The 243,793-nt window shown below is 45.2% G+C and overlaps 14 protein-coding genes and 3 long non-coding RNA genes across 30 annotated transcripts; 6 read left to right on the top strand and 11 right to left on the bottom strand.

Moving 5' to 3' along the window:
• The first annotated feature begins 3,742 nt into the window (after positions 1-3,742).
• SPPL3 (signal peptide peptidase like 3) lies at positions 3,743-63,736 on the top strand. 4 transcript variants are annotated; one of them, XM_074607069.1, is made up of 11 exons: positions 3,743-4,168; positions 38,959-39,036; positions 45,107-45,195; positions 48,199-48,318; positions 51,639-51,717; positions 52,477-52,589; positions 57,684-57,790; positions 58,774-58,937; positions 60,207-60,406; positions 61,479-61,588; positions 62,304-63,736. In XM_074607069.1, exons 1-11 carry the CDS (start codon positions 4,146-4,148, stop codon positions 62,373-62,375), a joined length of 1,155 nt encoding a protein of 384 aa, XP_074463170.1. In that variant the 5' UTR covers positions 3,743-4,145; the 3' UTR covers positions 62,376-63,736. The 4 variants fall into 4 exon arrangements, with proteins under 4 accessions (XP_074463170.1, XP_074463169.1, XP_074463168.1 ...); XM_074607068.1 differs by having other exon boundaries at positions 3,750-4,168; positions 45,107-45,201; XM_074607067.1 differs by lacking the exon at positions 62,304-63,736 and having other exon boundaries at positions 3,750-4,168; positions 61,479-62,076.
• Positions 63,737-68,840: 5,104 nt separating this feature from the next.
• Positions 68,841-80,161, bottom strand: ACADS (acyl-CoA dehydrogenase short chain). Of its 2 annotated transcripts, none has more exons than XM_074607064.1 (10): positions 76,914-80,161; positions 76,182-76,345; positions 74,349-74,498; positions 74,037-74,148; positions 73,477-73,628; positions 73,023-73,193; positions 71,627-71,764; positions 71,277-71,372; positions 70,884-70,940; positions 68,841-70,231 (listed from the first exon to the last, which is right to left on the bottom strand). In XM_074607064.1, the coding sequence occupies exons 1-10, from the start codon at positions 77,356-77,358 to the stop codon at positions 70,079-70,081; spliced, it is 1,638 nt and encodes a 545-aa protein (XP_074463165.1). In that variant the 5' UTR covers positions 77,359-80,161; the 3' UTR covers positions 68,841-70,078. The 2 variants fall into 2 exon arrangements, with proteins under 2 accessions (XP_074463165.1, XP_074463166.1); XM_074607065.1 differs by lacking the exon at positions 76,914-80,161 and adding an exon at positions 76,696-76,824.
• On the bottom strand, positions 76,852-84,107 carry UNC119B (unc-119 lipid binding chaperone B). The gene is made up of 5 exons (XM_074607070.1): positions 83,846-84,107; positions 83,140-83,253; positions 82,512-82,623; positions 82,104-82,276; positions 76,852-81,196 (listed from the first exon to the last, which is right to left on the bottom strand). Exons 1-5 carry the CDS (start codon positions 84,054-84,056, stop codon positions 81,084-81,086), a joined length of 723 nt encoding a protein of 240 aa, XP_074463171.1. The 5' UTR covers positions 84,057-84,107; the 3' UTR covers positions 76,852-81,083.
• A 4,866-nt stretch (positions 84,108-88,973) lies between these two features.
• MLEC (malectin) lies at positions 88,974-98,213 on the bottom strand. Its single transcript, XM_074606437.1, has 5 exons — positions 97,585-98,213; positions 94,033-94,211; positions 92,759-92,935; positions 92,537-92,594; positions 88,974-91,348 (listed from the first exon to the last, which is right to left on the bottom strand). Exons 1-5 carry the CDS (start codon positions 97,778-97,780, stop codon positions 91,119-91,121), a joined length of 840 nt encoding a protein of 279 aa, XP_074462538.1. The 5' UTR covers positions 97,781-98,213; the 3' UTR covers positions 88,974-91,118.
• A 5,368-nt stretch (positions 98,214-103,581) lies between these two features.
• On the bottom strand, positions 103,582-160,335 carry CABP1 (calcium binding protein 1). 6 transcript variants are annotated; one of them, XM_074606905.1, is made up of 9 exons: positions 160,281-160,335; positions 148,976-149,065; positions 117,289-117,537; positions 112,415-112,591; positions 108,784-108,814; positions 107,956-108,099; positions 106,568-106,677; positions 106,018-106,165; positions 103,582-104,206 (listed from the first exon to the last, which is right to left on the bottom strand). In XM_074606905.1, exons 3-9 carry the CDS (start codon positions 117,331-117,333, stop codon positions 104,181-104,183), a joined length of 681 nt encoding a protein of 226 aa, XP_074463006.1. In that variant the 5' UTR covers positions 117,334-117,537; positions 148,976-149,065; positions 160,281-160,335; the 3' UTR covers positions 103,582-104,180. The 6 variants fall into 6 exon arrangements, with proteins under 6 accessions (XP_074463006.1, XP_074463008.1, XP_074463005.1 ...); XM_074606907.1 differs by lacking the exon at positions 112,415-112,591; XM_074606904.1 differs by lacking the exons at positions 148,976-149,065; positions 160,281-160,335 and adding an exon at positions 129,946-130,434.
• Positions 160,336-160,464: 129 nt separating this feature from the next.
• Positions 160,465-162,438, top strand: POP5 (POP5 homolog, ribonuclease P/MRP subunit). Its single transcript, XM_074606901.1, has 5 exons — positions 160,465-160,578; positions 160,658-160,800; positions 160,895-161,044; positions 161,559-161,642; positions 161,816-162,438. Exons 1-5 carry the CDS (start codon positions 160,559-160,561, stop codon positions 161,917-161,919), a joined length of 501 nt encoding a protein of 166 aa, XP_074463002.1. The 5' UTR covers positions 160,465-160,558; the 3' UTR covers positions 161,920-162,438.
• Positions 162,432-183,105, bottom strand: RNF10 (ring finger protein 10). Its single transcript, XM_074606900.1, has 18 exons — positions 183,023-183,105; positions 182,560-182,777; positions 176,356-176,558; positions 175,168-175,367; positions 174,052-174,142; positions 172,833-173,017; positions 172,617-172,753; positions 170,906-171,066; positions 170,221-170,349; positions 169,806-170,064; positions 169,447-169,580; positions 168,236-168,353; positions 167,798-167,899; positions 167,159-167,293; positions 166,254-166,351; positions 165,932-165,992; positions 165,650-165,808; positions 162,432-164,804 (listed from the first exon to the last, which is right to left on the bottom strand). Exons 2-18 carry the CDS (start codon positions 182,720-182,722, stop codon positions 164,728-164,730), a joined length of 2,412 nt encoding a protein of 803 aa, XP_074463001.1. The 5' UTR covers positions 182,723-182,777; positions 183,023-183,105; the 3' UTR covers positions 162,432-164,727.
• Positions 183,106-183,744: 639 nt separating this feature from the next.
• On the bottom strand, positions 183,745-187,769 carry LOC141750793 (uncharacterized). The gene is made up of 2 exons (XR_012589779.1): positions 187,633-187,769; positions 183,745-184,504 (listed from the first exon to the last, which is right to left on the bottom strand). It is a non-coding gene; the product is annotated as an uncharacterized LOC141750793 (long non-coding RNA).
• LOC141750792 (dynein light chain 2, cytoplasmic-like) lies at positions 185,726-187,628 on the bottom strand (the record flags this gene model as incomplete). Its single annotated transcript, XM_074606516.1, has 2 exons — positions 185,726-186,040; positions 187,383-187,628. Coding segments are annotated over 2 exons (429 nt in total), but the record flags the coding sequence as incomplete, so codon positions are not given.
• Positions 187,770-187,939: 170 nt separating the features above from the next.
• Positions 187,940-190,794, bottom strand: LOC141750791 (dynein light chain 1, cytoplasmic-like). 2 transcript variants are annotated; one of them, XM_074606515.1, is made up of 3 exons: positions 190,642-190,794; positions 189,965-190,102; positions 187,940-188,556 (listed from the first exon to the last, which is right to left on the bottom strand). In XM_074606515.1, the coding sequence occupies exons 2-3, from the start codon at positions 190,094-190,096 to the stop codon at positions 188,419-188,421; spliced, it is 270 nt and encodes an 89-aa protein (XP_074462616.1). In that variant the 5' UTR covers positions 190,097-190,102; positions 190,642-190,794; the 3' UTR covers positions 187,940-188,418. The 2 variants fall into 2 exon arrangements, with proteins under 2 accessions (XP_074462616.1, XP_074462615.1); XM_074606514.1 differs by lacking the exon at positions 190,642-190,794 and having other exon boundaries at positions 189,965-190,108.
• A 1,159-nt stretch (positions 190,795-191,953) lies between these two features.
• On the top strand, positions 191,954-199,081 carry COQ5 (coenzyme Q5, methyltransferase). Its single transcript, XM_074607081.1, has 7 exons — positions 191,954-192,183; positions 192,604-192,753; positions 193,226-193,450; positions 196,179-196,285; positions 197,936-198,024; positions 198,240-198,351; positions 198,469-199,081. Exons 1-7 carry the CDS (start codon positions 192,030-192,032, stop codon positions 198,568-198,570), a joined length of 939 nt encoding a protein of 312 aa, XP_074463182.1. The 5' UTR covers positions 191,954-192,029; the 3' UTR covers positions 198,571-199,081.
• A 664-nt stretch (positions 199,082-199,745) lies between these two features.
• LOC141750978 (dynein light chain 1, cytoplasmic) lies at positions 199,746-201,806 on the bottom strand. 3 transcript variants are annotated; one of them, XM_074607083.1, is made up of 3 exons: positions 201,721-201,806; positions 201,276-201,413; positions 199,746-200,137 (listed from the first exon to the last, which is right to left on the bottom strand). In XM_074607083.1, the coding sequence occupies exons 2-3, from the start codon at positions 201,405-201,407 to the stop codon at positions 200,000-200,002; spliced, it is 270 nt and encodes an 89-aa protein (XP_074463184.1). In that variant the 5' UTR covers positions 201,408-201,413; positions 201,721-201,806; the 3' UTR covers positions 199,746-199,999. The 3 variants fall into 3 exon arrangements, with proteins under 3 accessions (XP_074463184.1, XP_074463185.1, XP_074463183.1); XM_074607084.1 differs by having other exon boundaries at positions 201,573-201,804; XM_074607082.1 differs by lacking the exon at positions 201,721-201,806 and having other exon boundaries at positions 201,276-201,547.
• Positions 201,807-206,414: 4,608 nt separating this feature from the next.
• GATC (glutamyl-tRNA amidotransferase subunit C) lies at positions 206,415-208,823 on the bottom strand. Of its 2 annotated transcripts, none has more exons than XM_074607076.1 (4): positions 208,602-208,823; positions 208,187-208,353; positions 207,699-207,802; positions 206,415-207,324 (listed from the first exon to the last, which is right to left on the bottom strand). In XM_074607076.1, the coding sequence occupies exons 1-4, from the start codon at positions 208,821-208,823 to the stop codon at positions 207,269-207,271; spliced, it is 549 nt and encodes a 182-aa protein (XP_074463177.1). In that variant the 3' UTR covers positions 206,415-207,268. The 2 variants fall into 2 exon arrangements, with proteins under 2 accessions (XP_074463177.1, XP_074463178.1); XM_074607077.1 differs by having other exon boundaries at positions 208,187-208,350.
• On the top strand, positions 208,822-210,039 carry TRIAP1 (TP53 regulated inhibitor of apoptosis 1). The gene is made up of 2 exons (XM_074607079.1): positions 208,822-208,968; positions 209,401-210,039. The coding sequence occupies exons 1-2, from the start codon at positions 208,822-208,824 to the stop codon at positions 209,482-209,484; spliced, it is 231 nt and encodes a 76-aa protein (XP_074463180.1). The 3' UTR covers positions 209,485-210,039.
• A 2,197-nt stretch (positions 210,040-212,236) lies between these two features.
• On the bottom strand, positions 212,237-214,059 carry COX6A1 (cytochrome c oxidase subunit 6A1). The gene is made up of 3 exons (XM_074607078.1): positions 213,900-214,059; positions 213,456-213,595; positions 212,237-212,500 (listed from the first exon to the last, which is right to left on the bottom strand). The coding sequence occupies exons 1-3, from the start codon at positions 214,000-214,002 to the stop codon at positions 212,414-212,416; spliced, it is 330 nt and encodes a 109-aa protein (XP_074463179.1). The 5' UTR covers positions 214,003-214,059; the 3' UTR covers positions 212,237-212,413.
• Positions 214,060-214,357: 298 nt separating this feature from the next.
• On the top strand, positions 214,358-217,864 carry LOC141750976 (uncharacterized). The gene is made up of 3 exons (XR_012589833.1): positions 214,358-214,575; positions 215,763-215,900; positions 217,732-217,864. It is a non-coding gene; the product is annotated as an uncharacterized LOC141750976 (long non-coding RNA).
• A 4,008-nt stretch (positions 217,865-221,872) lies between these two features.
• LOC141750807 (uncharacterized) lies at positions 221,873-226,920 on the top strand. The gene is made up of 3 exons (XR_012589793.1): positions 221,873-221,973; positions 222,345-222,470; positions 225,187-226,920. It is a non-coding gene; the product is annotated as an uncharacterized LOC141750807 (long non-coding RNA).
• The last annotated feature ends 16,873 nt before the right edge of the window (positions 226,921-243,793 follow it).

The following is a 243,793-nucleotide window of genomic DNA, read 5'->3' as shown; positions in this document are numbered from 1 at the left end:
GCATTCTCCTGGAGAAACTGGCTGCTCATGGCCTGGACAGGTGCACTCTTCGCTGGGTAAAAAACTGGCTGGATGGCCGTGCCCAGAGAGTGGTGGTAAATGGAGTTAAATCCAGTTGGTGTCCAGTCACAAGTGGTGTCCCCCAGGGTTCGGTGCTGGGGCCGGTTCTCTTTAATATCTTTATCAATGATCTGGATGAAGGGATTGAATGCACCCTCAGTAAGTTCGCAGATGACACTAAACTGGGCGGGCGTGTTGATCTGCTTGAGGGTAGGTTGGCTCTGCAGAGGGATCTGGACAGGCTGGACCGATGGGCTGAGACCAATGGTATGAGGTTCAACAAGGCCAAGTGCCGGGTCCTGCACTTGGGACACAACAACCCCATGCAGCGCTACAGGATTGGGGCAGAGTGGCTTGAAAGCAGCCCGGCAGAAAAGGACCTGGGGGTGTTGGTTGACAGCCGGCTGAATATGAGCCAGCAGTGTGCCCAGGTGGCCAAGAAGGCCAACAGCATCCTGGCCTGTATCAGGAATAGTGTGGTGAGCCGGACTAGGGAAGTGATCATCCCCCTGTACTCGGCACTGGTGAGGCCCCACCTCGAGTACTGCGTTCAGTTTTGGGCCCCTCGCTACAAGAGGGACATTGAGGTGTTGGAGTGTGTCCAGAGAAGGGCTACAAAGCTGGTGAGGGGCCTGGAGGACAAACCTTATGAGGAACGACTGAGGGAGCTGGGGTTGTTTAGCCTGGAGAAGAGGAGGCTGAGGGGAGACCTTATCGCCCTCTACAACTACCTGAAAGGAGGTTGTAGAGAGATGGGGGCTGACCTCTTCTCCCTGGTGACAAGTGATAGGACGAGGGGAAACGGGTTCAAGTTACGTCAGGGGAGGTTTAGATTAGATATTAGGAGACATTTTTTCACTGAAAGGGTTATTAAACATTGGAATAGGTTGCCCAGGGAGGTGGTGGATTCACCATCTCTGGAGGTGTTTAAAAAAAGAGTAGATGGGGCACTGAGGGACATGGTTTAGAAGTGGCTCTTGTCAGGGTAGGCTAAAGGTTGGACTCGATGATCTTAAAGGTCCCTTCCAACCTCAACAATTCTATGATTCTATGATTCTATCCTGTAGAGCTAGAGCAAGCTTGTGAAATTTTGTAGGCTAGTCACAAAGCCTGAGATGCTGAAAAAAATTATACTTTAATTGCTCATCAACTATAAATCATTGGTGCCAAATTAATGTGCTGGAAATTTTGCAAGGCTGAGAAATTGGAAGCTATTCCAATAAGAACTCAAAGCAGGGATATTGTTTCGTAGACACCGATATCAGTTTTACATCCTTTACTCAGGGGGCAAAAAGAAAAATGAAGAAAGGCTCTTTAGTACCAAGACAAGGCTGAAGCACTGATTTATCTTTCTCCACATTGATTCAAAAGGATGGAGAGGATTTTTTTCTACTTGCATTTACTCTATCATAATTGGAGAAAAGGGTAGCATAGACAGGCATCCCAGAGACACTGGGGTTGCACTACAGTGGACTGAAGATTCCAAATTATTTGTCTGTTTTCTAATTATTAGTGTAGATTTTTCTGCTGTGCTGAGGGGGAATAAAGGAAGGGAACATTTCCATTGCACAAGTCCTGCCCCGAGCCTGAGCCTTTTTTTCCCCACAGGGGACATGTATGTGTGGGAACACCAGAATTTGCACCAGACCGGATCGACCAGGCTGTGTACCCCATAGCCCAGGATTTTGAGCATGACTCGCTCCTTGCATCATATCCACCAAAGCTTTCTATACCTACCGAGGTGGACACAAGCACTGCGTGTGGGGTCTAAGTTTGAAGGCAAAGAGGTATATGGTCAAAATGGGAGAAAGTTTTTCAAGGTAAACCAGCCTGAGCTGGATGAGAGGAAACGTTAGCATTACTCACCATGTAATCCTTGCAGTACACCTGTCTGCCATGACTGACCCCAGCAGGGATCCCAGTAAGCTCATCAGTCACAGTACTTTGAATGTTTCCACCTCATAGTTGATAAATCTGATTCTCAAGCAGACTTTAGTAAGTGGGTAGAGTGCTAATTGTGTCAGGAGCTCTAAGGTCATTCCTGCCCACAAGGCCAAAGCGCTGTGAAAAGCATGGAGAATTTGGATGCTGAGGTGTGACAACAACCCAAATCACTCGTTTTCAAAGAATAAAGATACAGGCATACGGCGGGGGGAAGCCTTCGAAGTCCAGCACCACCTGACCGAAAGTGCGGTTTAATGGAAGGACGGGAATCCCGGCATTCCCTTCACCAAGACAATCCAGTCTGCGCTGCCTATGCAGCATCATCCTTCTGCAGCGCCCCAAAACATCGGGGGGCTGCAACACGCTGCAGTTTCCTCTTCGCTGGTGAAGGAACCAAGCTGGCAGAGACGAATTGAGCCACCCAAGATTACAGAAAACTGGTAACAGAACTGAGAAGAAACCGGCCATTCCTTACTTTTAAATCCTGTGTTGTGACTACACACCAGCCTAAGTTCTTCTTCATTATGAGATGGACAAAATGGAAATAATTTATTCAATCCATTAATAGAAATAAACCAGAGTGGGGCCCAAATGCCATTTTAGAGGCATGTGGCATCTCTGTAGATGCAATGAGAATGTCCCAACATCCCATTAGCTTTTTGAAGATTTTAGCAAAATTATATTAAGACATTGAATTTCTCCATACCTTTTTGTTTTTTAACAAATACCTAGTTTCACCAGACCTGGGCATTGTTCTTCTATCTAATGCAGTTACACCACCTCCGACAGTGAGAGAGACCTGGCTCTTCTCCCTCTCACACCAAGAGGAGCAACGCCCGAGCCTGGACCACGGCTCACAACTTCCCGGAGCTCCGCAAGGTGGAGTAACTCCGGTGACACTAGTTCTGCATCAGGCAGAAACGTAATCCGGGAGCGAAGATTTGGAAACCAGGCGGAGAGAGATGAGCCCCCGCCACCGACGGCTGCCAGTTCCTCTGCCGGGGACTCGCAGGGGTTGGACGCAGGGCTGGCGAGAACACGAAGCGCAGGATTTTTATTTGGTCAAAGCATCTCAAATGTTACTTTCCTTCCTTAAAAAAAAATAAAATTGAGAATTTTAGCCTATTTATTTTACTTGCTTTGTTCAGAAGGTAACAAATTCAATGATACATCGATATATCTCCAGAAGCACACTGTGAATTTAAATTAAACACTGGGATTTATGAATTATCTTACCTGAACTCTGCATCTACCACCTAACCCTCCTCCAGAAAAAGCCCCACACGGCAGCAATCCGCGGTCACGTACCCCTGCGGGACGGCAGGAGCCCGGCGGCGGTGCCACACCCGGGGAACACCCGCCGGCCTCCCGAGGGAACCCGGCCCGCAGCCGGCACCCGCACCGGGCTGGCTCTGCCGGTGGCTCAGGACCCAGCCCCACTCGCCCTCCCTCGGCCCCTCACAGCCCACCCGCAGCTCGCTCTCGGCTCTTCTGGTGGAGAAAAGCTCCGGTTCTCCCACGCCGGAGACCACTTCCAGACACCGGCCACGCCGGCGGGGCGCCGCACCGAACCCACCCGCCCACGCCTGAGCAGCGGGGCGAGGCGCGTCCGGGCCCGACAACCAGCACCCCGCCACCGCCTCCCCCGCTCAGAGCGCCTGCGCGCGGCCGGCAGCGTCAGGCACGTGAGGCTGTTGTGGGCACGTGACCCCGCGCGCCGCCCGGCCCCGCCCCCGGCGTGCGCGAGCGCGGGGACGCGGCGCGGCCTGGCCCTGGGCCGCCCGGTGCCCGCCGCCTCCCCGCCCCCGCCCCGCCCCGCGCCGCTGCCGCCGCCGCCTCGCCGGCCATGAGGCCCTGCCGGCGCCCCAGCGCGGCGCTGCTTCGCGGCTGCTGAGCCTCCGCCCTCCCCGCCACCACCATCGCCCTCTCCGCCATCCCCTCTCCGCCCGGGCGGGGACCCCCCCTTCGCTCCCCTCCCTCCTCACAGCCGCCGCCATGTTGGGCCGGGAGCCGCAGCGGGGCCGCCACTGAGCCCCGGAGCCTGCGAGGCGGAGGAGGAGGAGGCGGAGGAGGAGGCGGAGGAGGAGCCCGAGGCCTGGCCGCCCCGCACAGCCCAGCCGGCCGGCCGCCCAGCCGCAGCCATGGCGGAGCAGACCTACTCCTGGTGAGCCGCGGGGCTGAGGCCGGGCGCCGGCGCTGCGGGCCGCGGGTGGGGGGGGAGAGGCGCCGGTGAGGGCCGGGCCGGGCCGGCCTCGGGGGATGTTCCGACCCGGCCTCCTTCCGGCCGGGCCGGGGGCGAGCGGGGAGGGGGGTGCGGGTGTGGGGGGGAGCTGAGGCCGCGGGACCGCCGGCGGGGGCTGGGGCATAAAGGGACAGAGGGGCCGTGGCCGGAGGTTTCAGCGCGGCTGAGGAGGAGGGATTAGGGGGAAGGGAGGAGGGACGCCGTGCGGGCCAGGGGAGGGGGTGGCTGGGCTGTGAGGAATCCCCCCCGCCGACAGCCGGATGGCTGTGGGCAGGCGGGTGGCTGTCATCCTCCCCCGGCCCGGGGGTCCCCTCAGGTGAGCTGGATCTCTGCGTGGCTGGGGCTGGTACCCGGCCATCCGCCGGGCCTGGGGGAGGGACGGTGCCGGCTGTGAGGCTGCAGGTAATCCCTCTGCCCAGAGGGAGATCTGTGTCAGCACGGGCTGGCCGGTCAGTCAGTGCCATGTGTGTGTGTTTTCACCTAGTGACAATAGCCTTGGTCTGTGTACAGGAAATAGAATGAGGAGGAAGAGTACCAGTTCCTGTGGGAAGACATGAAGTATAGCAAATGAAAGTAGAGGGCATTTTTTTCTGCGTCCTGACACTGTCTCAGGCCTAGCTGGCAGTGGATCAAAGAGACAGGGTTCAGTTTCTTCATATAATTCTGGCTTTTTTTTTGTATTGTCACGGATCACAACCAAAATATCTCAAATAATTTACCCGTGCATCAGCTCTATTGACCTGACCACCGCAGCAATTTGTGATGCTCTTACTGCATTTTAAACCCACTCCAGTGATATCAACCAGAGTTGCTAGATTTGTTTTGAAAAAAGTTATGATATCCTTACTTAAAAAGGAGTTAAATCTCAGTTTTTGACCTTGGTGTGTGCTGATTGTGGAAGAGGGCCTGTCTATGCAAGAATGTTCCTAGTCTGAATGGTTCTGGAAATCTTTCCCATTACTTTTTCAAAACTTGTGGGGATTTCTGTTTTGCCACATGTTGAGACTTTGGTAGCCCCTTCTCCCATCTTCTGTCACTTCTCTGTCAAGAACCAATATACATTTGCTTATTTCGTTTCACGAGCTCAGTTCAGGCAGTGATCTTTAAAACAAGAGCAAAAAGACAGCTTCTTTGACTTAAAGGATTTACTACGTATTGTTGCAGTAAGTGAATGTTGGTACAGATTTAGGCAGTTTAATGTAGTTCAATTAGATGTGTCTAGTGAACTACGGTCCTGGTGTGTTTTAACTGCAGAGTGAAATTATAAATTTGTAAACTACTCTGGGATTTGTCAGCTTTCTTTGAAAACTTAAATGAAGCGAAATGTCAATTGTACATTGTTTTGATCTTTAACTCCCTTGCTTTTTTGCAGAAGTGTCTTTGCCATAGAAGTATTCTAAAGGGAAGGTTTTTAACAGAGACTGGGAGGAGGATTAACTCTTCTTTAGGTTGTGTATTTTAAGGGACTGAAGTTGGGATTTGAGTTGTTCTTCGCTGCTTGCTAGGTGGATCACAAGAATGGTAGTTCTTTCTTAGAGTATTGCGTTTGTAACAGAACAAGGATAGGAGGCTTACCTCTCAAAACACTGGAATTTTGTGTCTCTATTCACTAATGTGTCCTCATGTTTTTGAGGTTTCTGTCACTTCACATTTTGGGCCGTGATCAGCATGGTGTGGGAGCTATGGAAAGAGCAAAAATCTGATTTCAGACTAGAGTCCTGTTCTATAACTTGAAACTCTTCTCTGCAGATGCATGTTTAATTACTTACACTTCTAGCAACAATCTTACATTTGTTTATTTTTAATTATGGTAATGCAGCTCAGTATAAAATTGGCTAGTGCTTTAGCGCTTTTAGGAAAAATGCGCATGTTGTCCACTGAGGAAACTGGTACTTCTGTGCAGAAGAGTTGTACAGAATTGTGTCCAGTAATTAGTGCAGTCGTACAGTTTTGAAGTTGGGAGATCGCATCCTGTCTGTTTGCTGGACCCGATCCTTTTTCTGTGTTGCAAAGGCTTTCTCAGCACAAGTGCTTTCTGTGTTGGTTGTTGTAGTGTCAAGCTGCTGTGCGGATACCTTATTTGACATCTGAAAGTACGTAATTTGACATTAAGAAAAATCCTTTCACGTGCCTGTCTTTGTATAGGTGGAAATTGGTTCCTGGGCCCAGTAGAGCTTCCCTTTGTCCAGGAGCGTAAGGCCTGATTATGCCTCTTTTTGTGCATAACTATCATCACGCATGGTAGAATCGCTGTGGCTTCATAAGATATGAATATGAAGATTTATTTTGGGGTTTTGTTTTTTTTTGTTTTGTTTTGTTTTTTAAATTGTCTCAGATGTGTTAGAAATACCTTGTAAAGAATGTACTTGCAGGCTGTGGTTACTGGACATTAGCATTCCTAAATAAGCAAAATAGGGCTTTTTCAGTGCTCGACATCTCTGTTAATAATGTTATTTTGAAGAGATGAGAACTAATTCTCATTTTGCTATATTTATTGTTTTGAAAAAATACGAATCTGAGATTTTAAGGTGGGTTCATATTTTTCTTTTAATTACCAAATTAAATTGATTGCAATTATTTTATTAAGGTATTATAAGACCATACTTACGCTTTTTCTCCATCCCTTTCATAATTTTAAATACGTAGGTTGTCTTTTGTCACTATTCTTGAGTTGTTTCTTGCAACAACCTCTTCTTCTTTTTGTCTTCAGTAATCCCCACATCTACAGCCATCTGTACTTTTATTTAGCTCTTTTTTAATGTCTTAAATAGTCTTGCTGACCCAGTAGTTCAGATATGTGCGTTATCCCTGAAAGGAGGATCTACTGAGAATTTTGCTGGTGAAACTGAATACTGTCATCCTGGAAAAAACAATTTTAATATGAAACGTGGGATAAGTGCCAGATGGAAATACTCTTTCAAAGGATACGCACGTTTTTGAAAAAAGACTGTTTGAATAAAATGTTTATCTGTAGTTAGTAGAGAAACTTTCTTTGTCAAGTACCTGCAATAATAGAAGGAAGTTATGAGAGCTATATATTATACTGCTGTTACTCGAATCTGCCAGCCACAGAGGAACGTGACTGCTGCATCGCAAGGTTGCTCGTGATTTTCTAGATTAAATGAGAGCTGAAATTAATTTCCTGCAAGTGGAATGGATTGGAAGAGGAAAGAGGTTGTGGAATACCTGTTTTCCCTTTGCTTCCTGTCTGTACTCCAGGAAGGAAATGGGACCACGTAGTAACAAAAGCTGCTACAACAGAGGAGGGAATAAGTATGGGAAGAGCTGTTTGCCCGTCACCAATGTATGCATGTGTGAGTAAGAGGTTAGTAACTGCCCAGGATTTTATCTTCAGGCACCGAGCTGTTGGAAGTATTACAGCAGATGAATATGGAAGCAGCAGGACCTAGATCATGACTTCATGAAATACTTGGTCTTTCTTTAATTTCTAGCAGCTTGTGGTGAGATTTTTGCGCTGGATTCTATTTAGAGGGCACAGCAGCGTGCGTATCTTGTTTATCTTCAGTTAGTAGGTGTTTAGTGTTTTTCAAGGCCTGATGTAACACCCCCTCCCTTCTTACTGTTGCCCAGTCTGGCAATAGAGATTGCTTTGTTCTTTTTTTGCCCTTTGAATGCACAAAAGATTTTCACAGCTTCCTTCATATGTGAAGAGAGAAGGAAGGAGATTTCTACACCAAAACCAAAGATATTTTTAATTTTTCCTTTCCCAGAGCATTGTATAAGAGTAATATGGATTGTAGCTCGTGCGTGTCCTGTCAGGTTGATGATTAGGAGACAGACTGGGAGGGTGAGCTAAGAACAAAAAAAGAAGCTGCTGTATTGAGTCACTAATCTTAAAAACGACTGAACTTCCTCTTAAACAGTTTAATCAGTGGAATGATTCTTGTATTAGCCTTCAAATGTTGATGAGTGAAATGGTGATATATTTAGAAACTTCTCTACGTAATGCAAAGGGTGTGGAAATTAAGTCTAATGATGTGTCAGAGTAATCAATAAAGCTACTGGGTTCTGGAATAAGTGTAAATGTACAATGACATCTTTGCTTCTGGGAGAATTCAAATTGGTTGGTGTTAAAAGTCTTTCTAGACTCAGAGGTCTGAGAATTTGCTTTCATTGCCTTTAAGCGTTTAACATGCTACTGCCATGAATTAAAATACAGTCTCTTCCAGAAGACCGAGGTAGTGCTTTTAAGTCCTAGGTGGCTGGGTTAGATGTGTATGTGGGAGGGCAGGCAGTTAGAGAAACTGTAACTTGTTGACAGAACTTGTCGAGTACTAGTAAAATAATTTTTTTTTGTTCGAGATTTTTTACTTGCTTTGCTTAGTTTAGGTTGAGAGACCTTAACTGACTATTTAAGGTGTTTCGAGGATGGTAGGCAGTTTACAACAGAAACAAAAATCAATCACCTGAATTTCAAAGTATTGCACTCTTTAGACAACAGATTGCAAAGCATATAGATGGAATTCTGTTGTGTGTACTGTCTAAAATCTTTCGTGAAAACTTTGCATACAAACATGGAGTTTGGCCTTTAATCCCACATTTTTCAGGAACTGAAATTACCAGCCACATTCCATTTTAACGATTGTTTGAAGCCTGCTGAGGACAAGGATGTCATTGTACAAACATGTGTGAGTATCTGGCATCAGAAAAGTGACTTAAACCTCAGTAAATTTGAGACTATCAGGTTTATAGTTAATAGGTTTGTCTTTCAGTACCGGTCTCGCTTCGCTTGTTTGTTACCCTCCCTCTAGCTTTTGCCATCTCAGACTGTGTGTCATGTAGGCAGGGACTCAGTCTACAGCACCGGACTGAAAGACAAAAAAGGCAAAGCGCATGGGATTAGTTGAAGTTTACAGTTGCTTGAGCGTACATATATATAATGGCTGATTAGCAAAGGGATAACATTTTTCCTGCTTCAGTGCCAGGGCTGTATTTACTAACATATTAATAAATCTTTAAGAAAAATTTAAAAGTGAAGAGCATAAGTCAATGTTTTCTTGGTGCTAGTGTGCCATACCCATTTTAATTAAGGTTTCTATCAGTTCTGCCTTTAGCCTTTTCGGGATATTGTGGCAGTGGAAGTCAACGATTCCTTGCTTTTTACCCAGTGATTAGAGAACTTGTCCAGGATACAGGAGATCAGTTCCATCCCCCAGGGTTTCTGACCTTGCATCTCACCTTCCAGGGGAGTGCTCTCATCACCAAACTATGTGGTGTTCAGAGGCTGAGCTTTGTGTGTCCTTTTAAATCTGTTTCATTTCATATGGAGTACTGTAAATACTTGCTGCACCAGGAAGCAGGCATGCCTTTCTGCATTAATGATCAAAATACTCATTTAGGATTGGCAGGGACCTGGCTTCAACGTCCTGCCTTGATGAAAATGTAGTTTAGAAGGCTGAAGGGGCTGTAGTCTGTGGGGATAGTTCAGGCTGCTTTTCTAGAGATGAAAGTTTGAATTCCCAGAAACAAAAGAAAACCTGAATATTATTTCCCGTGTCGTAGGTAAATGAGCCGTTGGGTATGTGGATCTGCCATTGTCACTACCTTTTCTTGTGTTGTGGGTCAGGTTTGGTGAACCTGAGTGCATCTCTTTCTTTTACTGAAGGATGTGATCCAGTACAGTAATTGCTTATTTTGTACGTTTTGGGATTTTGGTATGAGTTAAGCAACCTGATGCTGTTGGAATTTGAGGAATTATGCGTGGACCACCAGACAGGCCAAATTAATTCAGGATATTAACTTCTTTTGAGATTAGATGTGTTTTGTTGAATACCACAGTTTTAATTAGTAGACTCAGATGCTGGAATCTCTGTCACTAATCGTTTGTCACTGTAACACAATGCCAAAAAATGTGTACTTATGAAACCTTCCTACAAGAAGTACTTTGAAATATGTGTCATGCTTTTTAAAATGCAGTTATTTTGATTTCCTAAAATTTGGAAGAAAACCAAAATGGATTCTGGTCTTTTTTAGTATCTCAGCTATTTTATCTCATTATTGCGGTAATGTGAGGTATCAACATCTCTGGCGGAAGTGCCACCATCTTTATTGCCCTTTGACATTTTATGATGACTCTAAGCATTATAATATACTCTAAAAGCAAATAATTGACACAAGCCATTTAGTCAAACAGTCTGATTTGATTCTGGTGACATCTGAGTTAAGTTTCCAGGAAGAACCAAGGCTGAAATTGGTAGAAAAAAATCAGTGTGCACATTTTCTTTTTGGTGCTGCATTGCTTCAGTGTAACTGATTAAGATTAAAATTTGAAACGATTTAGCCAGTTATGTGGGTTGAGTGGAGTGAAACACAAGCTAGTGTGCTAGCTGAACTGGATCCAGGCATAAAACTGCCTTTGAAAGGTGATGATTTAATAAGATTAATGGAGCATATGTATCATTGCAACCCTTCCTGATCCCCTTTCTCCCTCTTTAATTCTTCCAAGGATGCTAATGTTGATGATCTTTTCTCTTACATCTTTTACAAGTGGTGTATGTGCTTGAAATACTCTGACCGGTCAGACCAGGGTTCTCCTCTCATGGGCCATCCCTACAGAAACTCAGCTCTCATGGTGCATTAAGTGTGTCTTTGTCCACTAGGACCACCATGATGACGTTATCCCGGAACCGATTAATTGTGTAGCTGCTGTGCTGTCATCTTCATTATTAGATTCTGTTGAGTGTTTCTTTCTAGGGCCAGGTCTAAGCCTCAGGTCCCTGATGCACTTGGATAGCCTCCATATCTGTATGTCACATTAAGTGCCATGGTATAGACAGGGCTGTCAGAAAATCAGAATGTTCTACTGACTTTTTGGAAAGATATTCTGTAACTGATAAATAAGCAATTAAACTGGAATGTTGTTAATATCCTACGACACCAAGTATTCAAAATAAATATATTAAATAAGACTATCCTTATACTTTGCTTGTGTGGGGACAGGGTTTAAGGATGGAGTGACTTTTTTTTTCAGGCTGTTGGGACAGAAGTTCTTTAAAATCATCACTGTCGGTGTCCTAAAGTAGAGGAGAATGCACGAAGAAAATTATTCTTTATTGCACTATCTTGTGTTTAAGATGCCTCCCTTGTTACTGAAGTTGCCCGCAAAGAAGTTGGACAGATATAATCATATCTTACAGTTTATATATGGTAGCATTTTCCCTAACTAGTGGAATCTGAAAGGAAAATGATGGTGTTTGACTCTCATTTCTTCTCTTCTTCTTCCTTCTGAAAACAGTATTTTCTTCTGTATTGTCGTGTTTGGATATTCTTCCTTTACTTCCTGTAGCTAGTTCATAGGCTTTTGACCCAAGAAAGTATTTTCCCATGCAGCTCGGGTATGCAGCTGAAGACTGTGAAATGATTCTCTTCCATTTTTACGCCTTAGCCATATTTCTGCAGGCGTCTCCACGACAGAGGTAGTGTGGGGGAAGCCGGAGGAGACCCGGGGGGTCCCACCCTCTGTCCATACATAGAATCTCTTAACTTTAGGCATGAGTTGGCAAGCTTACCTGAGGAATAGGCTTGAATCCAGATTCCGTCCAGCTGCTAAAAGACAAAAAAAATGCTGCACAGTGTGAACTGTTGGATTTTTAAAGCTCAGCCCCCTCCAGTCCTCTGGTGTTATCAATTAGTTCTACCTGGTCAATGCTTTTCTGCTTGCCACTTTCTGTCTCGAAAGCCCAAATTTACTTCTTCATTCCTACGGACTGTGCTGTTTTTAAACAGAGGTATCTTTGAAAAGTCCTTTTGTTCATCTGATAACTAGGCAGAAGATAACTTCTAGTAAATTTGCAATGATACATAATTTTAAATAACTTTGAAAGTTTGTCAGAATTTTACGTAAATCAATAGAAATGTTAAGACTTGATAGTGCTCCACTGAATCAGAAAAGTTGGGGACCTCTCTGCTTATGCCACTTTCTCCTGTCAGTGGGACTGCAAATAGCAACTTCATGCTGGATTAGCAAAAGCCCCGTACAGCTGGGTTTGTGGTGCAGCCGAGATTCAGGTGGTCTCAGTGTGTACATTTGGTGCATCTGTCTGTAGCAGTGGGGCACAGATAGTTTTGCAGGGGGTTTCTCCACACAGGTTAAGCTAGTAGCAAGTGTATGCCCTCAGGGTTTATTTTAATTTCAGTAGTTACTTGGATTAATAAATTCAGTTTACTCCCCTTGAGATAGCATAGCTCGGGCAAGGGCGAGCGTTACAAAACGTTTGAGCTCCGCGGCAGTGCCATGGCCAGGACAGAGGTGAACACAGCAGCTGAGTTATGGCTCGCTCTGCTGCACTGGTAGCGCTGGTGGCTGTGGCACTTAGCAATCTGCCATCCCTTCTTCTGTTGGATAGCCAGCTCCAATTTAAAATGTGATTTAAATTTATATGAAAACTTTTGTAGTGGGTAGAAACTCAACAATGAATTCTGAATAATCATTGTAATTAGGATCAACCAGCTGTTGGTACAGATACGTTGGGCGTATGAGACCAAAGCTCAATGGTGTGTTGTTATACAAAGGACTGTTTTTACTAGTATAAATTTACCACTGTCAAGGCTACACTTGTGATTCATCTTTCCATCATCTGTGTCAGACCCATTTGGCAAGATAAAGTAGGCGTACTGTGACTTCGACTTATTTAGTCAATGGGAAGTCCATTTGCCAGGTGACTGTTAGCTAAAGGTGAGGTTGGTGAAATAGCAGGAGGCAAACAGAGCTGGGTTGTATTGATTTCTGTAACCTGCATGTGAGGTGAGGTACGGCTGTGTCTTGCTTTCTAGGTTTGATGGTGCAAGGTCATTCTGGTCCTTTTTAGATTGATGGTCTGTTTGCTGGAGGAAGGATTATCCGCCCTGTGAACTCTTCTTGAGGTGGCTGATCCTATACCGTCACCTGAATCGCTGCTCTGAGAAGTTATCACAAAGGGCTAAAAGCTCTCGTGGGGGTTATTATGATCTCTGCAGGGTTTTGAAGATGAAGAGTAGAATCCAATTAAGCTTTGTGTTGAAAATAGTTTAAAGAGCTGGGATTTTTTTCTCTTGAAAAAGGAAACTTTAAAGCTAAATAGTGAAGAACTGGACTTTTTTCTTTTTTTTTAATTTTCTGCTAACTTGACTACTTCTAAAGCAGATGCAGCTGTAAGCAGTTACAGATGGTACAGAACAGAAAGAACCTCTTTATCATACTCAAGTGCCTTACAAGAACCCCAATGTTAGTTTTCCAGCTAGTTATCTTTCTCTTTATTTTTTAATGTTTTTAAAGATAGAACATAAAAAAGAGCTACCTTACAGCTAAATCAAAAGATGAAAAAAGTCTGCCATAAACCAGAAGTACTTCTCTGCAGGGTGCTTTACTGGAACAAGTTTCATAAGAATCCCAAAGCACCCTCTCTAAAGAATGTTCCTACTTTTTGTTGTTGTCACAAACAAAGGTTTTTAGATATTTGGGCTAGAATTTGTTGAAAATAGCCTCCATCTGTTCTTCTGCCTGCTTTTTGCACCTGGAACTGAAACTGCTACCCTAAGCCTGACACTCAAGTGTATGAATATACCCTGCTTCTCTTGCACGCAGGTGTAAGGCAGAGACCAGGCTGTCCAATCTGTCACAAGACAGCATCTCTCATGTACGTGGTGTGTTTATCTGTACAGTGGCCATGTTTGTTACTGTCAAGATCTTTTGTTTGAGTTTGTCTCTCTCTTAATCAGAGGTAGCAAAAACAGGATGCCAGTTCTGGTGGGCTGTATTTTGTATTTTCATGCCAGCTGCATCCCCTCTCTTCACTTTTTGCAGTTGTGAATAGTCACGTTCGCTTCAGAATCTCACCAGCTGTCATCTGACAACATTATTTTGTCTTGATACAGAGCCGGCACAATGAAAGCTGCTTAACTTTGGCCAGACTGGCTGCTCTATAGTTTCAACTCATACAGGAATGTATTTTCAGCATTGTCACTGAAGATTCATAGTTTGATGCTGATGGTGTTAACTCATTCTTTATCTATGATAAAGTATGTATCATAATCCTGTACTGTGTGGGTAAGTCAGCCATCAACAGCACTCAGAGCTGCTCTTTCTTTATGACAAGGTCATATTGATCAAATTGACTTTGGTTTTGGCTTGCTGATTGTAAGGCGTGATCATTAAACACTTTGATTAAACTATTAGTCGTTAGTTTTATTTTTTGATCTGACTTCTGAATAAATTGCTAAAAGGAGTTTGGATTTCCAAGTACATAATCAATAAAAAACTGGCCTAAATGTCAAAGGTATGAGGTGTGGTTTTGTTTTGGTTTTTTAAGTCAACAGTAGAGTCAATATAGATGAGATAACATCCTCTTTTCTGACTTCTGTGATAAAAACAAACTTTTTTCTGGTTAGAGAGACTACTACATTTTGATATCTTAAAAAAAATACTGGAGAGAATCAAGATATTCTGCATATTTGTAATTTAAGTATTTGGTCTCTGAATCACTGTTGCATTTCCTTTACGAGGAGGCAGTGACTTACCAAAGAGGTGGGATTTGCAGCATGTTCTGCCATTAGAGCTCTGCTCTGCTTGATCAGCTCTATCACGAACAGAAAGAAACCTTATGAATGTGAATCAACACCTATTTTATTAGGCCTTGGCTCCAGTGAGTGTTATACTGTAGATAACTAGAAGAAGGTTAGCAGCACAATATCTGCACTGCTGGGTCTGGATGTGTTGACAGTCACAAAGTCCAGAACTGGGTACAGAATTTATAGTGATCTGGGGCAGTTTGCTGTCCTGGCGTGAAGCTTTAATTACAGCCTCGGGATGCCCATGCAAGACGAGGAGCAGGGCTAGAGTGAGCGCCTGGTGATAAAGGATGGAGCTGGTCATGAGGAAAATAGGTAAAACAGGTAAATGCATTGAATGTTTTTCAGTAATACTTTGAGAGCGAGTTAGGCCACTCAGGATGGACCCTCCAGTGTAACGTATGTGTCTTGAATGAAGCTGTACATATAGAAGAGGACCAACTTCATCATCTCGTTTTGGCTCCTGGATGAGATCAAATCTATCATCGAGTAGTGGTATTCCTTTGTATGCTTGTTAGGAAACCTGCTGTATTTCTTCTGTGTGTTCTTCTCTGTGTTGCTTCATATGGAGGTAGTTCTCACACTCTGGTCTGAACTTTCTGTTTTAGTTGGTTACCTGACTCCGCATCCCATAAGAAGTCAGATCGCAGATTTGTTAAGATTTATTGTCTTGTATATTTAGGTATTCTTTTTGCTCAGTGTGGTGCTTCCTGTCCAGGCAAAGCTGCCAAAATGATTACATATTTGTCTTACAGTGCTTTACAGTAAGATTTACAAGGTGAGGTTGGTTATTAGGTCCTCAGAGGCAAGACAGCTTGTCCTGGCTGTAGCACTGGATTATTTGTGCTTTTCAGCTGAGGACTGCCTGCTTAGCTCTTGGTGTAGCAAACTGAGCAGTCACTTCAGGTCACACGATTAAGACACCTCTGCAGGCGTCTGGCCACTGTGGCCATGCAAAGTCTGCCCTTGCTGAAGGGGCTGAAGGACGGTCTCAGCCCAGCAGCGTCGGTGTGGGGCTCTGCCCTTTGCAGAATATTGCAGGCTAACAAGATGTACAGAAATTTCCCTGCACGTCCTGAGAGTCCTCTCTTTCTGCCACATAATTAATCTGTTTTCTTTTGTCATTGCCCATTTTTAGCTGCTTGCTGGCACCATGACAACCGTAATATTCTGCATATGATTAAATGTTGATAAATATGGCCAGGATGATGCACGTTGGCTCAGTTGCACATTAGATGAACTTAGACCTGGATCTTCAGAGGATGTTGGATGTTTGGGTAATATCACTGTAAGAGGAGAAAGGTGAAGTTGAGCTGTTAGTCGTATAGAGTATTTATCTTGAACTACCTTATTTGGAAGGATGCCATTTCTGGACTTGGATGACTGACAGTGTCTGGGGTGAGGCTGAATTGCATTACTAGAAGACAGGCTGTGTTTTCTTATGTTAAAGACAATTGTCTGGAACCTTGTTCAAATAACTTACGCATCAGTTTTGGAAAACACTAATATAATTTCTGTTCATCATGGTAAAGTGTGAAAATTTATTATCCCTTGTTACTAATAATAGCCTTGAATTTACTGTTTGTAGTTTAACTATTGGAAGCTTTTTGTAATGGAAGTTTTCCGTGCTATTAGGAAACTTGCTGTTGAATATCCTATTATATTGGTACTGCATAGGAAACGGATAGCTTTGGATGAACAGGGTTCCAGAACTCCATGGCAGTTTATTACCAGGATCTACATGACTAATTTGGAAAGGCTACAGTGCAATAGTATTTCAAAATTTAAACCTGTTTGTTGAAATGAGATAACAGAATCTCCTGACCCCTCCAGACACTGCTTAATGCCCCTAATCATCTGAAGGGATACAACTTATCCTCCATTTCTCTGGCGTATTAATTCTTTTGCTGGCAATTTGTGCAAGAGAGAGGAACAAAGGAAATAATTTAAAAATAGTTGTAGGAATGATGTGAATTCGTGATTATTAGAAAGTATGGTGCCTTATCAGGGGAGTGATGTCCCATGTTTTTTCCATGCAAACTATTCAATGCTGTAAAATCAAGTGAGTATTTAGATTTTCTTAAGGTTGTGGGCACCTGAAGACAGTGACTCTGCAAAATGCCCAACTAATAGAAATTCATAGTGCTCTTATTTTGGTAACAAAGTTTGCTTTGAGTAGTAGATGTTTTGTAACTAAAAGTGTCTTGGGTATATAATATGTCGAGAGGTTTTTTAGAAATCAATGCTAAGTGGATGTTTTCTTGATGATGGGGGGGCTCCTCAGTTAAATTTTTAGCACGTTTGTAATTAAGCTTCCCCTCCTTTTTTTCTTTTCTCTTTTTTCCTGCCTTTTTTTTTCTTTTAAATTTTGTGTTACTAAACATACCCACCCTGTTTCTGATACAAGGCAAGTGGGGAACATAAGGCCAAATGGTAATAAAAATCCTACACAACTCTTTAATACCATTTGCAATTTTCATCACAAAAGTAATCTTTTTTCGAATTGTTTTATTATGGTATAAATGGACCAGAGATGTACCAGAACTTGCTTTGGATTTTGCAGTTAGGGAAGCAACTAGCCTGTGTTGGGTTCCTCGCTCCGCAAGAGGGAAGATCCTGTAAATGGAAGATGTGCTGGGTAAGGTTCAAGAAACGTGTTGTATTTCTGCTGCCACGTCATTACTGGTGTAGTTCCCGATTCCTCTTAAGGTGTTGCCCTGTTTTAGATCAGCTACAAAACCTCCTTGTTGCCTAGCCAAGCTGTGCTTTCCCCACTGGAACGCTACAAAAACTCTCATAAGTAGAAAATAGGAAGAGAGTGGCTGAGAAAGTCTATATGTAGCTGCATTGGTCGGATTTAAGATTCATGGTGCTGTTTTCATGACAGTGAGAGAGAATTGGAAGTCCGTGATCTTGGCAGAGTTTAATGGCAAGGTAATCAGTTACCTGTTTTGCTTCCTAACAAGTCATTTTGTTCTGTACCAAGTGTAATTTTCACACTAAGACATATTCCATCTCTGTAGTTGAAGTGGGAGTTAAGAGCTGGTATGTGCTCCTGAATCTGGGTCTTCTGGTCAGCCTGGGGTGTAGCTGTTAATATGGCGTTTTGTCTAAGTAGCAGCTTTGCGTTGCGTATGCTGGAGTTGATGAAAATATTTCTCTTATATCACTTCTCGGACTCGTTACCGTAAAGTGCTTGTCTCTTGGAAAATACAAGCAGTGTTACAGATTAGCAGCATTAGCTATTACATTAGCATATTACAGTATTAGCAAAAAATCCCCCCGATATTAACTGTTAAAGGACTCTCCTTAAAAAGAAATTCCATGTAAGTAGTCATTAAACTTGTTTGTACGGACAGTTAGCTCTGGGCAATTCTGTGATGCTTTTTCTGGCTTATTTGTTTATTCAGACACTTCAGATTGTTTGGTTTATTTGCTAATTATAAAGAGAAATATTTCTGCGTTATAGAACATCCTCTGTTTTAAGACGCCAGAAACTTCAGCTGTCTTTTGTAGTGTCACTTGATTATTCCACACTGTTCTGGAGAAAAAATGATTAACGCTAGAAGCACTAAAATTAAGTTTATTTTAAACTAAATAACATGTATACACAAACTTTAGGATGAGCTTCTATACTTTGGGGCATTCGCTTGGACTGGGGTTTTTTTTGTTGTTGTTTTGGGAATTCATAATTGTTTAACTTCTTGAAAGAAAATAATCTCTACTGAATGGCTTATGCCATGGCATCAGAAGCCTGCAATCAAATGCTGCAGACAGTACTGTTTTGCTACAGCTTGCCTGTGTCAATTGTCTGAACACTAAATTAGGTAACTGTCGTGGATGTGCTAGGGCATTTCCAGGCTCAGTTGCTTACATTTCTCATAGCTCGCTGTGAGGAGGATCGTGGCATTCACGTAGCTGTATTGTGTTTTGTAAAGGAATTTTTCACTTGTGCAGTAGTCTGGGCCTGCACATGGTAGAGATACTTATTTTTTTGTTTCTTGCTAATAATGCCTCAGGTGGTGTGTCTCTAGCCAATGTCTTCCATTTGAACTTTCAGGGAGATCATTATTCTGTGCTTTGATTATTTCCCTATTACCATGGCAAATAATTCATGCTGCTAATTAAGACGCTGTTAGAATCACACAGAAAGATGGGCAGAGAAAAAATATGGCCTACTTATGCTCATAATTTATCTGTCTTATAAATTTATAGCACAGTTATTGCTAAGGTAGCTCACAGTTTAGAAATGAGAATCTATAGCCTTCTGCTGTGTGGTACCTATCTACTGAAGGTAGAAGGGAAGAGACACGGATTTCAAAGAGCCTTATTTTGTCTGGAGCATATGGAGGGATGTGTTTAGGAGAAGCACTGTGCCCCGAATGAGATTTGTGTTCCAACAGAGAGAAGCACATTCAGAGACACCCTTCTGTTTAGTATGGAGGGCCTGAAACTGAGGAGGCCGCGAGGTCCCCAAGTAACTGGTGACTGGCAGTTTCGTGCTTAGCAGAGTTTCTCACACCGGTCTCAGAAAGCAAAAGGAACCATCTTTGTAATTGTGAGATGAATGGGAAGCTGTTGCAAAGTCTGGGAAGTAGGTAATGAATCCAGAAGACTATTTTAGTGCTGGTTGGAGTTCAAAGGGAAATTAGGAGCCTAATTGAGGTATGTGTTAAACATCTGGGAAGTATCATCACTGAAGAAAACTGATGGTAGTGTCTTTGTTGTTCACATCTAATCCTGGAGACTCTGAAACTAGTGATGGTTCTGTGGTACATTGTGACTGCACATCACGAGGCAGATATGCTACTTTCGCCTCTTTTCTTTTCCTCCTGTTATAGGTAATAGGCATTCAATTCAGTCTTGTCTGAATTGTGGTGGATAATTTGTATGCTCTTTCCTGTCTTCAGAAAAAGTTATTAGTAATTCTTGTTTGATATAAAAAGATGAAAATCATCAACATTGCTGATGACATTGGAGTGAAAGATGTCTCCATTATGGTAGTTCATACTGCACCGTGTCTGTAAATGGGTAGTGCTGCCCATTGCACACGTGCTGCAGGAGAAAATAAGATGCCTAATGTTAAAATTGAAAGTGCTTTTCTAGTCTTTCTTCTTAATAAAAGATACTTGTTTGCCTTTGTCAAGGACCTATATGATTAGATATTTATCCTCTGTCATTCTCAGGGGAGCAGACATTGTGGCTTGTACTTTCTGTTTTGTGAAACAAGATTTCATATAGATGATTACATCTCTGGAATCTATGTCATTCTCCCCCTAAAAGGAATTGAAAAGCAAATTGGCTTTCTAAAACATGAAAGAAAGCTAGAGCAAACTCTTTGTCATCACATTCCTGACCAAATCCAGCATTGCCTTCCACAGAGTTCCTAATATTTGGTAATGTCTGTGGTTTCCCACGGGGTTGCTTAGGTGAACATAATAAGTGAGAGCTGTCGAAAGAGGAAAGAATGAAGACTGGCTTCATCATGAGCTAAATTGGGTGAAAACTATTTTGGATTGTATACGTGTTTTGTATGTAGTTTTCCAAAATCATACCTGTGTCAATCCATATGTTTCTTACCTTCACAATAAGTTATTCATCAGAGAAAGAAAATACCAACTATTAAACCAAATTTATGTAGATTATTGGATTCTTACTCATATCTGCTTCAGAAATTATGGGGTGATTATTCCCATCATCTTAATTTTAAACTCCAAATTTAGGACCTGAACTGAATAGAGAGAACAGAGGATAATTGCAAGCCCTTGGCAGAAGCGTGTCCCTCTGCCCTGACTGCGCAGGGAGCATGGTCTTGTCAAAGAAATGCTTCACATGCCCTGAGTGGGAGGACCCGAGTAACCTCTGTATCCATTTGCTACAACAGCATTTGACTGAACATCTCCAAACAGATTTGTAGAGAGCCCGACAGTTGAAAAAAAGGCAGGTGTCCTGTTCATCTACTGAGGTGTCAGCAAGTCCTAATTGCTGTCTGAAAACTTCACTGCAGCTTGCACGAATGCAGTCTCCTGAGCATCCCCTGCAGTGTCACAAGTAAATGTGAGCCTTTGCCATAAGGTGTGTGCCATGAGTGGGGCTCTGTGTATGTTCAGGATTTTTGCAACTAGTTTGGTGTTGAAAATGTGCTTTCCAAGAGTTGTGCTGTTACAGTAATTTCTGGAGAGATTAGAGGAAAACATTTGAACAAACTGGTGTTAAGTCCTGAATGAAGAAAAGTTATCTTCAGCTTTTCATCCGGAAATCACATCTATCACTTTTGTGTCACTTTCTCGCATTAAGATGTTGCCCAGCTTTGTTCCTTTTATGTAATCTTTTTGTTTTTTCTTGCATTTCAGATTCCTTGATTTAGAATTCTCTTAAAATTAAAATACAGGCAACAAAACAGGCAGGAAAAATGTCTTAAACTTTCTTCTGTTTTGATTTTTAACTGCTTCATCCTGCGCTTTGCTTCCTGTAAAGTGTTAGAGCAGTTTATGCCTTGTTGTCAGTGTCTGCTGGTTCCCAGAGTGATAGAGAGAAGCCTAAAGGGAAAGTCTTTTGCGTGTGTGTGCGTTTTTCCAGACACAGTGACATGGGACTTTAGCTGTGGTTTGTGCCTGTGCCTGGAGAAGCTCCTCTAGCCATGCTTTAGTCCATCCGTTGGGCAGCATCCTTCCAGCCTTCGTTTGCTGGGCTGGGCAAAAATCCGGTCTGGACAATCCGAGATCTCTGCTGTAAGTCGCAAGCAGTCACTTGGATCTTCACTCTTGGAACCTAGGGAAGAATAATATTTAATTGAGATAAATTCCAGAGCTCCTTCCTGTTTCTCAACCAGAGGCTTTTGATACTTTTACACACTAGCAGCTATGCAAAAGTGACAGTTAAATGGCTGTAGAGCAGGTATTAGTACTTGTATCCTAGTTTGGGATGAATTTGAGCAGAGCTAATTTCTCTGTTTCTTAATAATTTAGCACAGAGAGAATGAGTTTGTTCCAGCTAGGTGTTACTTATAAACTTTAAATATTAAAATTACTTTTTGGACATCCAGAAGCAGCAGCACATTTCTGCATTCTGTGTCTTTGTTTCTGTAAACTTTTGGAATTTACATCTGTGAATTAAATGTATTTAATTTATTTTTCTGTCTCTGATTGTAGTATTTGAATTGTAACTTTATGCATGGCTGATGAAAGTTAATCACTTACACATTGATTAAGGTAATTTTCTCTTTTTGTATTTCAAAAATACAAGATGCAGTTGCTCATGCATAAAATCTTAACTTAAAAAGTCCCCCAAAGACAATCAGTAAGGAAATAGTGTTTTAAAAACAGCTTAAAATTTATGGTAGCTACAGCCCCACTGTACTTTACTTCTTATGTAAAAATAGTTTTCAAATAAAATATTAAGGACGATTAAGTGATATTTTTAAATTATCAGTTTTACTTTGTTCATCACTCTGTACATTCAATTCTGAATAATGCTGGGAAAGTGAAATAGCATTTTAATATTATTATAGCCTCAAAATAGAATGTATTTTTTAGTTAAAGGAATCAAAGCAAAGTGACAAACTGAATGTGAATTCTGTCTAAATTTAGTAGGTGGCTTATGTGTAATACTTAGACTAACAATCAACAGAAGTGCTAATAGGTTTGAGTCAACTTCATCATCTTGCTACTACGTTTTTTGGAGTTTAACTTTTATTGGAGTTGAGTTTATCTTCCACTAGTTCTGATGTGAGTGCTTTTGCCTGTAGGCTGCTCTGGGATTAAGAGTGTTCCAAGGGTGAACTTGGTTATTTTTAGGAAGGTTAAACATCTGGATGTTCACTACAACAGCTTTTCCAGGAAAGCATTTTATTCCTGAGCAAGAAATATCAGCAGAAATATAAATGCAGTACAACAACATGTAATCTCTGGCTTCCCTGGGGACTCTGGTATTTTCAGACTGGTCTGTTGCTTAAAGTAACTCTGAGGATTACTGGAGGATATTGGGAGGATTTGCCTCTCTAGTATTTTTGTAGATGGCTTTGAGGCATGGGAATCCAGAAGAAGGATGAAACGGGGCAAGGGTGCCAAATTAGAAAGGAAGGAATGGTTATGGGGGACATACGAAATACCTTTGTGATGTTTCTAAGACTCTATGTGTTTGCATTCTGGCTGGAAAAAAAGTATATTTTTTGATTGAGATAGGTTGATTAGTAGAAAATTGTCCTCTATCAGTGTTAAACAGTTTTCTGGATTCAGAAAATACAAAAATGTTACAGGTACAATATAGGATTTGGAGAAGAAAATTTATGTTTAGGCATAATAGTTTAAAGGCATTCCCATAGACACTGTATGTGTGTGTGGGGAAAACCTCTAGGAAGTTCTGAAAATTAAGTGAATTAAATGTGTTTAACTGAAATAACTTTGTAGAGAACTAGACTTCTGTTTTATATGAGCTGTCTTACCCCCTTGATTATATAGAATACCGTATAAAAATGTATCCGAGCTGCCTAGTTTGAAACCGGAGTGGCGGGAACAAAAGTCTTATGCAAATACACTAAGGTGTTTTGAAATTCCAAATTTCAGCAATATTGATTGCTAAAAAATTGCATTTGCAGCTGAGGGGTATTTTTTTCCCCCTTAACATTTTCCAGGTGTTGCTTAGAGAACTGTGACATTCCTTTTTCATTTTCTTAATTCCTTTTGAGTATCTCTAGCTCTACACTTCTTTGTCTCTTCTCAAGCAGGAAAACAAGATTTTCAAATTTTAGTTAGTTACCAAATTTCTAATATTGTTGATGTGATGGTAAATATATTTGTGGTGAGAGGCAATTTTTTTAACTAACTGATAAGTAGGTGGTTTATGTACCCCTTGAGGATTTCAAAAGCTCTCGTGTTTATGTATTGAAAAGCTTGTGTCTCTGCAGTTGTATATTAGCTGGTCTAATAAGAGATTGCTCCTCTCCACATGGATTTTGCTTGTATGCATTATGATAGCAGGAGACTGTTACTGAATTGAAAAGACTATTTTGGTTTTTTGAAATGTCTAAATCTGGTCACTCACTTTAATTTGTATTTTGTTATTTACTACATATATTACATGAAAATGTGAATTGAAATAAATGCTGAAGCATCAGCGTTTAGGCTTCCAGCATGTAAAATTTCCTGGAAAGTCGAGTCCTCTACTATAGCATCAGCAGCATGTCTTCAAAAGCACATAATGTTTGTTTTATAGTAGCTCCTAGATGCCAGGCATATATTAAGTCATTCTGAGCCTGCTGGTACACGGACATCCCTATCAAGCCCAGCAGTTCTGTATTTTTCCTGAAAGTATTGAGCTGTTAATTCCCGAATCCTTAGGGAAATTATTTTAAGTTAATGTAAAAATTAGAGACTGTTGTTTCAGTGAGCTTCAGGATTCATACAAAAGTGTCCATTTGCACTTTTCAAAGCAGTTCTGTTTAAGGATGGAAAAAATAGAAGTTAACCTGACTTGTATTTATGAGTTTTCCTTTCTATCCACGTGGCTGGAAGTGTCATGATATTTAATAACACCTGAAAAATCTGATGTGGCTGCTCCTGGCAGTGCTGGGTTGGACTTCTCTCTGGGTTAAAGTTCTGTTGTTGAAGATTTAATCTGACTCTGCTGTAACATTTAATGAATACCTAAGTAAAAACTTATTTGTGTGTGTGTGTAACTGCTCTGATGTGTTCCAGTTTGTCTAGCGTACAATGCCCATTAAATGAGTAGAACTTGAGTTAATGAAATAAAATGAATGTTATACTACGAGGGAAATGTGAGCAGAAGTTGTCATCTTGGGTCCTTTTGCTACGGGAAGGTGTCGGTTGTATATTTAGGAAACCGTTGCAAATGAATGGATGACCTCTGAATAGGAGAGAACTTACTTTCCTGCGTAACGTTATCTCGATGCCTTTATGTATAAGTTTATTTTTTAAAAGGCAAACATTTTGTCCAGTAAAAATAATCTTTTTGGTTTCTTTTGGGATTTCTAGTAGCTTTTGAACCTAGTTATCCCTGGGCTTGCAGAAATATTACAGGCTCACCCTCTGTGTTTTCTGGCACTGGATTTGGCACGTACGTGTCAATTCTGTGTTTGTAGAAGAAGAATGGTATGTAATGAAATGACAATATCTCTCTGATAAAACTTGTTAAATTTTCAAGTGGGTGTAATTTGGTCCTGTCAAATATAAATTTCACTTGGTCCTGTACATGAAGCCTCATGTACTTCAATTTGTCCAAAAGGTTTACATGGTGCAATCGTGAAGACGTGACAGCTGCTGTTAGGAAAGTTTGCTGTTAATAAGCCTGGCGATGGTCAGAGGCTCAGCATGCGAGATGCCTCTAATAATCTGCCTGAACATTACTGTTTCATTAAACCTCAACTGTTTAGAATAAGTGAGTACAAAAGAGCAGTAGGACACGTTCTCCTTCTTTTTCGTGTTTCGCAGGATCGAAAGGAACATACTGGGTAATATATTTGTCATGGGTCCATTTGTTTTTTGTGTCGTTTGGGTTTTGGTTTCCCCCTCCCTGAGAGCACAATGCATGAAGGTGGAAGAACTGCCATCTCTTGTGTTGTCACAGTGTTCGTGTGACTAGGGAGATGTTAATCTGAAAATGAACTTGAGGGGGGGAAAATTGATCAACTGGATCAGTTTACTTTTGGTGTTGGGAAAGAGTATGAATTCCTCTCTTGCTACTATCACAATTTTAGGTCTTTTTAATCTTGTAGTTCCCCCATTTCGTGCTTCCTTTTGCTGGTGTGCTGCTGTCTCCCCTTACTGTGTATTTTTCTAAGGTAAACTCAGTTCTTATCTATCCTGGTCATCTTAGAAACTCTTTTCTGCACTTGTTCCAGGCTGATGATTCTGCTCACACTAAGGCTAAATTCACACTTAAATACCAGTGCCTGCCTTCTGCCTTAATAGTGCTCTCTCCTTCCTCTGCTGTATTTATTGTTTGCTTTTACAAAATAGGATTAAAAAGAAGAGAAATAAAGAGAACAGCTCAGGAAAAATGTGACTACAGAAGCGTCTATCCAAACTACTAGCATCAGTATGCTCAGTAGTGTGAGAAAATCATAATGCTCATTACGTAGAACCTTAATTGACTTCTCTACTAAATCATACGCAGTTTTAACAAGTTAATTGCATTAGAGTCTGTTTATATGCGTTTAGTGCCATACTAACAATTTAAGTTGAAGTTCTGTTTCCTAGCTTCATGCTACCCTGAGTCACGGAGCATTTGGCACAGGTACCTTGGAAACATGCTGCGCTGATTGTCTGTGTTTCTTTGTAGTGCTTTGTACATTTTTGGTGCTTTATACTCAGAAATTTTCTTCTTGTAATAAATACATGTAGCTCTCTGATTCACTTGTTTCTGTTTTCTTTCTGTACTAAATGAAATAGCCGTTCTTTCCCTTTGATTAAGAGGCTCTATGGAGTGTGTCTTTTGCTTGTGGGTGTGAGAATTCTGACTCAAGTTAATAGGGAGTCAATGACTTGCATCAGAACAGGAGCAAAATCCCAGTTTTAAGCTTAATTTCCCCCCTCCACCTCCTCAGCTGTAACTGAACTCATCATGGGAACCATTGTGTGTTCAAATACAGCTTTGTGCATTCTCTCTGTGAGGGATCCATTCAGCAGCAAAAAGCTGCTCTTTGACATACCAGTAATGTAGATCCTAACGATATTTGATGCTTGATTATTTTTTTTGTCCACACACCCCCCCCGCCATTTAAAGGAGTTTATTTTTTGTAAAGAAGTTGCCTTGCATTTGCTTTTTAAAAAAACAAAATATGTTACTGTTCAATTTTCTTAGAATTGTACTTCTGGTTTTGTGAACAGCAGTGCATTATTCCTCTATAAATGAAGTACTGGAAACATGAAATATTACCATTCCAGTATTACAGAAAACTGGGTGTGAGATTTTACTTAAAGCTTTTCATTCTAACTACATGTAAAGTTTGGGTATTTTGGTTGTTTATGTTTTACACTCTTTGCTTTTCTCTTATATTGGAAAGTGGAAGGGGTGTTATTTTCAGTTGGTGCTTCTGCTTCAATGAAGAAATTAAATACACTTTAGATTGTCTGGGTTCAACTGCTGGTAGTGCCTTGACCATTTGAAGTGCATTTTTCCTCTGCTAGCACTTTTTTCTTGTATTATCAGGAATGACGATGATATTTCCTGCTTATATCAATATGCTTTTTGATCATGTTTGTATGTTTGGAGAATAGATTGATTCATCTTAGGTGTTTGACTCGTGTGTGTGTCGGCCAAAGTAATCTTATCCTATTGTAGAGCTTTTGGTCTACTACAGACCTGAGGAGGTTTTTTTGTTCTTGAGGTGAACAAGTGTGGACCCGAAGTCTTACTGTCACCCACTTTTCTAAATTTAGAAAAGCATGAAGTCTGAGTGGCACAGTTTTAGCGTACTCAAAAGTAAGGCTAGTCCAGTATGCCAATTGTATGGACTTATTTTGGTGCTCTGGGAATATGTGGGAGGGAAGGTTGGCTTTGGGGGTTTGGTTTTTTTTCTTTTTCTTTTTTTCGTTTAGTCAAAACAATTTTTGTGTGTGTAGGATTTCTACAGGACGTGTTATTGTCAGAGGTTGTACATTTGGCAGTAGCTTGCAAAGTCAATATAAATCTCTTAATTGTGAGACAGGGTTGAGATATTTGCTCCCTACTGTCTTTCTGGTCCAGATGGAGCAGCAGTGAAGACTGGGACAAATATTTAATTTCAAGTAATGAAAACTCCCACGTTTTATCAGCTCAGACGACTTTGAGTTACAGCTTAGGGTCCTCTGAGATGCTGTTGGCTGAAAGTAATAACTGGTGGTGTAGTAGCTGTGTTAACAATGTTGAGTCATGATACAAATGGCTTGTCAGCATTTTCACTGCAGCGGCTTCCAGCCCTGCTCGGAGCAGGTCCTCTGCTCCTGTGAGAGCTCAGTACCCACCCTGAGCCCGCACCCAGTCTGTGCCAGGGCTGGCAGCGCTGGCCGTTAGGTTGTAGACGTCTCACCCTACAGCTTGGACGGGGCTTTGCTATTGAACGGGGGATTCTTGTGCAGAAGAGACAAGAACCTTGTTCTTCAAGCAGTAAATTTGTTTTATTGTAAACTGGAAGTACGGAGCATCCTTGTGTTTTAGGTAATTGTTGTCATTGTTAATGAGCTTTTAAGTAGAAAAAGGCTTACAGAGATCAAAATGTAGATGGGAGCCTAAGGTGAAGACTTCGGGGAAGTTTTTATATTCTTCCTGTAACTAGCATAAGTGCCCTAAAATGAAACCTAGCACCAAGCAGTCTTCTGTCTGATGCAGAGCTGTACTACCAAGTGATTGAAAACTCTGGGTTGAGTATATGACTGGGGTGTAAATTGATACCTTTATAACCCAAAAAGGTCTTAGCTGTCAAAATTGCAGAAAACTTTCCTGTGCCAGGGATAACGTTTCCAAATGGCCCTTCCTGAAAGCACCATGTTGTTTGGATCATGGTGAGGCCGTCTAGCATGAAACTGTAGAGAGTTTGCACACTGGTACTCAGTAGACTTAAATTACAGTAACCACACCCTTGATCTTCTTTTTTTTTTTTCCTGATGTAAAATGGGCTTTTTTTGGAAAATTCATACAGTTGAAAGTGGTAATTTAGATAGAAGAGCAGTTTCAGCAAAGCTTTGGGATAGGCTAAATATTGAACTGACCTTTGCAGAGTTCACTGGTCTGTTGGAATCTGAAAATTTACATAAAGAAATATGCTTGTGGTTCTGGCAAGAAAGGATTGTGCGTAACAGATCTTGATTTGATGTCCTCTCTTCTCCCTCCTTCTAGTCTTCCTTTTGATTATTTGTGGAAGGTGGAAATAGTTTTCCAGAGGAGGAACGTCTCAGTTCGTTCTTGCGGCTGAGCCACAACCTTCTGGTTTTGTCAGATGTCTCATACGTATATTTATGTATATTTTTGTGGTTATATGTTTACATCTTGTTCTGCTATTTGCTGATCTTAATTCTTCCACAAAGGCATTATACTCCTATTTTTGTTTGGCAATTTATATGGTACTACAGCAAAACTTGAATCTATCCTCTGCAGTCCACTGAAGTCTTCAATAAACTGATAAACTATGAAAACTATGAAAACAATTACAGGCAAGAAAATTGCTTTACTTAGAGATCGGCAAATGAGTCTTACCTGTTTTTCTCATTCTTGTGAAACATGTTTTTTAACATACTAATAGTTTGGCCCTTGCAAATGCATTATGGCTGCTGCTTGTACCTCACTGAATACCCTCATGTGTTAATGACGCTGGGCTTTGACAGTCTTATTAATGGATGGCCCGTGCCTCAAGATGTGATACTGTGGTAGGGCCATGCAGTTGGAGCAAAGGAATCTGGAGAGCTGGGGGTTAGAAAGGTGTACGGGTGCTCAAAAGGGCTTGTGGGGACAGATCACTTCATTACAGTTTTCAGGAGACGGATACTGCTGTGTGCTGCAGCCGTAGAGTTTACTCATGAAAACAAATCTGGAAGGACTGAAATAGCATACAATATTATAAAATGGTGTCGGAGATTGCAGAAACTACGGTACCTGTGGTCTGTTTTGAAAAGTAACTTAATTAAACCAGTGTTAAGTTCTGCATAGAAGGTAAGTTAGAAGGCAATAGGAATGTTAGTTTTGTTTAATTTACATTAGCTCCAGTAAAGCTTGGATTACAGGAGTATGTATTACAGTGCGCTTAATCAGACCTAAGTGTAAGCTGCTCCTGAAACGTTTTAGTCCTACCTTGTCCCCGGCCACATGTTGACTCCTTTCGTCTTTGCGTCATACCTAGTGATTGTGCAACTGCTGGCCTGAATGAAAACTCACTTCACAAAAACGCTAATTTGCCAGGTCAGCTTGCTGGTTTGCTGGGGTAATTTTTTCCACCTCTTTCTTCCTTTTCCTACCTATGAATAAAATAAGTTTTATTAGCAAAACCCAAGCTAATTGTAATGGCAACTGTTTGAAAAAGAAGGTTTTGTTGGCAGAGCTCTTTTAATGCCGCTGAAGTCGGAGGTGAGCTAACTTTAAGTGGCTAAAATTTACCGTGTAGGGCTGGCCTGTTAGTCTCTCTTGCCTCAGACTTGTGATTTTCAAACCAATAGAGGCAAATCCTGTCTTGATCTAGTGTCCTTTTGATTTAACTGTCGAGAAAGGATAAAAGTACTAATTGTTTTAAAAAGTAAAACCAGAGCTGTGCCTTGGCTCAACAGTTTGCTGGGGCTGGTCTGTAGTAGGATGCCAGTGTTCTGGGACAAGTTAGCTGATCTGAAACAGCTCAATTAAAATAAACATGACACAATTGAAATACAAAATTGAGTAAAACATTCACTACTAACAGACTCTGTGCTTTGATATCAAATGTATTTTTCCATATATTTTTGTTAGGTTTAACTCACTGAAATGATGCCTTGTAACTTTTTTTCCATGGGGATCCATTATTGCGGACATCACTGTGTGGATGTTTTGTTCACATTCTCAAAAAATGTTTGCGGTTGTGTGTACTTGGGATAGAGTTTCAAAATCTACTTTTGAAGAGGATTCCTTGGCTGGTGGTGACATATATTTGGCAGTGAAAGCATGCCCTGCTTTTCATGACATCTTGTTTTTTCTTTCTTTGAGAAAGAAAGAAAGAAGAGGAGGTTGCCAGGTCTTTTTTTCGTTTGTTTGTTTTTGTGTTTTAGGGCAAAAACCCCAAACCAAATCAACAACCAACCTTCCCCAATAAAACAATGAGCTTCAAAAAGGTAGATTTATTTTTGTGGTAGGTAGGAGGTGAAAATTGTGTATTCAGACTCCCATTCAGTCTACAAATGGATAGTATGAAATAAAAAGGCCTGTATTGTCTGTTGCAGCAATGTCAAAGACATTCAATATGGTTTTGGATATTTGTTTTGGTTCTGGCTCCTTAAACAGATCTGTGTGTCCAGTACAACTTAGTTACAGATGCAATTTTTCTCTACTAACAACTGTTTGCAAATTTTTCTCCCGAGTGTGCTGTTTAGTGTGGTCCCACCAGAGAGCTGGGGAGGTCAGGAGCTGAGGATGCTTTTGAGGTACAGGGACGCTGTTCTATGTTAGTTGGAAATAGTGCTCCTTTGAAAGGAAGGTATTCTTATGCTTCTGGGCAGGCACTGGAAGTTGTGCTCCCATTCCTGCAGGGAAGGGAGTGCTCCAAGCTGAATGGAAGACCTGGAAATCTTCCAGTTACTGTAATTCTTAAACACTGTGAAACATGTAATTCTTTGTTCTGTTGGCAAACAGTCGGGTGAACCAAAAGGGTAGCTCCGAGAATGTTTTTAACAGAAAATGTTTTTTTGCAAGATTGGCTCTCCTGATGCCTTACTGGCTGTATCCTTCAGTTTCCTCTCAAAGTGAACTCCGAGAAGTGTTTTCTCATAGCAGTTTAGTTCAGAGCTTGGCGTTTGGTTTTAGGGTGAGAGTTTTAGGAAAGCAGCTTTCTGAAAGGGTAGAAGAGGCAATTGGGTTTTTTAGTTGGATGCATAAAAAAAGTGATATATATATTTGGTGTCTAATAGAGTGAAAATGTTGTTCTGAGCCCTGTGCCTGATAAACAGCAGAATTATTCTCCAGTTACAACTTTGAAACGCCTGCCTGATCCCTAACCCGGTCTGCATTGGAAAATCTGGTTTCAGTGGGACATCTCAAATTACTCTTTTTTTCACTTCAGATTTGCTTTAAGTTTTTTTTTCTGATACGATCCATGTTTCCATAAATTACTCGGACTTAGCAGACCTTATCTGCACGTGACAATGAGATGAAATTGTAAACTTACTTTAGAAAACAAGCTATTCCTTTAATGTAAGTGAAGCCGTAGCAGTTTGCTTGTTTTTCCTATGAATCACGCTAAAGAATGGAATAGTGTTGAGATATGTTTACAGCTGTGGGTACCATGACTTCACGCTTAAAACTATACCTTTAACTGTTACACTCAGATTTAACTTTGGTTTGGCAGCAAGCCTAATGGAGGCTCTTAAATATGTATATATCTTGCACATGTAAGGCAGTTGAAAGAGGCTTTTTAGTTATACCCTTGAGCTGGAATCCAGTAAAGGAAAAAAGTAGTATTGGTTTTACCTACCGAGTGAGTCCACCCCCCAACCAAAATGAATATTTGCGCAATTAACTGTAATTGATCTTCATGTACATGGTGGTGCTCTTCTTTCATGTGCCCTAGAGCTGGGCTCTGGAGTCCTTGGGTTTGATTTGCTTGTCTTAATAAATGATGCTACAGTGATAGCTCACAAATGCCTTGCACCGTAGTGTCAAAAATGACTTGCTCTTAGCAATACATTGTCCTGATCACTGTATTCTCTAATACATTTTTTTAAGGAATAAAATAGTTAATAGAATATTTGGAAAATATTGGAAACAAGTGGAGTCAAGTAGACCTTTTTCTTGTGAGTAGCATACTCATGCATGATCGTGATAGGGTCATTGGAGCAGTGGGAAGGTGAATGTTGATTTCTGCCTCCAGCTGATAGCTCCAAAACCCAGGGGTGGGGCAGGGGAAGTGGGTTGCAAAATATTCTTCAACTTGTCTTGAATTTACCAACTAGTATTTCTTGATTTTCTGTTTTTCTATTGCTATAGCAATCACTGATGTAATGAACACGTTACACAGCTTTTGAAATATATAAGACCCTTTGCGGGAACTTCCTCTGTCCTTGATTTTGTCATTTAACACCAGATTTCCAGAAAAAAAAGTTGGTTGTTGGGGTTTGGGGTTTTTTTTCTTCTTTTTTTCTGGTTGCCTTAGAACTCATCTGCTGAAATGGGACCCTCCAACTGGATGCACGCATTCATCAAGTTCTGAAAATGAATGATGAGTAACAGGGCAGGGAAGGAGATGCTTCATTGTCACCTTTCCCATGCTGGTACCTACCTACAAGGAGTTTTCTTTCTAAGAGAAGAGAAATTAGGAGAGTGGGATACATGTTTTGGTGGGCATGGATTATTGTCACTTACCTTGTGAGGAGACAGTGGACATTTGATAATAAAACTGATATTTTAATTGTAGATGAAGAGTACCATATTGATTGAATAAATAGTCGTGGCTTTTAATGTGGGCTGAAGAGTATTTGAAGTTTTTTGTGTCACTGCTCAAGCAGCCACATCTTTCAGAAACTGCAATATGCAGGTGAATTCACATATGGATCCAGTTTATCACAGTTGTGTGTGGTATGACAAGCTCCCCGTAAGTTCTGAAGGACTTTTTGTATAGGAGAAAAAGTATGGACTAAAATTGTAGTCAGAAAGTCTTAAGTTAGGTGTCAAGAAAAGTCTTCTAATTTCACCAATGAGTGTTTTAAACAACAGGTGAGGTAAACATTTGTCATGACTGACTGATTGTCTTTCCCCAAAGTAAGATCAAATTATAACTCATGGAATTAAATGATCTCCTGACGCTCCTGTCAGTATGAATTTCTGTGATTGTGATAGATGTCTGCAAGTTGTAGATTTGGTCCCATTAAACAAAGTAAAAGACTTGCAGCTTCTAATTTAATTCATCCTTACTTTAGCCTATCTAGTAAGCTTACCTTCCTTTCATAATTTTATTTTCTTTAATCTCAAAAGCGCTTGGATCACTGATAAATATCTGATGAAATGCAATCTTCTGTTCTTTATGTGAACTTTAATGGTTAGTTCAGCTACTGCACTTCTCAAGTTGCTGTGATTTATTTGTTGCTCTATTGTTTGCATTCTCATAGATGTACAGTAAATGCAGGGAAAGTTTATCTTGCTGCTGTTCTAACAGCTTCTGTATGAGAATGATTCATGTCCAAGGCCTTTAGCGTGCATTGGTATGGGAACTTCGGTGTGCAGCCTTCTCTTTCCCCCCGCGGCAGAATTTTTCACAATGATTTCTCTTGTACCTGAAGTCACGGGAGTGATATTTACTACTGAAACATTGAGGGGCTGAATTTCTTTGATCATCCATTTAGTAGGCTTCCTGTGCAAACAGAAAGAGGTTTTAATTTCAATTATATAAAACTTCCCTGATCTCTGAGGTGATAGTTTTGGGGTACTTAAGCCAATGCTGCCACTGAAAAGTCTTTCCTCTTTGATTTTTATGTCCAGAAATATGCCAGATCAGGAATCTGGATCACTTGAGAAAACTTCCCATTCATTCTTCATTTTTATTCAAGCAGACAAGTCCCCTGATCTAGTTTTCCATGTGGTTTTGCAAATCGTACTGGCATGGGACGAAGAAAGAGAACGGGTGAGTGGTAAAAGGTGAGAAGTTGTCTTTGTAATGGCAGTGTTGCCTTCTGGTCACCTCAGACTGGCCCATGCTGAGTAGGTTATGTGGAGGGTAATGTTCTGTGCTGTCATCGGGAGACACTTTTCGTTCCTAGTTCTGTCCCTCTATGGGTTTTCCATGAACAAAGTGAATTGCGGATACTTATCACTCAACAAGGAGGGCAAAAAGAAGTACCTTGCTTTGCCTGAGGGACTCCTTCTGCTGGTTTGGAAGGGCTGTTGAAACTCCTATCAAGAAACCACTTATCTTTTGGTGATAAGGAAGAGCTGAAATGTGAAAACCAGTGCTTGCATTGACTAGGTGATTTTCTTGAGTTGGAAGTGCAAAAGAAATAACAAAAACAGGGGAATTAAGAAGTACGTACGTAATAGGAGAACAGTAGGGCTAAAAGAGGGGTGTTTATAAGAATTTTCTAGCAGTCAGGTGGCAGAGTCCCTGTAGGGTGAAGGTTCATGGTCAAAGGTGAGTGTGGACGTGTGACCACAGTGGAAAAGAGAGCTTGACCTGCAGGTACTGATACAGAGGCAAGAGAGCTTGCAAGTGTCTCTAATCTAATGCTATTACTGTTGTTGTTTCAGCTTTTATTAGCTGGTTACCGTCTCCTCTTGCTGTGAATGAAGCAGGTCTCTGTTCCCTTGGGAATACAGAAGTTATTCATTTTTTCCCAGAAGAAGGGAGAGTGCTGCTTGGAACGCCAGCTGTAACTGGTGTGGCGTGTTTTGCGTGGTTACTGTTTGGGACGCGTGGAAGCAGTGGTGTGTCGCAATGGCTGGGCATCCCTGGAATTGTTCTGTAGGTAAAGGTCTATGGAGCAGTCTGTGCCAGGCTGGAGAGCTTGCTGCTGGGATTGTTGTCTGGACAATACTTTCACTGTATAGCCGTAGGGCTGACACACAGAATATGTTATAGAACAGTGCATGCTGTGTCTCTGCCTTGGCATGCCTTAGCAGGCTCTGGGTTGTAAGCACTTGCCCATGAAGCTGCCAGAAATAGATGCCTACTGGCAGAGAATGTGCTAAAATTGATCTCGGCTGTGTAAAGATGTAGGTTGAGAGTGAGATCTGGAGTTGTAGAGAAGGCGTTTGGGAAGGTACCTCTCCTTGTCTGTCTGAGAAAAGGAGTTAGAGAGAAAAGCAAGCCATGAGTGTGTTTGATTTTATGAAGTACTTGGGCCTAATATTATGGTCTAATAATTATAAATAGTTATTTGTTACATGACTGAGTTAGTGAGAATCTGTCTGATAGCCTGATTAAATAACTCACTTCTAAAACAACTTCCTTACATGGATGCTGAATTTTAGGTGTGGTAGTGTAAGAATCCTATAAAAATGTGCTTCCTTGGGAAAACCAATGGTGTCTTTGTATTTTAAGCGGTGTTCTGCACATATGCTAGAGTTCAGAAATGGGTTGGTAGTTGTTCTTGTAACGTGGCACGCAGTGAACTGCACTGAAGTAAGTCCTTCAAAAGACAGCGGTCCTTAGGATGGCCTTATCCAGTATTAATTTTCAGAATGAGAATGAAGAATAACAATCTTTTCTTCGTGGATTGTAATGTAGTAATTACTAAGAACTGCTTGTGAAAAATCAATATTTAAGTCAAAGGACAACTGTCCATGGGCTTGTTACAGACGTTTTCTGTGCGTAAGTTTCCACTACTTGTTCTGAGATAAAATACTTAGTTGTACAAAAGTACCTTGTAGAAGGAAGATGGTTTCATTTTTATGTGTGCAGTGGAAGGCTGGTTAAATGCGACTGCCCAGAATTTCGTAAGTGCGGGGTTTTGTTGTGGTTGTGGCTGATCCCATTTGAGAAGAACATAGCACTGATGCCGTGTTGGGCGGTGGGAGTATGTGAAGTTGCATACTTGAAATATGCTTATATGAGAATCCAGTTAGGTGCATAGGACTCTCTTGGGCTTGTAGGTGGTCATTTAAATCTCAGTTAAAAATACAAATGGGTTTGCAAATCACTATCTGTCATTTTGAGTAATAATCAAAACTTTGAAGTTATCTTCTTGATTCTTCATGTGATGCTGTCATTTGCTTATTATCTCTAGTCTAGATTAACGCATTAGAAAGTGTTTATTTGGCACCAAGGGTTTTACTCTGCTAATGAACTGTCCAGTGGTTAAGATTTTAGGAATCAGTTCTGCTTTCAAATTTTGTGCGATATCAGTGAACGTGAGTTTTTCCAGACCATAGTGGTGATACCAACATTGAGTTTTTAGGATGTCCTGCTGTTAAGACCTCTATGCGGAGAAGTCGGGAAACATCGCTGGTCCGCAATGAGTTTATAATTACACTGTTGCACTTCTCTTGTGCGGGATGGAAGAACTTTAATTCTCATTTCTGCCTTGCACAGAATCAGCAGATAGGTGTCCTGATCATCACTGCAGCCTCTCAGCAGGCTTATGGTATATTCCATCATTGTTGAGAATGGTGTTGCAGGTATTCAATTTCTTTCATTGTACCAAAGGGCTTTCAGTTTTTAATGCAAAACTTAATGGATTATGCACAGGGCTGATCCATGATGCATGCATCATCCTTATTTTATCGGTTTTATAAATCTTGCTAACATTTACAGCCTTTTTTTGCCTAATGTTTAGTAATTCTGATGAAATGGCATTTTAATTATCATAGCTTCCAAAGTTGCCACCAGTGATGAATTATACAGGAAACATTGTTCATCTCAAAAGTATTTGCCGATTTATGAAGATACAATTTTATGAACATCAGTTAATAAAGTTTGGTGCGTAACCATGGGTGTGTTTTATCCTAGCTGAAATTCCATTCACTCATTTTGCTTTTCTTATAAATATGGAGTTCCTGAAGACTCTTTTAACAGATGAATTCCACTATTTATTCTCAAATCCAAACAGGATACGAAGTTTCCCTTTCCCTTCACTCAAGGTTGGGTGAGAGAATGCTTCTCCTTGAAACTGAAGCTAATAACAGGACATGAAACTAATGTGCTCATCGTTAAGCCTTTTCTTCTCAGTGGCTGCTTAGCTGTAATCATTGGCTAAAAATAATTTGCTGTGAACTCTATGGTATATAACCTGAACAGCATTGCATTTATGTAGATGCGGATTGGAAGTGCGTGGTTACATATTGTGTGTACTTGCAGTTCAGTATATTGATCTTCATGGATGCATTTAAGACCTCTGTTCCACATCCTGGAAACTAAAGGTCAAACATGACCGAAATAAAAAATAAATGTAATATAAAGCTTAAGTTCGCCTTTATGTGTTGGCCAACTTTATGTGCAACTGAGACATCTGTTTTTCACTTTTAGTGTGGAGTAATGTTGAAGTTATTTATGGTAATTAATAAAAGTAGTTTCTCATTTCTGAAAAGCGTATTCCACAAGTATATAATTTCATCTAAAAGGGGCAGTCTGTTTTTCAGTGATGTTTAATATTGAATTTCTATAGTAGAAAGTTCACATTTGTGTTTATATATTTAAAAAAAAAAAGTATTTTAAAGCGTGTGTCTAGTGGTTTGGTAATTTTCTCTAAATGGCTTTTAAATTGCGAATGGGATGAGTGATTCCTTAACTGTCTTGTATCTGTAATTTTTATTTGCTTAGTGATATTTAATTTGGAAACTATCATGTAATTCAGTTATCTTTGTTCCATATCCATGGTCTTGCTGAAATTAGGCTTTTCGGTTAATTTTCAGAAATGTTTAGTTATCTTTTTTGTAAGATTAGACTAATGCAATTAGCATTGGGCATTATTCTTTTCCTTTTCCATTACTTTAGCGCAAGTTGTTGAAAAACATTTGGGAGTTGCAGTGCGACTCCTGGAGCCTCCCCTCGTGCGTTGTACCCCCACCAGCGTGGTGTCCCTCTGCTTGGCTTACGCTGGGGTGCCGGCGCTTTTCTCTTCTGGGGCCTCCAAAACTGTAGGCAGCGCTGGAGATGCGGCTTCACAAGTGCTGAGTGGAGGAAGTCGTTGTTTCTCTTGACCTGGGAGCTGTTGTCGTCTCGTTGGTCAGTTCCTCAAGGTCCCTCTTTAAGAGTTTTCTGTCCTCGAGTGCATCAACCTCTCTCTCCCACTGGCTACCAGCTGGGGACTTGCTGAGGCCACCTCTGTCCCTGTGTCCAGATCTAAAGAAGTTGCAGTGTAAGCTGCAGAGTAGGGTTTGTTCTGTCAAGGATAGGAAAAAAATCGGCGAATATTAGTATTTATATTTCTGTGCTTTAAACACACAGGTATGTTGTATCAGGAAATTGATCTAAAGAACACTGAGACATTTCTATGGGGAATCCCTTATCAAGTTGACTGCAAGATGTAATAGGGAGGTAATTGTCTGTGGTTTAATAAATGCATATTGCAGCTTGTGGGGTTTCGGTTTGATTTGGGTGTTGGTTTTGATGTGTTTGTTTTTTTCCCTGGACTCAGTGAACCTTGACTGCTATATTGCAACTTAACAATTATTGATTAAGACATAAGAAGCCTTACAGAAAACGGGTTAGTGTTGTTTACATGCACAGTTGCATTAGTTGCAATTGAAGCAATTGAATGTGTTTGGGGTACAAAAAACCTGATTGAGGTGAGTTCAGAACAAATAACCATAAGGACTTTAAATTGTCCTTTCATTGTTGTACAGATTTTACATGCTGCGGTCTTGAATAGAAAAAAGTTAATTTATAAGCTACAGGCATTATATTCCAAGATGATATGAGAATTTTAGAGAGAGCTGCTGTAAAGATTTGTCATCCAGTTCCCCCTTTGTATTATAAGACAAAGAATTGACAAATGGCAGTGGAGAAATGGGCACTCACGATGACACACCTGCCTTCTTTTTCCCAATTCCAGGGCATATTCCCTTGTGGATTCCAGTCAAGTGTCTACTTTCCTGATTTCTATTCTCCTCATAGTCTACGGCAGCTTCAGGTAAGATTTTTCCTTATGGTTCTGCAGAATTTTTCTTTTTTGAATAAAAATATGGCAAGTGACTGAATACAATTTATGTTTATGCCTTTTATTTCATTGTATCTTTGTCAGACTGACGGCTAAAGTAAATGAAATGTTTCTTGCTTCTGAAAAGGAAATGGAAAAGGAAGAAGTAGTAGCTAATTGGGGTTTCTGAAAGACGTAATTGTATGTCAGGTTACAAGCACACATAAGATAACTTAGAAGTTAGTCCTTGAAGACAACTGTGTAAAATTGTATTTTGGAGGGCATAAAAGGATTGTCAAGAGAGATAGGAGTGTCATGTTATCGATAGTAGAATTTTATCTATGATGTTTCAGTGTTGGTCGATTCAGCATGTCCTTGTGATTGCAAACAAGTCTTGTAAACCAGAGATTCCCAAGTCCCAGTGCTGTTTACTTGAGTGTGAGTAATAGCTTAACACAGCAGTGGGAAACACTGTCAGTGTTGAATTCCAGCAAAGGATCTGAGAACTTCTGCAGGGTAAGTTTGAATCTTCAAAAATCAAATTTGCCCCATTCTAGGAGACTGGAGTGTAACAATTTAGAGAAAACATTGTTTTCTCTTTAGACTTGCAGCTTGTATTATACAGTTTGTTTTAATGTAGTGGCACCTAAGGAATGAGATTCATACTGACATATTAAAAACAAATAAATCACAGAATGAAAGTATTCTTTTTTTTTTTTTTTCCTCAAGTGCAGCCTGTTTTTCTTCCTGTTTCTTGAAGAACATTGCTTCATTTAACAAGTCTATGGTAAAAGGCCATACATTCACTGTGAAGTCTCTGAACTGCTATGAGTATTCCTGAAATAGATGATAGCTATGGTCATACATATGATGTAAGTCGCAGCTGTTAGGATAAGAGGTTTTAAATCGCCTTCATAAGTCAATAAAATCATATAATGAAAGAGCCAATTTTTGATAAGAGCTGTCTGCTGTTGCTAGTGGGTATTAGGTAACAGCACTGCTGATGGAATTAAAATAGAAGGCCTTTGGAAGACAAAATCTAAAGATGATGAAAATAAAAAAAGAAAAGAAAAGGTTGTATTTCTTTAGGTTTTTCTTAAAGTTTTGAGTCAGTCGAGAATATAATTGAGGGACTAATTCAGTTTTTAACTATTTGGATTTATGCAGTTGTGTAAAAAGGAACTGTGTCTGGCTGCAAGAATCCATAGCATTTATTAAAATTCAATTTTGAGAACATAATGCAATATAAAACAGCGGGAGTGCATGAATTTAAATTGCCTGCCCTTCTCAGAGCTCCTTGCTCTTAAAAATATTCCTCTGCTGTTTGCCATCCTGTTCCTGTATACACATGCTCTTTAACCATCTTGTCCTATGATGTACACTTAAAACTGCTCACGTAACAAGGACTGCAAACTTGAGAACAGTCTAGTTTATTGGATGAAGTAACTGCCCTGTTCTACTCCACTTCCTTTGCCCGTATCCTGAAGACCCCAAGATGTAAGCTATTACAGACCAAGATAGCGTCCCATTGTTTTAAAATTAATTTCCTATGTGTAGTTTTTTGTAGCAGACGTCAGAGTGGAAACCCACAGTTATGATGGTGACTTGGACAAATTCCCATTCTGTTTGGTCAGCAAATGAGGTCAAAAGCAGTTTTTTTACAGAAAATTGTGAAGTGGTGTTAACAAAGGGGTCTAAGATACAATTCAGTTATTTAAGAAATTCAAGTGTGGTGGTAAGTTGCAAAATTATAGTAATCTGGAAATTCCTAAAGTAGTAAAATAAAAACTTCTGGCAAAGTGGGTGGGTTTTCTTAAAAAAGTGACTTGCCAGAAAGACAAAAGTAACAGCTTAGGGTGTTTGTTCTCAAGTGACAACAACAATGTCTTCATCTAGATTTGAGTGCTTTGTCTCAAATGGAGCTGTCATAAGACAAAAAGTGAATAGCCCTTGCCAGTTAACCTTCATGTTGCACAAAGTGGCTTTGGTTTCTGATTTCCAGTCGGAAAAGAAGCAAATAAGAGGTATTGCAGTATGGCTGGCAGGTGACTTAAACAGAAGTGCAGTAATAGGATCAGAAAGAATTGGGTGGGTGAGTCACTAGGATAAAATCCACATTGCGTGGTGGATCTAATGTAATGCAAGAGGTTTCAGGGGAACAAAGGAAAGCCTTGGTCCACTGTCTTTATTCATACAAGCAGGGTTTGTCCCAAATCAAATCAAACGAATAAATCCCAAATCCCCAAGATATTCAAAATAATGTCTATTAGATCATGGGTAAGGTCCACATTCAGAATGAAGTACAGTTTATGGAGTTGAGTTCCCGCTTCTCTTACTGTGGATGAACAAGCATTTCCTTCCTACATTTGTGCTTGGTCAGGAATTTTAGCTTCAGGACATTCTGAAGCTCTCTCTCATAGACATTCTGACTGTCTCTCAGTTCTTGAACTTAATATTCTTTATTATTGACTGTCAAAAGGGCAAGTATAATCTTTCAAACAGTTACAGGCTGTAAACTGGAGCATATGTGTATGTGTATTAATTATGGATTTTTAAAGAGGTGAGCTTAGCTTGAAACAGGTTGTTTTCCGTGGGTTCTTGCAGGACAGCCACCTGTTCTCGTCCAAGTGCTTCTCTGTGATTTGAATGTTAGGGTTACTTTGCAGGCAGGTAACAGCTAAATCTTTTTCTATCCTATCACAGATCCAGACACGGTCTCTCGGCTTATGTCAAGCCTGATTTAACCCAGAATCTACCTGTTCAAGTATCTGTTTTTAAACCAAACCAAGAAGCGTGGGATGAAACCGGTGACTTCTGTCTCCAGGCTTTAGGTGCCTAAAGTACATGTGTAAATAGGAAATAAATCAAACAGTGTCCTCATGGTTGGCTTTACAACTTGACGTGTACAGAAATTGGGATACATATTTCACAATTAAAAAACAGAAAGGCTGTGCTTGGAGTTCATGAGCACCTCCAGCTGCGGCGCTGGCAGCGGGGAGCCGGGGGTGTGGACAGACCTTCTCACCGAGTGCTACAAAGGTTCTCCGCATGTGCACACACAAGTGGCTGCACATGAAATACCTGCTGAAGGCGAGATGTTCTTACCAGAGATGTGGGACTCGAGCACTCTTACTCCATCTAGGCAGTGAAAACATTCTTACCTGCGCTTTCTGCTGTTGTTTCCCCTATTCTTATTCCCACCCCAGCTCTTGCACTAGAACTTCTCCTTTAATCTCACACCAATGTTCTAGAAGCGACTGTAGCAGTTCCAGAGCACAGAATGTATTTTGGGCACTGTGCATTGAGATTTGATTGAATTAAACTCTCAGGTCAATGACTGATTCTGATTGTAGTTTTTCATTGAGAACAATTGAAATCTGGCAATTCGGTGGCAGCCCACAGTTCTCGTAGACCCAGAGCTGGTCAGACGGGTGACTGTCGTCACTGAGTGGAGCAAGAATATATTGCGTCTGCAGGCGACTCTATAGACACATACTTGCTTTCATATTTTCTCCATTGTTTCATAAGAACATTCTCCTGCAGGGTTTCTCTGAGGCATTACTGCAGTGGAAGTGATCCATAGCTGAATCTGAACTTTCCTGATAATGATGTGCCAGCAGCTTACTCATTCCCTTGGCCTCGGCGTAACCCTCCTGAGCGGCTCCCTGTGGGAGGCTGAGCCAGGCCTGCTTTGAAACATTGTGCTGGAAATCCTACCAGCTGGACCCACAGAAGAAACAACTGTGTGGTTTATTGCCCGATGGAATGTCGCCTTTGGAAGCCCAGCAGAAACTTGAACGAAAAAGCAAATGTTTCTCAGCTTGACATTTCTTTACAGTCCAATAGTTTTCAGTATATCTTGTTTTACCATATAATTTTTGACTTTCTTGGAGGATGTTTTAGTGATCACTTCTCAATTTTTTTATTATTATGTTAGCGATAATTTGTAGCAGAGGGAAAGGCCAAATCATAAAATGGTTGGAGATTATTCAGAAGGATCTTGGAGCAGCTGTGTTGCTAAGTGAAAGTAATTTCCTAATTTATGCTTACTTTTGAAGTAGGGATGTTTATAGGTAATAATTGCTGACACTATTACAATGAAAGAAAAAGGGCTGCAGTTGTTTATGAGCAGTAGATATAATAGTCTCTTTCCAGTTTTCTTTGCTGATAGCAATCCCTTAAATTACGAGTTGCTCGATGCCACTGAGAGGATGATGGTGTGAAGTTCTTGCTAAACTGCGCTAATTCAGAGAGGAATGAAATGCTGCTCGGAGAAAAGAATTATCTTGTTTGGCTGAATCTTGGATCAAGTCCTGGAGGGTTGTCAGCCGCCTCCTGGAGTTTTATAGCTTGAGAGGAAAATTATAAGGCTCCAATGCATTAATGGGGAAAAGGGAAGCGTGAATGAAGGATAAAGGCACCGCAAACGAGAGGCAGAGCAGAGGGATCTTAAGAAGAACAAGCCAAGAAGAACAGATTCATTTGTTAGAATTTTAGTATTCTCTGCTGCCTCTTTGTATTTTTTGGTAACTTTGTAGTTGATGATCCACAATCTGTGTAGAAGCACTGTATGGCTGAGGTTGAAGCTTCCTCATATTTTGCCTGAGCCCAAAAACTGCTTTAATTTCATACCACTCTTTGGGACCACTTGCACGATACAAACAGAAGAAATAAACACGTTTTAGACTGGAAGAGCCTTTTTTGTTTGTTTTATACAGTGAAACTGCTCAACCCATCTTTCTTTAACACACCACACCTGTCTTGATACTGTCAACCTGTATGTGCATGATTTCAGGCTGTACGACTGCAGCACAGAATTGCTCCCCTGTGCATTGCAGTAGGGAGCCCGTACGCTACATGGAAGTAACTTGCCTCTAGAATCGTCTACGAGATTGTGGTGTATTTTTTATTTGTCTGACAAACTAATAAAATTTGTTTACTTTGCATAGTATGATTACTCACAGCTCAACTTGGAAAGGAGTTTAATGCCTGTTGACCTGGAAGTTTTATTGAAATACTTGGTATTTGATGCTGCTGCAGACATAAGACAGGAGCTGTACAGTCCTTCTGGTGGTTCCCTGCAGCTTATTTGAATAAACAAACCTGCAGCTAAGTCATGGATTAACATGCACACGTCAGAATGAGAAACTATCATGGTAAACTTGATTGCTAGGTATTTTTATATAAAGCAAACTAGAATGTAATGACAGAGATTATTGCTGGCCAAAACAGACCTTAAATGAAATTCCTCCGTTTCAGAAAGTTATGCCAAAATTTGTTGAATATAATTTAGCAGTTGCATCAAAGTCAAGGACTGCTGCAAAAGGGGTAGAATACTGCGTTATTTTGTAGCTTTTTTTAAAGTGTGTATATCAAAAATGAAAAGCGGAATCAATTAGAGCTGAGCTGGGTACATAGGGGAATGTTACCAGCTCCTATGGATGAATTAAGTTGTATCAATTTGTACCATTTATTCAGAGCTTCCTCTAGCTGCCAGGTCTGCCCGTATCTAAAATAGGTATCTGGTTACTTTCTAGGCTTTGCTGAAGCTTTTTAAATTAAGGCAAACCTTATATTCAGCAGACAAGTACTTACAAGCTGGTTTTGGTCATCATTCATAACAAGATTAAGAGGAAGGACGTAATACTGTTTTAAAAATGAAACCCGGTAGTTAAATTTGAATGAAAAGGATTCAAAATGAGAATTTGGAAAAAGTTCATATACATCAGAGAACTGAAGCATTTATTGCATTTCATCATGTTCTACACTTGCCAGTAAGGCAGATAAATATCTTTGTTGTGGTTTGTTAACTCTTACCAGTTCAGACGCTGTGGTGACTAATCTCACTACTAGAACCTGTGTGATTTGGTGCCTCATCTGTAACTGTAAGCTTTTTTTTTTTTCTTTCTTAGTTTTCCAGTGTGTATGGTGTTTTTTCTAATAACCAGCATTAAAGGGCTTTTTCAGGGAGAGGGTGCTGTGGTAGAGAGGTAATGAGACGGTAGCTGATGAGCCTAAGTAGGAGTTTGGAACTTGCCTGTTAAGTTTGCTTTGTTTCCTGCAGGTCTCTTAACATGGACTTTGAGAATCAAGACAAAGAGAAAGACAATAGCAGCGCGGCTGGGTCTTTTAATGGCAACAGCACCAATAACAGTAAGGGTTAGCTTTACTCCTTATCTTTCTTTCATCACTTCGGTGTGCTGCATCTTTTTTTGCTTCATCCGTCCGTGTGTTTGAGCTACGTGGGTTGTAGATTCACCTGATAGGATGCAACGGTTTTGTCAAACCATCTCGTTACACACCACTAATGCTGCTATCTAGTTCATGCCCATGGAAGCTAAATTTAAGACATCAACGTAACATTTCCATAATGCATAGAAATTGCATGCTGTGCAATTTGTCAGGTTTTACTGGAAATGGAAACTGCTTTACTTAAAAGAAAAAAAAACACCAAACCAAAAAACAAAGCCAAAACACCACGCAGTTATGAGAAGGGAATGTAATTTCTTTTTGTCTGGAGTTTATCACTATGACATATGAGCCAGTCTGTAAGCAACAAGAGATCTCATGGTATGCTAAACAAGTCCATGATTCAGGTTTATCAATAGAGAAATTGAAATGTAGAGTTCACATGGCTTTGGGCAACTCATTTATAATGGACACACAATCTATTCAGAATGGGGATTAACATGTCAGCTCCTACGCGGTGATTGTCCCCTCTGTAATCTATAAATAGATTCCAGGCAGCTTGGCCATTTGAGATGCAGTGTTTTGCAGGTAATGTGTATGTGAACAGTTAAGAGTGGAATGTGTTGTACACAGTGTGCTGTAAATTCACACCTGGGTTTAACTTATAGCAATTTATATGGGTATATTCTGAGAATAGGCTCTAGAATGAATAGTTTCAGCAAGTTTGGAAGACAGGAGTGAGATACGTGGGCAGCCCTGTGCACAAAACCCTGAATGCTCAGGTTGCTTTTTTTTTTTTAAAGTAAGAAATATAGCTTAAAAAATATAAAATCAATAACATATGTTGTAGTGTCTTTTGCTTTTTTGCCTTTTTTTAAAAATACAGACTCTTGGAATGTACAAGTTTGTTGGAGCACTGCTGCTGTTGACAGCACAGAGCAGAGAGGTCGCTGTGCCCGGTGATTCAGCAACCAACAGTTGAGGCTTTTGGCACGTGGGCAGCCAGAGAAGAGAGTCTGGGGCTGGGAGTGGGCACATGAAGGGGATGAGCTGTCAAAATGATCAGAAATGAAATGAAGAACGTTGACATTTAACACTCCAGGCACTAATTCCCGTATGCCAAGGTGGTTTGTAGCATGTCATTTCTGGGGTTTTGTTTTGTTTGCTTTTTTCCCTTGGGAAGTTGAAGGGCATGTGAGTAAATGCTCTTTCTCAAAGCAGAAGGAGCTAGATCTAAGTCACCGATAAGAACACAGGAATTTCTGTGTCTTTGCACTGTCATCACTGGACTATCGATACTGTACTTTACCCTTTCGTACCACACCTCAGTAACATAGAAAACCCAAGTGACTGAGAAGTACTGCCTTTTATTTTTAAAATTTATTGTGTTGCTTATGTTTAAGAATAAGAGCTCTGTGACCTGAACTAATAAATGCCCATACGGTGCCAGTGTCCTGGCTTCCATGGTCATTGTTTAGCTTTAATTTTATGAAAATTCTTAAGTACTTATGACAGATACTAAGTTTTAGTGAGTGTGTTTCACGTGTGTTTGAGGTTTTTCAATGTACTGAGATACACTGTTAACTATGAGTTGTGTAGGTAACCTGGTATTTAGACAACTTACCAGTCTTTCACGGGGGGGGGGGGGAAAAGACACATTCTCACACACGCACAAACAATGTGTGTGTATATTACTGGTATGTGTGTGTCTCTGTATATGTGCATCCATACATATGCACAGATATTCTGCTTGATAACCTAAATGCTTATCCTTAAAATCCTGGGACAGGTAAAACCCTGCTTCACACACCAGTGTCTAATTATTTTGGGATAACGCAGTCATGCTAAGTTGGTTTTAGAACTCATCTAGGTCTGAGTCTTATATTAATTTTTCATTAAAGACATTTTGCATACTTCTTATCAAGTGACTACTTCAGTTGTTACCTGTTATTTTAATGCTTTACAAATATACGTAGGGCTTGCATTTTTAATTATGTTACTACTTATGGCTTCTTCCTCCCCCCACTCGTGATCAAATGTAAATACAGCTAAGACTGGATAAGTATTAGAATTTGTGGGGATACATGGGCTTTTCAAAGCCTGATCTTCTCAATTTTGTTAGTAATTCTAATAGCTTGTGGTAAAATATAGGAAAAAATGTCCTGTCCCACTGTTAATATCCCTAGTACTCCCACTGCATGGTTGAGGTGAGGGGAAATAATCAGAATAAAATACCTCAGTATCTCTGCACTGTTTAAAATTGCTTCCAGCTATGAAATGTGAGTATGAATTTTTGTTGGCCTTGTTAGCATAAAAGGCGATTATAATAGTGCACGCTGAACTGAGTTGGTAGTTTCATGAACAGGTAAATGAGTTGGGTGGGTTTTGAAAACTGCCTGTTATTGTTAGGCTTGATGTTATCTGGTGATCGCAGTCAGTGATACAATTTAAGTGCATGGTGGCCTTCACCCAAGTGGAATCTGAAGCCGTGGCACCCTTTGCATGAGCTCGGTCAGCCTAACACGGTCTGCGGAGGTTAGATAAACTTTTATATTCTCTGTTCAGCACGTTTATGTTGCTTGGCGTACAATGAAGCAAATATATAATTGCTGTATGATTCCTAAGCCCTAAATAATGTTCATTTTTTAAACTTGTTAGTTGTTCTGTCTAGGGCACAAGAAAAAAACCATACATTTTCTGCCAGGTTTCAGTTCTTGGAATCTGCAAAGCAGGGCAGTTGCTGTGCACACCCAGCCGCTCGCTCGGGCAGTTGAGCCGGCGTGGTTTCCCACAGGCTGCTGTGCGTGGTTAGGAGAGTGCGTGAGGATCTCGGAGTAAACATCTATTGCACCGGAACTGAACTGGGATATATTGTCCGAGTCCTCAGTTGTGTTGGTGGGGACAGGCCGTCAGTGTGTGTGTGGTCGGAAACAGCCCGAGTTAAATGTCACTTTCTTTCTTCTGCAGGTATTCAAACCATCGATTCTACCCAGGCGTTGTTCCTGCCGATCGGAGCCTCTGTCTCTCTCCTAGTTATGTTCTTCTTCTTTGATTCAGTTCAAGTTGTCTTTACAATATGCACAGCAGGTGACTAAGTTTTCTTCTCTTTCTAAGAATTGGAATAGACCGGAAAGCATTAATATAATTAAATAATGTTGATAAGAATTATAATACATGTCGTAGTACATTTAAAAAAAAAAACTCATCAGGTTTCACAGTTGTACTTTTGTGTCTCTGTAGCTATTAATAAAGCGACAAGTATTATTTGAGAAGTATTTTCCACTTAGAGATTTGCTAAACCTACTGAACTATAGTCAGTTTGAAAGATGCTGGGTGTATTATTTTACATGAAGTTCACTTGTTTATAAATCAGTGCTCAGAACTGTACATGGTATTTCATAATTCAGGTGCTCTATAGGATCATGGAGGTACTATCCAGAGATGACTTTTCCCAGTTTAATTTTGGTTTTTGCTGTTACGCAGTTTTTCTTTGTTTCAAGGGTACTTCTGGTCGCACTAGCATTTTGAGTATTATTCTTTTGCATTCCTTGAATTTAGAACAAAAATGAAATGGTTGTCTGCAAATAAGTTGCAAGTCCTCTGATCGTGTTTATTATTATTTACATTTTGTCATTTACGTAAATGCCAGGGCTTTGATTGTTTGGAAAATTTCGGCCTTTTGATCTTTTTGCAGTTCTTCAAGAGACCAGCTCCTGTTAGGGGTAGCAAGGTTCTTCCTACTGCTCCAAATTTGAAGCAGCTTTTAAAAATCCCCCTCCTCAGTCCACATACTGAGTCTGTGAAGATTTTTAAACCCCTAAATACCTCTCATCCTCTGCTACTTCATGTATATGCAATGCAGGCTTTTCCCGCATGGTTTGACTCCTGAGCTGTGTGTCCTCTCCAGCCTCTTAAACGGGGCTGATGTTGATGGGTGAAATGTAAATCTCTGCTCTTGACAGGAGCCTCGAGACTCCTGTCTCTAGTTCTGGAGGCAGGAGGCACAGTCCTGTGAAGGTCTGTTGAATACTGCTTTTATAACTTTATCTTATGACACATATGTTCTTTTCTATGAAAAATAAATTATTACTTCGTATGAATTCTACTCTAAATATGCTAGATGTTGGGGGAAAATATATATACACTCACATATATGTAAGATGTTATAAGGGAAGATTTATGACAAGTTTTAATTTGTCAAGATTGTTGGTCCATTTATTTCCAGAATGACCTTAACATTTGTAACTTTATTTGTAACATTTGCAGCGTGTAATTAGATGATGCTGTGTCAGTTGGGGCTTGTTGCAGGTTTAAGAGGATTGAGTCTCTTTGGATTAGTGCACTTGGGTATCTTTGTTCCTGAACCTCATTTTATGATATTTTTGTGCTTTTCCTTGGTCTTGCATCGGAGGGTGTCATTAAGCACAGGGGACCTTGGCCCCAGCACCTCTAAACCGCCAAGCTCCGTTAGGGGCTGTGTGGCCGGATGCAGACCCTGCTGGAGCTGGGAACCTGAGAGCTGTGGGACTCGGTCCCTCTGTCCCCTGAAGCTCGGGCACTGCTGTTTTGCATCCTCGTTTGTAGATTTCAGAGGCTGATGCTGGGGGACTTCTAAATTACAGCTGATAGCTGGTTTCTTAAACCCCTCTTAAATCTTCCTCCTGCAAAGATTTGCCTTTCAGGGAAGAGTCAGGAGCAAAGGTGGGCACAGCAACTGGCCCATGGCCAGGAGCAGCTGGTAGCAGAGGGCAGAGCTGGAGAGCTGGCGCAGAGCCTGCAGGTGGGAGTTAAGCCAAGGGTTTGCCAGTTGAATGATAGGTATGGAGACTGGAGGGGAGAGAGAATTTATGACTGGAAGCCTGGGCAGTTGGGAATGAGATTAAGAGTGGGTACTTGTGGGCACTGTGTATTAGCGTGATTACATTTTAATTCTTATACTCTCTAAATGAATCCAGCTTTGGGGTGGCAGCGGCTGGGGACAGCAGGGCAGGAGGCGCAGGGTTCCCTGCTGAGACGCCTGGGAGGGGAGGAGGGGGAAGGAGAGAGTCCAAGGGCAAAGAGGGTCTGTCTGGGTGAGGAAGGGTCAGCCCCGCTGTGGTGGAGGCGCAGGAGGCAGCAGGGCAGGCAGGACTTGGGGCAGCAGGGGCACGGGCTTCCAAGCAGCATCCTCTGCCAGGCACCGCTGGAAGTGTTCCTAGTTCAGTGGGTGCAGAGCTGCCACACTCCTCATTCTTTCCCTATCCATTCTGCTTTTTTTCTTCTTTTTTTCTTCCACTCTGAAATATTGTTAGAACCGTGAGTGTCCATGGGGCTGTTTGCATACAGATGCTTAAAAATTTTATTTTTTTTTAATTAATTGATCTTTTTAAAAATATCTTCCTCCCACCAGAAGGGTCAGAATTCAGGAGTGGAAAGATGTGGTTTGCCCAGACCAATTTCTTTTCTCCAGTTGGCTTAAAGTGTCTACTAAAGAGAATGTTTGATTCCTTCTCATCACCTTCATTTGAGAAGAGAAAAAGAAAATCCCTTTTAAAAACCAACAACAACGTTTTAAGGAATGAGTAGAGGACAGCACAAAGATTTGATTTGCAGCATGCAGAAAATGTCGATCGACCCTTCCGTTCTCATCTCAGTCTGGTTTTTGCTGCAGCAGTTTCGGCTGCCTGCAGCTGACATGTCTGTGTCCCCACACCCTCACTCTTCAGCCTTTCAGACAGTCCTTAGTACAAATTCAGTGCTATTATTTAAAAAAAACTGGAAGGAAAAATGATTATAAATACCAGCAGTTACTAAATGTTTTTACAAATGTGTGAGTGGGATAAGTATGCTTCTTAAAAAAGAAAATGTTTATGGAAATAGTCTATTTGGATACTTATGTATTTTTATCGTCCTGTTTTCAAAAACTTAAAGCACTTTGTATTTTAACAAATATAGGTTGCCAGCTACTGGATATAACTGATCTTAAGCTGTACTGTGTTTCACTAATAAATAAAGGGGTTTGAGTGAGATGGGGGAAAAACTGACTATCTGAGTTATATGTTGAAGAATTTAAAAGAATCTCGCAACCAGACTGTAATAAGTTTTCTTTTTTTTTTTTTTTGACTCTCAGAAGACTTTTTCTTGCTCACATGATCATGAATAGCTTTAAGACTTTTTTTTTTTTTAAGGTTTTTGGATGGGGCATTGCATTCCTTTGAGAGCTTTTATTTTGATTGCAGTTTGAAAGCATCCTAACAATAGAAGTTCCGCAGAAAACCTTGGAGCCTTGAGCTGCTCTTGCTTTAATAATGCTGCAGCGTATGATAATAGGACATTGTTGCAAGAGCTCTTTCAGACTGGAGAAGCTTGTTTGTGTACTGTAGAAATTAGGTCTGAATGTACTAATATTACCTTTTCTTCTTTTCTAGTCCTTGCAACAATAGCTTTTGCTTTCCTTCTGCTCCCGATGTGCCAGTACTTAACACGGCCTTGTTCACCTCAAAACAAGTAAGGACTTGAGAAATCTTTTGCTCCTCTTCTTGTATGTTGTATTTATTTCTTTTAATGAGAATTCTTTAGTGGAGTCTTTGGTTACGAGCATTAACCTCAGGGCTTCAGGGCTGATGTTTGTGCATATTTTTTGTGCCAGCACCATGTTTCCACTTTGAAACTAGGAAGCACAATTTCTGCAAGTCACGCAGAGTTGCCAGCCTGGGAAATACGGCACCGTTGCAGGGGACTGGATTTCCCAACAGGGGTTTTTAAGAAGTTTGACTTACTTTGGCTGAGATTTCAGAGTTTGGGATTTAGTATTGGATTTTAATGTTTGTAAACATTGGACTATGGATTTTAATGCTGGGGTTTTCAGAGACTGTAGTTACACTAACGAAAATCGCAGTTGTTAATGTCATGTTTTGAAATTTTTATTTTTTTTCTTTACTTTGTGACTGGGGTTCATGTTGCAAAAACACTATCTTAGATGGTACTAGGAAACAGCATTCATGGTAACAATTTCAAGCGAGCTGCCAGCATTTACAAGGTTTTTTTTCCATCGCTTTAGTTCAGGCTCTGTACACTCTTTATTTGAACGTGAGGAAAGCTTTTATTTTGTTGCTGTTTTGGTACCTATTTGTGGCAAAGGAACTTCCCTTCAGTTGTTCTTGGCATCTTTCATCAGCTGTTGAGCCCTGTTCCAGCAGCGTCCATTTTCTGTTCTTTAAATGGAAACATAAAGTCTGCTAGCTGATGTTTATGTGTTGTTCCTAGGATTTCCTTTGGCTGCTGCGGGCGTTTCACTGCTGCTGAGTTGCTCTCGTTTTCTCTCTCTGTGATGCTTGTCCTTATCTGGGTCCTCACCGGCCACTGGCTCCTTATGGATGGTGAGTATGTGAATGAAGGGATTTTACTACTGCTTTGTGCCTGTTCTGACACATCCAGTCACCTGGTGATGATTGCTGAAATTTGCTAATATTAATGGCTTGCTGAGTTGTAATATTGTGTGGTCGACTCCCTGAAAACAACTGCTGTCAGGAACATGCCAGGGTAGTGTTTGGGACGCCTGTTTTTCTGGTTTGTAAAAGCTTGCAAGGAAGTGCCAGAACACCCATGAAAGACACCCTGCACGTGTGTGGTGTAGGGTGGAATGCCAGTTTTAGTTAAAGATGTGTGGTTGTTTATGAATCATAACTTGATCTCGACAATCTGGTTAATTTTTCCTGTGCTGCTGCTTGTTTTTTGGTTCAGATGGTCAAATAATTTGTTGTGAGACAGTTCACAGTAGCTGGTTGTCTTTGATCTCTTTGATGCTTGCCAGTTAGAATGGTGAGATGGGTGAAGCTGGCAGGCGTCCAGTTGGCTTGAAGGTGTGATTTATTTATTTTTTTCATGCTGGTTGCACTGAATTCACAGCTTACTGTCCCGAGAAGGAGCTTTCCTCCTTCCCTCCTGCCTTCCAAATCTCTTGTGCTAGCTCTGGCACTCATTTAATCACATGGTGAACTGATTCAGCTCACTTAGAATGGCAGCGACTCTTTTTTTGCCGTGCTATTTTGCTGCTGCTGCAGCGAGGTAAATTGGATTATTTTGCAGTCAGGTATGTGCTAAATTTGGCAAAAGGTAAGTGGTAGCACGATGGGATCTAAGAGGATGGAGTGAATCTGATAGGAAAGGAGCAGGACCTCTGCTTCTCAGCCGCGTAAGGCAGCTAAATTGGCTTAGGACGTCTCATGAAATGGCACCCTGAGGTTGTGATTGCTTGAGGAAAAATAACTGGGACAACGTTTCCTGTTCTTGGAATTGTTTATTGCAATAGAAAGCATACATCCCATCGGCTTTCCAGCTCCTCCTGAATGAGATGGCAGCAGAAGAAAGTCCTTAGCACTGAAACCTCTCATGGCATCTGGATTATTTCTTTTGTATATAGGTGTTTTGTTTCATTCATATTTTTTGCTGCTTTAAAAGTTCCACCTGTTGTATGTGAGGGAATACCTTTTAAAGTACCCAGATACTGAATGAAAAAAGTGCAAACGATGTTTGGTTTGCATTAAGCAGAGTAGCCCGCCATGAAGTCAAGGGTGATTTTTGATCTGCAGTAGCTACAAAGCTAAATGTAGCGTCAAGTGTGTATTTTGACAAAATCCGAAAAGACTTGTCTACACTGAAATACTGGCAGAAGCATTTACTTAAAAATAGCTTATTTTGTGAGCACTTCAGTCTGAAATAGCGGGCTTTGCGGTAATTAATCTGCAGAGTACTGCAGAGTGGTCTCTGGGTTTTATTTCTCTTGGTGGTGGTTTATGATTTACTGAATTGTGTTAATGCTGTCTGGCTTTGGAATATTTTACGTAGTTTATATATTAAGAGGACTTATACTGTATAGGTAAGCCTCCTGTCCTTTGTTCAAATCCAATTAAATCAACGTTTGTAAGTGACGTGGAACAGGGAACAGCATTTATTGGCCTTCATCAGGCAAACAGACTCTGCAGTGGGATGTAGTGCTGCCAGTGGGATCACAGCATCTCTGCCTTCAGCCTTTGCCTCTCCGTAACTGAACACTTGAGACCCCAGTTAATCTTCTTTGGAGGGAAATGTGGGCAATAAGTACTGCTCGGTAATTTATGCAAGTGGACCACTTGTTCGTCTTTAAGCCAACGCCTGCCAGCTGCTGGGTGTGCTGGGGTCTGCCTCCTCCTCCCGCCTCGCACCGGGACCATCTTTTGTTTCGCCGTGGGCAGAAAATGGACCAGATGATGCGAACGTGCTTCATATTGCCCGGGCTGGTGGCTGGGGGGAGATGTGGGGCAGGCGGCTCTTCTTAAGAGTACACCTTGATTTTGGGGGGGGGGCTTGTTGTTGTGCAGTTGATTCTGTCTTTATGAGAGGAGCATTTCTACTCGAGAGCTAAGTAAAAAGGAGGGGAAATACTTCATGGTAATTTCCAGTCCTTACAAAATTGAGATATGGCAGTTCCTGCCAGAACAGCCTTCATTGCTCAAATACTACAATTCCCCTGTCTGCACAGTAGCTGGTTGAACTGTTTCTAAAGCCAGGGACAGTTTACAGGATAGAATGAGCAGATACTGTCTCCAGGGCCTTGTTCTGGCACGTCACAATGTACATTTATAGGTCTTGAAATGCTCATTTCTCAGAGCGGATTGTTTGTTGACAGAATCATCAAGGATGGCCACTGTCCCCTGGTAAAGCCTGGTTAAAAGCTTTCCTAAACAGTGGACGTAGCTGGAGATGTGCAAGGGGGATGCTGTGGGCGTACGCAGTGTCTGTCTAGAGCCGCGGAGAGAACTGAACGGGCACGGACACCCGGGAAGTGCTGCACACCCGAGCTGCTGCGGCCGTCGGGCAGAGGCTACTTCATCACGTGTGTGCTTATTCCCACTCTTTACAATTCAAGAGTTTTATAGGGACGCAATTAGGTCAGAACTTTGGTACCTGTTTCTTCCAAAGGTCAGCTGGCGGGCAGTGGGGGAAGTCTGAGCCTTGCCAGCTTGGAAAATGCTTTGTAAACCAGACACCACACCACCAGCATCTCGGGGGTTTCATCGGCGCTGGGTGCAGTAGTGCAGTACAGCTGAACAATGTGCCGTGTCCAGAGAGTCTAATCACAAATACAAGAATACTCTTAATCCTCAGAATATCGTTTTTCTGTAAGGAGTGTGCGTGCAGGGACTCTGAAGTTAATTCGTTCTGTTAATTGAAGGTTAACTCTTTCTTTTAGTTCTTTCTTACTCAGCTTTGTTAACCCGTTGCCCAGTACTTCCAGCCCAGAGCTCCTGTTTGTGTGGCTGTTTTACACCCCCCCGCTCCAATTTGGAGTATATTTCAATGGAGATCTGCCTTATTTAGTTTGTCAGCCCCATCCATGAGCTTGGATAGGGATGACACTGTTTCTCGTATGATTTCTGGACTCTTTCATTGGAAAAGGAATGGCCTCTGCTTAGAGAAGGCTGTTGGTGCACTTTGGCCGATACTACTCGGGCATTCTTGCTTCCCTTCTGTTTTTTAAATTTGCCAGTGTTTCTTAGAACAGTTGCAAAACTGTATAATTATTGGCATGTGTATTTCACTGTCATTTAAAGGATTCTTTTCCGTCTCCTTTTCTACCCAGTATTTGCTTAGTTCGATGAAAGCGTCTTGCACGTGTGCCTGTGTTTGTTTCAGTAACAGAGAAATGGAGTGTATGAACAATAGATAAAACTTCACGCTGGTTAAAATATTTCCACTGCTAGTTAATTATAAGCTGGAGATCCTCTCCTAAATATAGGCTTGCTTGAGCTATTATTAACATTGGCTTTAGAGAAACCTCTTTGATTTAAGAGAGATCATTCCCTTGTATTTGCTCTTCTGCCAGAGGAAGTCTGTAACTGAAGGCTGTATTGAATTGCTGAATGCAGTTCTCGCTGCTTCGCTGTGTCAAATTCTTTAAACCTCAGTAATTTGCTCTACATTTTATCGCAAGTTACAGTTATGCGGCATGATTTAGGGTACATTTTTATCTGAGTAATCCCATTACTTCGTTAAAGCTGGCAGCCTTGACGGTGTTGTCAATTCTGAGACGATAAGGCGGGTTTGGCAGCGCCGTTGCTGGGCTCAGCCCCTGGGCACGGCGGGCAGCCCCGCTGGCAGCCCACGGGGGCGCTTTTTCCCCTGCAATCTATACGGAAATGTTTCCTTAGCGTTTTGATGGAAGAACTCCACATTTTTCGGGTCAAATGCAAGCGTAAGGTAGTTTCAGTTGTATACTTACAGCATGAGAATCCAAATGTTACCTTGTAAATTTTGGCCTAGTCAAAATATACATAATGAATCAATTTTCCCTGCGGTTGCAGTTGGTCAAAGTACGATTATAACTTTTCACAGATTCTGTGTCACATGAGACAGAATATTAGACGTTTTGTTTACAAATGTCTGCATACTTAAGTGAAATCTGGCCCCAAAAGGGCTCCGTTATTCTTTGTAAATATGCTGATATCATAGATGAAAGTTGATTTACCTTTTAAGTTTTTTAACTTTTTTATTTTAAGCATCTCTTTAGGGATTTGCTTGTAACCAGTTGAAATGTATTTGATTGTCAGTTGGTAGCTAAGGCTAGGCTTAAAGAAGCAGGAAATTGCACAAATGTGAAGACTGGGATTTTTTTTTTTTTTTTTTAGTGTAACATCTCAGTTTTCTACCCTGACAAAATTCCCCTTGGAGCAGAACTCACATCGGAGCTGCGGCATGTTGTTCAGCTTGTTGATCTGGCTGAAAACTCACTCTTGGGAGAGGGGTTAGGAAAGGACTTGCCCGTATTTTTTTTCCCCGTTGGTAGGTTGGCTTTCACATGGAGTTTTGTTCTTGGGAAATCCCTGTGTATCTGAACAATACCATTTCATAGTTGGTGTTCGGGCAGTCTTACACAATCTTGCCCAAGCAGAAGATTGGTTTGAGTGGGTTTTTGTCATATCATGTTCTAACATGTCACGTAACCGTGCTATTTCTGAATTGAGAGTCAAGGTTTCTATTTATTTTATGCATTTACTAGAAAACCTCCTAATAGTGTAAACGTAGAGGTTTGTCTGTCGCACAAAGAGTTCGAAGTTGTTGTGTTGCTTTGGTATTTAACTGGGCAGTCAGCATTGTTCAGGGGATACCGTCTCTAGGACACAAGACATGAAAACATTTCTGTGTGGTGTGTGGTGGCAGATGAGTGGAACGGGCAGCTGTGCCTGCAGGGGGGTTTCTGCCTCCATGGGAGCATGGTTGCCCTTGGCTAATGAATGGATTTTGACTTTTCTTAATGCCGGTAAGAATTTCACTATCTGGAAACAGTGGACAGTCATCTAGCACGCGCAGTGCTGCACAGGTGCGAGCAGAGGCTTCCTTGGGGTGTTTTGGGGGTGGGGGGTTGGTTTGGGCTTTTTTTGTTTTGTTTTATTTTTCCTTTTGTAATGAACTAATTATGTGCTTGCATTTTGTAGCTCTGGCTATGGGCCTGTGCGTTGCAATGATAGCCTTTGTTCGGCTGCCGAGCCTGAAGGTTTCCTGCTTGCTACTCTCTGGGTTACTAATTTATGATGTCTTTTGGGTAAGTGTTTTGTTTGGTTTTGCTAAAACTGTTTTTTATCCTTTGGATTTGTAATTGGCCTTGGGCCGTTTGTACGTGAAATGTACTAGTATGAAGTTGATGAAATCTGGCAAAGCCAGAAGATCAGCTTCATTGCTCCATTCTGAGACGCTAAAGTCTGCAGTAGGATATGGAATGATTTCCTTGGTAATTAGTTGACAAAAGCAGAAACATGCTTAGAATATTTCAACTTCAGCATATTATTTAAAAGAAAAAAGTGGACGTCAAATTTTGAAAGGCTGGCTGAAGATCAGAATAAGTATTTCCAAGTAAACACAAAGTCTTATCCACGCTCGCACAGTATACACGTGCCCGCTTCAGACTGGCAGTGAAATCTGCAAAACAGGAATGCAAACTGATTTATAGCCAGTAAGGCTGGCATAAAATCTTACCCCACTTTTATAAGAAACCTGAGAGAACATATTTTGTAATAGTGAAAGGACTTTGTTTTACCTTTGTGTAACACCAGCACTGATCCAGGGAAGCGCTCCCCGGCAGCGCTGGCAGCCAGTCGGTTTCCCAGTGTGATGCGCTGCAGCGTAAGAGCCTGGCTGAAACAAGTGTTGCATCATCGAGCGCCGCACTTACCTCTTCTCTGCTTTCGAGCTTTCTCCTGTTTTCAGTAGCCTGGTACCCGCCTTGGTAGTCCCAGACCACCTACCTGTAGTCAGGACAGGTCCTTTGCCAAAGGATCTCTATCTATTGATCAATGTCTTGATATCAGAAAGTATATTCCAGTAATTCTTGAAGATTAATAGCATGAAAAACTTTATCTGAATTTTTGAAATATATTTTGCCTTTTATCATCATATATACAACGTATGTATATGGAAAATTTAGACAATATGCTTTCACTTCTTGAATAAGCAAAGCAAAAATACACACACCCTTGAGTTGCTGTATAATTGCAGTTTGTAATTTCCAATGATTTCCTTGCTCCATAGGTCTTTTTTTCTGCCTACATCTTTAACAGCAACGTTATGGTCAAAGTGGCCACGCAACCAGCCGATAATCCCCTTGACGTTTTATCCCGGAAACTTCACCTGGGACCAAATGTGGGCAGAGACGTTCCCCGTCTGTCGCTGCCTGGTAAACTTGTATTTCCAAGGTAAAATCACGCGTTCTTTTACTGTATTATATAAGACATTTTTTCCCTCTCTGTACTTTTTTGAAGCACTAAATCTGTCAGAACATACCAGCTTAGTTCCCTGTTTAGTCACTCCTTCTTCAAGATAAAAAGGTATATAATGAGTAGTGAGGATTGAACGCTTTGCATTTGCTGACTCATAGCGTGCAAAAATGATCCTAATTAGGTTAAAAGGTGGCCTGTTCAGAACAGGACACGCCTTTTGACATAGGTGTGAGTTTTGTGGTTTAATGACTGCTGTTGTAGGACTTAGGACCTAATGCTTAAAAGCAAAAGACCTGAGGTTTATTATAACATCAGAATAGTCTTGATTACTGCAGAATGGCAAGTGATTGGGAAGGGAGTTAGAAACTGATCTAAGCACGGATGGCGTACCGGGAGAGTGCTGTGTCGGAGGGAGATTATTCCACATCTCTCTACTGCAGGGGATCCTTCGTGTCTCAGGCTCCGAACCAGATACGCGTAGGCCTGGCTGGGCAGTAAGCCCCGGTGCGCCAGCGGTTATGCACTGGGCTATGTTGGCATATTTAGTCTTGTTTCTTCAGATGCTGGGATGCTGAAACTACAGCAATTAGGAACTGGTTGTCTGCAATGATAAAACCAAAATTGTTCATTTTGTCAACTTTGATAACTTAATTTGGCTTCATTTTCATGAAAAAGATCTTGGATTTAAGATAACGGGCAATTTTAGTTCTTAATCTAATTAGCAATTTGCTCTGGCGTCTGGTGAGACTGTAGTTTTCTACATGTTTTGTCTGAATGGGGCCAAAGATGGGAGAGGCCCATAAATTGAGTTACTGCCTTGCATTAGAGGTGATCTGTGTACACGGCAATGAGGGCGCGGTGTCTGTCCGTGACAATCAGTTTGATAAAACGGACAGCTGGTACCTCCCGGCAGCGCTTAGGAGAGAGAAGATGGAAATACTGAGCTGATGGTCTGTTTCACTGAGTGAGTTAAGAGCAGAAGCAGTTTAAACACTACTGGTAGAAACAAACTGGTCCGGTGCAACATGCCATTGCTGTCAAAATGGGTATGTTTAAAACTGAGCTGAGGTGGCGGTGAGATCACTCAGGAAACAATGTTCAGTAGCCAGCATTTAGCCGCTGCTGCATGCGAGCGCGGTGGTAGAAAGAAGGGTTGTGCAAAATGAAGCTCAGAACCCAGGTGGAGGAGTTTGGAGCTTGTCGCCTTCTGTCTTGGGCACGAACCCAATTTGGGCTGCTCTCTAGTTCCACAGGCAGCCACTTCTCTATGCTGGGGATCGGAGATATTGTGATGCCAGGGCTTCTGCTCTGCTTCGTCCTGCGTTACGATAACTACAAAAAGCAAGCCAACAGCGATTCCTGTGGTGCCCCAGGACCAGGGAACATCTCGGGACGTATGCAGAAGGTCTCTTACTTTCACTGCACACTTATCGGATATTTTGTAGGTGAGTAATTAGTTTAATATGGACAGCTGCTTAGTGAGCAGACGCAGGATTATTGTAGTAGGTTTAAAAGATGATGAAAGCAAGTGTAAAGAGGCTTTGAGAGAACGCTTGGTTATGTTCTTTTTTAATCCTCCTCTCTTTGGGTTTCATTGGTACGGTCTCGGGGAAAAACCATTCTGTAGTCTCCTTTTGAAGAATTTTTTTTTGTTACGTTAGTTTAGAAGATGAAAGAGATTATCAGTGTATTTTTGTTAGCAACTTTTTATACTTTGCTTTACTCACATAGAAGGTGCTGTAGTTTATACCTGGGTTATGGGAAAAATAGGGGAGTTTGTAGATGGATTGTGCTGTGGAAGAGTACATCCAGGTAATTCATCTAGATAATTTTTGTATTTTACTGCTAATGCTTATGATCCTGTGACATTTTAGTACATACAGAGAATCGTAAGTAGTCACAACTGGAATGCTGTTTATGATTTGATGTAGCCATCCCTCTCCTCCCTAACAAATAGGCTTTTCCCTAAGGCCGGGACATATCCAGCAGGTTCATATCCTGACCTCCTGCAGTCCTGCTGAGGATGCAAAGATCATTTCCAACCAATAGCCTTCCTCCTCCCACCCCCTGGCTTTCCTTCTACGTTCCCTTTGGGCAGGTATCCAGGAAAATCACTCCTGGTGTGTACAATCCTTCCTCTCCGCCCTGTTTCTCAGGCCAGGAGCCTCAGACTGACTGTCTCGAGAGGTACCAGCACTGGAGCAGCACTTCAGCCTCGTGCTTTTCAACTTCCTCCCCTTCGCCTTTTGTCATCTTTTGTTTGAGTTATTCTTAGCTTAGTCTTTGAGATTCGAGGCTGGAGCAAGTGGCTCAACACAGACTAATACTAACACAGAGCAATTTTTCACTGTTATGTTTGCTTTAAATCTATTCAGGGAAAGCGAAGCACAGATAAGTAACTTTTCCACAGCCCGTCTCTTAAAATGGTGGGGAAGGGAGCCAGCCACGTGTGGATGAAATGATTAGAACATTCATTTACAACCTAAAGATATTTATTGTCACTTTTTTCTTTCGCAGGTCTACTAACTGCAACAGTAGCTTCTCGTATTCACCGGGCAGCCCAGCCTGCCCTACTCTATTTGGTACCATTCACTTTATTGCCGCTCCTCACCATGGCCTATTTAAAGGTAAGACAGGATTATTTATGCGCAGCAGGAAGCTCGGGGGTCAGCTGGAATCGGGTCACTGTTCTTGCACTGGGCACTGCTTCTCCTGAGGATGGAGCGTGTCCTCTCCCCTCCCGAGCAGCCCTGGCCCAGAACTAGGGAACCGCTGCTCTTGGGGGGAAACCGTCGCTTTGGAGGAACGAGTAGCTGGGAGTTGAGTCCCTGAAATAGAAGATAATTTATGGACATAAAGTACCAGTAATAAATGCTTCTTTAATTAAATAAGTGAATTTGTCCTCGCCCAGCTGGTCATGAAAGAATGCGGGCACAAAGGTTGGACAGAGATTGGAGAGGCAGATCCTTGTTTACCTCTTTCCAGTCACCAGTTCTGAACTGGAATTTTAACACGTAACCTTTCCTGTTACAGGGTTGTTGTTGAAACACACATCTAGCACTCTGGGGAGTGGAGCCTCAGAAATGGCAGAATTTTCCACCTGCATAAATATTTCCTTCCCATCAGAATCCCATTTTAGGTAGATCTGCTGCCGAAGTCAGAGGTTCTGGCCTGACAGGGAAAGGATTTCTTTTTTACTGTCTTTATTGTAATTTGCAAAGCAGGTGAAGAACAGACTTGCTTTAAGACATGCTTACAATTGTATGTGCATTTTGAAATGTGAGTTCTAAATGGACTTTGAAGTTTCTGAGGGCATGGTCCTTCTGCTGTTCTCCTGCCTAGGGCGATCTACGGCGCATGTGGTCTGAGCCTTTCCACTCCAAGTCCAGCAGCTCCCGTTTCCTGGAAGTATGATGGAACAGAGAGGAAGTGACCTGAACTTCTGCCTTGGTCCTTTTCACTTTAACTTGTGGCTTTGTCGTCTCCTGCCGTCTGGACTGGCTGGTACTTGGGAAGGTACCAATTACAGGACTTGGACGAAAGGACTTTGTATTAAAAGGAGGAAAAGAAAGAAAAGCTAAGATCCTGGAGCTCCGTGTGACTCCCTGTCTCCCTGCAGATGTGGAACTGGGGACCCTTTGTGCAACTGCAGCCACTTTCCTCTTTTCCTCGCTCAGATGGATTAGTACCAGACTATTACTTTTGTGAGAGAGGAAGAGACAGACTTGAAACTGAAAACGGCTTGAAGTCGTTCAAAAACTTGTGAACACTAAAAAGAAAAAACGGTTTAAGCAAACTGAAGCTTCTTCAGAGAACCCCTCCTGTACATTGGGACCAGTTTCCTGCTGGACTTCGGTTTTGAAAAGAACTGAGACAGAAGGTCTTCTGTCACAATATTGGTTTTTTTTTGATTTATTAAATATTTCCTGTGGTGTGAGGTTACTTATTAAATCCACAGACATTGAGTGACTTCTTGCAGTATACATATAAAAATTTGTTGTAACAAGTTACATTTCCACCCAGATGTCATGTTGCAGTGAAAAAGGGCACGATTTTTATACATATATATATACACACATATAGATATATATATGAATAAATAAAAAGGAAAACCTGCTAAGATCATGCTATGTAGCAGACAGGGGCTTGCTGTAATTTTTAGCATGTAGAGCAGTTTACTCTGGCTTTCTTGTATATGGATCTACGATGAGCTGCTGTTTTTCCCCCCCTCCTACAACTGAACCTGCAGTTTAAAAACAAGTGTAGTATTTGTACTGGTTGTACTCATGGACTTTAGGGGATATTTGATTTTGATCAATGTAGCAAACTAGGGAAGAAAAAAGTTTGAACCGGACCCTGTTCGTTTGAGGGGGGAGGGAGTGGGGGGGTGTCTTTTTTTCTGTTTTTTGTTTTTTTTCTCTGTTTTGTTTTTTTTTTTAATTTTCTTTTTTTATGAACAACTCCCTTGCAGGTTTTTAGTAGTTCCTTCTTGACCCGGTGCATGTATTATAGCAGCAGTTGTCTTTGTGCTTTCTGATCATAGTAATGTATCACTTGTAAATACATTTTTTCTATTTTCTATTTTTTTGTATTTTTTGCATTTTGTTTCATTAGTGTGCTGTATTTTTCCATGCCCCTGCCCCTTAAAGAAAAAAAAAAAAAGGAAAAAAGAAAAAGAAAACTGTTCTTTACTGTTGTGATTGGTTGGAGTTTGTGTGTTGAGTGCTTTGTACCTGTAGCCTGTTAAAATGTGGATTTTATTATTTTTGTTTTAACCAGCAGTTCCAGTTCTTTTATTTTATTGATGGAAAGGCTTCTCTGAGGTAACTAGAACTTTTGTTCTTTAAAATACTCCCCCAGATTGGGCTTGGGGAACTCTCCCGAAAACTCTTGTTAGTTTGATAGATGCTGGTAACTGCGAGTTGACCAGAAGGGGAACAGGAATGTTTAAGAATGAACTTGACTCACCAGTAACGTTACTCTGGGTCGGGTTTCGTTACAACGGGTGAGGAAGCTTTGGTGAAAAGTCTGATCCTTTCTGCTCTGTCTGATGTTACAAGAGCACATTTAGCGCGGCAGAAGGTTTTGTCCGGTGACGTGCGCGCAGTGTCATTAATTAACCTCTCCCTCTCTTCTCAGGCAGGCCTGTTGCTGCTTGTGGGCGAGGGGCGGCCAGGGCTGACGGCCTCTGAGCTGGCTGTAACACATCCGAGAGCGGAAAACACCTGAAGAAACAGTAAGCAGCAGCAAAGCCCTTCTGGGGGGGTGGGGGCCTCTAAGATTTATCAAGTGTGGGTGGGCGGGTGTGGCGGGGGGGGCATGTTGTGACTTTATTTTTTATTACTTCCTCACCCCTACCCAGTTCATATCTTTCACTGAGTTGAAAGCCCTTCCTCTAGCGTGGGCCTGCAATGCTCGTCGTCGGGTAACTGCCACGTTTTAATGAAGTAAATAGTTTTTAATGAAAAATCTGCTGTCTCTGTTCATAGCAGGTGTTAGGCCCCAGACTTGCAGTCAGCTTAGGACAAAAGAAAGGCATCAGTTTTCAGCTAAACAAATCAAACTTACGGTGAATAAAGTATTGAAGAGGATATCCAGAGAGAGAAAAAAAGACACTTTTTTTTTTTTTCCCAAGAGGTTCGAAGCAGTGGAATAATATCTCTAGATCCAGCCTGCTGCTGCTTCAGCTTCTCAGCAGTTCCCTCCTGCCTTTGGAATTGAAAAAAAAGGTCTTTCTCTGTTCTGCAGTGACATTGCTTAGTCCCTGTCAGGAAAGCGTGCCTTTGAGTGATCTTCTACACTTAGAAAGGACTCTGGAAAAAGTTGCTAATTGACAAATGCTTAATGAGAATTAATTTAGCTTTCCAGAAAGGTTTTGGCCTTCCTTTTTCAGCTGTGTTGCCCTCCTGCGCACTGCGACCTTCTGACTTGCACCGAGGTGAGAGACTGAGCTGTAACTGCAGCACTTTGCTTCTGACCGCGCAGGCAGTGCCCGCCACCCCGAGCTGGCCGTGCCGCTGCTTGTACCTGCCAGGGAGCAAAACTGGACGCAGAAGTGTTTGCTGCCCCTTTCCCGTGGAACAGCAGCTGCCACCCACGGGAAAAGGATTTTGGTGCTTTGCGGAGGTTAACTGGACCCTGACTGTCCCAAATACAAAGCTATTACACAGGCAGAGGGAAGACCATTCTCCTCGGGTTTTTGAGTAAGTTAAAGCTGTAAAGCTTTGTCCCACTGCTCTCCCTCTAGAACAGCCTCAGCATTCGGGGGATTAGAAGCAGGATTCTTACCTCGCTGCTCAGCTGCTGGGCGCTCTCTGCGCAGACACAGCTTTTGTCCTTATTTCTTCGGTCTGAACGACCACACGTCGTCGTCTCAGCCGGGGGACTGAACTGTACAAGCTGCTTTGGGTCCTTTGGATTTCCAGAGGCCGTGTAGGGTTCCCTGTCCTTGTGGCGTCTGGCGCGGTTGTTCATGCCTTCTTGGTTTAACTCCTTAATAAACTACCAGACACAAAGTCCTGCGGTGAGACCACCAAGCCCTTACTTACGAAAAGCTGTCAGATAAAAATATTTTAATAATTGTTTGACTAACATAAGCCTTCTTCTAGGAAGGTAACTGATACTGGCAAAAACAGTGATAGACTAGAGCGTGTTTGGAGCAGTTATCTGGGCACAGACCAGAACTGTCATGTACAAACCTGTTAACAGTTCTGGAGTCGTTTTTTCTCTCACGTCTTTGGGAATAGTCACCTTAAAAATTTTACTGTTTGTATTTTGAAGTTTCCCAAAGGTCACACTTACTAGTCTTGCAAACTGAGTTCAGAAATGACGTGGGGTTGCTGGCCAGCCAGTGTGGGGAAAGTGTACTAGAGCTACAGGGCGGCCATTCTGCGTCTGTGTGAGCCCACACCGCGCTGCCGGCTCAGGCTCAGGGCACACCAGGGTGGGCATCGCGGCCGTTTCAATCCTCTGACATTCAGAAACGCTTCTTGAGCGTGGAAGTGCGGTCTGTTCTGCGAGAGAAGGGGAAGAAGGCAATGAGGAAATCTATACTGACGGTTGGGTGTCTTCCCCAGCTTAGTCCTGAGCTCGCTGGAAGGGGAAGTGGAGGGAAGGCGCCCAAGTATTTTTCTTCTTATACAAGCAGTAAACAAGTCAAATTTGAAATTAATTTTTAGCTAAACAGGAGTAAGCTGCATTTTCATTCACATTATAACACATTTTCTTACCTCCCTTCCGTTTCTTCTTCATGTCATAGGTACTTTTTCTTTTTTATTTCAGGATGTCTTTCAAATTTGGTATTTTTGATGCTTTCCAAGATCCCCAGCAAAACCTGAATGTTTGGTTTTTGCTAGCTCTCTGTGTATGAGGGCTCTCAACTTAAGACAAAGCAAAATTTAATTTAAAATCAAAACAGTTTGTCCTGTTTTTCTTACAGATAACACTGTCAGAAAAGACTAGTAGAGGAGACAGTAGTCTGATGTGAAAACAATACTACAGCAATTTCAGCTGAGTCCCTTAAAACATTTTATGCACTGCTTAAACTTGGAAGGTTGAGACTCTCACTTCTGTTTCGTTTTGGTTGTTTGTTTTTAATTGTGTGAAACTGAGAGGTGAGCCCGGTCCAGCTGTGCTCTGAGGAAGGCAGATGCTTCAGAAGGGGATCCAAACTCCAGGCAGCTCCTTGTTCCTGGTGCCACACACAGCTCCACGGACGGGCCAAGAAGGAGGTGGCTCATGTCTGCGCTCCCCGGGAAGAGTTAAGTATTTCTCTCCTGTGTGTATTTAATTGTGACAGCTTGGCTCTTCCTTTAGTCTGCTGGGAACTCACATGAAGATGTTGTGAGCTCTATACATGATGTAAAATCTATCAAATCTTAAGTGTGTGCGGTGGGGGGGGAAGTAACTCCTCGTTACTGTGTTTCCTAAGAAAGGATTCCCAGGAACTCCTGGGGCAGGAAACACCAGACAGAGCTGCTGCCTCCATGTGACCAGTCCTCCTGCCCTGGAAACTCCAGCTGTTAACTTCCAAGGCTCCCCCTGCCTCATTCCGCATAGCCTGCCTTGTAACCAGTTTCATGTGCACTTAGAGCAATTTGGGGCAAAACCCACAACACCCTTGAAAAGTGTAGCTGTGGCTTATCTCCACCTCTTTCTAATTTATGTATGACCTGATTTTCCTATTTCAGTGCCCCAACTTTGAAAATCGTGGCTGAGTTTGTAAACTGATAAAAACTTCTGGCTTCACCCGTACCTAGACCCTTTTCTCAAAGGAAAGCCTGGCCCCACCCACGCCTGGCCAGGTTAGTGCAGCCTGGGGGTGGCTCTCGGCAAGAGCTCCCTATTTAATGCTGCAAAACTTGTTTCTATTTTGTGCTTTCAGCAGTTCTCTTCTGTAACAGCCCTAAGGAGCAGACGCACATGCATTACAGCCAAAATTCTCTCAGCCAGCAGCAGCGAGGAGCAAGCTTTTAATATCTTGCTCTGAGAAAATCCAGCTCCCTGCTCTGGCAGCTGTGGGTCAGGCTTTGTGCGGAACCGTGCTGTTTACCCAAAGCAGTGCTGTGAGCAGAGCTGCCTGACGGGGTACCGATTCCTCTCGGGACCTGTGGCAACAAGGAGGGTATTGGAAAGCTTTTGTTTGAGAGATTTTTGCACTCTTAAAGCATGTTTTTAGGTAACCAAAAAAAAAGGAACTCTAATAGAATATCTTAAGATGTTCTGAAGCTCAGGAACCAGACTGGTGAGCTGCACCTAGACCAGTACTTTTAACCAACTCCACCCTTTTTTGTAATTTGATGATGTGCAGTGTAATTCGATACAGCCTATGCCAGAGGTGCAGCACTCAGCAAGTGCACATGGAGCTGTGAGCCAGGTCAGCTGTTGTACTGATGGCAGAGCGAGCAAGAAGCTTGTTAACAAGGCACATGGTGGATGATCCAGGCATTCCCAAAAGCAGGCTCTGGTCACAGGTGTGGCAGGGCTCCCCCAAGAGCAGTCACTTACTCGATGCTCCCTCATATTCTCTGCAGAAGGCCCCCAAGGGATTTGGTACGTGTAGTGTGTCGTTTCTTCAGGGCTGGTCTCTTGTCAGCTTTGTTCATTGCTGTTCTTGGCCTTAGGTCACCCACAGTGCACGGACAGGGGCACTTTCCCTCTGCTCTGGAGAAGCCGCAAGTTCAGAGTTGGTAAATGAAGGAAGCGTGATGTTGAAGAGGTGCTGACGGTACGGTAAAGCAGATCTAAGAGAAGCAGCTCGATGAAGAGAGGAGAAACAGTGCAGCAAGCGTGGTCTAAGTGTGACTGACTGCTCTGGGTCAGCGGGGATTCAGCTGGACCTCAGCACACCAGGCCAGTGAAGGCCAGCACTGAACAGTAACTGTATTCCCAAAGGCCTCGCTTTCTTGCAGCGAGCAGCCCTACAGTGCCCCTGTTCTGAGTGTAAAATACTATCACTTCCTCCTACACAATCATAGATACAAGCCTTCAGCAATCATCAAAGCAGTGATACAAACTAAAATCAAACTAGAAAAGTGTCTCTCACTCCTAGAAGCTCTCCATAATCTACAACACGTTCACAGTCATTAGAATGGTTTTCCAGTAGAAATACGCCTGTCGAATGCACTGTTGATCCTTAGGTTTGTGAAAGCAGCAAGGAGACATTCAAGACTTGAACACTTTGCCCAGACATGCAGTTGTCCTCTAGCGCCCTGCGAAGGGATCATTCATATTGCTGGGACACTAGCGAACACCCACTGCGCCCCACAGCGCTGGCGAACTGGGGTGTGCAGGCCCTGCTGGTTTATGCTCTTGTGACTAGAAGAAAATATTCTAAATGAATTCACATTTTCATTTAAAAAAAGGAAGTGGGGACTGGTGGTCCTTTAAAAATCAGGTTTTATTTGTCTTCTCTGCTCTCTTATGTGTAATAGAATCCTCCCGCTTTTCTCTTCACACAAATTAAATAAATGGCACCACAGGAAAATAACCATTTACTTCTAGTGTACTGGTCGTTTGGACAAGAGGGCCACACAGGCTCTAGTCTTAATCCTCTCCATCTTTTCTTGAGTTTAGAGCTTTTATTTTGGCTGTTGAATCTTCTAAAAGCTAATTTCATGCCAAAGATAACTGATTGAAGATATGTGCTACTGCTAAAGCTTCCTGGCAAGGTTTTCTGTGTTATCTATCTGTTCAATTCCTCGTTGTTGCCCAAAACACGTAGCGATTAGAGGCTGTTACTGCCACTTCATGGACTTTCTTTCCTGTGGGGTAGTTGTTGGTACAGTAAGAGCAGCTTTGGGAGCTGAGGGGTTTTGGTGGTTTGGTTTGTGGTGGTGTTTTTTTTTAAATCAGCCGTGGGCATTGCAGCTTTTCTGTCTTTTGCTTTTACACCTACATCCGTAAATGGATGAGCGAGAAGGCTGCTGGGCAAGATCAAGGGAGGTTTTCTGACCTTTGTTTTGACATCTACATGGACAGCAACCCTAGGTTGTACAAAGAGCCCTTTGTGCGTAGGTATTACCTGTGTCCTCCCATCTGGCTTCTCTAGGGCTGAAAGTGGGGAAAAGTGCACTGCTGCAAGGGTTACCTCACACAGCCTGTATCCAATTAGGAGCTCACACACAGCTGCATCTCACACCTGAAAGTCATCAGAGTCTGATCAGAAGAGGCAGTGCAACCCCTAGCCTGGAGCAGGGCACAGGGGTCACATCTCTCAGTGCCTCTAACCTTGGCACTGGTTATTATCACGTAGTGACAAATCCTTGCAAAACAGGCAGTGGTGGGAAGCGCACAGGGAGAGCTGCTGACCTTACTGAACAGCAAAGTCATTTTGCCGCTATCAGACCAAAACAAGGCTCCGGTTTAGGAAAAGACCTATGCTCCCCTACAAGGCCAGGGTGCCTCCTCCCTCCTGCACGCATAGCCATCACTTACAGACCTAGACATGGCCTTCCATGCACCATGCTCTGTCCAAAGAAGAATCAGCACATTTTAACAAGAGGGTCCGTTACTCATCGGTGAGGAAAACTTCCATCATTAGCCTTGTTCAAGACTTGATCACTGTTCTGCACCATTACGAGGCACTTTGGGACAGTGTCTTGCTCTAGTCGGCTGCTTCAGCTACGGTAAGCCTTCAGCAATTGACCTGCTATCACCAGTCTTTGGATCTCACTGGTCCCCTCATAGATCTCGGTGATACGAGCATCACGATAATGGCGTTCTGCTGGCATGTCTGTCACGTAGCCCATCCCGCCCAAGATCTGGATGGCCTGAAACAAAGGCAGCAGGTTAGAAAGGAAGCAGGGTCAAGGAATTCATTTTTCTATGGAACACAGCCACCTTAAAAGGAGCTAAGCCCACTGCAAGCATAACTGGGGTGGTGGCACAGGGGATGACTGCTGCCCATTTGCAGAGGAATAAACAGGCTTTGAGACATGTAAGAGCAATACTGCTCTGCCAAAGAATGAATCGCTTCAGAGAGAGTCGTTAGCGATCCATGTTCAGCCAAGACGCTTTATAATTATAAAGGATGGGGAAAATAAATGCAGACACCAGAGGTCCTGCTCCATTTGCTCACTATGTTGCAAACTTACTCCTGCTCCTGACTGGTGCACCCACGCTCCCTCCCACACCGCTGAGCCCGCTCAGAACTTTGGCACTGCCCTGGACAGCAGCAGGCACAAGACTGTAACCGTATAGCTGCCATGGGCCAGCATAAACCCCTGCATGCTCCCCACCCCAAAATCCAGCAAGATGGCTGTGCTAAACAAACAAATGGATATGGCTGGAGCTGGCTGTTTGGGGTTTTTTTTAAATAAAAATAATAAATTCCAGCCCTCCTTCCCCAAGCACCTGTTGGTGTGACAACACACTCTCGCTTTCAGCATGCTGTATATTAGAGATGTCAATTGAAGTAATTACCTGATGAGCGATGGCTGTTGCAGCTTCTGATGCAGCCAGCTTGGCCATTGCTGCTTCCTTTGGGGAAGGAAAACATCACTGAGGGTGCGGCTATCACAAAAAAGGAACAATTCCATTGCACGAGGAGCTTGACCACTCACAGACCAGCTGTGGAGCGAGACAGGCCTGATCACTGGTGCCAGCTGACAGTGGCCACCCCTTTCCCCTTGGCTAAAGCCAGGACTCGGGTCTGCAGGCTGCCTGAGGATAGACAGCAGAGTCCAGTATCTGCTAACACCGACAGTGCGGGCTGGGCAAGCGCGGAACACAGCGATGCTGTAGGTAGCGCGGTTTCCTCGCCTTGAGCCCGTGTCCAGCACAGTCACTGCTAGACAAACGCAAGGCTGGCAGTACCTTTGTGAAGGGCTTCCCATTGTCTTTCAGCATAGCAGCTCTCCAGGTCAGCAAGCGTGCACCCTCCAACGCCACAGCCATATCGGCCAGCTTAAACTGCAACGACAAACGCTGCCTTTGTAACAGGCAGTAGCCTCCTCCCGCACAAGAACATACAGCAGAACTCTCCCACTGCCGAGGCCAATATTGCTAGAAACAGTGTTAGCAGTGTTTGAAAACAGACATTATTACCTTGTTTATCCCAGCCAGTGCAAAGTGCACTGCCTGCCTGAAGCCACGCCTGAGAGCCCACATGAACTTTCCACCAGCATCAAGACTGTTTGGAACTGTCCTGTGCGCCCAGCTCGTACCTGCACTGCCTGTAGCTTTGTGATGGGTGACCCAAAGGCCATTCTCTTTTCAGCATAATCCACAGCACAGTCCAGAGCTGCCTGTGCTATTCCAAGAGCCTGTGAGGCAATACCAATCCTTCCTGCATCCAGTGTTTGCTGCGAAAGACACAAAATACATGTGTTAAGTCAAGTTGTACTTGATCAAAAATAGTACACTCACATTTCTGCTTTTGCTGGAAAGCTGCTGTAGCCTTAGTATCCTCTGGTCAGACCTCCTTGATTCAGAATATTCCCAATTATGCAGGAATAAAGAGCTATAAAATGTATTGGGCAGTGCAGAGAGAAGCCAGAGGCACTAGAAGGAAAGGAGAAAAGAGGTGCTGCTTCTTAGTAGCTGGGGAAAGAAAAAGAGTAAAAAAAAAAAAAAAAAAAAAGAGCGCAAAATGAGGGAAACAGCACAAGGGGCATCTGCTCTGGAAGGGGCTAAGAAGAACCCTTCAGCTAGACCCTGACTCACTGCACAGCTGATTTTATTTTAACTGGAAAAAAATGGACCTCTGTTCAGTTTTCCTCTTTGCCTTCATCATTAGTACACACACTGAAGCAAGCACTTTTCAAAATGACTAGCAACTTGAGTCAATAAGCTGACTTACCTCAAACACTGCTTCCCTGCCTCACTATGCATAGGAATAACTTGGAGCACAGTGAGAAAAGGCTTCACCTTCTCAGTTCTGGGCTGAGTGTCTTAAACAAGTGGTTGGTGACTGATGCTCTCTTTTAGTTGCAGACATAATGGAAGGGGCTAGTCTCCAGGGAGCTCAGCCTTTTTCAAAAAGTCACACCAACAAATGGTGTTTGGCCCCTACAGAGAGAGCAATGAACACTTCCAAGGGGGAGTGCATCACTGCAAGGAACACGCTGTTCTGCAGCTGCCTGGATCCTCCTCACAAGTCACACACGTGCCACAACTCAGATTTCATAAAACCTTAGACATTATCCAGAGGTTGTCCTGTCCTTTCAGGACAGCTTTTCTCTGCCAGAGTATTTAGGGAAAATGCCGTGTTTTCCCTTTATCTGCAGGAACATACTAGAGGAACAGAGGGTTGGGAAAAGAGCAAAATTAAAATACACCACCCCTGCTGACAGAGCACCTCAGTGGCATCAGCATTCGTTCATCTGAGAACCACTACATTGAGCCTACAAAAAAATGTGCTGTCAAGGATCTATAGTAAATTAATGATTCATCAAGCTCTATGAATGATTTCTCCCATGTCTGCAAGAGGGGTCAACTGCTTAATGTAACACAGAACAACTTAGGCTACTGGTTCTCCAAGTCTGAAAGTGGTTTTGAAAATGCTAAGCTTGAGAACTACAGATTTACACAACTACAGCTGCACCCCGATCCATCTCCTACCATGGCGATTTTGAAGCCCATTCCCAGCTGTCCCAGTAGGTTGGCCTTGGGTATCCGACAGTCCTCAAATATCAGGTTGGCAGTGGAAGAGGCTCGGATTCCCAGCTTGTCTTCTTTCTTCCCCAGTGACAGCCCAGCAGTTGGCATGGGAACCAGGAACGCGCTAATGCCCTGCAACAAGACCCAAACTCTTTGGAATGGTGCCAAATTCCCACTTACCTGGCTGTCAACAGGCTTCCTCAAAACATTTTTTTTTATAGAAGCCGTAAATCTAGGTAACCAGGGGACAGGAGGGGAGAGCCGAGACAGAACAAAGTCAGGGCACATCAGCCCCCCCTCTGCTCAATGCCTGCATGGTTTTAAACAGAGACCCCCCCGGAGCCTTTTCCAAGTGCTTCTCCTGCACAACTCCTTAACTCCTGCCCCTTTTTCCTGACTGACCCACTGAACGCACCTTGTGTTTCAGGGATTTATCCGTAGTAGCAAACACCACAGTGGCTGAGGCGTCCCAGGCGTTGGTGATCCAGGCCTTGGTGCCATTCAGAACCCACTCATCACCATCCAGGCGTGCCACCGTGGATGCTGCACCTGCATCACTGCCATTTCCTGAGCAAGACACCAGCAAACAAAACTCAGACAAGCAGTGGCAGCCTGGGGCGCAAACCCACCCCCCTGCCGCACCCCCACCATCAGCTCATGGCACCTCTTTTAACTGCTGTAGTGTCAGCACTGTCCCTCCCAGAGGACCCGAACAGGAAGGGGAAAGGCCAGTGTGTCTAAGATGTGTCTGTCTCCAGAGCTCTGCTCACACAGAGGGGATGAAAATTTTCAGTGTGGACCATGGGGATGGCAGTTACTACCTTGGGCACTGAGACTTCATTTACACAGAATTGCTATAAACCACCCTTCTACAAACTGTTAAAATTTCACAGACCTAAAGTCCATCCTAAACCCGACTTAAAGCAATAAGCTACCCTACGTTCTTTGCAACAGGAACGGTAACAGTCACATCACCTGGTTCACTAAGGGCAAAACATCCAATTTTGTCCCCGCTGGTGAAGGGAGCAATCCACTTGTGCTTCTGTTCTTCCGAGCCAAACTTGAGTATTGGCCCTAAATACAGAGACTTTAAGAATTGAGAGTTGAGTTAGTGCCTCTTGAAGGTACAAGCCATCCAGTAACTCCCTGACATCTAAGTGCTCTCCAACACACCTGAACCCACCACAGGAAGAGATCCCATTTCTCCCATACACCCCTCTCCAATAACCCCCCTGATGCCAGCCTCGGTTCTCTGCTTGTCCCTCACACACAGCCTGAAACACTTACATTATTGACGCTGACAATGACACCCGTGGAGGCGCAGCCCCTGCTGATCTCCTCCACAGCAATGGAATAGGCCAGGTAGTCGAGGCCTGCTCCTTTGTACTCCTCTGGCACGTCCATAGCCAACAGCCCTAAGCCACCCATCTTCTTCACCTGCACATAGGGAACAGAGGAGTGAGATCCTCTGCACCACCAGTGTCCCAGCAAATACATGCAGACACATGGAGAAAAAGGCAGGTCATAGCAGGGCTACACACAGAGGAAAAGATGCACACAACTCCTGGTGGAATGGGAATCTGACTGTACAAACTGGTAAGTGTTTACATGTCCCAATGACTTCAAAAAGAGCTGTACACAGTCACTACTGCGTAAGACAAGGCTCTTGCTTATTTAAAGAGCTCTCTTCAGTACTGGGAAGGAGGGAGCCTTTTGAAGGTGAAATAGGGAGCTATAACCCCACCAGTGTTTCCTCAGCCTCCCACCAAAGCTTTTCCCCTCGCAAGTCTCCTGTCAGTTGGAAGCTGTCAATGGCAAATCTAGCTGATAAAAATCATTAGAACTTTACCTTTGAGTCTGCTGAGCTTCAGCCTAGGACTGCACAAGGAAAGAATTTTACAGAATGAATGCCCCACAGAACAGTTTGCAAGAAGGTAACTTTTCATTCCCATTAAAGCCAGGTCTTGCTTTCCAGATAATTTAATTGTTGATTATATTCCAAATTATTGCACTGCAAGTTCCTCAGCTGGACCCCCAGCTTCTTAACCATAAGCTCTTCAGAGCACCAGCTGTCTCACACTACTCTTCTTGTTAATGTTTGGCAACACACAAGAGAAAAAAAAAAAGCTTTGCACTGCTTTTATCCTTAAGACATCAAGCTTTTGGTGTTGCAGGAACAGACGTACTACCTCTGCTTGCTTTAAGTCGAACCAAGAGGAATTTTTAAACAAATATTCTCCCTCCTCTATGGGCACCCAAAACACCAGTTCTTCACATCAAATCCAGAGGATGAACAAAAGACAGTAACTAGTTCTATGTATGTTGCTTTATCTTAATAATCGGTGTTTAATTTTGAATTTTCCCCTACACATTCAAGTGAAAAGACTCAAAATCAAATGTAAAATTCTCAGATAAGAACAGTGAAGTAAAAAGGAAAGTATTTCCTTCATTAGAGTAAGTATGACCTTCCTTACTCCTTAATAGAAAGAGGGGTGTATGAAAAAACTCAAGTGCCTCTGACTGTGCTTGCTTGGAGCCTTCTGGATAACGTAACAGTGTATATTTTTCTGGAGCTTAGTATTTCATTGCAATGAAACAGGTGAGTTACTCTGCTCAACGCAGCACAGAATGTACTGCTGTGTCTGTATTGCTTTCCACAAGAGAAGTCACAGGTTTGACTGGAATCTCAATTTCTTCACAGCCCTAGAGGATAACCAACATGCATCTCCTGTCTCCTGATCACTTCTTTTCACCATCTGAGACACACTCAGGTCATGTGTGCTTCCTCACTATAAACCATTTTCATGGTTATGTGGAGTCTCTAAAAGTATTTCATTGCTTTTATAAGTCAGTTGAGAACTGAAAATGCAATGGTACTAAAGCCAGATACAGAGAAACAAAACTAAAGGTAGAGAGCTCAAAACGTCCTGTGGGCATTACAGCCTCCACACTCAACTCTCCCACAAGCTGGTCTAAACTTCAATTTTCCGCTAAGCCAGAACTTAATGTACACTTTGCTTTGGGCCCAGGTGGTCCTGCCGCAGCAGCCGAGGGAAGTCAGGCTCCGAACGAGCCAGGCCGGCCCTGCCGTGCCCGCTTCCCGGCGGGAGCAGCACGCACCTGCTCGGCCGGGAACCGGTGCTCCTTATCCAGCTGAGCTGCGAGAGGCATCAGCTCCTTTTCCGCGAAGTCCCGGCAGGTCTGACGCAGCATCTGGTGGGTTTCCGGCAGCTCGGCCGTCTGGTACACCGTGTGCAGCCGGCGGAGGCTCCCGAAGGCCAGTGCTGAAAGGCAGCGAAGGAATTAGGCGCCTTCACGCCCGAGGGACGGGGTTTAACCGGCGCGGGAGGGCCCGGGCCCAGGCGGGACTCCTGCAACGCGGCTGGGGGGCTCCCCGCGGCGACGCTTGTCCCCCGGAGCCGGGTCACGGCGGGCCGGGGGGGCTGGGCTGAAGGGCGGGCGCCGCTTCGCCGCGGCTGAGGGACCCGCCTCAGGCCCTGAAGGGCACCGGGGCGGCCGCCCGCCCCCCGCGCAGGCCGCGGTCCCTTCCCGCCCTCCCCCCCGTCCCCCCCATCGCCTGCCCGGCGGCCCAGCGAGCAGCCGCGGCGGCCCCGGCCGAGCCCAGCGCCCTCACCCCTGGGCGCCCCGCGGGACAGGAACGCCGCCGCCATGGCCGCCGCCTGAGGGGAGCGCGAGGACACGGCGCAGGCGCGAGCCGCCGGCATGGCGCCCCCTGGCGGCCCCGCCCCGCCCCCGAAGCCCCGCCCCCCCGCGCGGGCACCGCCTGTGCGAAAACGGGAGGTCTCTTTATTGCTATTGCTGGTGACAAAAATCACGTTTATACAAACACACCGTCACCCGGGCGCCGCGGAGGGCAGGGGGCGCCGCCGGCAGCGTGCTGAGACCCAGGGAGGAGGCGGGAGCCAAGGGCAGGGCTGCCAGCGGAGGAGAGCCCAGGGGGCACAGCACGGAGGCGGCGGACGCAGGAGCAGCCCCAAGGCCACGCTGTGAGAGATACAAATACATGTCCGTTAACAGCACCGAGATCCGGGCAGAGGGAGACGGCATTTGCTGGTGTTCGTTTTTCCCTTTGCTGCAGAGGACAAGGTGGTGACTCCGCCAGGATGCATCCCTTGGCCTTGTCCTCGTCAAAGCGGCAGGGAGATGGTGACATTCCAGTCCAAGGGTTACACCGATACCAGGCTGCGCTCTGGGGCAGCAGAAGGGTCAGTAGCTCAATGTGACAGGACAGCAGGGCAGAAGGCAAACACTGGGAAACAGCTGAAGAGGATATCATGAAACACAGAGCTGAGAAGTAGAGTTACCACGTTTGGACCTTGCTGCTTCACCATCACCACCTTCCTCATCCATTTCTGCCCTCTAAACACTTGCTTTATTCTTCCTGAACCCTCATCACATAAGCGGAATAAACATCCTCAAGCACCAGAGAGGAAGAGGATGCTGCTTCTCTGCAGCAGGAAACATGACAATCCTAAGGAACACACACAGGAAGACACTTCCTACCAAAAACAGAGGATGGGGACAGCAGTACCCAGACCATACAATAAGAGCTGACTTTCCTTCACAAGGTGCAATATGTATTCCTCAGTCAACCATGAAAATTGCAGTCCAAGAAGCTTGTTTGCATGGATCCAAAGCAATCGCCTCAAAAATGTAAAAAAGAGGTCCTGGTCCTAAGAGGACAAATACTGTAAAGATTTAAAAAGAGTTTGTGGGTTTGGTCCCTTTTTTTGTTAGAGCAGAACACAGTATGATCCCAACTCTTTTCTCTTTCCAACTCAGCACACAACCTGAGAGAAGCTGTTTGCACAGACACCTTTTCCCTTGCTCAAACTTTAACCGACACTGAAAGCATCTCTCCTGTGTTCAGCACCTGGCCCGGACAGACCAGACATCTGACAAGGATGAGGTCCCACTGGAATATCTCCCCAGCTCACTGGCGTGAGTAGCTTTGACCCATCACTAAAGCGTCAGAGCACACAACCCAGAAGGAAGACGCTCCGTTAAACCATGTTTACCAAAGACATCATACCTGCCACAAAGAGAAGACACTTTATAGAAAGCATCGAAGAGAAAGGGAACCTTAGGGAAGCTGCCAAATTGTGGGCAGGAGTTTGGAAATCCCTGACTTTTTCCATTATAATCAGCTTTTTCAGTGCCAGGTCACCCTCTTGTAGGGACTTTTTATCTGCAGCATGCTTTTTTGGGCAAAGACCTAATCTGTCAAAGCAAACAAATTCAGCTAGAAACTGAGGGGTGCTAGTGCTGCCTGCAAGTCTTCCGATTTTTCTCCAGTTTTCCTTTTTTTATTGCTGAATAGCTGATACACTCACCAATGGGAAAGCAACTGCTTCGATGCTTTTCTTCTCATGACTACTGGCAGAGGTAACGACTAAAGACAGGAATCCACTTTCCTATAAGCATTTACATTTGCATTTACCGTCGCATTCTGCAAAGCAGCGGCTAGATGGCATCCACGGCCCTTACAGCCACCCCGACCGTGCGGAGCTGCACGCTGACTACTGCAAACGCCTCACACAAGTTGGTATTTGCCTGTACAGTAATTTCTGCTGCTCGCTCTGGCAACAGTCCATCTTCCTTTTAAGAACCTTTACACAGTGACATAAAAACAGATGGGAATCATCACACCCATAAGAAAAGCAAGGGGTCGCTTCATACAGAAAATGAGATAAAAGTAACATTTAAAGGCACCTGCATTTATACTACATACAAATTTAGCTCAATACGCTAACATTTCCCAGGGAATAATTAGCAGTCTCTTCAGACACTATCCTGAGCATCTCTGAACACTTCAGGATGAAAAGCTCACTTCCAGGCAGTTCTGCCTTGTCACAAGTAACTACCTGTTCTGCCATCAAAACAAACGTTCCCCACCTCACGGGCACGAGGCCTTCTGAAGACAATCACTGCAAAAGGCATCTCAAGCTCCACCCCACAAGCAGCTTTAACTAATTCTGAAATAACTAAACAAGATTGCCCAAGCGCCTCTGGAGATGCTGGAGGGGACTGATGGCAGCAGAACTGTTCTTCATCTTTGAACCACACAGATCTTGCCCCTCTGCATTCTCAAGACATTTGTTGTGGTTGCTCATGATTAATGCTCCACCCAGAACAGGTCATTTGTTGTGGTTAATCATAATTAAATATCTTCCCAAGAGCTGGAGATTCTTTCATGGCTGCCACCCCAAATACTCTCACTGCTTACCCTGATGCCAGCTGATCTTCTACACCAAAGTTAACATCATTAATCTGAGAGGTGAAGGCAGGGATTTCCTATTGCTGCCTATGCATTAACAGGCTCCAGGCTGTGATGCCCACTGCACTTAATCCTGCTAGAACATAAATTACACTGAATCTTAATTAACACAGCAGGTAACCAACTGTATCCACCAAGGAGTTAGGTTTCAACTGTCTCAAGGAACAAGTGGAACTAATACTAGCAAACATCTCTAGTCTAGATGCAACCTAATTCCCATGTAAAAGAGACACGACTGACCAGCCCAGCTGGAGACAGGAAAAATGCCAGTCTTGAGAGCCAGCAAAATAGGCAGAAAAGGGTTTTGTTAGTGGAGATGTTGCACGGTCGGGAGCTGAGCTCCAGCACAGCTGCTGGGAGACATGGATCTCCTCTTTCCCACTGCACACTGCTGAAGAAGATCTGTGCTATTGACAGATCCCAAACGCGGCTGTGAAATACACCCTCTGCTTTGGTGGTAACTAACACAGCAGAACTTCCTAAACCATAAATAAGCAGCTAACTAGGCAAAGCAGCGATGGGAACTCAATTAGAAAAAGAATGATGTAAATTCTCACTCTGTAAGAATCCCACTCCGTAACACTGAGTGATCTGACCCGGGAAGCTTTTAGCTACTAATACCTTGACTGAAACAAAGCAAATGAGCTGGTAACACCACCACTTCTCCCTCCAGCACCTCTGACAGATCATGCAGGTTTAAAAGTATACAGAAATTGAAGCCTAGGAAGCTCTGCTTCCTACTCATTTTTCAAGTGATTTTCCACATTCTCCCTTTTTCCCCTAAGCCCCACTAAACTGACACCTCCCCTCCACCCCAGCTAGACTGACATGGTGCTGTCAATCTAAAAAGCAATACATTCTGTAGCAAGAGCCAAAATTCCTACACAAAGGGAAGAAGAAGAAATGGTAAATGTAGTGAGATTAATTTCAGCTCCAAGGTTGACCCCTGAGCTCCAAAATTCAATTATTTGCTCACAAGAGCTTAAATAGAAACACCATCAGACTGACTCGATGACCAACCTGGATAAAGCCCCTCTTCTTCCCCTATCTTGTATCCCTAGTGAAATCCTGTCAAGACAGATTAAACTGTTCTCAGGGGCAGCTCAGGCCCCTGGAGGCAGAAGGAAGATTCCTATGCTGCTTAGAAGCTGAATTAGTCTCTTATTTTATCTTTCCCACTGCAGAACATTGGGATGCACCCTGAAAAGCAATCTCAGCCATGCTACAAACTAAATCACTGCGCACAAAAGAGATGATCTATCCAACTGAAGAAGAGATCTGCTCTTCAGGCATCACTGGCTACTTGAAGGGGGAAAATTTTTCTGCTAAGAAATAGCTTACCCAAACAATCTGACCTCTTGAAAGAGGGTAGTCACCCAAAAGGTGAAACATCAGAAGCACTAAAAGTGCAACCTAACTAACTATAAAGACTGTAACAGCAAGAATTTTCTAACAGTGCCTCTGATCCATGACCTAACCAAGGTACCAGAAGGTAACCAGAAATAAGAGAATGAGAGGCAGGATACGTTGAGTGTCGGACAGAGAAGTGTTGCAGGGAGATTTCCTTCACTTTCATGAGCCGTCATCTTTGCTTCATGTTTTCAGCCTCGTGCAAGGAGAAAAGGTTTGGCGAGAAGCCTTGTTGCACAAGACAGCAACTCCAGTCCGCTCCTGGACATCTGGAACGGTTAACGGCATCACAGCATCCAGCGGACACAGAATGATTACTGTCCTCCGTTGTAAGCATAGTCGGCCTTGTTGTGCATAATCAACTTGTTGTCCACAAAGTAAAAGCTGTCTGAGCGGGTCTCGTATGGATTTTCAACCATCAGACGGACTGTGAAAGAGAAAGCTCAATTACATTCAAAAGCCTGCCACACTCCACTGGACAGCACAAAGTCGGAGTAAAAAGGACTCTGCCACTGCGCTAGATTTACCAGGCTGATGCTCTGCCCTACCCAAATAAGAAAAGCAAACTGCTCTGCTGAGCACACTTCAAACGCTCTGGCCTGCCCCTTCCCAGTCTCCCTGTTTACAGGACAAGTGCTGTCAAAAGCAAACAAAAGAGGATCAAGTAATCTCACGAGACGACCTTAGAAACTGTCAGAGCCACAACCAGAGCACAGCAGCAATCACGTCTGTAAGCAGAGAGGTAGCAAACAAAAAAGCAGTGGCACTCCCCACATGTACACAGGCAGGATACAAACTCTGCACCTCCTCCCGCACCCAGGCAGCCACAGAAGGGCCCACGTGCTCCTCCTCTATCCACCCCCTGCAGTCAAACATACCCTGCGCAATGTATATTTGCAGAGATCTTGGTAGGCTCAAAAACACATCTCTCAGAGAAGAGCCAGCTCTGTTCCAAAGCAGGAGGCTCAAGCCCTAACAAGCAAGTGCTGAAAACAGACACGTGGCTACCGAGAGAACCCTTTTTCAGGGTTTTGTTGTCTTCAGGGCTACACTGTTAGGTATCAGGCATGTCAGCCCTGTGACTCTGGTCAGCTCCTGCAGCCTGTGATTTGACAACACAGGTTGTCTTAGGCTTTCATTTTCAAAAAAGGAGAATCTGCAGCACAAATGTGTACTTCAGTCAAGATTACACACAGCTTAACCCAGGAACCTGTGTCTATTTATTCCTGACCCCCATCCCAGTCACAACTTCTTTCACAAGTAGAGAGGGAGAAAATGAGCATATGCACACACACAAACAAAACACAACTCAGTACAGAGGAGAAGACACTTACTAAGGTCTTCTGAGAGCTGAGGGAATTCATAAATGTGTTCACATGTGTTCCTGCTACTGGGGATGCAGAAGCCAAAATCAAAGTCAAAGTTCTTCAGCAAGCGATCTCGGAAGTAATGTCTCTCAATCATTCGAAAGTTTGACACTGGCTTTTCTCCCACTGTAAATTCCACTCTGTATGCAAAAAGTAGGAAAAAACAGTTAAGATGATATACTTCTCTTCCTACCGGGAAGAACAGAGCCTTGGACGCAAGGCTACACAAGAATCCAGCAGATCATTCCAGAAAGAGAGACTTTATTACTCGTTCTGTAAGATGCGTTCTGTCTAGTCTTTAACTCGGTTTTGTTATAAGCTGTCAAGTGAAACTTTGCAAACATATGATTCTCCTTTCTATGAACTCATACTTACGTTGCACCAACAGTACGAAGACGGAGAAATGCTGGGGTGAACTGGTAACGAACAAAGCGGCCTGCACTAGCATCCAGTTCACTGTTGTCATCTTCATCCTCCTCATCTTGCTCTAGAAAAGGCACCAGGTCAGAGTTACTCTGCTAATAGTGCACATGTAAGGCAATACTGGCTAGCATGTGTATCAGGCCAAGCTGGCTATTACTCAGGCACTAAATGTAAAGATGTTTAATAATTGTCCTGAGACTCATATTAGAACTAAGTAATAAAGAAAAGATTGGCTATGACAGTTGGCACAGCCTTGGTGGCTCCGGAGCTGAAACCATCCTTAACCTCACAGGATATCCCCCCTCGCAATTGCCAAAGCACGTGAAAGAAACTCTGTACGATAACCAGCCAAGAAGGGAAGATTTGCAGTTGATAGTACTTCCGCATCTCACAATCATTACTTCACAGTTTTATGACAAGTTTTTCAGCAGAGGAAAACTCAGTCCTATGCTTAAAGGAGAGGAATTTAGTCACCAGGACATACTGAAGGACCTTTCTGCTTGGTTTGCATGGGTCCTGCATTGCAACCTCTCATCTCCCCGAGTCTCTTTAGCCTTCCGGCAACGTTAGTGTAACATACCCGAAGCAGATGGCTTTGCAATTTCAAACAGCACTGTTCCAGTTTCAAGGTCCCGGATCTTAAACCTGGTGAAGTCAATGTTGTAAATGTTGTCCTCGGGTTTGCATAAATAATCTAGAAGAGAAAGAAAATATATGGTAGCATTTCAAAAGATCCCTGAGCAATTACCAAAGGAATTCCCTTTTTTGCTAGCCCCAGCCCATTAAGATACGTACTACAAGTTCTTTTGCAGAAGCTTCATGAAAGCAGGACAAAACTGAAGGTAGAAGAAACAAAGGCATGCTAGGTGCCAGGTAGCAGAGCGAGAAAGGGAAGGGACTGGGACAGAAAAGCAGAGATCAGCAGCCCAGAGGCAAAACAAAACCCAAACCAAACCCAAGAACCCACAGGAAAACCCACCCCGAGACACCCCAAACTTTCTGGAAGTTGTAACAAAGCTGCCGGCAGGCGCGCACTCCCCAGCTGCCTCCGAGGCCAGCGCACCGGCGGGCAGCGCTCACCTCGCCGGCGCAGGCCCCGCCGCCCCCTCCTCCGCCCCGGCCCCGCCGAACCGCCCGGCCCCGCCGGCCCCGCCGCCGATGGGGGGTTCACGTCGCAGTGCGGGGCTTGAGGTGCCCGCCCGGGCCTGCCGGACCCCGTCCGAACGCTGCCGGCCCCAGACCCCCCTCCCCGGGCCCGGCGGCCGTGCTCCCCGGACCGCACTCACTCTCCGTCACCCGGCACAGCCCCAGGACGTGCTCGGGCCGGACGGTCTCCAGCGCCAGCAGCTCCGATTCGGTCCACGGCGGCCGCGGCGCCGCGTCGGCCGAGCCACGCCTCCCCCGCAGGCGGCTGAGGGCCCCCCCGGTCGCCGGCGGCGGCTTCTTCTCCGGCCCCGCCGCCGCCGCCGCCGCCGCCCTCGCCTTCGAGCCGCTCATCGCCCCGCCGCCGCCGCCAAGATGGCCGCCGCCTCCCTCGGTAGCTATGGGAGCCAGGGGCGGGGCCGCGGCGGGTCAGAGGGCGCGGGCGCTGCCTAGCAACGCGGAGAGGGGGGAGGCCCCCGAAGCTAAGCAGGGCCCGCCGGGTGCGTGGCCGGAGGGGGACCCGGGCGGCGCGGCGCGACCCGGGGCTACACCCAGCGGGGGGAAGAAAGCTGGAAGTTACCCGAAGAAAAGAAATACAAAAAACTAACAAAAACCCACCCCCTCGCTGCTGTTCCCAAGGAGCTGGGACCCTAGCCCGGGCAGGGACAGTGACAAGACCGTGTGCTCCAAGGAGGGTCACTCAGGGAGCGCTGGTGAGAGTCACCCTGCCACTGTCCCGCCATCCCGGACCCCCAGGAGCACCCATCGGAGGGAGGTGGCAGCTGACGGACGAGACTCCAGAGCCGGGAGGAACTGGGATGTCCCGCCTGCGGGGATCCACAGGAGCACCACACCGAGGAAAGGACGCCTTTCTTCCCAAAAAAGGGGCTACCCCCCAGCCTGCAGCAGGCGCTCAGGGGTTAAGAGTCACCTCCAGCCCTTCGGGGAGCCAAGGCAAAAGAAACATCTGCGTCCTCTTTCCAGACTTCAGCCAACACTCAACGCGCTCAAAATTGACAGAAAAAGAGATGTAGAGCAGTGGTTAGTGACGTTTGCTGCTGCCGCTGCCAACCGAATGCTCTCTCAAACACACCAGCGCTCACAAATCCTCCTCCCTGGCCCCACGAAGGACACACCAAAGACCCTTCTATCCCCAGGGGCAGGTGCCCTACACAGAGCCAGGGTCCCTCAGCCCCTGAGAGAGGAAGGTGCTGCTTTCTCTCTGCACCGGCTCCAGACCCGTCCGTCCGCCTCTGACACAGTTTTGAGCCGAAATGGGGGCAGCTTGCAAAACCCCAGACCATAGATTAACATCTCTGGTGTTCCCGGCCCAAGCAGGAAGCAACACGGTCCCCACCAGCACTTTAAAGAGGATGTTGTACCGTTCAACTTGCATTTTATCGCCAATAATAACCAGCGAGAGAGCGCCGAAGCCGTGGGGGAGGCTGTGGTGGGATGTTAAACTGCATCCCCTCCGCAGGGCAGCACTCCCGCATCGGGAGCCGAAAAGCCAAAGGGATGCCCCTGTCCCCAACCCTTAGAAATGAGGGACCACCTCATCCAAGTGACAATATAATTTTGTTTTATTTTCCTTTAATGCACTGCTGGTTAAAACCGCCAGACAGTAGATTTCAGAACATTCCCTCAACCAAACATCCTGAGGAAATTAAAAAATAAAACCGCTACCGTGTACCAAAAATAAAATAACCCACCCCCACACCCGTCTTTTCCCCCAAACTAGTCCCTGCAAAGCCAATGCAATCAGAAATAGACATCTGTGCTTTTCACCCAGGGCCCAAGCTTGCTGCAAAACCAACTAAAAAAAAAAAAATTAAAAAAAAATGTCACTGCAAGTTGTTATAACACAAAGCAATGGACAGTAAAATAAAAAAAATCCTCCTTAAAAACCTTTGTACTAGTGACAAGTACAGACAGAGATCTCTCCCCACACTGCTTTAGCCTTTACAGACAACCTAGACCTGCAGCTTCAAGTAGTTTGTGACGTGTCCTTAATGCCACAGCACGGGTCACTTCCAGGGGTCCCAGCAGGGCGCTGCAGGGCGGTGGGACCACCTGCCAACGCTCAGAGCTGTGACACCGATGGCACCCTAACATCCCCATCACCTGCCCAGCATCTCGCAGTCCTGGCTACTGGCCTCCTGGCACAAAGCACAAATCCTGCCTCTGCTCTCACACTCTCCGGGGCTGCCTCACCAAACTGGCTGCTTCTCAAGTGGGGAAGCCCTGAAAACATGATGGCCGTAGAAACCATGAAAAATGCAAGCCCCCACCTGCCAGCACATTTCCAGGCACCGCTTCACTCCAGCGCCCTAGCTCAGGAACTGTCAGTGTGACAGAACAGCCACAGCAGCACAAGCGCATCCCCACCACGCCTGACCGGCAACAACTCCAGGGCAGAAATCCCGTGTTTCCGAGATCCACACTCTCCCCAGTTAAACTGGTTTGAGCCGTACTGTGCCCCTTGCCTTGAAATCTCCATCACACAAACTCTTTAGCAGAGACCTTTGATGTTTGCAAAAGATTATTCACATTTTTTAATCAGCCAGCACTGTTCCTAGGAGGGAGGAAAGCACTTCTGTTTTATTGATTATTTTTTCCTTTTTTTTTTTTTTTTTTTAAATAAAGCACTTTTTGGGAAAAAAAAATAATCAAAACTTATCAATAACCTGCAGTAGCGTCCCACTGATCAGCCTGGGGACAGCGCCGCCACATCCCTCCCCCTCCCACATCTTCCCCCCAGTCTCCAAAAATAGTATTTAATATACAGCAATAAACTCTGAGCAAGCCAGAGTCCTGGAAGACATGGACCTGCTTTCACCTCTCCCGTCCAGCCCAGCACCATTTCAATGCTGTTGCTACTGTATTCCTGGGACAAACCCATTCGGATCCAAGGTGAAACGCACGTGCCACAGCCCCGCCGAGCAGCGTGCAAAGCAGGGGTGCAGCACAGGCAGACGATTCGTGTTAATCACATTTCCAAGCCTTCACATCTCCAGCCTGGTGGTGCATTTGTGCCATTGAGAACACTCGTCTGAGCCTATTTGGGACTAGCCAGTGAAGACAGACTGGTGGAACCAGGCTGACGTTAAAAAAAAAGAAGTCATCCTTGAATTGTATTAGACTTTGGCATTTGTTCTGGAGATGCAGAAGCGTCAGTAGGTAAATTAGCTCAGTGCTGGCCCAGCTCCCATTTCTCCTGGATTCTCAGCAAGGATATTTCCCTCCCCGCCACAGAAGTGCAAGAAGCAGACTGATCTCTGCCACAATTGAGTACCAAACAGAGCCTGAAACACTTGGTACTTCGCAGCTGCTCAGAATCTGCTCACATCAAGGGCTGAAGCTGCTCTGCTGGTCCTCTCCCTCCTCCTGCAGTTTTCCATCAAAGACAGGCATGTTCACCCCAGGCTTCCCATATCAAGACACTTCCCTGGCTGCTGCAATCCCATTTCAACTTAAAGGAAGACCAAGGGACATAGCACGGGTCTGTGCATCCTGTTCAGACCCAAATGGTGCAGGGCAAGCCCCTGGCAAGTGAGTTCGGGTGGCAGGACCCCCAAACCACACTCTGCACACAGAAGCATCATATGAGTACCAGGACGCAGCCATGACTCACTCGGCTCTGAACTGCACAGACACGCAGGCTCCAGACTGTCTGGAAGTTCTCCATCCTGCCTTCAGGACATTTCTGGGGGAGACCAGACCTGAAGGAGCTCTTCCAGTTCTTCTATCCCCTGCTAGGCATTTTTCCCATTGACCTCAAGGCCTGGAACCAAAGATATTCGCTCGCAGTTCTCCGCTTCAGCTGTGACCTCCGGAGCTGGCATCCAGGGACAGTGAGACAGTCCTTAGCTGATCGTAAGGGCAGGGAATGCCTGTCCCTTGGGATAAAAGAAAAAACAACTCAGAAGCTCCTTAAAAAAAAAAAAAAAAGAAGCTTCTTCAAATAGACTTTTATTCAAAGCCTGAGACAAAGGCACCAAAAAGAGAAGTGAATTCATTTGGCTTTCTGCTCACTGCCACCTGGGGAACTCCAAAGGGTCAGAGCTGTTGTTTCAGTCACACACACAGAAGGGGAAATGGCCTGGCTTAAAGGTACAAAAGGAGAAGCTGACGGGTTGGTAATTAAAACAGGCTTTGGAACCACTATCCAGGCCCAAAACACAATCACCAGTGTTGTCTCCCCTTTATTAAGTGGAAACTTTATTAAAGTTGCCTTATCTGTCCCTCTCTACACAACTGCTCCACCAATCAAGCCAGGGTCTATTCTGACCCAGCTCCCCACACTGCTGCCAAGGGACACGTGCTTCATCTGCCTGGGGACAACAAAACACAAACCGCCTTGTCCCTAACCAATCTCAGTTAAACACCATCTTGGATATTCCCTCAAACACCCACGCTGGAAATCTACAGCCAACTCAAACTTTTTCTTTCCCTGGTCAGGACCAGGTACCTCATTATGGCCATCTGGCCAGCTTGCAGGTGCCAGACAGAGATGGCAAGGGGAACCGGCCTAAATATGACATTCCCAGAGAGGTGCTGACTGGTTATCCCCTACCATCCTCCCATGTTTCCACATGCTTTGTCTGAAGGCTCCTTCTGAGGCAAACCTGTCAGGAAGCGATGGGCCAACAAGGAAAACTGCTCATAGCACCATAACAGGATCAGGAACCCCCTCAACCACTAGCTTTGTAGTGACAAAAATGCATAAAACCAGGGCAACTAAGCAACTGAAGTGAAGCCATGAAGGATGAACTATTCCTCCTTTCTATTCGTATTCAAATAAGACAAATTCATTTGAACTGAGCAACTGGAACACAACAGATCATACCCTGCTTAGCTTTGCCTCAGGGCAGCTGCTGGCACCAGATGGGTGCCCTGGCTTCAGGAGAGGCAGGGATAAGCTATCCTAGAAGACTTGTCTCCAACTCTTGCACACCTAAAAGCACACCCTTTTTCTCATGCAAGCAAAGTGAGATTACTGGGTGAGCCCCAAGAACCTGAGTGATTCCTTGCTTCAAGGATGCTCAAATAAAGTGTAACGTAGAAGGCCTGGAGGAGAACAGCTCCTTACAGAGAAGCCTGCTTTCAAGCTCAGGTTCTTTGCTTAACAAATCAGCACAGTTCATGCTTCTCAAAACTGATAAAGATCTAAATGTCTCTGCGCTCTAGTTAGAGCAATCCCAAAAACACTGGAGAATCTCTGCAGGAACTGTCACCAAACAAAACAGAGCTCTCATTTTTAAGAATTTTGTAAGTACTAGGATTTTAACAGCAGCTAAAAGATGAAGCAGACAACTTCAAGCTTACCTACCGCCTTTTCATCATAAGGTTTGCTCTTAAGATCTAGCCCCTCTAAAACCTGTCTTCTCCTGGTATGGCAGGGACCCCCTTGCTTGTCCCAAACTGGCTGTTACCACTCGGGCAATTGGAGAGAAGGTAATTAATGTCCTACTGCTTGCTTTTTAGCTCACAGACACAGAATTAGGGTCAGGCCTATAGCAGTGATGTATGCAATCCGAAAGGCAAGGTTCAGTGCCACCACTGCACAGAGCAGTGCTTTTACACCTCCCCCAGCTCCTGTTCTGGAGCCCGTGAGCTGGCAGCTCACATCACAGCTTGAGGGTTTGAAGGAAGAGAAGGCTTCAGCTGCTTGGGCTCAGCAGAGCAGAAAGGCTGCTCCTCTGGCTTTCTTTCCAGAAAATAGGGAATTCTGCTGACTCTTTTCAACTCAAAGAAAGGCTGAGCCACTACAGAGGATCAAACCCAAGAACAACTGCTAGGAAAACTCAGGCCCCGGGAGGAGCAGCAGCAAGGAGGACACTGCTCAGTGCAGCTGCTCTGGGTGAAGAGAGAGCACTTCTGAGAACAACAACGACAGCATGAGGTAAAGCGTTCTGCGAGCCCAGAGCTCACCAGTATGGCAGCTGACCCACAAGGACACAACCATGCCTGGGCCAGATCCTGCTCCAGCACACAGAACATCTCCCTCCCACCTGCCTGAAGACCTCGGCATGTCAGAGGCCAAGACCATCAGAAGGCAGCTCCTCAGGGCCCGCAGCTCTGGATCAGGAGGCGCAGCCAGGGCTTTCGCTCTGTTCAGCCTCTGGCAGGCAGGAACAGGCCCCGCATGTGGAAACAGAAGCCTCTCGCAGAAATATCCCTGGGGGAAGCAGGTGACCTTGTCTCCAGTGTCCTGTTCAGTTCCAGATCTCTGGAGGGTGACAAACCACCTTGCTCTACAGTACTGAAATGCTGGACATCTGTGCCTTCACCACAGTGCCCTGATATGCAAAAGGCTGAGCTAACTGAAGACACTACCCAACCCTACTGCACTTCTTACCGCTGCAGGCAGGCCTGGTCCCTACGGCAGGAGACGAGAGCTCACAGGGAGCATCCGTGAGATTGCTCTGCTCTGTCCTACGGCACAGGCTGTTCACAGTCATTGGGTGGGGAGCTAACCGTTAGGAAGATCAAGGAACAAATCCAGAACCTCATCTCTAGGTCATCTGATTCTCAGCTGCTTCCAAAGGAAAGGTCGCTTGCTAGAAAGGGCAAAACAAGGAACTGGGCTTAAAATGAAACCTTTGAAAAGAAAAGGGTATTAAAGGAAACAAAAGCCATAATCAATACAGAAAACGAGTGCATCTGATCGACGCAAACAACGTCAGCCTCTCACAGGCTACAGCAGAATCCCTCTGCAATGGATCTAACATTACAATTGTCAGACTAGGAAAGTCTCTCCCAACTGGTGCAGCATATCAGGCCAGACAAATCCCTCTGCTCCTGGCGCAGCTTGCTCTCTTAGGAGGGGAACATCTCCACAGAGGCTGAGCAGCTGGCTGGAGTCTTGGTATCTTTATGCAGGCGAGTACCATACATCATGTTGTACGCATTCAGGGAGATGCCGAGCCAGGCTCCATCCTCCATAGTCGTTAGTCACCCAACAGCACCACAACACTTCCACGCTCCTGGACAAAACATGTACCCAGGCCTCGTTTTAAGAGCTGCTTCCCTGCTTAAGGAACCGTATTCCACCCATCAAAGGCAGAGATCTTGCAGCACATGGCTTTCTCTCAGTGTGGGACATGGCCCAGGACTGCTAGCATCAGCTTCCAACAGCCCAATACACAGACAGCCAGGACTCAGTTTACTCTTGGATGCCCCAGGGAGGAGTGGAGGCTGCACATGGTGTGAAGGGGAAGGCGAGGGCCTCGCTGCTTGCTGGCAGGGGGAAGGTAAGCTCCCTCTTACGTGGACCTGCTATTCATTCCAAATGAATCATCTTTTTTTTTTTTTTCCTTAAATTATGAACAATATGGAGAAATTGAAAGCAACCGTGTTTGGTCCAACTCCTTCCCTCCCAGCCCCTTGGCTGATGCTCTGTGGGGCTTGCTCTCACAATCGGCAGAGGCAGAAGAGGGTAGGAATGAAGACACCGAAGGCCACCAATATAGGAAACATGAGGCTGCTGTTGTCCGAGGCATACGGGTTTGGTGTGCGTGGGCCTGACTGAACCCGGTTCTTATTTGCTTGCTTTTTAACACTGGAGCCATCATCATATTCATCTTCATCATCATCTTCCTCCTTCTTCTCCAGACCCGGGTGCGGCTGCAGCTTTGGAACATCTGTTGGACAAGACAAAAGGTTGCAAGGAGGCAGGATGTAACCCGGGAAATCGCTCAGGTCACTCCCTTCCCCTCTCCCCGATCCAGCATGAACATGGGCAATAGGACACCTGGCCCTACATCAACACCGTGGCCAGAGCACCCAGGAAATAGAAGCACCTTCCCAGAGTACTCATACCACCACTTCTTTCCTCCATGATGCAAGAGCATCTAAAGACCCAGTTTGCAAAGAAAATGACATCCCTCCACCCCATCTACCTGTGACACTCAAGAATTTACAGCACAAAAGCACACTTAGAGCATAGTCAGACACCGCAGCTGCTCAGTGAGATCTAGTCAAGAACAAGCACCTGCAGGACCAGCAGATAGAGGTGCAAACAGGAAGGGGAATAACCCGTTCCTTAAATGGTCCTACTTCACATCACTGCATCCCCCAACCCCAGACCTATCAGAGCAGCATGGCCCAACCCCACTTAAATGTGGTCCTCCGAGCCTGGAGCCTGAATTGCAGGTCACACACACAGCAAGGTGCCACCTGGCCACAAGGTTACACACCAAATCTTCAGCAGCACTTGGCAATCCCTGGCCAATAGTAAAGCAAACTGATGCTCTGGTCAGAGAGGAGTCCTAAACCTCCCGTGTTCAGGAGCTAGAGGGACTCTAACTCCAGCACAGACTTACAAAGAGAGTGATGAAAGAGCAAGGATTTCACTAGCGTTCCCCACTGCTATCCAGAGGAACTGATATCTAGGGAAAAACACTGCCTTGTCCTCGACCTGAGGAGGCAAAACAAAGCTCCAGGTAAGAAACACATAACTACTAGCTAAAAGATCTCCCATAAATTACTTGTCTGCAGGGCTGCTGCTGACATCCAAGGCCAGAGGGAATTTATCTGTAGCTATAAGCTAAGACTGACCAGACGTGTTTCCTTCTCCTCTACCCCATATGCAGGAAGTCCCGAACCAAAACGATTTTTCTTATTCCAAAAATGACACAGCTATGTGCACTTGGAGGAGCAGGAGGACACTACACACCTACTTCATCCTGCAACTGCACTCTGTGGGAACTTGCTGAGAGAGAAACAGTTTTGGCAGAGGCGGGTGAGCAAGAGCTATGATCTCATGGTCTGAGAAGCAACAGGCTGCTCTCCAAGAGGGAAGAGCCTTCTGGCTCACAAACCATGCTTACCTTCCACTGTTCCTTGCAGTATGTATAGGGCACAGATTTTTGGATTGTCATAGTAGCCCTAGAGAAAGCAAAGAAGGAAGACAGTGCTGCAGATTTGAGGTGAGAAGTATTTGCCCCCCGCCCCCCCCCATCACCTCTCCTCCCCCAGCACACAGCTGTATCACATGGCTGGGGAAGCAGGGGAAAAGGAAGACCAGGGCTCTGCCTAGCAAAGCTAATTACCTTTACAAACTCAATGTGGAGCTTCCCCGTGAACGTGGAAACCTCACCCTGGACACTCAGTTTCCCCTTTTTGATACTCATGGGAATGATCTCATCATGAGCTGTGCTGTGTCCAACTCTGTCAAAAATGTCCAAGTCCTTCACTACCACGTGGCCATTCAAGCGAACATCAAATACCTTCAGGGTGGAAGAAATGACAGCGTGTCAGAACAGATTCAGGCATGCGACAGTTAAAAGGGGAACAGAACAGGAAAGGTCTCTGCTCGTTATGCACCCAGGACCAGAAAGCATTGCAGCATACACTGTCCCACCACACGTTCTACTCCCTTGAAAAGGGATTCAGAGGCCAAAAGCAGCCAGGTAAGGACACCAAAGCATTAAAGTTGCTTTCAAATACCCCAAAATCTGCCTCCTCCTTTTAAAATAACCCCCATGTTTGCTGTTCTGAACTGAGGACAGCACAGTTTCATTCTGGTTTATTCATACTTTTATTCTACAACTTTCCACCTACTGGCTGAAGACTTGCTCCTACCGCCCCAGGGTGGCTGCTACACATCACACCCTAGGGAGTTAAGCCATTTCTAACAAACAGCCTGCAGCAGAGCAGAGAAAAGGAAACATGCTGGTGAAGGACACAGGGTTTGAAGGAGGTAAAATGTTGAACTGGTAACCACATCTGTGAATTCAGAGTGAAAGTCCTCCTCAGGGCTGTAATGACTCAAACTTCACTCAGCACCTGGGGAATCCCAGCAGAACCACATGAAGGAAGAGGAACCAAAGATGCCTCAGCCCTTCAGTTTAATCTGAGGCTGCTTTTTGCATCCATTCTGTAAGCCAGCCCCACCAGTTCTGTTCCCTGAAATACTTCTCTGTCAGGAAGGCATCACAGTGCTTAAGGAGCAGGGCTCTACAGAAACTGATGGAGCTGGGGAAAGCCAGACTAAAACACACACCACCTCTCTCCCAGTTTATCACAGGGCTTTGAGTTCTTTGTGCTTCTGCTTCCACATCTGTACATGAGGGATTTCAAAAGTGGGCAAGGATTATTCTTCTCTAAAGCGCAATAAAAAGGGTTGAATTTGTGTTTTCAGGATCAGTTTGAACCAGTACCAAGTCTTATTACATTTGTAAAAAATGTTTTGCGTCATTTATTTAACCCAGATCAGTTCCCTGATTCAATCTGCACAATACTTCCTTCAGCAGAAGCATGCTGTCAGGTCAGTAACTTAGCCAGTAACTCACATCAAAGAGATGAGCAAGGAGCTGTTGCTTACCTTCTGTTGAGACTGTGCAAAATAGACCTCTGCAAACTTCAACACCAGCACGTAGTCACCCTCCTCTTTGATGGGAACTTCATAGCCAAATGTTTCCTCGTTGTAACGCTCAGTCTGGTACAGAATCTGATCTTCCGCATTTGACCGCAAGATTGGCAGCTTCATACCATAGTCAGAAGCTGGGTTTCAAGCACAAAACAGTGAGAGGAAGGGTTAATTTCTGAGGCACATGGAAGAGAGACTTTATATACTCTTGAAGTGCTTAACTCCCTAAGTGGCCTTAGCACTTACGCCCTGTCAGACCTGTCTCCCCTCCTTGCTCTGACCAGGAGGCGGCACTACTGGAGCAGAAGCAGAGGTAGCCAAAGCCCCAGAACCCGGGTCCTGTAGAAAAACAGGTCTGGACCTGCTGCAGTCTAAGACACAGTAAACTCACTCGCACCGTTTCAGAAAGAAGAGTCTGTTTCCAAACAGGGCACAGAGCCAAAGGACTTGGCCATTGACTCCTGATCGAAAGAGGAAAAGCACCTAGAATATTTTTACAAGGTCTTAAAATTATAAACTCTGAGTACAAAACCGAAATGGTCAGTGCAGGACTGACTCGACTCTTTCATTCAACAGATGAAAGTTAGCAGTCGATGGCATCAGGTTTTAGAGACTCACCCTCCTCAAGTGAAAACCCGGGAAATGGCAGAAGGGTGAAAAGCACTAGACACAAACCCCTTTCTTCTCACCGCAACCATGCAATACCTGCTAGCTTAAAGACAGGAAGAAGGAAGCAAGAAAGATACACGCGGGTTTCAAGAGGTCCATCAGCTGCTCTTATCACGGCTGCCCAGCTGAAATGGGCGCTGTCTGGTGGTATTTGAACAGCCCCCTAAGAAAGGCCCAAACAACATTCCCAAACGGGACATACCTGAGAAAACAAGAGTAATCTTAATGACTGACAAGAGGCAAATTTTATTTCACCACCTCTACAGCATCCTTCAAAAGATCTTAACCTGACTTGATATTTTATTGTGTCAGGGTTACTGTACAAATGCAAACTGACACGTGCCTTGAGACCTCAGTATCAAGTAATTCCCCAGCAAAGCAGGGGCAGGAGGGAAGACTCTGGACACCACCTGCCCACTGGCACTTCAGTCAGGAGAAGCTGATCCAGATGAAGTTCTCTGCTGACACTTGCCACTTCCACCCCCATTTCCATGGGAACAGACACTGCATTGGCCAAGACAAAGCAAGAACTACTAACCCGGTGCACGTTGCCAAAGATGGAGCCAATGCAAACGAGGGAGAGGAAATTAATGCCAGTTCTGGGTCTCCTGTTTCACATACAGCTACTCAGGCAGCCTCCTGCTTCTCTTTACCACTCAAACCCGGGTGCAAAGGCTGAAGACTCTAATCACCAGAAATACAGAGGGTGAAAAGTTTGACCTGTCCTCCCACACAGACATTTCTGGCCAGCCACAGATTACGGCGATAGCAAACCAAGGACTCCACAGAAGTCAGCTCCTATTAGAGGAAAGCCTGCATAGGAAGAAAGTCCTTTAATAGCCAAGAAGGTAACTGGAGAGGAAGAGCTGTCACCTGTATATCAGAGGTCTGTTGACATAGCTGTGGAAGCAAGCTTGATTTCACAGCATGTTGAGAGGTAGCTCACCAAGAGACAAGCAGTACTCATTAATCTGCGACTCAACTATGTTTGACACCTGGCTATTCTGTAATTGCCATCAGCACATTTTGTCCTTTAGGGCACAGCATCTGAACTGAGGCTTGGAAAGAAAAAGAAAAAAAGGTTTTAATTTGCCCAGAGGCAGTACAGCATAGAAACGCTATCCCTAGGTCATTTTCACCCAGTCAGCCGCATATTTCTGCTGTAGCCATTACATGCCTATCGACACAGAGAGAAGCCCAGAGTAAACTGAAACAATAGTGCAATAAAAAGCCATTGAGGAAAAAGCAGCTGAGAGCTCAAAGGGGTAAAGTCTCCTCCACTGTGCCTGGCACCACTGGCTGAAGCAGGATTACTGGAACAGCCTGCTGTTCACAGACACCATAGGCTTTCCCCAAAGGAAGAGCATGCCACAGTGTGCGTGAAAAAGAGTCTTTTTTCTCAACTCAAAAATAAATTGTTCAAGTCCACAAGGACATTCTCCTTCAAGTCACACATGTGAGAGGTCTGTGAAGGGAAGATGACCTACAACAATTGGGACACCCACGGAAGCTGGGGCATCAGCTTCCGCTGGGGTGAAAAACTCCTAGCAAACCATAGTAATATTTAAATGTGACCTCCTCTGTGTACATTGTGCCCAAATCGGTTCCCATTCGGGACGGCACTCATGCAGGGTAAGCAACAGCAATCCCACTGTAGAGCACAGGACAATCCTCACCAACCTACACAGAAATAGTGAAGGTTAGACTTAAACAGATAGCTCATCTTCTCTGCACTCCACCACTCACCTGTAACTGACAGCAGGAACAGCTCAGCACAGCTAACTTTTCAATACATTTGTGAATCAACTAAGTTTTGGTCCATCAATTACCAGAAACATGCAAAATTCATACAACCTGAGTAGTTTCAGGGGAAGTGGGCAAAGGTAACCCAAGTGTAAGAGCAATTTAGTTCTCCATCCTGCCCTTACTGCTAGATAGAAGCTTTTACAGATTCAGTAGTTAGAGGAGCTGATCACATCCCATCTGCCTCCACCCCTGCCCTGCTCTTGGACACCCACCCTGCCAGGAGCGGAGCGGTGGAGCAGACCAGACACCTGCCCCTTCCTCCTGCCCAGCCCCAGCTCCCGGGCCCCAGCCACCAGCCTGTGCCACCCCCGGGGGGACCAGGCTGTTGGTGGCATCGCCCTGCACCACGAGCCATTCCTCTGCGCAGAGCGGGCAACGCATGTTCTCACTTACTGAGCGCGCCGCAGGCTGGGCTGCAAACTGGCAGATCTTGCTGTGGAAACTGGGGTCTTTCAGTGGAAAAATGGGAAGGAAAAAAAAAAAAATAAGGAGCCAGGCGGCTGCACGCGGCCGGTTTGGCAGCCTGACCTCTCCCGTCGCCTTTCCAGCCGAAATTCCACTCCAGCCCGCGAAGAGCGGCTTCCCCCCCGGCATTACACAACCCCGCGGCCCGCAGGGATCACCCCGCCGCCGCCGGGAACCGGGGCCCGCTCCGCCGCAGGAGTGGGGGTTGCGGCCCGGCGGAAGGATGGGGGTGGCCGCGGTCCCAGCGGGTGACAAGTGCCGTGCGGGGGCTGGGCCGGCGCTCCCCGCGGGCCCTCGCTGCCCGCGCAACCCCCGGCCGCCCCCTCCACGACACCGGGCCCGGGCGGCTGAGGGAGAGGAGCCTGCCTGGGCCGCCGCAGCCCTGCCGGGGGAGACGGGACGGTGCCGGGGTGACGCGGGACCCGGACCCCCACCGACACAGGCAAGCCTCATCGCCCCCGGCGGAGCGGAGCTGAGCGGGGCCCTGAGGGCGGTCACAGCGACACCACCCCCCCCCACCCGGGGCGGGACCCCGCGCGGTACCGGCGCGTCCCCCCCGGCCCTCACCTCGGCCCACGCGGCCCTCGAGCGGGTCCTTGCGGAAGTGGATGCCGTTCACGTCCACATGGGCATCGCCGCCCGCGTTGACGGCCCAGACGACGCTATCGGCCAGGCCACCCGCCGCGCCCCGCAGCAGCGGCGGCAGCACCAGCAGTAGCAAGGGCGGCAGCAGCGGCGCCCCGCGCGCCCCGGCGCCCACCATCTCGGGCTCCCGGCGCCGCACCCGCCCCTTCCTGCCACCGCCAGGGGGCAGCCTAACCCGCTGCCGGGGCGGGGCGCGCCTCGACCAATCCGCGCGCCGCAACGAGAATATTAATTATCTGCCCGCCTGCCATTAGGCGACCGCGGGTCTTTATCTGCATATTCATAAAGCGACGGGCCAATGGGCGGCGGGAACGGGCGACCAAGCTCGATTGAGAGGCGAGTGGACGGCGGGGCGCTGCGGCGGGAGGCGCGCCCGGCGGGAGCGGAGCGGGGAGCCTGTCCCTGCCAGTCGGAATTGCCTGGGGCCGATACCGCCCGCTCGGGGAGGGGAAGAACGAGGGGGAGGAACGAGCCTTCCCGGCGGCGCCTCCTGAGCGAGGCCGCAGCCCAGCGAGCTCCCCTCAGCACCGGCCGCCAGAGGGGAGAAACCCGCCCCCTCTTCCCCGCCAATCAGGGAACTCCAGCGCGGCCGAGGCGCAAAGCACTGTGGGACGGCGGCGGGAAGCGGGGAGGGCGGTGGCGCGTTGCCGGGGCAACGGGCGGCGCGGTGGCGGTAGCGGAGCGGGCCCACGGCCGGGCCCGGCGGCGGTGCGGGCCCGGCAGGGCTCGGGAAGCTGCTGGCAGCGGAGCCGGAGGAGCGGGAGCTCCGCTACCCTCGGGCGAGGCTCCTCGTTACAGCTCGGTAGTTTCGCGTCCGCTGTACTCCGGACAGCAGCTCCCAGTACTGATTCCCTGCCTCAGCAAAGCGCGCTGGTTCCCCGTTCGCCCCTGCCGTGGAGTACGGGAACGTGCAGCTCCCGGCCCGCCCGGTGAGGAGTGAGACTGATGAGTGGCAGGCAACCACTTTGGACCACAATTATCTGCTTGACAAGTAAAACAGCCAATGAATGGCGGGGGGGAAGAGGGGGGAAGGTAACCGTTGCACTGCCAGTGATTTTTTTCTCCCTGTGTTGCATTTTACAGGAGAACTTAAGATTTTTCTGAGGTTTTCTGGAGGACGTTAGCAAGGTCTTGGGAGGGCTGGAGTGAGACATCACTGGTGGAAACTGGATGAAACTCACTCACTACGCGGTGAGGGGGAGGAAAAAACTTAATGTTTGCCTCCATGTTTGCCCTTCTGTCTGATCTGAACAGGCTGCCCAGGGACCTGGTTGAGTCACCATCCCTGGAGGTTTTTAAAAGACGGGTAGACATACTGCTTAAAGATATGGTTTAGTGATGGTTTTTGTCAGAGTTAGGTTGATGGTTGGACTAGATGACCTGAAAGGTCCCTTCCAACCTAGGCAATCCTATGATTCTATCTTAGTGTTCCTCAAAGCTTTGGATGCCAGCTAAACCTCGTGTCTGCACTTCGGTCACTAACCACATTAGCAGTGGCTGCTCCTAAATCCCAATGACATTTTATTAGTTTGGGTCTTCCACAATGTGTTTGCCTTTAGAAATAAAGACTACGTGCTGCAGATTGTGAATTAAATGGGCTTGTTGCTTTTGTAATGTACCTCAGAGGCCTCTTAGACAGGACACAGCCTTGGAGAAGTGAAGTCAGTTTGGTGAGGGGAGAGGAACCACCCACCCTCTGCTCTGGCCAGGTTGGAATGGGCCCCGGAACGTGTCCCTGCTGCTGTCACATCGTCTTCTGGGCTCGGGGCAGCCGGGGCAGACATGGGGCAGCTGGGCCGGGGCAGACATGGCACTGCTGCTGGGAAGGGGTTCCTGAAACTGCAAGGTGGATTAGGAAACCGTATCCAGAAAAGCAGTGTCAAACACACATGCTTAGCACCTCTCCAGACTAAGCCACCTCATGCTGGTTCCTGGCAAATAGTCTCAGTGTTACAGACCCCAGCCCTGGCAGCAGCTGATCAAATCCAGACTAATCTCCCGTATCCCTGCTGTGTTTGTGACCTGTTGGGTGTCCCCCAAGTTCAGTTAGCAAAGGAGTGCAAGCAGCCGTGGCCAGAACAATGCTGTCCAGTTGGCAAGGCCGAGGGAGGCCTCGTTAGAGCTCATTTGTACTGATTACAAGTGATCCTTCCCTAATCACTCAAGATCTCTCAACTTAAACTGCGAAGTGCTTGGGTCAGGAGCACAACTTCAAAGCATGTAAGCACCTTGTGTGTCACCAGGTTACTGCCATGAGCTGCAAAAGTGAAGGGAGAAGAGGGACGGCGTGATTGTCAGCAGGCTGAGGAGACAGCCAGGGCTGAGGTTACAAACAGCAATGTCCATGGGTGCAAATCCTCATATTTCCGCTCCTGAGACCCACCAGGGCAGCAAAGGTCCCACTTGGGTGGCCCAGGTGGGCTTAGGCAGCCGGCCCCGTTGGCCCCTGGATCAGCAGGGCTTTTGAAGGCTTCACACACACAAAATGGCAGTGGGGCCCAAGCGCTGGCTGGGCAGAGCCTGGCCAAACCTGTTGTGCCTCTTGGTGGGCTGGGGAGCGTGAGGCTCACACTGGGACTTTTGCTGCCTCGGTGGGCACTGGGGCGGTGCAACCAGTGACTGGGGCTTCATTACAAACCCAGCATCAAACTGCTCGGCCCAGAGCAAACATGCCCGTGAGCAGGAATTCAGACATGAAGGGATTTACTAGCTAATGTTTAGGCATGACTTGGACAGGTCCCTCAGCTGAAGGAGTCTGTTTGGCCCCAGACTGTACAGCTAGGAGCTAACCCAGCTCCCCTCCTGCCTTGGGAGGGTCACCAGGGGCTTTTGTGGCTGTGCCAAGCCCTAGTGTCCCCATTGAGGGCTCCTGGGGCTCCTGCACATCTCACAGTGAATATCAGCAACTCTTCATTGAAAAGAGAAGAGTTTCCTTGAAAAGGAAGGAGTTCCCTTCCTTGAACAGAGGGGAAAATGCCTCTCTTTCCCTTCCAGCTGAAGACTCAGCCTTTTTAGAGGGGGCAAGGCACTGAGCAGTGCAGCACCTCCTCTGCCTCCCCAGTCATAGCATCTTCCAATAACTAGCCTGGGTGATTATTTCCCAAGAATCAGCAGCCCATCATGAAGCAAGAGGGATTAACTGAGCATCAGCGGGTGAGGAGGGATAGTGGCTGTGCTCATCTGGGTGCAGGAGGAGCGCTTGCCCTGGCTCATGGCAGAGGACAGCAGACGTGCCGCAATGGTCTGCGTCCACGGTGCCCTACACTGCTGCCCCTGAATCATTACTTGCGGTCACAACAACTTGATGCCAGCTTGCGTCCCAGATGTCAAAGGCTCTGTATCCTGTTACTAATCCACTGAGCCATCAGTCCCTTGATGCAGGCTGGATTTACACCAGTAACCTACAAGTGAAAGGCTCAGGGTTGTCTTCTCAATCCCTTGATCTCTTTCTGTCCCCTGGCAGCTGTGCCAAAATGACTCTCAGTCTTGAATCAATCCTGCCTGGTCTATAGCCCTGATCATTCGCAAGTGGTGTGGGGCACCTGTTTTGGGTATTAGCCATTTACTGCAGGCAAAAGGGATCAGGCTTCGGGGTGTCCAAAAAGAGCAATGGAGATGTGTGGGTCAGAAGCAGGTCTCGTAGCTAACCAGACATCTAAGAAGCCAACGTGAGCCAGCTCCGCTGCCTGGGCCAGCTCCCAAACCACACGGAGCTATGGGGCTCAGGTGCCCAGAGGGGACCAGCTCTGCCCTGCCATGTGGAGCTATTTGGAAGCCTCCCTGGTACCGGATTGGAGATGAGAGCAAAAGGATTATCTCTGGAATTAGATTATTTAGATTGGAGCTTTAATCTCTGACCCTGTCTGCACAAGAAAATAGTAAAACTCCCTGGGATTATTTGGGGTTTTTATGCAAGTAAAGCCAGGCTTGCAGCAAGAGCTTCTGCTGGAAGGAAAAAAAATGAATGCTTTGGAGACCTGCCCTGTCTGACCCGTTCACTGCATCATGGTAAGACCTGACAGAAAAGAGCTACAGACAATTTGGCAGAGACCCAGCTTTCATCGGAAGTACCTGTGGCTCCAGGACTGCCTCTGCAATGACACAAAGGTGCCATTGCACCCTTCCACTAGCACCAGTGTCCCCGCAATTCTTGGGAAGACAAACACAGCTGTGTCAGATAGAAACACAGGGATCTGCCTAAGTGAAAACAGCAGTAGTTCGCAGCCACTGTGATGCTGCGCTGTGGATCAGTGCAGCCTCTAGAAATGGGTTTACAGTTTTAAATAAATTAAGACCATGTCCTGCCATCTGCTGCTGCAGGCAAAGGATGCAGCTGCTTGGTGCAGGACCCAGGAACAAGCAGGCAGAAGCAGACACTGTGCCTGTTGCCACTGACTGTCTGTTGGGCTTCTGCATGCTGGCTACCGCACAAGGCATGTGCCCTGAGTCGTCACCGGTCCCCGTGGGCAGGCACAGTCACTCTGCTGCACGCAGGCAAGCAGCACAGCTGTCCTCTCACTCTGCATACACACACACGCTTCCTCAACGGGCTCCACTGTAAGTGAAGCACATTTGTGTACCAACATTCCCCATGGCAGACACAAGCCTGCACGGGTCTCTCCCTCCCCAGTATTATCCTAAGTATATGTATAACTTACCAGGACTCTGGACTCTGTTCAGTTTATCACCCTCATCTCCTAACCACAATGCAGCTCAGCTGCTGTACCAGTAAATATGGAGATCTGTAAATATCAATTTTCCAATTTCTTGGCTCGCACCCACATTTCTGAGACTGGACCACCTCCAAAGATACACACACATAGTTTGCATACACCCACTTGCAAACAAACTCTTCTACTGCTGCACTCCCAGGTACCCATCTGCACTCCCTACTTTTATACGCGCACACACAAACCTTTCCCAGTGCACATGCCTGTGCAAACACAAGTATACACACATACAAATATAAGGAGAAACATAGTTTTTCCATTGTTGGGATATCAGCCATTGCTGCAGCTATGCTGGCTGGCACAGCAGGAGAGAAAATCCTCCTTTGGGACACAGATTTGTGGACCCTAAGAATTTGAAAGGGAACCTGGGAAGTGAAAGATTTGAGACGGAGGAAGCAGGAGGATATTGGTTCCTAACCTCCCAGTTGGAGTAAGGGGGCAAGTGAGAGGAAAACAGCTCCCAGTCACACTGAGGAACACACAGCAATAACGATGCCCTTTGAAGCTAAGCAGAAATTAGTACTGGCAACTTGTGACTGAGCACAGAGCAAGGGGTCAACTCTTGGTCTGGCAGAGTAGGGGAAGGGAGCAGGAGGTTGGGAGCATCTTGGGGAAAGGGGAAGGAGGATGAGCATCTGATGTGTCTGTAACCAGCTGGTAGGGCTCGGAGGCTGCTGTTATCACCACTGCAGGCACATGCAGCATTTTTGAGCATGAACAAGCTGGAGAGCAGGGCACTGCCATGCAAGGAGGCTCCTGGCCAATCCCTGGCAGCAACGGTGTTACAGCTCAGCTCCCGCAGCACAGCCCCCACTGTGCATATGCTCACAGTTGTGTTTGCAATGGTCTGGAAAGGAGGGGGTTTGCTATTGCTGCCTATCGCCCTCCCACCCAGCTTCCCTCTGCACCTTCTCCCACTGCTCCTTGCCACGCCGCTGCAGGGGCTCTCACCTGCCCCCTTGTGGACCCTCCACACTGCCCTCCCTAAGAGGCACCTCCAGGCCCCGTCACCATGAAGACAGCAGGACAGAGGGCAAAGCCCTGCCACAGGCTTAGTGGCCAGCAGTGGCTCCTCTTCCTGCAGCAAGGACTTGCCTCTGGAACCCGGTGCAGATGGCGCAGTGTGCATCTGCTGCAGCCCTTCTTCCCCAGCCCAGACACCTCTCACAAGGGACATCCAGTCTCCACATTGTTTCAGCGTGCATATTTATCGCTTTCCCCCCACAAGACATGTATTTGAATTTACTCTTGGTAAACATAACCACAGGAGATGCGAATATGTGCCGGGGAAGCATAAATAACTCCACACAGGTAGACACACACACACAGAGACAGCAAACACAGACACGGTTCACCAAGGGAAACCAAGAAGTGCAGAGCACGCCCTGAGGCTGCCACCGGTCCCAATGGCTTTGCTCTCATCCACCAAGCCAAGAGGATTTCTCCTGCTTTTGCTTTGCAGCAGCTGGTGGGAGAATAAAGCTGGGGAGGAGGAGTCTAAAGTTGCAAATATGCCATGAAAGTATCATGACAAGTCCTGGCTCTGCAGTTTCCTGCAATCATCTTCAAGGAATGGTTCCAGTTGTAGGAAGATGCAAGTCTTTCACAGTGTGAAAGGGTGGAGGGGCATGGGGACCACCACGAGGGAGGAGCAGCAGGTCATCTTGCAACGTCCCAATTGCAGCCAGCCGATAAACCTTCATGTGGGAACATCGGGGCTAGATGCTCCACCTAGGTCCTCTTTTGCCCTCTCTAAGGTGCTGATTCTTCTTTAGCTGAGAATCATCTTCAGCGGGACATCATGCGAACAAACTCTGCAACCAACAAGAAAAGACAGCCCTGAAGCAGAAGGCATCCACGGTCCCCAGCCCAGCATTCCCTGGAGATAGCATGCAGCCAGGGTGAAACGGAGAGTCCACACACTGCCAGCAGGTCTGTGCCACTCCGTGACCGGCCCTGGAGGGCTCACACAAAACAGACTTTAGTCCTTGCATTAGATATGGTGATATGATCCCACCAGCAGGTCAATTCATTGCCTCGGACTCCTTCCCAGTCAGCGTACAGTCTTGTGTGCACAAGCAACTCCTTGTGAGACACTACGGCAAGTGTTGTCTCCCTTCACTGTAACTTCAGGGAACCTTGACTTACAGTCTTGGGAACACAGTATGATTTCTTAATACGCTTGTCACTTCACAGAGACACCAGTGTGGGAAAGCACTAGTGTTTTGGGAGGTACCAGGATTTTTGTAGAGAAAAGTTTACTTCGATGGACTTCTTGTTTTTAAAGATACAAGTTAACTGTAAGGATACCCTGGATTTATTTCTTCACCTCTCTGCAGCTTGTGAAGTCAATTACAATTGTTCAAATTGAGTGTAAATGCCATCAAATATAAATGTGTTTTCATTCTGCACTTGAATTGCCAAAGAACTAATAACTCTGCAAAGAGGAGGGCAGTGGAAATTACCCCCTTGACTTCTCCTTTTCCATTGATGGAGCTGTCCTTTGACAACTAAAGCAGTAACTCACAGAGAAAATGATACTGGGATAGCATTTCATGTACTTTAGCTAACATAATTTAGCTGTAGGAAACAAGAAGAGCTACTGTCATGTAATCAGCCAGTGCATTAGAACTGCTGCAGCTACCAGATACTTTCTAGAGAGACACTTCTAGGTTTTTTTCACATTTTCCAAGCCCTCAGAAGCTTCAGTAATCCTGAGGACTGAGACTCCTTGTCATGCAGGAGACCCAGGAATGCCTCTGAGCCAAAAAAATTACATCAGTTTTATTTTAATTCTGTAGATCCTGTGCTTCACCCCTACTGCAAAGGGACATCTGTATTTGCACTAGGACAAGAAGCAGCCTGCCATGCTCTCACACCTTCCAGCTCTTATATCCGCTTATCTGTCTGATATCAACTGCTTCCCTTGCCAGAAACCCTGAGCTCTATTAATATTGCTCCTGCCATGGCTAATGGCTAGGATAGTAGCCTAACCACTCTTATTTTTCCGAGTCCTTCTGGCATGAAAAGTGTGAGAAGAAATGAATTATCTCTAGGATTTAACATGACACTTCTAGATCTGCATCTGCATAGATATCTGCAGTCCTAGTGAGCACATCTGGCACGTGACTGTCTTCTGGCATAAAGGCACGGAAACAAATTCCCTATAAACCCAGATAACAATGTGAGCCAGAGGAAATGGTAGGTGCAATGCATTCTCCAAAGTAATCCAGCCTCCTCAAAGCTCTTGCAATAAATATAATAGAAAGGAAACTGCCCCATAAAAAGAGGGCTGGCATAGCACGTGTGCACCAGAATCTGCTTCTCTGTGACAGGGCATATTTCTTACCATGCTAGAGTTATGGAGAGAGACTCAAATGAAACTGAGATGCAGCAAGAGATGATACACAAATGAACACTTCAGCTGAGGAATTTCGCATGTGGGACAATATTCTCCGTTTTCCTCAGCTGACTAGGAAAAAACCCCGTGTCCTGTTTGCTTTTTTCTCCATACTTCAGATAATTGGGCCCCAAGCATGCAAATCTTCCCTTCTGCGTCCACCTCTGAGCTGAAACTCTGACTCATACCAGAGCAGATGGACAGGGAGCGTTCATCCCTTCTCACCTTCAAAATCAACACGCCCATCTCCATTCAGATCCACATCCCGGATGATCTCTTCAATATCCCGATGGCCCACCTGCTGCCCTAGAAGCTTCTTCATGGCTTCTCGCAGCTCACTGGTGCTGATCTCCCCATCACCATTGGTGTCAAACTGCAAGTACATGAAAAATACCAGCAGGGGAAATACAGTTAATGGAAATGGATCTTGCTCTGGGTTGGATTGTGTATTTTCCTGCTCCTGAGTGCCTGTATTTTTCCTGTATTCCTTTTGAGTCCCTGCTTTTCCTCCTTTGTGTGCCTTTTAGATCCAGTCTGTCTTTTCTCCTCAGAAACCCCTCATAACTGCTGTGTCTGCATCAGCTTTCCTCTTCCTTGCCTCAAGGGTTCCCTTATCTTAGTGACTTTTTCTGCTCCTCCCTTGTTTCATGCCTGGCTTCTCTGTCTTCCACTGTGCTGCTCTCTCCTCCTCCTCTTCTTTTCCCCAGTGGGTCTTCTCTCTTTCCTGTGTCCTGTTGCTCACCTCTCTGGGGGGCACGCAGTAGGGACCACTCACCTCTCTGAAGGCATCGCGGAGCTCTTTAACACCAATCATGTCTGCAGTTTCTGCTAGCAGCTTTGGTCCCATCAGCTCAACAAAGTCTTCAAAATCCACATGGCCACCCACTTAGGACAAGACAAAAGATCATGTGTAAGAACTCCATACAGTAGCCAAGCCCAACACTCACTTTGGACTTCTGTGTGCCCCAGAGAGGGCTTGGTTCTGCAGGAAGGAAAGCACAGAAGGTGCAGGACAGTGGAAGGAAAAGCAGACGTAGTTTTACACTGTCTTTGTATTTTCTGGACTGTGGGCTAGGTGGAATGAGCCCAAGTTATTCCATCCTAAGCTGCCATGGACTGTCACATCCTTATGGCATCACGTAGTAGGCATTAGAGGCTTGATCATTCTAGTGCTTATAGCAACCCTCTGCTGTGCCCGTGCAAAAGGGTATGGCAAGGGCACAGCATGATGTTCCTGCATGGCCTGCGTAGTGCCCTGCAGCAGTGGTGGAGTCTTGCTCCATGGGCAGTGGCTAATGTACGTCCAACAGTTTATTCATTGTATTAGTCCTTTTTCTCGTTTGTCCCCTATCTGAAAGCTGGCAGTAACACTCTGAAATTTCTAAGCACTTGTGTGCCAGCATTATCAGCTGCTTTTGTGTATGACTGGTTCTGTATGTCACAATTGTTTTCCTTCCCTTGACCAAGTAGCTTGTCCTTTTTACATGATCACGTGTCAGAAATAACATGCACTAAATATCCTTTTTCCCACTTGGCTGAGGGTAATACCCTGCACTGCCACAGACAAGAGGCAACAAAAAATGATGGTGAAAGACAAGGGGCACAAACACAGTTACAGTGAATCAGAAGCGTTTGTCACATTTTTCCATGACTCCAGCAGATGCCCCCATCTGACACTGACAGCACAGCTCACTCGCAGCCCATCCCCAGGCACACAGCAGATCCATGAACACCCACCACAGAGTGAAGAGCCCATCTATCACCCATTCTGACCAAAGCACCTCCATCTTCCCAGGCTCTTTCTTCAGTCTGACACCATCTGACAACAGCTTCAATATGAGAACATCCACAACCTGTGCACCAATGTCTAACTGCCCACATTAAGGATAGTTTTATACCTGGCAGCATAAGCACAAAGGACATCCCTTCCACACACTGTTCCCATACAGCACAGTCCACACAGTCCCTCTGATAAGCAAGAAACAAAGGCATCGACTCTTAAGGACCACAAACAGGAGAGATGATAGGGAGCGAAAATGAGAACCAAAAAAAGAAGGGGGAAAAATCCAAAGGAAAAGAGACAGCGGGAGACTGAGAGAGCAGGAGGCAACAATGCAGGGCACAGCAGCAACAGCGAGGTACAGCTAGGTGGACATTACTCACGGTTCATGTTGATCTGCTGGGAGAGCTCTATTAGCTCCATCTCAGTAGGCATGTAGCCCATGGTTCTCATGCAGTTCCCCAGGTCCCTGCAGTTAATAAACCCATCCTTGTCTTTATCAAACTCCTTAAAGGCTTCTCTTAATTCTGTGGAAGTGGATCCAAAAGAGAACAATATTGTCAGTGACAGCTCAAAATACCTTTTTTCAAGAAACATCCCCAGAATCAGCAGCACTTTATGAGGCCAGACTCCCTAAGATACTCCCTATTTTCCAGCAGATCTCCCTGCAAAGAGGCAATGACTGGAGCAATGTTAAGCTCTTCTATCAGCTGCACTGCTGACCCATTCCTTACAGGAGAGCTTACTTGGACTACACGTGTCACGAACTGATCATTCCTAAACTGCACTCCCTGAAGAAAGTGGAAGCAGTACGTTTTCCCAACTTTTACCCCTGCACTATATTATATAGTACTCGTAGGGATTAGCAGATAAAATAGCTTTCCTGCAGCCATACTATTGTATCTTGCTCTATGACATTTTCTGTGGGAGCTGGGGTGGACAGTGGTTCCCTGACAGCTAATATCCCATTACTTTACTTATTCTCACATCCTGAAGAAGCTGGAATTGATGCAAATTCCTTCACAGTCAGCACTCTTGTAGTTTTACATATTATTTATTTCTGCTTGGGATTGCCAGGAATTATTCCAGTAACTGTCTCCATTGATTTGCCCCAAATTATTTTACCCCACAGGGGCCAACCTGGAAGGGCCAGCCAGTAGCTTTTCACTGGGCAGAGAGAAAGGTGATACAGAAGGAGCGACAAATTTTACCTTCAATTTCTTCCGGACGCAGTTCTCTATCCTGCAAAGAGAGAACATACTATGTTCAAGCTTGACACAGACATAGTTTCAGAATAGCACTTGTTGGTACAAACAGTTCTGGGACAAGCCAGAAAGTGAGAGAAGAAACAAGAAGGTGATGACATGTTTAATACCGTCTACCTAGCAAGGCTTCCCAGCAATCCTCCCCAACGGGAGGCATGTTAGCCCGTATGCTTCCCTGTGGAAGGGGGATGACAGGTGCTCCCCCAAAACAGAAGAGACCTGGGCCAGCACAGCCATATGTGTGGCCTCCTCATCTGATGATTCTATGACCGCCTTAATGAAGCTCCTACATCATTCCCCAGCACTAAGTCCTGGAGCAGAGACTGGTCCTGCAGCAGCTATGATCTCCTCTAGAGCTCTGATTGTATTTCCTACCGCAGCTTCCACTGAAACAACCGGATCAAAACAGCTGGAAGCAGTCCCTGTAACCAGCAGGTCTATACCATCATGTGCTTGGATCGCTGCTTGATCCCTGTCCTTCTGGCAGGACAGGGACAGCCATGAGCTCTCTTACAGCCAACATTCTAGTGCCATCTCCTATAATCAGTCCCCACAAAAAGGTAGGAACTTCCCCCTTCCCCCCAGCCTCAACTCCATATACAAGCATTTTGAAACCAGGCATGAAGGCAGACACACAACATATACATCATCAAGGTCATCTACAAACAAAACAGGACAAGGATTCACCATGTTCAGGAAACACTGCAACTTCAAACATCCAATCTGAATTTCTTGGAAGAAGGGGGAGGATATAAAAGAGCATAGGAAAATTCCAACACTGCACCAGGAAGAAGAGATGAGCACGGAAATGCACTGCTTTCTGGTTTAAATGCCCTTTCTAATTCCTCTTATGGCTCCCAGGCAAATCCAAAACATCTGAGAATTTGGAAACACAGAAACGCCATCTCTTTTGTCGTCTCACTCTTGGCTTTTCCCCTCAACTGTGAGGACTTTCTCCTTGCCTTCCAGGTGTCCTCCAGCCTCACCACACATCCCTGGAGACAGTGCCCTTGATCAGTTTGAGAAGGATGATCCTTTGCTATTCAACCACAGGCTCCTCTGGAAACTAATGGTGGCTGCTCAGAGTGCACAGCAAACTAGGACACACACTGGTTTACGTCTGTGCAGAAGTGGGCTGTGCCAGAGAAATGACCAGCTTGCCACTCATAACCTTCCCAGAGGCATCTCTGTGCTGGATGGAACTGTCGGAGCACGCTGGCTCTGCCATTTCATCCTTCACAGACCTGGTATTTTCAAACATGTCATCCCATTTGTTCTGCTTTCATCAACACCAAGTAATAAAACAATTCAAACTCCTTAGACCGGATGCAGGAAGCATTATTGCCCTCCTGCCTTAGATAAAATAGCAGATAAAAACCACCCATGATCAATACCAACACCTTGTGCACCTCACTCCAGAGTTCACAAACAGTAATGCCCGGAGATACTGCTGTGTGCCAACAGCCGGCTTGGCACGGCAGCAGATGCAGAGGTTTGATTACCACCACCACGGTGCGAAGGGTGCCGTGACACACCCGCGGTAACCGCTGTCATGTGAGAGTGGCTGGGGTAGGACCTAGGCCATCCTCCAGCACAGTCGTCACAAGACCATCCTCCTCCTTGCTCACTGAAGACCACGTGGCAACCGACATGACTGACACATGTCAGAAATGGGGGCTTCAGCACCAGCTCTAATTTTGCACACCAAGGCATTTGCGTTTGCAGGGCTCTGAGCATATCTTTGCACATGCAGATTCTACCATCAGAGAGCCACAGACTGCGAATGCAAAAGGAGGGGGAGGGTTTGTGTCCCTCCAAAAATCTGACTCAAGCGATAACTAACGTCATGAAGAGGTTTTCTGTTTTAAATTTGAAAGAAGATCCCTAAAATGATAAAGGAGGAAAATTGCTTGGGAAGAAAGGGTCTGAATCACTCTAAAACTTTTGGAGAACACATGGAAAGAGGAATAAAGCTGTTCAGAGAGTCTGGATCCTAGATATGAGCAGAGGTGACCCTCAGAGAGTCCATTATACGTAATGGTCTTACCCTTGTTTATGTCTGTTCTATGCACAATAAATCCTGTTGGTCTAGAGAGTCAGTAAAAGTAAAGCTTTTTATCAGATGCACTTATTCTACATCAGGGTAGTTAGAGACATCGCTAATCCTATTTTGTAGACTTCTTAGGGTACCGTGATTTTTCAGGGTCTAAACAGGATGGATCCTCTCCAGCTGTGAGCCTTGCACTAGGGAGCTGGACCTACCTCCTATGACAGGTAGCTCTGTGCATGCCAGCATGTGTGCTTGCGTGAGAAAATTATGTTTTGTGTTTTAGTGAACTGGCACAAGGAATATGTGATCACTTGGTGGCTGAAGGTTAGGAAGAACAAAAGCCCTTCGATCAATAACAACAAATAATGGCTCTTTTTTGGGTTGTTGGTTGAAGAAGCGGTTTCAGAAATAAGGATCTAGGTGTCTCCTACAGCTGTGGATAACATATCGACGCATAAGTAAGACAGAGATTTCTTACAGAGGCAAGAAAGCTCTGACTCTCAGGTAACTGGGGTGAACTTTGTTTCACCAGAAGAGTATGGGTGAATTCACGGGGTGAATATCTGACAGACAATGCACATATTCACTCATACGTATCCATAAAAAGTGTGTTAATCCTATGTTTGTGTATGTCTTTAAATTCATGTTATTGTAGAAATCAAATGTTTATGTGCAAAAACATGTTTTACTTCTTGTAAACATACAATACCGGAGTGCATATTTATGTATATGTAACATGTGCAGGTGTATACATTTGAATTTACATACAAATATTTTTATTTTTTGAATATAAATTCATATATTAGATGCATATGAACACATAGTTACAAACAGGTGCGAATAATGGATGGATGTGTTTTTGCTATTTATCTGTGTGTGTACGGGTAATAGCATTTGGTAGTCTGGCACTATTTGCAAATATGAGGACAGACTGATGTTCTTTGGTTTATTTGGCTGGGACTGCTGCAGCGTCAGGCTGTGTATGATAGTGTATAAGAGATTGTGTTTGGGTATCTGTGAGGAGGCAGATGCATGCTTATTTCTGCTGGTAATAGAGTGCCTAATGTGAGCTGATAGGAACAATATCAAATATGGGCATCTCTGTGGGACAGCTTGTTCCCAATACAGATGCCCCGATTTGCATTTAAGTGGCTATTTAAGCCTTAAATGCTAATCCGAGCCTCTGGGAATGAGATGTGGATGTCTTGCTGGAATAACACCTTTGAACACTGGACTCCTCCTGAGTCCATACGATTATGCCTACTTGACTGCAGGCTTGGATCTATCTTCCATAGCTGCATTTTTAGAATCCTCCTTTCTCGGTGTTTAGGCTCAGGGATATCTCTGCACATCCTTCGGGTTAGACATTTGCCTGTGATTGTATTTGCACTTGGAGCTGGAGCCAGGATGCTCAAGACCCAGGGCTGGGGGATACACAGCTCCACGCAGATGGAGCATGCGGGCAGCTCCGCATCCCCGGCTCGTGTCCATGTGCGTGTCTTGCCCGGCTGGGTATAACTTACGTACAGGCTGCCTGTTTTCTGCGAAGCCCTTCCTCAGGAAGATGCATGCTGGCCCCAGCAGGTTGTGCATGACGGCGCAGTTCTGGGCCAGCACCATGAGCGGACCCTGGTACTCGCAAGACGACGGCCCCTCTTCGCTCGTCTGGACAGCCTTATAGCACGTCTTCTCCTCATGGCGGATCTTCCCAGCCAACCAGCAGCAAGCAAACAACACAACAGAGGATGTTACCTCCCCATCTCGCCCAGCCGTTCCTCTGAAGTTTTACTGAACCGCCTCGCAGGGACATTATTACTAAATTTCCTTCATCTGGTCCACACTGCGTCCCCCCCCCCCCCCCGGGTCTATTAGGATTTGTACAGAAGCAGTAAGTCCAGGAGTTCACTTTCAAAAGCTGATAGAAGTACAAGCAACCACGAGAATTTCACTTTGAAATTACATCAAACTCTCAGCACTGCTCACATCTACCCAGACACAGACAAAAGGGCCGCGCTCCCGCTATCAGCCCCACAGTTAAGGATCCCTTGAATGATCTGCAAAGGACGAGTACACCCCAACCTAACAGTACGTGTGCCAGCCTGTGCTGAGGGTGAAGCTGCTGGCAGCGCCATGTGGCCAGGGCATCCCCAGGAGACCAGGCAGAGCCTGCACAAAGACCCTGCGTTAGGCTCTGCGTTACATTTCAGCAACACAGCATCACACGCTTTATAATATTATTAGAAGGCCATTTACAGCATCAGGTGGCTTTGCCAACCGCAGGCTCACACTCCCCGTGCCACTTCTAATTTAGTTACATCCTCAGGGTCTCAGGCAGTTACTGCACTGCCCTCTTCTAATCACTGACAGTCCCAAAGTGGAGATCAGCCACAGGCACAACATTTTTGTCTGTTTGCATTTGCACATTTTCCTAAGTGCACACGTCCTGCTAAGCTCAGGCTCCAGAACAGAATCCAGCACTGGATTTTATAAGGAGGCACTGCTTTCCTTTTATAGAAATGCATTTCCCTGGCTCTGCAAGAAAACTCTTATCCTGATATTCCCATGCAGCTATAAAAAGCCAGCACAACCCACAGGACCCTTGGTTTTATAGAATAAACATTAATCATACATCAGATTCTTCTTCAGGAATGATTCTACTTTTACAGCCGGTGTTCCCAGGGGTGATCAGAGAAGCTCTGTCAATTGTCATTGTCTCTATTAACCCCTTCCTTAAAGCCTGAGGTGCTTTTTCAGCCTAAAAGACCAGATACGCACACACACCCCATTCATATTTGTCCGAGTCTATTGTATCTACTTGCTGTGTCTGCCATGTGCTATTATATTGCACACATGGTTTGTAGTTTGCATTTCTGTACACAGTCTTACACCAATCTGCTCATGTATAATGTCATGTGAATATCAAGCATCAAAACAAAAACAACTCAAAAGGCAAGCCATGGAGAAAGAATATGATGAAGCAGAAAAGCATTTTCGTTGCAGTCATGGATGAGGAAAAAATCTGCCTCTGATTAAATCTGACACATAAGACACTTGTCCTTAAAAACCTAAAAGATGAGCATCCGTCCACAAATGGCATATTACTAGCTCAGCTAAATGTCAAGGCATCTGTGTTGAACGGCACAACTTCGTGATATCAGTGCAATGTATTTTCAAAATCATCAGCTTTATTTCTTGGCACATTTTTCAGTTTAATATACCAAATAATATGAATCACTTAAAATAGCCCCCATCAGTTCTGTGTTTAATTCCAGTGAAGCCACGTGAAAGATCAAAGGCCTCACAGCCCCTAATCCTTGTTTTCTGACCCTTCCAGTCAACAGAGTTTATTACCAAGCCACAGAGCAGTACCACAGAATGGTCCTCCCATTATTTTCCTGTGCAGGTAGAGATTGTCAGTTTCATGAAACAATTGCCAAGAGCCACCGAGGATCCTGACCAGACAACCCGCTGCAGTGCCAGGATAACAAGGTGCATGGCTTAGCAACACCCCAACAGGGGATCCCTGCCCTGCTCTGCTGCTGCAGGCATTCCATGTTCCCTCTGCCAGCAGCTCCCCAGGTTTCTCCTGCAAGTATCCCCATAAGTTCCCTCCACCACGTTCCTACATCCTGGCAGAGCTGGGAAGGGAGCTATGATACGTGTACAAGGCAAAGCAACATCAGTCTCCTGTTAAAGGGGAAACAGCAGTGTGCACGATGAGAAAAATGCAAGGACAGGACTGGGGAGCTCAGGCTTTCCCTGTCCCTTCCCTTCCCTGAGCAAAGCACCACTACTCTTCCGGGCTGAGTCCAGCCCTTGGCTGTGTCAAACCAGCAGATTGTGGAGAGGGAAGAGACCGGGATGATTTAGAGATGGCCGTAGTGATGGTGAAGGGCTGCAAAGGAAGAGACCTGGACGACAAAGCTTTTCCTTTCTGCGCAGCAGAAGCGCAACAGGATTCACCTCATTTTCCTGCCTGCGTGTCAGAGGGACTTTGAAGAGTGGCAAGCCCAGAAGGGCCTCTTCATTCCACCTGCAGTTCATCTTGGAGGGAAAGGCAGCCAGGCTGACTGCTGGGATCACTGGAGGGACACTACGACAGTGGGAAAGTGAAGCTGCCAACAACAGACGTTGTGCGGACAAAGCCTGAGCACTGCCACCGAAACAGGCAAGATACCCCTGTGTCAGCCAGTCCCAGACCAAGCCAGCTGGTGCCTGGGAGAGAATCCCAAATTTCGTGTTGAAATCATGTATTCAAGAGATCAGTCTGTCACCCAAGAGCAGCTTTCGCACATGTTGTCTACAGTCCCTCCTCTTTACCATTTCAGCAAAATGAGTTTGCCCAAGGTAAAATCTGAAGAAAAAAGACCGGGATCATAAAACAGCCAAGTGAAGTTGTGCAACGTTAAGACTGATCTGCAAAGTCTCCACTATAATCATGCATGTTGTGATCAAAAGAATAGCAGAGCCCCAGGACCTGTCAGGATGAGTGCCCGAGTCCTTACTTCATGGATAGCTGGAGCACGTCTGAGAAATTCTCTAATTCAGCTTTGCAACTTTATTTAGTCCTGCTATCTAAGGCCCTCTAACCAGGCACGAAGTGCATTATTCGAAGCAGCTTTTAGGAATGAAAGCATAAATTACCTAAAAGACTGACGACACAGAGCTTATAAGTTCTTGAATCCATTTTGATTCAAGCAGCCTGGCCACACGTCAGAATTTAATTGCAATCGCCTTGATCATGTTGAGCACAGCTGCAGCCTTTTATTGTAAATTGGAGGCAACCTACAAGCAACCAAGTTGGTTTTTCGTATGTGCAACATTTGGGTAAACCTCAACTACTCCTGCCTCTCCCTGAAGGTCACCCTGACCTAGGGACTGGTCTCCGCACTGTCTAACCGCTTGGTGATGAATTCCCTCCTCATGTATCCCAGCTCCCCCACAGCAGCACTGTGCCATTACTGGCTTTGTTTACAGCAGCCAAGATAACAAGCAAACTGTGTTTCTACACAGAAGAGGCAAATCTCTGGCCAGAAGAAACTCCCTGCTAGGGAGGTCCTCTCCCCAACAGCTCCCTCACAGAGGAGCCTTCCCGGTGGCAAAGTCTCCTGGGTGGAGCATCCTGATGGCAGTGGCATTTCACTATTGGCAAGGTCTCCACAGAGGTAGCTCCTCATTGCAATACTTCGGATGCTTAGCATAACTTTTTCATTTACGAGGAGTGAATTGCATAGCTTTTTGCTGAGTTATTAGATTTGCAGCAATGCTAAGTGAGAACCGTGCGGCTGACAGGTACACAGTGCTCCAAGACACTGACATCAGTCAAACAAGAAATATTTCTGGGGCACGTCATTCCCATTTCAATCTAGTCCCTAACAGCAGGATCGTTCCTGAATCTAATTCATCCTGGGATCACTGTAAAACCTCAGCACAGAGCAGACCGCGGGGTGAAGCCTAACAGATACACATGATAGCTCGCAGATGAAGTCCAGCTGGGCCCAGGCATATAGACACATGGGCCGTGCTGACATGTGACATGATGCACAAACATGGAGCCAGGGCCCAGTGTGTCCACTCACAAACAGAGGCATGGACAAACAGATCTCAGAGAAAAACATGCTTCTGTACCCAAACACATACCAACAAAACCAGATGTGTGCATACGCAAGGATGGATATACATAAAACACACGCATGACTACATACAGACTTCCGTGAGGACATCCACTAGCAGGTATACACACACACAGAGCGTCACACAAGCAGAGATATGTGTGTGATGCACACAAATTCCCCCCCTTTACACTCACAACAAACACTGCACGTCTGCTCATGCACCTTAGGATGCACACGTAGAGACATAAGGAGCTAAGAACACACACATACTTGAGATGGGCTCATTAGGTGTGCATATTCTTACACACCAACAGGAACACGTACGGACACATGCCCGTTCACATGTGCACAAATGTATGTCCCTAAAGAAACGACACACATGACTTAAACTCGTGCAGATACCTCTCAACTGAAGTGCACACACATGCACAAACTCACCAACATACACAGACTTTAAGATGCCCCTACAGAAGACATGCGCCAGCATACTGAGCACAAGCTTGCACGTAGCCAGAGAACAGCACACACACGGAGCAGGACACAAGCCTACTCCTGTGCATGCATATGCGCACATTTATTTACACACTTTTTGGCTCTCAGCATCCCGGGCTCTAATGGCTGCACTTGCATGAGCAGCTCTTACAAAAAAAGTCTGGTGAAGCGAGCTGAACCCTTCATACACATCTCTGTGTTTCTCCCACCTCCCATTCCCATCTGCCCACGACGTCACCCGTCCCAAGAAGCAGGGCTGGAAACGCACAATGCACTTTGATTCAGGGAACATACCTTTTTTGAGAGGTTTCTCAGTGGAGACTTCACACAGTTGCCCATAATATGTAGAGTCTGCCTTTCCGGTGGACTTGGTTATAAAGGAACTGAAGCAATTGATCCCATTAAAGGTATTCCTTGGGAGCAAAGCAAGAAAGGCAGCGCCAGGCAAATCCAAACAGCTACTGGCTGCTGGGGCTTCCCTCTTCAGGGAGCTTTTTCTCTCTCTGCCTCTCTCTCTCCGTGTTTTTACTTTATGTTCACTTTCTTGAAGAGATGAAGCAGGAAGGAGAGGGAGGGGAGAGAAACAGACAGAAAGAGAGGGAGAGAGAGGGAGAGAGAGAGTGAGAAGGGGAGAGAGAGGGAGGCGGATGTATAATCTACATCAGATTAATGTTCAAATCCCTCCCACCCCCCTCAATCTGCAGGCAAGATTGTTTCACTCATGGGAGAGGGCTGATTCAGGGAGAATTAAAACAGAGCGGTACCGCAAGAAGTGATTTCGGTGATGAGTTCAGTGAATCCAGCTAGTTTGGGTCCACGCAGCCTCTGAACATCGCATCTCTACCCACCCCCCTTCTAACTCCTCTCAGCTTTTCAATCACCAAAGAGCTAGGCTGGCCAGAAGGCAATCCACTTAGGGGCTTGGAGCAGAGTCCAGAGCTCATTTTGGAGCAGAAATGGACCATTTATCTGGGTGGGACCTGTTTCAGCTTATAAATACCAGCAGACCTAGAAGTCCCTCATTCTTTTCCTACCACGGTGGAAGCAAGCCTGAAGGCAGCGGTCCAGGGACCCTAAAACACTCTCAGCCTCAGGACAGTAATTTTTAACCACAAGGGAGAGACCTTGAGCCAGTCTTGCGGTAAAGTTTTTCCAGCTTTCTGCAAGTAGAAATCAACTCGTGGTTTACCTGCACAAGTCTGCTAAAGATGGGCTCACACCTGAATCCTAAATCTGAACAGCTCCAGGCGAGATAATGTGAAGCAAAGAATTTGAACCGTCCAAGTCCTGAAATAAATAAGAGGCTCCCAAACCCAAAGCCAGCTCCGAACTCTGGACTTTAGGCATGTTGTGGTAACAGGATAACCTCTGAAAGAAAAGGGATGAGTCCCCAGCACATTTTCCTCTGATCTCAGGCTGAGCACAAGAGCATGCAGCCTGAAAAGAGATTTAAATTGCATAAAAAACTCAGCATCACAGGCAACAGGATCTGAACAGGATAGTGAATGTACCCTTAGATATGAAGCCACCACCACTGCAGCTCCACAGTGATAAGAAGCCACAGCATGAAGAGCTACCTCCTTCAAGAACTGTGAAGACCAAGATGACGCTGATCCTACACCCTGTCTATGCAGCAGGTTGGTTGGACACTCAGGTGCTCCGCTGAAAGATTTCACAACTTTCTTTGAGAGTGCAGTTCCGAACAAAAGGCTCTACAAAGACCTAACCCATGGGCTGAGTATTTGCACCACATGGTTTTTTGTGCAGGAGCCAAGGACTCACTCTCCCGGCAGCTCTAGGGCTGTAGGACAGAGAAGGATGAACTATCAATGTCACAACAAAGCAGGGATTTCTCTGCTTCCACCCTGATGATGCTGTGGCAAATTAAGTATGGCTGTAAGGTGAATCAACAGTTACTTTAGAGCTTAGAGGCTTCTTCCACCCGAGGAGATGAGTTTAGGAGTCCAATCATGACTAGAGTCAACAGCTTCTCCAGTTCCAGTCACAGCCATAAGTGCATGACCGTGCAGGATGGTGTTTCTTGCTCTTCCTTGTACTAACCACTTCCCAAGAGTGCAGGCAGGGAAGCAGCTTCCTCTCAGATCCCCTCAATGCTTTCTTCACTACATGGCCTGGGAAGGAGCTGCACAAAGGTCCACAGGCCCTCCAAAGCAAGAAGCTGCAGTAGCAGATACTGGAAGACATCTTTTGTACCCAGCTCAGACTGAGAGATGAACAGAGGGGATGGGAAAGCTCTGGTCTGGAAGACCTCCATAGCAGAGCCCACCCATGGTGGGCTGGGAAGCAAAAATGTTCCTCAGATGAGCCTGTCTCCTGCTGTCACAGTTTGAGGACCCCTGACGCTAGGGAAATATACAGTCACTCCTCTGGGGCTGTGCCAGCCCTGGGCCTCGCAGAGGAGGACTTTGCAGGAGGATGCCAAAACTCCCAGCTCCTCTCAAGGCTGCCATCTTTAGCTCTATTTCTCTTTCTCCTCTTAAAGCAGCTAATGGGAGGTTGATCTACCCTCAGACAAAGTGCCGATCATTAATAATGTCCTCTGTCAGCTGGAGCCATTCCCCGGGCTCCTTGTTTATTGACGAAGTGCTTGTCTCCCTTGAGCAGAAGCTGCCACACAGAGAGCAAGGCGCCTGGGCTCCTTCCCGAGACAAATGACTTCAATTCCAGAGCAGAGAGAAGAGAGAACTGCCTCCCTCCTGCTAATGAATCTTCCCCTGACAGACAGCATGGAGGCCAGGAACACCCTGCAATTGAGAAGTGCCCATCTCCTGCATCCTCCCAGAGAGAGGGAGTGGAGCAAGGGAGTCAGGCATCTCCTGCCAGGAGAATCCATCACAGCCCCCAGACTGCCACGGGACAGCTTTGGAAGACAGGCATTAAGTGTGCCTTACTGAGCTTTAAAAGCCTCTCAACAGCAATTGAGGTGGTCATCCCCTAAATACTAGCTTGTACCAGAGCATTCAGAGCCAGCCACCATGGCATGCTGCTGCGTTTGCCTGCTCTCCTGCTTTTCTTCCCCGCAGCTGTAGGGAACATGCAGGGCAGAGTGAGAGGGCTGAGACCTGCTGCCAGGTTTGGCAGGGAGTTCACAATCCAGGAAGGGAAGAGGTGATGGGAGCCCACTTGCACCAGGTTTGCAGCACAATCACAGTCCTTTGACTCTGCAAGAACTCTGTCAGAGCAGCAAGGGGCCCAAGAAACGCAATCGTAAACAATTCTCTTATCTCCTTATTTATCCCGAATCTCTTAAGAGCAATTGGGCAGCACATCACAATCTAGCAGACAGACCCTGCTGACCTCTGAGGAAGAAAATCACTCTCTACATTGGGATCCTGTTCCCATCACCACCACGAGCAGCTTAGAGACAGGCAGGAAAGTGGAGTTGGCAGAAAGGTCATTAGAAGATTAGGTTAGAAGGAACATATTTTCTCCCTTCCTCCAACTGAGGCTGCTGTAAGAGAACAGGATGCTGAGAATAAGTGTGTCAAAAACATTTGTGTGTAGGTGCTGATCTGTGGGTATGCCTATATCTGGGGTAGTCAGGGTGCGTGTGGGAGGGCTGCACATGCATGTATACTGGTTTTCCCACACTGTTCTTTGTGGCAATCACACTGTTCTTTTAAGGTCTGGGGCTCTGTTGTAAACTTTCTAAAAATCGGTAGGAACTTTGTGAAATGCAAGTCTTGCCTATGTGCCCGCATCCCTTCCTCTTCCCTGAGGTCCAAGGTGGAGAGCAGAGACCTCAGTGGACGTGGTTTGGCACAAAGCAAGGTCTCAGCTCACAGGAAAGAAGCGTTTGGCACATTGACTGACCTAAACACACAGCAGGGAGGGGGCTGGGTGACTTGGCGTTGAACAGGGAGTGATTTAGGTGGTTTAATATGTCTGGATTCTTTAAAAAGCAGCAGTGCTGTGCTTCGGGCTGGTACCTTTGGCAGAAATGCTCACTCCATAGGAAAATGTTGGATCCCACCATGGCTAATCACTTGGCAGCTGCCAGAAACTTTATCCAGTGGCAGCAAATATCCAACCGCCACAACAGGAAGAACAAAAGTCAATCCAAACTTGGGATTGCTTATCAGTCTGCAGCTTTGCTTAGCAAAAATTTCCAGTGGAAGTATAGATTTGTACAGGAAGACTATTCAGATGCCAGGCCCGTTCCAGTGCATGGTCTTTCACTTGCTGGAACACTATATCAGATGGTTGTTCTCAACACAACACAAACACTGCAACAGGGCAACGTCAGTAGGCAGGGGGTTAATCTCTGAGGGGAGTACATAGTAAAGCAGGGAAAACTCATTCCTAGCATCTTTTCTCTGAAGACCATAGTTTTACTTATGAACTCATTGCATGCCTTGAAGATTTAGTATTTTTAAATACACCACCTTATTTAATTTATCCTGAAAGGGCAAGAATTTTTGGTCTGTTTTTTCCTATCACAGAGTGGAGAGTGCACTATTGATCAGTAGCTTTCAAATCCGCTCCCAACCACCCTTTAGCTGGTGGTTATAGATCTGTATTTTACAAGAAACAACCCGATCTTGTTTACTGGATGACCTCAGATGAGCCTAAGCATTTGGAATTGTTAATATCTTCCCTTGCCAGTGCTGTCGAGGGCCTTGCTTTAAAGCTCCCGACTTCTGGAACATGCACTGGCACTCTGAACTTCTGCAACTGACTTCGCTCTCTTCTTCTGTGTCAGGCTCCCAAGTGCTTTTGCTGCATATCGAGTTGTGTCTTCTAACCTCAAATGAACCTTGGATGGTTCCATATTCCAGTCAGACAACTACAGGTCCATCTCAAGGGGAGGCACCAGCAGGTACCGGTGGATGCGGTCCAGATCCTCATCTGGGGGGAGGAATATTTCTCCAGAGAGTTTGGGAACTTTCTTTGCTGTCAGCTGTTCCAGGAGGAAAGTGTTGCTGACTCATGCTGTGCATAATATTCTCCTCCATTAGAGCAATTGGATCATATTCAATCACAAACAACAGAAAGGTTATTAAAAAGACCAAGGATATTTTCCATCCCTCTCAAGGTAACGAAGCCTGGACTGTCAACTTCTGTTTAGAACAGCTTTGACTGTAATTAGCTAGATTTATTCTGAGTTAGATGAAAAGAGATGGGACTGTGCCATCTCCTGACACCTTCCATGCAGATCTGGTCCACGTATTTTGCACTAGCCCAACTTCCAAGTCCCTGCACAGGAGATGCGTTGGCCAGAGCACAAGCTTTCTGCTTTCAAGATCATCAATGGGCTACAAAAAGACAAGTACAAGCTTGACAGCCCAGAAGCTGCTGTGACAATTTGCCACGTATACACAGTACAAAGATTGTTTAAAACAAACCTTACGTGGTCCCTTCCCTTTGCTCAGGAATATGAGAATTGCGAATCACTCTCTGTCCATCTGGGACTACAGCAAAAGCCGCTCATTCTGCCCTGGCTCCCTCCCTGCTTTCAAAGTAAAAGGGACAGAGGGTCAGTATTTGGCCAGCACACTGAGGTGCTACAAAAAGCATGGCTGATTATTAGGTGAGCAGAGGCCTGGGAACCAGTACTAACCAAATGCTCCAAACCAACCCTGCAGCATTGCACGAGACACGCTACCGTAAAACCAAGGTCTGCCTCACTTCTATTTTGAGTAAGGATCTAACAGCACCTTTAGAAGGATCAAACTGTGTATCCCAGTATGAGATCTCTGGCTATATCTCAACACAGCTGGTCACAAACTACCTAAACCCTTTTTGCGTCATTTCAGCAGAATGCGGGGGGTTGCTGGTGGTTTTCTACTTCCTGCCTTCAGCCTTGTGACATGATGCTTCACAATGTTACACAGTTGCCTGTTTCCTTCCAAGAGCAGAGAATGTATTTCATCTCTGTGTGGGATGAAGCAATGCTGTATATTCTTTCCAAAGATGGTTGCAAGTTGCAAAGTACTCTAGGGGAGGAATGGGTGGAAGAAATATTCGAATATTGTTAATGACTTCATTCATAGATAGTGTTGAGTTCATGGTCTTATGCTGGTGCAGAAAGCTACTAAAAACCTAAATTTGACCATATGAGCTATGATAGCTGTTTGTCTTTATTTCTAAGCAGGGCATTTGACTGAAATTGGAGGATTACTCAAGTTCATGGGCACTGCTGTTGCTCTCTAAGGTCACAGGAATGTCAGAGGATTATTGAAAGGCAGCCCAAAGTTAGCTAGGCATCTTTTACTGGATGCACACCACACAGCTGCTTGTTATTGGAAATCAATACCACTCATGGACTCATCAGGGAAAAACAGTTACTGAAGCTGTGATGCTACAAAGAACCACAGCTAATTCAGCTGACAAACCCGCAGCCCAGCCACTACATCTAAAGCTAAACTCTTCCCTGACACTTTGTTCAAACCCAATATTGCATGAAACAAAAATCAAAGCAGTACAGGTTGATGGAATGCACAGTGGACTAATTTAAATTATGATTAATTTATTATTGAAAGATTTTCTTCTCTCAAAAGATAAGCTGAACCTAACCAGAAGGTTTGTGTATTTCAGTGCATTAGATCATGCTGCTGTATATTTCATGAACGGAATATTTAATGAATGTTCTTTTAGCTTGGTTTTATTTTGACGTCTTTCCACATCGTTTTAAAACAGATTTGTTTAAAAAGTAAATCACTGACAAAGATTAATGTTTGCTGGCAGACCCACTGCAGGCAGGAAGCTTATCCATTGCTCCTCAGTGATTCTGTACGTCTGGCTCCCATCCCTCAAGCTCTTCACAAGCAATAAATGTGATAAATTTTCCTCCAAGCCGAGCAAGGGGGGAGCTGAGTGGATGTGCTCAAGTGGAACAATGTTTATCTGTGTTTGTGCATTTATCCATGTCTGTGTCCATTACATATAGAAAACACATGAAACGTACCTTGGAAGGTATGGCGAGTGTCAGCAGGCAGGGATGTATGCGTACATCGGTCATTTTAAGCACAGGAATGCATATGCATGTACAGAGGTGGTTGCATAGGCACACAGAAGATTTAGCAGAGGCTGTTCGCGTACAGGCTGTGTGTATACAGACAAGACGTTTATACGAAGTCTCTTTATGTCAGGCTACATGCATGGACATGGGCTGTGCCAACACATGCAGGGATGGAAGCACAGAGGCTGTACGAGCCCCACGCAGGTAGCCATACCCCTGCGAATACACGCCTGGAAACCAGCAGAACGACCGGACCGGCTCTTCCCTACATCACGGCAACCACGGGGCTCTCCCCGGGTCTGACACACTCACCGGGCGGCCCGGGGATCGGCGGCCCGGGCACGTCCAGTGTGCCCAGGGCGCACCGGCCGGGGCCGCGCAGCGCCGCCCGCAGCAGGGGGCGCGCTGGGGCCGCCGAGCGCGGCGGGACGGGACGGGACGGGACGGGACGGGGACGGGGACGGAGACGGAGATGGAGATGGGGACGGGGACGGGGACCATCAGGCGGAGCCGCTGCTGTTCCGGGGCAGCCCCGCGGCGAAGAGAAGGGCTGTGAAGGGCCGCCCCAGCAGCCGGCCGGGCACGGCAGCAGCACCGCCGGCTGCAGGAGCGTCCCCTGCGGCCCCGGGGACACCCTTCCCTCTCCGCGCCCTTTGAGGACCCCTTTGGGGACGGAACAGGCCTTCAGAGGTACCGTAAAAGAAGAGGAAAAGTCGGGGGAGGATACGGTGCTGCTTCTGTGTTTTTTTCCCTTCCCAACCTGTGCACCCACGCTCCGTACCAGCAAGCTAAGACTATGTAATGGGATCAGCATCACTACGGCGGTTGGTCATTTTGAGCCAGAAGTAGTCTGTTCACCCCAAATTACTGTGCTGATTTAACATTGTAAATGAATAGCTGTTAGAGACTGTTCTCAGTTTGCCACCAGCCCTGGCACGCCACTGTTTCACCTGCCTTACAGCACAGTACAACCCCACACACCAGCACCTGCCAACCCAGAGCTTCCACCTTCACCTTTGCCATCCCACAGTGTGACACCCAAAAGTTTCCATTGCTGGCATCACTGCTCCAGCACAGCCCAACGCACTGCAGCCTCCCTCACCAATACACAGGGGCAACTGAAAACTTCTCTTACTGAGCCATTAACCCCTCTCCCTCGACTGGGCTGGCCAGGGCTCCCCAGCTCTCTGCTGGTGGAGCTCCAAACATGGTCCTGACGCAGCGACTGCTCTTGGGCAAAACTCCCATCAGAATCAGCTGAGCCAAAGCCATTGGAGGGAACAAGGTCATCCTGCAGATGAGGAGACCAGAAGGGTGAGGGGCTGGACAAGGCACTTTTTCTCTACCCGCTCCCGGCTGGTTTAGAGCAGAATGTTCTTGATACCTGCTTCCCACACAGGCAGCCTGGGGACACATCCTGCCCCAACACAGGGCCACTTCTGTCATCCTGGTTTGCTCCAAGGCTCATTAAAGACCTGTTGAGATGAACTAAAGCCCACAAGTAAAGGAAGATGGAGCAGGACAAGAAAAGGAAAATTATACAGGAAATGCAGAAAGACTCCTTCCCTATTTTAATGATAATGTGGACGCTGACATTAAAGCAGGAATGGGAGACGGTGCAGATAGGAGAGGTTTTTAACTCCCTGTACAAATAGAAATACAAAAGCCCCTTTGGCCACAGTGCTAACAGCAGAAGCCTGTAAATATTTAATGATTCTCTACAGCATTGTTTGACCCCTCTGATCCCCATGCTACCAGAGGCAATTGACAGAAAACTGTTGGGGAATCACTTCACTGAAAAATTTAACAGTCAGCTAGGGTGTGAAAGCTAAACGGCTCTGAAAACGGTCAGGTCTCACATGGCAGGATCGCTTGCAAATTAATATTGCATAGCAAAGGCCCGGAAAAAGCTCTTCTTAAAGGTGCCAGCTAGGCTAACACTGTGGCACATGAGGAATGAAGCGAGGAGAAGCGGCAGGTTTCTGTGCCGCAGTACCCATACCGCGCTGTGCTGGAGCCCGGTGCCAAGCTGCCACTGCACCGTAGGTACTGCTGCTGCATCGCTGCTGCCCCAGGAATCCTGCTGTCACAAAACTGTTGCATTGTGGTCCCTGCTGCCACCGCACTGCTGTCCCAGTCTGTCCTGCTGTTGCTGCTGTTGTCACAATAAACTCTGTCCTACTGCCAGGCTGCCACCTCACCGCCATCCCAGCTGCTGAGGGATCACTGCTCCTCTGCTGTTATGGACGTGCAACTGCTCAATACGACACTGTTGATGAACTGTGTCCTGTAGCCACACTATCGGTGCTATTGGACCATCATGCTATACTGCTCTGCAGGGGTGACAGCATGCTCCTTTTTCTCCATGACACTCCTTCGCCACTTGGCCACTCCAACACTGTCCTGCTACTAGGCCAAAATTATATGAAATGCCCTCCCCACACTCACCTTTTTTGCCACTTTCCCACTTCGCTGCATTATCACACATGCATCCCTTGCCAATTACACCCGCGAGTCACTGCACTGCTCTCACACTGCACCGAGCTATCGCCGCTGCAGGGCCACTTTAAAACACGGCTGCCCCGCTATCACACACATCGTGTAGCCAGCCCATACTCACACTGCACTTCTGTCACCATGTCAGTCTGTGGCGTTGCCCTCATGCTAACTCACAGCTGCACTTCCAGAACTGCGGCACGGTGGTAACATCTCACTCACTGCTTTCTGGTACAATGGGATGTTGCTGTCAGATCAGCACAGCGCTTTGCTAACATCACACCAGAAGTAATCACTGCTGTACAGACTAGCTCTCTTCTGGAATATTGTATTACTACATCATTAGACTGTTAAACTCTTCTGTCAGGCTACAACAGTACACAATTATCACACCCATGCACTGCCAAACTCCTACCGCATGGCACCAGTATCACGTCTCTGTTCTGCCACAGGATTGCGTTACCACACCACCACGTTGTCAGTGCTGTGCGGCACTGTGCGCTAACCCGGTATAAACTCCACAGCAGAGTGCTTTTCTGCAGCTGCCTCACCGATCCAGTGTGCAAACATGTCATTAGACTAAGATGACATCCTGGCTTATACTAATACATCATTACACTACTCTACATTTGTTAATTCATGTACCACTCAATTACAAAATGGTAAAATGCCCTAAAAGGGTATTATTGCTTTATCATATTAGAACACCACTGCACCAATATAGCATGAGCCTAATTAATAAAATATCACTGCATCCTGTATCCTGGCAGTATCTTAGCATTCTCCTGGAGTACACACCCACAGTGCACTATATTGCTGTGCCGGTTATATAAACACGGCACTTCTGCCTTCACTCCGTCTTTTTTTCTGCACAGCTACAAATCTGTCTCCCTCAGACACAGCCCTGTAGTCCTGGGCTGCTCCTTTTTGCTGTTACTGCAATAATGACATCCTCTGTGAAGTCATCCCTGCAATCTTTTCTGCGTATCTGGTTGTACCACTGTGGTGTCTGCATCTGCGACCACATCACTGCACCACTGTGGAACAACAGGGTGATGTTCCACATCTCTAGAGCTGGGACAAGATATACTGGTGCCGCTGGACCACAGTGCTCTGCTGCTGCAGATATGCATCACTGTGCTCCTCTCCTTCTACGTACTGCAAAATTACTGTTTTAACTGTTTCACAGTGGGTTGTGTGGGCTGGAGAGGAGTTCTCGTATTAAATAAATTGTCTGCTGAGCTGTTGCTCTCTACTAATTACAATGGGGAGCAGACTGGCGTTACAGAACCTGCAGCCTTATACTGCAATCCTGAACATTTCTGTACCTGTGACCCTGCCTCAGCAACTTGGGCTCTTGCAGGTTTAAGTCCTTGCCTGTCTCAAAACATTACTCACATTTTTACACAATGCGTAGCATTTGTTTCTTCACTCACAGAAACAAAATTTCCGTCATTCAGTTCCATGACAGAATTTCCACAGTTCTTATCCTTGGGCCTTTATTCATCCCAGGATTTTGATATTACTACAAAAAAATCTTCACATCTCTCTTCCTGTAGCCAGCTCTTTGTGTATCCCGCATTATAATTCCCCTTCTTGTATCCACAAATCCCCTGTACCAGCCCACTCCTAAAGGCAGTCCTAAAATCTCCACTAGATGGTCATTCTCTCATAGTTGCTTCAAACAAAGCAAGTGAGAGATGAATACAGAGAGAAATGGGAATAAATAATATGCTCTAAAAGAAAGATGCTGGTGTTTGTTTATAAGCACTGGTGCAATGTACCCAGTGAAAGGATGAAAACTAGAATTGTAACTGTCTCTTTTCTATAAGGGGCATTGTTCAATACTGTGCAATTAATTCTTGCTAAGTTTACAGCTTGCAGAAGTGTCATGACACTGGAATGCAAGCAGCAAAGCAGGTAAAATAAAGATGCCATTCAGATAAGGACTGAGTTCAAAAGCAGAGAGCTTTCTGTGAGTGGGAGCCCTGGCATGGATTTGTTTGTATTTCTGACACTTTGGGGACATACAGCTCCATACACTTAAAATCTGTTCTCAGATACATCTTCACTTTCCTCAGAACTACAGGGACAGCACAAGTCAGAGCTGAGCCCACAGATTCCAAAGCCTGGTGTCGGAATATTGCTTTTTGTAACCTGGTTGAGCACTAAGCCGCTCACCCGGCCCTTCCTTATTGCTACTACAAAATTTTAATCTAGACTTCTGCTACACCATTGGCACAGGGAGGGTAATACTCGTTATGAGTTAAACACAACCGTAACATTCCTAAATAGCAGACTGTCAGTGAGGATGCAAAATCGTTGAGGGAAACAGATGTGCTTCGATTTGTCTCTGGAGAAGTCAAGACGAACAGAAGTAGACCATGTTTCCTGACACCAGATTAAACAGATACGGGTGTATCACCTCCTTCCACACAGTTACAAAAATTCTTTTAATTCTCTCCATAACCTTGATTTAAACGGGCACCCTGCAAAGCTTCCCAAACCCGCTTTAAAAAAAAACAAAACAAAAAAAAAAATGACAACAAACCCCACAAATCATAATTCTGGTTTAATCGATCACTTCCAGGGCTGGAACTTAGCCGCCCAGGCTACTGGCTTATACCTATAATTGTGCTTCTGGGAGATTGCAGTTACATTAATCTTCCTGGAGATTACATCTCCCAGTAACATCCGTAAATGGCTCTAAAAGAAAATTTTGAGCCAGTCTCCCTCTGCCTTTTCATTTCTAGAGGGTAGCCGTGTTGGGTAATTTCACTACCAGAAACAGCTAAAAGCGACAGCTTTGTACTGAAAGAGCTTGCAAACACCGAAAGCATCTGTTCCATCCTAACATAGTGACTGGGAAGGCTTCAGAATTGGGTCAGGATTTTTTTTGTCGTTCTCCCCACTACCTTCTCCTGACAGCTTCTGCCATCAGAAATGATTCATATGCTGATTGTACAGAAATGTACCATAAGGAGATGTAAACAAATACAGCAAAGCAAGGCGGGGAGCCAGAAAGATGGAATCTAATAAGTAAATACATTTTTAAAATCCACTTCTCTGACTCTCACCCTCAGCAGGCAGAGCCACAACTTCCCCCGGCGACAGTGAAAGCACCGGCGCTTCCCCCCGCCAGCACCACCGAGAGCGCCCTCCGCAGCACCCGGCGGGGCGGGCGGGCGGCCGGGGGCTGCGGGCGGCTCCGACCCGCATCCGCGCCCTCTCCCCGCCGCAGAGCCCTCGTCGGTGCCGGTGCCGACCCCGCAGCGCCCCGGCGGTGCCGCATCGCCGGGAGAAGTTGGGCAGGGGCGGCCAGGAAGCAGTGCATTTACAGCTGCGGGCTGCGCCCAGAGGCGCGGGGGGCTCCGGGACGAGGAGCCGAAGGTCCGAGAGCGGGCAGGAGGAGGGGGCGCGGAGGGCTGGCAGGCAGGAAGGAGGCGGGGGGCGAGAGCCGCTTTGCCCCTTACCTGGCCAAAGACCGAGCTGAGCATGGGGTGCAGCTGGTGGAAAAGGGGGTCCGCTTCCACCGACCGATCGCTGCCGCTGGACTTGGTGGAGTACTTGCTGCTGGATTTGGACAGAGGTGAAGCGCCTTCCGAGAGCTTCAGGGACTCTCTGCTGGACCTCTGCCTGTGACTGAAGAAAAAGTCCTCGTCTGCCTCCTCCCCATCCCTGTCTGAGAGCTGATGCTGATCCTGGGGGTGACCGTGGCTGGCGTGCGGCGGGAGGTGGTGGTGGTGGTGTCTGGATGTCCGCGCCGGCTCCTTGCCGCTGCCTCTCCTTGGACCTCCTTCCGCCGGCTCCAGCTGGCTCTCCCCCCGTCCATGTGACAGCTTCCCCGCGCCCCTTACTCCGTCCTCCCGGGCGCCCGGGTGGCAGAGCGGCCTGCGGGCACTAGGCTCCCCGGGGAGCGGCTCCTGGCTCTGCTCCCTCCCCGCCTGCCCGCCTTGTCCTCTGCCGTCCCGGGCGCGGCTGCCGCGGGGCTGGGGCTGGGCGCCCGCCGCCCTCCGGCTCCCCGCCGCCTTCAGCAGCGAAGTGCGGGACTCGCTCTTCGCCATGGAGGAGCCGCTCATCGCGGGGCCGCTAGAGCCGCATCCCCGGCCGGGCGGAGCGCTGCCGCTGCGGGCAGGGCTGCGGCGCGCCGCTCACGGCATGTCCTGCGGAGACCCGCTTAAATCCCGCACCGCGGCCCATGTGACAGCGCAGACAAAGGCCGCGGAAGGGGCGCTCCGGCGGGGGCTGGCGGGTACGGTCCCCCCACCGGGGCTCCCCCCCTTGCCGCCGCCTCTCCAGGTGAGCCGGGGCCTCCCCCCGCCGGGGGCCGGCCCAGGCCGGGGCGCGCCGGCAGCGAAGCGGCGCCGCCGAGGGGGTGCGGGCGGCGGAGGCGGGCGGCGCTCCCGCAGCGCGGCGGGCGGGCAGGGCCCGGCGGCCCCGGGCACGGCGGGGAGGGGGGGACCGCGGGGCCGCAGACCCCCAGCGCGGCGGCGGGCCGGGGTCGCGGGAGCATCGCCCCCGGCGGCGGCGGCGGGGTCCCGGGGGAGAGGCGTGACCCCCGGGGCTCCCGCGTCTCCCGGGAAGGATGTGAGTGCCTGCGAGGGCAGAGCTTGGGAAAGCGAGCGCCCCTGCCCCGCGGGGTGACCCCCACGCGTGTCCCTCGGAAGGTCCCTCCATGCCGGCAGCGGGAGCCGGCCCGCTGTGGGCACTGGGGCCCACTGAAGCGCTCCGCCTGGGTGCTCAGCCTACCGAAACGGGACCAGAGTGGATATCGGAGCTATAGGTCAGTACCTATAGGTCTCAGCTGTATAACTGAGGGGATTCAAAGCCTTGATCCAAATCCCAGGTTTCCCAAAGTTCACGAGAGGAGGCTGGGTGCTCAGCCCCTGCCTGTCTGACACAGCCCACAGGCGAAGTTTTGATCCAGCCTTTGAAATGGACATAGAGGCTTTCTTAGGGCACGTCATAAAAAGATATAAAAATGAAGGAGTTTGTACCTAAAAAGCCGATTACTTAGCATCTTTGTAATCAAACACAGGTAATTAAGTGGCAACAGGTGGTTCAATAATCATGTTCTGTTTAAAAACAGTAAAAGATAATGGTGTCAAATCAGACATATGTTCCCAATGAGGAAAGGACCCGGTTCCTTCTTGCTCATCTTCAGACAGTGATTGTGCCTCACTGCCAGACTTGGATACCTCAGCAGTTTATGTACCCAGAAAGATGAAGGTGTGATTATCGCATAATAAGCTTACTCATGCTAGCTCTGCTCTTGCTGGCACATGCACAGCAGTTACTATGTGATGACACAGTCTTCTCTGCAACAACCCAAGTGCAACTTCTCTCTGCAGCCTGGGGTCCCATTGCAGCCTGTGCTGCCGTGCCCCCACCATGACAGTCATACGTGCCGCTCACAGCAAAGCTGCCACGGAAAGAGAATTACGCTGCGGCCCTGGCTCGGTGTGCCCTGTCCCCTCAGCTCTGTTATCAGCACCAGATGCGCAGCAGCCGTGCACAATTCCTGCACAAGGTGCCCTCCATCCATCCGCAGGATGGCAGAGAGAACAGGCTGGTCCCTCTGCCTCTTTCCTGCTTTGGACACTTGGCAGCAGCCTTCGTGGTGGCTAAATGGGCCATTTAAGGGGTTTGTGGTGGGGACATTTATCGAGCAGCAATTTCCCATTCATACTTGCTGTTTCATTTCAGCTTCTAATTACAGCTAAGATACCTTTTTGGGTTTGGTTTTTGGGTTTGGTTTTTTTATTTTTCCAGAACTGGGTGCTCCTGTTTGATATCAGCAGAGCAGAACCACTACTCGTGGCTGGATGAACGCGAGCCCTGGCTTTCCCTACTGCAGCTGCATTGCTGGAGCCGCAGCTGCTAAAGGGCTCCTTCTGCCAGGAAGCTCAGAGGTAGCAGGAGGCTGAAATGAACATTTCTCAATACCTCTCTGTCCCGGGGAAGTTAATTCTGTCAGGACGTAACATTGCTTCTAGAGAAGCTGCCATTTGTGGAGTTGCAGCTTACAAGGCATTGCTGTGAGGAAGTTCACACAGATAAGATTCCTATCCAGCCTGACTAACGCTGCCCTCACCCTCCTTGGGGTCTTTTGAGCTATTCCTGAGGAGTGACGCTGCTGTCTAAAGGTGGGTTGTAGCTCCTTGCCTCAACCAACTGAGCACTGCAGAATTTGGAGCAGATGCCTCGTTAGTGAGAAGGGACTCACTAGTGCAGGTGTGATTCATCACTTTGGAGAGCACTTCAGGGATCAGGGCAAGAAACGGCTTGACTAACAGAGGCAATAACAATGCAGGCAGGGGCCATGTTACAGAACTGAGCAAAAAAGCAGCAGCTGAAAAAACTATGAAATGGGACAGAGTGAGAGCACAAATCAGAAACCTGGGCTGTCCACGACATCTGCGTTTGGGTTTCAGTTAGGAATGAACCCTGGCTGTTCAGAGAATCTGGAGTGCATCCTCCTCACAAATTCATTTTGGAGGTTCTTCATGTATCTCCTTTTCTAGACAAATTAATCTTGGGATCACAGTGGCTGCGTAGCATCCACTGCATACAAAAGAGCTAGCTATTCTGGAGCCAAATGCCAGGGAACAACAGTGCCCGGCTGTAGAGAGAAGCACATAATTCCAGCATGGCTGAGCAGCGAGATGTGCAGGGACATCTCTCCAGAGAGAGCGTGGCTCCTCTTCCATCTGGCAGCACAAAAGAGGACAGGCCTGAATCCTCAAGACACAAAGATTATGTTATGTAATGTGCATGCTCGCTGCTTCCACAGACGGAGCTAAGTCAAAACTGTCCCTGTGATTCCGGCAGAGGCCGAGCCTGAGGGGAGCTGCGCTTCCTTCCCCAGAACAGGGGGATTCTGGAGCGAGGGAGTAGCCTGGGGCTGGTGAAGGAAGGTGGATCCAATTCCAGCATGCAATGACAAATACAGTACTGCCTGCAAGTGTAAAATCCCGTCTTTCCTTAAAAGTGCTATCAAAAAGTATGCACGTGAACAAATGCATGAGTGGTTTTTGGGGAAGGATTCAGTCAATTCTTTTTGACTTCACTTGTATAGAGAAAATTTTTGAAAAAAATTGAGAATACCGTTCAAACAAACAGGGGCTGCATTGCCTGCCCCAAACTCAGAAGAGTATATTTCAATTTCAGTTGAAGACCGCAGCCTATAAAAGGAGTTTGAGACTGAAATGAGTGAGAATTGCCCATGAAAAAAAGTCTCTAGCAAGCTGTTGACAGGAAAGCACAAGGAGTCTGTGTTTTGCAGTGATTCTCTTGGTACTAGTTTCTTAAGTCTTTATTATTTCTCTCACCTGCATTTGCAAGAACATAGTCATCTAGGGTAAGTATGATATCATACAATTTGCCAAAGCACAGTAAAATCTAAGCTGGACTGGGCTGAGAATTGGGATACTAATCGGGAATCTGTCCTGCAACAGATGATGAACTGTCTAACCCTCGCTTATGGCCTTTCCTTTCCCCATACTAGCTCTCCATCCCCTTTAAAGGGTTTCAGAAACGTGGCATGTTTCAATAGTCATAAAGATGCCAAGTATCAGTCTTCTGGCATATTGTATTTGGACAGGCATGTGTCTGCCTCCAGGGGAAGCAAAAGCACTGACAGCTGGAGATTCTGTTTGCTTGAAGACTTGGTATTGCTCTTCAGGTTTTACTCCGTGGGAGAGGAATAATCCCGACTGCATTACAAAGGCATTATTGTTCTGGCTGTAATCCCTGTGCTCAAATCCACCCTGGCTACTTGCATCCTGATTGCAAACAGAGAACTTCCCTTTGTATTTGTCAGGACAAGACTGGCAGATGGATTGGAAGTCACTGTTTTCTACGGTCAAATAGCATCAAAGGGGGAAAGGCCACAGTGTGATCCTGTGATAAGTCTATGGGAATGGGAAAGGAGGATGAAGGGCAATGGAACAAAAATAACAGTCCACAAGAGGAACGCATGAACTACAGGAAAAACACAGTTGGAGGAAATCAAGGTGACAGAGAGAAAAGGTGGAAAGAAAATGGTGTAGGGACAAAGGTGAAGCTCCCTATACATTATGAAGTAAATACACAGGGCTCACCAGTGGTCCAGGCTGGGCCCAAGGAGCTGGCAGTGGGAAAGACAGGTAAGAACAATTGTCAGTGTGGAAGAGGGGATGGCTTCCACAGGGAAACAACAAACCTTTTCACTACGATGCTCTATAAGGGCAAAGACCTCAGCTTGACTCTACGCCTCCATGTTGTTGGCATGTGAGAGGCCAGTCAGAGCAGGAGACCACACTTCACATGGAGATGATGCCTCAACCCTTTCTTAGCTTTTTAAACCAAATAACATGAAAGAAGATGCAATGGAAACTCTGCTGCTCAGTGGGACAGATATGGCTGAGCTCCCTGAGCTAGCATGTGTGGCTTAACTTTAGCCAGGCTCCCGAGAAGAGACCCAACTGTCCCTACTCCAGGTGTGTAAAAAAGAAAAAAGTAAATAATTTTTCTGGAATTTCTCCTCACCCTACCTCCTTCCCACACACCCTTTTTGAGACTCATAGTCTTCCAGTTCACACAGCTAGGAATGCAATTAATTAGCTGATATAGCTGGCTCAGCTTTGCAGTTTTAGAGCCCACGGCTGGCAAGTGTCACCTCTTTCGTATAAGACATCTCTGTTGCCAAACTACAATCAACTTCACAGTCACATCTATGTAGAAGGCACTGCTGTACAAGTGGAGGTGAACCACAAGGCAGTCAGGAAGCACATTAAAGTGGAGGTCTGAGTACAGGTTCTAGGAAAAAAAATACTTTGAAAATCACCAAAGCAAGACTTAACGCAGTTTTAAAAAGTGACAGTGGTGCCTCTCTCCATTTGACACAGTCTCAAGGCACAAAATTATAACGTGCCAAAGAGTAAATAGCAAAGGAATGCTCAGTTGGGTGGCTTGTCTTTGGTTTACATTGAGAGCAGCAATTAATATAGAAGGGGAAAAATTAAATCACTTCATAATTTTCCATTTTCAGATGACCTGAGCTCTCGTAGATAAGAGCGAATCTTTTTACGAGTCCATGCAGATGTTTTACAGTCACAATAAACCACGTATGTCATGGAGTGATCTCTTTCTAAAATATGATCTGGACCACAGGATTATAGCTGCTTTTGAGAGACAGGTGGACTCTTCAGCCGCATTAAAAAGGATCCCTGATTATCAGGTAAAAAGCCTGCATTTTTTTTTCTGACTAGGAACATTTAATCTTTGCCATTAAAAAAAAAAGTTATTTATCAACTGCCTAAATAATTAGTTTTGGGGAATGGGAAGGAAAAAGAGCAGCACTGAAGACCAGATACTTGCAGTCTGGGTTGGAAGTAGTTTTGGGGCAAGGCTGAATAAAATGCTATTGCTTGCTCATTGCTTGGCAGCCTGATCTCTGGCCGGTCTCCTGGCAAAGAAAACCTCCTGTGTCTATTTTGGGAGAGGGTTATTTTCCAATGGGAATGGTATTAAGGTGTATCAAGATTATGATACATCAGTCTTCATATTTTATTCTGCCACTATTGATGCACCTGGGAGATCAGAATAAAAGTCACTCCTGCTTTTCATCCTTTGACTCTTTTACCACCAACAACTAAAATATGAGCTACCATCATGTGACAACTCAGTTATACAACATAGACTCAGTTATACAACAAACAGGCAAGAGTATGAAATAACTACAGCGAGTTCAAATTCATTTGGGATCGGATGGAGTGAATCACTCGTTATCTCCAGGGCAGCTGTTCTCTCTCCATAGAGCTGCTCTTTCTCAAATACTTTATTTAATGAACACAGATAGTGGTAGATAACCAGCACAGTTCTGGTAGAAGATAGCTCCAGAGAGAGACAGGGTTTGCCACGTCTGGCTTGTAACCAGAAAGGAAGCTGTATGAGCTGCAAAACGTGGTCAGGTTTCTGTTAGCAGCTGTAGTCCCTTCAAGATGAAAAATTATAGCCTTAGTACTGACACAAGAGAAGAGGGTCAGGAACACATGGCTAGTGGAGGAAGGACACCTTGTCTCAGTAACAGAGCTGCTCAAAACTCCTGTGCAAGCATGCCCACCTCACTGCTGAGTCGGCAAAGGGAGAGGGGGCAAGATGCTGCTACCAGTGTCATTGGCACAAGAAACTAAACAAAGGCACTGAGGATTCATCATCTTGGAGCTCTAATATTTTTTTTTTCAAGAATTTAATAAAAGACCTGATGTCCTGAACAAATTACAGTTTAGGTACATACGTTCTGCCTAAGTTACCCCTCAATTTCAGATTAAGGAATTCGTCAATTCTACAAATAAGTTAATTGCAAAATGCTTTTTATACCTTGTTTCAGAGGGGTGCTACATTTTGGTAGTTGATCTAACAACATCTCATTAGTACAATTATCAGTTATATTGAATAATATACATTTTTAGTAATTTCCAACAAATTCTGTTAAACATCCAGAGAAGCATTTTTATTTTCGTAGTTATTAAAGGATCAAATTAACTCATACAGAATAAGTAGTTCTATCTCGTGCAGTAGCAAAAATCAGCTTTGCAGTTTTCAGACAGGCAGCATACACTAGTGTATAAGCAGGGAGCTGGGTGTCAAAATGAAAGCTAATGACCACTCTGACTGCCTGTGATTTCGTTTGAATCGCCGAATGCTAAATTCTGACATCTTCTCCCACAGTGAAGAATACCTACGGGGATTTGAGCTTTTTGCACTGTCTTAGTTTCTTTCCATGTGAAGCGCAGACAGGAACACCTGCTTTCCAAAGGTGTTCTCATCTCTTTGGATTTAAGAATTTCTGTTCAGATCCAAAGTAGAAAGAGTAGTGGGTTTCTGAAATTTATTTAACACAGCAAGTACAGAAGCTGGAGAAAATAGAAATCTGCTTCTGGATGTGATTTCTAAATGCAAACTGCGGACATGTGCTGGTACATTCTTTATCTTTTGAAGTAGGATTTAAGGAGAGGTTCATATTTGCTGTCTGAAGCTCAAGTTCACATCTCTCCTTTATTTGCTTAATAACATCAAACTCTCCTAAAACTGTTTGTTTCTTCCATTAGTTTACCAGGAAGGCTCCCTGTTTACTCTCTGGGCTTCATTCTGTCTGAACAATATGTGTCTGAGCTGAATCAATCTCCTGAAGAAAATCTCCTTAATACAAGAACCTTCCTTAAAACATGAAGGTTCATATTCTAAACATGCCAGTTTGTTAGTTTTAAGGCTCACTCCTAGGCTTTACTGAAATATATAAACATTGGGAAAAGCTGGCAATTGCCTGAAATAGCTGAAGCAGTATAAGAGGAAAAGGAATGATCTTCCGTAATGAATTAAAATCTTAAGAACTGTACTTCATACGGTCTCATTATTGATTAGCAAAACTGCCTCTCCTTTCTTCCATTTTGGTGACTTTCTGTGATATTCACAGTGGGGAAACAAGTAGTTCCCAGTTTCCAAGCGCTCTCATCTATTTACCCAGCTCAAAGAAAGCTAATGCATAGTAGAATCTTATGAGCACTGGCACTTTATGAAATATTTCAGTTCTCTCCATTTCCTATAGCTTCTTTCACTTTCCAGATGATTTACAGCTGCAAACGAGGCTCCTAGAAGACTTTATAGAGACTTTGCTAACTGCATCACTTAAATCTGTACCTGACAGCAAGTCTTACTCTTTCTAATAATATCAAATACATAAAAATATACATTGACTGAGCTGAGAAATTTGAAACATATTGTTGATTTCTAATGGGTTTGTGCATTAAAGGCATGAGGACTAATGACAAACTAGGCAGATCAAACAGAGGTTTTTCCTGACACTCCAGCTCTGAAGGACTCAAGTGTGGATAAGGCTGTTACGTAAGAAAGGCTTTTCGATATCACTGAAGTGCTTTACAATGAAGATGGAATATTAATAAAAGACTTAAACCAAAAACCTCCAGCTATTAGAAGGATTAGGACTTTGCAGTGGGCTAGGGGAATACATACAGCGTCAAGCCGTCTTCTTGGCTGTGATCAAAGGCTCTGGCAGAAACAGCATCTTGGAGGGAGGGGAATAGATCTGCAGTGCCACATAATAGTAATAATAAATTATGATGATGATAATAATAATAGCAGCAACAACAACTCATGCAGAGATTGCAGTCCACAGCAGCAAAAGACAACAAACTAGGGGTGCAGTCTAGAGCTTCTCTCACCAGCCATGTGCGCTCTAACAGTGGGTTTCCCCACAAATGTGAAAATGCATCTGCTCATTTATACGCATGGGGCTGTTCTGGCTTTCCTGGGAAGAGCATGTGAGAACAGAATTCACACTCAGTGAGTTTGTCACTCAGCAGTGATGTCAGCTCCTTACACCTGTGCACTGGCCAAGAGGAATTAGCACCAAAACCCACAGGGCTCAATGCTACGTAAACAAACTGGATTTTATTAGATTTATTTTCTGGAGCTTGATTCTTTTTTTTCAAAAACAATCTCTTCAAGGAAGTGCCCTAAAGGGTATTTTCTTTAAAAGCCCCAGCCATTTCCCTGTAATTCTCATGGGAACAATTACTTTGATAGTTTAATTCTGTTCTACAGAAATATCATTCCGTAATATACTGTAATCAGGCAAATACTATTGACTGCATTCTGACTATGCTTTTTATGAGGTATCATCCTTTTGGAAAAACCTGAGGACTGACCCCCTCTGCAAATATACCATTCCCACACCATACCTTCTACTGCAGGGACTGTGCCTGGAGCACGTTCCCTCCCAGGCCACCTGGCAACTCTAACTATCTCAAATTGGATTAGTTGCCCAGGCTCAGGAACAGGGATATGGCAAAAGCCTTCATTCCGAGTAGAGACAGCTGGAAATATGTCGTTAATAAGGAATAACTTTTAAAGCAGTTTGGGTGTAGAAGGATTAGGGAGTGCCATATGGTATCGGGAGTAAAAAGATGCCAAAGAGTGTAACTTGAATGGAAAAGAAGAAGCTACCAAGATGCCCAGAAGAGCTGAAAGTCTGGAAATACAGAAGGCAATTGGGAAAATACTAAATTGCATGTGTATGTGCTAGAAATCCTTGTTTATTTAAAAGCCATATACGTCAGTAAAAAGGAAGACAATCAAAAGCTTTATTTTTTTTAATACTCAATTTTGATGCATTTGAAATGTTTAAGAGGTTCCAGCCAATTCTGGCAGTGAAAACCCCTTAGAAATCTGTATACATTACGAGATACTGCACTTCATGCAAAAACGAAGTGTAAAAGATGTTTTTTTAGGTAAATATAAAAAAGGAAAGTGAAACTGAAGAAATGCATGTGCCTGTCTGATTCTTACCTTTTCAAAGATTACTAAGGGGTGTCTCTCCTGAGATTTTTGCTGAAAATTCAAATTATGGTCTGGCCTCTTATTAGTGAATTGGTTTTCCCTCAAAATTTTCAAGACTGATAGAAGGTCAAAGAACAAATCTATGGCAATCATCCAGTCCATAATTAAGTTCAAGTCATATTTAAACACAATGAAAACATAAAATACACCAGGCAACAGATCTGAGAGAGAAATGTTCAAAGACAAAATCACGTAGACTAACACGCGCTCTTCGACAACCAGGACAGGCCAAGAAAATATTTCGTGTATGGGAGAAGATGCAAGAAATGTCATGGATCAGACAGCTTCGCCAATTTTGCAAGCAGCAGCAAAGCATTGCAACCTCAGGTAAACTCTTCATAAGAGGGAAGTTCAGTGTTGCAGTAATAAATGAATATGCTATCAGCTTGAAAGGAAATGAAACATTTATTAAATTGGACAATGGCACACAAGCGACTACGGTGCCAGAAGCAGTCTTATGTCCAATAAAAAAAAACACAGAGAGTAAAAGGGATATCCAGGTAAAATTCAGAGACTACACTCATAAGCCTGTCACCATTAAAGGATTATAGAGACTAGATATATGAGTAAATAGGAAACTGAAAAATATTTAAGGGTAGTGGCTAAGAGCATTGTTTACCGTGCCAAACGCATGGCAAACCCTAGACTTGAGCAACTGGCAGAACACAATTGGGAAGGTGAGTACAACATGAAATGTAAAGAAAAGCTTGATAATGATTTTCCAGCTAAAAGACGCCAGCCATATCTCTAAGCCTTTCCAATGCAGGAAAGGCTTATTGGTCTCAGAGTCACCAACTAAGTAAGAGACAAAAAGTGAAACAAAAACCCCAACACAATGCTTTCCCAGTGGTACTGATGCTATATTCTGTCACTATAGATAACTTCTAGTCTCCGTTATCCTCACTCCAACAATGTGGTGGAAACCACTATTAAAACAAGTTACCAGTTATTGGCAAATGCTGTTGATAAAACTAGTGCAGTCAGATGCTAATATGTATTTAACATTAGATAATTTAATCTGCAGCAAGTAAATTCACTGGGTATCCAGCTGGATTCACAACTCACGCCTTTGGCAAAAGGAACACTGGTGACTTAGGAAAATGTTCAACCAAAATATTAATAAACATTATTAATAGCACACAAGCAATCCAGAACATTGGCTGAAACAAGAGAGTATTTAAAAAACACATTTTCCAGATATCTGTCTACTGCCTTTCTGTGGTGAAAAAGTACAAGGTTAATGAATCAGTTACTTCTGCAGTAAAATCTCCACATTTTACAGCAGAAAGACAAGATAGAAATTTAAGAACTCCCTTTTTTACTCACTGTTAATTCACCTTCTTATTGATCCTTCAGAAAATGTCAATTAGATATAATTTTTTACAATCTGAAGGTATGTAAGGAGACTTGCCTATACTGTTTCTGTAATAAGTAGCTGAAGCTTTCAGGCTAGACAGTATCTACTGGTTTATAAATTAGTGTCCTCTTCTACCTAACAGATTTAGCATGAGTTTATTAATGAAGTTACGAAGTTCATTAATACTTCAATTTACTGTCCCTGGCTCAAAAGCTTGTGGATTATTGACAATGTTGAAATAAACATACAATTACAAGCAAGAACGTATTAACCAGATAAAAATAAATAATTCTTGAAATGCTATTACTGTATTTACAACTAAAACTTAAACATATGCTTTATGTGTAGTTTTGAGTATTTATAACGCAAGCTAACAGTCTCTGAGGCAATATATTAGAAACCCACATCAATAAAATAGGGCTTCTCACCTGTAGACTATACATTTAACAAAACAAAAAATTAGAACACTTATACTGAAAAAAGCTGAAGTTAGAGGAACTGAGGTTTTGCAATAATATAGAGAGATAGATAATACCAGTAATACCAGTCACTTCAGCTAGTAAGTCAGCTTCATCGGGGGCCCAACTTAAACAAAGAAGAACCCCAACATAAGAAGGACACAGACCTGTTGGAGCAAGTCCAGAGGAGGCCATGAAGACGATCAGAGGGCTGGAGCCCCCCTGCTGTGAGGACAAGCTGAAAGAGTTGGGGGTGTTCAGCGTGGAGAAGGTTCCGGGGAGACCTTAGAGCCCCTTCCAGTCCCTAAAGGGGCTACAGGAAAGATGAGGAGGGACTCTTTTTCAGGGAGTGTAGTGATAGGATGAGGGTTAATGGTTTTAAACAGAAAGAGGGCAGATTTAGATGTGAGGTTGGGAAGAAATTCTTTATTGTGAGGGTGGTGAGCCCCTGTCCCAGGTTGCCCAGAGAAGTTGTGGCTGCCCCATCCCTGGAGGGGTTCAAGGTCAGGTTGGATGGGGCTTTGAGCAACCTGGGCTGGTGGGAGGTGTCCCTGCCCAGGGCAGGGGCGTGGCACTGGATGGTCTTTAAGGTCCCTTCCAACTTTAACCATTCTATGATTCTGTGAAATGGGACAAACTTGCAAGCTACACCTTGTAGTCCCTGGATCCACCAGCTTTATAAACATGACACGGTATACATTTAGGATGCAAATCAATAGCTCTAAACAAGTATTCACAGAAGACTGTGGACATAGGAGGTTGTCCTAGAAGATAGGCATATACTGAAGAGGAACCACAATGCATTTCCAAGATTTTTTCTTGCCTGAGCAAGTGACAGCTTGGTAGCAGTTATAATAAGTTGAAACAACTTAATCTAGATATGGTATCACCAAGTGGGCTTAGCACACCCTAACAACAGTAGTTTTATACATTGAGAGACATTGTCAACTTCATGCAACACTCTAAATCCTTCAGAGAATAATGAGGATCTTTAGCATGCTGGTTCTAAGTATTTATTAGAGCCATGTATCATAGAAAGATTGCTTTGTTAATTTTTATTATGATGAAGATTTGGCTTCGATAAAAGGGTGAGATATTGAGCATTTAAATAGTTTAGCCTCCCAGACACAGGAACTCTGTGGAAGAAGCCCAGCAGAAACACATTGTGGCTGAGCAGCTGAAATTCTGACTGATTACTGAACATTATGCAAGCAGAGCTCTTGCACAATTCCCTACAGTGTTTTCTGCCGGCAGGAGAGGCTGGAAATTGTAATAAAAAGCAATACTTGTCCATCACAATAGCAGTATGGTGAGTTGTACACATGTTCAAACAAGACGTCTATGGTAAAGACTGCTGATTACCCATACAACGCTTCAGTCACTAACCCCATCTCTCAGCCTGTGGTGTTGTCTCACTCACAACTAGAGCTAGGGAATAGGAAAGTCTTCCCACAGTTATTCACCCCAATCCAGTGCTATTCCTGGAAGCACAGCGTGGTCCTATTATTTGAATCCCCACTTGCAGCAGAAACACTGATCTGGAACATTGCATCCTGTACCCCTCAAAACAACAAATCTTTTATGGGTCCTTCTGTGACCCAAGAGCCGGGAGGACAGCATGGGAGGAATCATCAGCAAGAAAGCCCTAAATGAAGAAATGAAATACATTTCCCTTGGAGAGAAGGCTTACTGGAGTGTAACGAAAACAAGCCCCATCCCTCCTCCCCTGCGTGCACACACACACACCCTAGAGGCTTTTGCAAAGCCACAGGAACGGAAATAATTTCGTTTGAATCCATCAAGCATTAAAATCCGTTCGCTGAGGGATTGAAGTGAAAAATGAGCCGGAGACAGGAATTAGAAGCTCACCGCATGGGCTGTCAAAAGGGATTTTCCCCAGATAGAAAACAAGCAATTGGAAATGCAGGGAGGTAAATCCTTTCAGTCTCTGACATGTATGCACACTCTTGGTTTCCCCTCCTGGCTCTCTCAGTTCTAGGTTCATTTTGCCAAACCTGGACACATCTCCTTGTGCGCTCTCTGGCCATAGCACCCATTCTTGGGATCCCCTTCCAGGGGTCTGTTCAAGAATGTCACAAGCCTTGGGCAAAGGGGAGGTGCTGAGACACACAGGGAAGCTGGCTGCACTACGTACAGTGTACTCACAGGCGACTGAGGTGCAAAAGGGAAGACAAGGCAGCTGCTGAAAAGATAAACCAACAGCTCTAAGAACTATTTTATCTACTTTGTAAAATTTGCTGAAGAAACAGACAAGGAGCAAAGCTGACATAGCTATAATCACTGCACATCTTAGTTTACCACTCAAAAAAAAAAAAAAAAACAAACCACGACACTTCATGCCCAATACAAATATCTCTGCACCAGATACATTTTTTTGATGTTTCAGAGGCTTACTTGTAACCATAAGAGCCAGAGGTCTACTTTTTCCAAAACAAAACTGCGATTCAGGAAAATAACGTGGCAGCTAGGGAGATCTGAGGTCACTGTGCAGAGGCCACCTCCAGTCCAGATTATGAGCTGAAGCATATAAGGTACGTCTCACATTCACAAATCTCTACAGTCTTGTAACTGGGCTTTGAGAAAAAAAAAAATGTTCATCACAGCACTGTTTGGTTTATCCAGGGTAGGCTTCCCCTTTAGCTGGCTGCCAAAACTGAAGGCAAGAATCATTTATATTACAGTTTCTGTATGAAGATAATAAACACTGTAAAAAAGGCCAATATACCTCTGGGTCCATAGCACAGTGATGCAGGACAGCCACAAGACAGAATATCAAAAAAACCTATGGATCTACCAAACAGCCTTAACAATGTGCTGAGACTTTATACTCATCTAAGTGTACACCAGTTGTATACTGTGGAGCCAGTTGTCTATTTAGTGAAGAAGAGGTAGGAAGAGAGAAGTAGAGAGAAGAAAAAGAGAAGATGAATAGCCAAATATGAAGCATTTAAGCTATGGGAAGAAGTCTACAGAATGACAGGAGCCAAAGAGCTGTCTAACCGCAAGCCAGTTCCAGATGCGCAAACTGGTTTAAGAAGAGGGCAGAGGTAGAACAAGAACAAGGTAAGCATTCATGCAACAGGAACACTGGTGATGTGTGGCTTTGAATTCAAAAGCCAGTTAAGAGGACAGACAACTTGAAGAAGTTTAACATAAAACAGTCATTTTAATGTATGCTAATATGCTTCAAGATAAAGGCCACAGTTACCTAGATACAAAGACGTATGTGTTTGTAGTAAATATTTTCTTTAACACATGCTGTCCCCTACTGTTGTGTAATATGCTTTCCTATTGTTCTGCGACTCTCTCTAGTAATAATACTACTACTTAGGTGGTGTTTCATAGCTATAGATCACACTGTGCTTAACCCAGGGGGTATCATTATCTCTGTTTCACATATGGAGTCATGGAAGCACCTAAAGATTAAATGAGTCCATGGCAAAATCATAAAAACAACTACAGTTTTATAAATTAATAGTGTTAGCTTGTATATAGGACAAACCTCATGAGGTTTAAATGGCATTTGCTGGCAGCGTAAAGACTGTTGGAAAACACCCATGAAAAGAGCTCATCTTAATGGCAAGCCAGGGACAAACATGGACAGAGAAAAAGAAAAGGTGATAATGCTATGGCCATGGGTCAGAAAGAATCAGTAAAAGCCAGCTTAGCAGCTACAGTAGAAAGAGTTTGTGTTTTGTTCACACTGATGCTATTCAGAATTGTCTCCCTGCTCTTTGAGGAGCTGATGAGTTATCAGCAGAATCTTACACTAGGACCAGGGCACCCAGACAGTTGAGCAAAAGGCTTGGGAAAAAGGGCTGGCTGAAGTCAGCTGGGGGCTACAATATTGGGGTGGGGGTTGATCTATATCTGAAAAGTCTTATGTGCCATCCCCATTCTGTCCCCCTCCTCTTGCTGAAGATGCTGCTGCACTGAACCTGAAAGGTCTGGTTATAAATAGCTTCTCCCTGCAGCTCCTCAATGAGCCACTGAGGCGGAATGAGTCATCTCTGCCGGCTCTGTGGCCCCCCCAAACCGACTGCGTCAGGTTGGGAGCGTGGCTGCCAAAAGCAGTGGTACACACTGTTCTCTCTCAAAGGGCAGTGGCCTTGGGGGACAGGGACGCTAAACAAACTAGCTCTACTCATTACTCATGAACACCCAAAAGCCACATCACTTTGTGAATAAGAATAATGTAAAACCCATCAAGAGCGCTTAGAAACCGACACTGGCATTTCAGCCCCCTCTGTGCACACCATTATCCATGCCACCCTGGTTTTCAACTGGAGCTTCTAATCCCTTAAATTGATTTCTTATGGAAACAATTGAGCAGATCTCTGAAAGTGAACCTCTCGTTCTACTTACAAAGAACTTCTCCTTACCAAGATTTGGTGACATTGTTCAGTGAACGGACACAGCAACAAGTAGGTGAGCTGACAAAGCCTCACCTCTAGTTGAGGAAAGAATGTGAGGATTTTAACAAGAAAAGTCAGATATAGATTTGCTTATTCCAGTGAGAGAAACTCACCTGGGAACCACATCCTCTTCTAAACAAGACAATGCACAAACAGCTGTAGACAGCTGTTGCTCTTCTAGTCCTGTTGCAGGAAAGCAGAGTGTTCCCCTGTGTGATTTCCTGCACTTGCATAGGACATCAGGTGCCCAGAGTAAAGGAATTCTAGTGATTATTTGCTTTGTTCATGGGGGCTTTATTCAGAGGCAAATGGAGCTCTCCTGAAACATGTCCTTTCTCAAGCCTAAGACAATAAAGATAGATGTTTCATGAGCTTTAGGATAACCACCTATCTAAGTAAGTAAAGCACCAGCCCTAGCCAAGACAAACATACCAAATTTGCTGTGATTAGCAGAGATTGGAGGGGTTGGGAGTGAGTACTTGTAGTAGGGGAAATAATTTAAACCAATACTAGGTTAAAAAGAAGGCAAAGAATACCAGGTGGGGAGGATAATACAAAGTGTATACCAAAGAAGAACATAAGCAGGGTCTAGAAACCAGTATTACTGTTATAAAAAAAGAAAAATTTGGAGCTAGAAAGTGAGGAAATCTCCTAGTGCTACATTTCTTTCAAATGGAGAGGTTAAGGTTATGTGATCAAAGTGACTCTGGTATGTTTTCCATAAACTAAGCTTAATGGCTGTGACCCATGGCTCACTCAAGTATTATGTGAGAAAGCAAGCTCAGGGCAACAGTGAGCTAAAACAGGACAGGCAATCAAGAATATCCTACAGTTCAGTTGAAGCCAAACCTTTGCAAGCAGAATCTTGAAAAATAAAACTCACACATAGCTGTTATTGGAGCTGAAAACTGGCAAGGCTGATGAAGATCCACACAAAACATTTCAGTTCCTTGGTTTGTCAGCATTCAGTAGTGCTGACAAGAGCAATATTTCCCAGCTATGTGGTCACCGTAGTTCTGCAAGTGATCCCCAGCACTGTACTATGTGATGGCAGAGAGTATGTTTGCTTTCGGGTCATGCTGTGACGCAAAACAATGATAAAGTCTGGCAGAATTTTTGCTACCAGCAGAGGTTATACAGTGTTGTCTCAATGGAGGCAGAGGATGATGCAGCTTTACATGCCTTTTCATTTTCCCTCCAGTTTTTAATTCATCATGAAATCAACAAAGTACATTCTGTTAAAAGTTAATGACTTTGTTCTGATAGAGTTTTTAAAACAATCCACTTCAGAATTGAATTTTGTAAGTTCATCGTGTGCAGCCTCATCATTTCTATATGCATGTGTCTGGGAATATTTTATCTTTGATGATTTTTTTTTTTCTAAACAGAAGGGACTTACTCCATAGAAGAACCTAAACCTTGAAAAGACCTCTGGCCTGCTTTCTACCTTCTTATCAGCACTTAGAAAGTTATTTACTGGGACCTGGCATCCATAAAAGGAGAATTCTGCTTTCTGCTATCACCTCTAACCTCTCCTCCCTTTCCTCATTATTACCTCTTCTCCATCTCCTAACAAGGATACAAAGAAGAATATCTGTTTTCTCTCGTGATGTTCCCATATCAGGTCCCAGTGTGTAACAACAGAAGATAGTCACCTCCTTACTTTTCACTGCGCAGAAGGGACATGCTCATCACCTCTTCTCTCATCTCTAAATTTTGCAGTTAGAAAAGACCTATCCACATTGCTATTGATCGCTATATTCTGTAACCTCTCTATGGAATCCAAGCTTTATAAAGGTTGTACAGCTGCGGACTAATTGTGTCTCAAGGATGTATCTGGGCTGTACCTGAGTCCTGTCCCCAGCTCCTGTGTTGTACGATGGCTAAGAAAGAAAATCGCAAAGGTCAATCCCTTGGTAACAATGACAAACCCTTATCTTCCTTTAATGATGGAAGAAGGACAGAATAAGTGAACTCCTGGAATTTCATTCATTTCTTAGCACTCTAGGATTTTTTAGTCTCACTAATAAATGTATTTATCAATTCAGAAACTTAACACTTTTGTCCTTTGTGTATTTGATCCTCAATGCAGGTTATTTTAACCATAGCTATAGTCCTGTTACTTGTCACTTGGATGCAGACATAGTAGCCGGTACAAGACGCAGGACATAGAGGGATACCTCAATACATGAGAAAGCAAATTCTTTGCTCATTTGCAAAGATACAATTCCGATTCATTCAAGAGATATGGCCAGTGTACCCAGAGTGAGCATCTGTCCTAACAATGACAGGGAATGCCAATGGCAAAGGCTACAGTGAATGCTCCACAACAGAGAGGATGGTGGTTCCCATACTTAAGAAGTACAACATACATTTTTATTAATGAGCAATAAAATAGTTAGTAAAAAGAAAATGAAGTATATGGGAGGCAAGAGCGTTAGTGAGGGTTGAGGTTCTGCTGGGAGCAGGGGAAATACTGACGAAATACAATTTCTTCCTTCAAATATTTGTAAAGGCCAACACATCCCAAAACAGCCTTTCAGGACATGAAAAAAAAACCCAACAAAACAATTGCACCAACAGGTGTCCTAATTGTCCCAAGACTGTAAAACATCCTCTTACCGCACACAGCAAACTTGGAAATTAAAGATACTGGAACCAATGCAAATGAAACAGCTGCTCCTAGGAAAGGATTATAACTTTGACAGAGCAGCTGAAGCTATATAGCTGCTACTACCTGGGAAGGCCTGACATTTGCAAACATTAAACAAGAAATGACAGAAAGTATCTCTGAAAGTAGTTCCTTCTGTTGAACTGGTTTTTGCAGGATCCTATCTATATCCTTTCTCACCTCATAACAGGTACCTCCCCAATGTCCAGATCTGCTTCATCCTCATCTATGTCATTCTTTGGCTACTCTGGGCATGGGGAATTCCAGCTCCTAAAGACAAAAAGTGAAGAAGCAATTAGTCCTAATGCATCCGTGGTATCAACTACAATTGCAGGTGGGTTCTCTGTCTTTTAGACTAGTAATATTCAAAGTATGATACTTGTTCCCTAGAAAATCAGGCCTTTTTAAGGTCCTAGAGGCTGCCTGCCAAACTCTGCAAAAATTTATACAGACTTTCCTTAAACATCCCAAGGGAGAAAGTTTTCTGTGGGGCTTACACTTATCTCTCAGGTTATGTAGTTTCCCAGGTCATCCCACGAAGAGTATAGTATACAAAAGTGAACAGACATAATCAGATGTTTTTCACGAGCAACATCCCCTTGCAATAGACAAAAATTCATGCTAGTCAAGTCCCAAATCGGACACCACACTTGAAAACTGATGAAGGAAATATTTGAACTGAAAACTTCAAGGAATAGGGAAAGCAGTTCCAAAAAAGCCAGATCAACCCAAAGCAGACTCATTCAGGTAAGAATAATCCAGGACCCATAATTCAACTCTACTTTCTTTCCTGCATCCTCCCACCATCATATTTTTTCTCCTTTCAGACCCACTGGATCCACTTCATTTTCCCTTCCGCCTATTGTACTGCATTAAGGAGAGATGTAGTGATTATGCAATGAGATTTTTCTTAAATTGCAAAGTGCCATGATTAAATTGTGTATATGAATAGAAGAAAAATTCTCCTGATGGAACTAAAACCTCAAGCACAGGTAGTCAGCTGCTAATGCCCAATGGCACATCCAGTCACTTGGCCATGCTGTACAGGAAAAGCCATGGTTGAGATGCACTGTCATCCTACCCAGTTACAAGCAAGATTTTAGATAACGACAAGGACACAAGCATTCATATTTTCTGTCATGGTTGCTTAGCAAAAAAAATTTATTCCTTTTAGGCCGTCCAGACATTCCAGTTTCTCTTAGGTCCCAGTTTAAAAAAAAAGTGAAAGAAACTGATTATTCCACTGTGGATAGGAATATGGAGGAGGTCACCATATGCGTAGGATAAATATCCTCCTGTTGGAAACTTGTATCAGTCAGTCCCATCATCTGGTCTGTGGGATAAAAATGTCTCAGATACTGTGCACTCAAACATCAGAATTGCCCATCTCATTTACAGTGCTTACTGCTGTTCAGCAGGATCAGCCATGAAGTATAAGGTGATTTCTTGTTCAGCCAATTGTCCTTTCCTTTCTTTACCCGCCCCCCCCCGTTTTTGGGTTTTTTTGGTAGTGAACCTTTACCTGTTCCCCTTTCCCCAATGTTAAAGGTATAAAAGCTGAAGAGACAACAACGACAGTCATGAGAATCGCAAAAGAACTGGTTGTGCTTGTGTTAGGAAATTGTATTGCTCTGCAGAACTTTCAGCAGATCTTCTCCAATACTGCTTTTATTCCCCTCTTTTAATGATTTTGTCATACAGTATCAAAAAGACACCGTAGACTCACATCTGAATCTACTGCCAATACACTGAACAAAAAGTCACTCTGTTCCAAGGGAGAGGAGAAGGAGTGGGTAAAGAAGAGCAATGAGAGAAAGGGAGAGGAGCACAGGGAAGAAAAGAAAGGCCAAGCAATAGCTGTAAAGAAAAAAATCCTTTCTTTTTGCTCTGCATACCTTCTCTTGTTTCTTTCTCATACTCAAGTTCCCCTCCATCCCCTCCCCTGGGCAGTGGGATAAAGAGGTCTGCAGTATCGTGCATAACTGTGGCTTTAAACTGAAACTGAGTCCAAACCCGACTTTTCAATTTCTAGAGCTCTGGGAGGGAACGGGCAGGAGGTAAGAGCATCCCTGAGGAAGCAAGGCTTCTCTGGCAGAGCTGCTGCAGCAGCAAAGCTATTAATAAATGTTTGCAATCTTTTAATCGTTCTGCTAAATTGCCATCATGTTCTTGCAAACCCCATAGTGTGTCAGTGCAGCTGCCTCCTCCTGCCTGCCTCCCCGTGTTCGTGCATGTGAGTGAGGGGGAACATCAGGAACATGCTCAGATCTGAGGGCTGCTGCAGCATTAGAGGGAAAATGATTTTGACAAGTGACTTTTTAAATCTTCCCTATTCTAAAGAAAGCAGCACTATTAGTTACATCTATAAACCATATTTTCACTCGGTTTTCCTTCTCCAGCAAATCCTGCCTGCTTGATATAGACACTAAATTTTTCTTCATGAAAATATCACATCCGATCTGTCATGGCTTGGGACCTGCTACCTGAGAGGCCGCACCTCTTGCGATGTGGTAGCACCATAGTTGCAATCAGCTAGCAGTCACTGCCTTAAACAGAGATATTCTCAGTAACAGAACATTTTTGTCTGCTTTATCCAACCCACTACGGAGTTGATAGTCATCAGGATACAACACAAACTTATATTGCTTTTCAGGCTCTCTCTGCAGGGTCAGTTAGTCAGAATATAAGTGGACTGGAAAGCTGTGATCCTATTTATGGCAAGAGATAACATTTCAGGATAAAAAGGATTAATACTTTTAAATAAATTGTCTATTTGCCTTTTCATGTGCCTAAAGCATATCCATTATTTTCCAAAGTAGGATATAATAGACAAAGCCACCTTCTAACGTCATGGTGGAGATCAGTTTAATCCTTTGTCTGTTCCCTCCCCCAGCTCAAACTCTCATCTTCGTCCTAATTATAATAGCATTTGAAATTATCATGGTTTAAAAAAAGATGCCAGCTTATATAATATTCTTATTGCTTATTAATGATTTCAGAAGGGAGAGCAAGTTGCCTTGCATTCTGGGAATTATGCAAACTAAGGCTGAGCCATACCTTGCTGGGCTCCACCAGTTTCTTATTTGGAAGCCTGATGCGTGAGGATTACCATGTAATAACAGATGTTAAGGCTTTTAGTGAATGACAGGCCTGCCGCACATACTTGAGCAAGAAGACATGACAGGCGTCACATTTCACAGTGATTAGCCTTGGGCACTTTTCAGAGGCAGAAGACTCGAGGCGAAGTGACTTTAACCGCCCTGCAAGCGTGATAATCCCCAAGACGGCACAGCCTGAAGAGTTTGATTGCTGTTCAGCATGGGAGCTTATGAATAATAATAAAGAAAACATCAGACTGGATATCGGTGATACGGTTACACGGCACTGACAGCCAGAAAGACAGTCTGCTTGGATATGAAGTCCTTAAGTCCATTACTTAATCTAAAGTTACTTATACCCTGTGCTCTAACCATCACCTCCTCTATAAAGCTATAATGTGTGAAAGACACTAAAGAACTGAACCTGAGATTTAGTATGTGTCCTTCAATTTTCTGTGTTTGTCACTGTGGTATCTTTCTGTTGGAGGATACGGGGCAGAGTAGGAGGGAACATCAACGGAAGCAGGAGCTCTATATACATATTATAAACTGCTGCAGTATTATTGAAAAATGAGCTGCAATGTAAGGTGACACCATCAGTCTCTGATACTAAGAGGCTATGAAAAGACTAATGAAGTTGCTTGCCCCCACACTTACAGAGAAACACCTGCATCCTGCAAGTTCCAAAAATAAAAGAGCTCAGCATGTACAATTTAAGTAAATTAATTAAATAAAATTATTTTTAAATTATTTTGTTAGTGTCTGTGATCTGACTCACAGATGTTGGTCTTACAGTACTGAGTAACATTATAATAATAGAGAAATAATAGAGAGTATGCCTTTTCAAGCAATAGGTTTATCTTTGTAGCAATATACATTAAAATGTTGAGAGCTGAAGTTCAATATGTGTTTTAGGGGAATCTAATCAACACTCAAAATCACCATCTCTACACTTTTTTAAAATCCTACATCTTACAAAAAATAACTTAATAATTATTGCTTAAATAGCTGTCCCTCTGTGTGCCACAAACAAAGCTGAGGGAATTTTGTTTTGGCCAAATGGTTGGGTTGGGGACAGGGAAGGCGAAGAGGTGGAACAAATTAAAAGAATCAATCCATCTCCTGGAGACAAATCATCACACGTAGAAAATTACCCATGTCAGCATATTTGGAAATAAATGGGGATGTCACACAGACAGTCCTGGACATCAATTTAGGATGCTGGGAGTACCATGTCCTCTGCTAGCCCTGCTATTTCACCAGCAGTGACCCACCCTGTTATTTACCCCAAGAAGTCCCTTAGACGCCTGTTACAGTATCAGCGAAGAGGGACCATGCTGTGTAAAAACACTGGCTCCTGTGACACTACAGGATGAAAATCTTGCTACCTCTACACATCCTACGCAGAGGGAAAAAAAAAAAACAACAAAACACACTTAGCTGTCTCGAGTTTAGTGTCTTGACCCATAAGCAGGTACTAGTTTTAAGCTATGCACAGTCCACAAGACCAGTTCTTGATGTGTCTCATGTTTTGTCTCTACACCAACTTGTACCTTGCTGGCTGGAAGAGTGGTACTTGGCTTGGCACTGAGACATGGGCAACCCAGGGCGCTGACATACAACAGGCATATGCTGAAATGTGGGGAAAAGTGAGCTCCCTTAGGAAAGATGGAAAATGAAACCAGATGCCACCAGTACTGAGAGAGAGAAGAAACCAGATCTGATCCTTTAGATGACTTGATGGAAGCTGCTCATGTTCAGAGGCAGTAGGACCAAATTCGGCTCTAATTAAGTCACTAATGTTACAGCAGGATAAACATGATCTTTTAAGCATCACAGGTATGAAACAGGGACAGAGAAGGTCACATAGCAACAACTGCTTGAGTTCCAGAATGAGCACTATGAAATTTCACTGAGGTAGCCTGAGGGATGTGCCCTGGGTCAATTGCCCCCAAATCACCAAACTGTGGCAAATGCCATCAAGCACTGCAAGAAGGTTGCTATGTGCATCACCAGGAACTTTAGCCTGGGACCACCCAGCAGCAGGCAGAATTCATCTCAAGTGCCAGCTCAACCACCCCTGCCCTCAGGGCAACTGGTGGAATCAGCCTAGCAAATGCAGCAAAATATTTTTTAGTTGGCTTCTGTCTTCACAATGCACATAATTAGGAAAAGTGACAAATATTTACAGTCTCTTTGACTCAGGTACAAGCATATCTTTAGAAAAAAAAATTAACAAAATAAAAGTAAAAAGCCCCAGAAGCTTCCCAAAATAGGTCAAATGCTGCCAGTGCTTTTTGTGTTCTTCAATTTATAACAACCATTGCCTGTGGAAATCTGTTTGCACTTACTGGTCTTTGTGAGCACCCCCAGTCAGCACAGCAGAAATAAAGAGAGTCGCTGTTGATTCTCCCCACCCAAATCTGCACTTATACACTGCAACCTGCTCTGCTTTTGAGGGGCTTTCACTTACTGTGCTGGGCAGTGGGACGCTGCAGCTAAAATTGGATCTAGGCAAGAACAGACAGGTGGGGAGGTCTCTGTCAAAGTGGGTCAGGCAATGAGTTGAGACCCGTGTGCCACAACTAGTCAGTGACTGACATACTCTTTGCGCCAAGCTGACACCAGCACAAGCGGAGACCTTGCAGCTGCCCAGGGGAGCCCCGGCTGTACCCCACCAAGCAGCTCCACGGCTGCCCCCGTCTTCCCCTGCATGCCTTGCTGCTGCCCTGCCAGAGCCAGGCAGCAAGCTCGGATTATAGAAGGTTGCTCCAGGATGCCTGTCCTCTCGCCTCAGCGCTACAGCAGCTGAGTGATGGATGCACTGGAAAATGTTTTTCATTGCCTCCCTCATTAGGCAGGCGAGTGCTCTGCAGAAGACATCGCTGATCCTGTGCTGCTCTAGACTGCTGGAGTTAAACATAGAGACATGTAGAAAAAGGATTGTTCAGCATATGGAAACATGAACAGATCTATTTTACTGCAAAATAGGACCCTGCCTTAAGCTGCACATGGGAATTCAAAGGAAAGAAAAGGCAGAGAGCAAAGATTTACAGGACAAGCAACATAGACACATCATTTTTGTTTCAGAGCAGCCCCTACACCAACTCATATCTGAAGGTAGCTCAGATTAGGCTGTTTATGTCGTAAGAACTTCTATTATCTCAATTATTATATTATTTAAGTGCATAACAACTCATTAATTTATTTGTAGCACTCCCTGAAGTAGAAAAATGTTGCTATTGCCAATGTGAAACTGAGGTCTAGAGAGCTTCAGACTGTCATGCATATGAAGGTGCCCAACTCCCACTGAAGTCAAAGGAAGTTATGCACCTAAATATTTTGAGGATTTTTAGTTAAAAACAGAAATCGGCAGGGCAGTTAGGAATTTCAGTTCTCAGGCTAACCAATCTACTAAACTTACATAATTGAAAGTGCTCTGCCCTTGTAAAAAATGTGAAAATACTGGTCTCAGGTGTGGGCTAGGAAGTGAGTAAGATTCTCTGAGGCCATTCTGAAGTTTATGGCAGTCTTTGCCATAACATAGGATGTTGTACACCTCACTATAGGCAGCAAGAAGTTAAAATCCCACTAATGCTATTGGCTTCTTTGTGAAGGAGCAATTTTTCAATTACAGATAATTAATAGTAATTACCCTTTATCTTCAGAGACCAGAACAAAGAATAATTAATCCATCTTAACATCCCCGTTAAGGAGGTATTAAATACGGGGTTTTTTACACAGCAGATTACATAGTAACTTATGTGGCCTACTGTTCAGTCTACGTTCCCTAATGCAGAAAGGAAAGAGGAAAAGGAATTCTGAGCTATCTGAACTAATAATCTAGTTTTTGCCGTAACTTAATTAACTAGTTTGGAAACAGCTGTTTGCTTCTTGCAGCAGCTTGCTGCAAATGAAAAGTGTGCTGCCTACAGATCTCATACATAGAAGCAGTTTTACTATATTTGATAATTAGCAACATTCAAGTGGACATTTTACTATTTTTTAACATGTATCTATGAATAAAGTATTTGCAGTTATTCCCATGGCAGAGCTGGAGAAAATGAAACTCAGAAGTTTAGGGCCAGCTTCTCACTTGGCACAAAGCCTTTTCACACTGCTCTTCTCTCTCAGTTTTTTGCTGCACAGGAAGAGAAGACTCCCGATTCTGTGTTCATTCTAGACAGCACGTGCCAAACTCATAGATGCTTATGCCCTTTATCAGATCTTAAACTTTGGCTTCAATCTTCCAAAGTGGCTTCCAATTTTTGATATCTTAATGGAAGCTCACCTTACAACACCTGGGATGTCTCCCAGAGCACACAGTCGCTATTAATCTGAACTGAAATTTTCTGTTCTTGACTATTAAAAAAAATAATCAAACAAATGTGAATTTACTATTTTGATCTTAAGCGAGTAGTCCCAGATGACACTGCAAGCCACTAAAAGAGGCAGAAACAGAATTTGCTTCAAACACATGGTTTTGCAAGACAAATATTCTATGTGGCAAGATGACAGCAAAGAAGAGGACAGTGCTGCAGGCAGCACGTGTGGCAGACAGACCAGCAGTCTCTGGTCTGTGACAGCCTGGGTGCCCAGAAAGCTTGTGATTAGTGATTACATGTTAAGGTGATAAAAAAAGGATAGCTTCTATTCCTACATGTACTGATCTGAGGGATCCTAAGCTCAAAAGTGGAGAGTAGAGAAACACAGAAAATGGAGGAGTAAAAAGGAAGGGACGGAAGGGAAGAGAAGACCATCCCAAATGTTAAATGGAAGCATCCATATGAAAGGCTCCAGGCCAACACGCTCAGAGAGTGCACTCTTCTGTCTCAGTGACCTTGTGAAGATAAACTGAACAAAAAGCTTCAGGCAACATCAGACAGAGGATTTAAGAAGCAGTTTTAATTTTAGCTAGATTGTTTTGTATTTTCAACTGCAGGGTTATCTGGGGATGCAATGTGCATACAGCGGAACAAAATGTAGTTGTCACCCCCAACTCTGCTAACACACCTGATGGCAAATTCAGTTCAGTGCTTCCAGAGGGAAGCAAAAAATCATGGTTTTTGGCTACGTAGGGAAGATGAAATTGTGGTATTGCAAGGATGCAGTACCGGCACATCCTAATTTTACTCCAGAATGTAATTACTTGGCTACCTTATGCATGAGCAATATACAAGACCTATAGTCCAACACAATATCCACTAATATGCTGGTTCCCTCTACTTATATTATGTCTTTGCTCTATCTCCAGACTGACAGCTATTTACTCTGAACAAATTGTTTAATCCCCCTGTACCTCAGTTTCCTCATCCATAAAATGGAAACGTCCTACCTAAAAAGAGTGCAAGGACCCACTAACTGGTATAGGCTTTTTCAGTGAACACATTTGCTGGTATTTTAATTATAGCAAATACAAACAAACTCTAAGAGCTGGCTGCATACAATAAAACATACATGTTAATCACGATGTCTATTGCAGCTTATTAGCACAATTAATTCTGTACAATACAAATGCGATCTAACCTGCAATTTTGAGATTACAAATGTCATATAAATCCAAAATGAGGGTCTAGATCTTCAAGCCTGTAGTAAGATGTCAAATCATGGTAATAAAATGGTAATAAACACCTGGACTGATTGGGAATAACCCCTCCACATACACACTACCACACGTAACAAACAAGAGCTGGGAAAACAAGACCACAGTATTCCTCCTGCACCACCCTAGCATCACCACTTCATTGGACAATCATTGATGAACACTTATGCTGATAAAGAATATTCTATGCAAAGTTCTCAAACTGCTTTACAAATTGTCTCTAACGTGTATGGACAGCGCACATTATTTCCCCCTGTCCTCGTATACTCTCTCCTCCGTAATTTCTATTTGATAAGCTATCCCGAGGCCACGTTGTCCCTCCAAGTCTGCAGGAGAGACATCCATCCTCTCTCTTGGCAGGCCCCTTGACCCACTCTTCAATTTAAATAGCATTTTCTGAATTTTTCTCTCTCAGATCTTTTCTTAGGAGACAGTTCTTTCCCACCTTGACTGTATAACTCACCATCACTTGCGACAGTTTCTTGAATCACTGACGCTGGAATCAATACAGCAAAGCTGGCAGAGGATGGGAGTGAGGAGGTGGGAAAACAAATGTGAAGATGTTGTAACCTTTTAGTCCTGTGCTGTCAGCTCAGCACACCATGACGCCTGACTGGATTCACACAGCTTGTACTAACACAGGGAGCCACTGCACAGGGATCTGTGGTGGCTCAGAGCACTCTGCATCCTCCAAACCAACAGCGGGGAATTAAAGGCAATATCCTACGTGAAATGAAGCAGGACAAGGCTCTCTCACAACACTGCTCTCTCTTTGCACCGTGTCTCTCCTAATCAGCCTTCTGGACCGAAAACAGAGGTCTTCACTACACATAGGGCCCAGCCTGTAGCATGCACAGTGCACATGTCCTATTGGATTACAGGGCAGAGTGCACTCACATGGCCTGCTTGTCAGGGACCCAGCCGTGCCTCTGCAAACAGAAGGAAACAAGGCAAGGCGTGAGTGAAAGCAACCCGAGCAGCACAGGATAATTCGAGTCCATCAGAAGGCAGGATGAGCCAGGACCTCACTCCACAAAGAAAACACATGGAAACATGGTCAATATTGCTCAAAAATGTGAGAATAGCTTATCACCTAGGAGCTCACTGTATTGACGAGTGGAACAGATGACAGATCCCAGTTTGGATATTAAAACACAAAGCAATACAGCAAAGATCAATGCAATGCAGTCTCTCTGACTGAGAAAACACTTCTATCTGCATCAGCTTCAGAAGCCGACAAACTTCTCGCAGCCCCTTTGATCATGGTCCAAAACAAAAGGTCTCTTGGCAAGTCCATACTAGACTACGTGCTTTTTTCTCCCCAGGCAACTCATATTCTTCAGTTCTCAGAAAAACATGACTCAAAAATGTGATCATAGGCAAAGGAGAGAAGAGTTAATAGAGAAAGGGAGAGAGCAACAGAACAGGCATCTCTTTCAGAGGGCAGAAGTTTATCAGCCAGGACAGGATTTCCACTGGGTTTATCATTGTTTTCTTTGTCTAGAAGTAAGTTCATTAAAGAAGATGTTTCTGTAATAGATAGAATCATGTTTGTTAACAAAATCAGGCTTTCTTAAAGGCTGGTGAAAACTTACACTGTTTCGACTCTTCACATACTTAAATCGCAGGCATCCAGCGTGTTATCTGGTGCACTTTGATACCTCAAGGCCTAAATCACAGGCATCCGGTGTGCTGTCTGGGGCACTTTGACACCTCAAGGCCTAAATTACAGGCATCTGGTGTGTTTTAACACTTCAAAGGGAAGAGCTAAGTTGTGAGTTAAGCTGAAAAGAGTCTCCCCAAGGACACTGATAAAGATGAGGAGCCTTCAGCCTCACGACCATCAGGAGGCGGGACAAGACCGACCCCCTAGCAACACGTCGCTCAGACACGGAATATACCAGGATTGACACATATACGGGAACCAGAAGAGTATATATAATCAACTACTTTCGGGAAGGGGTGTGCGCCGTTGGCGGAGCAAAGACTCCCCGGCCGCCCAGCGCTGTTTTGCTTGTTGCCGCTTGCTTAATAAACTAATTTGATTAATTGGACTGGTTCCTGTCAATTATTGGGCCTCAATCTATAACATTTCCACTCTGAATTAGCAATGAGTTCCCACTTAATTTATAGCGCCTTAGCTCTACTGTGCGATTTGGCTCCAGGGACCTCAGTGAAAAGTGCTTCTCCGGTGAATTATACGCTGCCCTAACTGGCTGTTACTCCCACCTCACATTCAGGTGCCTACCTCATGTCTTTTCCCTTACCCCCCCTCCCCACTTTCTTCTGGTACCAGAAGAGCACTCATTGCTGCCTCGGATAACCCATCAGAGATAAGAGCTTTGAAAACCACTACAGAAATACTTATGAGAAGTAGCTCTGTTCTGCAATTTTCTCAGCTGTTTTCATTCATCAGACAGTTAGTACATACCCCAAAACACCTCATACCCGAGCCTGAGGAGCTATAGACACTGGAGTAAAGTTTTGTGAGGCGGTGCAGGCAAAGAGCCCTCCCAGGAGCACAGGGGCGGCACTGGGCGCTCCGCTAATGCCCTCAGGGCAGATGGCGGCCCCACCGCTTGCCACAGCCTTAGGGGGCGACTGTCCTCATCCTCCTCCCCGGGGCCTTCCCGCGCCTCCGATCAGACGGAGCAGGGCTGTGAGGGCGGGACATCCTGCCTCCATCTAAACCGACTGAGCTGTAAACGGAGGGGGCTGGGGTCACCTCAGCCGAGGCGGATCGAAACAGCACCAGCGAAAACGGCTAAAAAAGAAATGAATTCACCTGCGGCAAACCCGGCGCCTCAGCCGCCCCCTCAGCGACGCGCCGCGCGCGCCCCCGCGCGGAGGATGCTGGACGGCGGCGGGAAGGCGGGGGAGGAGCGCGCATGCGCACGGCCCGCTGCCGGCCGAGGGAGGGAGGTGGGACCATGCTGCCGGTTGGGGCCGGGAAGCCCTTCCTCTGTCCCCGCCCCTGTGCGACGGCGATTGGCTGCGGTGCGCGGACGCGCCTCGCCCATTGGCTAGCAGCAGCGTCCGTCCGGATCGAGCACGGCCGCCGCCATGGTTCGCTTCAAGAACAGGTGAGGCGGGAGGCGCCGCCGCGGGCCGGGTGCGGGGTCGTGCTGGTCCCGGTCCGCTGAAGTTTGCGGTGTCCCGCAGGTACGTGCTGTGCGAGGTAGTATCGGAGGATCCACGGTGCCGGCAGTGCATCGAGGACCGCGCGGTGGGCCTCGCCGTCAGGGACGCCATCGGGCGGGTGCACGGGGACTACGGCCTGGCCTGCTGCTCCATCTCCTTCACAGGTGCCGGCAGGACGCGCCGCCCCGGGGGGTGTGGGGGTGTGAGGGGGCTCTTCCGGGCTGACCGGTGCGTGCGTATGCGTGTGTGTCCCCGCAGTGAAATACCTGAACGCCTACACCGGGACCGTGCTCCTCCGGTGCCGCAAGGACTTCTACAGGCTGCTCTGCTCCGCGCTCCCCTTCGTCCGGCAGCTGGAGAGCCGTAACCAGCGCTACCCTTGCGCTCTCCGCACCCTGCACGTCGGAGGTCAGCCGGTGCCCGGCGGCCGCGGGGCTCAATCGAACCTTCCCGTCCCGCTAAAATGGACGAACCCCATGATACTGCTGTGGGTGCGATAGACACAGCCTGCAGGCCGCTAACTTAGCTCCTTCCAGCGGATCTAAATAAGACACAGGCACCGGCAGCTCTTTGTTGAAACCCTCGTTAGTTCTGCTGGAATCTTCATTACAGAAAATCAGAGCAGTAAATACTGTATTACACTGTTTTCTTTTCAAAATATATTTTTGAAGTATAGTATCGCCTAGATCCTGAAAATTAATCACCTGGGGTAAATAATACGTACATGTCAGAAATTAGTGTTCCACCACTTAACCACAACAGTGCAGAAATAAAGTCTACAGCCCCTTCTTAGCACTTGTATTAATAAAGTTGGTGCCTAGGGCACTTATTACTTGATGCAATGATCATTAGAAAATATATTAGCAGCTCTGAAACACTTGGTTTTGTAGGCTGTTACATATTGTTCTTGTGACTCCTACAGGTACTATAAGAACATGTCAGAAATTTCTAATTCAGTATAACAGAAGACAGCTGCTGATGTTGTTGCAGAACTGTACAAATGAAGGTGAGTTCCTCCAGCCATTTTCTTAAACATGGCCTTAATTCCTGGGGGGTTTGTAGGATGTGCTGGGCTACTTCTGAATTCTTGAACTGAGAAATGTTCCTTTAGAAGTTAAGGATATTCCAGCATATGTGAAAAGATCAAGTAATGACCCTCTGTTGCTCTCTTTATTGCAGAGGAAAGACGGTGTATACAGAAGTCCTTGTTGAGCTGTTCCCTTACAGAAGAGCAGCCTCAAAGTGGAGATGAAGATGATGATGATGGCATAGAGACAGACTGAACGTTACTAATTACTGTTCACCTCTGTCCTGTACTTGTGTACTCAAGATGTTACCAGTGCTCTTCAATGTTGAGCAAAGTAGGGGAGAGAAAAAGCATTTGTTTATATTTAGACTTCACTTCCCTATTCCAAGTATTCTTGAATAAATTGTTTTTTAAAAAAATTACATGGTTTTACTGAAGTAGGTTACTTGCCTGTTTCACTCCAGGAGTCAAGACCACCTGCACTCCTAAGGAGTGCAGCAGCTCAATGTGATCTTCATGCTGAGGTAGAAGTGAGCGTTAGGCAGTCGGCATGGACAAGGAATGTAGTTATTCTCCTTCAGTACAGAAAAAGTATTAACATCTTCCTGTTTTTTTTACCTTGTCTTCAAGCACACCTGTTATCCATAGGGCTATCCATTGTTTTGAGTCACAAAAGTACCGTTTGTGTACACAGGAGCAGAGATTACATGGAATGCAAGGTAGAGCTGTAAGGCTCAACTCCATCTGACCCGTTATAAAACTCATAGGTACAAGTACTGCTTAGATATTTATTAAGTTTACACCAATCAGTTACAGGAAAGTAGCATTGCTGGTATTATCTCTTGAATCCATAGGAAAACAAGATACAACTTGAAGATGCTGTCCTGTGGAGACTGCCCCTGCCGAAGGGACACTCCTTGCCACCATCACTTCCCTTGTTCTAATGTCTGTGAGATGTGGAGGTGAGTTACACCAGCTCCAGCTATTCTGCCTCTCTTCCCAATGCAAAGAAAAGTTGACTATAAATGTGTAGAGATAATAGAACACAACAGATACTGGTTAGACACTAAGCAGTTACTCCTGTTCCATGGCTTAAAATGACTGTTACAAATAGGAAGCAATAGTACTGTGAATGCAGTTAACTGCATACTTGAATCGTAGTTGCTTTCTCTACCCTCATTGATAATTTTCCACTGTGCATGTAAAGCATTAACAAGAAGATGCATTACCACTTTCAGGCATCTTTGTCTTAGTTTCTTTGCCCTCTCTTGACAAGCTGTACTGTCTTTCCATCAAGTGTAATTAATTGTGACCACGCGTGAAGTCAAGCTGCTTTCAAAGAATGTTTTGCAAGTGTTTCCTCTATCCTCCTGTAGCAGTTGGAAGTATTCTTTACCTCCTTCCTCTCCGCCTTCTTTCTGGTTTACAGCTGCACACAGCTTTGTGAAGTACACTCTTTGGTACTGGCTTCCCATGTGCACATGCCTAATGCCTCGAGGAAGCACCTGCATAATATAGAGCCTACTGCTTTTAAATCAGACATCAATGCATTGACATAAACTTTTTACGTAGGGACAGAGCCAATGACTTTACCAGTGGTGTTAGAATACCTGACTCTGCGAGTCTCAAACACATGGCTTCCTTGCTCAGCCCGGCCACAGCGTCAGAGGGAGAGAGCACATGAGCTTTCTAAAGCCAGGGCAAACACAGTCAGACCCCTGGTGTAAGTGGGGCTGAAGATAACAGAAGAGACCTGTCAGTCTTGCACTGTAAATTAGGGGGTGCTTTATACCAGCTCCCTGGCATGAAATCTGTCAGGAGGAAGGTAAGATTTGAACCTGTGCAACTAAACGGTGTTGTGCTCCACATGGACATGGCAGTTCAGTTACAGCTCAGGAAGTGTGCAGTACTGGAAGTGTGCGTGCATATGATTTATTGCAACTGTTGGCCTTGACTGGTACATTACACCTACAGTTCATTTTATTCAACAAAATCCACACCACTTAACTCATTAGCTCAAATCAAACCACAAGCACTGCAGAATGAGACCACCCAAAGAAAGAGCGGGGAGGGGTCGAGAAGAGGCACGTTTATAGCCTGAGGTGCTTAGTGCAGGCCGACTTACATCCCAGAACTAAGCGGATACAGGCCCTTATCCCAGTACAAGAGACCCCAGCTTTTTGCTGGGGGATAAAAGTTATCTACAGACTCCAGCTATCAGTTGTTCTTCCAATTCAAGAGCAGCCAGTGTCAAAAACATCATTCAGGTAGCTACCAAGAGCCCTAGGGTGGAGTGTTTATTCTAGATGATCAGGTTACAAAGAATGTGTAGCCCATGGTTGGCAAAAAAAAAAAAAAAAATTAGCAGCCTCACTCACCCACATTAAAACAGTTGAACAACTGAGAGAAGCCAGGAGGTTCCTTCTACCACTAGTGCCAGTACGCGTTTTAAAATACACAAATTCATCAAGAGTCACTTCAAAACCAAGTAGCCAAGTTCTGCTTCACACTCACCTCAGCTTTAAATCTTTCCAAGACAGGAGAACAGGAGGAATTCTTGCTCTTTAGAAAAAGAACAGATATAGCAGCTAACACTCTAAAGCCAGGAAGCTTTTTTGCCTGTTTCCAGTGCAGTGGAAACCAGCTTCTCAAGTGAGCAGTTTGATGGCTTTACTGGAACAGCACTACTGTCATAGTCAGATAGATTTCTGCCCATGAATACTTCTAGGGAAATAAAGGCTCTCTGCCTCTTCACTTAGGTGATATTGCAGTATTCTGGCAGTGCCACAAAGCTGTAAAGAACCGACTTGGCCTAAACTAGAAGCCTTGGCTCATTTGTCTCTGGGTTGTTTCTTTCAAAACTTTGTTTCAGTATAAACTAATTAGGCAGTGGGAATCAAAACACCTTCCTTCAACATATACTGTCATGGTTTCCTCCTGAACTCCCTAGAAGCCCTGGAAACACAAGTTTAGTCTCTTTAAACTTAAATACTTAAACTATAGCAGCAAAACAAAGCAAAATGAAAAGAAAACCAGGAGAGGAAACTTCTCTTGAATAGCAGAATCACTTTGTGTGAACAACAGAGGTGCTGAACAGTAGCTTCTGCTTCTGTTTCTTTCTTTTCTTGCCTCCCTTTTCCTCTGTGAAGGATTAAAATGATACTGTCATTCTTCTCATGGAACAGGAATGTCACACAGAAATGACTTCTACAGGCCCGTGATACTTCTTATCAACCCACTAAGCAGGAGGGAGCTTAAATTTAACAAAAAAATTACTGCAGACAAACTAAGTGACACTCCATCACACCTAAAACACACCTAATGCTATTGCAACAGAAGATCTTAGGACTGCAAATGTGCACCAGTTTGCCTTTCAGACAGGTATCGCTTTCATCCATGCCCGAAAACCACAACAATTTCTCTGAAACTCCCAGGCCCTCCCGTCCAATTCTCCATCATTCAGTGCAGTCTCCAAACAGAAGCCAAAGCTAAACATCACAACTGAGCATTATAAATGAGTTTTTATCAGCCAGCACCAGGCTTAGAGGTTTAAGTTCATCTCTGTTTGTTTCAGAGTCCCTAATTTGAAATCTCAGCTAGCAGTTACCTTGAAATTTTGGTCAAACTTAAGTGGTAGTTCAGCAGGTATTTTTATTTTAAAAGTACGTAACCTGAACTTCCTTGAGATAAAGCTTAAATTCAGTTTCAGTAGAGACATGGCAAACTTGATTGTCAAAAGCCATCTTTGTCCTAACAGGATTCTTTGCTAGTTGGAGATCTCAGCTCCCACTAAGAGAGCTGCTTTAAGCTAAGAGAAGCCCTAGTCAAGCTGTTCAGAAACCACAACCTGACAATTTTCAGAACTGTTCTGTGGCCAATATTTGGTCCCCAAAATTGCTGCTCTCACTTCTCCCAGAGGAAGAAGGGGAAATTCTCAGTTTTTTTCTCTTCAGAAATTTTGTATGCCTTCCCCCCGCACCTTTTACCTGATAAATGATCAGCTGTGGACGGTTTGTCCAGTTTCAGGAGGGCTGCCTCAATGGCTTGGCTGAAGGAATTCTGGAAGCTGGGCACAGGTATACGGTCAGAGCTGTCACTTTCTCCATCACTGTCCGCTGGCACAGGGAGTGCCAGAGTGTTCTCATCTGAAAGAAGGAAACAGGCAGAAGGCTGTATAAAACTTTCACAGTGCATATGCTCCTCCACACTCCAGGTGTTTCTTGTGAAATTACAGGAAACCTGAAAGTAGTAATACCAAATTTTCTTACCCCTTGTCTTTGGAGCAGGTTTGGGCCATGTTTCTGGTTTTGCCTTTCCAACTCTCAACATCTATCAAAAAAGTTGTAAGATACGATTAAATCCCATGTACTAGAACAATCCTGCATATCCCTTAAGTTGCAAGAAAATCTAGGAACCCCTTGAAGCAATCCAACGCTATGTTGTCTCCATAAGATTTATCCCACGTTGTTTCTGTGGGGGAAGCAAAATCCCCCCCCCCCCCCAATTCTGTTGGGGGAAAAAGTTCTCAGACTAATCCCTAACTAAGACAACAAGCAATTCTGACCAGATTTACTCTGCTACATGGCTTACCTGGGCAAAGGAAGGGAAGGGAGACTCTTCTTCTAAACTCCCACAGAGCAACGGGCTGACCTGGCTGGCAGCAGGTGACAGTGGAGTTGGAATAGACTCTACAGAGAAAGCAGCAGATAATTAAAGCCAGTTGCATTTGGCAAAGGCACTCATTATGCTGCTTATCAGGATGAAACAGAAATGAAGTTTTGTTATCTTATGTAATTAACCATTTTTATCTCATCAGTTCCATCCATTAGTCACACAGTGGGACCTCTCAAATTTCCTCAATCTTTTTGTTCAAGGAAGATTTAAGTTTGGGCTGTTTTTTTGGGGGGAGCTGTTTCCTTATTTTAGGCTGTTGTGTACGTTTTTTGTTTTGGGCTGGGGGGGGCTTGTTTGGGGTTGGGTTGTTGCGTTTTTTTTCCAAAAAACATTCAAGAATAGTTTCTATTTAATGGGGGTTTTTTTATGAACTGCAAGATAAAACATTTAGTAACACATCACTGGACAACAACCTAACTGAGTGCTCATCAACTACATTTTATTTTAGTATAACGTGGTAGGGTAAACTGAGAGGGTAGAAAGAAAAAATGCCAGTAGTGTTTTTCTGGCATACACACTTTTCTTCCACTTTTGGGGAATTTTTTTTTTTTCCTTTCTTTTCGTCTGCCTCAGCAAAGATTTAAAAGTTGGAGCAACTACAGTGCAGATCTCATAGTGTCACTGAAGCAGAGGTAGTAAAAAGCAGACAAAGGACCAGAATGTTTCTTAGCCATGTCAGCCTTTTGTGTATGATCTCACAGGCAACCTAGGAAAGACGCAGTCTTTGATCAGTATTAAGGAAGTTTAGCGTGATGACCTGAGCAGTAGATCCCAAAAGAATGATCAAGAACTATATGTGATGTGTTTTTCCAGATGCTCACCTGTCTGAAACACAGGGCTTCTGCCAAGAGGAGACAGACAGAAGCTCTGATGATCAGTGCTGGTAGTTTCTCCGGGGCAAGAGGTAAAAGCAGGGAACTGCTGCAGATTCTCTAAAGCAATATGGACCTCTGGATCTAGAAAGAGGTTTTAAATTAAAGCACTACACAATGTGGGGGAGAACTGTCAACATGCAAGTTGTTTCAGGAATCTAGGAGGTGCCAACTCAATTTTCTTTCCACCCTCTATTTTAGAGACCAGTACAAGCCCTGCTGCTGGATGGAAGCAGTTCCTAGGCGGTTTTTTTCTTTTTCACTTTTCACTCAATATCATAATTACTATAAAAACAGAAACCAAGAATCCTTAGAGCTACATACACCATGGAGACAGCTGTGCCCACAAATGCCCTCTGTCTCTCCCATAACGGGCAGGTATGCAGAAATTGCATAACATCATTTAACACCCTGGCTAAAACAGCTTATATTTTTTGCTCTACAGATGATGTTTCTAGTATCTTGTAATCTTGTTCTAAGTACGCACTACAAACTAAAGGCCTTAAGAGTTCATCCTATAGCTCAAGAAATCAGCTCAGCAACTAAAGATGACTGGAAATCCACCAGTTAGGCTCAGTCACTACTTACATTTGCCCTGTTTCTTGTTTTCTTCTATCTCAATTCTGCGTTCACGTCGTCGTTCATCACGAGCTTTCTTCTGCCGTAGACGTTTCCTCTTTTCAAGGTCATCTAGGAGCAACGCATAGCATTGGATATCGAAAAACACAATATTTTGGCAATGTTTTCTCCAGCTTTGAGAACAACGTATTCAGTTATAACACGTTAGTAACAAAACATGCTTACAAACAACATATGCTCTTACAAGCAGTCAGGCTTTTTTATTCTTTGTATAACTGTTGTCTATAAAACAGCGAACTGGGGTTGTTCTGTCTAGTATCAGACAGTTGGTGCAAGAGGAGTAAAGATGCTATGAATGTTCTTTTTTTCTGCCATTAAGGGATAAGAACGCCTTCCCCTTCACCCTCACAGATACATGACAAAGCCTATGAGAAAGGTAGTACCAACCTGAAAACAACTCTAAAGTCTCCTTAGAGATGATTGGTGGCTTCAGAGCCAGTTCACAAATGCTGAACTCACAGGTGAGGGGCAAGTGACAGAGGTAGCGATGACGCTGTCTTATATCCTGATTTAAAAAAAAGAGTAGATGTATGATCACAAGGTCTAGAGGCTGCCATAGTGATGAATAGCTCATGGACCTAGAACGCCCACCATTCATCAAATCAAATGGAAAAAAAAATAGCAGCAGTGACACAATAATCACTTTATAAACTACAAACACATGAAGGATGCCCTGGGTCAGAACCAAATGCTCTACATCATAATCAGATTTGGATGCAGTTACTCCAGCTTGCTTACTGATTTTCTTGTTATTCCTCCCTTCTCACTCATATTCACTGGAATAAAATTCTACACCAGTCTTACAATGCAATTATTTTTGCACTGTATCAAATTTGCCTTTTACACTTAAATTATTTGGACCAATGTCTTATATCCTGATTTGCTAGACTTTGCACCACTTTGCTAGACTGAGACAAGCCAAGTTTTCTATTTTCCTTGCAGAGCCGAAAAACTTGAAGACAATTCCCTACTACCTCCGCATGCATTCTTACTTGAGCACTTAATTTCTTGAAGATGAATTAAGAATTATATATAGTTGTTACTGCACATGCCAATTGTTACAGTTGTCTTTATCTGAAGTAAAGGAATCCAAGACCCATCCCTTCTTCCAGAACTTCAGCGTCTTAAGCACTTTCACTCCCTGTATCTCAAATGCTGAAGTTTTCTTTCCATCCTCTTTATTTTCGTAACATCCCACCTCTACTCTCGATGCTTAGAACCAACTGTTTGTTCAAGACAGAGGCAGAACACTTCTTCAGGTTGAGAAACATGATAATCTGCCTAGTTCAAGCTACTGTCTTATATGAGAAAAGAATTTACATTTTTTAAGACAGCTTTAACAACAAACCAATCTTAAGCTTGCAATTCTCTTACTCCTAAAATCTCCTACCTTCTAGAAAAAAGCTAGACTGCAGTCTACTTATCAAAGGCAACATAAGGTACTGCACTTTACAGAGATGCCCTTCACAGATTAGCATGCCTACCCATTCATAGTTATTATTTCTTATTGCTGAAGAGAAACAAGTCTCATCTGTCAGCTACAACGATGAATCTGCTAAAACAAGGGCCTGTAATTACTAAGAAGATAAAATAACTACCTCTGTCATTGAGTAGCCAGTTATCTCCACTACAGCTGCAGTTATCTTCTCTGGACTCTTCTCCAGGCTGCCGTATTCACGAACAAGACATCGAACATTCACAGGGTGAAGATACATACACTGTCCGTCCTCCGCTATAAGATAAGATATCATCACTTGTTCTTTGCCTGTTAATTTTCAGTACCCTTCTCCCCACCTCAGTGCATTCACCAGTAATAAAATTAAAGCTCCTTTCTGAGTTTCTGTGGGACTTTTATTTCACAGGGCTTAGCTGCACCTAATGAACTGACATCTTCCTCAAGAGGATCCCCAAAGGTGGCATCTCTGCCCCTATGATTCCAGGATTTCATTGCACTGACCTTGATAGAAATAGTAAAAAGGAGAGTTGCTAAGATGTCCACTGCTAATCGTATCTTTAGATTCTTGGTAGCTTGTTTCTGCTGGATTTGGTTCTTCTGTAGTGTTCGTATCAGGTTCCCCTACAGTGTCCACCTCAGGTACCTCCTCTTCATCCAGCGCTGCCTCTTCTGCTTCCACAGGAGGCGAAAAGGAACTTGCCAGTTCAGAGCAAGGCTCCACAAGCTCCTCATCAAATGCAGAGAGATATTCCACACCACACTACCACAGCAGAGAGCATACAGTTAGTACCACATCATCGCCTTTCAAAGATTATCATCTCTGCAAAAATCTTTGGCACCAGTTCACCATACACTGCAGTGTAAAGTGGCAGAATTAAGCATTACCAAGATCTGCCAGAGCAGAATTGCCACCCACCTTTTTCTCTTGGGAAACTGCAGGCTCCACTGCCTTGGAGCTTTCTAGGACCAATTCTTCCATAGCTGCACCAATTCCAGCAATGCCATTGTTTTTATCCTGGTCAGCAGAGAGTGCTGTTTCTCGCTCCTACAGGTTATCCAAAGAGAACAAGTTTTGATTCCCTATTTAAGCCACGAGACTATCACCATGGTTATTTTTAGCCTTGTTCTGTACTTCAGGTTTTCATAGATCTATAAATCATCTGTGACAAAGAGTGACCTTTGAAGAGAGGTCCTCTCCTTCTTGTTACTAGAAAGCACACCCATTGTAGGATGCCCAAATGCTTTGAAAAGGAGTATTCTACAGGTTCGCTCATGTCTGCCCGATAGAAGTTATCCCAGAAATTGCTGGATCTGAAAGGGAAACACATCCTCCTTTGAAAGCAGAACTCCTTTACGTTTATGGAAGGAACACCATTCAGTAAATATCATTCTGTTTGGTTATTTTGAACATCATGCCAGATACCTGGGGTCCAAAGGCGATAGTCTCCTCCGAGATTTATAATGCTATTCTAGCAGCAAACCTCGCTAGTATGTACATCGTGGAGACCAGAACAATCACACACAACCACTTATCAGCAGAACATAGATGCTCAGCACTCCGCATATTCTTAAAAGTAAAATTACTCCAAAGAGGTTCTCACCTTCAGTTCCTGGATAGCCGCCTCAATAAAGCAAGCCTCTGGGGTGTGTTTTTCTTCCTCATACTGTTTTAGTAATGCCGCTTTCTCCTCCAGAATCACCAGCTGCAATACCTGCTCCCTGGATGCCAGAAGCAGCTTTGAATACTGACTATGCTGGTCATCTGAACAGAAGGAGCACCAAATCATTAATATCTGCATGTAGAGACCGATGTTTCTTCTGAAATTTTGTTACTGCTCCCTTTTGTGAGTTAATCCACCCCAGGGCAGACAATGCTTAGCAAGAGTTTGATACAGACTGCGCGTATTACCATTATATCATTGATGACACAAGCTGGTGCCACACACCTGCTCTGCTACACACACCTCCCCCACGCAGCTGTTTATCTGCCACTTTCAACCTGTCACTTCACCACTCAGTTACTACAAATCAAAAGAAAATCAAGTCAAACTTCTATGCTGTGGAAGCACCACCTTTGAGAAGCCTTGGGTGGTCAAAACTTCCTGAAACAATGCAGTCTGCAGCTTCTTCCTCTTCTCTATATCCTCAAAAATACTGCAACTGGAAAGCTCTGCAAAAGTGACCGCTGTTTTGGCTCAAGCTAGTTCATAAACCCATAAGTACTCAAAATTCATACAAAATATTATTATGAGGTTTTTTTCTTTACAAGAAGCACAGCAGAAATGGTAAACTACAGAATTGCAAGTTTAGCAAAAGGTAGTCTTCTTTGTTACTGGAGAGTTTATCTTAACTTTAAAGCTTAGAGCAACCATAGCCTCACCTACTAGCACAGTCCCTATACTCGCTGCTCCCCAAGGGTCCAACCTTGTCTACAGAACACCAAGTTAATGCCGAATTTCCTGGGTTTAGAATGATCTCAAATCCCATATTCATTCTTTTGTTTATTTTATGAAAGGATTTATTACTTTCAAATACTGAGGAACATGTAAGCACACGCCCTGCCTGCTGGATACCCGTCATGCATTAGGAGACTTGACTTTTTACAGAGAGCTTAAATGCACGCAGCCTTTCACAAGTGTGACTGCAAAATGAAGTGAGCCAAGACAGCCCACAAACCAGCAATGTTAAGTAAAATTATTTCTTTAGTCACAAAATTTTTGTGATACTAACAGATAAGATGACGATGTGTTAGTCACATTACTTGACTGGAGAAAACCAAAGAAGTCAGGCAACAGATGTTTGGAATAGGTTTGCAATAATTTTGATTATTTTCCCATATCATTCTCAGATTTTAGTTGGTAAGTGAAGATGATGATGAAAACCATGTGGAAGATCACATCCTTGAAATAGTTTAGACAGAGACAGTTATTTTTGCTGAGCTGTACAATGAGGAGCCAGGAGGGAAAAAAGCTAAGGACACTGAAGAGACAACAAAAGCAGCAAGAGTCACACCAATGACTCTACGATACACAACACGCATCAAACTAACACCAACGGCTGAGAAGGCAAGAGCTGCAGCGCAGTAACTTGAAAGGAAACCACACAAGTTAAAGCCTTATAAAAAACAAAGCGTGAGTAGAAAGCTTATTATTAATATGTGGTCATTAAGGTTTTCAGCTGCTAAACCCCATGTTTTGTAGTCTGGTCTATTTTAAGGTGACAGCAGGGCATTGCCATGGTAAATCCTCTCTACACGAGTCCTAGTCACAGTTAGGAGCAGGATGCCAACCACCAGGACTCAGACAGACTCACCTCTGATGTAAACAGGCTGCACCACATTCATCCACTGAGATTTGGGCAGTGCTATCAGAACACCTTTCTCTCTTCTCATAAGTTGCATTGTAATGGTATCACCAATTGCATATTGACGTGTTTCCATGGCAACAACACTGCAACGTAAGGGGGAGGTTAGTAGGGTAAAAATGACATTTCAAAAAGATGCATCATTTAATAAATATAAAGCCTCACCTCTTGAGATCCTTCTTGTGAACAGAGCCGTAACAAATAGGACATTTACTCCAGGTCTTTTCACTCAAGGAGAGATAGTGAAGGATACATGCCCAACAAAAGATATGCCCACAGCGGGTGATCTTTGCTGCGGTTGGTGGGTACAGACATATGGGGCAAGAGGGCACTTCATGGCTACAAATTCGCTGAAATGGCACATGAGAAGAACAGTACAAGTTTTAGACTTGGAAATCAGTCCCTGTGCTACAAAATAAGCCACCTGTAAGATCTACTCTAACATACTAATCTTCCAGCTCTTTAGGCTCTGCTTATTTACCAATAAATTAAGTACACTGTGAACTAAGTATCACCTTCAGAATGCACAAGGAATAACCATCAAAGCCACCCATCTGGTATTTCTACTCTAATGACATTAAAAAAGTGACTTCTCATGTTTCTTCTCATGTATTCACCATCTGTAAGAGTCAGCAGCATCTTCATCATCCGGATTGAGACACTGAGAAGACAGCAAATGAGCCCTGTCGCCTCACTTACACAAGCAGATCTGTGCAGCCCTGTTTAGCTGCGAGACTGGACTTACCTATTTCCATGAACATGCTAGTTTAGTCAGACACTTTACTAGCATCTATATGTTGCAGAGACGTAACTGCCAAGCAAGCACCTAGATTTTTCATCTCTCATGTAGCACCAGGTAACAGTAAGCCTACCTCCTCTCCAGCTACACCATGCACCAAGACTAGTCTTGGCAGCTAATAAGTTTCTACTTGAGGCAACCCAAAGTTCTGACCACAATTCTCAAGAGATTTTCCATTTTGTTGCTAGGCAAGATGGGCCACCTATGCACAGAATAATTCTTCAAAATTCTACACTCTAGTCCTCTTCCATGGACTCATGCCCAAGTTTTCTGTTAATATCTCGATCACAAGGACTCTGTCTACAGAATGTCAGATACTATTTTTGATGAGCTCCCATCTGCGAAAGCAAGAAGAAGCTGCTAATTCTCCTAATAGATTTTAGCACTTCTCTTTTCCTGTCATGAAAGTATTTCATAATATATTCCATGACAGATCTTTCCCAGTATTGTGGGAGTGACAGAAGAGGCCTCAACTCAAAAACAGCTGAGTTTTACGTAACAGCACAGAGATAAAGAGGCAGTTAAAGACAGGTTGAGCTTCTTAATAAGAAGAGGAAAAAAAAAATCTAGCCCATCACAACTGACCACTTGCTCCACAAAGTCCCAGTTGACCAAGGTATCTGGATCAGCAAAGTGGACTGTGTAGTCCTGTTCTTCAGAGACAACAAACTGGCAGCTGGGGAAAGGCAAAGAGACAGATGATCCACTCAGTTGTTTCTAAATATTCTTTGAGAACTATCCTATAGGATTCTCTGAGCTTCTTCTTTGTCCAGCAGAAAACTGCTGGACGCAGTCAGTAACTTCTACCAACAAAACCCAAAAGAGTTCAATTCAGAACCAGATTTCCAGAATACAGGTGTGTGCAATTTCAGTTAGACACAACATCACACACTAAGTACAGAATGAGACAGGCAGACTGGTTTCCCAGAAACATCTAAGAAACAGCCAGGTCCATCAGGGATCTATTAAAAAACAGGGAATCCACAAGTGGAAAAAATATGCTCACAAAAACTAGAACTACTGGGGTTCCCACAAATAGACTTCACTACAATAAGACACAAAACAATAGGGAAAAATCTGCAGCATCAATGCTGGAAATAGGTTTTGTTATCTTTAACGTGATCAGACACAGGAAGTCCTGAACACATTTCAAATTCCCGTGAAAGCGACCATTATTTCCAGTCAAAAGCAATTCTGCTGCTGGATTACTATACTGATCATTTGGGTTACACTACATACCTAGGGGCCTGTGAAATAATCAGCAGTTTAAGAATTAAGACCCGTATAAGTAATTGCTTCTGGGACTTGTAAATTCAGATTAGCTTTCATACAGCAATTGCTACCCCTACCATCTCAAGATATTATTTTTTGGAAAAAACAATGCATATCCCATAAGGGAACTGCACAGGACTTCCCAAATGGATTGTCATATTCCACAGGCGATGCTAGAAAATTACAGAAGACTAATTGGTTTGTATCTAAAGGACTCACTCCATCAGATCCCTTGTAAATAGGTAAAGACCACAACCTGATAAGATTTTTGTCTTTCAAGTGTAGTCTTTACCACTAAAAACACTACGGAGAGGTAACTTCACCCTGGAAAAGTCAATACAAGTAGCCAAGGTCAAACACAATTCCCTGTCTGATCATCCCTTACAGCTCAGTGTCTCTGTAGAAGAGCCCTGCCAGTCTTCCACTCACTTGGCCTGTAGGAAGAGCTCCTTGTTGAAAGGCTTATGTCCCCACTTGTTCCTTTTCCCCCAGTTGCCATGTCCATTCCCATCAAAATGGCCTGCTTGGCCACGGGGTTCAAAAGTGAAGTTCAGTAAGTGGTTCAGATTAATCTTCTTGGGACCAGAGAATTGGGCAGGGCTGAACTCTGCCCGCTGAGCCTCTGCTACCTAAGAGACAACAGCATTTGTTAGAACTTGCTAGAATTTACTGCAAAAACATCAGTACAAGTTGATACCCAGGCCCCATTAGCAATTACGTACGGAATATGCAGCATCCACTCACTCACCTTCGCCCATTCCAGTTCTGCAAATCAAGTAGTGCAGCGTTAGAAGTGCATGAGAACATGAAAGTTGGAACTGAGTGGTCTTACCCCCACACTGATCAAAAGGAGGAGAGCATAAAAACAGCCGTCACAAGGACAAATAAAAGCTGGCAAAACCTTTAGTCCAAGTTAGTAACAGAAGAAAATTGTTCGAATCCTGAAAATATTTTTTTAGACAGCCAGTAAGACAAGTCTGACCACTATTTGCACAGGTTGTACTTGTTTTGGTTAGTTTTCATATAATGAAGCAAAGAGGGAAAATTCAACAGAGACAGCAGGGGAGTTCTGACAGTCAGCAATTTAGGTGAGCAGCGCTGCTCATCCACTAAAACTGAAAAATCAGAGTATCAATGAAAACCCACCAATAGCCTACAGCATTTAGACCCACATCAGCATAAAAGCCTCTGGTTTCACTCCATCTTGATGTCATCGAGGCTAATACAATTACTTTCCCAATACCACTCGCACACGCAATTTGTACACTGAAGCGGTTAGACACAATCACCTCAGACTTAAAAGCTGGACATTGTATCACTAGATATTTTCATGAAGGACCTCTGTTTCATGAGATATGGACACGGCCTGTCTAGGTACCCATTCCTCAGATGGTATTTTTTTATTGCAAGCCTCTGAGAGCAGAGAGCACTCCTCTTCTGTTGTTGCCAAGTTGTTCTGCTCACGCTCACTCTGGCATCTCAACGATGTTAGCACCTCTTATCGCTCTGTCCCTTCCCAGCCCAGGAGCTGGACACAGAAGACCTATCTAGGCGGGTCAGAGCGATCCTCTCGTCCCAAGAAAGAAGGCCTTGGAGGCATGGCATTACAATTCTCACCTCATCTCGTCTTCCACCATTACAAGAGCTAAAAAGTTTGCCACTTCCGCCGCTACCTCCCCTTTGAGGGGGCATCTTGTTAAAAGCTTTGCTTTTCTGTGAATTGGAGCGACGGGACTGACTGGAAAAGTTCTCATTTTTTGAATATGAAGTTTCTCTTTTACGATTATAACGCTGTTTGGATCCACTCGCATTCTTTCCATCTGAAAGACAAAAAAAAAAAAAAAAAAAGAAACAATAATCAGATCAGCAGCCTCAGAGTTGTCCACATGTACTGCTCCTCAGACAGCTTCGCCTCAGAGACGTGCCCCCCTCGTTCACTGCCTTGGGCCCTGGTTAAAAGGCTGGTGTTTATCAGGACATCAAACCCCCCCCAGCAACCGAAACCAGTTCATTCCTACCATTGCCCAAAGAACCAGTCAAAGAGCATAAAAGAAGGATGCATTTGCTGGGCTTTATATTTTATTAGAGTGGCTGAATTTTCTTTATCTGGATTTGGAACTGCCGTCACCAGACATTAGCGTGTTGCCTGGTACATTAAGTGATAAACACCAACACCACATCTTCATGCCCCATTACAAAAATTGACAACAACTAGTTCATTTTTTCATTCCATTTTCTGAAAACACACAATTTCTCATATGTCGTTCCCTTATATAAATATGCTGCTGCCTGCATGTGTCTTGAAGTCTCCCACTTTGCAAGACCCCCATTCCCTCTTTTCACTCCGTTCTGGCCCCTGCACTTCAAAAGACTCCAACAGACCTAATTCTGTTTTAAAAATACCCTTTTATTTCATGAGGCAAACAAATGCTAATCGATCTTGAAGCACGAACCCAATGCTTTGGCCTTGCAGGACACATACCTGATATCTAAGTACTAAGTCCACCAGCCCATGCAACAAGACCTGTTTGCCCAAAAAGCAAGCCGAGCGCACCACTGACCCTAACGCAGGGCACAGCAGAGAAGCACAAGGCAAAATACTGCAGGAATAAAGCTCACAAGAGCAGAAAAATCAGTCAGACTCCTGAAAGGGGTTTCTAAACAGCTGCTTCATTAGACTGCTAGAACAGAAAATTAATACTATGAAGGTATTTCTAATAATCTTAACGCAAGACCGGAGTTGCCCCAAGGATGCAACAGACTGCTTACCTGTCACTTAACCTAGCTTTTCCACCAACTGCCCTCAGTTTTATTTGTAGAAGAGGTATGTTGATAAGCTTGGAAGCAAAACTCCACAGGCCCAGCGAGACGTCTATCCACACCATCCAGCCCCAAAGCCACTCTGGATACTCAGTAAGTGTTGCGCAAACAGCAATGCCTCACACAATATCTAGATCCAGTTTATAAAAGCCTCCTAGTTTGCCTTTTCACACTTTGTAGTCCTCCCCACCCCTTAATATAAATCTTACATGGCAGGCAAACACACCACTGTGATTCAGGATCACGTTACTCACATGGGCAGTTTTCATTACCTGTGCCTCCAGTTTTCCCCTTCCCCAGCACCGATTCCAATCTACCCGAGCATTTGAAACAGCTGGAATGGGATCATTCACACAAAGTCTCACTTTTCTGTTATTTCTAGTTTTCTCTCCCACTTGCACCCCCAAAAAATAAGAGGGGCAGTGGACTGGAAAGTCTGTGTGTTATTGTATGTTACTGAAAATCCGACTTATTCTTAAAATTAAGCAATAAAACTGATTTGATGGAGTTTTGTGGTGGTCTGCTGTTTCTTGCACATGGCAGACTTCAGCCTTTGCCCACAACGACAGCTATAGACGTAAAAAGACGCTATCATTACTTTCACATGATGTGACAGAGGCATTTTGCAGACAAACTTCATTGTCAGAACCGGTCATTTACTCTGCTATTCAAAAGGCTGATCCTCTAATTCAGAATTAAACCAACTCCGTTGGAACCACAGACGTGTAACTCAAACACACGCTTGCACAGTTTGCAGTGCTATAGCGCACGTCAGGCTGAAGACATGGGTTGAGCGTTATCAGGAAAAAAACACACCAGGAGCTGCCAAGCATCGAGGGTGTGACCAGGTCTGGCTGAATGATTATTTAGATAGACCTTTTCTGAGAGTGTCTGTAGGGAAGAGGCTAAAATCAACACCCCTGAGTCTCTGGTAAAAAATTAAGGCATTTTGAAGAGGTTTTGACTACTGCTTCAGTTATTCAGGAGCAGAGCTTGTCAGTTTAGAGCTCAACCACCCTCTTAAATCTGCAATTTCAGTGAACGCTTCTGAAGCGGAGTTCAGCCTAAAGTGGATCTTTACAAGGCCCAGGAACAGCTTGTACCTGCAGTCGACAGAAGAATTTCCTACCACTTAAGAGTTTTAATCAAGTTAGTCACCATCGAATTTGTCAGTCAACTGGTTTATACACATTCCTGTCATACTACAGGTCCTTTCCGACCAACTCCAAGAGCCTTTGGGAGTCACTATGACGACTCTCACGTTCTATAGGAAAGTCCTCTCCGCCTGCGCCTTTTTTATAGGAAGGACCTTACATGACGGTCTAACAATGCTTCAAACCTCGCGTTTCTCCTCCTAGAATAATTAGCCTCATGAGGATTCTGGCCCATCAGAGCAGCAATGAAGCCAGTCAACAGACATCGAAGAGTCTGGAGTATGCATTTGTAAACTGGAACGCTTTTCCCTCGCCACGAATCTAAGCAATGCCGTTCCTTCCAACCTTTCCAGCATGCCATGTGTCAGGGACCTTTCTGCTTTGTATCATCCCCTCCTTGCGTTCCCAGGAAAGGCAGGGCAGGACAGGGCTGTCTGCACTCCTGCAGGGAGAAAAGTGGAAGATTCTCACCGCCGCCCTCTCTTGTCAGATCCCAGTTTTAAGTAGCACAGGTTTGGATTTGTGAGCTTCTCTTTTCCTTCTTTTCTTGGCAAATTAGGAATGATCAACAGCACTGGTGAGGTACTTACTCTTCACTCAGGTCCTCAGTGAGTCCTTTTGCCGCTCTCACAGGATCTAACCTATAATAAATATATCTACCCATCCATGCTCAAAAAGAACGCAGACTTATAAAAAAATACCACCTATATAATTTTATAAAACTAGCAACAAAGCTGTTCTTGCATTCTGAAGGAAGCCCTGACATCTGTGGTTTCTCCTGCTGGATGCCACGTGCCACGTTCTGTTAGAGGACCTCTATCTCCAAAGACCCAGAAAGAGGAGATGAAGTTCACAGGACTAAGAGCAGCTCTAAGTGACCACTTTGGTCCTGGAGCTGCAGTGGTTTGCTACTGGGGTGAGGACTGCAGTTTCCTTCCACCTTTGTTTGCCTCTTCTTTTCAGCTGAGCTGTGTTGAAGCCAACTGTATTGCATAAGGGGTTTGGGTGGTGGATCACACTAAGCCCCAGGGTGATTTCAGGAAAACACACTGAAGCTATTGGCTGCTGCTAAGGCAAACATCCCAGTGAGCAAGAGGTGACCGAGCAGTCACACACCCCAGCTAAGCATGCTCTCACCGGAATAATAAGGCCCAGTTTGCGAGAATTAATGCTGTCCATCAGGTCCCGAGGATTGCAGAGAAGCCCAACAAGCCTATTTTCCCTTAGCTACTTTGCTCCATCCTAATGGGATGTGACTCCTCTTGATACACTAATATAACCCAAAGAAACTCTTCTGTTGGAAACTTCCAGGTTTAATTTAGTTTCTAACGCCAAGTCTGAAATATAGCTGGAATCCAACTTCCACAAGAGCTTACAGTATCCTGTTTAGCCCATTTCAGAAAGCTGCGCTGCAAGAGAAACGGAAGGAGAAGCTACTGCAAGGCTTTACAAACATCCACTTCTTCATTTCTTCCGTTGGACTTGATCACAGCACGTAACTCTGAAAAGCACCTAAATGGCAAGAGCTTGACTAGACTCAAATGCAGTGACCATCAGTGCAAAAGCCAACTATGCAACATTTCGAGGAGGGCCTGTGGTCCATCAAGAATACTCTCCATTTCAAAGGAGACACAAGATTTTCAGAATACCTCCTATATCTTTCCTAAAACAGGACAGAAATTGGGTGGACCACATCAGCCACATGCAGAATGATAAGGAAATCAAGAAAAAAATCCCGTATGGTGACATGCCAGTGTCTTGCGCGCAACAGCTACCAAAACACTGCCACGATTTAACAGAGCTACATGCTGTATGCTCGTCCTGTGGTTGTTTGCCGTAATCTGACCAAGGGTATCTTCTCATTTTAATTTTCAGTATCCTCCATTTAAGATGTTCTCAAATACACATCTGCTCCTACGAGAAGAGGTTCTAATTTTGCCAGGCCTCTTTGATGAAGCAACTCATTCCATATCCCTTTGCCCTCCACTGTAGTTAAGAAACAGGCATTTTAGAAGCAGAATTATGTCAGGACAAACTTTCTTCTGTTTTGTTAAAAAAAGAGGTCTTCAAAAAGGCTGGGTTTGTTTTTTAATTAAAAGTTAGTCTATTGTATCGGAGCAGAAGAGTATGGTACATCAGGATTTCTCTCCTCACTGCTCCTCTGCTACTAGTGACATTGTTTCAAACCTGTAAAAAGTGGCATTCCACAAAAAACACTTAACGCTTTTATTCAGGGTTGGAAGGACAGGCCTTTTATTTCCTTCCTCACTACAGACACTGTTTCTTCTACTTAAAGGCATGCCAGCCACAGGACAGGCCATCTTGACTCCTTACTGAAAGGTGTTTATATTCCGTGACCAATCCCCCCTACAGCACCACACAACACTAAAACAAGAAGCTGTAGCGATAAGGTACCTCCTGCTAAGACAGAAACCAGTTCTCGACAACAGGAAAACCTCGTGTCTGCTGGCCTTTCACACTGCCTCTTGCAATACATGCGGAGAAGTTTGTTTATTCCATCAGAAGCCAAAGATCTGGTTCTAAAACTGTTGCATACCTAACACGTGACATCCCTTGTTTCCATTGGTTCGTTCATTAGAAGGGAAAAAATTAAATAAGAGACTGAAAAATAACCACAGTAACTAGGGATAATAAGACCCTCGCATCAAATCCTGTTGCTGATGCAAAAAACTTTACAAATCAGTTAGGAGTTCTTCCACAAACAACTGCCTGAAAAGTTCTTCCCAAAAAGACTTTCATTTGTTTGAATCTGAAGTTAAAACTTAACTATAATCGCACAGTTACACCACAACCTGGGGAGCGGCGGGTGAGCCAACCCCCGCATCACTCACTTCAGTCTGCCCTGCGGAAGATCAGCAAATAGAGGCGAAGAGCAGGTAACACTTGGTTACCCGGGATCCCAGTGCATTTCCTCCAGATACTCATTTTGTAAACCCTCTGGAATACACTGCTGCTTTCTCAGAAACCTGAAGTAATACAGTTGAAACAAACCACCGAGGAGGAAGGAAATTAGCACAGCGGTGGTGTTGTAGCAACCTGTTGACACTCTCGCACGTCCTTCTGGGACTAAAAACACTAATTTTAACCACTACTGCCCCATTTCTAGGTTTTAAAAAAAATAAGTAAATAAAATGCAAGGTTGCCAGGAGCACTCTGCTCCCAAAGAGCTTTAGAGAACTGGAGGCAACTCAGGTCTTACCTTGAATAGACAGATGACAGGAACCATAATGGCTCCTCACGAACTGCTATGTCAGCAAAACCAGCTGTTTGCAATGACAGACATAACACTTTGGTTTAAATGCCAGAGGAGCAAACAATGTGTAACTAACTCCGGGCTCCTCCGAAGCAGGTCACTGGCAGACAGCCGGTAAGGGGAACGCTGTCTATCCACACCAGACCTCCTCCGGCAAGACACAAAAGCACCCTCGAGTACAGAATAAAGTTAAGGGTTCTCTTAACAGGCCCTGGCAAACATATATTCTTACTATAAAGCCAAAGCTTTAGCTCTCAAGCTGATTATTCCGATGCTAACAGAGACAGAGCGTTAATCCTTAAAGGAAGAAGGGAGCAGGAGCCACAGCTCGCCCAACAGGGAACAAAGCCGGAAGAGGAAGGAAAAAGAAAGCACGAACAAGCCGTGACCTGCAACCAAACCCATTAAACTCAGCCGAGAGACAAACAGCCCGGCCAGGAGCGGTTCACCTTCACGGCAAACCCAGCCCCGGCACTGCCCGGCCCCACGTTACCCCGCTCCTCCCGCCGAGGGGCCACCGCCAACGGCCCGAACCCCCCCCGGGCAGGACCCCCCTCACACCCCGGCTCTTACCGCCTTTGGGCTTAGACTCCCCCGCGGCGGGCCCGGCCGAGGCGGACCGCGGCTGCTGCCCTTTGCCGCCGGCCGAGGAGCCGGGCGCACCGGAGCCGCAGGGGCTGCTCTTGTCCATGGCGGAGGCTGAGGCGGGGGTCGGGCCGGGCGGGCTCTGCAGCATCAACGGGCGCCCCGGCGGGCGAGCGGCGGCCCTGGGCGGGGGGGCAGGACGGGCGCTGGCGGAGCCGGCGGGGGCCCAGGCTCATGGCCCGCGGGGGCGACCGGCGGGGGCGGCGCAGCGCGGACTCGGCCTCCTTCATGGCGACATCTTCTCGCTGCTCAGCTCGAACGGGGGGAAGGCCGCGGGAGGCCGGGCCGGGCCTGCGGGGCTCCGGGCGAGGAGGGAGGGAGCTGCTGAGGGAGCCCCGCGGGGCCCGGCGCTGCCTGCCGCCCGAGTGGTCGGCGCCCCCCAGGCACCCACCGGCTCCTCGGCGCCGCCCCGGCCCCGGCTCGGCCGCCGCTGCCCCGTAATGGCGACGAGCCGCCGACAGCAGTGGCCGGGACCCGGATGGAGCCGGGCCCGCGGCACCACGGGACTCGTAGTCCCCGCCCGCCGCGCAGCGCGCCGGGAGCTGTAGTCCCCGGGGAGCCCCGGCCCCGCACCGGCCTCGGGCCGCCCCCCGGCACCCAGCCCCGGCGGCGCAAAGCCGCCAGAAATAACGTGATACTTTAAAACTTCTCCTTCAAAGCAAAAGAAAACGGGGAAATAAATCACAAGGCAACAGAGAGACTAAAGGCATTTATTTAACACTTAAAATAACACTCAAAGATCTTGAGTGCACCTGCTGATCCGTTTCCCATTATTTTAGGGATGACAGCTTCGAGTTCACCAGGAGAGCAGCTCCCAGCTTTCTTACAAGAAAAGTAGGGGTGGAGCGTGAAAGTGCAGAGCTAATAAATAATATTTTAGGAGAAGCCCCATAAAAGGCCTTATTCTAACTGCTGTTTGTTTCCTATTTACGTCTATTAAAATTGTCTTTGGTCTTAGAATTACTGACCAAATTATGAGGATGGTGACCACAGTGTTTAGACAGTTTGGATTTAAGAAAAGAAACTTTCTAACAAAGTTAGTCATCCACGTTCACAGGTAAATAAGAAATAGCACGAGCAATATTCGCACAAGAACATACGTAGCCACAACACTTTTAAAGGCAGAACACAAAACTTTTATTAGCAAAGAAGCTGGCTGTGGAAAGAAAATAAATACAAAGTTTGGTTTTTTTTCTTTTCTATTTTTCCCCTCATTGCAATGAGAACATCAACCATGCTAGTAAAATCACCGCCATCACCCTTTAGGCCAAGGTCTGCATCCTCAGGAAGGCTGAGAGCACCAGGCTTTGTGCCTTTAGCACACAACTGAGGAACGAGATGAGAGTCTGAGAAACAGTCCATGGCTTGAGAAGAAAAGTAACAGAACCCAGGCAGGTGAGGACAAAGCGACTGGTCTCGGGAGTCACAAAATTCCTTCTCACAGCACACTGAAAGGTAGGATTATATTTCCTGTCAAGCTCCTGCAGAAGAGACCACTAGGAACTCAGTATTACTATTCAAGTGCTGTCTTTGGAGAGCAGAGGACTTAAGTAGAATTATGAGAAAGAGAAGGGAAAGAAATGGAAAAGTGCATGTAAGGTGTACAGAAAGGAGCATAAGGACACCAGTCTCCAGAGAAAGTCTGACTGGATATCAAATATCCATGGAACTTGCTTCTCTAGAACTACATAGTCACCAGAACTTCTGCTTGATTTTAGAAGTTCGTATAGCGTTCAGCAGGAAGACATTATGAGCAAACACTTATCCTTTTTACACTGCATTCCTCCAGAGACTGAATGGCACACAGCACCTTGCTGCCTCTTCTCTGGCATGTCCGTATCCTTTACCAGAGCCGTCTGAGCAGCCATATTACCTGTAATAAACAACGAAGAGAACGCCAGGTTGGGGGAGCAGCCGCCCGCCCGGCCCTCGCCCAGGTGCCGCCGTTGTCAGCCCGACCCCGGGGCCCGCGTTCTGCCCGCAGCCGGCGCCGTGCAGCGCTTGGCTGGCGGGGCCGGGAGAACGGCACCGGTAGAGCCCGCCGGCCGCCCGGCCTCAGCCTTCCCGGTGCCCGGGTGGGACCCGGCCCCTCTCGGGAGCAGCAGTGCCCATAGCCCCCTCACAGAGCCCCCTCCGCGCACCGGCCTCCCGTTCCCCTCCCGCACCGCCGCCGTTTAACGGGCCCGCGCGCGCCGCCACCGCCTCCCAGCTCCCCCAGCCCCTCCCCCTGCGCACAGCCGCCAGCCATTGGTCATCGCCACCGCCCCCCGGGCGCTCATTGGCCAGGACCGGGCCTCCCCTTTGGGGGTGCGCCCCCTTTCAGACCGGCATGCTCCGCGCCCGTTGCCATAGCGACGGGACGCGCGCAGCGCCCCCTGCCGCCGCGGCGGCTGCCCGGGGACAGCGCGGGAGCCCCGCCACGGCCCGATCGCGGCGGCACCGAGAGCACCGCAAGAGAACAGGGAGGAGAGTGGGCTAAAAGGCGTCCCAGTGCTCTCCGGCAGACGGATTTACGGTAAACCCAGATTTATGGTATGGATTTATGGTAAACGGGCTGAGCGCTCCCCGTTACCACCACCGGACAGAGCCCTCCGAGGGCACCCGGCAAAGCAGCCCCCGAGCGCCTCCTGACTGAGGATGCTGCTCTCAGCAGGGACTTGGGTCACTGAATGCAGCCACTGGACACGGAGCTTATCTCCAAGGCCCCACCCCTCCACCAGGGTGGTCCCGACCCCTGGCAGGTAGCCCCTGGGCAACTGGGCTGCCGCCAGCCCAGGCCAAGGGCTCACTTCAACTCCTATGTGTCCCTAACGGCACGGTCCTGTCTAACCACAGGGCTCCTTTGTGCAGCTTGGGGTTATCCACATACTCGCACACTCAGCTGGGCCTTCAGATATTCAAGTTTGAGAACAGATTCCTGTGGAAGGTGGCTGTTCACAGGGATGTGACAAGGAGCACAAGGAACATTAGGGAAAAAGAGAAAAGAGATGTAAAACTCTTAAAGATGGAACACACATAACATTTTTATTAGCAAAGAAGCTGATTTTGGAAAGAAAATAAATACAAGGTGGTGTCTGCCTTGTTTGCTTCTGTGGGGTTTATTTCCCCTCCGCTTTCCCCCCCAAACACAACAAAACCAGCAACCACTCCAGAAGAAACCCTGACGTTACCCCTGAAGACCAAGCTCTGCTTCCTCAGGTCAGCTGAAGGCACTACACTGCTGCCGTTACTGCGCAATCTTACAAGCACAAGCCACTCTGAACAACAATCCGTAGCTCTCACCAGCTTTAAACAGAAGATCATTTACTCCACATCTGAGGAAGATGAAGTGCTTGGTCTCAGGAGACACAAAGCTGCCAAATTTCCCTACAATGCAGTGCCAAGTGGGACCATGTTTCTTCTCAAACTCCTGCAGCAGAGATCGCTAGGAACTTCATCAGCACAGTCCTCACCCAGGAGCTGACCTACAGGGTTTCTGTCATTTATGTGTCTCTTCTTAACAAGTATCACTTTTTGAAACGGCAATTAAGAAGCAGCTTTCTGAAGGATTGTGTCACTTACCTCTTATACCTCACCTGCTGCAGCCCAGGGACTGCAATTTCCCCACCAAAGTCGTACTATGTTCTCAAACTACAGCACTGAAGTATGAAGGTCATGCAATCATGTTCTCCCATCATACTCGGAAGCCAACCACGTGTTTCAAAACTCAAGATATACAGTTCTATAACAAGTAGAACATTCCAGTCAATGATTATATACTGTCATATCCAATAGCTCTCAAATGACGAAACTCTCCTTGAGAGCATGCAAGTATTTTTAGTTACTTATTAAAAACATGGATAAATGAACTCCTCACCATAATTTCTCAGGTTGCAACTAGGAACCTCAAGAAAAATCTGACAAGCTTGAAACCTCTGCCTTCCACTAACATAGAAAATCATTCTTACAAGTGGAAAAACTAAACCTGCTTATATCTCTGTTTGGGTAACAGGAAAGGAAGACCAGCCCAACAGAAGCAATTGTACCACTTAATTGAGTGACTTTTTAAACAGGTCTTCCAGTCGGATTCGTGTAATATTTAACATCCACTGGCACCCTTAGATTTCTTTATTCTCCTGAGATGGCAAAACAGAAAGTCTATCAGAACTAGATCTTTTGTGAATCCATTATTCTTCTTCATGCATATACAAGAACAGGTATTCCGTGGACACCAGATACACAGAGCTCCAAGACTTGGGATTTTAGCAAGGTTCAGCACATACAAGGAGGATGTGAATATGGAAGGTATGCAGAAAATTACTTTTCCCTGCAAATTTTGAACCAGGTAGCCAATCTCATACAACTATTACAGAACTATGAACAGAACCTTCAGACTAATTTGCACACAACTTAGGTACTAGGTTAAAAAAAGGCATTCCCTCAGAGGAAAGTTACAGCCAACTTCAAAGGGCTGTATTTTCTACCAGCGACTCAGCCACACTGGGAAACGCCAGCAGACACTCTCCTATTTCCACTAGACAGTGAGATAGTGAAAAAAAACAACCAAAAATAGAAGGTATTGCAAAATGAAAACTAGAAAAGGTACACATAAGGCATGGGAAAAGGAACACAAGGACAACCAGCCCACAGGAAAAGTCCAATGTAACTCATGTCCGCAGAACTCGCTTTCCCAAGAAGCGCGGCAACACCCGCCCTGCTTGGCTGCCGGTGTGGAGAGCGTTCAGCAAACGCACGGACAGTCCAACGTTTACCCTCTCTATAAGGGATGCAGTTTCTCTTTCAGCACTGTATTTCTCTCTGGCCCAAACGACACACTCCACGGCAGGTCGTTGCGTCTCCTCGGACGCGTCCGTGTCCCCCATCAGGGCCGCCCGACGGCCCGTGGGTGTCTGCACCGAGCAGTCAGGAGCACCGGGACCGCGGGAGCGGCTGCCGGCCCGGCCCTCACAGGCCCCACGGCCGCCCGGCCCAGGGCCGCTCCTCCCGCCGCCCCGCTCTTACCGCCCTCGGGCTCACGATCCCCCGCCGCGGGGCTGAGTAGGGTCCCGGCTGCCGCAGGGCAGGCGGTCACACCGGCCGAGCGCCGCGGCACCGACGGAGGCCCCGTAATGGCGACGAGCCGCCGACAGCAGTGGCCGGGACCCGGATGGAGCCGGGCCCGCGGCACCACGGGACTCGTAGTCCCCGCCCGCCGCGCAGCGCGCCGGGAGCTGTAGTCCCCGGGGAGCCCCGGCCCCGCACCGGCCTCGGGCCGCCCCCCGGCCCCCAGCCCCGGCGGCGCAAAGCCGCCAGAAATAACGAGCCGGCGGCGGGGGCAGATCTCGTCCTTTATTTCCAGGGCGGCGCTCCAAGGGGCAGCAGCAAAGAAAGAAACAGCTCAGGTTTGGGGCAGCACATCCGGCAACACAAGAGGGGAAAGTATCAAAAAACAAATCATAAGAACAAGAGAGGTTTGGAACAGAAAGAGCTAAACACCATCAGTACTTACATAGCACAAGCAGTAATTGGGCAATACTGTAGATGGCTATAAAACTCTCAAAGGCAAAACTGCTCCAACAGCTCTACTAGCAAAGAAGCAGCCTTCTGAAAAAAAAATAAATACAAGGAAGACTTTTTTGGTATTTTTCCTTTTTATATCCACATTGTAACATCATCTGCTATAGCATAATCCCTGCCATTGCCCTTCAAGATCAAGGTCTGCGTCCTCAGGAAGGCTGCAGTAACTAGTCAGAGGAGTCAGCACACAGTCCTGTAACCGGGTGCAAGTTTCAGTAACAGTCCGTGGTTCTAACCAGACTTGAAAAGGAGAATAGCGACTTGGCCGAGGTAGAAGTAGATGAAGTGCTTGGTCTCATGAGTCACGTAGCTGCCAAAGTTCCTTCCCACGATGCAGTGCCAAGTGGGATTGTATTTCTTGTCAAACTCCTGCAGAACAGAGAACTAGAAATTAAGAACTCTTCTAAACAGACATTCACTTTCTGGGCAAGGCAATTAGAGGAAGAGCAGATGCTCTTAAGTACTAGGATTATCTTATTTACATCTTATTGTACACCTGCTGCTTAGTCAGACAAAAGAAAAAAAGCCACCAAAAAAAAGCCACAGTGCTTCCTATCTGAGCAGTACTAAGTTTAAAACACTACCTTTGTTCAGGGAAAGTAGTCTTTCCCCCGCCTAATTCATGCCATGATCTGAAACTATAGCCCTTGAGTAAAAGCTTCACCACTAGTTTTATACCCAGAAATTAAGCCATAATTTAGACTTCATTGTTCATCTGCAACACAGGTGCTAAAGGGACTCAGTGGAAAATTCTATGCCACATGCTCTGTAACACCAGCACTATCAACAGATCTAAGAATTTGCATTTCACATGTTTCAAACAATCCTCTACAAATTCCCAGTAGCTGCCACGAAGAGTATCTGAAAAATAGACTCTCTTTTACACCATCATAGACACTTTCTGCATCTGGGGAAAAAATGTACCTTTCTGTATTGTGGACGCAGCAAACCAATATTCCTCTAGTGGAAGCAATCATTCTGCTTAGTTGAATTACTTTTTAAACAGCTCTTCCACTCAGATCAGTTTAACTTCCATTGACACTCTTTGATTTCTCCATTCTCCTGAGTTGGCGAAGCAGGAAATATAATCAGAACTAAATCTTTCCCATGTTCAGTATTGTTAATCCTACATAAAGTGCGACACAGACTTTGCAAGCAACAGATAATCAAGGGCCACCGGGATTTTTTTTGTGGTTTTGGTTGTGTTGGGGTTTTTCTGGGGTTGTTTTGGTTTGTCAGTTTTTGGTTTGTGTTTTTTGTTTTGTTTTTTTTTTTCTTAGGTCACTATGTAAGGAGAGGAATGACTACAGTGGACTTGCAGAAAACTACTTTGCCTTGCACTTTTTGACCCAGCTGGACATAACTGTAAACAGATCCTTAAGATTAGGTTCAATAAAACTTAAACCAAGGACTATGTAAAACAGGCTTTCTCCCAGAGGAAAACCTCAGGAGAGCTCAATAGAGCCTCTGTGTTTTGTACCAGCCCGTCAGCCACAGGGACAGTCACCTGCCACTCTCTGTTCACCCAGACAATGGGACAGTGGCAGAAAAGGCTGAAGTAGAAGGTACCACAAGAAAAAAGCAGAAGGACCTGGAAAAGTCTACGCAAAGGGTGGGGAAAAGAACATAAGGACACCAGCCAACAGAAAAAGCCCGACTTGATTATCTAGTGTCTCTAGAACTTGTTTCTCTAGAGCTACTTGCCCGGCAGCATTCTCCTTACTTGGTTTTTCATGTGCATGGAGATTTCACGAGGACACTACAAGCAAACGTTTACCTTCTTTATGTGAGCAGCAATGTCCTTCTCGATGTTGTACTTCTCCAAGGCCTGAGTCGCGCACTCCACAGCATCTTGCTGCATCTCTTCCGACATGTCCGCATTCTTGATCACTGCCTTTCGGTCACTCATGATTGCCTGCATTGAGCGGAAAAAGAGAATTCCAGGTTGGGGGAGTAGGCGCCCGCCCGGCCCTCGCCCAGGTACTGCCGTTCTCAGCCCGGTCCCGGGGCCCGCGCTGTGCACCGCTCGGGCGGCAGAGCCAGGAGAACGGCACCGGCAGAGCCCGCTCACAGGGAGCTCTCGGAGCGGCACGGGCATCGACGGAGCAGCCTCGAACCCCGCTGCCTCCCAGCCCCGCCCCAGCCTGGCGCAGTCCGGGAGTGGAGCCACTGCTCCAGCGCCCGGCCCCGACGGCCATTCCCCGCGAACGACGCCCAGCGGCCCCCGCCAACGGCTCGGAGTCAGCGAGGCTCGGAGTCAGCCTGTAGCTCCCAGGGATACGGGAAAGACGGAGGCGGCCGCCGGGGAAGGGCCCTGGCGCGGGGGAGCCGCTGCGGTGCCCGAGCTCCGGCCGCCCAGCCTCAGCCTTCCCAGTGCCCGGGCGGGACCCGGCCCGGCCCCTCTCGGAAGCCGCCTCCCGACAGCGTCCGAGGTCCCCACGCCACTCTCCTCACCACTTTGGCGGGCGCCGCGGGACCGGCTCTGTGTGGAACGGAGCGGGCGTGGTGCAGAGTAAGACGGACACGCAGCTCGCTCCGCCGCCGCGTCCGTTTAACCGACCCGCCCGCGCCGCCGTCGCCTCCAAGCACCCTCGACCCCGCCCCCTCCGTACTGGCCGCCACCCATTGGTCACCGCCACCACCCCCTTTAGCGCTGATTGGCCAGAATCCGGCGCTCTCGTAGCACTTTACTGCAGCAGTTTCTTTCAGACCGGCATGCCCCGCGCCCGCACCTGTTTCCATGGCGACGGGCGGCGGCGATGGAGGCCGAACCCCGCGCTGGGCGGGAGCGCAGGCCTCAGGGGCGGCCCCGGGTCCCCCAGGACCTCTGCCGGGGTGGGCCCGGGGCATGGCACGTCTACAGAGACCTGCCTGTGGGTGTGCCTTGGGCTGGGTGCTCTCAGGCGGTGTGCCAGCCTCTGCTCGGCCTTCCCCGTGCTTTCCTCACAGCCTGAACGTGGCAGGTTGCTGGCATCTGTTCAGCGGCCTGTGACTACAGCGTGAGAGAGGCTCTCCCGGCCACTGCTCTGGTAGGCAAAGATCATCTCTCACTATAGCTGAGGCAAAAAAAAACCACAAACACACAACCCCCCCCCCCCAAACAACATATGTGATGCTTTGCAAGGCATTCTGCCAAAAAAAAGGCAAAAAAAATCAAAATTGTAGGTAAGGTATGAGAAAATTGTGGTGGGGTCTGATGATGGGGCTAATAAGTGTCAACAGGGAAGGAAGATCTTGGCAAGGGAGAGCAACTCGTGCTGGGGGAATTCCTCAATCTGATGTCACCTCATGAGAAAGGGGGAAATAACTGTATCCACAAAGCTGACAGAATTTCTGGATGATTCAAATAACGTGATGAGTGGTGCAGCTTTTGCAAAAGTAGCAGAAAAGGGCCCTAATTTGTACTAATGTTCCTGACAGGAGTCAGAGGCTCCTGTCACTCCTCCCCTTGGTTCCTCAGTATCCACAAACCAAGCCTCCTGCCTGCTCCCCATCAGGTTTTACTTTTTGCCAGGAAACTGCAAAATTAAAAATCCGAAGGGGTTAGAGAAAATTATTTGCAAAATTACTCAAATACGCTGTGTTTGGTTTGGTTTTTTTGGTTTATTTTCCCCTGTATCATCTCCCGGGACGGATTCAGCCGCAGTGGCACCGTGACAGTCGCCCGGTATCGCCCAGCGTGGGACTCGGGGCTGCGGGATCCGAACCCCAAGTTTCCCGGGGACGGGGCCGAGCGCGGAGCCGCCCCCCATCCCGCCCCGCCCCGCCCCGGTTCCGCGGTTGGCGGAGCCCGCGGGCCCCGCGGCGGCGGCGGGCGGGAGCGGAGGTCGTGCCCTTGCAAGATGGCGGCGGCGGGGCTGTGTCCGTACCGGGCGCTGCTCGCCCGCCGCGGCGGAGCTCTGCGGGCGCTCTGTGGCTCCGTGCGGGGCCTTGCCGCCGGACCGGAGACGCACTTCGGCTTCCAGACGGTGACCGAAGCGGAAAGGAGGGAGAAAAGTGAGGGCGGCGGCGGGGCCCGCTGTGGAGCCGGGGGAGGGCGGGCCGGGCCGGGCGGGGCTGGAACCAAAGGGGGCTCCCGGGCAGCCGGTGCCTGTGGGGCGAAGGGGTACTGGAAGCTGGGCCGCTGGTTTGAGACGTTACCGGGAGTCTCGGGGAAGCACTGGCAGTGTTATGCCAGGTCGATTCTTCCCCTCAGCGCCGTAAGGGTTACGAGAAGAGGCTGTGTTTCTCCAAAGAGACGTTTGTCAGGCAACGAGCTCGGTAGGATTCGATCACATCTTTTGTAAGGAGTTTTCAGGTGGTATTTTTCAGTTCCATATGGTGGCAGACCTCCACGAGGCAGTAGAGGACACATTTTACTTCCACAGGAGCGTTTTTAAGTAAACTGCATCTCATTCTTACGTCCTTTCTTTGCAGTTTACAGGGTCTTTGAAAGCGTGGCTAAGAAATACGATGTAATGAATGATTCAATGACTCTAGGGATTCATCGAGTGTGGAAGGATATCCTAGTGCATAAAATGAACCCTTCCCCTGGAACGCTTCTTCTTGATGTTGCTGGAGGAACAGGTAAATAATTTTGGTGAGTTCCATATGACAATGCTACGCTGTTTTCAAACTGTTTGAGTCTGCTCAGAATTAAGTTGCCTAGCCTTCCCCCCCAGCCCCCCAGTTCCCTGTCTTTAAAACTGGTGACGCGTCTACTTGGTTTTCACAGAGAAGGGTTGAAAGCTAGCTTCTTTGTGTTTTGTAATATCTTGCTCCAAGGCTCTGAAAGTGTTACAGTACTGCCATGATATGTTACGGAAAACTGTTTTCATTTGTAGGAAGTCATGGACTCTTTGCTTTTCATATGTTCCCTTTATATATTTTTTTATACATGTACACACACTCTTTCTGTCTCTCTATACTGCATGTGGTTTTTATTTTTATTTATCTATATATAAAAAAATAACAGTTTGATGTTCAAAGCCTTATGTTCCAATTTCCTGGAGTCAGAAAACATTCCAAAATATGTATCTGTCTTTTAAAACAAATGCAGGTGACATCGCCTTTCGATTTATTAATTATGTCCGCTCTGTACGAGAACGCCAGCTCCAGCGGAAGCTTAGGCACCATCAGAATTTATCGTGGCAGGAAATTGCTGAAAGTTACCAGGAAGACAAATCTAAGTCGCTAGGGGATTCCCAAGTGGTGGTCTGTGACATTAACAAAGAAATGTTAAAAGTTGGGAAGCAGAAAGCACAGCATCTTGGCTACTCCGAAGGTAAGTCATGCATTGTACCGTTTCAGTAGCATGCCTGATAGCAATAATTTGGTGCATGGTAGCCATCAGGTAATCACCACTTCAGGATTACAATATACGTTATATGGCCATGGTGTATACTATAGCTGTGCTTACATATTTGCCAACTCTGAGTTACTTTTTCAGTGAGCTTGTATGTAGTATGTTGTTCAGATGTACAGTGATCCTCTTGAATAATACTTGAACTTTCAGAAATCCGTATATGGAAGTGTCCATGAGGTCTGATACCCAGCTATCCTTCAAAATTGGTTAAATAACCTAAATCTGCTGTTTATATCTGTGCAAATGAATCTGACTTTACTAAGGCAGATAATGCAAAAGAGCTCATCCCTAGAATGGCACTAAAGATCTTATAATGGGTATTTTAAGAATCAAGGCAGCAAGTAAAAAATGCAAGAAGTGTATTGTGAACCTATAAAACTTTCCGCAGTTAGAACATACGCTAATAATACTCAGAGAAACTGAATTATATTAAATGTTAGTTTGCAGGTCAATGGATTAATTCACTGGTATCTAGAATTTGTTGGGGACCACGCCAATCCTGATTGAAAAGCCTGATTTTAAGAAGTAAGACATAGAGAAAGAAGTCCTGCTTGTGGCTCAGCGTTTGTATGATAGTTGTTTATCCTCTCTTCATTTATGGATATTTGGCAAATATTTTAGCAATGTAAAGTATATCAAGAGGTTCCTAAACTTTGCTTGCCTGGGTACCTCTCCCTGTGTGTTACAAGGTCTCCTGCGTGGCCTTTCACTGCGCCCTGCTCTCACACCCCTTTTGGGACTTGAGCCTACAGATTGTGTAGGCTGAAGGACATACAGAACGGCTCAGTAGCACAAAGGGGCTGAAAGATGAGCTGCTGGCATAGGTTCTCTCAGCTGCTCTTGCTCCCTGCTGGTGGGTTACCCCAGGCTGTTGCCTGCCTGCCTCTTCATTTTCTTTAAAAAATGAACTAATTGTGAAAGCGTTGGTTCTTCCAGCTCTGGCAGACTGCTTGCATTGTGCTTTTCTGAGCAGCTTACAAGCCTATCCAGAGCTCTTTTTATGCGTCATAGTTTGGGAACACCTGAACTGTACCAACATTGTAAGTATAAAAGCTTTATGACTGTAGCTTAGGACCTCAAATAAAGCTTGATGCTGCCTCCCAGCTACTATAAATAAAGTATTTTGTTTAATTGGCTGCACTTTTTAGGTATTTTTGTGACTTGCCAAATTCTCAAAATGAGTATTTATGCTTTTTAATTTTCTTTCTCTGTGCATTGTGGCTGCAGAAGCCCAACTGTCTTCCTATTGCCTGGGTTGACTTATGCCTCACTGTGGCACAATTCTGACTTCTTAATCTTTTTCGCTCCCTTGTTCAGCACATACCCATTTAATATGTCCTACCTTCTGTTTTTCATGCGATTCCTCCCTGTTGCAGTAATCTCATTTCTGAGCTTGCTTATCTATTGAATGTCTGAGGTCTAATATTTAGTTTGCTTAAAATTATAAGGGGCAGAGTTTTCTTTCGCTATTTCCCTATGCATGTTCACCAATAGCGGGGTCTATGCATGCTGAAAAGAAACACGTGTGTTACACAATCACTGATTGTGCATTTTGGCCAGCAGGAGTAGGAGACTGCACTGCACTGTGCCCCAGTTTCTGTTGTAGGAACTGACAGCCCCTTTTATGTATCCACTTACAAACTCCTGGCCTGTGATTTTGCCACAGTTCATTGTGAGCGACAGTTTTCCTGTTGCTCAAAACCTTTTCTTGATGCTCACTTCTTAGGTCTCTTTTCAAACTGTCTAGGTTTAGATACACTAATAATGTTGCGTGATGCTTTGCATACAATACTTTCTACAACTATAAATATGTATCTTTTGTAAAAATTAAATTTGAATGTCTCCTGGCAACAACTTTTGTTTTCTGTTGTGTTTTGCTCTCCTCCGTGTCACTTTCTAGCATATTGCCCTTTAAAACTGATGATCTCTGCAGAAGACTCCTGTTTTTTTCCATTATTTTTTTTGTTTTGCATTTGAGTCACCAAACCAGTGACTTTAAGAACTATTAATTCTAAATTGAGTAGTCTTATTTTTGGTACAAATAGCCTGAACATCCATACTCCATAGATAGACACGGCCTTGATCCGATGGGGTTTTAGGAAGCAACGTAGCTGCAACAATATCACATAATGATAGTGCGAATGGAGTCAGTGCGGCTTTTCATGCTCCTCAGTCTATGGAAGTTTTCTAGCAAAATGTTTTAAGTGTTTTGACCATCGTTGCATGGTAAGACATTCATCATTGTTTATAGTTATTCTTTAAGCAGAGATTCTTTTTTTGCAACTTGGCTACAAACAAATGGCAGCCAGTTTCTGGAAAGCCAGTTGCTTTCCACTATGGTGCAAGATTTGAGTGAAATTTTTTCGGCAGACTAAGGCACTGTGAACACAACACGTGTGTATACACGGAAGAATGTTTTGGCTGATCTGCAACATTAACTGTGTTACTTGAAAGACAGCTGTATAGTACAGGGCCTTGAAAGGTTTGTGAGTATAGACCAAGGTGTCTTTCCACCAACAAAAATGAAAAATTGAAGTATTAGTTTTAAATATCACTTTATTAATAATAATTTTCTTCTGGAATAGATAAGTTCTAGACTTTCTGGAGCAGTCTGAGTTCAATTCTGTGTCCTTGGCTTTTATTACAGGCTTGTCCTGGGTGCTTGGGAATGCTGAAGAGTTGCCCTTCGATGATGATAAATTTGATGTTTACACAATTGCCTTTGGAATACGAAATGTAACTCGTATCGATTTGGTAAGTTGCTGTAGTTTATCCTGACCTGGGGTCCTTACGATTCACCTGAGGTTTTTTATTCTAGTGGAGGAAACAAATGAGGGATTCCTTTAATAAAGGAAAATCTTTGTCTACTCCTGAAACATTTAAAATAAGTGGCATGTAGTGTGCAACTTGTTTGTATGAAGAATGCAATTAAATGCCCCACCTTTCTCATAAAAAGTTAGATTTCTACTAGTTGTGTCCAATCCTTCCAGCTTGGCAAGCCACACAGTCTCTTCCTAAGGCAAAAAGGGCTGAATGCTTCTGTCATTCCCTACCTTTTCCTGACCTGTGATGTTACTGTATCTACACATGCACAGTGCGGTCAGTCTGCACGTCTCAGATCCTCCTGAAGCACCTGCTGTATATTCCACCCGCAGTGGGGCCGACATTCGTGCCCCATTCTTTCCCTGCCTGAGCCAGCAGAACTCCCGGAGCAGAGAGTGGGAATCAGCTGGCATTGAACTAACCCATTCAGCCCACTGCTGCTCAGTGTCATCACACTGCCTGCTAGTAGGGTTTCCTATGAAGAATTAGTATGATTTTAATTAGGGTAAGCAGTACCCATTGTTCTAAACAGTATCTGTCCTTCAAGAATGACTGGCTGTCTTGTGGGTGAAGATAGGTTAGACCATCTGACCAGCTAGACTAGTCGTCTGTTTTGGAGGAGTGTGTTACAACCTTGGCAATGCTCCTTCTGTGGAAGGTGTAGCATTTGGATCCAAACCACCTTGAACTGTATGCCTTTGAACTTCTCTCAGTGTGGATGACTTTTCACCATGCTTCGTCTGCACCCTTGCCAAGCACAGGCTCTTTGCCATCATGGATACGGCAGTCTGGTAACATAGCTGCCTGGAGACCTGATACAAAACATATCCAAGCCTCCAATTCTTTTGCAGAGCTCCCATCATGTATGCGTACTGTTTATACTTTATTGCTTAGGAACATGACAGTTGAAGCCAAGCAGATGTGCAGCCTGCAGAGGTTCTTGAATACAACTCTGCTGTGCTCTTGTATGAAAAAACACACAGTTGTAAACAGAATTTTGTCTTGGTGGTTCGTAGATCTTTTATTTTGGACATAGGATGGAATTTTCAAAGTAGCCAAAGATTTTCTTCTTCCCTCTCTTTTCTCCCTGTTCTCACACATTGCTCATCCAAAACCCAGTATCATTTGATCTTTGGGTGTGCCTCACAGTTGAGTAAAATCTTCTCTTTTGATTAAAAAAAAAAAATCTATAATGCCCTCTTTTCATTTTCAGCTTCTTGTAGCTGAGTCACCTGCTCCCTTTTGGGTTTGGTCTGTAATTACAAGAGCTCTGTTGGCACACATTCGTCATCTAAGACTAGGGAAAAAGAAGAAAAATTGCAAACCTGACATAATAGTTTCGACACAAAGCCTGGTATAAATCTATTTGTGTAACAGCAAGAGTTTTTGTGGTTTGGTTTTGTTGTTTGTTTGGGGTTTTTTTGTGTACCTGTCTTAGGATGCTTCTCCACAAGTAAATACTGGAGATTGCCAATCAGATTTCTCTTTACTCCCCTCAGTTTATCACTGAGTTGCTGTCACATGGCGTGATAGTAGGCAGGTGCTGTTCTGCATAAACTTATTGCATCTGCTTTGTCTCAGGCACTTCAGGAGGCCTATCGTGTGCTGAAACCAGGAGGAAGATTTCTCTGCCTTGAATTTAGTCAAGTCAGCAACTCTCTTCTTTCCAGGTAGGAACATGGTGACACTTTATGCCGTGTCACAAGGCTCTCTTACTTGTACTCGGACAGAATAAGAGACGGAGACACTTTGAGGCCACCTCATTGTGCACTTTTAAAATCAAATACAGATTCCATAGGGTACTAGTACAGAGATCAACTTGTGTTGGAGAGGATTGGTTTTAAACTTTTTTGTATTAATCTGTATTTGCTGTCTGTCTGTGCAGGCTCTACGATCTCTACAGTTTCCAGGTTATCCCTGTTCTGGGTGAGGTTATCGCTGGTGACTGGAAGTCTTACCAGTATCTCGTGGAGAGCATCCGACGTTTCCCCCCTCAGGTAAGACAGAATTTTTCTGAATTCACTAACACGCAAAACACAGTCGCAGCATAATCTTGCAGGCAGCTGGTTTATAGGCGTTCAGGTTGTTACAATTATGGAACTGTTATTTTTCAGGAGGAGTTCAAGGCAATGATAGAAGATGCAGGGTTTTTTAAAGTGGATTACCAGAATTTGAACTCGGGCATTGTTGCCATTCACTCAGGTTTCAAACTGTGAGTCTATACTACGTAGCAAAACACCGGAAGTGTCATTTTCCTGAAGAATATAAAAGCTGTGGAATTTTAATGCTATCAAGATTGAAGAGGAGTTTTAAGAACTTGTGCAACAGATACTTGCTCAGCAGTCCCGGAACATCATCAGCTATCTTCTTTCCCCAAAGAAACCTGTGGATGAAGTGAGTCCTGTGGAATTTCTTACACTTGCATTTTCCTTGCAAGGACATGGGACATAAAGGACACGGCTGAAACTGAGCAATGCTAACAAATGAAGCAACTTCAGTTACCAGTGGTGTGGATACAGAAATAGACTGACCAATCTTCAAATAAGGTGCCTCCTTTTTTTTACTAAGCTCTAAGGAGGGTATTGTACCAGGGAGAAGTAACTTGGATTTATTAGATTTTTATTAAGCTGTTGTTATCTTTGTCATGTGGACTCTAAGGGATTTTTTCCCCATGATTCTTTCAAAAGCAAATGGAAGGCTTGTGAAATAAAACAGCTCTGCACCAATTTTTTTCACCTAAATCAATATTTTAACCTTTGCAAGGTTTCCTTTCTAAGAAAGGAAATTTTTTTTTCTCACAGAGAATGACCACATAACTATATTCTGGGATGAGATAACGTGTTTTCACCTCCATATGACATGTTTTTCTTTGTCAGTGCTAGATGCAAAATCTCTATGTAAAAACCTGCGTTTCCTTCTGTTCTTTAAACTAAACTGTTGAAGAACAGATGCTTCTGCAGCAGGGTACAGGGATAGAGGAAAAAAAAATCTAGAGAAAGTATAAATTTACATTCTCAAGTGAGAGCTGTGTAATGAACTAGCATGAAAACTTTTCTCTTCTGAAAATTGGGAGGTGAAAGGACTATGGCATTCAGCTCACCAGTTCACTTGAAATCAGGAAAGTAGCACCACATATCTAAACTCCAGAATTTACACTGGAGGTTGTGCATACTGAAAATATGCTTATCAAGAACTGAAAAGCAATCTTTTTTATCTCAGGGAAACTGTTTCCTGTTACTGACTGATGATGTATTCATAGATTAGCTCAGGATACAGATGCTGTGGATCTGGGGGGAAATGGAGGTGGAGATGTTCCTCCTCCATTCACAGCAGAATAAAGAGGGTAATACAAGCACTAAGAGGGTAGAAGGGAGAGAAAACTCTTAAAGAATAAACTTGTTCAACAGTTTTATTAGCAAATAAGCTGTCTTTTGAAAGAAAATAAATACAAGGAAGACATTTTTGCCTTTTTTATAGCCACAATGAAAGTAACAGCTGCTACAGCAAAATCCCTGACCATTAACAATGCAACAAAGGACCTGGAGATCAAGGTCTGTTTCCTCAGGAAGGCTGAAGGTAGGCGGCCATCTGGAGTTAGTGTCCAGTCCTGTAACTGGCTGCAAGTTTCAGTAACAGTCCGTGGTTCTAACCAGACTTGAAAAGGAGAATAGCGACTTGGCCGAGGTAGAAGTAGATGAAGTGCTTGGTCTCATGAGTCACGTAGCTGCCAAAGTTCCTTCCCACGATGCAGTGCCAAGTGGGATTGTATTTCTTGTCAAACTCCTGCAGAACAGAGAACTAGGAATTCAGTATTTTCGTGAGAGTTGTACTAATATTGTCTAACAGGGTTTTTTTGCAATGATATGTCACTTGTTAGCAAGTATCACTTTTGGAAGAAGGCAATTAAGGAGCAGCATATGCTCTTAAATGCAAGGATTATCTGTCACTTTATAACTCATCTGCTGCTTAGTCAGACCAAAAAAAAGAAGTGTTTCCAAGTTGAGCAGGAATAAACTTGAAACATATGTTTGGGGAGGTAGCTTTTCCACAAAAGACGCACCATGATCTTAAACCATAACTTTTAAGAACTTCACTGCTTGTTCTGAATCTCTACAGATTAAGACATTATTTTGACTTCATTATCTGTTTTGCACAAGGATGCTCAAAGGACTCTGGAAGGAAAATTCTCTGCCACATCCTCGATAGTAGGTCATGAGACCATGTTCCTCGTCCATGCTGCGGTCAGGAGCTTGCTGTGACTTTCAGATAAATTCAGGCGTGCAAGTCATCTCTGAGTAAAGCCGTGCAGTCAGTGGTTATAGACTGCAGGGTCTAACAGCTGTCAGCTGGAGAGACTTTGTGTCAGCATGTGCAAGCGTTCGTGTTCTGCTCAACCAAACCCTTCAACTACTTGCAGCTCAATCAGGCTCCAGTAGGAGTCGGAGAGAAAAATCTGGCAAACTGTAAGCCCTGAACCATCTGTTCTGCATTTGCATGAACAGTTTGTCTTACATGCTGGGGGGGGGGGGGGGGGAGCAAAAACCCACACAAAACCACCTCTTGTTACAAGGTCAGCAACCCACCAGTTCTCAAAGAGGCTCCACGGAGCCCTGGTGTTTTGTACCAGCCCGTCAGCCACAGGGACAGTCACCTGCCACTCTCTGTTCACCCAGACAATGGGACAGTGGCAGAAAAGGCTGAAGTAGAAGGTACCACAAGAAAAAAGCAGAAGGACCTGGAAAAGTCTACGCAAAGGGTGGGGAAAAGAACATAAGGACACCAGCCAACAGAAAAAGCCTGACTTGATTATCTAGTGTCTCTAGAACTTGTTTCTCTAGAGCTACTTGCCCGGCAGCATTCTCCTTGCTTGGTTTTTCATGTGCATGGAGATTTCACGAGGACACTACAAGCAAACGTTTACCTTCTTTATGTGAGCAGCAATGTCCTTCTCGATGTTGTACTTCTCCAAGGCCTGAGTCGCGCACTCCACCGAGTCCTGCTGCATCTCTTCCGACATGTCCGCATTCTTGATCACTGCCTTTCGGTCACTCATGATTGCCTGCATTGAGCGAAGGAAAGGAGAGTTCCAGGCTGGGGGAGCAGGCCCCCGCCCGGCCTTTGCCCAGGTACTGCCGTTCTCAGCCCGGTCCCGGGGCCCGCGCTGTGCCCGCAGCCGGGGCTGGGCAGCGCTTGAGCTGCACCGGCAGAGCCCACTCACACGGAGCTCCCGGAGCGGCCTCGGACCCTGCCGCCTTCCAGCCCGGCGCAAGCGGGGAGCCCCGGGCGAGCTGAGGCACAGCAGCCGGTGCCCAGGCTGGTGCCGGTCCCCTCGGGAGCCACCCCACGCACCCCGCCGCTTCCCTCACCGTTGGGCGAGCGCTGCAGGACGAGACCGGCACGGCGCTGGTTCTGGGCACTGCGCGCCACGGCCGCCTCAGAACCTCCCCTCCAACCCCGCCCCTTCCGCACAGGCAGCCAGCCATTGGTCACCGCCGCCGCCCCCCCGAGCGCTGATTGGCCACGGCGCAGCGCTGCGGTAGGGTTTTACTCTTGCGTTTTCTTTCAGACCGGCATGCACCGCGCCTGCGTCCGTTCCCATAGCGACCGGCGGCGTGGGCGCTGCGCCCATCGCCTCTGGGGCGGCCCCGGCGAGGGCAGGAACAGCGGAGCACACGCTGGTGGGGACCGTCATGTAGATTTCAGCTGTGCATGGAAAGCCGCCAGTCCTGGTCCCCCCGCTGCTCGCCTCTGGCATCGTCTAATTGGTGATTCTGGGCCAAAACACTTGTTCCTAAAGTAGGCTCAGTCCCCAGTGCATTTTAATGTGTCCACCAGTTCCTGTAAAACATCTTTTCGTAGTCGATACGTCGGGCATAAAAGCCGTTTTATTGCTCACCCCAGCCCAGATCACAGACACCGAATTCAACACAGTAATGTCTGCAACAGGCCCTTGTTTCTCTTTCAACGTGGACAGCTTTGAGTAAGATGCCCTTTACTGAGAGCAAAGACCACATATGTCAGAGGAAGGAGTTCTATAGCTGATAAACGGCACTTAATCATCTTTCCTATTCACGTGTCTGTTTTCAATTTGTCTTTGTCTTTCAGACTAAGAGACCTCTGGCAGAAATCTTTTACCCTTGTTTACCAAGTGTGATCAAATGAGCTCTAAACTTCATCCTTCAGTGAACTGAATCCATCAGACTTCTTACACCTCATTTAATGCATCTTGTGCAGACCTCACAATTTCTGTAACTGCCTTTTTTTTTCTTTTTTTTTTTGTTTTAAATGAAGCAAGATGTTTTGGGAGATGCCCAGTGCTCTGTTTGTTAGTTTCACTCTCCCTGGGGCACTTTCTGCTTATATTCTTGTCAGCAGCTAGAAAATTGCTGTAGTCTTCCATAGCTGGTGATCTGTTAATAACAGGACTCTGAACTACGTCTATAGCAAACAGCACAGGATGACTTAAAAGAAAGGTTTTCAAATACTGGTTGGTGGGACTGCCATTTCCTTGTAGAAATAAAAAACTCAAGAGTAGTCATCCACCTCACTTGAAATGCAAATATTTTTCGTGTTAGTACAGTATAGTTACCTGCTCAGAGTCACTCATAGCAAAAGTAGTATAATTGCAAGCAACCTTTTGCTTTTTCAAGCTCTGGGACCACCTCAGAAGAACATAACGTCCCCAAAATATTAAAACTGGATAGTGTAGTACTTTTGTCACTCTAAAGTACGTCAGAAATAACTTCTGGTTTTAGCTCCCAGGTTTTAGCATTCCAATTAGAAGAGATGCAATTCACAGCTTTGCTTTCTGTCTTGCTGTCAGGAGCATGTGTTAGGGACAACTCTGAAAGTTATGAAATTAAGGGAATTTATCTGTTTTAATGCAGCACGTGAAAGAGCGTAAGACACTTTGTGTGCCAGCAACTTGAAGAAGCTTTGAATAGTCTCGGGGCCACAGTAAGCAATTAATTTACAGAACGGTGTGTAGTATTTGCAGCACCAGCAATGGTTCTTTGAGTACAAGACAGTTTTATGCTGACAGAACTGAACCATTTAACAATCTTCCTACTGCTTACAATGAACAACAGAAACACCCATGCATCTCTGAGGAGGTGGTTGTGTTTGGTAGCTGCGGGCAAATTTCTATGCATTTATTAAGAAATGGTTAGCTGAAGGAACAGATGTGATGACGACTGCAGGAAATGTCAGTGTGGGTGAGATACACATCGTTAGCAAGAGACATTAAAGCTTGAGATACATGGCTTTAAAGAGAAACATTAGAGCCTTACTTGTTAATCTAGAATATAAAAGTATAATTTCCCTCAGGACAGAGCTGCAGGGGAAGGCAGAACAAATACATATAGAAGATGATAGCTGGAGTAGAGGAGGTGCCAAAGACAGTTGGGTAATGGATAAGGCATATCATGAGATTCCCTTGCAGATGGAAGTTAGACTGTAAGCACTTTTCAGGTGAGGCTTTATTTTGCTCTGTGTTGAATTCTGTATCGCTATATCTAATAGAGATTTTTCCTGGGGCTGCTAATTACTATCAAAACATGAAATAATCATCATTAGCAATAAAAAACTACTTCACTTTTCTTTTTTCCATAAAACTGAAAAAATCTCCACCTTGAAATTTTCTTTGTAAACCTGGAATCTATATGCTAGCGCTTCTAATCCGATTTTGTATGTTACAGATCTACATCACAGTGGAAAAACCTTAGCAGGTAATCTCCATGGTCTCCAGGGGAACAAGATATATTTACATCATCTCTAAATATGGCTTCCTTTTTTTTTTTTTTTTAAGCAAACAGATATTTTTTTTCCTTTTTGCTGTATCTCTTAAGCACTGAGAAAAGATGAGTTATTTCACAAATATACATTGCCACACTGCAGTTACAAGGAATTTACAGGTAGCGATTTTATTACACAAGTCCATAACTCTGTCTAGTCACTTGCCTGCGTTTATAAACTGCATTGTGGCAGAACACTGTGAAGATGTGACCCAGATCCGGACCCGCTCGCGCACCGGGGCCCTGCAGTGACAGCAGGTGAACTGGCACCATGAAGGGCATCTCGTCCCCACCTCGGGGTGCAGCCGGGGCCCGGTGGGGCTTCGCACTTTCCTGTGGAGCACAGCACCCACCACATTAGACACGCCGAAGCACTAACGTATTCTGCCCACAGGCAGCTCATCTGGCCTTTGCTGGGGTTTTTGCTTTGGTGGTTGCAGGTGTCTGAGTCAAGGCTGTAATTCCCTCATTAGTGGTGAAGTTGCAACAAACCCCTTCATTAAGGAAATGTGTGTTTTCCACTTTTAATGCAGTTTGGTCTGCCAGGAACAAGTATCAGGCAGTCTGTTCTCTCACTGGAGTGTGTGGGTTAGGGAGCGGCAGTGAACTGGCAGTTTTAAGCTTAGCCTGTGCTGCATTGTGAATGTGGGATCATCTTTATCCAAATTGTTGGTTTGGTTGGTGCATTTAAATAGTTATTTGATGATATATTGGGTTGGAATCTCCTGCGGCCATGCAGTTCACTCTCAAATTTCTCTTCCTTTTTCCGTGTAAATAACGTTGTCACCATTCTCTCTGACGGTCAAAGGAGGAGGCCAAAATGGATGAAACAAGTGGGGATTTCTCAAACTGGGAATTCTCTGCTAACATGCTTGTTGTATGGCGTGACCTGAGGTCTTTCCTTGTCGTGATTTATATATGCATCATAAATGACTTTTAGGCTGAACTTGTATATTCGTAAAACTTGCAGCATTTGCAGGGTCTGAATCTTGAAAAGCCTGAGATTACAGCACCAATACAGTGTTACAGCTTTGCAGAAAATTGGATTAGGGGGGTTAAATGGAGACTTTAATTCAACACCCCTTAAAGAGTACAAGTATCGTAATAATTACATGCTTTATGCGTACTCATATATGTATATATATGTGTGTGTATTATGGAAGCTTAAACAAACAATGAAGTGCACAAATAAAAGTGGGGCGTTTCCTCTGACTTCCTGCCAGAGAAATACGAAAAAAAAATCAGTCCCAGAAAAAAAACCTGTTCAAAACTTATCAAACATGCAACCTATGAGGGTAGCGAGTGAAAGTGGATCCTACCCAGCAGCTGTGATTTCTTATACCAGCAAAGGCAGCTGTAGTCCTTTTCACTCAGCCTTGTTTTTCCCTTAAACACGTGGCACATAATGAATGGCTGGAAAGGGAGTTTGTCAAAGCAGCTTGTACACATGGTATTAAGAGCACGCCACTAACTGCTCAATCTAGTCTTTAGTATTTTTTAGTGTTTTTCAAATTGTGATACTTCTAATAAGCTTGGTGCACTTTTGAGATGTTAAGAAATAAAACGTGTATATTAATCTCTAATTTATATTACCTGTTGTTTGCAGGGATGTGGAAGATGCAGTTTATAGGAGAAATTGTTATTACGGCCATGCTCAGGACTTCCTCTATCAGAGAGCTGGCAGGACCAGAAGGGACGCATGTACCAAGCTGGTGGTGTTTATTATGCAGATGTACAGAGAGACAGAATAGTAGTGGCTTTTCTCTGCAAAAAGATACAGAACACGCACTGTGTAAGCTGGCTGACATCAAGTTACGATCTCATGAGGTGAGTTTCTGCCCTCAGGGGAAGCATGTGCCTGCATGGTCATAGAGAAGCTCCTTCTGTCAGGCTCTCAAGAGGCCCAAGAGCAGACTCAGAGCTGGTGATGAGCAGTATCCTATTACAGTAACTTCAGGGGTCTTTTCTAGCACTTCTGAAGAAAATTCCACTGTGGCTCAGGATTTAACTCTATGCACTAGAAAAGATCATGAAAACTGGAATAAATAATTCTGGGTTCTTAAATCTGTACATGGAAGAAAAGTTCTATATCCAAGGAAGAAAAGTTACTGCTTCTAATAAAGCTGTTGCTAGCTTCCTCCTAGCAATGTCTGTCTGCAAGACTAAAGGGCACTGGGGTACTTCTATTTCTAAAACCCGTTCTGACAAGAAAATAACAGTTATAGTGCGTATTTAGTTCACTGTGCCAACAGAATAAAAATGTCAAGTTCACAGGTAATTCCATTCTTTATTTACAAGCTTAGCCATGCAGCATATTTTAAATAACACAAACAACTGCATTGCTTTGTTTGAAACAGAAAAAATGGTTTAATCCAGGAAATATCACTAGTATCCCTAGAGATACATGTCTGGTGTACAGAAATATTTATGGCAAAGATTTTTAATTTTAGAGCAGCTGTTTCTCTGTATGAAAAGTTCTTTCTCTAATTATGTACAACTCCTAGTATTTAATTTGTGAGAATAAAAATACAAAGTGGGAAACAGAAGGTAACCCATACAGTCATGGAGCACAGAGATAGAATGGAAATATTCAATAGAAGCAAAATATTTGAGTGACTGATCTTCTCAAAGTGCCTTTTCTTCCATAATTAAAATCTGAGTTCTGTCCGTACATCACAGAGATACTCAGCAATGTTACAGACTTTGTTACTTCTGACAGGGTCAGAGCCACCATCAAGCTAAAGGTGAGAAACAGGCAAATACAGCCTTCCAATCTCTCTGGTTTTCCTGACAAAATAGTTGAGGAAAAATATTGTGTTCTGGGTTTTTTAATCATAACCTTTTAATGTTCTCTTTAAGGCCTTTAAGCCATTCAGTATCTTAAAAGAACATCAAATTCCCTTAGCTAAATAGAAGTATTAAGTGATCTGTCGTGCTGCCTTCTAGCTTCATAAACATTGACATTTCAGTAGCGCTTTTTACACCTTCCTTCTTCTGTAAATCATCTTGCAAGTGCTCTTCTTTTGATCAAAATACATGCCAGGATATTTCAGCTGTGACTGCACAAATCTCAGTTTTCCCACATAAAACACTGAAATTGTGTTTGGGTTCTGGGCTTTCGCTAAGAGCCCTGCAGAAAAGTCTCTCGTTCTTCTAGCGTTGGTAGAGGGATGTTACCTGATAGAAAACAAAAAGAAAGTTGTGTGAGACCAGCTGTAAGGAACCTGCTGGGTAATACAGCTTTGTTTCTCCAGTTTATTCTAAGCACATACAGGCAACTTAAATTTTCTGAACAAGTAAGGAAAGCAAGTCCTGTCTGATGTCCTGTAAATAATTGCTCAACATGTGCAGGAACTTTAGCGTAAGGCTACCTTCTGTACTGCTTTTAGACCAGCAGATTGCAGTCTGGTTTTTACACATGGCTACAGTTACTTATTTTAGTACTTCCTTATTACCAGCTAATATTTCTGAAAGTAAACGCAGCTATGGCAGGTTACACTCCTCAGATTAATTCAAACATAATTAAGAGGTTTTTATAATCAAGAGAATACCTGGTGGGGCTACAAAATATTCCTCTACTTTCTTTCTGGCATTTTTCAGCAGCTCGTTCGCGCAGTTGCCTTCTGTCACATCATCTTCCCTGAGATACAGACACCTGAAGAACAAAGATTGCTAGCCTGTCTTTAAGCTAGTCTATGAATACGAAATATGAAGCGTGGTTTATCTCTAAAACTGGTTTGGGTTTTAAGTAGGGGGTAAGACAAGCATTGGAACATTTTGAAGCAACTAAGAATGCCACTGAGAGATTCCTGTGCAGATCACTTGTGACACAAAGGATTTGGAGTACACCTTTGCTGTGCTTATACAACAAGGCCACGGGTGCCAACAACATCTTCCTTCCACGCAAAACCACAGCTGGACTCTGCTGTAAGCAAAGGGGCCAAATGCCTAACCAGGGTGATTCCCGGGGGAAAAAAAGTTACAAAAGCAAATAGCTGGATGCACTAACGGTTAAACAGACACTGCTCCGACCCGTTACCTGTCCTCCAGGACGGAATCCATGGGCTCCACGCCGTCGGTGTTCACTTCGTGAAGCTGATCAGCAAACTGGATCGCTTTCCGCAGCCGCTCGACGCCCTCTGTGTCGCGGAAGTCGACCAGGGCGAGCTGTTCCAAGCGATCCAGCACTTCCACCGCCACCGGCTGCTGCGCCGACAGGCGCGGGCAGAACGGGCAAAGGCACAAGTTTAATACAGTGCTGCTTTTATTTTTTTAACCAAAATCTGGTTACACAGCAGAACCCCGAGTTTAAGTCTGATGGGACACAGTGAATTCTTGTATTTTCTTGGAAAGCTAACTTTAGTCGAAGACACACTGCCACTGCCTCCGCCTCCTCCCCTCCCGCCTAGCGAAGGGCGCGCCTGGCCCGCCGCTCGTTCCGGTAAGGGACCTACCTGCGGCGGCGGCCGCTGCTGGCCGTGCCGCCCCGCCGTCAGCGTTGCCCGGCGGGGAGGGACCGGCGTCTGGAGCCGTCCCGACCGGAGCCACCGGGACAGACCCAGGGCCCGCATCCCGCCCCGACGCGTCACCTGCCCGCGCCGGAAGTGCGTCAGAGAGGCGGCGCGGCCGGCCCGGTGAGAGGGCGGGGAGGGGGGGGGGGGCTCGGCCGCCGCCATGAACAGCGTAGGCGAGGCGTGCACCGAGCTGAAGCGCGAGTACGACCAGTGCTTCAACCGCTGGTTCGCCGAGAAGTTCCTCAAGGGCGAGAGCGCCGGGGACCCCTGCGGGCAGCTCTTCAAGCGGTACCAGCTCTGCGTGCAGGTGCGTGCGGCCCTGCCCGGGACACCGCGGCGCCGCCCGGTCACTCTCCGCCCCAAGCGTTCTCCCACCGGGGTTACCCTCCTCACAGCCCCCCGCCCGCGGCTGCGCACCCCGCCGCGCTGCTCCGGATTCTCGCTTGTTTCACGTTTCTGCCGGTCGTGACGTGTAATGTTTTAAAGCTGTCTCTTTACTGTATTTTCCTCGTTAAGGTAACTTGTTACGGGCACAGGGTTGGAGGCCGTGGTGCCTTTCTGCAGTAGGATCCGGATTGTAGCTCAGCAGGAGTTCTCAGCATCTCTAAAATTGAAGCTTCGTCCAAACAAGTCTTAAGACTGCTTTTTCCAGATCATGTTTTGAACAGAAGATTACATCACTTAGTGCTGTAGAGGCACGTCAAGTTTAATTTTTTAGTTTTGTTTTTCTTCTTTTCAGAAAGCGATCAAGGAGAAGGACATACCCATTGAAGGGCTGGAGTTCATGGGCCCAAGCAAAGGGAAAACTGAAAACTCCTCTTGACCTCAGCTGTGTGAATGGAGTCACTAACGTGAGCCTTTGGACTAAGCAACATCACCAGGCACAAGACTAGACACCACCTGGATAATACCTTTGTTGAGCTGCTTTCTAGGAAGCGAGGGATCTTCTCCGCTTGTAAAAACAGACAGACAGACACACATAAACAAAAAAGACTGGATGATGTGGTAACTACTGCCTCTTTTTCAGGGAATTTTGGTGGTGGTTCAGCATCTAACAGTGTGAAAAGCCGTTTGAACTAACTTCCTATTGAATGTACTCTATAGCGGGAGAATGCTTATTAGCGTCGGCTGAGATAGTAGTTGCTTTGTTACCAATTTCTCTTGCTTATTTATATAACACTTGAAAGTGTTTAAAAAGAGTATGAAGAAGGTTGATTTACTTTGAATTGTCTCTATGCTGCTGAATTTTGGTGGAAGGAGCTTGGTTTATGTGATCCTAAATGCTGAGGGGCTAAAGCATTGTTTTGTATTGTCAACAGAGATGGTATAAAAGCACTCTATTGCAATAGACTTATCTAAAATAAATATAACCTGGTTATATTTTGCTCAAGTAGATAACCGTCCAGTAGAATCTGAGTGTAACGTCTAGGAGGGACGGAGGTGGCCTGCAACAGAAGCTGAAGTGGACACTTTTAATGCGAGGTGGCTACTTCAGCCTTTTTCTGAGGTACTGAAACAACCCTGAACTTGAATTCTCTCTCCATTAGCATTACCCGTTCCTGCAGTAAAACTGCAGCACGGCCCTGGCCATCCTTTTTCACACCACCACAATGCACCAGGCTGGCCACAGTCACTGTTGTGATCACCAGCTTTGGCTTCTGGTGGTTAAAGGGTGTGTTGAATGAGGGAAAGGTCCGGTTGAACCTTGACGGCTGACAACATTAAAAGCCCCAGCTGCTGCTTGGGGATCTCACCCACTAACGAAGCTGCTCCTGAACTGTGTGTACTTTACACCTAGGAAGTCAAATGAAGGTTATTTGTGCTGTCTTGTAAACTGCCGAAATGCTTGCAGCAACTAGAAAAAGGGTGTTTGGAAGAGAAGCGAGGTATCTGGACCTGTTCTTTCCAGTGGCCCTGTGAGCACTGTGGGAGGGGAGGAGATATCCATTGATCCTCATACAGGGATGGGGAAAAGTTCTCCCCTCTGATTATGCCAGCACAGGTGAAAGAGTTAAAAATATTATGTCCTGGGTATGAAAGAGAAGTTAACTTCCTAATCCTCCTAGAATTACAGTGAGGAAAAAGGCGAGCTTCACTCACTTTGCTTTTAAGCACTATGTGAAGGATCATTCAGAAGTTTTACTTTTTTAAAAAAAATAAAATGGTGCAGTTCTCAAAGGTAACAGGTGGCTTGTCTGTACCACAGCCCCTCGGTAGTGACCCCAGACATGGAGAGCAGTGTGGGACTTGTGCAGATCAGGAGTTGCAGCAGGCTGGGGCTGTCATTCCCCATGTCCTCAGAGGTGGCCTAAACGCGTCAGCTGGAGTGCAGTCAGGTAGCCCGGGCGCGTGAGACAGCCGGCGCAGCGTCAGCACAGGGGTTTAGTGTAGCACTTAAAAAACAAGCTGTTGACACACTTAAACTACTGTGTCACTCAGGTATAAATAAAAATAGTAAGCTATGGGAAAGATCTTTCTAAGAGCACCATAAATAGCATTTGGTGACTGTCAAGTACAAGGCTTTTTTTTTTTTGTGTAAGGAATAACACATACAACCATTTTCCTTTTCTATGATCTTCATGTAGGAATAAACATAGTGTGATTTTGTCAGCTTTAAAACAACTGTGCCCATCAGTGCCTTGTTCTGTGCTTTTAACACAGAAAAGCTTGTCTTTTACTAGTTAGTGGATGAAATAAATTGCATTGAAACCTGGCGAGCAGTGTCCTACAGTGCCCACTCCTTTCAGCAGCGAGATGCCAAGTCAGCTGCTGTATTCTTCCTTTTGCGAAAAACATTAATGACAGCCAATGGTTCTCTCTGTAAGACCATACAAAAAAGACCGTAGAAGTTGCAGAAGGAATTGGAAAATGGCTGACTTGCAGAGAATTAAAACTTCAAAATTAACATTTTACTGGAACAGATTCGAGGCTTCAGAATTGGCTGTTAACTACGGAAGGTAATTAAGCTCTTCTAGGTAAAGAAGCTTCTGAGTGACACAGTATACCTTACATTATACAGACATATGCAATGAAGCAAAAATTGTGTTTTCATTTGTAATGCTTTTATGACAGACATTGTACAACCAGACTGCAGGTTTATGAAAAGCAGAGTTGTGAGCAACATATGTGCTGATACACTAGAAAATTTGAGAGCTGAAGATTAACACTGTGAAGGCACACAGAGCTTATTTAAACGTCTTTGCTGCCACTCCCTCTCCCAGAAGGGGGTAAGAGAAAATTGCCTTCATGACTGTTAATAAATATTCCAATAGCTGATTACAGAGAATGTACTTCAGTATATACTGAATTTTAATCTACAGTATTAGCCTGATACCTGTTGATCTGGCTGTGGGTTTACAGTGATCAGTTAAACCAGACATGAATATGAAATTGCGTAATGTCCTATATTGAATGTGTTCCTGTTGTTAGCGTTATCAGATACAGGAGCAGATACTAACATTCAGGCAGCCACACCCCTTTGCTCCTGCAGTGTATCCTCTGGGAAGCCTCAATGTTTTAAGGGAACACTGAAGAACTCCTAAGGATTCAGATTAACAAAAAAGTCAGGTCCTAAATTCAAGTTCAGAGTTGTTTATTTAAAGGACCTCTACAGAAGTACAGAGGCTGCGCTATTCAGCTTCATCACAGAAGGAATGTAGAATTTCTTAAATGATGGTTCCCTAAATGATGGTTCCCACACGACATTCTGGTCCAAGATGGGAGGAGACAAAGTTTTGGCTGTGGTCAGGATCTTAGTTTTCATCTTCATAACCAGTTGGGAGAGCGTTAACATGGGGGTTGTGGAATAGAGTTTTGTTCCCGTCACCCCAGGGGAAAGGCTGTTGAAGGAAGAAAGAAAATAAGCCAGTCAGAGCTGACTGAATGATCTGTACCGCACAGGAAATCAACAGCAATACGGACTCAAACATCACACAGCTGGACAGGCTGACAAATTCAGCAAGTCGGCATCTGTTCCCGGGCTGCAGGAAGCAAGAGCTGGAAACCAGTCTCCCTTAGCTGGCAGCCACCGTCTCTAGACAACAAGATCTTGGCTCTTACTTAAACATCAACTGTGCTATGCTATCAGACCTGTTTTGCGAATTTGGGATCTCCTGTTAGCTTTTAGATCTGTATTAGTTTAAGGTAAGTACAGCAGCTGTAGGATTGAAATGTTTCTCAGCGAGACAGCAACAGGACTACTTGGGAGCAGAAGGCCTGGGAATACCACGGGTGCTTCATCTGAGCTGTGAGAAACTCTTTTGCAGCACCTCATGTAGTGGACAATAAAGCAAGAGGTGCTGTAGTAATTTCAGATGATGGTCCAGAGGAGGCCATGAAAAGGATCAGAGGGCTGGAGCACCGCTGCTATGGGGACAGGCTGAGAGAGTTGGGGGGGTTCAGCCTGGAGAAGAGAAGGCTCCAGGGAGACCTCAGAGCCCCTTCCAGGCCCTAAAGGGGCTCCAGGAAAGCTGGGGAGGGACTCTGGTCTGGATCAGGGAGGGGAGCCACTGGACACTGAAAGAGGGGGAAATTTAGATATCAGGAAGAAATTCTTTGCTTTGAGGGCGGTGAGCCCCTGGCCCAGGTTGCCCAGAGAAGCTGTGGCTGCCCCATCCCTGGAGGGGTTCAAGGCCAGGCTGGACGGGGCTTTGAGCAACCTGGGCTGGTGGGAGGTGTCCCTGCCCAGGGCAGGGGGTGGCACTGGATGGTCTTTAAGGTCCCTTCCAACCCAAACCATTCTATGATCCTATGAAGCTCCGCAATCACAAAAAAAAAAAGAGCAGCCAAATGTACCTTGGTCCTGATCCGGAGGTGAGCGTAAGGAACAAACTCGGGCCTCTCGTGCTCATGCTGCGCTTTCAAGTAGCAGTTCAGCATGCAAACGCCAACCCCGGGCAGAGCCACCACGAAGGACAGGAGCTTCCACAGGCGGGCTAGTAGGAAGCGTTACACGAATTAGAACAACCACCGCCATTTCTATGAGCGTTAGTGACCCGAGAGCACATTAAACGCAGCCAGTACGTTAACGGGGGACTAACACCCCTCACCGGGGCGCGGGGCTCCCTCCCCATCTGTAAGGAGCGCTCCGCCCTTGCAGCGCTCACGGCTCAAGCCGCCCCTGGCCCGTGCTCCGCCGCCGGGGCCTGCCGAGCACCGCACAAAGGACACCGGCTGTCAAGGACAGCGGCGCGCCGCCCGCGGGCCCGGGCCCCGGCCCCGCCCCGCCAGCCCCGTTACCTCCGCCGGCCTCGTGTGCCGCGGCCGACATGCTGCGCCCCGGCAGGGAGCGCGGGGCGGCGGCGCCGAGCAGCAGCCGGGAGACCCTTCCGAGCGCCGCCATCCCCTCCCTCAGCCTCCGCGGGCGCGACCCGGAACCGGAACCCGGGGGGGGGGGGGCGGGCGGGAGGGGGGCACGGCAGCTGCGCGCGCCGCCGCCCGAGCATGCGCAGTCGGCGCGCGCCGCCAGCCTGACCTTGAGCTGCGGCGGTGGCTGAGGGCGCGCGGCTGCGCATGCGCCGGCCGTGGAGGGGGGGCGGGAGGGCGGGAGGGCTCGTTGGTGACGTCACGTCGCCGTGCGCCCTTAAAGGGGTGGGAACGGGCGCCATTTTGGTGCTGAGGGGCGGGATTGAAGCGGGGCGGTCCCGGGGAGGTACCGGGTGTGAGGGGTCCTTCGAGCGGGGCTGGTCCGGAGCCGGGGAAGGCAGGACCCCGGTGCCCTGGGCGAGCAGGGGGAAGGGGGCCTGCCGTGGGGTGGCTGCGGCGGCTGGCAGTGGATGGTACCGGCTTCCACTGGGTGTCCGAGGGCAACGCTGGCTGGGAGCTGTGGCCAGAGAGCTGTCCAGAGCAGAAGGAGACATACCGATGATCTATGGCAGCGTTGTGGATGGGTGTCTCCCAGGGTGGGTGCCCCTGAGTGAGTTTCAGGGACTGTGCTCAGTGTGGGTGTCCTGGTAGACAGCCCTGCTGTCCTGTGTAGAATTTCCTAGTACTGAAGCGATTCCACAGCTGTATTTGAGTTTCTTTTATGCAACCACAGAGAAAGGCTGTTGTATTTGTTAATCTGACTTTTTCACACTAGGGACCAATCCCATCACTGGGATATAAAAGCTGTTTCAGTCATGATAGTGAAAAGATGTTTGTCATTAATGAAATGCAATTTCGTAAACAGTGATGTATTTTTAATTATGTGGATTCCTGGGATGATTCTGCTGAAATAATAACATCACTTGAATAAATAAAAGATCTCAAGAAAAAAAATCATTGTAATGAATTTGCGAAGATCTAGATCCTATTTTATTATAATTCTTTATTGGAGCCTGGCGGTTGGCCGTTTGACCTTTGGTAGAAGCTGTGTAAATGGACGGTATGTTTTAAAACACTAAACTCCGCAATAAAATGAGAGGACTCCTGTAGTGCATGTAGAGACTGAAACAGGGAAAGCAGAGAAAATGGGGCTTTTGGGAAGGGACCTTACTGTCTGCTCTATGAGCAAATGGTGATGAAGGAATTGTGTTTTCCTCCTAATGAGATATGTTTGTTCATGGAAGGAGCAGGAGGAGGAGGTTTGTCTGTCGTATGAAGCAGGCACCTGTGAAAGATGAAGAGGAGCTGAAGGAAAGTGCAAGAGCCCTGTTCTGGTTTGGGATTATGTTATTACACAGTGCTGCTCTGGTCAGGGGTACCACAGACTTGTGTTTCGCCTTGGTCCCACGAAACTGATCACTTTTCTGTCGGCCAGACCAAAGCACGCAGGGAGCTGCTGTTACAGCACAGTTGTTAGATGGCAGGGAGCTGTGTGTGCTGCTGGGGAGTGTGTTTACTTTTCCCGTTTTCATTTGGAGCAGGGTTCGTGTCCAAATGTACTGTGTAGCACAGAGGAATGGTGAGATGGCTGGGATCTTGGAAGGCTGTTGTGAAACATACCTTGGCATAAAAATATTGCTCAGTTGTTTATGTTTACGGTATCTTTGCAGTGTAAACTGTTAATAAGTACTTTTGTTTATTATTCTCTTTATTTTTTTTAATCACAATTATCTCTTCCAGCAGTTTGCTTTCATATTATTTAATAAATCATTTTAAGAACAGTCTTCTTTCCGACAGAAAAGTTATTCTCTGGTGCCATTGTGTGTACCTACAGAAGTGTCCTACCGTCTTCATCGACGCGATGCATTTTGCACAGCGCAGACGTGAAACCACTGCAGCTCCCCATGTGCGTGCACACCTGCTTTGCTGAATGAGGTTGGGAACATTATGTCATGAAGTTCTAGTCCATGTTGCAGGTAGACTTTTCCTTTCTCCATCTGCATCCTTTGGATGCAGGCTTATGAGATATGTAATATCAGACTTTAATCAAGGAATTTGCATGTGACTTTCCGTGGGAACAGAAGATGCAAGAATTATTTTGTATAATATTTTAGTGATGAAACCAAGATTAAGTTCTGTATCCTAAAGCAAATTACAGCGTTGTTTCTATAGCAGGAGCTATGTAAACAAAATCACTCATGTTTGTAGCAAAATGAACTGTAAGTAAGCAACAGACACTAATGTTTACAAAGGGGAGAAAACAAAAAAGGACCAGCAAAACAAGCAGCAAACTTCTCTCTAGGATGAGGAAAGGTACTCTCTACAATAAAAAGAACTTGTGAGCTGTGCTGCTGCAGTAGCCTCAAAAGACAAGTACAAGCGTTCAGCAGGAGGTGAGAGCAGCCAAGGCGTGCTTCTCCCTTGTTCTCCCTGACACCTTCACTCCACTAATAGTCTCGAAAATGCTCTTCGGAGAAGAAAATGCTCACAGAGAGCAGCACATAGTAGTGGTCACTCAGCACAGCTGCCTCAGGTTAAAAGAAGTTCCTTGTGAGCACTTCTTCCATGCATGGAGCTCCAAGGGGCTTGTGGAGAGCATTTGAAAATGAGGGTCAGGTCTGTCCTGAACCCAAGTGTGGCGGCAGTTGCGTTACTGTCCAAGTTACACTGATTTAAAATAGGGCTTTCTTAGGCTTTATCATACTAGCAGCTACGATTAATCTCTGTATTAGCTGCATCAGGAGTCAAATGGGTCTGATTCACCTCTTCTTTAAATGTGTTAAAAACTGGGAGTGACTACTGGAAGACAGAAGAGATTTCATGTGATAAACTCCTCATTGAGGTAAGACAGGTATTTGAAGAAACCTAGATATTTTTAGAAGTATTGTGAAGAATGTTTTTATATAGTTGTATGAATATGTTTAACTGTGCGATATGTAATGGTTATTATCACTGCGATGATTGCAGTCAGCCTGACAGCATGTGGGTTTTTTACGAAGGGGTGGGGAAAATATTGGTGATTGAACAGTCAGCTCTGCCACTGGCTCAGTAGCTGTGTCTGGATTATTGACCTGTGGTGTGGGAACCCCTCGTGCACTCACTGGTGTGCACTATTGCCTTGCAGAAGGGAGTTAATGTGAGTTTTTCCAAAGCTGACCTATTTGAGGGCTGATAGCTTGATTTAGAAACTAGCCTATCACCTTCAAAAATCAAACATTTTGAGTAAGTTTCAACACATACATTTTCCCAAAAGATCCAGCATCCTGGGAGCCTTCTGAGTGCAGAAATGCTACGAAGTTAGCTCTGAAAAAGGAGAAAAAAAAAATATAAATTGCTGGTAGCCAGTCACTTTGAGAAAGCTGTTTTCAGTGTCGTGGTGGGACAGGTAGAAGTCAGGCCAGAACTCCTGGGGTCTGACTTGGCTGCCCAGTAAACATGTCCGGTTGGGTGTGCAGCATCTGATTTGAACACTTTGGATCATATCGCTGTTCAATTTAACAAAATTTGAACGATTGCAGTGAGCTGGTGTTCAGTAGAAGTGGAGTTAACTCGCTAAACTGAAAAAGAATGTTTATAGCGCAAAAGAAAGCTTGGGTTTGTATGTACTGAGCACAGAAATGCTTGTGGAGGCAGGATGCTTTAGCCTTCAGGTAATGGCCCTAAAAGTTACTGAGTTTTGAGATAGGGAGGTTCCACTGTAATTTAGAATCAAAGGCTGCTTTCCAAAGACTTTGTCTTTCACCTTTATTTTTCTTATATTTCCTAGCTGCAGTGGTGGCTAGTGAGGAAAAGAGGACACGGATAACAGCATGAATCACTGATGAGATGCGATTTATAAAAGCCTTCGATACCGTCTGCCGGGGTCGAAGGCTCTCAGAGCAATGCCAGACTGGCCCGCCTGGTGGCAAACTGCTTTCACTGGAAGCGCCTCTCCGTTTAGGAGGTTTGGGAACAACAAATGCGCTCACTGGGATTTCAGACTGTAATCTCATCTCTATGCATTTTCAAGTTTTCAGGGACCTGCTCATCCCTCTCGAATAGCAATGTTTCCTCCATCAGATACTCCCTTAACAAACACGGAGTTCATGCTGCAGAGATAGCGCCTGTGTCTCAAACTTCACAGAGTTTCTGGGGGGTTCTTCATCCTCTCCCTGTAGTCCTGGAACTGCAGAAATCAATATTCTGCCATCTGTAAATCCTTTGTTCCCCTTTTCACCAGGGCTTTATCAGCTTTGTAAGTGAAGGAGGGAGGGGGGGAAGAGGGCGTTGAGAGAGCCATTGTCCCTTCTCTCGGGAATGATCTGGAAGTACTATGCAAATCTTCATTTGAAGACCCTGGGAACTGGGGGAGGGCTTTAGCTGCGAGCTCAGTAGGAGGGGAGCTCTGCATCCCTGCTCACACTCTCCTGCCTACTGCAAGGAGCTGGGAAGAGGTTTGAACTGGTGGAAGAAATGTTTTGCGCTTTGTGCACTTCTGTGAGGCTTTGTGCTCCCTATGTCTCCTGCTTTGTGGTTTTCTCTGCCTGCTTCTCCTAAATGTTTGCATAAAGATTGGGTAGGGCAGAGATCTAAGAGCTGCGATGAGCAGTGATGAAGTCAGGACGATGCAGGGTGCAGCACCCTCCCGCCTCGCACCCCGGAATCTCCCACCAAGCAGTGGTGCAGCTCCAGTGGTGCTAGTGCGCGTACAGCCCGGCTGCTGGCGTTAGCACAGAGCACGGACGCAATTTCAGTAAGCAAAAGATTCAGCTGGTCAGGAGTGGTGGAGTAAAGTAGTTTGCAGTTCTCAAATTATCACGTTGTAGCCAGCTCTTAAAAAGCCTTCTCTTATGGAGGCAAGGACTCACAGACCAGTGAAACCCTGCGGTCTGTCCTGGCTTGGCTCTGAGCTCGTGTCACCTGTTTTGTATTAGGGCAGGGTCACATTAACGGCCAGTTTCCTGGAAGCTTCTTAGGCCTCATGGAAAGGGAAATATCCTGACTGCAGAGACACAAGGGTGAACAGGACAGTGGGGGAGGGAGAGTACAGATGCATATCTGGGCATTTTGTGTTTATAAGCTACTGTAAAAGCAGCCATAGTCTTTTTTTATTTTCTGACCTTCATGGCATCAGTCCCATTGTTTATTTTTCAAACTTTGAGGGGTTTTGTGTTCCAACAAACTGTAAAAAATTACTTTTGAACAATGACAGCCCTGGAAAATGCAACACTTGTCTCTGTCCCAGGCTGCTGAGAAGATGCAGCCTTTTAAAAATCTCACCTTCTGTCAAAGCCATAGGAACACATGCCAAAAGACCTGATTCTTTGTTACCTCCCACATTATGTCCAGAGCAACGTAGAACACTAGTGTTTTGTTCTGCAAGTACTTTACTGCTTTGTAGAGGGAAAGCGTATCAAAAGCATACGCTCATATGCACAATTGGGTCTAAATCTGCTCTTATTTTTTTCGTGTGTAACTCTAGAGTGACTCAGCTGGCTTGAGTGAACGTCCTCTGGAACGGTGCTAGCTGGAAACCGGCCTGGACATGCCCTCCCGCTCCTGTAAGTGCTCCCAACTACCTGTGCACACTCACCCATCCACGCAGATGCTTTTCTCAGTACACTTGTTTGCATGCGGGCTGGTGTATGAATGCACATTCTTCTCACCCGCTCTTCACATATGCATGCAAACACACACGCATTCTCAAGTGCGCACATCCAGGCCCTTTCTCTCCTATACATTTGCACACATACACAGACCTTTTTGAAAGCTCCTGTTTTCAGAAAGGTTTTATTTATAGGTCCTGCCTGGTTGTGAATGTGAAAGGGAGAAAGCCCCTCAGAGGGTTCCTTTCATGTGTAAATCAGCCTAGGCTGAGAGCATTGGGGTCACTGAGAGGAGGATTTCACTCTTAATTACTCAGAGAGAAAGCAGGCAGGGGACTTTCTCAAACTAATAGGGTTGTTCTCTGCTGGGGAAAGCAGCTTGAGACGCCCAAGTTTCTCTTGCATCAGACTTCAGGCTCTGATTCACAGGCCTCTTCTGCCAGTAGCAAGAGCTGATGTCTATGTGGCACTTGGAACAAACAGTTCAGCTTCCAAGCTGGCTTACTTATTAAAGATGGTTATGTTCATTCTGATAATTGGGTGTTCTTTGGAGACCAGTGGAACAACTGACCTAGTTTGCTTTATTTTTATGCCACTTCTGTTGAGAAAATTATATTAGTCTATGCTGTGTATATCTGTGTCTCCATCTGAGGACCTCAATATTCCTCCAGACATACCTGAAAGCTCCCATCTCTCTGCAAAGTAGAAAAATGTTATTGTCTAGAGATTAGTCCAGTCAGCAGGGCTCTGAACTTGGACTTAAAACCAGCACTGAATTCCCAGTTCAGCCACCGAATGCTTTTGTGACCTTTGACAAGAGACTCACTACCCTGTGCCTAGCTGTGAAACGGCGTAATCTTCTCTCTAGAATGTGGCTGTTAAGAACAAAAGTCAATATGGATTGTGATACTCCTGGTAATAAGGCTGTGAATGAATGCCAAGGTAAATGCGGGTGATGAGCATGTCTGAAGAGATGTGTCTTTTTCCTGGAATGCAGTGCAAGCATGTGAATTCCCCTGCTGAAGTATCATTGTCGCCTTTCATCCATGGACACAAAACTGAGTGTGGAAATCTCCTGCAGAGATGGGAACACCCCATCACAAGCCACTCAGTTCTCTACAGGAACCGCAGGACCTGCTTGTACAACCACACACTAATACGAAGATGCAGCTGCAAAGTGCAGCTGTCAGGAGTTGCAGGGAAGAGATTTGTGTTGTCAAGTGCACATGCACACACAAACAACCGTATTTTTTAACTTCAGTTGACTCAGTTAAAATTATATCCCCTCGTCTGCACCTCCTTTTCATACGGCCTCTGCTTTTCTGGATAGGAAATAAATGTTTTAAAGGCCAAACATTCCCAACCTGTGCACAAACGGCCCTGATACAGGATTCTTGAAGCTGCACTAGTTCAGCTTGCCTGGGAAGGCAGAGGTTTTAGTCTGGGAGCACCTGTTTGAGGAAGCTCACAGTAGCGGTGGGGGCCACCGGCAGATGAGGTCAGCAGTCTGAAGTGTCTGCAGAGGTCAGGGAGGAATGAATGGGTCATTTCTTTTGCAAATGAAGAGCCGAAGCCTGGAGCAGCCTTAGCAGAGCCCAGCATGTGGGTCCAGGCTGTTCCTTTTATGAGCTGATGGAAATGGGGCCCAAAAGGACTTCCCTGATGGAGTTCTGTCGCAGCCTTTGTTATCTTTGCCTCCCGCAGCATGCACTGGGCATAGAATATGGATTGGGGGTTATCCTGGCTACCAGCACGGGCAAGAGGATGAAGGCTTTATGGCTGCATAGAAAACCTAAGGCTGCAGGGTATCCTTATTGCCATTCCACAAGGAAAATCTTGTTTTAAGATGTAGAACACATGTTTCTTTCTGCTTTAGTGCTCCTTTTTACCCAATCTATGCTAAAATGAGTAAATCCAAGGGCTGCTTTAAAATAATGCACATAACTGAGTAACAGGGATTAAAAAGCCTGGATTCTGTCCTTCATTCTGGTGGTAAATTGTCGGTTACTTTGACAAAGCTCTATGAATGCCCTATGCCTCAGTATTCCTGTAAAACACTGAAGAATAGTAGTGTATTCCTTTTTCTGAAACATTTTGAGGATTTGGCATATGGTGTGTTTTACATATGCAAAGTGTTGCTATTAGTAGCACCATTTGTCAATGAAATAACTTTTTGGTCTACTTTTTATGCAACAATGTTACTTTCTCTGAATTGTTGTTTTAGAATTAATTTTGTGTTATATAAACAATGTCAGTTCTGTTTTGCCATTTGCTCTTTTGCTTCTTTGCAGACCACCAGGGAACTTCTTTTGCTGTGACATTGTAATGGGAGGTGGAGACACCTCGAGGAGAAGGTCGAACAAGACAACAGCAATTACAGTTGATAACATCTACGACTTGAGAAAATCCTGCCTCAATTACAGGTTTGTGTGTGATCTATGCATGCCATCTTTCTGATGTACAGGTATTTAAAATAAGGCAGGACTGGAAATAACTGTTTCCCTTGTAGGAGCTCTAGGAACAGCTTCCTGTTATTATTGTCTTTTCACAGCCTCAGATAAGAGTAGGGCAGGGTGGGGGTTTTAAGGGGAAGGCAGCTAAGGTTGGAGGAACTGTCCTCATCAGAGTTTTTCCTCACTGCTGTGATGTCAGAGCTGTGACACGCAGCTAGAAGTTAGAACAGTCCTGGGACTGCCAGAACTTTCATTAAAGAGGAAAATGAACTTAGGTTTTTCAACCTCTGATATGTGTGAAGGATTGGTTTTTATGGATTTTTATCTTCATTTTCCTTTAGAAACCTCAGGAGGACTGTCCACCCTTCAGATCTGTTTTGATGTGTTTTAAATGCATGATAGGGAGCACAGCCACTCTCAGTAGGTTGCAGAAAGAGGACATAAAGTCATAATATGTCTTCGGAGGGGTAAGTGTGTTCTTTATTTCCTAGAAGCATCATCCAAGTTTATACCACTTTGTAAGAAGGGATGCAAGAGAAGATGAATGTTTCTGAGGGCTTGGGGACAGTTTCATGTTTGGGGTAAGGCTGAGGTTAGCCATGGAGCCAGTGTCCAGGCAGTAATTTGACAGCAGACATGGGCACACAGTAATGCAGTCTCTGAAAATCACAGAAGCCTGCTGAGTTATTGTGAGCTGGAGGAGATTTTGTTTGCGGGCACATGGGTTTGCCTGCCTCACATTGTCAAGACATAACTGAGACATAAAGGAGGCTGGCAAATTGCAGAACACTGATGGAAGGGGGGGACAGGGGACAGAAGAAGAAAAGTTAAGAGTTTGTAGACAAAGGGCTCAAGCCTAGTTGTGAATTCTTAGCAGGTAGCTGGTCTTTAAATGAAAGCATTTGTCGAATAACATACTGATTTAATGTGGGAATTGGATAGATACCTGCAAAGGTTTTTGTACCCTATTTGCAGTATGATTACAGATGTTAACAGAGAAAGTGTTTTTACTTTCTACCAAGGTGTGTATTTGTTCATATAACTAAACTATATAGGGCAGGCAGTATAGATGACATCATAGAAAGTGGATGACACTATGGGGTATATATAATGTCCCCACAAATTATGACTGATATGCAAATAAGGCATATAACTTGCTTGCCTTCTGTTAGTACCCCACCATAGTGTGAGCATCATTGTTGGATTATCCAGGGCCTCTGCATCAGCAGCACTTCGCTGTAACTGGCTGATGATCTATATCCCCTGTCCCACAGACCCACTCCTGTTCCACCTGGGCAGTGCACCCTACTCAGCATCTCCACTACACGTAGTAGTGGCTTTCTTGGACCCTGTGTTATCTCCTTTCACTGCACTGGGACCTCAGTGTCATGATGTAGTTGCTTGGTTGTACTCAGCAGTGGCTGTGATCAGACTGCACGTCCACGCTGTGCCCATCACTGAATGGATGGACCAGATGCATTACACAGAGCACAGCCAGCAGCTCCTCTCTGGTCAGTGTGTGTCCCTTTTTTGTGCCTATCAGGGCTCAGCGAGGGAGTAAACCAGGCGCTGCATGGCAGGTTGCTAGGCAGTCACCCCCTCCACTTCCCCCAGTATCCAACCACAGCTCTAGCTGATGCACAGGGTTGTAGTATTTTGGGATTGGTCCCTCATTTCAATTTTTTTTTTAACTTTCAAAAGCCTCCTCTTGAGCCTTGAACCATTCCCGTGATGGAGACTTGTGGATTAATTGCCAAGGACTGAAAAGTTGCTGATAGATGCGTGCAGAAACTAGCTACATGGTTGGCCATTCCTGTAAATCATTGCACTCTTCATAAATTTCATTCTGGGCTTTTCCTTCAAAGCCCTCTCCCAAACTGGACACAAAACAATGGACACCAGCAGGCAGAGCTCCCAGTGACTAGGATATTGTCACATATCCAAAAGCCTGGTGGGAGGAGCAGACATGAGGTCTGAATTCATCCTGGCAGGGAGATTCGGCTGAGAGAGGAGGAAAAGAAGGTCAGAGGCAGCTCCAAGGAAACAGCTTTGGTTTAAAATGTTTCATTAGAGTTTTCACGCTGGAAATATAAAGTACGGGAATACAATTGCTTGGCAGAGGAACCACATTTAGTAACAGTCTTGTGTACATTCAGTACTCTATACAGAAGACAACAAAATATATCCCTGGCCATCTCAGCAAAACTAGGGGTCCCTGTTGTAAATGTGACTTTTTTCCAAAATAGCTCACATAATCTAGAGATTTTTTTATCAATATTGATAAAACCTGTTCTTTTTCCAGTAGACCATTGCTCTTTGCTGTAGCCATGCAGCCTTTGCAGGGGCAGACTAACTTTATCTAAGCAGTGTATCAGTGTCAGTCCAGCTGGGAACATTATCGGGATGCTCACCTTGCATTATTTCCCTTCCTTCTGTGTCTGTCTTTGATTTTTCCTGTTGTAACTCAATAAGATAATCACGGTCGCCCTTTTCCAAAGGGTTAGTCCTTCCCCTTGTTGATTTGACAAGCTCCTTTTTTGAAAGTAATTCTCACCTGCCACATGAGCTTTGTTGCCTCTAGGCCTTTTACCTCCTCATGCAGGCGGGGTTGGGGGTTTGGACTGGAACACACACCTGCAAGATCTAGCCAATGCAGGGATAGATGGGAAATGTCACCAGTGAGGAGGTAGGAAATGGGATGCCGGTATGTCTTGTCTGCTTTCTTCTTCTGGGACATAGCTCGACCAAAGAACTGAGCAGTTGAAACATCACAGAGGAGTATGTGATGTGGATGGATTTTTTTATGGGAAGGCAGGATTAGTTTACGTTTGGTGTTTTTTTTTTTTTAAGTTATAGGTGAAAAACTTGGAGGGACTTTGTCATTACATCCCAGTGACAGTTTCAAATTCTCTCTGGCTTAGAAAGAAGTGCTTCCCAACAGACTGGCAAAACAAAAGCACATATACAGCACCCTGCGAAGGTCATTCCTGACCAGACCCTGAAACAGCTGAAGTACAGATTGTCAACCTTTCACACTGCCAACTCTCCTGGCATGTTTGTACCCAGGTTCTTTTGTCAGCACTTGAAGTAATTTTTATGTTCTTCACTACTGTGCTGGGCAGTGTGTTGTCAGGGCCCTGGGTGCACCAGCTGACTCTGCAACCTCTTTCCCCTGTTCTACAGGTTTGGCTGCCTGTGTTCAAGGTCTGCCCTGATATGGTGGAGTGTAACCTGGCATCAGTCAGAGTGCTGTGAAAAGAGCTGTGTGCCAGAGAGCTGAGAGAAGTCTGCTGGGGCCTCCCCACTTCCCTTGGGAGTCATGACACAGAGCTGCCCTTGTCCTCTGTCCTCATCTGGGGTAGGCTGTAGGAGTGTCTGTGCCTGGCTGTGTACTTGCTGATCCTGACCCTGACTTGACTTGCTGGCTTGGCCTTAGACGTGGCTCAGCCCTATGGGCTTGTCTGACAGTCACCGGGCTCCTGGCAAATGTGGTTACTGTCACTGGACCTGCTCTGCTTATCTTGCTTGGTCACTGTGGCACTGTGCCCCTTTACACTGAGGTCCTGTCCCTGCCTGCCTTGCTGCCAGCCCACCTCGCCTTTGCCCCTCGTGCTTCCCAAGCTCCTGCATTGCCCTGCTCCTGGCATTGACCGGAATCTTCTAGACACAGCATCTCCATCTGTCTGAGAAGTCAGAGAGTAAATGGGCACCGACACGAGAGACATTGTGGGATCATGCTGGCTTATTGCTACGACAAATAAGAAAGATATGGCATTAGCTTTGCCTCCCTTCATTTCCAGCTTCCTGAAAAGGCGAAAATCGGGTGTATTGGCAAGATCTCGGACCACCAAGAAAACAGCCGGCAGGAGGAGCTCTCTAGACATTTCGCTGGATCGTTTTCAGACAGTTGTAGCTGCCTGTTTCAAGGGCATCAATTTAGATCTACTTTCTTGGGACTTCCTTGCAGACAAGCCAGCAGCAGCAGAAGGCAGAGGTAGCTTTGTGGTATTGCAACTGAGCAGCTCCAGAGATTTTTGTTTTTTGGACACTTCTGAGGTTCCTTCTCCCACCCCGATGTCTTTCTCTATCATTGTTTCAGAAACTTTAAGTGTGCCTGAAGATGTTAGGGATTCTTTTTGGTGCCTGGAAAGGGCCAAGTGTTTTATCTTCCAAGAAAGTTAGTGTAAGATTTCATGGACAGCATCCTAACCACAGAGTAAAGAATTCCAAAGCAATGCTTTTCTTTGCATATAAAGATATCCTCCTGGATTCCCCATGACCTCTGAGGGGACTTGTAAGCAAAGCAGCTCTGAAATGTATCAGTACCCCTCTGAATATTGGCCTGACAAAGTTATTCAAATAGTTCTGTCTCCTTGTAGTTCATGAACTGTAGTTCATCTTCTGTAAGAAGCAAGTCCGGAGGACAGTAGTCACTCTTTGGCACAGCACTGTGTTCCCATTAGTTAGGTGCAAAGTATCATCCTGCTTCTTAAGGCCAGTCCTGCAGCCCTAAATTGCCTGGGCCCCATGGCCCTGCCTCTGCACCGCTTTTAAAAAAGAATTAAGGTTATTTTTTTTATGTGGTGAAGTCTTTACTTTTGTAAGTCTGGCCGTCATTTAGTTATCTAAATGGGAACTAGGTACCTTCTAGTCTTGAATGTTGCTATAATAATTATTTTGATTCTGAATGTGCCAGAAACTATTCTAATGCATATCAGCATAAATTAAGTCAATAGAGATTCTTCAAATTTATCCTGGTGTTCAAGAGAATGGAATTCATGCACTTCAATTTACAGCTTATTAAGTGATCAGAATTAATGAACTCGCAACAACCTTTTCTGTTCTTGTTTACACATTTTCTTCCTATTCACTCATAATGTACATGATTTAGAAAAAGCAGAGAGTTGAAAAGGCAGTGTGTGGGTCAGATGTGTCCCATGGAGCACAGCATTGTGCTTCAGGCTTTAATCATATTTGTAAAGCCGCTATGTAGAAATGGCACCTTCTGACTCAGCTGATGCACAGAAACCCAGCTCCATTCTGAATGCTAGAAAAATATTTGTACTGAGGAACAGAGAAGGTGTTCTTCAGAATCACTGGAGGATAATAGATACAAAACAGTTCCTCCTTGTTTGAGAGTCATTTTTCAGTGTGGTACCGTGTTCCTGTCTGGAGGTTGGGAATAATGCAAACCATTGGATCCACCTTTCATTTTATTCTGAGACTTAGGAGTCACTTGGGATGGCACCAAGAAAACCTCATATAAACCCTCTTTTTCCCAGGACCTCAAGGTACTAACTGAAGGTTATCCCACTGTGTTTCCTTCAGTTCAAGGTTGGAATGACAAAAGGATCCCTTTGATTTTCATAATGTGTAAGGCTCAGCTTGTCAGGCTGCATGCTCATCTGGACATGATTTCTCTCTGACTTCATAGAACAGGACAACTTCTAAACACTCCATCTGATCAATTGCAAAAATTTCAGAGACTTTCTATTATTACTGGGAGAGAGGGAAGACCACTAATATGTGAAAATACTAGGAAATAAAAAAGGGAAAAATAGGGGAGCACCAGTAATTTAGATACTGCTGCATTTGCAGATGAAGCAACTGGGTGATAGCACTTGTGTACTGATATCTTTATCTCATCTCTGTCTATCACTCTAGAAAAGTTATCATGTGAGCACACTGAAAGATCTGTCACCAGATAAATAATAATACAGGGCTTGTATGCAACCTCTGCAGAACTGGAGGAGAATGAAGATCCAAAGTTAGAAGGAAAAAGGATGGGGGATGCACAGCAACCCAGGTATGAGGGAGTTGAGGGTATCCTGTTACAGCGATAGTGTAAGTGTGCACAGAAGCTCTGATAGCGACATTTAGAGGACCCCATTTACTCAGGGAAAGGAAGCAGATGGGATATTAAGTTGCTATTGTAGGAGAGAATGAGGGATTCCTTAAGAGAAAAATGTTGGAATCAGCAATGCTACACAGCCAGCCTGGGGGCACGCATGTGCCCTAGGCATTGGAGGGGGAGCTGAGAAGTTTGGAAAGGTGGCACATGAGGCATTTGTGCAGAGGAGGAGTGCGGCTGATGAAGTAAATCCTTGTATGAGAGAGCAAAATCTTCAAAGGAACGGCTATAGATAGTGAACTGCCCTCAAGAAATGAGAAATAGAGGGCAGGCCAGCCATCTCGCACTGAGCAGCTATGCTGACAGAGCTGCTGAGAGCGAGGGGGGCCAAGGCAGCAAATGGGAAAGGTTATTTCAAACCATGTGGGCTGTTTCTGGCCGATGTATGACTTGCTGAAAACCAGAGAAACTGGTTAGTAACTCAGGCAGGCTAGAGTGGAGCCCAGGGCTGGACAGAGCTCCGAGCAGAGCCAGCCAAGCAGCTAACTGGGAACTTGGTCCCTGCAGAGCAGCTGAAAGGGCCTGCCTGGCTGCTCCTCTCTGTGCTGGTGCCGAGGTGGGGCATCTCAGGGCTACTGGGCAGTCCCTGGGTGCGAAAGTACCATGCAGAGGCAGGTAGTCTCTGGAAATCAGTGTTTGGCAAATTCCTAGTTCTTTTTACCTCTTTTTGCTTACGTACTTGCATACCAATGTTAAAAGGTGAGAGAGAACCACAGAGGAAAGAGTGGAGAAGTGATACTGAGGATTTGTAAAAACGGGGGGATGAGAGCCCATGGTTGCATTTGAGGCTGGTGGAGCATGCTGGGTTCACAGTACAACTGACTGAAAATTCTGAGTGAAGAACAAATGTGTCTTAATAGACGTTTCAAGTACTGCTCTGTTTTCTGAATTTCTGAATTTGTTAGCTTTTTTTCTTCTTAGTGCTGAATGTTCAAGCCCACAAGGCAATAATTTAACAACACTTCTAGTATTTCCAAGCTCTGTTTCTTTAAGAAGTTCATAAAACTTGTCACAATACCCCAGTAAAGCTCTTTCTGCAGCGCTATCTAATCCAAAGTAGTTTGTATCAGATTTATGTTCTGGCAGCTCTGTGATAAACTTGGACTCTACCACATTACAAACACAAAAGATTACTTGAAAGTTGTTGTTATTGAATTTGAAGGACTCTTTTGTTTCATGGAGTCCTGCACCCCCCAGTACCAGGGTTGTGGTCTCCAATGGCTCTGCACCTCATACATTTACAAACTTAGGCAGCCTGGAATTAAGACATTTCCACCAGTGACAATTTAATATTTTGGTAGATTTAACCTGTTCTTTGTGTTAAAATTGTGCATGTCAAAAAACACAGAAGAAGATATAAAGCATTGGAGAATTCAGTGAGGTCTGGTATTTTGACCAAAGGGTCCTTGAGATGTGAATGTTAGGTTTCTCCTTTCTCACGTAAGTCCCCTTAAACCTGCTGTCTCTGTTTGTAAGGCTTCCCTGAAACCCTGGATCAACCTTATGACGTTCCTAGAAAAAGACAATTATGCAGAAAATTATCAGACTCTCAATTCGCCTGGTGTGAGCCCTTGCAAACTTGAGCCTGAAAACAAAAGATTGAAACTATGATGTCAGTCACACCCTCAACACAGATTATAGGTGTAACCACAGGAGGAATTAATCACAAAGTCTCTCTGATCTGAAATCAAGCAGAACTCTGGAAACAGATGCCAAATACCCAAGGCCAGAGACCTCTCATCCTGGGGCCAGTTCTCATGTTAGCCGGTGCTCTAAAGCTTGTTGTATCTCCAATTTATGGGAAGAGTAAAGATTACTGACATCCATTGTAGAAGTCAGAATGTTTTTTTGTTAAAATGAATCTGCATTTGGCCGAAGTAGTTTTTCAGACTCTTACTACAGGAGAGAGACATTCACTATCTCCACGCTTCCAAGTGAGAAGTTCACCTTGTAACATCAGGTGTACCCTTGAGGTTGCAACTAACAGTGACTACCATCATTAACAGTACAACAGTCTGTACTGTCTGACTGCCCCTGGAGCAAGCGATCAGTTTAATCATTAATGAATTCATCTTTAAATTACTTGTATTGAAAAGGTTATATATTACTTGTATGGGACCACGCAACCTGGTCTTTATATTGTTTCTGTACTCATGACCATTACCACCTATTTTGTGTGTGCATTGTCTGGTTCTGCTGACATTTGTAAAGCATTCACTGAATTTTTGATGTTTTCTCCTAATGTTGTATCCCAAACATGTGACACTCTAGCTAAGTGGGATTCTGGTGGAGGGTCACTCTGCATTCTTCCAAGATCTGTCGGAAGCCCAGGCGTGCAAAGGCAGCAGCTGAACAGGGACAGGCAGAGGACACAGTGAACTTCTTGGCTGGCTTCTTGTTTCCAGCCCCATGCTTTGTACTGTTGTATTCTGCTGTGAGAATCCTTCAATTCTTCTTCCCTTTGGGTCTTTAATGCTACCAGATGGAAATCCAGCTCAACTTTCAAAAACTCTGAATAATTTATTAAGAACAAAATTGTTGGGTCTGAGAGCTGGTTCCTTCTCTCTCTCTTTCTCCATTTCTCTCTGCAAACTGCCTTTCAGAGGCAAAGTTTCTAATTACAGGTCAGGGAGGCACGTTTAACCACACAGCAGAGCCCTTGATGCAGCATTAGAGAGTGTTATTTATACACCTGAATTAATAGGGATGCAGCATTTCAGTTGAGAAGAATAAGGTGGTTTTCAATTTCACTCTTTTTATGTGAAACAAACCACATCAGATTCACTGGACTTTTTGACCTAAATTATTGGGATTCTGAGTAACTAACAAGTAACTGCTGTGCAGAGCTAGAGCAAAAAGAAGCAAGAATAGACAGAGAACTGCACACATAGCAGGGGAACAACAGAAGTAGCATGTATCGGGAAAAAAACCAGAAGGGGATAGAAAGAGGAAGTCATTGGGAAGATGGAACAGGGTAAAAATACAAATATGCAGCTGTCTATCCCAAGGAAGGCTTTTGGAGAGTGGTAGCATCCACAGAAACAGAAGGCTGCAGTGTGTGAGCATGCACCCAGATACCTCAAAATATTGTTGTTTTTTAAGGCCAAGAATAGGAGAGGTGGAGATGAAACGTGAAGCGTGTGAGGAGTCCCTTGTACTCTATGCTGCAGGGAATGGGATCCCTGCACCGTCAGCACTCAGAGTCACCGTCAGCTGTTACTGGAGGTATTGGTTCTGTAGCACTGAAAGGAAGTGGGGAGTCCTGGGTAGGATTGTTCCTGCAGTATTGTGAACTCCAATGGGTCTTATTTACAGCAGTGCAGAGGTGAATTTTCTCTGTGATTTTAGATATGAAGCTCACAGTCCCTGTGGACTTTCATCCAGTTTTATCTCTGTCTCTGACTTTTGCAGTTTGGCTTCCTGTTTGTTTTTTGCTTGGCTGCTTGGAAAGTCTGTGAAAATTTCTAGAAGCTTTCTGGACTTTTTTCAGGGTTAAAAAATGGGAGAGCTGTGCCTATGCGTCTGATTGTGTCTGATATGGAATACGCTGAGTTGACTGAGATCCTGATGCGCAGACTCATCGTTCGGGCTCAACGATGGGTCTGTGTGTCTCCCAACAGGTAGATGTGTTGGGCCACATGATGGGAAAGGGCCCCCAATGCTAGGCTGTTCCTTCTAGCAGCAGTTCTCTGGGTTGTGGTTCATGGATAAGACACTTCTCCCATGGTGTGCCCAGGTACCTGGCAAAGCTATGAAACTCACTGCGACCCGCCAAGTCAACGTATCTGCGAAAATCTCAAAGTGACAGAGAGAGAGGGATGCTATATTTCAAAATAGCTAAAATGCAGGTTCTGTGGGTATGGAGCAAAGCAGAGTAGCCAGAATACCGGGTCTTATGCTCCGTATGTGAGACTTGGCATGGCCTTGAGCTCCTAGAAGCCGTATTTTGCTGTGAGTGGTAGATTTCTAGAAGCCGTACTCAGCAGTCTCTAAGCTAAGCTAAGAGACAGATGAATGCAACGCAGTCAGTACCTATATGATACATTACTTAAGGAAAAAAAGGTTATCTACTTTTGTAAATTTACTTTCAATCCCAAGATAATTTTTTTGTTTAGATTACCTATACTGTGAACCTTGTTCTCATGTATGTCTGCAAATCATTACCACAATGCTGGAGCAGTATGTGCAGGGAATAGAAACTGATTCAGCAGGTACAGAGCATCACAGTGCTCCAGCGGTTGGATCCATCAGGCTGGGTCTCCAGCAGCGTGTCAGGATCCAAAACTGGCTTGCAAGCTGGATGGAAGCTCAGTTGCGGAAAAGAGGTCACAAGCTTGAAAGAGCAAGCGAAAAGAGAAGTCTTCAGCAGAGAAAGATGGAAAATACTGCTCCCCAGGACGCAGCCCAGCTATGCTTCCTAGGCTTTGCATTGCCAACAGGAGGTTTTCTGCTGGGCTGCAAGGAAGGAGGATGGGGGGTCTGTGTGTGCTCTCCTTGTGACATCCCTGTTATTACTGTCACATGCAGATGGCTGACACCCGCCATGACAGAGGCAACTGAGGGTTTGGTGTTGTGCTGTACTAGACAACTTGTCGGGTGTGTGATAGTCAGGCTGCCCTTCCCGTAGGAGGAGATTTAGAGGGAGCTGTTGCTTTTTGGTATGTATATGGTTTTCTCCTCCAAAAATAGCTGTCTGTCGAAGTGGGAGGATTTCAGAGACGGGAGAGGATTAGCAGTGATGACATGGATGGTCATATTTCAGGGAAAACACCTGTAAATCAGTCTAAGCCTGTAAGTAACAATCTATTAAACTGAGTTCACCTCAGCAGCACTCACCCCGTGTCTGTTCGAGAAGGCTGGAGGCAGCTACCCAGCCCTCAGAGTACAGCTGGTGCTACAAGCTCAGCCTTTTCCCATCTTCTGCATCAGTGCAAATGGAGCAACTATGGATGTTTACAGCTGACAAGACAAAAAACACTTTGAAGAGGTGATGGCATTTCTTTTTAATACATCTTCTGCATTTCTACTTCTATCTTATCCCATTTCTGACCTTTCTTGGAGCTCTGAAATGCTTTTTCTTCTTGTTTTGTTTTTATGGGCGTTTTAGCAGAGAAAATTTTTTAACACAACAGATGAGATTAAGTCTTCCAGTGCTGCCCCTTCTGTTCAGCAGAAGAGCTGCTAGCAGGGATGTGTTGCCTGGTTTTCTGGAGGTGAAGCATACAGCTGTTCTAGCATCCTCTGCCCTTTCCAACCTGCAGGCATGCAGCGAGAAATCAGGATATTAACTTGAATCCTCTGTTATTGCCGCTGGCTTCTCCTCTTTCAAAAAGGGCTCTGCCATGTGGAATTTCTGAATGAACTGCTGCAAACTCCTGTTTAATGAACTTTGCATAACAAAGCGTTCGGAAAACATTTCCTATAGTACATGGTTTAACCACAAAGTAATAATGATTGTTAAGTTACTTTATGAACAAACACTCTGTACCTGTGACCTGGTGGTGAAAATGTGACAGAGTCACAGAGCTCAATCCAGTTCTCCCATCAACTTCCAGAGTGATCTCTGACATTGCAGTATTTTTGTACCTGGGTTCCACTTTTCCGTTATCCTGGGTTTCCAGAAAAATAATATCAACCTCACCAAGGTGAATTTTTTCACCAGCCTCTGAAGACATGTTGGATCTTTGCCTGGTTTGTGCAATTGAGATTGATATTTAATCGTTCTGTTACCTACTCTCCCTTTTATATAACTTACACATGTGTGTATATATACTTACTTTTATATAATTTACGGTGAATGTTGCTGTGAAAGACATTGCAGTTGTTTCAAATATTAGGTTTTAATAGTAGTTTATAAGTTTTCTTCCTTTTTAAAGGAAGCCGGAAAAGTTTCATCATTCTTATTAGCCTGTCACCACTACATTGGTGTGTAGGTTTATGTAACTTTGGATCCATACATAACATAGTTTATGTAACTTAAGAAACTTAGGTTTCTTTTTTACAGGGGTTGATAGTAGGTACTTCAGAGAAAGTATCTAGTATAACATGCACAATAGAGGGTCACTTGGTTTCCCACCTGTAAGGGAATTTTCTTCTATAGGTGAGGCAATGAATATCCAGCCGGAACTGAGGTCCCAGCTCTGACCTCAGCACGTAAGCTGGTCCCATAGGGTCTAATAAACAGCTGGTTCCAAGAGGACTACATCCTTGCTTGAAGCTAAACATATCTTTAAGTGGTCTACTGATCTCAGACTGCAGATCCAAGATCTGTTAAATCCATTAAATTGTGTCCTATTTAATGTAACTGGCTGTTCCAATTAGTATAAATGCCTCTTTCTGTTGTGTGACTACTAATATGAACGTGCCTATCTGGGTAATACGTGACATTCTTCAGGGCACAGCAGTGCCTTTAGGTCTGCCGGAGAGTAGCAGCGTATCTATGTGGTATGGGGCGCACAGTGTGGCTCTGGATAATGCAGGACTAGACACACTGCTGAGCACTCGTTTGCCTGCTCTCTCCCGTATGTTTGTTTTCTTGGAGAAACAATCCTGGATCACTAGATCACGGCAGTTGAGAAGTTCAATAACTAGATTTCTAGTTCACCATTAGAGTTCTAGACAGACAATACAGATCTCTCTGCACATCTTCACAGCAGTGCTGTGTCTGCCCTGCCTGTAAGCATGGGGATTCCAGGGATGCTGATGCTGGATTTTCCAAAAGGGAATGGGAGTAAAGAAACAGGACAAGTTCAACAAGGCAAGTGCATTTCTACTGTTTCCATATCGGCACAGTAAGACAGCTGCTGCAGATCTGAAGGGTTCTTAGAAGTCACCGCTTCTTCAGGTCAGTTACATACACTGTTCTCCCAAGAAAAGAAAAATTTGACATTCAAAACAATTCGCATACAAAGAAATCAAAGTGAAAGTCATCGTCTCTGTTTTACAGATGCGGATACTAAGATTTCAGCAAGGATTTACACAAATGAGAGAAAAATAGGGGTCAAATCCTGTATAAGGATGCTCTTGTAAATCTCTGTCCTGTGTTTTCACTAATAAGCGTTCAGACTTCCTTCTGGCTTTGGAGTTTGGGAATTGCTGGGAACAATCGGTGTGTCTGAGCTGCTGCATTCATCACTTCAGGACTGTGCTGATAATCACTTTCCTTGCTGAAACACATCACTCTAGTTTCATTCCAGGAACTACGGATGTTAATTTCTTAAGAAACTTTTGTTAATTGTAATGTAAGCAGTTTCTGGGGAGGGGAAGGATCGGCTGTATGAGGAAGACGATCCAGTGCTGCATGTACAGAACAATAAAGATCTGGCTGTGGCAAAAGCCTGTCCCCAAATTTTCTCGAGTGCTTTTGGGAAACACTGCACCTCTGTGGGAAGGGCGGTTGGCCTGGGTGAGTTGCTGGCATACAGCTGCTGACAAAAATGCAGTCTGTGCCATCGCCTGAGTAAAGAACATTTCGTTTTCTAGTGGGCATAAAGAGTTGCCAGTGTCATTGAAATTTTGTAGCTCTGAATAGTTGCTGTAAATTTCATCTGGGCAATATCCCCAATTGTGTTAGATATAATTACATTCAAAGTTCTTTTTAATCATTTATTTGGAACATGTCCCAAGATTCAGCAGTTTTGGATTGGGACAGAAATTGAATTATTTATTATCAATTAGAGGTTGTCAGAGCCTTTGACACCACGTCGAGCTGGCATTGTTTGCTATCTGTATTAATGATTGTATAGATAAAAGCATGAAATTATTGGTTAGGAAGCTTTTATTCTAGACTGAGAAGGCTAGTTTGCATACTTGGCTGGATGCTTCCCTACACTCACTGTCATTATGGCTCTGTTTAATCAAGTCAACGTTGCCTGTGGAATCACTTGCCCATAAATTGATGAATTGAGTGTAAGAATAATTCCCCCTAGATGGAACCCAGTTGTGACTTCCCTTGCCATGTCAGCCCAGCACATTTAGACTCTTCTGCTTTGGCTTTGGTCTGCTATAGACCCTGGAACAATCTTTGTCACATCTGTTCTTTTCTTACCAGCGCAATTTATTGATGGCTATTGGTGCTATGGTAATGCTGGATGCTGAGCTTTTGTTCCCCCAGGTGAGGGGATGGAGATGATAACCTCACAGGTGTTCCTGAGCTCTCTTCACAGCTCTCTTCTGCATCCTTCTCTCATCAGTGTGGGTCTTAAAAATAATTTCTCTTACTGTGTTTTGGCACCTTGCAAGAATCCTCAGCTCAAGAGGAAGATCATGTAACAGAAGGCTGTAGAGGGTAATCCCAGATACATTGCTGCAGAAAGGGGAACTGTCAGGAAATCAGAGGAAAGGAGCACAGGAGAAGATGCCACTTGTCTCCTTGAGTGGCTGAGGAGAAAGGGTGCTCATCTGATGTTACGTCATCCCCATGTCTTCTGGATTTGGCTGTTGCCAGGGTTAGTATAGCCTTAGGGGGAGAAAGAGGGAAAAAAACCCTTCTGAGGATATACTTGCACAATTTTTTTGTAGCAAATATTTACTTTTTCTGCCTGCACTCTGAGCTGCTGGAAGCAATGTGCATTAGCCCACTCCAGAGACCGATCCAGCATGTTACAAAATGTGATTTGAACAAGGTTATAAGAAGTTACACACTAGATCCAGGGAGAGAGCAGGAACTTCTCATGTCATAGATATAATAATTCATGTTATAACTCCCTCACCATTTCTACTCCTCACTGGAGTCAGTTTCCCTCATGTCAATCTTCTGTGAATTCCAGTATTGTTTCTTGATGTTTATGTAAATTTCTCAGTGGGATTACTGATCTTTTAGGGGATTTCTTCTTCTGATTTTTTTTTTCTGCTCCACACAGATTTATCAAAAGCAGGGTTGTCCCCCTGTCGTGGGGAAATTATCACAAACACCACTTTTCCAGTTATTTCATTACAGTGAAGGAAACTGGAACTAGAAAAAGACAGAAGTTCTCATTTAACTGGGAAATGTTGAGATTTCAAAACCTTTTCCATTCCAGAATGAATCACATTTTAAATCAAACTTTCTTACAAAATGAGACTCTGAAAACATTGTTTTGTTTTGGTGAGAGTAGTTTCTCTGATTTCAGTGTCTTTAAACTGAAAAAAAGTTATTCTATTAGCTTTATGTAACTTTTTTAATAATTGTATTTTTTTGTTGCTTTGAAAATATTTTCTCAACAATCTCCAATACACTGCAAATACCAAAATAGGCCTTTTTGACATTATTGAAATACCTCATTTTTTGGAACAGAAAAATTACCATGTTTTTCAAAACGGTTGGGTTTCAACAAACATATTTTTCCTGTAGCATTCCTCCACACACAAACACTCATTATCTAGACAAATATTTTAATACTATGTAACTCCCATTCTTTTCAATGGGTGTCTGTATGGTAAGAAGTACCTCTTCCAGTGAGCTCATTTGGAAAAGCCGAAGCTGCATGTATCCAACCTCTCAGGCGCAGTACTGACTTCCACAAAGGAAAGTATGCAACTGGAATTCCTGGAACAGACCTCTCTTGAAGTATGTGCTTTGTATCAAAGACACTGTTTCTCAAGGGAAAAAAAAAAACAACCAAACAAAACAAAACCCAAGCCAACCAAAGCCCAGCCTGTAACAACAAATCAACAAAAATAAAACCACTTTTGTTATAAATCAGCTTTTGTCTTGACTTGCAGAAGGTGCAATGGCCCCTTCATCCGCTCAAATCCTTCTACTTAGGAAAAAAAAAAAAGTGGAAATGGAGAATGCGGCATGTGGAGCTGCAGTACAATCGCACCTCAAACCCTGTGAGCAACTTTTCTTTCTCAGTCTGGTAGTGATGTTTGTGATTCCCAACCTCCCTCTTTGGAAGCCGACAAGCAGCAGCAACTCTCAACTGAGGCAGACTTGGGAAATGACTAATTAAACAGTGATTGCAGGATTGCTTCCTGACCTGGGTATCAGACCACAAGGGTGAAGCTTCATAAAGACAGAGTGAATGCAGGAAGCAGTCCTGCATATTTCCACAATAGGGGCATTATGGAGACATGCCCTGGAGGCTGCTTGAGACCTCGCTGAATGGATCCTGATACCATCGGGGAATGGAGTACCTGCTAGTTCAAAGCAAGCCTGAATGCAGGTTTTAATCCCTTCTGACAATTGTTGAGAGGAAATGGCCTTTCCTCTGACCTTATCGTTGTAAACAACAACTAGTCATCAGGCTTGTCCTGCTAAGGGAATAGTCAAGGTCTATGCAAGGATTTTACTTCAGATTTTTTTTTTCTTCTCTGATTACAATGGTTTAATTCTCTAGACCCGAAATGCATTCTCACCCCTTAATATACTGGCTTCGGGTACATTCTTTGTTAATTATTGAGTCCATACAGCTCGGCCTGGTTCAAATTAGCTTCTTGGAGCTGTGGGCAGACATCCACGGCCGGTTTCGGTGCTCAGCCCTGTGGTTGTTTTGGTGACGGGTGTTGTGAGATGCCTTTTGGATACACCGGTATCCCCAGAACTGGGTGTGAGACAAGCTGACAAACTCTTCTAGCATGACAGAGAATCACTAAGAGCTGTAATGGCCAACAGGCAGGATGGAGGACTTGCTGCTGGGCACCATTAGTGTGGCAGTTTTAATGTGATGGAAGGATGCATGCACTTCTGGAACTACAGCAGAGGGTGGATTTAACTCTGTGGATTCATATGGCTTTTAGTGCTCAGACAACACAGATGACAGAGGAAATGAGACAGTAGCTTTTGCTGCTCCTGGAGTTAGAGCCAACTGTCTGTAACCCGCAGGACGGAGTGACGATGCAGAAGAGGGCTGACTCTGCTGGAGTGGCAGAATTTCAGGATGATGAAATCCACTTTTCCCCAGATCTGTGCAGGACTCTGCCACTGACAGGCCCCCAGTATTGGGAAGCACATAGCCGTGGCCACCTGTATACATCCCCTTCCCAGTTGCTGCTCATCAGGTGCTAAGTGGTGTAACACAGATCAGCTGTCACAGCCTTTCTAAAAGGGAATTTTTCAGAGCTATTAGGAGGGTGCTTCTGTGCCTGCTCATAGGCTTTGGCAGGGCATAGGAGGTTACTGATGGCTTTGTATGAATGGCTTTTTAATTTGACTTTTTAACTCTAGTGGAGGTTATGGGTAGCACTCAATGTGTCTGCTCTTTGGTTCCCCTGCGCGAAGTCAGATAGCAAGCTAGAAGAGATTTCTCCCTTGCAGAGCCTGGCTGATCACTGCAAAACGAGGGATGGGCTGCAGAAGTCAGTGTGTCTGAGCTCTCTGGAAGTCACAGCTTTTTCACTAGAGGAAAGGAACATTTCTTCCCTAGGTAAAGACAATGAATTGTCATTTTTTCCTTGTTATCCTGGTTGACCCCGCTTAACTTTTGCTTATCTAGTTTATGAGGATTCTTACTACGTGCTTTGATAAGAGAAATGTGGTGTATTTTCAGTAGGCTGAAGTTCGCTATATGTAGGTCAATATTTCTAGTGAGAAACCTGTAACGGTCTGCAGATGAGAAAAGGTTAAAAGCTGCTTTCCCTGGTTTTGTAGGAATGTCTGAGCAGGCTGTGGCAGGCTAAGGGGGGAGACTGGTGGGTTTTTATAGAAAGGATGGCTCATCTTCGCAATTATGTAGTACCTGTGGTAAGTTTGGGCTGTGTTTTGTGTAACCTATCTCTCAGCAAAGGGAAAAGCCTGAACGCTTGGGGGAGCAATCTCTGAACACTGTGTACATCCTCTGCCAAGTGGATGGTCAAGGTCAGGGTCTCAAGTGGTGAAGGAAACAGGGTTGGATCTGCCCTGTGCTTTGTTTCTGGCATCCACGTGTGCTGTGCCGTGAACAGGCTGTACCCAAGGAGGTGGGTTTCTCTCATTTTCACCAAGTATCTGTGGCTGTGGGTGGAAGAGGCCGTTATAAGAATTATTTGCAGTCTGTCCTGTAACCATATGAAGTTGTTTTGCTTGATCCATACTGAAATGAGTTGGGATCACTTTGCTTCCAGTCTTGTTCAGAAAAAAAATATACAAGGCTGTGGCCCACGTGTACCAGTGGGACTGAGACATGAGTAAGTGGGAAGGATCTCAAGAAGCTCTGACGTGATATGCCTGAAAGGATTTCCTTTCCTCCCGCCCTGGGGGGTTGACCCTTGTGGCAAGGTCGCGTAATTAGGCTGCTTGGAGATCTGGTCACTGGTTACGGTGCATGCTCTGTACCTTGCAGGACGCCAGCACGTCGCGGGGGGCAGTACCACCATCCCGGTTGCCTTGTGTGTGCTGTCTGCATCAGGGTCGCGTTGTCAGAAGACTGAAAGGAAGGATACTAGAGGAAGCATTCCCCTTTCAGTTGGGATTAATGCCATAGTTCTTGAAAGAAATGCTCTTTCCAACCACCCCACCCCTTCTCCCCCCTGAGATTTACTTGTTTATATATTTGCAGGTGGTAGCTCTTTGCCTTGTTGTGGTATTACCTGTGCTAAGGAGAACCATAAAAAGCTCAAGCACTTACTGATTCAGTAGCGGGAGCCATTTCAACAGCGATAAAACCCTGCTTCTCCCTCAGTTACGAAATACCTATCGCATTTTCTCTTCCCACCCTAAGGTTCCCTTTAAGACTTTTTGAATTATTTCCTCCACTTTATAGAGCCGTAACAAAGGATGTGTGGCTGGATCACTGTGCCAGCTTTACCTGAGTAAAAGGGCCCACAGGGAGGCTGAAAGGGTGCCTGTCAGCAGGCTACTAATTGCATGTGTCCATCAGCAGGTTGTCCTTCTACCGAAGAATGTTATCTTGAGATGAATCCATAGGCAGCACAGAAGGGTCTTGTTGAGAGAGGCAGACCAGGGAGCTATAGAGTGCTGCTACTTATCAGGACAGTGTCTTCACAGCAGGTGCAAGAGTGAAAGAAGAGCACTAGCTATGTGAGAACTGCTTTGCCTTGCAGTGATTGTGTTAAAAGGGAGTACACTTTGCTTTTTCTTTGTCATAAGGGACGACTTGGGTTGCGTTTTGTGCTGCTTTGCAACATTTCCACATTTCTGGAAGTCTGCAGTAACTGGTTAGCATTCTGTGGCGCTTTTACTGCTTTTCCTGCTTGTTTTGTCCCGTGCGTGTTAACACTGTGGAACTTCAAATGCACTGTTTGTAAAGAAGAGCAATCTTTTTCTTTCAGAGCTAGTGAATACTGTAATGCACTGTCTTGGCATTTTTCATACCTGAAACTTCCCCACCCTCCCTGTATAGGAGCAGCACACATTGCTGTTCTACAGAACCTGAGCTCTGCAAGTGTCTAAATATTCTTGTACAGTTCAAATGTTCCCTGTGTCCTGTCTTGGAAGCTTCTCACTAAAGCCAGGTAAAAGGGCAGTTACTTAAAAATACTCACATGTGGTTAGGCTTTTTTTCTAATCTACTAAGAAATAATCACAATCACTTCCAGATTGTTTCTTGCACTCAAAGAAAGTGTTGCCAGAGCTGACAAGGTCTCATTCTCAATATGGTGTATATTGTAATTAGGATATATATTGCTATCAACACCCTGAGACCCCAGGAGAACATGAGCTGAGGATTTTGCTTGTCTGCCCTTACTGAATGCATGTGAGAGTCTCATGAATATTTTTGAAGCAGGTCAAATACTTGCCACCGCAAATCTATAGAGGCCCTAATGAAAGCAATCCTTTGAGTGGGAGTGAAGGTGGATTTCTCCTTCCTTACAAGAAGGCTCAAGGAGTGCTGGAATAATTCTGAAGCAGTAGGTAATGCCTGTGGAGTGAGTTTTCGCTCTGAAGTCGGGGAGGGGAGGTTCCTGATCTTCATTCAGCTGCAGACTGGCACTTAGCACATGTCTGGGGGCAGTGGAAGAGCCAGACAGGACTGTGGGATGGCAGTGATATACTTAACATGGAAAGAGAGATGCTTCCCAAAAGCAAGTTTGCTGATTATATGGTAGGAAACAACTTGGTGTTAAGGAGACTTGGGGCAGGGTAGAATCCTATTATTTAGTAATTTATTATTATTAATTATTATTTAGAGGCACTTATATTGTTAAATGAACACCTCACAAACATCATTACCCAGCAAAACGTCACATGTGATGCTGTTGGGAGGAGGGGAAGCAGTGAAACTGAGGCAGCCTGTCACCTCCTTGATGCCTCTGGAGTGAGGCAGAGGAACCCCCCCCCCCCCATGCTGCTGGAATTCAGTTTTAAAGCAAAACGACTCATGGGACCCTTTTTAACCTGACCAAGAAACAGCAGGTGTCTGCCTGAACCCTCAAAGAAGAGGGCTGGGTGGAGATGCAGGGTGTGAAGTGCTAGTCAGATGGGGTGACATCAGAGCTGGTAAGACTACATGTCCTTATCACTTCAGAGCCTGACTGCCAACATGTTTGCTCCAATATTAGCCCTGCTGCTTCACTGAGAAGCAGGACTACTGAGGAGACAAGCGGTTTTATCCCAGGGTTTAGCAGCGATCCTGGGAATAGAAACAGGTATTGGCAGAAGAACTTGCTGTCTGCCTGGAGAGCCTGACAGCCAGTAAACCTCCACCTCTGAACATCTGGCCATGGGGACTGAGAAGCCTGTATTTATCCATTTGTGTCTTTGGCTGTTAGAAGTGGGCAGGAATTTTCCTGTGCTGTTGAGCCAGTGCTACATCCGTGATTAGGACCAAGTTCTGTTCTGTTTCCTTGAGCTGGACTCATGTTGCTGGAGCTCCCTTGCACAGCTTGGTCACACCCTGAATCTAATTGTAAGGAAAAGGCTGGTGAAATCCCAAATGTTGCCATCTTCATCGCTAAAGTTTCCCCCTCTTAAGGGATGAGTTGAATGACTAATTCTCTTCCCGCGCACATGATGCCCAGGGAGCTGGAGCTGAGCTGCAGCCCCAGACACTTGGGGATGGAGCTGGTGGCAGGAGGGGAAGCCTGCGTTTTGGTGGAGGTGTGGAGGAGGCAGGTGTCCCGTCTCCTATTCCTCAGCAGCCAAGTTTTTCTGTTCTTCAGGGCTACGTACATTCAGGTAGACTTTTTTTTTTAAAAGAGACAGAATAATGCCTGCAGTGGCCTCAATGCAAGCAAACTTATCCCCGGACTTCCTCTCCTGTTGGTTTGCTTGGTGTTGCCTTAGAGCCAGGGAGAGCCTTTCCTATAAACTCCTGCACAGAGGAGGCCTGTTACTGTGAACTCTTGCATAGTAATTAAGGAAACAACTTTGGGCTCCCACCACTGGTTACGCAACAGGGCTGGATTCAGCCGCTGTTTGTCACCATGCAGCTCAGCACCAGCAAGCTGGTGCCTCTCTCCAGAAACCCCTTCTTCGCCTTCATCCCCCCGCTTTGGGGAGCCGCTTTGCAGATCGCAGGAGTTTCTGTCCCACAGTCGGCTCCCAGGTAAATCCTGTCTGCGACCTATCGAGGGAAACTGTAGCCCCTCGGCAGAAACGGTCCAAGTTTCCAAGGCAACTCTCCTCTAACCCTATTTTGAATGCTGCCTCGTTCCCACAGAAAGTTGCCCGTTAGTCTCGTCAGCAGCTGCTGTGGGGAGCACGCCACCTCCAGAGTTGTCGTCCTTCGCTGGGCTCTTTATTCCCGTAATGAGCAGCCGGGGGGGGCGCAGTGGCATGTGGTGCTAGGCGCTGCTGGCCCCCCAGGCAGGGCACCGCATCCAGCCCAGCTGGGAGCCGCTTCTGAGCAAGCGAGGGGGTGGTTGTGCCTTTCTACCTTCCCAGCGAGAAAGAGGTGCTTGGGGCTGCTGGGAGGAGTGCGGAGCGGGAGGCTCGAGCGCAGATGGGGCTGCTCTTAGGTTTTTTTTGGCGAGCGGGAGGGTGACAAGTGAAGAAAAAGGACACGGCATTTTATTTAATTA

This window comes from Larus michahellis, chromosome 13 (assembly GCF_964199755.1).
Source record: "Larus michahellis chromosome 13, bLarMic1.1, whole genome shotgun sequence".
Lineage (NCBI taxonomy): Eukaryota > Metazoa > Chordata > Aves > Charadriiformes > Laridae > Larus > Larus michahellis.
This window is presented reverse-complemented; position numbering and strand designations above follow the sequence as displayed.

What these genes read in the sequence shown, in the direction of transcription:
- SPPL3 (XM_074607066.1), top strand. Translation starts at nt 4,146, where the DNA reads ATGGCGGAGCAGACCTACTCCTG. An exon ending in CTTTACAATATGCACAGCAG is followed by an intron (nt 48,319 to 51,638) that starts GTGACTAAGTTT and finishes CTTCTTTTCTAG; the next exon opens with TCCTTGCAACAATAGCTTTT. An exon ending in CCTTGTTCACCTCAAAACAA is followed by an intron (nt 51,718 to 52,476) that starts GTAAGGACTTGA and finishes TGTTGTTCCTAG; the next exon opens with GATTTCCTTTGGCTGCTGCG.
- ACADS (XM_074607064.1), bottom strand. Translation starts at nt 77,358, where the DNA reads ATGATATCCTCTTCAGCTGTTTCCCAGTGTTTGCCTTCTGCCCTGCTG. An exon ending in TCCGCGGCGCCCGGGTGACG is followed by an intron (nt 76,346 to 76,913) that starts GTGTGTTTGTAT and finishes GCTGCCTTTCAG; the next exon opens with CACTGGCCTTCGGGAGCCTC. An exon ending in ATGGGAAGCCCTTCACAAAG is followed by an intron (nt 70,941 to 71,276) that starts GTACTGCCAGCC and finishes CCTTCCCCAAAG; the next exon opens with GAAGCAGCAATGGCCAAGCT.
- UNC119B (XM_074607070.1), bottom strand. Translation starts at nt 84,056, where the DNA reads ATGAGCGGCTCGAAGGCGAGGGCGGCGGCGGCGGCGGCGGCGGGGCCG. An exon ending in TGCAAAGCCATCTGCTTCGG is followed by an intron (nt 82,624 to 83,139) that starts GTATGTTACACT and finishes TGCCTTTTCTAG; the next exon opens with AGCAAGATGAGGAGGATGAA. An exon ending in CTTCGTACTGTTGGTGCAAC is followed by an intron (nt 82,277 to 82,511) that starts GTAAGTATGAGT and finishes TTTTGCATACAG; the next exon opens with AGTGGAATTTACAGTGGGAG.
- MLEC (XM_074606437.1), bottom strand. Translation starts at nt 97,780, where the DNA reads ATGGTGGGCGCCGGGGCGCGCGGGGCGCCGCTGCTGCCGCCCTTGCTA. An exon ending in CGAGGGCCGCGTGGGCCGAG is followed by an intron (nt 94,212 to 97,584) that starts GTGAGGGCCGGG and finishes CTTGAAACCCAG; the next exon opens with CTTCTGACTATGGTATGAAG. An exon ending in TCCACATTGAGTTTGTAAAG is followed by an intron (nt 92,595 to 92,758) that starts GTAATTAGCTTT and finishes TGCTTTCTCTAG; the next exon opens with GGCTACTATGACAATCCAAA.
- CABP1 (XM_074606902.1), bottom strand. Translation starts at nt 130,551, where the DNA reads ATGAGCGGCTCCTCCATGGCGAAGAGCGAGTCCCGCACTTCGCTGCTG. An exon ending in GCGTCCGGAAGAAATTGAAG is followed by an intron (nt 108,100 to 108,783) that starts GTAAAATTTGTC and finishes CCACTTCCACAG; the next exon opens with AATTAAGAGAAGCCTTTAAG. An exon ending in CCAGCAGATCAACATGAACC is followed by an intron (nt 106,678 to 107,955) that starts GTGAGTAATGTC and finishes TCTTGTCCTAAG; the next exon opens with TGGGTGGCCATGTGGATTTT.
- POP5 (XM_074606901.1), top strand. Translation starts at nt 160,559, where the DNA reads ATGGTTCGCTTCAAGAACAG. An exon ending in CTGCTCCATCTCCTTCACAG is followed by an intron (nt 160,801 to 160,894) that starts GTGCCGGCAGGA and finishes GTGTCCCCGCAG; the next exon opens with TGAAATACCTGAACGCCTAC. An exon ending in CCGCACCCTGCACGTCGGAG is followed by an intron (nt 161,045 to 161,558) that starts GTCAGCCGGTGC and finishes TGACTCCTACAG; the next exon opens with GTACTATAAGAACATGTCAG.
- RNF10 (XM_074606900.1), bottom strand. Translation starts at nt 182,722, where the DNA reads ATGCTGCAGAGCCCGCCCGGCCCGACCCCCGCCTCAGCCTCCGCCATG. An exon ending in GGGACTTTGTGGAGCAAGTG is followed by an intron (nt 173,018 to 174,051) that starts GTCAGTTGTGAT and finishes GTGCCATTTCAG; the next exon opens with CGAATTTGTAGCCATGAAGT. An exon ending in CGGCTATCCAGGAACTGAAG is followed by an intron (nt 170,350 to 170,905) that starts GTGAGAACCTCT and finishes GATAACCTGTAG; the next exon opens with GAGCGAGAAACAGCACTCTC.
- LOC141750791 (XM_074606514.1), bottom strand. Translation starts at nt 190,108, where the DNA reads ATGCAGGCAATCATGAGTGACCGAAAGGCAGTGATCAAGAATGCGGAC. An exon ending in TTGCTGCTCACATAAAGAAG is followed by an intron (nt 188,557 to 189,964) that starts GTAAACGTTTGC and finishes TCTGTTCTGCAG; the next exon opens with GAGTTTGACAAGAAATACAA.
- COQ5 (XM_074607081.1), top strand. Translation starts at nt 192,030, where the DNA reads ATGGCGGCGGCGGGGCTGTGTCCGTACCGGGCGCTGCTCGCCCGCCGC. An exon ending in GCATCTTGGCTACTCCGAAG is followed by an intron (nt 193,451 to 196,178) that starts GTAAGTCATGCA and finishes CTTTTATTACAG; the next exon opens with GCTTGTCCTGGGTGCTTGGG. An exon ending in TCCGACGTTTCCCCCCTCAG is followed by an intron (nt 198,352 to 198,468) that starts GTAAGACAGAAT and finishes GTTATTTTTCAG; the next exon opens with GAGGAGTTCAAGGCAATGAT.
- LOC141750978 (XM_074607082.1), bottom strand. Translation starts at nt 201,419, where the DNA reads ATGCAGGCAATCATGAGTGACCGAAAGGCAGTGATCAAGAATGCGGAC. An exon ending in TTGCTGCTCACATAAAGAAG is followed by an intron (nt 200,138 to 201,275) that starts GTAAACGTTTGC and finishes TCTGTTCTGCAG; the next exon opens with GAGTTTGACAAGAAATACAA.
- TRIAP1 (XM_074607079.1), top strand. Translation starts at nt 208,822, where the DNA reads ATGAACAGCGTAGGCGAGGCGTGCACCGAGCTGAAGCGCGAGTACGAC. An exon ending in GGTACCAGCTCTGCGTGCAG is followed by an intron (nt 208,969 to 209,400) that starts GTGCGTGCGGCC and finishes TCTTCTTTTCAG; the next exon opens with AAAGCGATCAAGGAGAAGGA.
- GATC (XM_074607076.1), bottom strand. Translation starts at nt 208,823, where the DNA reads ATGGCGGCGGCCGAGCCCCCCCCCCCCTCCCCGCCCTCTCACCGGGCC. An exon ending in GATTCCGTCCTGGAGGACAG is followed by an intron (nt 207,803 to 208,186) that starts GTAACGGGTCGG and finishes TTTGTTCTTCAG; the next exon opens with GTGTCTGTATCTCAGGGAAG. An exon ending in ATATTTTGTAGCCCCACCAG is followed by an intron (nt 207,325 to 207,698) that starts GTATTCTCTTGA and finishes GTTTTCTATCAG; the next exon opens with GTAACATCCCTCTACCAACG.
- COX6A1 (XM_074607078.1), bottom strand. Translation starts at nt 214,002, where the DNA reads ATGGCGGCGCTCGGAAGGGTCTCCCGGCTGCTGCTCGGCGCCGCCGCC. An exon ending in GGCACACGAGGCCGGCGGAG is followed by an intron (nt 213,596 to 213,899) that starts GTAACGGGGCTG and finishes GCTTCCTACTAG; the next exon opens with CCCGCCTGTGGAAGCTCCTG. An exon ending in ACCTCCGGATCAGGACCAAG is followed by an intron (nt 212,501 to 213,455) that starts GTACATTTGGCT and finishes TTCCTTCAACAG; the next exon opens with CCTTTCCCCTGGGGTGACGG.